This window comes from Fringilla coelebs (assembly GCF_963513975.1).
Source record: "Fringilla coelebs genome assembly, chromosome: 1".
In the NCBI taxonomy this organism is placed as follows: domain Eukaryota; kingdom Metazoa; phylum Chordata; class Aves; order Passeriformes; family Fringillidae; genus Fringilla; species Fringilla coelebs.
This window is the reverse complement of record NC_140028.1, coordinates 19165047-19408839: the sequence shown is the minus strand read 5'-3', so window position 1 is coordinate 19408839 and position 243793 is coordinate 19165047. Positions and strand designations below refer to the sequence as shown.

General features: G+C 37.1%; 1 protein-coding gene across 1 annotated transcript; it reads right to left on the bottom strand.

Annotated features, from left to right (window-relative positions):
- Positions 1-24508: 24508 nt before the first annotated feature.
- Positions 24509-178408, bottom strand: ANGPT1 (angiopoietin 1; the record flags this gene model as incomplete). The annotated part of the gene is made up of 9 exons (XM_084225288.1): positions 24509-24669; positions 33544-33674; positions 58507-58673; positions 72937-73038; positions 78417-78544; positions 94744-94976; positions 103664-103785; positions 104669-104824; positions 178112-178408. The coding sequence occupies 9 exons, from the start codon at positions 178406-178408 to the stop codon at positions 24509-24511; spliced, it is 1497 nt and encodes a 498-aa protein (XP_084081414.1).
- Between the last annotated feature and the right edge of the window lie 65385 nt (positions 178409-243793).

The window sequence follows — 243793 nt, the reverse complement described above, 5'->3', positions numbered from 1 at the left end:
CAAGAAAAAAGCAAAACTGGGGAAAAAAATAAACACAAAGAACACCATGGGTCATATGCCTTTCAGTTAAAGGAAGTTTTTTCCCCTATGGAGGAAAAAAAATTAAGTACAAAAATAATCGTGCAGGGTCTTTTGAGACCTCTTTCATAGCAACAGATGTAACAAAGGGCTGCTGTGACATTGAATTTAAATGTTTTTTTTACCAAAGTAGTTGTTACCTCAACCAGTTCAAGCAATTATCCCAGTTTAGCCAGTGGCTCCAAGACAAGAAAGATCATTTGAAATGCTTTTACATACACCAACCTGTTTACAGCTCTTGCAGTTTCAGTACTGAGCAAGATTTAAAGGGAAGAAAAACCAAGAGGCCTTCTTCAGTATGTTGGTTATTGCCTTGCCAAATCAGCTGTCTGTGTACAGAGCCAGTCTCTCTGTCACTTGTGGCCTCTCCTTGGCTCCTGGTCAGAGAGCTTAGGAACTGTTTGTCGTTTAATAGAGCCCTCAGAGATTATTCTTGGAGGGGGTTATTTCTGTAAATCAGAATACATTGACTGAAAATTCTTTTCCACAGCCTTGCAATAGGAGCAATTGGATGCACTCTTTCCCTACTAAATATTCACTGGGAAACAGAAGACAGAATTTAAGGTCTACACCCCCACTTTTTTGCCTCTTATTCATCAATTTACCACACTCAGAGACATTGTCTGGTGTCTATGCAGAGACTTTTGAAGTCAATCAGTGCTGTCATCACAAAATGAAGGTTGCTCCCTGTCTTGCAGAATTAGGTCAATGCTAGGGAGCAAATTTCTGTGTCAAAAACAGTAGCACTGGCAACTTAACAAGAATTTGTTTGAGACTCTGCAAGAACATACATATAAACATAAGTATTTAAAATGGCTCTATATTTGTCTGGAAGTCAAACATTAGAAATTTTTTCTTTTCTGTCTATGTAAGAAAAATATTTAGAGGAAATAACTTTAATAGTTTTAAAATTTAGAGCAATTTTTAAAAATTTGTTTCTTCTATGAAAAACAAAAAAAACCCCTAAACCCCTGAGATATATTATATAGAACTGGAAAAATAAACAGTTTGCACTGTTTGAGCTAAACTTAAATGCACTTGTTTTATCTTTGGGATACAATTTTTAAAGAATTGCAATTTTCAAAATGCAAATTCTTAAAAAATTTAAGACTGAAATGCCTTCCCAAATATCAATGTGAACTTTTCCAAATTTTCCCCTTCTCTGAATGAATTTATTTTCCCAGAATTAACTTTAAATTAATGAATAATTTCCATCTTTTAAATTTCCTCTTTATAAGAAGCAACTTTGTGCTAAAGAAAATATTAAATATCAGCATTGCTAATGTAAATCCACTGAAGGAATAGCAGAGTTTTTGAGGTTTTTTTACTTTCAAAGACTAAATGCAGACAAACTATAAGTATGGCATAAATATTCATACTTATATCAATAATTTCATTGTTGAAATCTTATTAACTCTTGGCTCTTTAGTGAGCTGACAGCTTGAGAAAGATTCATATCTCTGTGTCTCCAACAGGACATAGCTGCAGAGCTGACCCTGAGCAAATCAGCTGGATATTGAAAATAACTGCATTGATTATTTAGTCCAGCTCACCTCCAAGTGTCTGAAGTACCACAGACACATCCAGTGCCCAAAATAGTTTTGAAAAATGCTAATCAATTATTTCTCCCTGTGAAGACTTCAGAAAAGTGCCTATAAGTCAAATGTTGCAGTCCTCAGCTTTACCCTTCGTGGATTCACCCCCCAAGTTGTCACAATAATTCGTCTTATGGTAAATTGTCCGAGTGAGCCCAGTGATGGTGGGGACAGCCAAGTGAGTAAAATGAGCAGAGCTCTTGTAAGGAATCAGAGTGATGGATGAAGGAGAGATTTTCTGTTCTTTATCCCAAGATGTTGGGATACACATGGAATGAAACATGACTTAGCAGAAGCATTGACAACACAAATAAAACTTCTAAAATTAGTTAAAATTCTGAATCAAAGCATATTTCAGTAGATCAGCTTTGTCTGAACTCACAGTCCAGGAAAATATTTTTTAAATTTTGATATAATTTAGGAGTTTTGATAATTTTAGCAGAAATTGAATAGTCACAGATAAAAATGAAGATCAAATATTCTTTTAAAAAAACATATTTATCAAATCAGTGGTCCATAGGTCTTTAACCTAATAATTTCCATCAACAGAATTTCAACAATCAAATTTCAGAAGTTTGAAAGTACATCCTCTGTATCCTCTGTATCTTCACCTCTTATTTACATTCTCAGACACTTATCTGATCACTCTCAAATATCTCCAAAACACACTTTGGTCACAGCCTTCTCTTGTAAATGTAAATCCAATACATACTGCAATATCTGGCAGGACTTTTTGAGGGTGTTTGATTCTAAACTTAATGAATAAAGCTTTATAATTCTGCATGTCTTGATGATTCATTCTATTTCTTTTTCTAAAGTACATGACATGAAATTTTAATTTTAATTATTTGACCCAGCCTGAATTTGTCTTGAGTCCTCTAAAATATTCAGCTGAAGCTACCAGAAGGCCACAGAACGTACTGGAAAAAGAAAGCTTCCTTTCCCATAAATGTTAACAAAGGTGTTTCAGAATAACAAAACAAATATAATTTAAGCATTCTGAGTCTTATTTGTTGATATCACTCAAATGACGCTAGTTGCTTTATTTATGAAAATATACTGAAACCACTGTGAAAATAGACAGAAATACCTTCACAGGTCATGGAACAGAGGAAGTGATCCTGGATCAAAGGGATATGAACATTTTCCCTCAATTTCTCATCACCTGAGACTCTCATTTCCAAGGGTACTTCCATTTTTTGGGCAGGGTATTATTTTCTTCACCTTACTGTTTGGAAACACAGAGGATACATCCTAGTCCATGTTTACTAGTGTAGACATAGCTGTAAAATCCAGGATTTAATATTATCTTGGTGGGGACTGGATCTGGCAGCAGCTGAAAAGCCAAGCAGTGTGAAGAAGTAAGAAACCTGAGTGCTTAAAATGAGTGGTTAGGACACTACAGCTAAAAGTCCACCAGATCTTCTTTGGAAAGCAAAGGAACACGAATCCTTTGAGGGGTAAAAGAAGCTGGAGTATTTAGGGAGAGCTACACTTTTGTTGCTTCATCTCTTTTTGCCTCTGAATCTTGTGGCCCCTTTGGTCAAGACAGAGGGAATGAAAGTTGGAGAGGAGACTATTTGAAGTATGGGTTATTTGGCCAACAGACCTTTTCCATGTTCAAGCCTGAACCGCTGAAAAGCCTAAAATGGCAATTGAACCTGAAGTCTGCCATCAAAAGCCATCCCATGTCCTCATCTTTGCTGTCTACCATGTGTTCTACAGCAAGAAACACAGTAGCCTTGTTGGTGGCAAATGCTGAATAAACACAGTCCTCTGCCAAGATAAACATTCCCAGTTTTCTTACTTCATGGGACACACCTTCTTTCAGCACCGGCCCTTCCTGTTGCCTCACTGGTGCAAGAGAGCTTCTTATGTCATCTCAAACTCATTTTTCCCACATGTCTCAGGTGGAACTCCCAGAAGAGCTAAAACTAACACCTTATTCACATAGATCACAGCATAAAGCCCAAATTAGGCCATACCTCCATGGCTACAGTGTAGTGTAAATATATTCTAATGATTTATCATGTTGGACTTGATTATCCTTGTGGGTCCCTTCCAACTCGGCTCATTCTGTGATTCTGTATTTGCTTTTCCATTTCATATAAATAAAGCCGAACATTTGGGAACCACACTCTGTCAATGTTAATATAAAATCCAGATGTCTGTTTTGTCAGCCTGCTGCCTTATACTGGATGCTTGGATGTTCTAATTTTCTGCCCATTGGTGAGTTATTTAAGGGAACAATATGTGTGAGCATAAGAGTGTGTACAACACTGCAGCTGCTACAGCTAGTGCCCCAGGTTCAAGATGTGCACAGATGAATGATTTCAAGTCTCAAGAACAAAAGGTAACCAGCCATTGGCATTGGTATTTCACAGGACTGGGAACACATCAACTTACATTATGCAAACAGGTGGTCATACATGAAATGCCATTGTTATTTGTCTTTAACACCCTGTATGGAGATTTACCTTCATGTTTCAGGAAGTACTGCTGCACTGAGATAAAGAAGTGTAGTCTTTGCAAGCTTTGCCTTTTTTTTGCCAGCCATCTCCAGGCCTTGGGGCACATGTTGGCACCAGAATTAAAGGTTAATCAGATTTTCACATAACCTACATTAGACCATTCCAAGCAAGAATGGAATTTTGTCCGAGTGTCCTGTGCCAATGCTAAGCTGTATATTTTGTGAATGAATTGCTAATAATTTTTCATGCTGTAGCCCAGTTCTTTATTTGTGCAGGCTATCGCTGCTGATGCTTCAAATGACAATTTCTCTGCTGAATAATTCTGAATGATTCCATCTCAAGAGTGAGGAATTGCTCTCAAGGGTGATGCTTCATAGTAGCCACCAAGACCAGCGTCAGTAAGCACAACTTCTCTACTGACTTGAAGGTACCAACTATGGCAACTTAAAATTAATTTTAATTTTTAAGTTTATAAGGTGATTGTTCTGACATGCTGTTCTTGACACAAACATATGTCCTTCACACAGAATGTGCTAAGGAAAAGCTGGATACTGCAGTCAAATATTGCTCCACTGCTATTTGGAAGGGATATTGAAGCAACTTGATTTTGGTCTCAGAGAAAATATTTACTCAGCAGTACACCATAACGAAGAAAGCTATGCAATATCTTATATCTAAGGATATATTTTCAACACTCTGCCAAATTCTGATCTTAGATATGTGTGGAAAAACTCATATTTCATCAACTGAATTAGTCAAAACTAATTAAGAGAAAAGACAGTAGGCTTTAGCACATTAATGCCCAATAGATTTGCTCATATATATCTGAAGAGAGGAATGAATTTGCGGGGCCAGACTGAAGATTTCCCACTGATATTTCTGGGCTTTGCTTCACACTATAAAGTAATTTCAGGAGCAAATGACAGGTACTTAGCAATGCCTGTGTGGTGAAGAATACATTCACTGTTCTTATAAGCTTTTTTCAAAAGTAGTGAATATTATTTTTTCTTTTGTCACATAAAAAAAGTTTTTCCGAATGGACTTTGCCAAAGTGCTACATAACTCCAAAACTATATCCACTCCCATTAAGCCAATAGTGGTCTGCTGGATTTCAGTAAGTGCTAGTGAGTGCACATTATGCCTTAAAAAGGCTATTCACGTGGAGGAGTGGAAGTTTTTTCTTTAGAAAAGGAATTGAAACTTTGATTTTCAAAAGAAAGTAGTTTTCAGAAATTTTTTTATTAAAAAATATTCCATAATCCACCTGAAATAACTATAGGAAGATATTATAAATTTTGTTTCTAATAGAATAAAAATATTGTTATAGATTTTTTTTCTGGGTTTGCAAATGTGTACTTAATTTTCTGACAAGCAGCATTTTAAAACATCTGCTCTGTGACTGGATCTGCTATATTTTTAGTGCATATGCAAGAGTGGGAGAGAAGCTTAGCATTTACCTTGTTATCTAATCAGCTCATTATTGAGCAGTAGTCAGAAAAGTAGCTCATATGTTGGAAAGGAGCAGAGAAGAAAACAAAAAAGGAATTATAAAACTTCTGCCACTGTACAGTGCTATGGAGCTCTTAGAGCTTGAATTATTACTGCATTTATGTTGCCTCCATTAAAAAGAGAATACAATAGCAGCGGAAAGAGGAGGAGGACATCAAAAATAGAAGGACAAGAAGAAAGAATAAAGCTTTGGAACAGCTTCTATGAAAGAATTGAAGAAGGAACCTCTACTAAGCAAGACATAAAGGAAAGAATAAATAGTTCATTAAAAGAGTAGGTGTGTAGAGCAGAGAATGATTGTTCCTGTCTTTGTCCTTCCTGCACGAACAGATGTTATCTTTAGCCTGAGGCTCTGGAAATGTTACAAATTCAAATGGTTTAAAATATGTAATCTGAAAAAAAATATTGGGAAAAATCTACAGTTGTTAAATAATAGCATTATCTCTGAACAAAGACATTCCTGATCAATATTTATGTAAAATCATCCCTACATTCTGAAACTGCATCTATCCCTTTTCTCAGACCTAACTGTTGCATATGGATTCTTCTATAGAAAAGCAGAATATAGGAAAAATTTTGCCTGATACAAGATTTCCTATGCTCTAATTTGGAAACTGCATCCACATGAAATTGTGGCCTGCAAATATCAGTTGTCCAGAGGAGGCAGAAAGGCTGCAGAAAAATGACAAAGTGCTAGACCACCACTGCAGTGTCAGTTTAGTTTAAAATGAAAAGTTAAAAGCACAAAAGAAAGACAAGAATAAAATAGCACAGAAGGCTTGATAAGACCAGAAGTCTTGATTTGACATACAAATCTTTATTTAAAAACTAGTATTTTAAAGGATAAAACGTTATCATGTTACTCCTCATTTTTCAGGCTCTGCAACAGGATTAAACAGTACATGTGGGATTATTGCGTGTTTTACTCATAATTCATGAAGCAATAATGCTATGTCCCAAGTTTGCAATGCTTGCTGATTTCAGGAAAGATTACTTGTTTTAAAGACTGTCTGTTCAATGTTTTGGTCAGTGTGGCTGGATGCCTTCTGTGCTGAGAGCACATAAACCACAAGCAAGGTACCACCCACAGCTGCTTATAAATGCTTTTTAGCAAACCCCATGGACTGCAGGCCTTCGATTGAGCCCTAAGTGCCCTGAGCAGGACAGCTGCCAGCACTTGAGTGAAAATTCATGTGGGATTTAAACAGCCGTGGGTTTCCCCAGCTGATCTTTAAGTGTCTATCCCTTGCTGGGATGGTTTCAGATGCCTGGAGATTGCTTCAGTTGCAGCAGGACTGTGTGAAGATGTGCTGAGCATCATCTGGGGCAGTGTGTGGGAACAATGCATCTAATGAAGCAGAGTGGCTGCCAGTCTGTCAGGTCTGACCTTCTGACAGCTGCTTGCTCACACACCTCAGCGAAAAACTTTGTAAAGCAAAGTTTTTCCAACTCTAGGGATTTAAAGTACCATGAGAAAAATTAAAGCGTGATTTTTGAGACAATCAACAACTAAAAAATATTTTTAGATGATTCCTTAAGTTTCCAAGTGAAATCATTCCTTTCATACTCCGGTGCAACAGCTCTTGTGTCACTGTGATATCTACTAGGAAAAATGGTTCTCTCAATCTCTCAATTTTGATTAAAAAATAGTGGTTAGTGAATTTTTCTCATCCCTTCATTGGGTATAACCTCAGTATAAATTTAACCTTTTGACTCCAATTAGAGCTTTGAGATTTCTTGGGAACAGATGACATATTTACAACTCAATCTGTTTGTTTCATCCATCTGTTCTCTTCTGGCAGGTTGTAAATTATTAGGACACATGCTGCTTTGTGTATATCTTTCATGCACAGAAATGAGCTGTGTGGGTAGGGTTTCCTGCTCTAATTGGTATTTAGGTCCTTCCATTGTGTGAAAGCTATACAGAAGTAATCTATGGATAGCTTTTTGATCTTCCCTAAACACAGAAATTTCTGTCCTCACTGAGGGTCACCTCAGCAGTGGAGAGTCACAGTAAAAAGGAAACAAGCACGTCAGACTAGAGTAATGTCAGACAGTGTTGGACTCAGAAAATCAGCAGGTCCCAAACAGCTCTAAAAGTGGGAGAAAGTAAAGAAAGAACCTGCTTAGACATAAAATGCACTTAGTGACAGTGATTTCTTCAGTAAATGATTCAGTGGCAAAATAAATTGTTATGCTTGTACAAGTATTTCCAATCACAAACTCATTCTCTATAGGAATAGCCATCAAACCAAAAAAATATATCTTTTTTCATTCAGCCAAAATTTGTTTCATTCCAACATATGTCACTTTGAACTGCTGTAGTTTATGTGAATGCACTGCTGGAATGAATTTTCTTTGAGAATTCTCCATTTATCGAGTTTCTTTTGCAAACTACAGTGACATGGCTGTCTCTGGTGGTGTGGACAGTCTGAAGTTTAAAAGCAAACCACAGGAGTAGAAAAGGTGTAGAAAGATTGTGTTGTAAATGCTGCTTCAACTGCAAAGTCTGAGAAGACTAAAATATCAATGCAAGTTTTCTGGAAATCAAACAAAACATTAAAGACTGTATTAACCACACAGGAAAGATTATTAAGGAGTCAAGGGATGATATTGTTGACAAGGCATCAAGCCAGAAAATATTTGTCCATAGCTGATAAGGGAAGAGGGTTAGAAATTGGAGAAGCCTAAGCAGATATTTATAAAATTTTGCTTAGTCCAAACAAGATCTCCAAGGACTGGGCCATGGTTATCATAACCCTATTATTAAAAAAGTGTTCTAGGGATTTACTTAGAAAACACATATCAATGCATTTAGCCTCATAAGGGACAGAAGTGTTTCATGAGATCAAATAAAGATACCCTTGGAAAAATTGACAGCCTGAGAACTGCCACATGCTCTCAGGAAGTGCAGATCATGCTTCAGCTGGTTGGAATTCCTGGAGGATATTATTACTGCAGAGGTGCGGGTTGATTTGCTAAAGTAGCAAACAAAAACCACAGAATTTGCACTGTGGTTGTTCAGGTATTTTGATCATGTAAACATCCTAGAACTTAAAACTGGTGAGATTAATGTTCTCGGATTCAAGGACAAGTGAAACTGATGAATGAAATTCAAGTTGTTTCTTAAACTCCTTTGGATTAATGCTTTTAAACCATTGTAAGACTTAAACTTTGCATTTAGAATTTCTCAGATACTGTGGGATTGGACACAGTGGAAAAAATACTCCTGAATACTCCCATTTCTGCAGTATTAAGACTAGGGGAAATGCAAAGAAACAGGAAGCAAAAGGAACTTGGAAACATTTTAGAGTTTCTCTAAACTGTATTCTGCCACTTGGGAGGCTCAGCAGATCACTGTGTCCCAGTCCACTACAGAAATGGAACTTTAATTTGGTTTGGTTGGTTTGTGGTCATGGACAATGCTTGGTACAGGCTTAGCCATTCTTTGCAAAGCTCATGTGTAAGAATGTTTAAAGTTAGAATCACTTTAAGATTAATGGTTTTGTTTTTGGTTTAGTGCACCAAATTACAGCAGATCTACTGGGACTGACTGATGTCTTTTTGACTTGCAGTGGTGAAATATATATTCAGGAAAGATTATTAGATAAGCACACAGAGAGAAGCCATCTTCAGAGAATACTGAAGTTACTCTTCCAAGAAGAATTACTTCAGGAACTGTAAACTTTGCAACTTGGATGACTGTTGTGATTTCATGATCACCATGAAATTCCCAGATTGCATGGATTAGACAGAAGAGTCAGCTAACAAAATGAACAGATGTCAAATGAAAGCTTTCCAACAGATCTTGAGGAAAGAACTTTAACAATCAAATCAGATCAAGGGTAAATTATTTTGAGTGACATGGGATTAAAATAAGTCAAAGTAATAGCTAAATTCTCAAAATAAATATATCCCAAGTTATTCAATAAAGTTCAAGAGCCCTGTATATATTAAAAATACCAGAGATTGTTACTGTAGGAGTGACAAATATATGTGATGGGACGACTTTAATCTGTACACCTAAACAATTTCAGGTTTGAAATGAAAAAAAAATATAAAAGGACATCTACAAATAGTGGTTGCATGTACAGTATTTTTAAAGTTTCTGCAGTGAAACCTCTGCTCATAAGAGAAAATTAAGCCTGCTCTTCTCACTTAAAGAAAATGGGGCAACACATCACAAAATCTCCCTTGCCTTTATATAAAAAATGAAATTTGTGTTATAGGATAAAATAAAAGATTTAAGAAGATGATGATTTTTTTCTCCTTCTCTAACTGCTGTCAAGACATAACCATGAAAATTAATCCTAGTTCTGTCTCACAGACCTTTGGGCTTCTTTGAATAAAATGTCTCCCACACGTCTCTGTCAAATGAGTGCACATCTCACCAGGAGGAGCACGAGAGAAGCAGGGAGTGTTTTTGCTCCCTGAGGGTGCAGACTGGGTTTGGGGTGTGCCAGCAGGGCTGAATGGGAGCTGCTCTGTCCCCAAGGCTTCTCTGGGGGTTTCAGGTGAGCTCTGCAGCTGCTGTGGAAGTTGTTTTACTCAGCACCAGCCTTTGTCTCGGTCGCTGTGAAATCTCACTGAAGTTTGCTCCCACTGATGAAGACACAAAATCAAGCAGTACATTTCTATGTTCAATAGCTGCTGTTTGAGTTTTAGCACCGACATTGTGACTGCTAATCATTCTTATTTCTAATTGAGCCATTGAAATGTTCCCCAGATTTTTGATTTAGCACTAGACTTGTTTTTTTGGCTTTGGATATCTTGAAATATCTAAACTTGTTAGAAGTAGATGTTAGTCCAGATGGAATTAAAACCAGATTTCTGAGGCAAGGAGTCTAAAGTAACAAATTATTGACACATTTTATTACTTCTGCTGCAGTCTAAAATACTGGACAAATCACTAATAAAAATTCACAGTTTAGATATCTTTTGGAATAAAGGCAGACCATGAATTCTTTATGGTCAAACATGATATCTAAACACTCAAGTAACAGCACTTTGCTTAAAACTGCAGATGTCATTTTTGGATTAGATTTTATATTAGGGGGTTTTTGATGACCAAAATTTGGATTATTTCTTTGTTATGTGAATTGCCCTGTGCTACAATCTGACATCTATTGCTGTGGGGTGGGAATCTACAGAAAACTTGGCTTCAGTCACACTGCTCTAATGGCTTAATTGTTATTTAGGGCAGAAAATGTCAATGTTGACAGATCAAAGCCTTCTCAAAACTAAAATGAATTCCTTGGATACTCCAGAGGTTTGGATCCACATTGGATCATATTATCTACAAGTCTTGCAATAATCATTTTATGCCTGTCTATAAACACAGAGCAGATGCAGGTTTCTCTTTCTCTTATTGTCCTTGTGTATCCAGCATGGGGAGAGGCTGGCTTAGCTGTGCAGTCCATTTACATAACTCAATGTCCAGCAGATTTCACTGCTCTCCATTCACCCATCCAAGGGCTGACCTTATGTTTGACCAAAACTGGTAAGAATTTCAGTGAACTATCTAGACCACACAATGCCACAACTCTGTTTTGTGGAATGGATCTTCTTTTCTCACTGAATGAAGGGGCAGATTTTTGTGAGACAATCGTGAAACTTGTGCTTTCCTAATGATGAAAAATTTCATTTTTATGTGGTCTGCTTGATTGAAGGTGAGTTTGGAATCAAGACAGAGGCAAAAAAAAAAAAGAGAAGACATATTGAAAGAAAGATTTCTTGTACCACCTGGAAGTGGAAAAGGATTCCTGCTACTTCTTATGTTTTGCCATGTCATTTTGAAAGTTTCAGGATGATGAGTAGGAAGTTGACAGCCAGTTTATGGCTTACATAAATTTGGATGGCTTTCAAGTCCTGTGTTATCTTTGGAGGTGCTTGAGACAAACAGTGTTTTTCCTTTGGATGTTACTAGAAAACATTCATAATCAAAAAATACTCAATTTTTCCATTAAATTCTGTACAAGACATTTGGTCATACTTGAAGTAAGGGATATTTCCTATTTTCAACTTATCATTTATTTCCTTACACAATTGTGTTTCTAGAAGAGCTGAAATAGTTATGCTTGTATTTACAGAGGAAGCAATTAGAAAAATGTTTTCAGATATCTAATCATGCTTTTATACGACCTAAAATAGAGAGGGAAGGGGCAGAAATTTCAAATTTTCCCATAATTTCCTTTTCACAAGACCAATAATTATTGTTTCTTATTTGCATTTAACTAATTATTTCCTTAGGGAACTTTGGGGGTGGAAGGGGAAGAGTCTATTAAAAAGTAGAATTTTTCCACCACAATACCAAAATATGTGGATCTTTCATTGGAAACCCACACCCTTCATTCTGAGGTTTTCAGTGGAGCCACAAATATTTCTGAGAAGAAATTCCCCTTCCCTGAATATTTCTTTTTAATAGCAAATCTTCTGTGAAAAAAACACATTTTGTAGCAATAGATCAGCATGTTTTTGATATTTGGATGTAGTGGTAAGGTTTTTTGGGTTTAAATTTTCTTAAAACAGCTCAGTTAAGGACATTGTTCACCTTTTTAGACTTGGAAATCTTACAAAAAATTCTAGAATAAGTGTCAGATACATCAAGTCTTTATAGGTTAATATACTTCATTATATCATAGAAATTTTATATATAATTAACCGAGCACTGTAAAGTAAGAAAATATAAATTTCATCAAAAGGAGTAACATTAACATTCCAGGTGTTAAAATCAACCAAACTGAACAACAATGAAGTTACCATATCAAAGAACAAAGGAGATATTTTTCAAAACTTTGTACAAATCTGCATATGAATACAAAGAATAGCCATGCATTCTGCAGCCATACTATTCTTTTCACAGAAATTATTTGCACTGCTACTTACTAGAGATGGAAAAAAATTACTGGAAGTTTTAACTGCAGGATATGAATCAATTTCTATTTTATGTCCTAGTTTATGTATATATGCTGAGTATTGCCAAACCAATAAAATATCAGTTCATAGAAGATTATTCCTGTATTTTTCCATAAGTAATATGCTGTGTAGGAAAAAAATAAGAAAATGCAGCTTTACAAAAGTATTGAAATTCTGCTGATATGAATTCTGACACTAAAGAATTAAAAAAAGCTTATTGCTATTGCTTCATTTTATGCAGTTTGATAGGAAATCATTTTAGAGGAGTCACAACCAAAAAAATAAAGTTATTCAGCTGTGATGAAGCAGTTAAGAAATAATGTAAGTTAGTAATATTTTGCACTGCCCTGTGAGAGAGTCTGTATATTCTGTCACATGTATTTTCTGTACACAGAGACATGCACGGGAAATATTTTTGCATCTAGGAGACTGCAGCCTGAATATGGGATTACTTATTGTAGGCCACCCACAACACCACTGCACTGAAGTAACTCTTCTACCAGCAGTGATTCAGTTAACCTTTGATTAAACACAGGAATTTAAACTATGGAAAGGTCTGAAACCTGACACAGTCCTTTGACACCTCCATGTCTGTCATTAAAGATAATCCTGCGTTAGGTACTGATTTTTGAAAATAGAGTTAAACTACTTTGGTTTTCAATCCTAACCCTTCCATATTGCAAATGTAACCCTGCTGTGTTAAGAGGTTTCCTGAATTACTGCTTCTCCTTTCAAGTCTCTGTGCTTGTGAAGGAACTTTAAAGGGAGCACGGGGGCCAGTGAACACAAACTGGGCAGCTCCATCACCAGCAAATGAAGAGACTGTCCAGGCTGCAGAAATCAGTAGAGCACAAAACTGACCAGAACTTCAGAGTTTGATCATGCCCCATTCCTCCTTCACTTTTTCACACCCTAGTAAGACATCACCCTAAGACTAAGACAAACAACGTGTTATTTATTTTTTAATCTTTTCTTTGACTGAGCATCACCAATTCCATACCACTATTTTTATCTTTGTCTCTGGGGTGATCTTGCTCCATCTTTTCCCACTATTTCTAGTACATTGTGTGATGGAAGTTCTGTGATGTCCTGCACTCTCAGACATACTTTTACACCTTTTTAATTGCTACATTTTCTCCTCTTCCTCAACTCTCTTTATCCAGGTTACTAAGAATATCTCAGTGGGAATCTCCCAATATTTCCTCAGCTCACTGGTTGTTTTCCTTTTTCCAACATTAAACACAGGTGGGTTCTCATTTTTCAGCTTTTGTGTCTCACCTGGATAGAAAAATAAAATAAAGTCTAAAATTAAACTAGGACGGAGCACAACTCAGCAGAAAATAGTTTATGGTGTTCCAAAGTTCATAGGCTGTGAAATATGAGAAAGTCTTTGGATTTATACTGTTTTTGAGAAATTGCCCATCAGTTTTTTGGATAGGTCATGTACTGCAGCCAATGTGGGATAAGCAATGTCCTGGCTGAGAATAGCCCAGGCACTGACTGTTCTGCAAAGACAGATCTTACACCCTTAATTACCAGCAATGCTGTTGATGACTGGACATCACCCCACAAAGGGCCTGATCTTGGAATTATGGCAGTAGTTCAACTTGAGCAAAGCAAAAACTGGCTGAGATCAGAAGACTTCTCTTGAAGGTAAGCAAGAATCCTGACCAGACTGCACAGGCAACAAGAGCCCTCCTCAGGCACCTTCAGGCCACCCAGATGCCCCTGGATGCTGAAGTGTCCACCAGTCGTTCCAAGTCACTGAAAACCAGTTACATGACTTTTAGAGAGAGAATGTTTAATTTTTTTTTTCCCCAGAAGAAGCCTTTCAATTCGCCTTATCAGCCTGTACCCTCGTGCCAGTGCACATAGGGAGTTCCTAGAGCCCAGCCATTCACAGCAAACTGGAAAAAGGAAAGAGGCTTTAATTTGTTTTCTTTTAGCTCCATGATGTATAGGCATGAAGCCTGAAAAGGACAACTCAGTCCTTGACAAGCCTTCAGGTGGCACCTACTTAACTGTCCCAGTAGGGCAACTGCAGTTTACATGGATCTAGCTAAATTTCTGGGTCCTCTTCATAGGTGTCATATGAAGGAACAGTAAAAAGATTTCAAACTTATTAATTGCAACAGGGCTGTTGAAAGGTTCTGTGTCAATGAAGCCAATTTAGAAACATGTCTATGTTAATATTTAAAAGCATTTCATCTGCACCTTATAGAAAGAAGGAAAAAAAAGAAAAAATAAGGACAACCTAGGGAAACTTCAGTTTAAAGCTGAACAATGCAAACAAGGAAAGATAAGAGTAGAAAAGATTCCTTTGGCGATGTGGCCTTTATGGAAGAAGGAAGGTGAAATCTTACCCTTGTCAGTGAAGTTCATTTTACAGCACCAAAAAGGGCATTTCATTTTGGCAGGGTCCTGCTGGCTGCTTATTGGAGCCACTTATTGTGCAATCATTTCCGATAACAATGTGCAGAGCACTGTCTGGAGACAAATACTTTGGGATGCACAGAGTAACCTGGTATTTCCTGGTGGAATACCAAGCTTATCGCTTCCATGACACTAATCTCATAATTCACTCACCGAGCAATAAAGATTTCTCTTACAAATTAGATCTGTTTGATAATCCATTCTGTGTTTTGACATGCTTGGTATGTTGCTACTCATGTTCTTTCCTGGATAGCAGTTTAATATGGTGATTTGTGATGCCAGCAGGAGGCTCAGACAGGTGCATGGATAAACAGAGTTTCTCCATGTTCCCACTGACAATGCAGAAATCTCATGGACTGCAAAAATCTCTGTTTTCCCTGCCTTGCTGTTTTGTGTAAATCCTTCTTGAGTGTTGTTTCAAAAAAAAGTGAATACAGAAAGAAATAATGCCAATAGCATTCTCTGACTTCATTTTTGTGAAGAAAGAAGAGTGTTTGATTCTGTTTCAGTTTGGTTTTATTTATGCTGTGTTCCAGATTAAAGTCACAAATTCAGGATCCATTTTGATAGGTCCTGAATCTGTCCCAAACTTCTAGGAGCTAAAGACATCAAGAGACACAGTACAAAAATCTCAAAAAAAGGCATGGCCAGGAAGCAGTTCTGAACCCATTAAAGTAGTTTGGCTGTGTATGCACTGCACAAGTGTTAGTACTTTGAAAAGTACTTGGCACAGAGACTTTATTTTCTAGCTTGCCTTTTGTTTAGTAAGAGTAGCATTGTTTGTCATGAGAACATTCATTTTCTCTCATTCACCAGGTGTGACATGCTCTGAAAGTGCTGGTTCCTGGATGTGCACCACATAGGGTAGTCAACTGGAAAATATCCCATTTAAGAAATCTGTGGCATTAAGTAAAAATGGGCTCTCCACAACTGAGTAGCAGTGAGGTTTGTTATATGTCAACAAACTGACCTCTTAGAACCACATCTGCAAAACATTTCAGCGTCTAAATCATGATGAAAATGTCTGTCTAGAAGAATGTGAAATAATGATGCTGATCTGGGCCCCTTCAGGGTGTGTTATAGTGATAACCCTGGGAAGGGTTGTTTTTGTTAGCATGGGTTGTTGTATCTGAGCTCCTTCATGGCCAGAGCCTGATGTCACCCAAACAAGATGGCAGGAAGGATATTGGTCTCATTTTCCACGAGCCTCCAAGCTTCCAGGTCATCTGCAGAGCAGATGAGAACTGAACCACAAGCCCAGGGCCCAGTTGCTGTGAAAAATGGCCTTTCAGCCATTAAAACACCATTCAAAATGCTGCTTTTCTAAGGGTATCTATTCCATAATCCTACGTTTCTTAACAGCCAAGGTTCTGAGATTGACATTTCTCTGCTTGTGTAGCACAGTGCCAGCTCCTCAAGCTGTTCCTCAGACACATTCAAGCCTGCCTGTGGGGCTGGAGCACCTCTGGGGCAGCCATGGAATGGTTGGTTGTTTGTCTGTCGTGCTGGAGTCCAGTGGGTAAACAAATTGCTTCTGGTTTTCTTTCACGTGCATTCATTTTTATTTGTTAGGAGATGCTAAGTTGGTTGTCTTTGAAACTCAAAGAGACAAGAGCAAACAAATGCGTTCATCCAGCTTTGTAAATATTGGTTTACTCCTGGTTTCTGTAAGAAATGACATGAAATCCTGCTAATATCTGAGGTTATCTGTGGCCTTGTGACCTGTGAATCCTAACCTCAGTGCGACTGGTTGGAACACTAGAAAGTGAAAGGTCAGGGAAACGAGATCGTTCATGTATGGTCACAGGATTAGCAGTTTGGGCTGCTCTGAAGATATTCATTTGGACCATCCCATGGCAAATATCACTCAGGTGCACTGAAGGGGAAAAAAGGAATTTTTGAACTCTTGAAAAGACAAAGTATCTTTTCCATTGCTGAATATGACTCCAGAGTAAATAAAGGCACTGAAATGACTGGATTAGTTGAAGAATTAAAAATATACAATTTTAAGTATATATTTTCATTTCATAATTAATTTGTCTTCATTAATCAAAAACTCTATTGAAATGGGGTTCTTGAAGCATGATATAAAACCTATGAGAGAGCAATTAAAATATTCAGGATAACTCATTGTGCATCAATTGGTTAAATTTCGATTCAAAGTTTGGATTGATGCCTTTACAACTGCTGAGAATTTGTCTTGAAGACTATTTTAATGTGGGTTTTTTCAAATAGAGTTCATTTCCCATCTTGAACTATGGCTTTCTGGTTTTTGCTTCTTCCTTGCATACCTCTTGATGGGTATGCTCTGTATACATAACTCTGGTCTAGAGAAAATGTAGTAACTGCAACATGCATTTTTAGAATGTTTTTATCTTATTCCCCTTTCTCCATCACCCATGGGTTTTTGAGCAACTTTTTACTCTGTACAAATAAAAATAGTTATTTTCTTTAAGGAGGGTCTACATTACTAAAAAACCAGTGTATTTTTAATCCACTTGGAATAAACTGAAATCAGTGGGAGTTCAGTACTTTGAAAACATGTACCTAAATAAAAACTTCATTTTGACATCTATGCTGGACATCCTGACCATTTTTATTGGTCCCTTCTTTTTCCTTTTCTTATCTCTCTCATTTCATGTTTAGTTGATTCTGTTGATGAATTCATCTTTGGAAAAGCTTCTTTTCCAACCACAGGTGGCAGCAGACAGCAGAAGCTTCAGGGAAAAGGGCTTCTCTGCATCTGGGATGAGCTGAGATGACAGGATAGCTTGCCTTGCTCCACAATGAGTGTTCTTTATAATTTTCTCCACACAACCAGTAGCTACGTAAACAATATGTTTTATATATTTATATTATATCAAAGTGCACTGAAAATATAAGAAATTTTGATTTTTTATTCTCTAAGTACTCACATGAATAAATCTAAACCTGAACAGGTTAGTCAACCTATAAATCTTAGATTTCCAACATTTTATATATATTTGCACTTAATCTATTTTAGATTATATCAAACTGAAGCAGTTTTTCTGATCTTTTCTCTGGGCTGTGGGGTAGCTCACACAGTCTGGAAAGGAGATTCAGGAGATGCAGGTGCCAAGAGAATTTGCACAAGTCATTCAATCAAAAAGAAGCTGTGAGAAGCTGCCTAAATCTCCATTCATAAACCCATATTCACAGTCACAGATGCAAATTTTCTATCTCTGCATTTCGCATTGTTTGGGCAAACTTATTTTTGCCAGGCGAAGTCTGGTATATTTATTACTGTCTTTTCCCAAAGCCTTGAACACTCCAAACTAATGCCAAAGCTTTTGTAACACGCTAAAACCGAGGGATATTGGACACACCTTCATCTATGTGTTTAGAAAACTCTCTGTAGCAAAACTAGTACAGGTTCCTTAATCTAATAAATAGAATAAATTAGTGGAAAAGCCTTTGTCTGATGCCACTGTACTTCTAAAAAAGATATTGAGATGTATTTGCATTGTCTTTGTCTTGTGACCAGGCATTCTAAAGTTGCTCCAGAAGTGCTGCTTTAGTGCACACAGCCTGCAGGTAGGTGTGCAGAGACATCATCCCAGGGAAACAGCTGTGTGGTGGGGCTGGGCCATGCTTCTCTCTGCTCTGGGACAGAAAGGTATTCCAAGAGAAACAGGTAGGAGGGAGCAGGGGTGGAGGGGGGATCTTGAGGACACCCCCATTACATGGATGAAGGTACAGATAGCTCTGGGGTGGCCAGCCAGGGGACAGCTGCTGGTCACAGGGATTTGTGGGAACCAGGACCAAGATTTGTGGGCTCCAGGGTCTGCACTGATCTGCCCCCAGGAGTTCCAGATTTCCTGGAAGGACTGAATGAAATCCCTCAAAAAGGAAGGGGTCGTTTCCTGGCTGTGTGAAACTCCATGTGAAGGCAGAGCAGAAGATGGCAACAAGAACCATTGCATTAATTCAGGAGAACTTTGCCTGGGGGTTTCACAGAAGAAACAGCACTGAGTGAAGCTATCAAAGAGGTTAAATAAGCATCTCTGGTGGATGAAATATGAACTTCAAACTACAAGTGTTTAAATTTAAAAAAAAAATGAAAAAAGCAAAGAAAAAAATTCCTTCAAAGGAAGAGGAGTAAAAACCTGCAGGAGTTCTGCTCCAGTACTCAAAATAAGCCAGCAGTTTGACAATGCAGCTGAATGAGATCAGGTCAGAGATGTGTAGTTTTCTTTAGAGTAGACAATGATTCCAAATATATGTGGGTTGCAAAAGCATGGTGATTCACATCTTTTAGTGGAAGAGTAAATATTATCTAAAGTTGGTTGTTCTGCTGGTGGATTTGTGTCTCATGCTAAAAGCATGAACTGTTTTTCAGGCAGCGTTTTAGCAACAATTCATTTAAGAAGGAACTATGTTTTTAGAATTGCTTTAGATTTTACCAGTGTACCTCCATAACACTGTAAATAATAAATAAAAGCAGAAAGTAAAAGGGTGGTAATATTCCTTTTAGGTTTTGGAAAATCAATTGGATACTAATTGTGCTCTAATAAATGAGTAAACAGATTATTCTGCTGAATTCTTCTTCAGTTTTTCTTATCCAGTGCTTTCATCTTTGCCATTTTGCTGCATTCTTTTTGTCAAACTGACTGCCTTCTTTTGCTGACCTTGCCTTCAGCTTCCTAATATGATTCCTTTGCACTCTTAGTTTTCTTATTCTGTAATACACATTTTTCTTACCCAACTCTTTCTTACCCACTTTAGTATATCAAGATTCTCCTTTTTTTTTACCTTGTTTGAGATTGTTTTTCCCCTCCATTTCCACTGTGCCTGAGAAGCTGCCTCTGAGTTACTCTTCTGGAGTCCCTCTCAGGGCTGACCTGGCAAAGCATCTGCTTCCTGTTTAAGTGGAAAGAAGGAGCTCTGTGTGCCTTATTTTTCACTTCACAACCTTACAGAGCAAATGACAAGCGTCAAGAAATGTTCCTTCCCAGTGGTTTGGTGGGGAGTGACTTGGCTCTCCCCACAGGTGGTGGTGTGAACACATGCATCTGCAGAGCTGTTCAGTGTGGTGCTTGCCTCCTGTGACTACTTCCACACAGCAAAAGGCAAACACTGCCAGCAGCTAAAAAAAGCCATAAGGGAACTACTAAACTGGGAGCAAGGTGAGAAGTGTAAGAAGAGAAGGAAAATTTATGGTAACACTTCAAGGCTCAAGATTCTTTCTATCAAAACACAGGACTGGTTTTTAGGTCTTGGTGAACTTTAATATATCTTTTGGGGTCATATTTACAGTATATATCCATTCTTTAATATTCTTTAATTGAACTCACTGGCTCAGAAAACCACACTGGGCATTAGAAATTTTATCTAGTGGAAGAAAAAAGTCTCTAATTTCACAAGATTTTGGATGAGCATAGGTTCTATTTCATCATCAGTACTTAAAAGTCACACAGCAGAATGCAATATTGTCTAAAGGAACTTTTTCATTTTTACAGGACTTGCTACACAGCTAACTTGACATAAGCATAAGCAGCATGTCTTCTCAAAATTCCATACTAAATTGCTCCCTGTACAAAGATTATAAAAACATACAAACAAACCACTCAGAGCATATAAATAGAAATAATATCCATAGATTTCCACTCATGAGCAAGAGCCAGGCAGAGGGGATTTAGACACCCCTAGAGGACAAGGGAGCTTCCACAATGTGTGATAGCCATGGCACAGTTAATGTGAAGCTGCTGTGTCTCACAGGTAATCCCTTCCTTTCAACTCTTCTCTGTCTGTCTTTTCCCTCTCTTCATTAGAGTCTCATAACCCTGTCTTTCTTTCTCCTTCCTGCTCTTGCTGCTTGACAAAGGCTCCTTTAATTTTTTTTTAACCTGAGATTACAGCTCCTGTAGTTAAAATGTAAGCAAGATCATTTTGATTGCCCATGTCAAGTTTTCTCTGGATGTATGGATTTGTGTCTGTATGTGTGTGTCTGTGTGTCTGTGTGCACACCACAGCTGAGAGTCAGACAGCAGCAGCAGCAAGCTGGATTCAGGGTTAGTGCCTCTCTCCTCGAGCTGTCCAGCCCATGGAAAAGCTGGTAGGTAGGAATGCTTTTTGGCACAACTGCAGCACAGTCTGGTTGTAAATTATGCTTGATCCTACCTAGAGAATTAAGCTCTTGTTGTGATTGCTATTTCAGTTTTGTTCTTCCCAGAGGAGAAGGGGAAGCCGTGCCAATCCCAAACGAGATTATTTGAGGCATGGTCAGAGCTGTGGTTTGAGCTTCAAGTCTGCAGAGAAGAAAGTTGTTTTTATAGCTGGAAGGATTTTTTAAGGAACTTTATCTTGGGACACTGTTGTACAAATGATTATAAATGATTTACCTACTTAATAGGTCAGTACTGGATGCTAGGGCACTTAGGAAAGTGTGCATTTAAATAACATTTCCAGCCTCAAAAGATATTAAAAATTAAGGATCAATATGCTTTGGAAAACATATCTATTAGTTTGTCAAAACTTCGTGTATTCTTGTTTTATAAATCAGGAAATTATCTGGGAAGAGTAAAGTTACTATTACCACTGACCAATGACTAGTTTTTTACTATCTGTCAAGGCAAGCAGTATTTTAATATAAATCAACTCCAAGTCCAGCATTTTTAGGAATTGCAACTCTTCAATTTATGCAGTACATATTCACCCAACTTTAGGAGCAAAATGTGCTTTTATGTCTATAGTTCCTTGCCCCTTTAGAGTTGATTTAAAAAGCTGTGTTTCCTTGAAGGAAGGTAACAAGTCAATTAAGAAAAAATTCCTGAGAAAATGAGGATAAATTATACTATATGACAAAGAGATGCTAAACCTGATCACTGTAGTGTTAAAAGGCATACAAATGGACCAGAGGGAATTTCTGGGTAAGAGATCAGTGGAGATTTGTCACTGCCACACATGATTGAACAGATGATAGAAGAACACATCATAAGGCAAGGAAACCATGACATTTCAATTTGCATCTTTGTCTGTTGAATAAAAGAAATCTTGAATTTTAAAGATTGATAGAGAGTTGTATGATTTGAACCAAAGGTAAGAAATATAGTCCCATGATTTTAATCAAGGAAATTCAATAAAAAATATTGGAGTAGGGATATGAAAAGTTAGAAATAATAATTACTGGATAAACTTGAATTAGAGTTTCTCCCTTCCTACAGTCTGTCTAAGCTTATTACTGTTTCTTACATGGAGAGTTAGTGGCTTTTGAAATGTTATCAGCCTGTCACAGAAAGCTATACTTAGAGCAAAGCAAAATCACATACTCCACAATTTTTTAAAACATTTTATTATAAAGGATAGGAAATCAAATCCACTTTTTTTTTCCAAACCCAGATAAATAAACGGTAAATATCATGCTTTTAATTTTAAATGTGTTTTGCCTTTTGCAATAGGATCTGCAAAAATGGCATTCTTAACTTGGAGACCTGCAAAACTCTATCTTTTGAGAGTGTGGTGGAAGATAGACTGCATATTTTGCACATTAATGAAGACTGTTAGAAAAACCTGCTGAAACTGGGACAAAACATGTCTGTGAAGAAAGTGCTACGTAAAGAGTAGTTTGGTAACTTATTCAGCAGAAAACTTCAAATTAACCCTTAGTCAAGATTATTTCAAATATATATATAAATATATACAACTACACAAAAAAAAATCTTCCCACTTAAAATGAAACAAACATCAAATTGTAACACAATCAGATAAACTTTAGGAGCTGCAATAGCCCTAAGTGGTAATACAACCTTGTGATCTTCAGGAAGAGGTGTTTAAAAATGTCCAAGTACTTTTTTCTCTATTCCACAGAAATAAACTGCTAAATGAGAAAAAACAAAGGTGAAAAAGTTAGGGGAAAAAACTGTTATCATTACTCTTTATAAAAATCAGATAATCAATTTTTGTGCTTCATCTCAGGAACACTTTAATAAAGGGAGCAAAGCAACAAAGAGATGAGCAAACACCTCAGACCTCACCACCAATGCAGATTCTGTGTGCCATCTTGGTCCCAATTTATTTGATGAGTGTGTTAATTTTGATTTCAGTGGCACTAGCGTAAAATTTTTCATTTCATTTCTAGTAAAAGTAGAATGACTGTGAACTACTTCCCCAAATGGATTTTATTCATATGACTTAATCAAAAGGGCTGTAAATGGAAAGAGCTGTCTCTGTACCCTCATAGGCCACCCATTACTTTATTGCTTGTTATTAGAAGACTTCAATTTTTCCAATAGTCCCACACTTGTGCAGCATTTTAATAGAACAAAATTACTTGTTAGCAACCTGTAAGCAGTCATCTAAAGTTCTTTAATATTTATATCCTTTTGAGGCTTTTCACCCTTTGCGTGGGTTCAAGGTTGCCTGTACAAAATAAATGACTGTTGCAGGAAATATATGATATTTACAAGTTCACAATGCTTTATTTTTTATACAGTTCTGATGAGTATTTTTTATAGTTGTAGCCTAAGCACTGTGTAGAACTGGCATGCTTCTGATATTCACAAAAATGTAATAAAAAAGTAAAATAATTCAGGATAAATTGCGCACATGCAAGGATACTGTAAAATTAATCCATTGCCTTAAGCTATGCATTTATGTAATTTTTTTATACTCTAAAAGTTTGCCTTCCTATGTTTTTTTGATGGAAAAATTCCATGCAAAATCCTGTATTTTCTCTTGGATAATATTTCACATTCTTTAAACCTTCCATTAATTATTCTACATGACATTCAGACTGCTTTTAATGAAAGAAAGGAAAAACCTAAAAACACAGCTACTTTTGTTATCACACTATAAATCCTAGCTCAGGAATTATGCCAATTACCTGATTTACCTCTACAGAGCAACCGAGGAATTTATGCTTATTATCCTTATCATTATTCATACGTTTGACTCAGTTTATTAGAAACCTGTCCTTAAAGTATTTAACGAAAAATTTTATTTGCGCAAATAATTTGACTCTGGGATTCACATAAATCCATCCACTATTCAAATTCAGTTCATTAGGAAAACCAATATTTGGAGTGGTCACCTTGAATGCTTGAAGAAAAGTTTTAATAAAAGTGTCTCTGTAATCCTTTTTCATGGGTATAATGTTGGCATTTCACTGCTGAATAACATTCTACTCAATAGACCATGCTTGATATGTTCCAGTTCTTCAAATTCTGATCCTGTTGCTGAATTTAAAGAAAAAAAAATAAAGAAGAAAGACATCCACTGGCAAGCACCAAGTTTGTGCAGAATAGCCAAATCCAGTTCTTTGGAAAATCATTTCAGCCACTTCCTTCTAAACCAAGGTCCCCGCAGTAACCAAAATGTGGGGTGGCTGTTGGGAAGTGTTTGCAGGTGATGGAGAGACGGCGAAGCCCCTTTGCATCACCCCTACTTGCTGCTTTCAGAAGCCCTTTTCCCCTTCCCTTCAGACTGTGCCAGTGCTGCTGCTGGGGGCGCTGCCAGCCTGGCTCCTCCCGGGACCCCTGCGGAATTCCTTCAGAAGTCCAAAGGCCGGACCATCATGGTGGTGGAGCGCAAGGAGTAGCTGGGGCCTTTGAAGTAATGCCACTTGATGCCATTGAGCTTCCCGTGGTTCTGTCCAGCTGTGTAGAACATCCCGTTGAGATTGGAGGGGCCACAGGCATCAAACCACCACCCTGAAACCAGTACGACAAAATCTTAAACTCCAAGTGCACTAAATATTTCACTTTGTTGTATTAGGTTTAGCTGATTAGGAAATTCTGGTGAATAGCTCATTAATAGTGCTGGTGTGCTATTTTCATATTTTCCTTTTTTGCTCTTTTGTGCTATTCTATAGTCAGGAGTGCTGGAGAACGCACACATGTAATTTCAGAATTGCAAAAGTAATTATGTCACAATGCATTCCAATTTTATCTTCAGTATGTGGAGTAAAAGCAAGAACATGAGAGACAAATGAAGCGGTTTTCATATTCAGACACTATTGTATTTTTCATTTAAACCTCAGAAAAATACCGTAATTTGAAAGCATTTTGAATAATTTCACCTGTTGTTTTGAGTTTAAGCATGATTTGATTTTATTTACCAGCCATTTTCTACTGTTTTAAGTGTGACTGTTCACCTCTCAATTACTCTTGTTTCCAGAATATATGTTATAGATTCTCATAACTGAATTATGAGAATTGTGGTGCTGCATTGTCCTATTTTAAACTGTTGCTTTAAGATGAAATTAATCAGTGAACTCTCTTGTTTATCTCTCCAAGATCTTTTCTTGTTGAGGTGAATTTTAGATTGCCATGGGACCTAGAGTTTTAAGAAAAATTCCAAATAACATGAAACTTGGCAACACTAGGACTACAGAACACAAACTGACAGATATAAACTAGGTGACATGCTGACTCTACTGAAAGTAGTGGGAGTTTTGCTGGATACCTTGATGGGAATAGAATTTTCTCTCCAACACCTTGCAGAGTATCTATGTATAGTAAGAAAAAGATGCTTAGTTCAGACTGAGAAAGGCAGAATGAATTCCCAGACTGCAAAAAGCAAATATCCCCAATATCAAAAATGAATTAACTTCTGTGGCTAGGAGTTCTATTTGTCAGAAAGATTTCTGTTGAGACTTTTTTCATAGTGAGACCTATAATTTTGTAAATCTTTAGCACAGCTTTTATGCATCTTTCCATGGAATGCAGTTGTACTGAACATTTGTGTCATGAGGCAAATAAGGTCATAAAGATCAGGTAGTGACTTTTGCTTTTGTTATTTAAATGCCTGCACATCACAGCATTACCATCTTCCCAGGAGCCCTTGTGAAGCATTTTCTAACAGTCCTGGTAGTGGCAACCTGATCATCCAGTGAGTGCACACTGAATTCTGCAGGTGTCACTGTGGATTAGAATGCAGAATTTAAAATTTTCTGTGTGTTTTCCACTTTGACTTCTGGAAAAGGAATTAAACTGTGACAAGCTCTTTTTAGACAATGCCCCAGGGAATCCTCCAATTCCATCACATTTAGTGGTTAGACTTTTGTCTACCTGTAATGAATGCATTATATGAAAGTATTTTAGTCTACAGTACACTACCACTGATATGATACTGATTGTGTTTAGCCCTCAGACCCAGTGCTTACTCTGTTCTTTGTATTCAGAACCAAGTAATTTATGCTTCCAGTCTTGTAATTCTTAAGATTTTGGAAAGTATTTAGTGTTTTGGTTTTTTTTTTAAGAAGTAACACTTCATAATAAAATCTTGAGGGATGAATTTATGCCAGATAAATTCTGACAATTTTGTATTTTTGTACAGCTGTCCTCCCTTTGATTTCAATGTTATGCCTAAGGGAGCAATAACCAAAGAAAGGGAAAGCTGTACAGCTGATGTTTTACTGTAACCAGAGTATAATCTTGTAGAAATTTAAGATGAAGTTAAACAGAGAAATCCTAATCCTCATTTTTCAAAGCTGGAACTCAGATACAGCTGGGTTCTGTTTATGGTGTTGGGATGAAGACCTGGCAAGCTGACCTAGTTACTATTTCATCTTAAAGGAACAGGAATACATGCAAAAATGGTCTTTTTTGGGGTGAAGGTTTTCAGTAATGCCATACAAAATTAGTGTTAAAACTGAAATAAACCAAAGACACATAATTTTATAAAACATTTGTGAGGACTTGCTCCAACCTCTCATCATATATTAATTCTAAATAAGCATTTATTTCAACATGTTTTTTAATGATCTTAACTTTTTTTCCTATTGTACTGTTCTTGTTAGTGAGAATGAATGGATGAATATTTTAAAGATGTTTTCTAATATTGCACTAAAACTTTGGGTTTACCTTCTCACTGTCTTTTTTTTTTTTTTATGTGAAGTAGGGTTTTTTGGGTTTTTTTGTTTGGTTGGTTGGTTGGTTTTTGTTTGTTTTTGTTTTGGTTTTTTTTTTTATTTCTTCTGTTTTGTTCTGTTTTGATTCATGGTGGCTTTTTTTCTCCCTATGGTTATTTCTCTCCAAGCTCCACTGCAGTCCTCTGAATGGCCTTCACTCCCCTTAGGACCTCAGATTATCACAAGACTTCTACTGCATGTCTCAACACCAAAACACATCTTTGAATGGATGAAAAAGGAAAAGTTTTTTACAGATGCTTTTCATGCTGAGGGAAAGAGGAATGCAAGCAGTGACTTGGTAGCTGTGAGGAAGTGAGGGAGCATAAACCAGAGGTTTCTAAAGGATATACCTGCAGCACTGCCATTGCAGGAAACACCAAATTGAACAGCTCCAGAGCTGTGAGACAGTCTGACCCAAGGAAATCCTCAGTAGCCAGATGCTGGCTTATTACCTGGAGTTCACAGGATTTTCTTATGCATAATCTTGTTTATATTTCTCTGCAAGGTAATGGCTTTCCCAAATGAGTATAGTCATTGAACCGCAGTAAGATTTTAAATTTGGAGATATCTTTTGGCAAAAATTTCCATTCGATATTTGAAACAGGCACAAAAATGAAGAGTGGGCATTGCAGGAAATAATAACAGAAGTAAGATTTTTAAAGTGAAATGGTAAAAAGAAGGCTTTCATGAAAAGTTTAAGAGATATTTTATTCAGAAAGAGAGGCAGTTTCTTCAAGATGTTGTGATCACAGAGTCACTAATTATGTATTTGAACTGGGGGCCAATTCAATGTTTTAAGTAAGCCCACCTCTAATATTTTCTATAGTACAAGCACCACTACCATCTCTGTTTGTAAGAAAAATCCCTAGGTCATAAAATATATTTTCCAGACCAAACATAAATTAAATAATGCATAGATAAATTGTTTGAAAGTTAGTCCTCACTGTAGATGGCTGTTCTTCTGGAACAGGTAAAATAGGTTCACATATTTATATAGTTATGCTTTGGTCTTTAACTCATGTTGCTATAACCAATGGGAAATTGTTAAATTTCATGTGAGCTCTTTTCAATAATAAATACATTTTTGTGCTTAAGCTACCTAAGAAAGTTGAGCTTCAGACTACACTCTACTGTATTAGATCTTTGACTAAATATTAATGTATATTGAAATAATTTCCACAAATTCTTGCAAAAAAAACCTAATGAAAGGGCATTGCTCAAATGAGTAACAATATTAAAAGAAAAAAAACCAAATCACAAGCATCTTTTATAATAGTTTTCTGAAGTGACAAGTATAATCTTCTTTGTCAAAAGCAATATTAAAAAAGGGGTTTTGTATGCCAAAGCTAACAGAGTTGCTTTTTTGGCTTGTATAAATTGCAATTAAGCATGTATGCATGTAAAATTCTTTTTTAGTGACCTAATGCTCATCAATTAATGAATGCACTGTGAGACTGGTGCTGCTGGAACTGCAATAATTGCTCAGGTTTGATGGGAGCTTCTTAGCTGACTTTTACATTCTAAAATAATAGTTGTCTAAACACTGCACATTTGATGGCAGATGCTTTCCTCCCTCATCTCAGTTCTCCCTCCTGAGGACACTGAATGTCTCCAAATGCAGCAGGATCAGTGCAGGCCATTTAATAAGATCCAATAATGTTTGTCTGAATGGCACATTTGTATGGATTACAGAATAAGTGGATCCTATGGAAAGCCAATATTTATTTCTAGACCTCTGGGTTTGTCCATAAAATTTAGTGCATTTGGCAACAAAACCAATAAGAAAAATTTCTAATCCAAAAATATTCAAATACACCTTAATTTTCAATAGAAATAGAAATTTATTTTAGGAAAGATTTCAGTGTTTCTGATATTGTGTAGTTTAAAAAAGTTAGATGGCAATACTTAGGAGCTGCTTGATTTTTCATAGGCAATTTCTCTGGATGAAGTTTCAGATGATACCTCAAACTATCAGTGGAGCCATGGGACAGAGTCCAAAAGAGTGAATATAAAAGGAAAGACAGGATTGTTTAGTCAGAATTTGAAAGAAAAATTGCCAACAATTTAAAATTAACTAAAAATCTTTCAAAGAAATGGAAAGGAATGATGTCTATTCTAATGGTAGAGGTTATGACAGGATGGAGCACATTTAAATTATCATAGAATTAGCTGGTCAACATGCAAAGCTTTCTTGTATTGAATGTAGACAAACTCAGTAACTGATTTTAACATGAGAATTGAAATCTTGAAATACACAGAAATCTTGAAAATTAATAGAAAGGCAGAAACAAACAAATAGAGAAAAATCTGTCTTGGGAAGGAACAAAATGATGTCTGGAAGAAATTTTTATGTTATTTTATTCCTCAGAGTATTGGTTTGACCAGACTACCACTTGACAATCTGAAGATTAAATCAGAATTTAGCTGTCAGGACATAAGATGAAAAGGCATCAGCTTTTCATATCAACTGGATAATGCAGTCCCTTTCATAGGGACCTTTTTATGAGGTAAAAATAACATGAAACTTGTAGACTGGTGGCTGTGCTCTAGTATATCAAAAGTTAGTCACTTCCTGAAGATCTCCTAACACTGTATTAAAGCTGCCCATATTTAACCTTGATAAACATACCAATGTAGTAATGTTCTTGTTAAAAGTTATGCATAATCACATGTATAGTTAAATATTTGGAATATTTCAAGCAAAAAATCAAATAATAGTCTAACCATTTGATTATATTTTTTCATAAAAATATTTGGCAATATAAATGGTACTTCTTCATTAATGGTGCTTTCTGAGCAATTTCTTTATGAAAGCAGGAATATGCATAAAAATTAAAAACTGGCGCTTTTCTATGTAATTAGGTGCATATCCAGGGGTTCAGGTTGGATAATCTTAAGTGTCCTGCCATTGTTTCTTTCAAATATTTTGTTTCAAGGAGAATGTAAGAAAAACTGTGGCTTTTCTGATTGGAGTGTATGGACAGATTTCATACCCTTCTGCCCGGAGATTCATAAAATTCATCACTTGGAGAAAAAAGCAGTGAAAAAACAGGCAGTGAATGCAATATGGTTTTGGAGTCATTGAGCAGCCTCTGACTTAATAGATGAGAAATCTATTGAGGCTGAATTAATATGGGTTTAATAAATACATATTTCTCTGCCTCAGGAAGCCCTTGAGATTCAAAAGATACTGAGAAAATACTCAAGGGAGGTATAATTTATTTGCATTGTTCTTATGCCTGTTGTCAGAGACAGGAGACTCCAGCTGGATGGACCTCTACTTCCAGTAAAATAAAACAAACAATTTAGTTCAGTCATCTATGCTTCAAACCTGGAAAGACATCTAGAAAGTCTCCCTGTCTTTGTCAAATAAATTTAGGGATCAGAATTTTAGCAGTATTCTCACTTGAAGCAAGGTAAATGTCTTTGTGAACACCTCAGACAGCAGCCAATTCCAGACAAAGAAAATCACCTTAAAACTCTTTCTCAGTGGGCCAAGATACCATAAGTCACATTCCAGTGACTGAAAACAACTTCACAAACAATTTGGGGCTCAGCTGACAGGTGGTATCTGGCAGAACAGATGGGAATTTGGTCCAAGAATATGACCCAGAGGGGTTAAATGCTAAGGGCTGTATTGGAAATCCAAGCATTTTGGACTTCTACTCATAGGCTTGTTCTGGTGACAGATTGTTGCATTTTTAGTGCTGTTTCTTCCAAAAAAAGCTGTGTACATAACTCATTGGGGCACTCTGCAGACTAAGGCTTAAAATAAAATGGAACTATACATATATATAGAAACTTTTTTTAAAATTTTTAGTTTACTGGCCTGAGATATTGAAAAATGGAAGAATTTATATGAATGAATGATTTGTATTCCTTTAAAGTAAAACAAACATGCTTAGATTAAATTTTCCAAGTCACAAAAAACACCTAAAATATTTAAATATGATGACAGTTTAGAGGGGTTAAGAATCCAGCTCATACACATGATTTTGAAGGCATTCCCTAAAATCCATGTAAAGATAGAGCCAAGCATTATAGCATGGCTCTTTAAAAGACAAGAAAGGCACACACAAAATACACTGTTGGTGCTTCTGTACTATTCTCCCAGTATTTAATTTCTGATTCCAGGGAAGAGGGATGAGATATAGGAGGAGAGAGAAGAATAGTTATGATATAGACCAAATAAAACTGACAACTAGCAAGATCACAGAGAGAAATGTGTGTTTTCCTTACATTTTTATTTTCAGCCTTGATTATAACCATATCACAGTCTTGAGCCTTGGCTTATCTAAGCCTTTATTCCTGACATAAATATATTCATTTCACCTCATAGAGATAACAGAGTCACCCAAACTGTCAAGATAGCTAGAAACTTGCCTGCAGATTTCATACCATTCATCATTGAAGAGCTCTCTGTGATGTTGCCAAAACTAACATTCTGATATCTTTTTTGGGGGAAAAAAAAAAGGGGAGGTTTTCCAAAACCTGTTATCATTGCTACTTTTCTAAATTAGTCTTTGTCTGGTAGAAAGCTGAAACATACTCCCTAAAAAGATATTTTAGTATTTAATTAAATTCTGATATTTCTCAAGAAGAAAAGCATAGCAGAGTGTTTGAGGAGAGCTCTAGTATGATTAAAGTCTTTCTTGAGGAACTACAAATTACAGCACTGCACAACCAGTCTCCAAAGGAACAGTAGTGAGAGTCTAATCCAAAAGAGTAGATTCATCTGTCTCCAAAGGCTAATTGCACCTCCTTCTACTGTGTGGTGACTTGCTAAACTTGTGGTTTCCTCAGCCTTTGGTAATTCACCCCCTTCCTCCCTATTCATTTCATTTGGTACCAGTAAATTCCAATATGTGGCTAAGCTGTTCATTTACAGGAATGCTGCAGCAATATGAATGTGAACCTTGTGGAAAGGTTGTTCAACAGCACACTGACTTAGCAGGGTGTTGACCTGTCATAGAACTCAGAGCAGGAAAATAAAGCCTCAGCTCCCAGAAGGAGCTGCCTGGGAGCAGAGGTGTTTCCAGGCAGCTCAGATACACAAATGAGTCTGCACTTCAGCACAACTCACACTCAGGAGCTTCCCCTGACCCTGCCCTGCCCTGGAAGTAACGCAATTTAATTTAGCATGTTCTCCAAAGGGAAAGAATTAGTAGATTAGTAGATTAATCAGTAGATTATTTTAATTAATCAACAGATTAATGAAAATAATCTACTGACTTCTTATCCACTATCTGTCTCCAGATCTGGTTAGCTTCTATTTTTTATAGAAATTGAAAGGTAGTGTCTTATCACATGTCTACTGTCCCATGATAACTTCTGATATGATATTCCTGGAAGAAGTTAGAGGAGCTTGAAAAGTTGGCCACTAAAGACTTTCCCAACTGGAAAAAGAGAATGCAGAACTGGACAGTGCATGTGACATAAATTCTCAGTGATGGGAAACCATCTTCTGTTAGCAGATGATTGCTTTAGAGGCTCACATGTGTCTGGATGTGGCCTGAGCTGAACTCAGAGTGCCAGCAACCACAATTAATACAATTTTAACAGTCTGATCCAAAATACTTAAAAATTTACATGCTACAGGACTTTTTCCAGGAAAGTTAGAAGTCACTGAAAGAGAGTCTCCAAACAAGATCAGATGTGAAGATCAGAAAGGGGCTTTCCTGTATGCAGTCAGTAAACCAAAGAACACCAATTTAAGCTTTCTGCTGTAATGTGGTATTCTAGAGATAAAAATGAGCTTGACCATACAGGTACTAGGAATAATTATCATTTGCCAGAGAAAGTTCTCACTCTTAGGAACATTAGGAGTCTGAATGGAGAGATAATCTCAGATATTTATTCTCTGTGCTGGAGAGAAAAAGTACCAATCATATACATTATATTTGGAAAAAGTACCAATCATATACATTATATTTGGAAAAAGTACCAATCATATACACAATATTTGCTGGCAGTCAGATTGACTTGGGACTTTAAACTGTCCCAGTGTAACTTGTCTGTGCTCTTCCCCATCTCAGCTCTTCTTTCTTTTCTTCTGTAGTTTGACTTAGCTCGCAAAGGAAATCAGCTTAAACCTTCCAGATTTAAACAGGTGATTGCAGGTCTGGTCTTTCACAGCTGAGGGAATTACTCATTTAGTGTCTTTATGCATTATGCTCTCCTAACAGAGAAAGTTTAACCATTCTAAATATCCTAATAACAGAATCACATCCCTAAGTGAAATAGATGATGTCTTACAAGTCTAGACTCTGATTGTTTCTAAACTTTGCCATCTAATATCTATTACTGGTCATTTCTCTCTTTTTTTGCTGGTTGATTGTCCACCTTTTGACAAACTTCTTTTCACCTTTTTAATCTTTCATTTTTTTCTTTTTTATTTTGCCTTTCTTGCCTAAACAATTATACTAACTTATGCTTTCCTCTTTGACATTGTCACAACAGCTTCAGTGCAGAAGTATACTGACTGCATCTCTGGATAAGCTTTTCTCTGCTGTCAGGAATCTAGAGGTATTGGCATAATGACAATATATGTATAATAATAAAATAAGTTTTCACTCAGGACTTATACATCCATGATACAACTCCGTCCATGGCTGCTTTAGGAAAACACAGTAATTCCTATTAATATTCCATATTTTCAGTCAGTTGTACTCACCTCCAGTCAACATGAGAGCACATTTACACATGCAGTTGTCGTTGTCAGCATCTTTTGTACTGAATTCAGCACCATGCAAGATCAGACTACTCTGTTTTCCAGCAGTTCCACTGTGACCTTTTAAATAAAGCCTGAAACAACAAGGGAAAACAATCAGGGTCACCAAAATAGAAAAGAAATATTAAGAAAGATAAGAGATTCAGATTTTTTCCATATCAGGTTGGCACTGTATAAAGTGCACCCAGAAAATTCGTGAATCTCTTGTGTTTTGTCTCAATCTCTCTGTTGTTTCACGTGTGAAAAGGGGACATTTAGGGTTTTTCAGTGTATCTGTAGTGGCACACAGTTCTTCCTCCAGAGTAGAATCAAGCTCAAGGAATCAGAACTGGAAAGGCAAAAAAGTGGAGGGAGTGAGAGAGGAGGAGTGAGAAGAGGTGCCCAGATGTCTGGAATACATTAACAGAATAGCTGAGTACTCAAGTAGCTGGTTCCTTTACTGTTTCTTTACTGTGGCACAGAAACAGCAGCCCCAGTTAACAGGTGTCATGTCATTAATGCCTGGGCTTGGAAGAGGATTTTAGCAGCCTTAGAGTTTTTAATTCCACAAGCCAACAACTCAGTTCTACCAAAGCTGTCTCTGAGTGACAAATGCAGAATAACTTAGAGTTCAAGCCACAAAAGTCTTCATAATTTGCAATGCAAAACATCTCTTTTTTTTAAAGGAGTCTTTCAACTAGTTGAAACCACAACCATGAGCTAGGAGCTGGAGCTCTGCAACAAGGGCTGCAATGAGGAGAGGAGAGGAGAGGAGAGGAGAGGAGAGGAGAGGAGAGGAGAGGAGAGGAGAGGAGAGGAGAGGAGAGGAGAGGAGAGGAGAGGAGAGGAGAGGAGAGGAGAGGAGAGGAGAGGAGAGGAGAGGAGAGGAGAGGAGAGGAGAGGAGAGGAGAGGAGAGGAGAGGAGAGGAGAGGAGAGGAGAGGAGAGGAGAGGAGAGGAGAGGAGAGGAGAGGAGAGGAGAGGAGAGGAGAGGAGAGGAGAGGAGAGGAGAGGAGAGGAGAGGAGAGGAGAGGAGAGGAGAGGAGAGAGGAGAGGATCTCAGTGTCACTGGAGAAGTTTGGAGCCACAATCCTTACACTCAGGAGCAAGCTCTATAGCCACTGGAGCAAATAAGAGAGGAAGACACATCCCTCCCCTCTCATTGAATCTACAGGCTAGGAATAAATCAGCCACAAGGCTAACCAAGAAGATGATTTGTAAGTAGTGGGATACTCTCACTGAAGTGAGAGACGTCTGTTCTGTTTCCTCTAGGGTTTTTGCAGAAGGGCAAATATATCTTTTCAATATCAAATATAAAATGCATAAGGAGTTACAAGAACAGGGGCAGGACATAAGCAGGAGAGGTGTCTGCTTCTCTCTGTGATTTACCTGGGAGTGCTTTACTAGAAAAAGTTTTCCCAACTTCTGCCACAGAGTGAACAAGGAGAGCAGATGGCAGTCACTGACTGTCGCTGCCTCTCTGCTGTTTTTTATCTCGTTACTTTGTGTGAATAAAAGAGTAAATGCCTTTACCAGAGTGTCATCATCCATTTGTTTACGTGTTAATACAGTGTTCACAGTATTAACAGCAGGAGTAGAGGACATCCCTGACCTTTCTAGCCTACAGTAGGAGCAGTAGTTAAACCATTGGCATTTTTCTGAGATGAGAAGAGTCTGTCCCAAGACAGAGATTTAAATAAAAACCCACTTCTCCCACAGAACTTTGGAGCTGAATTCTGCTTATGAGAGCCAGGGCACCATATGGCAGCTTTCCTTTATCAAGTGCAGGGCTGCTGGTTTTCATTGCTATAGTTTGGGTTTTGTTTTTTTTTTTTTTTGTTTTGCATACATCTGTGGGTGACTATTAGGTCCAAATAAGGTGAATTGGATTAAACTTGTCACAGAAACTCATTACAGAAAAGCCTTGTCAGGATATCTGATGAGATTACTCAAAATGTGAAGGCACAGAACCAGATCTGAGCGATCTACAGAGTTTCACACTTGTAGACTGATGTGAACTTCACCTAATGTTCAGTGAATATCTTCCTATGTGTCCTTTGTTCAACTCTAAAAATGGAGACAGTGGATGCTAAGCATGAATATTTAAAAATAAAAAAATTAATTAAAAAAGGAATTGTCAGGTTTATCCTTTTAAAGTTGTTACACTGCCTACCTTAATTTGATTTTAATTTTGATTGTTACATGACTGAGGCTGATGATTAAATACCTTTAGACTCAATCCTAAGAGCAAATTTTGTATCTATAGATAGATAACTAATTTTGTATATAAAGATAGATAACTACACACACATAAACATACAAAAATTTTTGGATTAAATACAAATATCATGCATAGTCAAATACCTTCTGATAGCATAAAAATAGATAAGGCCAAGTGTAAGACTCAATAGAAGGCTGTGAAAATCCTTTGTAACTTAACAAGAAACAACCCAGGAACAGGAATTCAGGAAGGTCACTGCATTATGCTATTGCCCAGTCATGGTGGAAATTAGCCTGCAATGACCATGTTAATCTATCAAAGGATGTTTGTTTTAGACAAGATTAATCTAAGATCTGTCTTTGCACATGTCCATTCCTTTGTTTAATACAAATGAAAGGCTGGAATTGATCCCATCTTCATTCATTGGACTTTTGCCTCGTTTTTGGGCTGTGCCTAATATTTTGCAGAACAAAATAAACTTCTCTGAGGTTGTGTTGATAGAAACATTATTTTGTCACATGATATCTATGATCTGAGATTAAATGGCTGTACATCCTCATTATATCAGCCACACCAAAACTCACAGAAGCCTCATAAAGTTAGTATAAAAAGAAAATGCTGTTTACTTAAATAAGAAAGACAAGGTTAGCCAGAGCTTTTTATTAGCAATCAACACTATAAAACCCACTTAGTCCAATAAAAAAAAAGAACAATCTAAGAAAACATAAAACATAAAGAAAAGAATATTACTTGGTATTCAATGTTTTCCCCGAAGGGTGAGGGCATTAGGATTATTTACAAGCTCTTTACTTTCCCTGATATTTTACAAACATTCCACTCATCACAGATTTAGATCTTGTCAGTTATGTTTGACTATTCCTCAACACAATTTGTCTAGTAGGTCTCCAGTGACTTTAAAAGAATAAAGATTAACTTGGCTCTGAACTCCAGTGTGCTTATCATACTGCAGCCATGTGCAGATGAACCACAGCTGAAACAGTAATTCTGGGCTTTTCTTTCTTTCTTTGGGCTTTTCTCCCTGGATTGGCATTGCCTAGCAGGAAAAAAATGCCACTGTAAAGTTGGCACTACTTTACACCAAAATCAGATCTCAGTCCAAACCCTGAGCTGGTCCTGAAGCAATCAGGACTTTCAGCTCAAGCCAAGCAGGTCCAAACTAGTCTGGCTTGAGACTGCACAGCAGCAGGGCAACTGACAAGCTCCTTAGCTCCCAGGAGCAATGGACATCTTACTACTTGGATTTACTTAGTTATTCAGTATTCTCAGATTCAGATTGGTAGGATTGAACCTTTAAAGCAAACTTCAAATAACTTCTAGGACACAATTTCCCCCCCTTAGAAAAATGGCGATTCAGGGTATAGTTCCTCTTGGTTGTTCTTGGAGATAAAGGAAAGGAAGTTAGGAATAAAAGCCACTCATTACTGATTAGAAGTCAAAGAACATTTTAAAGGGTACACTTTCAGTCTCCCCATTTGCTCACAGCTGGGAAATTCTGATCAAGGAAAGAAGGGGCTGCTCTGATTTACACAATAGGCAGGAGAAGTAAATTCATGTTTGTATAAGCAGAACCAAATCTATTTTATCTGCAGACAATGAAACTGAAAAAGCAACAAATAAGCAATAGTGATTAAATAATGAATAAATAAGAATGAGAGAAATATTGCATTTGTATTTTAAATCTTTCAGAACTTCTGATTAATTTTTTATGACATTTTAAATTCACTATGAGGAACAAAGAAGCCCTCATTTAGAAACTAGCAACTTTCATAGTTGATGTACTTAAGAAGAAACAACAGATTTTTTAAAATATTGCAACTGTTACATCTTGTCTAGCATGGATGTTAGGAGCATTCTGCATTTTTTTCTGGTGATATTATAGTATTGACAGCTTGGGATCTCACTTCCCAGATGGTGAAGAAGAATGCTTAAGGATGTTTTGCTTTTCATCATTCTTACTGTGACACAACTTGACTATCTGCAGTCCCTTGAAACAGAAGTAAGGTATATTGTGTGCAAAGAGTAGATCTAAAAATATTACATAAACAACTGCAGGACAGCCTGAAAAGACATTTTAAATTTGCATCAGAAATTTTTGCTTTTGCAGTGATTAGATGAACTCACATTCTTTCAAATAAATACAGCTTAACTATCATCATGTCATGTTTAAAGACTTTAATGGATAAACTTGGGATGATTCCAAATAAATAACAAAAAAAATTAAGATGATATAGTTCTGCAACATGCAGCTGTGAAAATTGCAACGTACAGAATGAGATATAAAAATTTCTGAAAAATAAAATGCTATCATAAATCCATGTGAAAAAGTTGTGTGCTAAAAGTATAGGAAATAGTTTCTGATGCAGTCCTTTATATATCAGCATCGAACCTTAAACTTTGTATTCATTTATTTATTTTTACTAGAATGAGTAAGGGTTCCATAAAACTCCCAGAATTTAATATTAGCAAATTTTCTCTATTTTTTTTTCCATTAGAGCTGCTAGAGATCACTCAGTCCTTTACTTCTATCAGTCTCTCAATGAAACAGCTAAGTCACATCCAGCTTTGTTGGTGAGAAATACTTTGTCTGTAAACAAACAAACAAGATAATAATTTATTGCAAACATGAGCAACCATCATCAAGAGATGTAGAGAATCATCTCAACTACCTCAGTGTGCATCTCTTGAATATGCTGAGTTAAGAGCAAATTTCACCATTGCCATAGTGCTAAAAATCTGAGCAGAAACCTCCTTGACTGGAATTCATAAACATGAGTAATGGCCCAATATCCTTAACAGCTAAATAGAGAGAAACAAGAGTCTTGAAGTAAGATTTAAAAGAGTCAGCATGATAAATGGAGAGGAACATATCAAAGCTTGCCTTTGGGAAATACTTTAAAGGGATGCCTCCAAATTCTCACTTCAGTTTTGTCTCTTCAGCCTAAAATGTCCTTTCTTCAGCCTGTTCATTCCACATGGCAAGAGGGAATCCCAGATTCTGATCCCTTCCCAAAGGAGGGATTGTCAATTTTGATGGAAATGATCATGGAAAAAATAATTGCATGGGGATCAGAATCCTGTACCCAGAGTTCCCTTTTCTGAGCTCTCTCCTCACTGGGTTTTTATTTTTTCCTAACTTTGACAAGAGCAGAGGGCACCTACATCTCAGTCCTTCTAACCTAGTGGTCACCACTTCAGTATGTCTTGCAGGTTAGGCATGTGAAAAACATCTTTGTTTTTAGAACCCATGTGACTGACATTACTGTGCCCTCTGGTTTAGAAATGTTTGAGGTTGAGGAAGGATTTAACTTGCATCTTCCATCTGGTTCACAGCTGCCTCTAAATTTTAGATAGCTTAAGTTTTTGAAACTAAACCCCCTTGTAAAGATGCTGAAGTTGGTAGAGTTTCATGAAATGCTGTGTTAGTCAAACAATTCCATTCATAATGGAATTTAGGTGATTAAGTCCCTTTGTGAACCAAAGCCCACTGGACTGCAACCACTTAGGTGGACCCAGTGTGAGATTATACTTAGGATACTCTTAAGTCTAGACATCAATTGTAATAATTCTAAGTAAGAAATAAAAGAAAACAAAACCAGGGAGCAGCTTCATTTTAAGTTCAGATTTGGAGGTTGTTTTCCCTCAAAAATGCTTTGATTAATTATTTGGGAATCAAATCCCCTTTTTTACCAATTAATAAGACTTCATGTCTACATTAAATATTGCTAGGTAGAATTCTTGCCAATGAACCTTTTCCTGAAAATATTGCAAACTCTCACCAAGCCTCCCAATGGTAACAGTTGTCCATGAATAGCAAAATCACCTCTGTAATAAAGAGAATTCAATTCAATGATAATTCAATGATAACATGTTGTGAACAGGAGAAAAAAAATGTACATAATCACTCTAGAGAAATACTGCTGTCACTGAGGTTGAAACTGAAATGTCTGCCAAGAGCTGGCTAAGCATGGGACTAAATATAATGCGGGAACTATCTGGGAATCATGACCCTGGTATTTTACCAATATACCCTAACTTTTCCATCATTTAGTACTCCCACTAAAGGATAAAGGGAAAAATCCCTTGTGCCTGAGAGCTTTTAAAATCAGTGGAAAGATCATCTCCTGGCTGGAGATAGAGCATGAGCCATCTGCAGTGACCAGGGAGATCCCCGGGAGTTTGAACTCTGTCAGACTGTAGAGTCAAAGCATTTTAGTCATTGCCCTTGTCCAGCTTACAGATAGTCAGCCTGGGCACCCATTTGGATCCTTTTCCTTTTTTAGGAAATAAAACGTCTTCTTAAGCACAAACTTTATTTTTTCTTTGAAAGGGAGAGGAGGAAATATTTTGATTTCATTAGGACATTTCATATTTTCCTTATGAAAACAAATTAAATTAAATCAATGCACAATTTTTTTAAAATCATGAATCAAGATTAACTAGCTAGCAAGAATGCAACACAATATGAGGTAAATAATTATTAGAAGTAAACTAAAAGCTACCCCAAAAGAAAGGAAAATACTTTGGAGAAATTGAAGAAACAAGATAGGAAGAAAGATGACAAAAACACCACTGCTCACAAATTTTGAGCTCTTCTTAACTCTTTTAATTGAGTTGCAAGAAATATTCACCACCTTTAATTGCTGCCTGTCTTTGAATGAATAACTGATTCAAAAGTAACAAAAGAGAAGCAGAAAGGGAATATCACATTTGGTGTCTGATTGGAGAAAACCAGAAATATCAACCATAAAACCTAAGAATACTGCATTTTTCCCACTCCTATCTTTAGTACAAAATTGAGAATTAGTGTACGTGGTAAATTCATGGAGTTTTAATCTATTATATTCCTAATAGAGTTTGTAACTGCAAACAGTAGGCATGATGGCTCTGTAAAATGTTGAAAACCTGAATAATGCAGTAAGTAACTCTGAGAAGTTGGGCAGATTTTTAATTTGGCTCTTAATATTCTTGCTGCCTGCACATGAAAATAATTTCCTTCTACATTTCCTGTAGAGAAGTGTAAGACAACCTCTGTATTTCTCCTTGGTTGCTTTGTAGCAATGGTTCACTCGTGTAATTATTGTTTGGCATCACTGCTGCTCCTTGCCCATTCTCCTGTTGAGACAGTTGAAATGTGCCAGCCAAAAAATATTAATTCAATATATCCAAAGTAAGAACATATATCTGCCAATTTTAAAGATAAAATGTGAATATGAAATACAGCTAAAAATTAATATGATCAGTTTGCCTTTGGAATTGTTGCAGTACAACCTGTCTAAGGGACAACAAATGCTTTATAGTAGAGGGATCCTTCCCAGGAATTGCATACTGCTAACTGAAAAACTTGTTTTCTATCTCTAAGAGCCCATGGAAGTTTAGCTTGTGTTTGAACTTCAGACCTGACAGATCAAAGGAGAAAAATAGGTTTACTCTGGACTGTGAACAAGCAAACAACCCAGCCGTGAGTAAGAAACACATCTGCACGCCCCATAAAAATATAAAATAGTCTAGTAATCCTGGATGTGGTACTGATCATGAGTTTTTGCATAAAATGAACAAATTTATTTTTCTATATTGAATTTGATTAATAGATTAAGAATTGAGGAAAGCACTGTACTTGTTGAGTATTGGATAACTAAAAGACATTGGGATCATTTTTCCTAACGCACAGCACACGGCCTGTCACACTGCTGCCTGCAGACAAACGGTGCTTTGTCATGGTTTGCAACAAGTGTTTAAAAATATGTTTATTCTGGACAGTGAACAGGCAAACATATGCTTCTATTACTTGAAATACATGCTACAGAAGCCACAGAAAGTCCCTGGCAGTGTGAGCTGCTAGGTTTGCAGCTGATGTCAGTAGCATAGTGGTGATGGAGAGGAAACATACGGTAACGCTGGGTTTTACTGCTAACAGAAACAGAAACATACTTAGGGCTACTATCACAATGATGTGTTGAATAGAAATAATTCCCTCTACTCTAATCTCTCACCAAATACAGCACAGAAGAGATACATTAATCTGCTACTGCCATTTTCTGTTAAAACTATTTTTCAACACAATACTTATTAAAACTAAATCACCCACCAATGTTTTCTTCTCATGCAAACCTGAAATGAAACTTTTCAGTTATTAGATTTATTACATTTTTTATTAAATGAAAGCTAAATTCTTGCTACAGAAAAAAAATTCACTCTCTCACCAGCTATATAAATGCTAAGATTTCCAGTTGCTGTAGAAACTACCACTTTTGTCCTGATTCATGGCTCTATAAAACACAACATTAATTTATAAAATGTAGAGGCTGAATTAACTTCAGGCTTGAAATAACAAGATGATCAATGTTTTAAATGGACTTATAAACACTGAACTATGCTAAATGATAATGCAAATTATTTTTATATCATGGAAGATTGACGAATGTCTTAAAAAATAAAATACAAAATTAGAAGGTATCTGAACTTTTTCCCAGCCCATGGACAAAGACAAGGTTAGAAAAATTTGCGTAATTGAAAATGTAACCTAAAATAAAAAAAATCTTTTTCTCCCTACTCAAAGAGACTTCCTGGGTTTGGCTGAAGCCAACAGCAGAAATGCCAAAACTGATTCTTAAGGGATTTTTTCAGCACAGAAATACAGGGACTCTACAGAGAAAGTAATATTTTTAAAGTTTTTAAGGTTTATATAAGTAATCAGACCTTCTGATGCTTATCTTTACTGAATTGCTGAAGCTTGTGGTGTTTGTATATCCTTATTTAAAGATCTGTTTTACAGACATTGAAGTTAGTGGAAAAGTTCAGTGAACATTTGTTGGAAATTTGATTTATCTTTAAATTGATTAATCATGTTTGAAAATCCAGTAAAAGAGACCCACAAAACTACAGTAAAATTTAAACTTAGTACTTCTTCCAAAATACGCTTGGAAGTTCCAAAGTTCTCATAAATATAGTTTGTTGAAATCTGTGCAGATATATTGTAATAGTGGATTTCATAAATCTATGCTTTAGTTGTACTGAGGTTGACATTAATTATACACTGTCATTCACATAGGTTATACATTATCCTAATTAACTGTTTTAGATAAAATGGAAATGGAAAGCTTCATGTATCAGCATGCTGTTCATGCTTACTTTTACCTTGATGGCTACCACAGAGATACTGGGTTTTCCTTACCAAGCAGTGTCACTGAGAAATGTCATTTACAGGCCACAGTAAAATATTTATCACACAGTTCACTTAATTGAAAGTCATTAATCATAAGTAACTAAAAAAATTACTAATATCATAGATAGACTTATGTTAAAAAATTATATTAATCTTAATGAGATAAGTTGGTGTTTGGAAATTAATGTGTCTAAAGAGCATATAGTCAATGTGGGTTGGGGAGAGGGGTGTTAGTGTTTTGATTTGGGTTTCTTGTGAGGTTTTTGGTTGCTAACAGAATTCCTGACTGAAATATGACACCTGAACTTTTTCTAATCAAATTGGATGTTGAATGAGGTGCAACATGTAATCACCACTAAAAAATTATTTAAATACTGGATTGGACAAAACATCTAGGTTGAATAACATTTTTTTCTCATGTTTCCACTGGCACAACAGTTAATTGAAACTGCGAAAGGTATTTTGCAAATTCATAGAATGATAGAAAAATTTATGTTGGAAAAGACCTTTAGGGTCATCAAGCTCAATCAGTAACCCAACACTGCCCAGCCCACACTGAACCATGTTGCTAAGCACCACATCTCCACAGGTTATAATACCTCCAGGGGTGCTGGCTCAACCACCTCCCTGGGCAGCCTGTTCTAATATTTTACAATTCTTGCTGAGAAAATTTATCTCCTAATATCCAATCTAAAAGTCCTCTAATGCAGCTTGAGGCTGTTTCTTCTTGTCACTTGTTACCTGGAGAGGAGGCTGACAAACTGCCCGTTACAGCATTTGCAGTTTCTGTTTTATAAATTTTTCCAGTTGTTAATGACCTAATAAACCCATCAAATCTTACTACAGCATTAGTTTAGTGTGGATGGAATGGAATGAGTTTGCAGCTGCCAACAGACTACAATGTAAAGAAATAACTTAATGAATAACACATTAAAATAAATGTTTTGGGTTCTGCATGAGATTTTCAAGATTTATGCTGGGATTCATGTCAAGAAATGTGTGCTTCCCACTGCATGAATCCCAGAGGAAAATGCAAGGGTGTTTTGGGGAATATTATTTTCAAAGCAAAAAGTTAATCAGAATTTTTTTTCTCTTACCTGTGTTTGAACTTGTTCAGTCCTGATGAATAAGCCAGTTCACAGTTTATGAATTTCCTCTAATCAGATTAAAGGGCTTTATCTGGTGGCTATGTACTCAGACTCATGACATCAGTAAACAGCAAGAGATATTGAAGAATCACTTTGTGGAGGTGACAGAAAAAGCAATAATTTCCAAATATGGAAACAATAGAAGATAGTATTAATGACAACATAATTGTCATGATCTCTTTCTGACCCTTATATTTTAAATTTTTTTATGGTTTTATGTCATCTTAAAGAGTGTGCAATCAAAATGAAGCAAGAGTGATTTGGCCTTCACTGAGATGCCTCAACTAAGTACTGACTATGAGCTTAAAAGAAAAAAAATTACTTGGGTACATTGCAGAATGAGTAAAAAAAAAATTAAAATGGAGGACGGGGAGGAGAAGAAGGAAAAAAGGTGGGGACGAGAAAGCCAAGGCTTGTCTTATTCATATAGTATCCTTCACACCAGCATTATTAATTTTTTGATTAAAGATTTATTAAATTGGAAACTAGATGTAGAATAAAAGTACTTATATACACAAGCACATCCCACTTTCAGTCTGAACAGTGTGCAACAGGCCTGGCTAGATCCCTTCACTCATTAGTGTCTGTATTGCACAACATGCAACACTTATCCTCTGGCTTTTATCTCCATTATCACACTAAGGTTAGGCTTTCAGTATAAGGGCAAGTATTTAGGAAAAGGCAACAAATTTTATAAGTGACTGATGCATAGAGAGTTTCTGTGAAATGTTTATAGCTATTTGAAAAATAAATATTGCCTTCACTGTTTCCTTGGTTTTCTTAATGCAAAATTAAGTTTAAAAAATGCCAAAATGAGTTATGTGGCACTAAGACCTTGGTAGAAAAATATAAACAGACTATTAAAACATATTTCAACTCCCTTGGCGTCATTTGTGGCCAACAAACAGTCATCTATGAGTGAAAGGTTAACTGACTGTCACCCATTTATGATCCGAGTCCTTTCCTGGTGCCACACTGACCAGGCTAACAGTGCTCAGCATGTTTTACATGCCTTTTTCACCCTAAAAACCCAGGTCATGACCTAATAAGAGCTGTGATTCACAGTAATGACTCCTTTGGTTCAAATGGCATTGAGGTAGGTGCAAAGAGGTTTTACTTCAGTGCAACTGAATTATAATTCTAAATAAAAGAAAACAAAACATGAAGAGTGCACGCGCACTTGGGTCAAGAGTTTTGAGCTGTTCCAGCACTGATTTTAAATTGAAAACACTTCAGCCCCTAGGGTCTGATGAAACAGAAGGCTGGAGACCAAACTCTGTATGGTACCAGGCACTTTTCTTTCTTTTTCTAATTAGGCTTTCGTTGTTATTGAGTACGCCCTTCTTGCAGATCTTTGCAGACCAACCAACCAATGAAAACTTTGCTGTATTGGATATCACAACAAGTTTGTGGTCTGACCTTCAAAGTACAATCTGTTGGAAGGTTTATGTAAATTAGCAGCTCTTTAGACATGGTGTATACCTCTGCTTTGTGGTCTAGCTCATCAGCTGCATTGCTGCTGTGGATCAAATAATGAATGATATCACTTTTTATTACCATTACCTTAGAGATAGAGACAGCTAAATCAAGTATTCATTTGAAAAAATCAGGGAAAAAAATCCCAAAACTCAGACCCAAGAGAACAAGGAACCTAAAGACTGGTGCAATAAATGACTACTGAAAAATCTGGGATGATCCTTTTGCCAGATTCTCTTCAGGACCCACAGGTACACTTTACTCTGACTCATGAAAGAAGGAAACTCACAAAAAATAACACACCACTTTGCTGGTATTTGCTGAAAATACAGTGAATCAGTGCAGAAAGTGTTCTGAGGATCAAGCTCTCGAAACCTTGCCAGTAGAGCTGTTAGTGATAAAAGGATGGGGAAAAACCACTGGCATTGGTGGGCTGGGAAGCTGGTAACAGATTTCAGAGACTTTAACCATGTACATTCTAGATTAAACAGGGATCACTCTAAGACTTTCTGCTTGTGTTTTTCCAGCAGATGAAAGCTTGCTCTGTCAGTTCTCTGGGCAGACATGAGCTCATTCTGCCCACACTCTATCCTGGCTGGAAGCTGAACTGTCACAATAAGCGCGACACTGAGCCCACTCACAGGGAAGGCATTTCAGCTTGGGCTCAAAGCCACATGGACAGGTCTACCAGGCTTCTGCTTAGCTCAGAGAGTGGGCAGAGGGTCAGCAGCTATGGGGCACAGAGAGCCCACACTCTCTGAGGGGGCCTCCAGAAACCATTCTTGGCTTCTGCATTGTGGAGGTCTCAGTTTGAATACATGGCTCATGGTGAAAATTTAAAAAAACTTTGCCAGCAGCATTTTTTTTTTAAATCTGGAGATATTGTCACCAATACTAAATAACTTAATTATAATCTTGTAAGCAGTTAGTGGTCAACTTCACTTTGATGGAGATCTTAGTCATCCACAGGAAGAGTATAATTTTTCTCATTGAAATGAGAGATGTCCCTTTTTTTCTACTCAGATTTTCTACCTTTTAGGAGTGGCATTTGGAAGTGTCATTTTTATTCAGTTTTGATCACAGTTACGGGAAGAATAATGTCCAGGTTAAATATTTTGAGCTGGACCTGAATTTGATACTGAAAATTTGATACTGAAAATGTACTGCACTTTACACTTACACAGATAATAGTGGAGACAATAATGCAAACAGGGAATCTTCATTAAAGAAACTTTTCCAACACAGAAATGTTTTCTAACTGTGAATTTTACTGTGAGATTTCTCTCTCATTCCAGATTTTACTTTTGCATTTGTTTTTCTGCTTGCACATAAGATAGAGTCATTATGCTGCAATACTAAATTTTCTACATATCAGTGATTAACAAACATTAATGAAACTCTAAATTTTCACACTGTGATGCTGTATCTGTCTGCAACATTTGAAATGTCCTTACATATATCCATTAGACTTTGTACACAAATTTTCACTACACTAATCTACATTCTGAAAATTATTATAAGTTGCAGAGGGTGTTAACACTTGCATTTTACAAGAATTTAGTGAATTCAAACAGTGAAAAAGTTACAAGAGCACACAACTTCTAATTAAGAAAATTATTGCAACAAAAAAATTATTATATTATTCATTCATTATGGAAATTTAGGTAAATAGCACATCAATTAAGTCCATGTGATGGATAGTCTGAATTTAAAAACCACATGACCTTGCAAATGTCTGAATGTTCCACAAAGAGCAGTTTTGACATTAAAAAATTCCTCATGGGTGGCAAATCTCCAGAAGAGCCTCAGCTACACAAGAACCTTTTATTCAGGAGCTGTTTCATGTCAAAACCCAGTGGAGATGAAGAAACAATGTTACTGATTTCTATATCAAAATCTACACCAACAAAAACAGTACATTTTAGCTCTTGGTAGATGCTCTGATGCAAGTAGTTTAAAGAAATGTAGTTATTTTTGGTGTTATTACTGGTAGAAGTGGGAGCACTTACACTGGGGACAGTGAAGTCCATGCAGCATAGGATTTGATAAATTTTGTTAAAATACTTGTTTGGAATTCTTTCATAATGTAAAGGTAGAGGTGGCATAAAGCAATAAAGGCTCAAAAGAGAGTAAGGCTGTGCAAGAAGACTGGCATTGTAGATAGTGGAGATAATGAAAACAAAAGGAAAATAGTAATTTTAAACTGGTGAAGAAAAAGAACAGGTCAATACTATGATAAAGCCTGTGCAGCTTTCTGTTAGGTGCCACAACATTCTCTGTCTTCCCCTGTTAGCTGGGACACACCTTGTGGAATCTGCACTGAACTACAATATGTAAAAAGGAGATCACTACTGAGTTTCCATTGATAATTTTTCTGCGAATACTTACATTCTTTAAAGAGTTCTCTCAGACCTCAGACTCATGTACCTGTGCAGTAGCCCTCAGCAGGGATTTCATAACACTGCTCTGTCTAGAATTGCATTGCTCTCACATAAACCTACTTTTTTTTTTTTTTTTTTCTTTTTTAAGATTCTTCACTGGGTAGTAAGTGGTTGAGCTACTAGTTGCTGTTACTCTCAACTTTTCATGTAAAAATTTACTGACCTGAGTGACTACTACCCACCACATGGGAGTTACATTTTTATGGACTCAGCAAGAGAATGGTTTAAAACCACAAAACCTCCCTCAGCATGCCATAACCAGCAACATGTGTCCTGCTGCAAATAAATTGCTCAAGATTCACTGAGCCTCAAAGAGAGTACAAATGTGTGTAGCAGAATAGCATCCACTGGCTCATAACATAATTACATAATTTAATAAAAACCTATTTAATTAAAAAAAAAGACATAGAACAGGGAGTATAATCTCAGAAATCCCTCTTGCACTTCATTGACAAGTGACCTGGTACCTATTCATTCCCTGAGCAGTGAATTCATCCCTGCACAGTGTCAGGGATTCATGGAGGAGCCTGTTCCCTGGCAGCACAGATTGCTGCTTCCTCTTGGGAAGCAATAGCTGCGATCTGGATACCCTCTGGCAAATGAATGCATTAACCCAAGGCCTTTCATTTCTTTCCTGAGTAAGACAAGACATTGTCTCCTACCTTCAGGCTGTGGGCTGTGAACTGTCAGGGGATATAAATGGATGCCTTGCTATTTTCAGAATTTCCTAATAGTTAACTCCAGGCAGCTCTGTGCTCTGCATGTTGCCTGATTTGGCTTCTGTCTAAGCAGCTTATCTGTCCCCAGGCATGCACAGAGAATTGTCTCAGATAGGGTCCTGCAGTCTGCTCCTAGAGCTCAACAGCATTAATATTAGCACTGAAAAATCTTTATCCTACCTTCCTTTAGGAAAACATGTGAAAAATCACTTAAAATCATTAAATCTAGGGTGATGTCTAAGACTAAAAAATTGTTACAAAATATTCCTGTACAAAATATTTTCTTTGCCTCAAGTTTGAATTTATGTTTGTTCTTTTTAATTGTAGATAAGCTTTATGGGAAAATAAGATACTTTTGTTCTTGCTCATATATTTTCCGTTTCTTAAAAAAGTTTAGGAGTCTGGAGGAGGAGATAATGTCATGCCCACTGTGTTCCATAGTGATAGCTGTGGCAGAACATACTGGAAAACAAGCTCCTCTTTCAGTTAAGTGGCTGAAAAGCTCTTAAGTGCCAAAGGAAAGAAAAGCTTCTAGAATCATAAGAGCAAAATCGAAGTTAATTAATGAAAGTCTCTTACTAATATCCTTTAAAAAACTACTGAGAGGTGGGTTCTGGAGGCACGTGAAACTAAATATAAGGAGAATTATCCAGTATTGATGAAGGAAATATATCAGTTTGGAAAAGATAATTATTTGGAAAAGGTAAAAATTAACCTGTTAAGGGAAATGATAGAGAAAATCAAGACTGAAGACATCATCAATTTAGAGATAGCTTGGAAGATCTGATAATGAAAATAGATAACAGATATCTACCTATTATTGATGAATAAGTGGATACACCAGAATGGTTAGTCCATTGTTACATCAAATTCTGAATATGACTTCCACTGGAGGCTTTGCTTTCCTCCTTGGAAACAAGACTGCTGTACCACCAACAGTGTAATCTAGTAAAGCTTGCACACTGGTGCTTTTTAAGGAAATAATTTTCTTGTGTTTATGGAACACCAATGTTGTTTTTCCCCCATGTCCTAGATACTGGTTCATTAAGGATTTCTAGCATAAATTTTTGACCAAAATAAAATGTTTTTAAACAGTTGTATAATTTCTGAGCTGCCTTTGCATATATTAATCCTTTCAAGAATTTAGTAAATAATGAAATAATAGAATCATGGAACAGTCTGGGCTGGAAAGAACTTTGAAGCTCATCTAGTCAAAGCTTCCACTCCAGTGAGCAGGAACATCTTCAATTAAATCAGGTTGCTCAGAGCTCTGTCCCACCTCACTGGAATTTTTCCAGAGGGCATCTACCACTAATTTGAGAAACCTGTTCTAGTATTTCACCATCTCAGTACAATATTTCTTCCTTATGCCTAGCCTGAATTGATCTTTCAGTTTAAAACCATTGTCCCTTGTCTTATGGCAACAGGCCCTATAAAAACACTGTCTTTTGCTATTAGCCTCTTCAAATTACTGAAAAACTTCTCTAAGGTTTTCCTGGAGCCTTCTCCAAGCTGAACAACCCCAACTCTCTCAGACTGTCTTCACAGGAGGGGGGTTTAAGCCCTGTGATATTTTTCATGGCCCTCCTCTGGACCTGCTCCAACAGGTCCATGTCTTGTGATATGAGGGATCCAGAGATTAATGAAGCACGCCAGATGGGGTCTCACCAGAGCAGAGCAGAGCAGAGCAGAGCAGAGCAGAGCAGAGCAGAGCAGAGCAGAGCAGAGGAGCAGAGGAGCAGAATCCCCTCCCTTGTGCTGCCACACCTCCCTGGCCACACGCATTTGATGCAGCCCAGGACACATTTTGCTTTCTGGGCTGCAAGCACACATTGCTGGGCCATGTCCAGCTTGTCACCCCCCAGAACCCCAGAGCCTTTTCTTGTGGGCTGCTCCTGATCTGTTCATCCACCAGCCTGTGTTGGTATTGGGTCTTGCCCTGATCCAGGTCCAGAACCTTGCTTCCAGATCAGGATCTTCATGTGACTGCCATGAGTTTTCAAATATCAGAGTGGCTTAGCAACTCCATCAGCCCATTCCCTCAGGACTCTGGGATGCATCTTGTCAGGTCCCATACACTTATGTATGTTCAGGTGCTTCAGATGGTCACAAAACTGATCTTCTCTTACAGCAGGAAGGACTTTTCTTCCTCAGTCCCCATTTTGTAGTACATCTGCCCAAGAGCTGTGGGAGCAGACATTGCTAGTGAAGACAGGCCAAAAAAATTTGGGTACCTTAGCCTTCTTTTCATCTCTTGTTGCCAGTTTTGCAGTCTTACTCATGGAGGAGAGTATACTTTATTTGACTTTCTTTCTCTTGCTGACACACCTGTAGAAGCCCTTAGGATTCTTTGCATCCCTTGCCAAGTTCAGCTCCAACTGCATCTTCATTTTCCTGATTTCATCCCTATATAATTCATCCTCTCTAGTAGGGCTGCTTATTACCTGGCTTAAGAAGTTATCTTCCATGTACTTCAGGAGTCTCCTGGATTGTCTACAGCTCAGTATGATAATTTTTCAGGAGATGTTGGAGTGGCTGAAGTCCCCCAGCAGGACAAGAGCCTGTGGGTGCAATCCCTCCCATAGCTAGAGCAAGAAGGCTTTGTCATTAGGCTTTCCTTGATCAAGTGGCCTGGAGCAGCCACCAACAACCATCCTCCTTTTGTTACCTCAGTCTCCTGTTCTTCACTGTAAGCTTTCAACCTGTTTGTGGCTGTTCCTCAGAAAAAACTCTTTGCACAGTATCCATTTATTGGTGTCGAGGGCACTGCCTCCACCCCTCCTTCCTTGCCTGTCCCTTCTGAACAGCCTGTGGTCCCTGGGAGCCCCTCTCTAGCCAGGGGATTCTTCCCACCAAGTTTCAGCAGCAGTAAGTAGGTCTTAGCTTTCTGCTGGCACACTGGCTTCCAGCTCCTGTCTGCTGCCCATGCTGTGGGCACTGGGCTGTCAGCTGTGCCACCTTCTTAGAGGAATAGCCCTCTATTCTTCTGAGATATTTCACTGGGGTTTCTCTCTTGGCTTCTGTTACCTCAGGAGCCCCTGGCTCATCTTCAGAAGATGCACTGCACTGCAGAGTGGCCAGCATGTCTCCATGCATTCTCATTAGATTCCATAACAGAGGAGAAGGCAGCCTCTGTTCCTGCTCCACAGTAGCCACAGCTATTGTATATTAAACTAAGAATGACTTAAATGAAGTTAGAAGTGGGAAATTATTGGCTGTGGATGGATAGTGTGTATTGGGATTTGTGTGGACTCAGATAATTTTTTTAAATCCATAAATTCCATGAGCATATTTACATCAACATTAAGTCAGAGAAATTGTTATATTTAATTTCTGCTTACATTTGGAAATACTGCATGAACTGACAGTGAATCTTAGTCACTGATATGATATGGCACTGGAAACACTGGCATGTTTCCAGAAGGACCTCTGGTTAATGGGCATTGGATTGAATCCTTGCACTTCCAGCATTTAGGCTTCATAGAATATTATAAGACTGACAGTATTGTTTAAAAAAAACAAATTATTTAAGCCAGATATTTATATATATATATACATAAAAATGGTAAATATTTTTATCCATATTATTGATTTTAAACCACTGATTGGTGAAAATATTTTTGAGTCATAGAAATTATGCATACGACAGATACCATTCTGTCTGTTAGTAAGATTTTACATGGATATTCCCTCTGAAGTAGATTTGCAAATTGAATTTCAGCTTCCAAAGAAAAGTGAATACCTACAGGTTTTTTGCATTTTTGCAACATGACTATTTTTTTAAATATTCTGGAATTCTCAAATTTAGCAAGAAAAGGACTGGGGTCTGGGCACAGAAGGTCCCAAGAGGTTCTGTGTTTATTTTTTCACTTTGCTACAGATTTCCTACATATCTTCCACTGTACTTTTCCTTCCCTATTGAGAAAACACTGAATAGATCCTTCAAAGTTTTACTGATACAAATGACGCAGAAGAAGCTAAGTAGATGGCTCAAATATTTACAAGTCAGACTGATCCCCTATTTTACCTAAAATCTCAAGTGACACAAGGAAATATTATTTATACAGTTGTATCACCGAAAAGTCTGAGTAATAACGAGAACCACACCAGTATTTAAAAATGGGATTTTGTACACAAAGGAAGTGAGAATGGCCGATTTGTGTCCTGCTTCTGAAACAGCAACACTATGTGGAATTTGTTTCTTAATTAAAGAATCATAAACCATCTGTCCTCATAAAATTTGTACTCTCAAATAATACTTATTTTACTATGTATTATAGAATTTTCAGCAGTAACATTTAAAAGACTGTACAGATAAATATATTTTCTCTATTTTACAGAATGTTAAGTGAGGATCTTTGCAGGAAATTCCATCATTACTTCAACAATGATATAAATAGCCTCAACCTTAAAAAAAAAAATCAAAGATGAACATTATATCAAGGCTCCTGGCAGCAGACTACCTACCTGATTTGTCTATGAAAACAGAGAGAAATAATACTATCACTGTAACTAAAAATACAAACTTTTAATTAAACAAGAGCTAAAAGTCCAGTATTCTGCTCAGTGAATTGAAAACTCTCTGCTGCCAGGTCCCATAAAGTTTACCAATTTTTAGTTTACTTTCAACAACTGATCTTGTTTCCCAAAGTAAAGCCTGGAGAGGCAGAGGATATTGGAGAGCTTGGAAACTGTCACCTAGATTTACAGGGCTCGGAAGATTATGTCAGCAGTTTGAAGTTATTTTAATAATTTTAATAACTACCTCTCCTGTTTTCAACATATCTCATCAACTTGTTCCTCTGAGGACCCCCACACCTGACTCTTCCCTACATGACTGTCATTGCCCTGTCAACGAGTCTCTCGTGCTCCTGATGGATCTATGCTCTCTTCCACTTTCTCATGAGGTTTGGTAATCACTTTCTCATGCTCATGCAAATATAAAATTTTTTCTTCATTTTAACTACCACTTAAGGTCAGCCACCGCCTTTAGTCCAGACTGACTCAGGGGAGTTAGGATGTTCTCTGTCCATCATCAGTTTTCACCTATGCCTACATCAATCCCAAAGCCTAGCTCACCTGAGCAGAGCTGTCTGATCATTTAGTCATGCTTCTCCATGGATAGGACCAAAGTTACTGAATCATTGCAGCAATAGCAAACTTTTCTAACTAAAAGAATGATTAAATACCAGAGTATATTTTCTGAGGGAGATGAGTGTCTGTTAGACTTCTCTAATGGTTCTGAAGCAAAAATAACAAACAATTAAAAAGTGCAATTCCCCCATTCTTCTCCCCTTGCTTTGCTTGGAAGTGCTTCTCCTGGATCATCCGTAGAAAAAAAAAACAGATTTATCTGCAGGCTGAAATTATTACTGCTCAAAATTCAGCATCTATATATCTATTTTCATAAACTAATATGTAGGATTATGAATTGTGGTGCCTGAAATCTGAGCACATGGTTACTTTTCCTGTTCAGTTTTGGAGGATCTGAGGACATGGGTCAGAGCAGCAGTGTATCATAGCTGTACATCTCCAAAGAACATCAAACAATGTCAAGTGGGCTAGGCAGAGTCTACACAGGAAAAGAGGAGAGGTCGTGTGTCTTTCAGGATTCTCTTTCAACTCATGTTTTTATAGTTCTATAAATAATTCCTAATTATATTAAGAAACACTGCACTAAATGGGAGATCTGCAAGATCTGGCTCTTCTTACTGCATGGAGATTTTACTTGCCACAGTCTAAGCTGCAAAGAGTCTGACAGAGATATTTTCATATTTACAGAGAGTCTCTGTGTAATCATCTTGTGTAGATAAGAAACCTAAGGATGTTCTAAAAGACATAAATCAGATACTTTTATTAAAGATTTCACATGTGGTGCAACATTTGATTTTCTGTTTCAGTTATCATTTATCATTATACATTTACTGATTCAGTAACCACCTTCTCATCTCAACCTTCTTACCACTCATCATATGGGATAAATAGATTTTATTCTGTTTTCTCAGAAAACGTCTTGGAGCTGTCTCATTTTGAAAGAGAAACAAGTATATTTGAACTTACATGTGTTCAGCATTACTCTCTTTAATAATGGATTCTTCAGACTAATAAAAAGTAGTAAAGGGAATACAAAAGCCCAGAGAAAAAACAGAACCCTTCTGAAATCACCAATTGGGAGTTATCCAGACTGAATTGAACTTTGTGTAATGTTCAGGCTGGATTTTGGAGGAACAACATGAAAATGATTTTTGATATTTTCCCAAGCAGATTTTATCACTTCATGGTCTCCTTCTTTTCTTTTCTTTTCTTTTCTTTTCTTTTCTTTTCTTTTCTTTTCTTTTCTTTTCTTTTCTTTTCTTTTCTTTTCTTTTCTTTTCTTTTCTTTTCTTTTCTTTTCTTTTCTTTTCTTTTCTTTTCTCTTCTCTTCTCTTCTCTTCTCTTCTCTTCTCTTCTCTTCTCTTCTCTTCTCTTCTCTTCTCTTCTCTTCTCTTCTCTTCTCTTCTCTTCTCTTCTCTTCTCTTCTCTTCTCTTCTCTTCTCTTCTCTTCTCTTCTCTTCTCTTCTCTTCTCTTTTTTTAACTGCATTTGAGCATAAGACCTGGAACCTTTTTTTTTCACTTCTTCCAAATATACAAGGTACTGCCATAGCAAAATTAAAGGTGTTCCATTTATTGAGATTTTCTTTTCATTTCAGTGCCTTTTTCAATTTCAGATTTTCTTGATCCACTTCCCAGACCAGCTTAGAAACTTGTCTCTTTACTGGTTACTATTACTTAGTGAACTTAGGTTATTTGAAGCTAATGTGAATCTAGCCAGTGTACAATTACTGATTTTTGCTAACAGAAACAACATTTAATGTGGGTCATTCTAAGAAACAAGCTTCCAAAATAAGATGGCATCTGTTTTGTTTGGCAAAATTATTTCAAATAACAGTAACTAAAGTTTTGAAAAGGTGTGCTGTTCTGTGTTTGAGGTATTGAAAGCAAACATGGCAAATGCCTGAAAGCTGGGAAGGAAAGGCGCTGGGAGCAGGGGTTTGGGAGTTGTGGTTTTCAGCTTCAGAGGAATCATTTAAATCCTTAATGGCAGCTTCTCAGATAAAGGGAAAACAGCATTCTCTGAAGGCTGGCCAGCTGTTTAGCACTCAATAATTAGGGTTTTATTCAGCCAGCCTTCTGGAATTGCTGCTATCACAGATAGTGATTCTGGCAAGCAAAATAAAGAGTTTTATGTCATAGAATGCATTCCTGTAAAAATTATAGAATAGCCCAACATAATTTTGGTTTGCGAAATACCTGTTGGGCATATATTTGTCTGGACTAGGCACTAGTGCATTTGTTAAGCAAGAAAAACAGTTTAGACTCGCATGTGGCTTACACATCATTATTTCCAGAACTATCACCATGTTACAGCTATTTTCTTTAAATTTTCCAATATACTAGAGTAAAAATAATAGAGGAATTAATTTAAAACTCAAAAGGCAAACAGAGATGGAGTTTTTTACTTCTTTATGTTTTCATCTTTGCTTATTCCAGAAAAGTATGAATGACACTGATTTCCCATTTCCTCAGCGGAAGAGCTTCTGTTGCACCATAGGGAGACCATAGAGTGTGAGTAGGTCTCATTCTGGCCTTCATTTACACAATGGAATAAGACAGGAGCCAAAAGTGAAGTCAATAGCCTCCAATCAAATTCCCTTTGATTTTTGTGAAAAAGTGGCTTGGACACAGGTAGCAGAATTTATGCCTGTTACTCAACATTCAAGTCTTTGAGGCCTGTATGCCCCCTCTAATTTAATTTCTACAGGTTTGAGTTACATCTCTTTTAGTTTTCTTGATCAGCAAGAAGAATTTACATGGATCCTTTTTTAAATTTTTTTTAAATTTTCAGAAAATATTATTTATATTGCAAAAGATCTCCTTTTTTTATAATGAAAGTGGGTTCCCTTCCCTTCCCTTCCCTTCCCTTCCCTTCCCTTCCCTTCCCTTCCCTTCCCTTCCCTTCCCTTCCCTTCCCTTCCCTTCCCTTCCCTTCCCTTCCCTTCCCTTCCCTTCCCTTCCCTTCCCTTCCCTTCCCTTCCCTTCCCTTCCCTTCCCTTCCCTTCCCTTCCCTTCCCTTCCCTTCCCTTCCCTTCCCTTCCCTTCCCTTCCCTTCCCTTCCCTTCCCTTCCCTTCCCTTCCCTTCCCTTCATTTTGAAACATAACAACACAATTCTCTTGCTATTTTGCCATGAATGAACACCGAGGAGTCCTGAAAAGGAAATCCTCACTAAACATGAGCTTTAACATGTAAAATTTTCAACAGCCTTCCAATTCCTCAACAATAGATGTTGTCCTTAGTTCAGAATAAATACAAGCTAAAAAGGCCCTGGTTTTGTTAGCAAATTCAGTGATTTTTATTCATCCCCTGAGCAATACTTTCCTCTGATTCATCATAAAGTTTTTGAGCTATGTGCAACTGCCTTTTAACATGTTTCTTCATTTGACAAAGAATTCTCTCATCTTTTCCTTTTGAACAACTTCTACTAATGTTTAAGACCCCACTTTTATGCTGCTCTTTTTATGCTTTGTATAAATGTTTCTAGCCTCTCTTTTGAGCAATTTCCTTTACTTATATCTATTCCTTGCCTAAAACTACCTCAGAACAGGTGCTCCACCTTTCCTGCTTTGGGGCAATGCTTTCCACGAGCAGAGCCAGGCACGGCACTGCTGGAAGCAGTCGGGGACAGAGCTGTCCATTTGTGCAGAGGGACAGTCCCTGCTTTTTGCAGGAGCTAAACTCCTACTGATTGCTTCTAAAGGTGTCCTTTGCTCTAGTACCCCACTCACTGCTGTGCCCCAGAGGGCAGGGGCCCTGCTCTGTGTCCCACCTGGGAACAGCCCTGTCAGCAGAAAGAGCAAATTGCTCTCACCCCCATTTCGCTGGGGAGCTGGGGGCAGGGAGGCAGTCAGCATTTTTGAGAATCATATTACTTGAATTTGAAGATCTGAATACCAACCTAGTTTCACATGCCTTGAATGTTTGAGTTTACAATGTATCTGTTTCTCTTCTGAGTCTTATGCTAATTAGTTGCGCAGTAATAAATAATTGGATATTTTTATGGGTTTCATTTTCTTTTTCTAGCATCGTACTGTCTGGTCAGATGAAGCAACAATTAAAAAATAGTATAAATGATGTCTTAGGTTATCCACATTTCTTGTGTCTTCAAGTTGTTACTGTTTTTTTTTTAATAAACCTTTATCTATAAACAACGTATGGGAGAAAAATGTTATTAAGAAAAGGTATTGTGTTTAAATTCTTCAAAATAAAATCCAATATTCTCTTTTTCCACTTCATCTACACTAAATTTTTAGTTTGCAAATATCAGATGGTTAGACAGCATTTTTGGTCATTTATTCCCATGTCCATTGTTTCAGTCTTCTGCTTCTGAGGTAGATATCCTTCAGTTTTTAATGAAGAATACAAACCTTTTTTCTAGTCAATCAATTTTGAGTTCTGAATATAAAAGTTATACAGTTTTTAGCAGTTATACCAGACAATATAATTAATAGACCCCTTTTTCTCAGATAGGTTTACTCTGTCCTTCCATCACTGAGAAATCTCATTTCTGTTTTGTTTTTATGATCTTTATCCACTTTTGATGAAAATCAGCATCATATTATTGCCCTTTCTCATATTTGACAAGTTAGAAATGAACAATATTTACCACTCAGCAGAGTTAAAAGAATTTCAATAGATTCTTACCTGTAATTCTGTTTTTCATTTCCTATGTGAAATCTGTCATATTGTGAATATGCCCGGTTTCCTTCCCAGTCCATTAATTCAATTCTTAGAGAATATTGCCTCTGACTTGTTATTGCAAAGATAAATTCATTTCCCAGCCAATGTTCACCTGATGGGCTACCAAAACCCTAGAAAAAATTGGCAAAATAACTAAATGTAATTACTGTAATTGATAGAGCCTATATACAATAATAAAACCATCATTATATTTGTGCATTCTAATTGCTGGTCAGAGCTTTCTTTGCTCCACTTTGGCAGTCTCTAAAATGATTCCACTGATATATTTGATGTAGGAATGTCATGAAGTTCAACTGGTGTTTGCAAGGGCAGCTGAGGTTATCAGCTGGAAATCATGTTACAGGTCCATGATATTAATAGCTCTATTTGCATGTGCTTCATATTGACATTACAATATTCTATAATGCATTTAGTATGGTGTTAAACCTTGTTATTTAGCTCTTTTCCTGGTCACCTTGCTCTCCTCACATTTCATATGTTCAGATGATCTCATTTCTGGTTAAGCAAATGATATCCTTTTCAAACATGAAAAAATAATAATGAAAGAAAAAGCATAAATAATTTTCAAAACCAACTCCTAGACATATGTTTTCATACATCTTCCAGGTTTTAAATTGTAGTGAATATTTTACTACATTAAATGTGAGGTTTTATTAAATGTCATTAACTTATTTACTACATATTCAAATAATTGTTCTCTTTAAACTATTAGTTCATGCCTGAGAACTCTTCAGTCCATTTTACATTTTTCTTTTTTTATTCTCTTTAAACAGTAAAAATTATTTTCGACTGTAGTATTTACTTGTGAAACACTACTCCAACATGGCTGTCCTTATTAATATTTCTTAGGATGGGAAAAATGGGAAACAGAAATCTCCTGATTTGCCTACAGTGGCATGCTGAGGGTGTTTTAGAAGATCCTGTGAAAATTTCCTAGTCAAATTAAATGACAGATTGGATTATTTCCAGAAAGCACATATTTTTAAAGGGGTTAAAATCAAGAGACTTCTTTGGGACAAAAGGTTAGATAATGAGAAATGTGTCTGTGAGACACTTTAGCAAGACATCGATCTTCTCTATATAATGTTTCGGTCACTCCTAACATGAGATGAAAACATTGAAAGGAGAGCTCTCTCTCTTTTTTCTTTATTGTATTGCTGTGGCTCCAGCCCTGATTAGTTGTGTCTCTGGACAATGAAATCCTGTCTTCCCAGTGGCCATGTGGTAGCACAGGTAAAACTCACTCAGGCAGTGGAGAGGTAATTCAGCTGCCAACTTCTAAAGAAAATTAATTTTAAAAATTCAGAAGCTTAAAAGTTTGACTGTTTCAAAAATTAAAAATGGAGGAAATTTTTTTGTTGTTCCTAGAGAGAATTACCATAGAGAGTACTTTACTCAGGACATAATTTTGTTTACATGACCCCACCTAAGTATATATTTGGTGACTCACTGATAGTAGAGGCTGAGAAGAAATGCCATGTTTGGTTATGCTGAACTGACTAACTTATATTTTGAATAAACATGTCTGCCTTTTGGCTCAGAGACCATCAAGAGATACCCATGGACAAAGTGTTTCATCTGCAAGAGCTGAAATTCAGTAGTCTGTGGCAAGTCTCAAAGAAGTCTCAGACTGAAAGGTGGGAGCATGCTATTAGTTGGCTTTTCCTTTCCTGCATGTTATTCCATTATATCCTCTTTCTTCAGTAGGCTATTTCCTATACAAGTTTTTGGTATAGGTAATACTGGTGATCTCCTGCTTTGAACCCATCTCTCTTCCAGTGTAAGCTGCTGCTCCTCAAGTTTTCCCATTATATTGCTCTCTGTTATTTCTCACTTGCTGCTTTGATGACATTCCCATTAATCTTTGGCTTTATACATTGCTCCTAAAACACAAAATATACTTGTTCCTCACCTGTATGAGCCCTATCTACAGCTGGCACATTTTCTGTAGTTATCACTTTTTTCTGGCTGTGCCTTTGATTCTTTCCATCTTCTTGCCTTGTCTTTCTACCCTTGACTGTCTCACCTGGTGTCTCCTGTTCCAGCAGCCTTGGCAGCGTCACACCAGAGCAGTTAGTGGTTTGTCGCTGACATATTTCACCACTGGTCACTGTCACTAATCTTAGAGTAAGGCAAAATATGCTCTGCATAGGCTACCTGCCAGGAGGTTTGTCTCCCTAAAATCCAGAAAGAAGTGGCGCATAGTTGTTTAGATATCAGTCAAATTAGGTTTTCCTGGAGTTTGCATGGTTTCTTATTCACAAAAGTATTAATATTATTATTATTACTATTATCTGTCTATCTTTAAGTGAAGATTATCAGGAAATTCTTTCTCCCTTATTCCCACTGCAGGAAAGCTGAGGGGACTCCCCTTTGAACTGTTGTCTATTGAATTATATATATCTTATCTCATTTAGATTACAGCCTATTCAGGATGTAATATATGTAGTGTTTTAACATTACATGATCCCTTATGTGTTCTATAGAAACTCCAGACACCACATATAATTTTTCTGAAGTAATGATTTTTATCCTTCAAATTTTCACATCCTTCTCCCTTTTTATATGTATTATTGCACTAAGATGAAAATCTATTGCTAAGTGATTTGCTCTCGACTAGAGAAAAGGAAGCTGCAGCAACAGGGAACAAAAGAAATATAAAAAGAAATACTAAAAATTATGAAGAAATCCACCACACTAGTTATGAAAAAGGGGCTACTATCAGGGGCTACAATACTGAAACTCAGATTAGAAATTCCTAGAACAAGATTATTTTTTTCCTTGACAGAAGTAACTTCTTTTTAAACAAACTACTTGCTTTTATGAAAAGAAAACCAAGGAAGTAAGTGGGACATAAAACATTTCTCTGAAGGAAGGAATGTTCCAAAGGAGAAGCAGTGTGCTTTATTAAACACCTAATATGGCTAGAAAGATATAAACAAACAAACAGGCACTCAAAGCTTTCAGAGATGTAAACCAGAGAGGAGCAGCACATTTCTGTTAAGCACAAAGCTGGCAGCAATTTCTTCAAGTATAATTTTATTATGCCAAACTCAACTGTTTCCAACCTGTATTTAGTCTGCAGTTTACTGCCTCTACTTCAGAGCTGAAGGAAGACTTGCATGCATCCTGTTTTTCCCAGATACTTTGTCTGACTTAATAACTACACAGCTCTCCTTGTTTATATCTTACTCAGACTGTCTCTACCACAAGAACACGACTACTTTGATGGGATATGTAAACTTTTGTGTGCAGAAGAAAATGACATAATATTACCCAAAATACCCCTGAAAAACACAATTCAATTTTGTGCTTCCATTCCCAACCCTGAGGTTGGCAAAGAAAATGGTTGTGCCTGGTTCTTTTGATTCACCTTCAGAATCCTTAGCTTTCAAAGAACATTTCAGAATTTTGTCTTCAAATACAAAATATTTTTTTCTTGTCTCAGTTAGAAAACTTAAGAAAACCAACTTGTGCAATTGGTATGCCCACCTGTCCTATACATTTGTGAAATACTTTTTGAACACTTTTGAGGCTTGGTTAAAAATCACACAAACTTGAAGTTCAACAAGGTTTCAGAGAACTGGTGTCTGTGATGAGTTGCTGCTGGTGGAAATGCTGAAGGAGAAGCTCAGCAGTTTCCTATTCCAGTTGCTACAAGCAGACACAGAGCAGCCAGCCAAGTGCAGATGCTGAGCAAATATTGCCTCAGAGGTTCTTACACATCTGGGAGAAATTGAGGGACATAAAATGGGAACTCGAGGTTTTACCACAGAGAATCCTAGAAAATAATAGGGTTTCAGAAGATTAGTAATAATAAGAATGGGACTTCTAGGTGGGACACAGGACAAAAGTCCACAGAAAAGCAGACTTCATTAATTTTGATGTTCATGGGAGAATTCAGCAATTAATATGTAATTAAAATGCAGTAATGAAAAATAAGCATTTTATTTAGCAGACCATTTGGGTTTATTTGCTCAAATCTGTGGGGCCCCAAGTGATAAGGTGCCTAAAGCCTTGCCTAAGACCGTGCTTGTCATTTATGGACTGATGCCTAAGATTTAGGACAAGAAATTTGGTTTTGAGAATGCCTTAGGGCAGTGTTAAAAGTTAGCATTAGGAGTGACCTATTTCAGGCCCATAGCTGTTATTAAATATATTTGTTTCCCAGTACATATACACATTGTCAACAAACACTTTGGTTTCTGCATTCAAATAGTTATAGCAAATGCTTCCAGAATTATTTGTGTTAAAGTTTAGTGCCTAAACTCAAGGAATTACATGAGGTGATCCAAGTCATCCTCAGCTATCAATCCACTAGGAAAAGGAACATCTGTATTTCATGAATGTGTTTGCAGTTAACAACATTTTAAGACTCTCTGAAGCCCAGTGGGTCTTAAGCACTGTTCCAAAATTGCATTTTAATTTACTAGGAGACTATTTTGTCATTATCTTTCTATATTTTGTTCATGATATGCTTCCAAATAAAGAGAATAATTCTTTAAACTCTACATTTTATTCCAAAAATACTCAAATTTTCTTTTCCCTAGAAATCTGCATAATAATTTGGGATGGCTGGCAAATCAGTGGCTTTAAGTTCCCAAAAGAGTGCTTAATGTAATAGGAAAAGATCAGTAATTTCCAAAAGTTCTCAGCATTCCTCTTCATTTTCCTCACTAGCACTCTATGGAAGCTGGGAGAATTTAGCAGGGAAATATGCTTACATTTTCATAATATGCTTTCTTATCTCTCCACTATTAGTCACAGAAAGGGTACACAAATGTTTGCACTGATCCAGCACAGATTATTGTAATGCTTCATTTTGTTCTCCACAAACAGAAAAAAAAAATATTTTTGCTGCTGAAAATTGCATTAAGATCATATTTTGGCAAAGGCTGATCTGAAATAAGACATAAAAATCACAAACAATAAGTAAATTCTTTTATCCAAGTTTTGTCATTGAGAAATAATAAAGTAATGTTTTATACTACATTAGAGCAGATTGTTCTTGTCAGTGTCATAGAATTTATTTTCAGAGAAAAAAATAAAGCAACACAGGATTTTACTGACATATGTAAATCCATTTTTGTAGTCAGATGAAGCAAAGGGGTTTTCTGTTTCTATAGAACTGTATCATAAATTCTGAAAATTCTGACATAATGTTTAACTGCTACGCAAAAATAAAGCAAGATTTTATTGTTTTTGTATGGATTAAAATATTTAGAACTAGGAATCAAAGACAAAAGCACATGATTGTAAAATATTTATTCTAGGTGACATCTGACTTCTACATCATCTCATTTTCAATTTCAATTTTGTTATTCACAGAGTCCAAACTACTAAAGCAATCATAAGTACAAAGAGACAGAATTCAGTACTGGTTTTAAAAATGCTCTTAAGAATTTAAAAAGCTGATACTTATTCAAAAATAATAAGTTGGGTGCAAAAGAATTTTATTAGCTTTGGCAAAATCTGTGAGGGTATTCTGCCTGAATCATGTTGCTCCAAGTTCATTAAACAATTATCTCTCTTACTTTATTTATTTTTTCTGATAATGCTCACAGGAAGCTTTGACTTTTTATAGACAAAACAAATTGAAACCAGACACAGCCAATATATCCAATGGGTTCATCTTCTGTCAGACAATTCCGTGAATAAAGCAGATAATAATTCAGTGTTTTACAGCAGCAGTGGCTTCCCAGGAGTCATAGAGAATATTCAGCTCCTTTTGCCTTAGCTGAGATTATGGAATGGATATTTTTTTAGGAAGATAAATTCCAAAAAATGTTTGTATACTTTTTTTTTGTATACATGCATATTTTCATTCCCATCACATTATACTCTTCATTCTTTTATTTTAAATAAAGATTTGGTTTACAGAAATTACTTCAATTTCCTCAGACCACATACAAGAATGTTGGAAAACAATTCTAAATATTCAGTTTTTTTCTCCTAGGAAATACCAACACATATTTGCTGGCAAGTTTTAAAATATACTTAGATTGAAGCCAGATACCTTCACGAAAGACTAAAAATAAAACAAAGCTATTGTCAGTTTAAATAAAGAACTAAATATCTGTATAATGTCTGAAAATATTGTTCATAATCTGCAGCAATTCAGTCTGTTGCACTTCATTCTAGACTTAATATATTAGTAGAAATACAGAGATTAGGTTCACTTTTTACTTTTTCCTTCTCAAACACACACAGTACCAGTAGCAGCAAAGTTCCCAATGAATAAAAGTCACAGTGACAGAAGGAGGTGCAAACCTCACACAGAGGTTACCTCTGGCTGGGCAAGGGGCCCAAGATAGCTCAGTTGCCTACACATATTTCCTACAAATAAAACATAACAACCAGGACATCTTCCTCAGGCCTGGATTTCAATCTAACTTCCTTACTATGTAACTGAAAATAGGAGAGTATTTCTTATTGAGACAAATTACAGTGAGAGCCTTTATCCCAAACCACCTTTTTCACTGTAGGACAAGTGGATCCTAGGAATGCACAGACACTTAGTGTGGCTTCTAGTAAGAGCATCCTAGGGATGTGGGTATGTATTAAAGAAAAGAAAACTCAGTTTTTGTGGTCTAAGAAAAATTAATTTTGATCTTTCCGATAGCTTTCTGACTCATTATTTGCAAACAAATAAATGGTAAGTTTTAGGGCTAAATATGCAAAATGTAAGAAAAATATCTAGGAAAGGTATTTTTGGTCATTTCAGACAAAAGGAAAACTTTTGGGGTGTAGGATTTAATTCTCTTCTCCAAATACACTGATTAGTCCCAAGTAGCAAAAATGAGCATGGCTAGGAGCACAGATGCTACAGCAAAGACCAAAAGTTTGTGAGTTTGAGCAAGGGCTTGAGTTTCAGCCACATAATCTGTCTAAATAGAGCAAGCACCAAATTTATGGGTTGTTTCTGAATCTCATGCTTGGGCTCAGCTGGTAGTCTAAACAGCTGAACAAGAATAGAAGCTGACTGACATTGGAGCCAAAAAGTTATACTTCTAATTTGACACGAGCCCCAAAGCGAAGAGCTGCTCCACTAAATTCCAAATGGAGCAGATCATACAGAAGATGCTCCTCCCTGAAGAGAAATGCTGCTCCATGTTGAGGGCACACAACTGCTATTTGGGAAAACCTCTGCTACAATTCTACTGTATTTTCAAGTCACAGATTCTAAAAGGAACCTCACAGAATCTCACCTGGCTCTTCTAATATAGCATTTTCATCTTGTGGTTAGAACAGTTCTTTAATGACTTCAATCTTTCTCATGGTGCTCTACAAGAGGCTGTTAGCATAATTAAGTTAGATCTTGTTATCATTATATAAAATTTATTAATTAAAAGTCTTCAGAATACCACATGAGTCTTATCAGTATAAATTAATGCTGTTAAATTGGAGCACAAGTGGCAAAGCAGCACAAGTATATGTTCATGTGTCAACAGAGCTCTTGAAACTGATGTTATCCAGTAATGTTTGCATAGGAAAGACTGTGCTGAGTATAACACATTTAAAACACAACTGTGCTCCAACAAAAAATTGTGTTTATTTTCACATCCAAAAATTTCCTCCAAAATAAAGAGGATGCTTCCTTTTGTAGTAACATCTCTGGTGCCCAATATGGTGTTCCAACCCTCTCTGAGACAAATATTGTTTCATTCTTGTTCCCTTACATAACTCTGTTGAAGCTTACACAGTAGATAAAGCCTTGGTCAGGACCAGAAGAGTTTAATGAGCATATTTTCATAAAACAAAGAATGGTCTCTCACCACTTCAATATCCTGTCTATTTCTACTGGACATACTGGATTTAGATCTCTGGAGCACCAGAGAAAATGCTGTGTCTTTTCATAGCGCTGATGAAAGCAACAATTATCTGAGTAACTGTTGCAGTCAGAACAGACTCTGTTACCCCAGCATGACATGCCCTTTATCACAGAAGGGTGGGTCTCTGAAAGGCGTTACTCACATAATATCTCAATATGCATTCCACTCACCAAAAATCATTTCCTTATATCCAACTTACTTGGAAAATGTGTGAAAAAAACAAATTACTTCCATGTCATCTATCCCAGCCCCTTGAAGAAAATTTTCTATTTTCAGATGTAAGAAGCTTATGACTTTGAAGCATACTATCATAAGTGATGAATTTGTCACTATATGTTATAAAATTATTCATATCTTGAGTGTGCCTTGTAATCATAACTCACTCTTATAAGCCATTCATTCAACATATTCATTCAAGACCACCACTACTCCCCACCTGTCTGATTTGTTTACACTACAAAAACGTAACTTCTGTCTTTTCCAAGGTCATGCATTCCCTAGTTTTTGCTTTTCTCACAGGTTCATCCCATTCTCAAATCCTTCATTTTGCAGAAGGGACCATGCTGCTATTTTAAGGCAGTTTATTAACTGCATCACACTACTGACAGGGAAAAATACACAAAGCCACCTCTGCTGAAGAAATTAAGGGATTAATCTCCAGCAAGTAGCTAGATGGATAGATGCAGTAAGATAGCTTTATGAAGGCTCTCTTCCTTTCAGAAATTCATTTCTATTCCTTTCCTACTCCAAGGTTATCTACAAAATGCTTACCTAGGTTCGTTGAACCAGGAATTCTTTCCCTCACAAGTGTTTCACTAAGACACAGAGGGGAGAAGAATCTGTGAGAAGTGCTCTGAAAATTTCCTGTGCTCCAACACCAAAGTATCCCTATCCCAGCTGTCATTTGAGAACAGCCCATTACCTGCTACTGCTTGGGTATTTTCTGTGCATGTTATTTGAGTCAGACCAAAACTACTCTAAAATTTAGTGATGCTCTTTTGTCACATATTTGAGACATATTTGAGTCCTCTTTTAAAGAACACAGGGGTACATCTATCAATGCAAGTGTGAAGATTTCATGACTGTAACAATGCATAACATACCTTAAATAGTTATAATCCTGGAAAAGGATTAAAATTCATTCAGAATATCTAGCTTTAAAAAAATGTGAGAATTATGAAAGATATTGTTCCCACAGTATGGGCTTTCAAATTATGAGTTATTTTTTTTTTCTGTCAAGTACATTCTGCTCAGCCAAGCCATATGGTTTATGTAATTTTTGCTTAAAGTCCCACCCACATCTGAAGTTATTTTGCACTAAGATAGTGGAACCAGAATCAATAAGCTTACACAAACACTTCTAAAAGGTGCTTTATGCAGTCATTGTCTCTCACTTGAAAAAGAAAGTGATGAACATAATGTTGTAATTATTGAAAGCGGTTGGAACTCTGTCTGTAATTATTTGATTCATCAAGTGTTTGGGTATAAAATATAACCTGAACTATTCATAAATGGATACATCTACAACAGAAAATTATTGATCATCAGTTAATGCTCCAAGAAGAAACTACATCAGCTTGAGTTTTTTGTCTCTTCGTTCAAGACAAATACAATATAAATGGTGGTGAATACCAATTTTGAATTAGACAAATGTGCAAGTTAACATTGCTGCTGAAGCAATATGGAAAAAAAGGAAATGTCAGAGTTTAAAAGCAAGAAAGGTGGGCAGGGAAAATTCTAACAGAACTTGAAACTTGAACTAAAACATTCACAAGAGAAATTAAAATTTTAAGGCTTAAAGGCTTACAACAGGTGGAGACCACAAAATTAATTAGGAGGCCATATTTTAAAACAGAAGCTGAACAGTTTGCAAATACAAATTGAATGTAAGTAACATCTGGAAGTTTTGAGAATGAACTGAACAAAGACGCTGAAAAATAAAGTCTTTATTGGAATGGTAGCTCCTATGTATAACTCAGACTTGTAAGACTTACAAAGACTAGCGAGATGAAAACATGAGGTGACCAGCAACCTTACTGTCACAAACAAGAAGGTCTTCCAGGAAATAGGTAGGCCCTCTGTACAAACAAAAGCTTACTCACAGAGGTGGACTGTGGGAAGTATATAAAAATGTGTAAAAACCATCGTGTCTAGAAGGAAATCAGAGACACAGAGTCCAAAGATGTGTTCAGCTGTCCTTTAAGTAAGCAGAAGACACAACCACCAGACTTGTTATAAAAGCTTAAATTTACTGAGGCTCATAGGAAAGTCAGGATATTTCAGATAACACAATGTAAATTCCCACTAGAATTGCATCCAAAACCACTTCCTGAGAAAGTTCTGGTGACCACCTCCGTGTTCTGGCTCTCAGTGTGTGAAGATTTTAAGCCACAGAAGAACATAAATTATCCTGCTCTGGTGTCATACCATGTATGCACTATGAGATAGCCATCAATTTAACCCAACAGCCTTAATGGAAAAAAGAAAAAGAAGAAACTGCAACAGGAATGGAAGTGGTTTTGTAGATATGCTCTTCAGGCACACACAAATGCTACTGATGACTTCTGAAACAATTGTCAGCAGATTTGTTTTAAGCACTGAACTGTTTTTGGAATCTTAGATATTAATCAGGAACATGAAATTAAAGGAATGTGGAATTTAGCGCTGAATGTCATTCTTGCCTCAAAGAACCAAAAGAAAATACAGCTGCTGGTCAGGAAGGTAGGAAGTGGTTGCCATATAGCTTAGAAATTCATCTGGTGTGTACTATGTACAAGTGATCCTAATCTAGCTCATGACATGAATGATTAAAATAAGTGATAGGTTATTTTCATCAGAGAATGGAAAGTAGCAATTAAGGCATAGAATACAATTAAATACTGACATGCAAGAAAAAAACTGACTAGGAAAAAGATTACTGTGAGTTGGCTAAGGCACATAATTTCAAACACCTATTGAGAGTTTTTCTCAAATGAGAGAAAGCAGGAAAATTTAAATGTCTGAGGAAACTCCCAACAGACTTGACTCCAAAGAAGGCCCCCTAGGAAACACATAGTGAATGTTGGGCTATCAAGTGTGGAATAAATTTAGAGAATTTCATGGGAATTATTAAACTAGACATACTAGGAGGCTAGAGAATAGGGAATTCAATACTCCATCACCTAATTTGGCAAAAATGGAGACAGTCACTGGGAAAGGTGCATTCATCCAAGAACTGAAAACTGGAAAATGATCAAGAAGTCTCGACAGCCAAGTTAGCACATGAGCTAACCATTTACTAAGATTTGATTATTGCTAATAACTGCCTAATAAATGCCAAAAACTCTGTCTTGGACAGTAAGCTTGTAGAAAACCCCCTTCTAAAGGGTCTTTGGTTTGCAGATGGCAAGCAATAATTTTTAAGTGATATTAGCCTCTAGAGATAAAAACTCTTAGTAGTGTTTTACATTTACATTTACTCAGGCAAGAAAATATGGAAAATGCTTGAAATTTGCTTTAGGGTGATCTCACCTGCTATTAAAGAAATTATTTGTTATTCCTCTCCAATTTTCTCTGATAAGCAACATACAGTATAACAGAAAATCCATTACAAAATGCAAAAGAACAGATGTAGTAGATACTGATAAGGAAAGGATGGAAGAATGAACTTATGGGGTTTTCTCTGAATTAATTTCAATTATTATTGAATGCACAAAACTTGAACGGCCCAAGAGATTTCTTGGTCAGAAATGAGTTCTTAGAAACAAAGGTAAAAATTACGCTGCAAACCCTAACAAGAAAATTGGAGGATAGTGGGAACATATGCCCCTAAGCAAGAAGATACAAAACCAACCTTGCACAACAGCGAATCTGCAGAAAAGGTTATGCACTCATTAGCTGTTGTTTTAGATATGAAAGTGTTACTTTATTTTCCAGATTGGAGGCAGAATGCAAGAGGAAACAGAGAAGAAAAACAAGCAGGAGGAAAGATTAGTACCACTATTACACTATCACCGACTGTGTGTCAATTTATGTATGAATGGAGTTGTATACTTCCTACTCAAAAGATTTATGGCTACCCTACCTCTCACTTAACCTGTTTACTGTATTGGTGTCCAGAACAGAACTGAAGTGCTTCCATGTAAGGTGAAAACACCAGCATGCACCTGCACTAAAGACAAGGAGGGCCTCACTGCTGTCAGTGCCTCCTGTAACCCAGCAGCCCTGTCACCCTTGCAGAGGCTGCTCCATGTGCACCCTTCCCAAGTAAGCTGCTGCAGGGATCTGTTCAGAGCCAGAGCACATGTGCAGCATCCTCCTAACACTGTAACAGCCAATAACTTGTGAGGCCTTCAGCAGCAGTGCAGGCTGGTGGCCTGAATTCCTGTCCAGCTCAGAAACTGGCAAGTACTTGCTTATAGCTTTAAAACTTCAACAGTTTTCCAGATTTCTTTCCAATAAGAACTAAATGCACTGAAAATAAATGAAGCCCAAGAGACCTATGGTTGCTGTTATTATATGATGATATAATTTCTGTTAGCTTAAGGACACCAGTGAGTTATAATCTCAAGAAGAATATCTCAACAAAATCGAAAATCTCTATCGGAATGATGGGTTGAGAAAACATACATTAACTTCATCTGCTCCAAGTAAACCTAAGTGCCATCATGGTCTTTCCCACACCACACTACTCAGCTTCCACTGGAAGAAACACCAGGCAGATGTGTCAGGAAGGAGAGGGGTTGTGGCCCAACAGACACCACACACCCTCTATGAACAACCAAAGAATTAAGCTAGTGGTGTTATTGGCTTGAAGCTCAGATGCTTTCAGGTATCCCAGTAACACACAGAGTCCACCAGCCTCTCCCATCCTGCATTCAACACTTGGCATTTTATGGTAACCAAAGAGGGGAGCCTAAGATTGTTACTTTGGTGAAACTGTTCATGGAAGCAGAGCAAGCATGAATCCCATCTTCTTTCATGACATATAGGATAAACTGTCAATAAAAGTCCAAAAGGGATCCTTTTCATTTGGTATAAGTAAGTGATCCTTTAGAATACTACATCATTCCTAAAGAGAAGCAAAACCAGTTCAGGCTGCTTGAACTAGACAAAACCAAAAGAATCTAATCCTGAACAGATCCACACTATTGTGAAGGAAAAGTGGAGGAAAATGACTAAGTGAAGGGATATATACAAAAACAGGCACATGGGAAAACTTTTCAAAGGGCTGTATTTATTACACTGCCTAAGTAAATCTCAGGAGATAAAAGTTGAGGAAATCATTAATGTAATATGTATAAATTTTAAAAAGTCCATACGTAAGTTGCACATACAAATTCTGATTTCCTCACTAGTAAAACTAGTAGAATCTTCAAATTTTGGTTCCCCAAAATAATTTGATACTTTATATTTTATTTGAACCAAACTTGAGTAAAACAGTTTTCAAGTTTTCTGATATCAATTTGAATAGAAATTTCTAATTATTTAACTCTATTTATCCTCTAACTACAGGATGTAATCTATTTCATAATATATATTAACTAAAGTGATGTTAAAATGAAAAGAATATTTTTTAATAGAGTTAAATAATTAGAATTTAGAAATCCATAAGAGCAGTAGTCTGACCCAGGTAATTATTTATAGTTTCAAGCAATATTGAAAATAAAGCATCAATAGAATCCAAAATTAGATTTTGGTTCAATAATGTGATATTTTGTTTATTTCTGAAATTGTAAGTTCTACTACAAAACTTTTTTTCATAGAAACTTTTACAGACTTTTAAATGCTTTTACTTTTAAACACTGAAAATTCTCTTTTCATTAGTGTTTTTTGAAAACTGTAAAAAAACCTTTCCTCTGCCAGGCTGATAACACAGTGCTGAAAACTTCACTAGGAGTGTCATTGAAATCCAAGCCAGTCCTTAGAGACTCAGAGAATGGAGCTCCATCAGAAAGTTTGATCAGGCAGAGAATGAAAAAAAGTGACAAGTTATTTAGATTGGAGTAAATTTTTTTTGAGTTGGCAAAGGGAAAATAGCCTGCTTGAAGTCATGTCATCTTTAATTTGTTAAGTTATTTATTTTCTTGTAATCCTATTTGAAGTATCAACATTTCCAGTACATTAACTTGATTGGCAGAGGTGCTGTATGACTTGGGATAAACCCCAGTAAAATTTTTTATTCCTATCTGCTCCAAATTCTGAATGAGTTCCTCTCAGCTGAAAACAGCCATGCCTTAGAAACATCATCACATGCCTTTTACCTCTGAACATCACATCGAGTCAAGACTTCAAAGAGACAGACAGCAGCATTCTGGCCTCATCTCATTTTAATCTCTGCAACTGATCTGAGAGAAACTCTAAATCAGGGGAAATAATACTCAATTAACTGAGTAAAAATTATTTTCAAAAGTAACAGACATGACGAAAGGTAGTTCATAAAAGACTGCAGGACCATACCACCTCACTATAAGAGGAATTATCTGTTTAGGTCAATAAGAAGTGGTATTTGAAATCTGGCACTTGTATGAATTGTGCAGCTATTGCATGTTTTTCACCTTACCATTTTGTATTCTTTCCAGCTTTTCTGAAAATCCAGACTTCCATCTTCTCGGTGTTGTATAACTGTCCATCCACCTCCAGCAATTTCCATATTACAAAAGACCTACAGCAGTAAATAAAAAAGAAAAATTTAAAAACCCAAACAAAAACCAAAGAAGTTTGCATTGAAATTCTGTCATCTTAGGGGGAAGGGAAGGTATCTGTGAATACCAGTATTAAGGAAGTGTGTTTTCCTATGCACTCATGTCCTATTCCCCCAATGACCTCCTCAGTCATTTGGTGACAAACAGTTCTCTCGTTATGTTTAGTGTAATTCTCCCAGCAATGTCTCCTTTCAGTACATCACCAAGAATATCTCCCAGTCATCCCCTTCTGCCTCTTCAGCTTTCCCCTTCACGTTCCCTCCATGGTCCTTTTTCTATTTTCTCTGCAGTGCCCCTGAAACCACTCCATTCCTCTTGATATACAAGAGTAATTCTTCCAGTGATAATAATAATGCCTCATGTAGCTTTTAGCAGTGTCATTTGGTCTCAGAGAGAATCTTGAGAATTCTTGCAGAAAACACTCATCCTAGGAGTCTGAACTGTAGGACAGATGAGGTTATTCTGTTTTCCTTTAAGTGTAATATTACCTGCAGTGTTCCAGGCAGTGTCCCAAAATGGGACAGGTGACCTCAGAGCAAGCTGCCTTGTATGACAGAGAATGTGGGTAGAAACAGGCTCAAGAGATGAGGTCTGTGAGACAAGTTCAGAAGTTAAGATCTATATGTAAGACCATACCCTGTCACCATTGCACTAAGAAAATTATAACCTAGATACTAAAGATTCTGTGCATAAAGGATAATTAAACAATTTGTCAATTTTGTTGACCCTTGATATTAAAATATCATGTAAGCTGAAATCTGTTTCCAATCTTAAATAATCCATGTAATAATAAAAAATGGATATTAATTTTTATTCACTCTCTTTCATTACCCTTCCAAAAACACAGAAGATAAACTATGAAAAAATTAAAATACTGCTTGTGCTTTTGCTTTTCTTAGTATGTGACAAGCGGTAAAATTTTTTTTTCCTGTTTTTGTAGGACACTTGATTTTAAGATCTAACTTTCTTAGGACTACTCATTCAAGCAAATTTTCCTGATTTCATTCCCCTGGACTCATCCATGCCATATTCACACTGCACCTATCCTAAATTTCATTTGTCTGTGCTTTTAAAAGCTGTATTCTGCCCTTTAAGTAAAAATTCAGTATGTAAGAGTGTTGAAGAGGTTTAGCTTTTGGCACTCACATCAGCAAGAGTCAATCCATTAAGCACTGGTTGGCAATTTAAAGCTTTATACTGCTTTGACAAATTGGAGGTTACTATCCAACACAGTTAAATAAAAATTTGTTCTGCAGTTGACTAGAGGACCATATTCTACCCTCAGGAAAAGCCATTCAAAATTTCTCCATCTCATAAGAACTGTCATAGTAACAATATGCAAGTGTTTTTGTTTTAATTTGCACCAGGCATGCCAAGTGAAGTCCCTGTGAAAGTGCAGGAAGGAAATAGAATACCAGGACAAACATGAACTTGATTCAGGGTAACCACAAGAAAACCCACAATTTTCTAGACAAATATTTTGGCCCTATTCCTTCTTTAGAGAAGCCACTGTGAGTCAAAACATTTTTCTACAGGATTTAATGTCTTCAGTCTGATTTACGGTGAGAACTTCTAAAAGATGGATTTACTTTCCTTGTAAGTCATTTCAAGCTCCCATGAATCCACTGCCAATTTTTAAAGCAGTAAATCCTCGACTGTATTAAGAGTACGCATTCTAAAGATGCATGCAAATTTTGGGGTTTTCACAGTACAATATAATGAAATACCTATAAAAGGACTGAAGTTTTCTGAATAATATATCAAATTGAAAGAGAAAACTGCCCAGTGAAAAAAAGATTTGCCAGCAGGACATTTTTTACTTGCCATCATTGTATGGTCTGGCACTTTCCACAGTGGTAGACACAAAAACCTGCTCATGTCAACACGAGTTCTATGGTGATTGTAGATGTTACTCTGAATAGTTTTAGCCTTGTCTGTCCCAGAAAAGATCAAGGCACTCAGGCATTTAGCACCACTTAATGTGTTTTGATACTTAACCCACTATTAGAAAAGGATGAAAAAAAGGGACTGAATTTGTATGCATTATAGTTTATGATTTTATAATTCATAAAATAACCTGACTTTGAATAAAAGACCATCCAAAATTTTGTACTCTTGCTCTTCCTTAAATGCATGGGTAAAAATTCTTAAGCTCCTAAAAGGCAAATATGGGATTATTTCTACTTATTTTAGCTTTATGGACTAAATTATCAAAAAAACCCATAAATAGCATTCAGATCTAAGCTCAATTTTAACATAAATGGAAGATGTGAAATTTCTATAAAGTGCATTTTAAGTGCATGCACACCAAGACCCCACAAATCTACCTCACTGGCATGGAGCAACAAGCTCAAGACCAGATCTTTGAGATTCAGGGGATGTGTCTGTGCTATGCAGAAACAGCCTGATGACCATGTTGGAGGACAGTTTGCACAGTACAGAGGGACAGCCTACATTTAATGGGTTAAAATTCTGCCAGGTCTGCTCAGAGAGAGATCAGCACAAATTCAGTGGGAAGTCCACAAGAGGAAAGTCAAGGGGAGGAGTGAAGAGCACAGCCCCAGCAATTGCTTTTGCAGAGCCATGAGGACACAGACACAGGAGCCCAGCAGCAGGGGTGGATAACATTGCATTTTCAGTGTGGTGAGAGCCACGTCTGTGGGGACATCAGGGACACAGTGGGAGAGCCAAGGATTGATCCAAGGGCACGTGCAGAGGTCCTGCTCACAGTCAGACAATCACACCTGGCCTACCCTAAGGTGACCTGGTTCTTTCAGCTCCAAAATGGGGACAACCTTACTTTGACTGCTCCCTTGCTCATCAGAAGCCTTGCTTCCCCTCTAGCTCCTCCTGACTTTACTGGGGACTGAGAGGCTTCTTTTTGCCTTTTCTTTCCCTCAGAGTAATCATTTGTCCACATTATCAGGCACTGCACATATACACGTCAGAGTAAGCCAATTAATTAGCTTAATAGTTTAATTATTTTTCTATTTTTATATAAAAATATGGAATATTATTAAGATCCTTTTAAACAGATATGAAACACTAATTTTGATCAAGGGCTTGAAGGCTAATGAGCTATATTAATGAACTGGTGAAGCTAGCAAGAAGAAACAAAAATTGCAGTCTTAAGCACACGTGAGAATATAAAAATAAGTTATGTAAATGGCATGAAGGATAATTTTTTTGTGAATATATGGATGTGAAACCAACAAAACACCAAAACTGAGAGTAACATTTGTTTCTATGACAAAGGTATTTTCCATTGAATATCAGGATTCTAGTAAGTATCCCTTAGAAAAAATAAAATGAAATGAAGGCAAATTTTGTAGCATGATGTATAAAATTGCTATGAATGAGATAGTTGGCCGTGACTGTGAGTAATACAGAAGATAATAATATATTAGGGTTCCTAAGATGTGCCAGAACTGTGCATTGCATTGGGGCAAACCAGATAACTAAGCTGGCTTTAAACAAGCAAGTCTGTCTCCATGGAGCACCTATCAGGATATTAGAGCAGTCTGACTGTGTATGCATGGTGCTACCTCTGGGCTGTTTAGTGCTGGCACAGTGCTGCATTGAAGTGATTTTGAGGCTCTCTCAGCTGGGGTTAGCTCAGCTATCTGCACAGTATTTACCTTACAGCCCGTTTAAATACCTTAATGTCTAAAAAAACACCTTTTAAAGCAACCCCACTCCTCTCTTGACTGACATGAACATGCCAGGGCTCAGCTCTTGCTGTGTTACTGCTTGGGCAAGGCAGAAATGGGTGTATCAGAAGTGCCCTCAACACACAGAAACACACACTCCAGCATTTTCTTGCTAAAACAGGAACTCTCCAGGAAAACTTAATGCAATGGCATTGGTTGCTGAGTTGTGATACCTGATTGAGAGCAGTGTCTGTACCCAGGGATGTAGTGGAAACACAGGATGGCTTCCCTTATGTCACTGTCCTTATACTGCCAGGGAAGTGGGTTTGAGGTAAATACACCAGCAGCATGAGTGTCACAGCATTTCCAGATAACCACTGTTTTTAAGTGCAGTCCAGCTTCTGGTTATGGTTTATGAGCTTCAGTAAGGCTAAGAAAACTACTGCCAATTGGTGCATGCAATTTGGACACAGATGTTACATCTCTTTTTGAGTGGAGCAGCATCTGCAGAATTTCTTTTATTATTCTTGTCCTGCTCAGTAATGCTTTCAGGGATATCTGCCTTTTATGTCATGTCAATTATTTTCCCATTCACGTTTTTCAGAATTATGTTGATCTTGACCCATAAAGCTCTCCCACCCCAATTCTGCTCATGGCTTAATGAACTCTAATTCCTTGCTAAACTATAATATCTTGATGTTTACAGGCTTCCAAAGGCCTTTTGTAATACCAAACTCCACTTAGGAACCAGGTTAGTACATCTTAATATGATTATAATATTACTATAAACAATAATGTTGGTAATATTTTTTACAACCTTTTTATATATGCAGGGTCACCATTTTAGTGCAGTAAGAATAAATTCATCAGACAGAAGTGGTTCCCTCCCTCCTGGCCCACTTTGTGGCCATCACTGCATTTCCCAGGTGATCAGCCCTTAGCCTTGGTGGCTGCTCCCAGCAGGCCCTGTCAGAGGGACAGCCAACATTCCCCCACAGGCAAGCTGGCTTTAGGTCATCCTCTCATGTTCCCAACCTCAGTTCCTGACTCAGGTACCTTAGCAACAAAAGCCTTGCAAAAAAAAATAATCTCTTTTACAGACTAATGTTTCATTTGCATAAAAGAAACCCCCTCCCAAGTCTCTTTTTTGAGAAGGATGGGATTATACACGCTTCATAATTTCAAGCAGTGCTGGCACTCAGCATGTTGTGTTCTTTACAGCCAAACCCGCTTTTCCCTGTCCCCTACAAGAGAAGCAGAAGTTTTTTAAATCCTTATCTTTTAAAACTACTCATTCTGCTCCTTCTTTTCTTGTGCTACCAGATAATCCCCAAGATCAGCTTCCTCATTATCACACTTTACAAATTCACTTCTAAATTTTATTGCAGATTTATTTGCAGCCATAGTCTGATTCAACTGAGCTTGCCAAGGGGGAGGAAATGAGTCAACTATTGAGTGTACGTTGGAACTTAGGAAGGATTTTCTGTCAGCGGGAAAGAAGAATGTCTGGAATAATACAGTTAATCATTTTCTCAGTCTATTATACTTTTTAAGGACTAAATAGAAGAAAAGCTTTTTATACCAGTACAGTATTTCATGGAATGATAACTTCAATAAAGGCTCAAAACACTCCTTCCAGTTCAGATCAATATTGTATTAACAAACAAGAAAATAAACTCAGTCTTTACCTTTTTAGGATCTGACACATTGTTAATATAAATAGTGTAGACCCCACTTTTGTTAACACCAGACTGGTATACATCTGCACAGTCTCTGAATGGCTTTTCTTCTTCCTTTTTTGCATTCTTTAGTAAAACTGCAAAACAAAAGACATACAAGTTAGAACAGTCTTAAGCATTTCTGTATCTTGGCAGTCCACTTTTGCACACTGCACCCCTTTTAGAGATGCACAGTAATAATTATACTGTGTTTCTTACACAGTTCATGCATTTGGCAAATTCTAGTAAAGAACTAGCAGAAAGATTTTGGACAGATGGCAGAGTAGGCACCAGAAGTCATGGTACATATAGCTAAACAGAGCATGGTGTCTGCTGAGAGGTAACACAGCACACTTCTTCTGAGTGCAAAGATCTGTGCCCCTGCAGGTGTTGCCTCTGACTAAAGCTGTACCTGGGAGGTTTCCAAAGAATGCCCCAGAGATGGCACATGAAGGTGGAAAAAGGTGTTCAGTGTTGTGATCTGACACAGATGCTCACCTACGACAGCAATGCTGGAAGGAGAGAGTTTGTGCTGTTCACCAAGCAATGATTTTGAGCAGCACAGGAGCTTGGGGCAAGGCAGCTGCTTGCTTAAATTTATTTTTTTGTAGAGAATAATTTAATTATTTTCATATCTACATTTATAAAGGTTGCTAAATACAATAAAAGAAAAAAAAAAACAGTGCTACTGAGGTCAGGTGTCTAGAGGCAAGATTTATGGAATTCATTTTGGCTCAGCACAGGGAAACAGTTAATGTTATAACACCAGTGCAGATCTTGATCCTGTGTATTACAGACAGACCATATATATATGAGTCTGGGCTGAGAAATCAGGAGTGCAAAATGTTGAGAATTCCAGTCTTGAACAACCAGGAAATTCCCTGTAGAAGGAGCAACATCTGAGAGTGCTCCTCACTTTCACAAACAAAAGTAGCATGACCCCATACAATAGTGAAGGATGTGATTTTATTCCAACAACACATATTTTAAGCACATTAGTATTCCCATGGAAATCCATCTGCCTACTCAGATTCTTAAAGTTAAACATGTCCTTAAGTGATGTGCAGGGTTTGGGCCAGCACTTCATTAATCCCTACAATAAGGATACAATATTTAAGTCTTCCAGAAACACTCATCCTCTGGTGAAAGATACTTCTTTTTCATTTTTGGCTTGAAAGTGTGAGTTATAGATACAAAAGTGACTACATCTTATTCACTCTGAGTGAAATGGCCTCTGGGCAGAGCTGATGTGCCACAGGGCAATGGCCCTGCACAGTTTGTGGGACTACACGGGCCGTGGGTAGTGAGAATAATGCCAAAGGTGTGCAGTTGAAAGGACTATCTTCCCTTTGAACACCTCAAAGCAGTATTTTAGGATGGCAAATTCCTGCCAGAGCACTTGGTATTAAAACCATTTCACAGATGGGGAAACTGAGGTAAAAAAAATTAAACATTTTACTCAGTCATTCCTTGAAAAGGTGAAAATAGAAAAATAGAGAGAAATCCAATCCTGACTGTGAGATAATACTGCTCTCTAGGTAGGCATTTTGCACAAGAATGATATTATTCTTTCCCTTTGATGTGTTTTATATTATTATTTTAAAATTTTAAGAAAAAAAATCCCTTACTTCTCCCTTTCCATGTATTTGCTTCATGTTTTTTATTTTTATTCAGCACTATCAACAAAAATCAAACCTAATTTATATATTTGCATATGAAATTTGATTAGGAAATCAATGGCTTTGAAACTCAGCCATATTTGGAAAAGGTAGTGTTGGCAATGCTGTAGATTACACACTTCCCTGTGAGATGGCAGGGAGTGAAGTCCTTAGCAAGGTGCACATCAATTGTGCACTCTCTCAAAAGTGACATTTTTTAGACAAGACATAGAACTGAGGCCCTCCTGATTTGTGTTAATTAAAGACCCCATGGTACTTTCTATAAGCAGATGGTGTCAGTATCTGTGGCCAAAGTCCAACCTGAATAATTACTTGGGGCTGGAGCCAAAGCCTAGAGGAGTTAAGGCAAAGCCTCTCATTGATTTCAGAGGGCTTTAGATTAGATCCATTCTTTCTGGCCTGAATTTCTCTAATGCTGTTGTTTCAACTGGAGACATCAGTCTCTCCTGTCTCAAAATTACATTTAGTGGTGCTCATTTCCTTCAGTCTTAAAACACTTATATTTTATTAGCTGTATGTAGCAAGATTATCTTACCTCTTACCTGAGTGTTATACACACATTGAAAACCAGTTGGAAATAACTTTTAAGATTCAATAAAGGAAATTTGAATTTGGGTCCTTTCTAACTGTAACTTAGACAAAAGAAATCATGAGTACGTTTTAAAGTTTATATCATTAAAATTTTAAACAAGGTAAGATTTTAATATCAGGCCAAATAGCTTTGGTAACTTTCTAAAGAGATGGATCTCTAGGAATCATCCTTAGAAATAAATTATCATGCTTGAAAACTAAAAGAAACACAGTAAAAAGTATGTTTGTGTGAGAGATGAAGTTGAAAAAGACAGATAAAAGTCATAGATATGGCCATCTTTCCTCTTAGCTGAAGTAGCTGAGAACACACAGAGAGCAAATGTGTAATTTCCTAAAAATTCAGCAATCCAATCCCCATTTGGGGTTTTATTCCACTGTAGCCAGGAGAAGATGGCTTTCCTTGGGTGCCTCACCCCTCTCTCAGGAGTTGGTGCTCCCACTGCAGGAAAAGCCCAGGTCCTTCACAAGGACTTCTACTGTTACAGATTGCAGCACAGTATATTAAGCATGACTAGCCAAAGTTTAGGTTTTCTTAATACATCACACTGTAATTTGCAAAAACAGACCAAACTTGACAGAAAATTAATTCTCAGGAATGTTACTGTTAATGTACTTTTAGCATAAAATATGTTTTCTCTAAGGTTTGCTGTTGTTTTTCTAACTTAATATTCCATAGAGTTTCCAAACTACTTCTAGGTACTTTAACTCCAGACTATTTTTTTCTACAACATTACATATACCTTGAATCCTTTATATATCAAGTCCCTGAATGATGTATTGGCTCACATATGGTAGATGTGTAAGTGCATTTTTTTAAAAGTAAGAAAGTTCAAGTAAGTTAGTTCTAAAACAAAATACGTAACCATTAAATTCCTTAGTCAGCATCAAGATATTGACTTTACACAAGCTTCTAATATTTGTTTAGCTGTTTTCATATACAATGCTTATGACAGAGTTTTATGTACCTGAAGAAAAAGATAAGTCTATGTCAAGAAAAATAATATTATAGTTTTTTAAACCGGAATGCTTAGCCAAGATTTGGAACCTGGGAGGGGTTTCTGATTGCCTTCTCTGGATGAATAAACTGGTCATGCTCCTTTCATGCAATGGAAAGCCCTGTTCTGAACAGAAGGAGAACCAACAATAATTTTTTCACTGCACTTCCAAGACTTCTGGGTAATTTTTAGCCCAATCACTTTCTCCTTGGGCTGTGCTATCTGTTTTCCCCTACTTGATGGCAATTATTTCTCTCAGGTATCAATCCTTCAGCTGTTCCTTTTCCTGAGTGCCCTGGATTAAGGTGGAGTCCAGACAGCACAGGAAGTGCCATCCAAAACTGCCCAGGCCCTGTGGATGATGAACAGGACCCCAAATCAATGAGGTCTCTGTTAACCCATGGGCTGTGCAGCACCAGGGCTGAGCAGTGTTCAGCTGCACCTGCTCCCAGGATTAACCCTCAGCAGAAAGCTGGGCTCAGCACCTGAGGCTGCAGCCCCTCCAGTTTTGCTAGAATGGCTCACCTCTGCTTGCAAGGGAGAGAGCTCAGATAGAAAAGGCTTTTTCCCAAATCAATAGTCAGGGAATTTAACTGATTGATAGCTATGTGTGCCCAGTGTAGAGTGAGACTCTTTTTCTGCTATCAGTTGTAAAATTAAATCAATAGTTAATTAGTTTATTTCCTAATAGCTATCACAAATGGAGAATGTTTTCTTTTTTTTCCCCCCAGGTTTAATGAAATAACAACTGAGTAATAAGAAAAAGTAGCTTCTGAAATATTTACTAATCCCGTATTCTCCTCTAGGAATATGAAATTGAAAGCATACAATATCTGATTTTTCTAGCTGTATGTAAATTATGAAACTTCATCTCAACTAGGAAAAAAATTAAAATAATCTACTTGATTTTTTTAACTGATATTTCTGGTTATTTTTGAGAAAATTAAGTTGTCTCATTGCTTTTCAGGTCTCCATCAGATACCTGGTAAATAGTACAACCTGTCTATAAGAAATAAAGAATATTAAAGTGCAGTTCATTATGTTGATTAAATTAATAAATCACAATCATACTTCCTAAATTATTTGAGATCTGAGCTGCTATTGTGAAATCAGTTGAGATTGAGTTAATCACTAGACTCTTTATGTCCTTTAGTGATACTGACAACAAATGAAAAACATCTGCTTGTTTTTCTGCATGATGGTGACTTATTTGGACAGATATACAGAGATTTCTTTAGTGTCTGAATGAATTATTATATTTTCATTGTTTCAATGTTCTATTTACATAAATCTAATTTTCTTATAGACTAGAAGTCACAAAAAGGCACTTAAAAAAATTTGAATTCAGATAGGAAAAGTCTTTCTCCATATCTTATTGTCATATATAATTGACCTAAATTTTAGCCACACTGTCAAAAGCATCTGAGGTAAAAATTATGTCCCGTGTTGAGCAGCTCATAAAAAATCAAAAAGGAGAAGGTTGTAAATTGGTGGTTTTACCTAAAGCTGCTACATTCCAGGACAGGGTCATACAAGGACTGCCAAATGATTGTTTCTGTCTAGATCCTGACTGCAAATAAATTTTGCCTTGATCTTGTCATTATTCCAGACATATTGTGGGGAATCCTGCATTTCTGTAGGTCACCCTCTGTCTCTGACCTCTTTCCCAGCCATTTGGGTGCAGCTGCTGAGGACCAACAAAATTCCAGTTACAATGGCAAAGAAGGCCTGGCTTATGAAGAATCAAATCCAGAAGAGTTTGTTAATGTTATCCAAAGGATGTAACTCAAATTGTTACCCAGTGAGGAGGCCTGGAATGTTGCCCACACATGGATATATGTTCCCTGACCCAGCAACAGCAACCACAAACAAATCTGACAGAATAAGGTGAAGATTTTTTTTTGTTTGTTTGGAGGAAAAATATCCAAAGACTTACAGTTTTGGCTGACTTACAGCCAGAGGACAGTGCTGTTTCAGTGTCCTTGTCTCGCATATCCCAACCTCCACTTGAGAAGAAATATTGACCTGCAACCTAACAGCTGACTGTGACACCCAATGTTACCTGCAATAAGACAACCTGACAACACCATTGTGTTGCAAATGTTACACAAACCAGAAGAAAAAGCACAAACCTGAAGGCTGATTTCAGTTCAAGTATGCTCTCCAGATAACTACAGTGATGCCTAGGAACTGAAATGAAAGCTATAAAAGAGCACACTTGGCTCCCTCTTAAAATGGACTTGAAATAATATTTTCATTCAAGAACATATTATACACTCTCTGTTTTTCTTCTACAAAACATGTTTCTGGATTTTTAAAGATACCACTGTCACTCAATATAACCAATGCAAAAAGTAATTAGAATATTAAAATCCATCGAGAAGTATGTAATAAAAAAAAATATTGCAGTTACTAATTCTTGATAAAATATCAGAAGCTTTTTATGCATCTAGCTGGTCAACTGAAAATTTTAAATGTGAATTTAGACATAGTTACTACCATATTCTAATTGTTATAAAGACAAACTATTACCACCTGATTCAAAACTTTCTCCAACGGCAGCATTTTTTCCTACTTTATTAATTATCTCCATAAAGTTTGGAGATAATTAATAAAGAGAAATCTTTATCTTTATCTCCATTAAGTCTGAAAATCTTCAAAAAAAACCAAAAACAAAATGGGGGGATATTAGTATGAAAGCTGCTTCTGTATGTCTTGGAGTCCAGCAGCCTTCTCAGATACATCATTGTTCATGCTTGTGTACTCATGTTTGTTTACTAGGATGGTAAAAGGAAGTTTAGGACTGGAGTTTGGACAGGAACTTTCCTTTCAACAAAATATTCACCAAAAGGCTTTTAAAGCTAATGTTCCATTGTGACATTGCTGTGAATCTGACAAAAAGACCAGGCCATTGGCAACTTGGAAAGTTCATTTTGACATACTGGAATAAAATATTTCTGTTCTGGGAACTATTGCTCCATAATCAAGTTTATAGGTTATAAATTTGCAGATGCTAATGTATAAAACTGTATTGTCAAGGCCCCCATTATTCCCAAATGAAGTTAAGAGACTAGATATCCCAGTAACATTTCTGCTCCAGCCTCTCCAGTGTCCCATTTCCAGCATCAGGGCCCTACAAGTCATGGGCCTTCCTCACTACTTTGAAGCATCATCTTCATTTTTTTTCTTCTTATACTCTCATAATTACTTATTTTATTTTTATTTTCTTTTCCTTTAGGACTTTTCTCCTCAGGAGGCCCTAAGATTTTGCAAGAGCTTGGCTAACACCTGGCATGAAAAAAGAGTTCTCAATACGAACAGATGTTCGAAGCAGAAGACTGGAGAGCAGCATAAGCGCAGGAGAGTATAACCAGAAATTTACAATATAAGTTCTTCCTCCACCAGATGAAATATCTGCATCTTTAAAGGTTGTGAAAGAGTTATCTTCCATTAATTTCTCCAGTTTACATTTTTGAAGCCCTATTAATTTTCATCATTCAGCGTCCCATACCAAGGAACTCCATACGCATACCGTGGGAAGGACAGTTTCCCTTTGTTAGCCTTTAACAAGAGTGTTCCAGCTGGTGACACTGCATTCTTACCTGAAAGTGTCAGTAAGTCTGCACCCATGCTCTACGAGCCACCTACGATTTCTACTGCAATCTCCTTCTATTATGGTTTGCACTGGCTGAAGTATCTGTCATAGGTTTAATTAATGTTATTTCACATACTCAGTCATCTGTCTTTGTAGATATTTTTGTGTGCAATGTGGGCTCCAATATTTTGAGCAGTATTTGAACACACCATGGAATATGTGGTACATTTTTCACCTGATTTCCTGTCTATTCCTTTGTAACAATTCTAAAAATAATATTTTCATTTGGGCCATTACCTGGTGCGTAACACCTCCTGCATCTTTCATTCAAAATCTCCCTGGGAGCTTACCTTCAATTCATATGGGTGTTTTAGAAAGTGAAAGAAAATAAAACTCTAGAATTTCTTTCTTAGGCACATTCATTTGCTGAATGATGACAAAAGAAAATGCTGGCCTTCATTGAAATGTTCAGACTCTATGACAATAGAAGCGTGTGTATAATACACATGCACTAAGGGAGCACTTAGTCCTCACCCCAAACATGGTGCAACCACAGAATGTCACTTACAGGAGCAGTGCTGGTCTGGCTGTATCTGTTGGCTGTGGTCTGGTTCCATAGCCACAGAAGGAATCAGCTAATGGGAGATCTTGCAGAAAGTAGTGGAATTTTTATAGGGGCAAAAGAGGGAGGCAAGGTTAGGGATTTTGTTTGGTTGCCTGGTTGTTCGGTTGTTTTGTTTCTTTGTTGGTCATACTGGTTGTTTATAGTGTTTATAGTGTAGCAGCTCAATGATCTTGATTCACCCCATGACCCTACGGTCCCTAGATTTGATGGAGAAGTGGAAGGATTTTGTTTCCAAGGAAAAATGACAAAAGCAAAAATAGTCCCTTTGCTCTCAAACTCTAGACCTTAATGGCCACATACATCATCCTCACTGCATGTGGGAGGTCCAAAGAGGTGTGTGAACCTTGCTTAAGTACAATCCAGAACAACTACCAAGCCATGCTGAAATGCAATTAGCAGGGCTACAATGATTCTAACAGCCTAGGCATTGGTCCAGTACCAGATTTGTTAGGAGCACTTAGGTTCATTACATAGAAGAATTTGAGATCAATACTTTTAAACATGGAGAGGAAAGAGAAAAGATGTAGCCAATTAGATGTCTCAGGTTAACATTTATAGAAATGTTTTAGCAGCTAATAGAACATTACTTTGCCCTCCCACACAGCCTCTAAGAGTCTGCAGTAAGAAAGGCAAACAATTGCATAGCAAGAGCACTCAAGTTATCCAACTACTTATTAAATAAATCATTTAAAGCAGAATTTCCCTCCTGTAGGGCTGCAGGAATTAACTCAGTCTTGGAAAACGACATTAACATAGAGAGCTTTCACCCTCTCCAGGGCATAATTATTTAATACCTAATAAATTATCTACAGTTATCAAGTTTGTTTCCCAATAAATCCAGCCTTAGTGACTGGCAAGAACAATAATACTTCAAATCACTGTGCATTTGAAAGAAATCACTTAAGAATACCATAAAATGGTCCTCATTAGTGAGCTGCAATAGAATGCCTTATGGCCCATTTACAAAGAGATAAAGACACTTAATTATCCAGCTGCAATATAGTTCCTTAAGAGTTTCTGCTTGAGACAGCAATTTTGTGAGTAACTAGCTATTCACTGAGAGGAGAACTAAAGAAGTCTTTCACTAACTGAACAAGGAGATTAAGATGCTGGCATTGTTTAATACTTCTAGTGTCCATATTTCTTTAATTGATTTATATTTTTCCACACAGACACCCTAATGTTTCCATCTGAGCAATGGTATGCATACAAAGAAATTTTTTACTAACAAGCCATTTGGGTGACACTGTCAGTGCTGTGAGTTGGTTTATATATTCTGATATTCTCTGTAATATCTTTGGTGTGAATGAATAATGTCAGTTTCACAAAACTGAGTGAAGAGGGATTTGGCACTGACCTATACTGTAGGAATGAGGGTGGGTAATTGATTTTAGTATCAACAATCAAGAATTTATATACACTTCCAGTTTAAAGTTTTCAGTACAATTAAATATTGATCTCTTGCTGCGATCATCAGCAAGTTAATAGGGATAAAATATCAGAATCCACAATTCTGTTTTGAATAATTTAAATATTTTTCCACTGACATATTTCAAATGCTGCAGATTCAAATTTACTTATTTCAGAACTGAATCTCTATTAAATTACAGCCAAAGTTGCTGCTACCTAATGTAATTTTTTGTACTTCATTATAAAGCATAACTTTGAAATTAAGGTATTTTTGCCTAAGCGAGGTATGAAAATAATTTTATTTTTAAATCATGAGGATTTGGATTTTTTTTTTTTTAGTTTTAGAAAAAACAACACAAGTAGTGATAATATACATAAATAAAATCACAAACATCAACACTAAATAACCAACTCCTAATATTACTACTACATTTAACAGATAATATGGAGAGAAAGGGTCCTTGTAGTTGTAAGTAACCTCATCATGGAAAAACTCACTTAGACAGAAGTGACTTCGTTGATCTAAAAGAAGTGTACACCCAAGCTCTGACAAAGTTAGGTGAGTCAGATAAGAATGACCCCAAAAAAGTCTCCAATAGAATTTTCTGAGCATCTCTGAAAATTGCATATCAACGAAAGTAGGAACTCTATAGGCCCTGAACAGGAAAAACAAGAAACACAAAAGCTGGTGCTGATATGTGTGTTCAACTGAACATCTCCATGACAGCACAAAGTCAGAGCAGCCTCCCACTGCAGCCCTGCAGCATTTTCCAGATCATTTGCTCAAGAGGATCCAGCCACAGGAAGAGTAAGGGGACCCCTCCTCCCTGACACTGAGTGCAAAAGAAAGATTCAGTTTTTCTCCAGCTTTTGAAACATAAATAGGAGCAGATCACACAATGGAATGTATCTTTGTGATAGTGAGCTTTGTGAAATACCGGCAAACATTTTCTGATAGTGATCTTCTGATCTCTTTTTAAATGAAAAGTATTTTTGTTATACTCTAGAATATCTTAGTTAAAATGAAAACCTCATGCTCATAAAATCTCTAAAGATTGAGGAAGTAGAGAGAAACTGAGAAAATTGATTTTTTCCATAATCTTGAACCGTAGCTGAAGTTATCTGCTTTGACATCTTTGGGGAAGTTAAAAAGTGTGGAACACAATATGATTTCACTGCATTAAACTGCATTTTGTTTAAAGGTTTGGTATAGGCATTCTAACTTTTACAAATCTTGGATTTTTAATTATTTCTTAACAAATAAAAATTTTAAAATTAATTAGTATATCAAAAGCATCATGCTTTGTTCTTACACCACAGTATATTAGAATAGATTGATAATTAAAATTCAATTTCTGATATAAAAAATCTGTCACTTCATGCATGAATTCGTTTCTTAAATGATGTTTCAAGCACAATCCTGATCCACCTCAAACCTGCAGCTTTCAGCCAAAGCTGATCAGAATCTTCTGTGCACCTGGAACAAAAGATTCTTCTATGTTTTGAAAGAAAAATAATGAAGTAATTGATGTGACACACTCTAAGTTTCTGCCTCACCAGTTATGTCTCATCACATTGGAAAAAACGTTAATAATGTTGAGGATGAAGTACCAAGAGGAGGCATGGGATTAAGGAATGAAATGTTTATAGAGAAATGGTACAGAAAAAACAAGCTGTCACCTCAAAATATGTCTCAGATGAGAACTGATATTATTCTTTCCATGAACAGAAGTAAAATGATCAAGACCTGTATCATAAAACCTTGCTCTTCTACACTGCTAAAATCGAATCTAATTTAACTTTTTAAATACTAGCCTGTAGTATAAAAGGTGTCTTTGAAGTCTGTCTAATGAAGAAGGCCAGCATCACTGCTGAGGCAATTCTGCTTCTGTAAATGGAGTTTCCCCTGAGCCTGTAACCTTCAGGTCATTTCTTTGAAGTTCTCAGTCTATTCTCACTTTTTTCACTTCAGAGTGATTTTACATCGCATCAGCTTTGGACTAAGTGTAATAGATTGATTACTAGTTTTGTTTTATTTTTTTTTTTTAGTAAATTAATTGCTATGCCTTTAAAAAGCATGACTTCCCTTTAAAGGAACTTTTGGACATATTTATTTTTCCTATCCATAAACCAGGAGACTTGTACCTTTTCTGAAAAGCGCCAGACCCACTAACCATGTTCTTTACTTTATGAAGTCAATAGGTACTTCTGGGGAAGTAAATTCTTAGTTTATACATGTATGATTTTGAGAATTAAGCTTATCATCTCGTCAGCATTCAAGAGGTAGATAATTCTTAATTTCTCTTTTACTAAGCGGTCACAAAACCAGACATTCATGACAAAACTTCCTCTTCTGTTCCATTAGTTTTCTGAGGTAAGTAAGTTTAGGCCAAACATTTTAATAAGGTATATTATTATGCAGTCTGGAAAACAGCCAAATAAAAAAAACCATAGGACAACAAAAATAAATTTATGGTTAAATATGCTTTCCCAATGAATTTTACATTCCTTTATCCTGCGGGTAGCACTACCTAGGCAGTTACCACAAGATATGCAAACTAATTTTAATACAATAGAAATTCAATAAATTTTCTTATATTGGAATAAAAGACAATGTATTTTTGATCGAGCACCTTTTGCAACATTGGCTTGAACCATAATTTCCCAGTGGACCAATATCCTTTCTAAAGTAATTGGTTTGAACTTGCATACACATCTTTGATTGTATTAGCTATTGCTTAACATAATTTGTAGTATATGACTTGTTTTGGGGTCGAGGAGTTTTTTGAGTAATATTCATGTGACTGTCTACTTTAGTACTACATAGCTTCTCCATAAATAATATTTCTCATGTGGCAGCTTAGAAAGTACTTCACAACACTATTTACTGTGTTACAGATGTGTTTGACAGTGACAGCAATGTGCTTTATAAATAATACTCTAAGAAAAATAATACTCTAAGCAGTATGAGAAAATACCAGTTTAAAAAAAACAATAAGCCCAAAACCTTTTATGACCTTTTCTAAGAAGAATGTGATTTCTATACATCTATAATTTGATCTCTGTTTATTATTTGCTACAGGTGAAGCACTTTTAGAGTCTTGGAGATAATAATGCAATATCTCTGCGATTAATCAGGACTTTACTTTTATGTTTTTATGTCCTCATCTTTTGTTGGGGAAAAGTAAGAGTTTCATGCATTTATCTACATCTTAATTTTGAGATGACTTCATCTTTAAATAGTTATTTTAATATTCATCATAGTGAAAAACCATTTCCTTTGAAGGCTAGTGTCTGAAGGTGCTTCTATTTTAGAAATTCTTCTGTAAAAATTTACTGGCAGATGTTGCCAAGGTTTTTGCCCCTGCTGAAAATATACCAATATACCCAGACAATGTGACAAGTTTGTTTAGCCACAGACACAGGCCAAAATAGAGACATGTGAGTCCCCATGGTACTCTGCATTTATTTGACTCTCTGTAGGCTTTGTGACCTGTTTGAGTGTCTATTTGAAGGATTACATGCAAGTGAAACTCTAGAATCACTCACACTGGGAGAGAGGTGGGTGGTATTTTGGAAACTGAACTCACAACAATTCCAAGTTTTACAGGTGGCCCTCATCCCAAAACTAGTCTGTACCAAGACTGACACTGAAAATGGCATCTGGATTTTCTATTTAGGTCCACCTATATTTTTAAAAAATTTCATTTTTGTTGCTTTTACCTTTTCACTTGGTTTTTGAGGTTTTTTTGTTTAGTTGATTTGGTCTGGATGGTTTTGTTTATTTTTTCTCTTTCTCATTTCCCTTTATATTCTTCAGAAATTCTCTTAATATATGCCTAGGAACAGTGGAAGTACCAAAGCAGATTTCTTAGGGTTGTCAGCCAGTTCTAGGGACTTTGTTAGCTCCTTAGACTGTTTTACTGAACAAAAACAGTTTCTGTTCAGCCCCATGTCTCTATACTACCCAGCTTTATTATTCATAGGCTCCCAGTAGGAAAATTTCAGATAGTGTCCCATTTCTTTAAATTAATCTAAAAATAAGTCTTCTGATATGATTATGTCATTACCAGAGAAAATGCATCTCATGTTCTATAATCAAAAACCAGATTTTTTGATATCACCAGATTTGTTTTGAATTCATTGGTTTAGCTATTATCTATTTTTCACTTTCACAAACGGGAAAATCCTCTATACTATGGCTTACAAGAAAAAGAAAATAATTTTCCTATCTGTGACTGTTACACATACATGGATGGATGGATGGATGGATGGATGGATAGACAGACAGACAATTTTTAAAATACCGTGGCATAAATGTAAGATAAAATATAGTGACTTACATTTTTAATTTAGGAAAATCTGACAGAGATACTTACATCCATTCTCAAAAATACCACAGGATTTAGACATACTTTGCAATTCCTCTCAGCTCTGTTGTTCATAATGTTCCTCACCTTTGACAGTCTGGCTTTCCAAACTTGATGCTTCGCTTAGGTTGTGCTTTCTGTCAAAGATGAGTGTCCCTATTAAAGACCCAAAGTTCTTAATAGGACCCATCCTTTTCTAGCTCTACAGCTTTCTAATAGTAAAAAAATGTTTATCAATCTCTATGATATCTAGTAACCTTTACCTAAATTACTTAAGTTTTCTCCTTTATCAATGGAAAATACTTTCCAGTGTTACTTGCTGTTGTTACTTGCTGTTCCTTTTCTCCCTAACATTAATTATTTTGGGCATTTCCATAACAGTATTCCACATATCTTCTTTCCCACCTAATAGATCTGTATGCTACAGCTCTCTCTCCTCATATGAGAATGATTTCAGGACTCTAATTTTCCATTGTCCTATTCTTTTCTGGACCATTTCCATTTCTGCTATATCCCTTATGAAATTAGATGACTGAGATTTACAGAAGTACAGGACAGAAGAAGTGTCGCTGATTTATGTATCACTTTTTGTTATTCTCCATTTCCCAAGAAACACCAGTTCTCACAGAGCATTTCTTGTTTTGATCATTAGTGCACATATCCAGATTTGTGTAAGAATACCCAAACATCTTATTTTGGTGTAAATTTAGAGTAGCTCCTGTGGTAATTCCCAATATACATACATTTCCACCTTCAACATATATTTTCACAGACTGAAGTTGGCATTAATTTTTGGCACAACCTTCAGTATTTAGTCTTTATTAGAGTGGTCTTGTGATCCAGGAAAATATTATTTTAACTTAACCTATCTGGCTCCTTCTTCAGCTGTGAATGTACCTACTGAAAACATTGGTCAGTTAGACTTAATCAGACAATAGGAAGGAAACATTCCTTCACTCAAACATCTCTTGTTAAGTTATTCTTTTCAAAGAACAAAGTCATCCAAGGAAAATTCTGAACATGATAATACACAAAAGGTAATGGAGTTCAAACCAAGGGCTTAGTTAGGCTATTAAAGTTATATTTAGGCATTTAACTGTGTTAAGCATCATTTACTTCCATAGCTCCTCAGAAGTGAAAAAGACTGTTGAAAACTCAGGTTTTCAGGCACCTGAATTTGTACCCCGGAGCCCAGTTTGAAACACCCACTTCTGTATTCCTCATTCAAAGTTTTTATAAGAAGCAGCTGAGAAAACTAAGTTTAGGAAAAATGTTGGTTTGTTTGTTGTTTTTTTTTCCTTTGAATCATATACAAGACTGTTAGAAAATCTTTTTAAGCTTTAAAGAACTTGCTATATATGTCTGTATGAGAATCATATATATTTCATTTTGATATTGATTTTAAAATACTCCTGAGCTTTATTAGAACACTCTGGACAGAGCCTTGCCAGGTTTCTTTGCCAAAAGGCCATAAAACATAATAAAGGATTTGCATTGCATCACAATGTTTCTCTACTGATATGAGAACAGCCTTCTATGAAACATGTTATTTAATTCCAAATGCTAGGGAACTATATGACAGAATGGGCAGAAGGGAACATTTAGAATGAACATGAGAGGAGGAAAACATTTTTATTTAAAAAAAGTAGTCTATCAACACTGGCCCAAGCATGCAACACTTCCAAAGTAAGAGATGTAATCCTCATGACTGGAGCAGTTTATATTTAAGCCACACAAGTTGCATGGGAATATATAGCAGAGAGAAAACCCACATTGCCTAGAGCTGAATAGTTTGATTGATCTAATATATCTTCTGCCTCTTAGAGAGACCACTGAAAAATGATACAAGTGACAAGCAATAATGCAGGTGACAAGTTTTCAGCTGGGGTGATGGGGCAGTTTTTTGCTGGTTTCATTTTAGTATTTTCCTTTTTGTTTTTTTCGTTTATGGCACTTAGAGCTCTAGAATGACAACAATCTATTATGCTGGGCTCTTCAGACTTCTGATACCTCTCAGAGAACTCCTTGATCCATGCTTCCACAATTGCTGAAAGACTATTAGTCTCACAATCCTACAGTTTCTCCCTGTGTTTATCCTGTATCTTTCTCAGAAGGATTTTTATGTTGTCATTTCTGCATGACTTTGCCTTATTTTTCATACATAATAATATATTCCTCCAAGTGTACCATTTCCATTTTGCACAGTGGTTTCCACCCCTCCCTCAACCAGTTCTGGTGAAAGGAATTTATTTCTTAAGACATTCTGCAGTGTCCTTGGCATTTGAAAATTGAAATTCTATCTGAATTTCTGTCTCTGTTTCTGTAAGAAAACTGTTCACTAAGAAAGACATACTTGAGGAAAATTGTCCCACAGAGCCGAGCCCTTCTTTCAATGTTATTTCTACCTTTTTTGTTTGGAGCACCCAGAAACAAACAAAACACAGCAAGACAGAAGAAGGAAAAATGAGCCCTTATTACAAACAAAATCTAATTCAATAGAAGGGATTAATCTCTTGGATATTCACCTATAGCTCTATAAGAGCCTATAACCCAAATCATTAATATTATAAACGATACACATGTAAAAAACTCTGAATTACTTTCCTTTGGTTAGTAACCTGTGCTCTCCATTGACTGAAAAGGAAGTCAAGAGTAGATGAGGTACTTTAAAATTAAGATCCATGGTTGGTTGGCTTACTTCCAGCAGAAGGAGACATACTCAGAGGAACACAGTACAAAGGCAATGTAATCTTGGCCTATATCTGCTATGGGCAAGATATAAAAACTCAATGATATTCAATTCAAAGAACCAAATATGGCTGTTGGTACAAGGATCTGCCTCAGCATTGTCTGAACTTTATCTGATTTGTGGGTTCTCATCAGCTCTTTTCTCCTCAATTATAATGTCTTTTTCTTTCTTGGAATTAGACCATTAAGTTCTGCTTTTCCAAAAATTGACATCTTAATTCACAAGATATTTCCTAGTACTTGTAATATACTTTATAATGTACTTTATAGTGCCACTTTCTTACCTCCTTCCTTGGAGCAGAGGGTGATCAGGGTGTGAACTGTGTCCATCAGTTCAAGCTGCTGTTTCTGCAGGACACTGTTATTGCTTGTTGCCTTGTTTAACTGCTTCTCTAGTTCCTGGATTATGTAGCTTTGTCGTGTGACTAAGCTTTGTAGGTTCTCTTTTTCCTCCTTCAAAGTGGCCAGCTCCTCTTTGTGCCTTTCTTCCATTTCTAGAATTCTGTGCTCAAGTAAACTAAAATGAAATAAAACAATTAGAAATTATTATTTCATGCCATCACAGTCAATAATACAGAAACCAGAACATTTTTTTTCAGTGTATAAATCACTACCTAAATCAATAATTCTAAAATATGTCACATCTAGTAATTCAGCCCACTGAGTCAATCATAACTGATCTCTAAGACTGCATTTTGTGATTGTATGCATGTTGTAGTGTTTAAAGGGCATGGAACTGCATGTGTAGGTATTACTCTGATCTACAAATATGCACAAGCATTGGGCCATTAAAACATTTGAATGTAAAAGCTGAGGCAGAAGATCCTGAGGTAGGCAGAGGAGAGAGAAGAGTAGGGTGTTGAAGAGGACATGGTTGGTAACATGAATGGGTCGAATGGCGAGACAAAAATCAAGGCAAACTGCAGAAGAATTTGTGAAAGGTCTTGTCACTGAGAGGAAAATAAGTTTTATAAGTTATGGAAGACCATCAAGGTGTGCAGATGTACTTTTTGATGTGGTCTGTGAAGCTGGGATAAGAATTTCCCACCAGATGAGCAGTACCTGCTTTCACATTAGGAATAGCACTGTTTTCCCAAAAGGTAAATCAGCAACTTGCATTTTAATGTAGGATTCCCTTTTTCCTTGAGTCCACATACATATCCCACTAACACTCCCCAGCCATGTTTGGTTGTTCCATGAAAGGCTCCTCAGGCAGAAAACTGTTGGGCATCATGCTATGTGATTTGCTTATATCAATTTTTATAGAGAATTTTGCACATGCATGGAAACAGTCCTTTCTCTGGATTAATACTCTTTTTCCAATACCCTTTCTGTCCTGTGCTGGAAGTGTTTAATTTACCAAGATCAAAGGCTTATCAGATTACATCTAGAAAAATAGTGCTATTGTAGACTTAAAGGACAGCTAATATCTGTCAGCCATGAACAAGAAGCATTTCCAGGGCAGTGCTTTGATGCTGTGGTGGGAATTTAACAGAAAGAATGTATCAGTATTAGATAAAGAAATTAATTCAATCTTGCTGCTTCTTTCTCTTTGGGGTTTCTGTTGTATACACCAAAGGTTGTGTTTCTCATGCCCAAAAGCTAAGTGGTGGTTAAAAACTTGCCAACAAACTGCTTCCTGCTCAAGTCAGTCTTAGGTTTTATTTATTTGCACTCTTCCTCTACCTTTGTTTTTACTTCTGGATAATAGATCAGTGGCAAAATGCCTGCATAATTTTAGGTCATTTAACCTAACAGAGGAATGTAATAAAATCCATATGGAGTTGTTTCTACTCTATATCATGGAACCTTAATATGAGCTGTTACAGATGATAACAATGCAAAGATTAAATTCAGGCACCAAAATTTGCTGTGCAAGCTAGAATGAGATAATTTTTTTTTTAATCAGCATTTTTTTCTGAAATATTATAATTGTTGAATCTGCAAATATCCTGAAGAAAACATACTTTGTAATATCAACATGTCTAGTTCTGTGAAAATCAGAAGCATCTGAGTAAAGGAAGCAAAAAAGTAAAGATGTGAGGGAAAATACATTTTTGTAGAATCCCAAACACAAAGGAGAATATATCTCACTTAAAAAGGCTCATTAATTAGAAACAAAATAACAATATTTAATGGAATGAAATAAGATGGTAGAAGGTTACACCCTGAAAAAAATATGGATTTTGAACCCAAAGGCTATAAAATATTCTAGCACCTTATTGGAGCTGTGGCTGATTTTTCACCACTTGAACTCTAACATTAAACATCATGTTTAGATTCACACCATGGTCTAGATTCACATGGATTTTTTTTGAGAATGCATATGTGGTAGTCTTTGAACTTTCTTATGCAGAAAGTCAGATATAGTTTAGTTTGACAGAAGCACTTGAAAATCTTTAGATAGGTTTGGTGCTAATCATAAAATATTGCCAAAGAAAAACAACTCCTTTTGAAATTTATCAGTTTTATCCACAGAATAATTCTATTCACTGATAATTCTCCACAGAAATTATTGAAGCCCTGGTTGTGACTCTGGATTTTAACTTTTTGATAGACTAATTACCTCAATGCACTTGAGATAGGAGAAGGTGGCCTGGTCACAGTCTGTAATAGAATGGGTGCTAGGTGGGGCCACGTCCCAGTCTGACATCTTATAGTCCCCCAAAATGTTGTGTATTTTCAGTGCAAGACAAGATGTCATTCAGGGAGATAGAATATAGCTTTTTGCTAAAAGTTAAATAGTTAAATAGTGAGAAGACAAAAAAGTTCCCTTTATCCATGTAGTACACTACAATGTATTTCCTTAATTCCACAGTATCCTATCTGCATGTCCACAGCTAAATAATTTCCATATCTGAATCATTTCATGTCAAAGAAAGAGCCTTTGACAGCCACAGTTTATGCACTGCATTATTTGTTTCCCACTGTGGCCTTCCTAAAACCATAGTAAATGAATCTAGGGGGATGACAATATTATTTGTGGCAGCACTGGCCATGTCAAGCAAGAAAAGAGAAGCTGACAATGTTTAGAGCTCCACAGTTTGGCATCTATAGAGCCAGACAGGAAGCAGATGTTTTATGGCTTTAATAATAATACATACAAATATTTCTGAGTGGTGTGTCAACATGTGGTGGAAAGATGGAAGTGTCATAGCACTTGCTTCCTTTTGTTTTCTATGTAGATTAAAAGTCCTGTAATTATAAACTACAAAAAAATGCTATTTTCAGGAATGCATATATATTTATGCAACTGGCTTTCTATATCCATAAATCTATATAAGATAAAAGTAAGTCCTGAGGATAGGACAACTCCCTGTACTTCTGGGAGAAGTCCAAAACATGCATTTTTGTTTTACTATGAAATAATGAGAAAACTTTGGTCAAATCTCCAAATGAACAAAAGCAAAGTCTTCACACAGATTGGGAATTTCTTAAATGGACTGTTCCAAAAGGAAGAAATCCTTCAATAGCATGAGAAAAGCTGCTCTTATGGCTTTTGACAACAATATGGCCAGAATGATTCATTTGTATTGCTACATTAATATTTGTTATAGGTGATTTAAATTAAAAAAGAAAAAGTGCTAGAAAGCTCAAAAAATCTTGAAGCCGATTGAAAGAAATTTAAAAGGTATTTAGGGTTTCTTTAATTGTGGCAAGACCACTCTGTTGCCTTTGTTTTGTAACATCAGACAAAGTCTAACAGACAAATACCATTAAGAAATAACTTTGCTGAGCACTTGGTAAACATATTTTCTCAAATTTTTAAAGAAGCATTGTGAAGACAGAGTTAAAATTAAAATATTTTTAATAATTTTCATTTATGGCTATTGCCTACACAAAATATTATGAGAAAATGGAAAGGCTGTCTCTATATGAATCAGTCCAATATCCTCAAAAGGTTGACTGAAACATTCTTTGATAACACTTTCCAATAACATGTTATGGCTCTTTTTTTGCAGTAAGTTTCCTCTGTTAATTTCCTATACATTTTAAATTCCTATACATTTTAAATTCCTATACAATTCCTATATGTTTGAAATTTCTAAATTTTTGAAAATACTACTAATCTAGGCACATGAAACGTTAATGGGAACAGCAACATAATAAAAATAAATCACCTTTCGCCAGAAACATAATATAAATATACATATATTTATTTCTAAAGAAGCACACATAAACACAAAGATATGTATTTATAATTGGAGCCTTTAATTTGGGGAAATAAATCAGGCATTTGGGGAATAGAATAAAGTTGTGAATAAACAAGTGTTGTTACCATGAATAAATACCAATATTTATTTATCCATTGGATAATGACACTTTGGAGTCATTATCTAGGAGAATATTAATTTAACACACACACACACAAACACACACACAGATCCCAAACCCAGACAAATTTAATGTTTCTAAGGGTTAGCTATGTCTCGATGTCTAATGCAGTGGTTTTGGTGGGGCTAGGAATCTATTTTCAATGTCAGAAATGATATCTTGACTTTGTCAGCCTGTGGAATGGCTTGGTGCAATGCCTCAGCGGACAGTGCTATGTCCAGCTGATTCAGAAAACATCCTCTGCTAATGCTGGAGAAGGTAGAATACCCATACAGAAGTCAAAGAATGGCTTCTACTGAAAGCTGTTGTCATTTTGAAAGGTGATGAAGCAGAACATGTAGGAAACACTCTGATGTCCAAGGGAGAAGGAAAGTATGGTTTAGACAATCTGCCTACTAAGTTAGTTTAATCACTAATCCGTTCCAGACCACAGAAGTTTAAGAGATTTTTTTTTTTAAATCTTTGTTTTCAGAATCCTCAGTTTAGACTTGTGAGAACAGGATATAGACCAGACCTTGGAGATGGACATCTTTTGCATTAAAATAATATTTTTTAAAAATATGATTTATTAAATATACAGATAAAGCATATACTTTTTTGAGGTATTCAATAATTAAAAACAAGTAATGTCATGCTAGAAAAATGGGGTTTGGCCATATATGTGTAGGTTTATTTTATTGTATATGTATGGGAAGACAAATGGGTGGAGGATTTCAAAGCTTACTTTTGAGTGCAAGAACATTGTTTTACCAAAGAAAGCCTGAGACAGCTTCTTTGTACTTCTTTTTAGGTGAGTGAAATTTTCCCTATGTTGTTAGGTACTGACCACTCATACTACCTTGGGAGTCTGATACTGTCTGATCAGCTTAAGGAATTATGAAAATATGTGTCCTCCTATTTCTCAGGGCCAGTAAAGTAACAAGTCACTTAGCACCAGTAAGCCTACTTTTTATATCAATGAAAATTCACATAAGTGAAGTGTAAAATCAGGATTTATCTTTTTAGTATACGCACAATCTTCAAATAAAACTTGACAGACATATTGTGTTTCCTCATCTTTCACACAGTCAGACACATTCAAGAACCATTCTTGAGTCCTTGCTTTTAATAGCATACAGCAATGCTTGTACTGAACATGTTAATCCAGTATTATTTTCTGCAAATTCAAGCAAGACTTTATGTTTAAATTTCACTTCCACAATTTGTTGATGGAAAATCCAGAATTCCATTATATTTTTCCTCATTTGTTTCATTTTAGCAAATAGAAAGTTTTCTTACACTTGCATATTGAAACAAATGGCACACAATAAATTAAATACAGCTGGTACACTCTGGTGGAAAAAAAAAGAAGGTTCATAAGGCACTTAAGAAGGGAAATCTTTCAAGAATAAATCAAAATAGCATTTAGAAACCTCTTGTGGGAAAAAAAATGGCAATGGAAGAAACCACCGTTTACATTATAGTGGGTGGGAACCCACAAAACCAAATTATTTATGGCATGAGAACACTCAATAGACACATGATTCTAAGGCAAATGTGACTCTACTTATGCCATAGAATATCTTTCATTTTAGTGGAATAAAAAAAAAAATTGGCCCCTCTTCTGAGCAGAGACAGGCAGTAAAGAGAAAGGCCAAGAATAAACATATTTCTAGATTAAAGAACATGCACTGCTCCCTTGTTGATACACAGTGTTAATTTTATTTAAGGATAATATGCAAGTTACTGTAGTACATCAATGATCAGTTACTGTTACTATAGATTTTGCATTGCTTTCATCCAAAATTCAGTTGTTTGAATGCGAATAATGTCTTAATTTTTATTTTATATAGAGGAAATTTCAGCACAGAGAGAGAATGTATTAGCTCACAGTACACTATCTCTTTTGTTTGTTTCTGCAAAGACAATAGCTCTGACACTAGTTCTCCCTGTGCTGTAAACCTTCTGCAAAAGAAAGATCCTTACCAAAACAGCTTACAGTCCACCTACATAATGTGGGTGAAAGGAATTTTCTCTATTTGTGTGTGTGTAAGTGATATGGAGAGGGATTATGAGTACCTAACTGCAAATAGCTACTAAACACAGCCTGATGAGTAATCTCCAAATATTGTTTAAATTTAAGCAAGCTAAAATCGTTGGCATGTCCAGAAGCCTATTATCTGCTGAGGTCACCAAGATTTGTCCCACAGTCGAGCTGACACACATATAATTGATCTCAAATTTAGAACCTGCAAGGCTAAGACAGTTCTTTGTGAAGAGAAGCTGATCATACAAGAGTGGATGGTCCATATTTTAGTGTAATTATAAAACTGCCTTCTCCCTAATTTTATCAGCCCCAAGGAGACTTTAAAAGGACCCACACAATGCATGCCAGGTCCTTGCTCTGCTAAAAAATTAAATTCTTCATGCTTTTCCATCTATCCACAAATACCTATACCTCCGAGACAAACAAAAAAAAAAAAGTGCTTTTAAAAATAGTCCTCCTTTTCTTTTGACTTTTCAAAATCCATTTTATCATAATGTCAGCCAAGTCAGAGGTCAATTCAAGTAGGGCTAATTTGTTTACTGCCATGAAGGCTTTTTACTCTGATTCATTCCTAAGGTAAATAAATAAATCCAAAGTATACAAGAGACAGTCTCTTAAGCAGGCAACAAAATTTTGTTGCTAACCATATTGCAGCAGATAAAAGTACAAGTACTTATGCTTGAGCTAAATCCATTTTGAAATAAAATTGTAAAATATGCAGAATGAACTGCCCCCTGCCAATCTGCCTGTGGATTACAGGGAGGGCCCACACAAGCAGTTTAGGTGAATTACCTATTTTTGAGATTGCTGCAGACAAAGTTAATCCCACCCTAATTTATTCACATTTCTATTTGGTTAAGGGACACCTCTGGAGTTCAAGAGTTTTCAAAGTAATTCAATTTCTTCAGAATAACATTTGCTGGAATTACTGGTTGCAAACAGTTTTAGATTAAATGCATTAAATTTGTTTTCACAATCAGTAGCAATAATGATGCATCATTCAACCAGCTTTGCAACTAGACACATTTTACAAGCACATTTCTTTGTATCAATACTTTCTATTTTCCATCACACCCCGTATTTTGCCTTCTTTACCCTGTAGCCCCTTGCCCACTGTGGTGCTAGTCTGCCTTGTGCATAACCCTGGGCAAGGTTTTTCTGCCTCAGCATCAATCCCTGTCCAGCAGCAGGGGGTCCCACCGCTCTCTTTGGAAGACTGACTGATCTCAATTAAAACAGTCCTCAACAGCTTGTGCCACATGCTTCAGTCTCTGCCTCATCTTAAAAGCTGTTTGCCTCATTTCAATATCAAAAGTAGAGAGGGGAAATAGAAACCTTAGTCCTAGTCAGGCTGACCTCGCAGCTCTTTCTAGAGGGAGCGGAGTGAGGCTGAGGAGTCAGAGCGCTCGCTGTCCTCCCTGCTCACACCCCATCCCAGAGGCAGCAGTGTATGGGGTGTTTCAAAGAGCTGTCTGGAAGGGGAGCAGCTTTCCCCACCGTCCTGGGTGCCAGTGCCCAGGGGCAGCTGCTGTGAGGAAGGGCCGGAGCTGCCCCACGCTGGGCACAGCTGGCTCCAGTCAGCTGTACAGTGTGAGGAGCGAGGGAACGAGGGAAGGATGCTGCAGACACCAAGGTCAGAGGAGGGGAAGGAGGGAGGCGCTGGAGCAGACACAGCCCTGCAGCCTGCGGGAGAGGCCATGGTGGAGCAGATATTTCCCATGGAGGACCCTACAGTGGAGCAGATATGTCCAGAAGGAAGCTGACACCTGTGCAGAGCCCATGTGGAGCATTTTTACCCTGAAGTACACAAGCCTGTGGGAAAGAACCGTGCTGGAGAAGGGAAAAAACTTGAGGAAGAAGGGAAGGCAAAGCGTTGTGCTTTGTCCACTGTCTACAAGCCCAATTCCTCAGACCCTTGTACTGCTCAGAGGGCATACACAAGAACCAGGAGGGAAGCCGACCCTGGGAAGAAGGGGAGGTAGAGGTGAAAGGTCTTTTTGGGTTTGTTTCTGTTTCTCACCATCCTACACTTTTATTAATTGGTAGTAAATAAGGCTGTTTTGCCCATGACAGTAACTGATGAGTGATCTCCCTGTCTTTATCTCAACCAGGAGTTTTTCATCATATTTTCTCCCTGTTCTGATGATGAGGGGGAGTGAGAGAATGTCTGGGTGGGCGTCTGGCGTCCCAGACAAGGTCAGCTCACCACACACGCTCTCTGACATACTGAACTGCTAAACCCAGTGACTTTAGGTGCTGAGTCCCCGTGTGACAGAAAGGGAACACTGGAACTACTTCCCAACTCTCAATTTACTGCTTAAAAAGTTGTGTTGGTAAATAGTTTTTTCATCAGCTTAAACATAAACCCCAAATGTTTACCATAGACTTCTTAAAATGGAGCATGGCTACAAGTATGCTATAGAGTAGAAAAGGAGAGAAAGATCCTTCTACATGCCTTTGAATCCATTAAAATTAGAAAGATGAACCAATGAAAATTTTCTGTTTCTGAGGTACTTTAAGGCAGTAGAAAATCTCATTATTTAATATTTTTCTACTTGAAAATGTTCTTAAAATTATCCCTATGCTTTCAGGTAGCAGGAACTGTGATCATATGACTAAGTTGTCATGAAGCAGAGTAAGATGGATTTACAGTTAATATGAAAAGTGGTAAAAATCAATTTACATTTATCATACATAATACATCCCAGTTGTTTTACTGAGTTCATAAACATTACCTATGCTGTCCACTTACCATATTTGCTCCTTTCATCAGTTGCTTAAAACAAAGTATACACAGACCACTTTGTAATGAACAGGGAAAGAAACCAATTACTCACTCTTACCTATTTTTCTCATGAATTTTTAGGATTTCATGTGTCTGTTGTAGCAGCTGTTTTTCTAGCTTGTATGTTGACAGGGAATTTTCCAGTAGCTGAATTTCAAGTCTGGATGTTTGATTTAGCACCTTAAGGATAAATTAAAAACATTAATGTTCAAATTGTCCTGGATATCTTGTTTTAACAGTGTAATATAATAATTTAATTCTGATTTGATGATTTGTCAAAAATTGTTTCCAAATCCTTTTTTAACCTCGGCTGCTCAGCTGGTGCAGATGAACTCAATCAAACTACACTGATATGTACCAGCTGATATTCTGGCACTCTGAAACTGTAGGATAGTAATAGATCAGCAGAAAGAGGCAAGGTGACTGCCAGACAAGCTTCATTTCAATAGAAAAAACAAGAGACGTGCCACAGACATGCATTCCTACAAAGCATGCTTAAACCAGGAAAGTGCAAGAGTTCTTGGAATGAAGTCAGTGTTGAATCTGCTATTTTGTAAATAGAGCTCCTTCTTTAACTTTCCCCTGCATTCTCTCTTTTGTGGTGTTGGTAGTACAGTGCCTTATTTTTGTTTGAAATCACTGACATTCACAGAGCAATCTGAATTGTCCATTTTTGTTGTCCTACAGGGCTTGAGAAACTGGGAAATGATTGATATACAACAATAAAGATCAAAAGCTGTGATTTATCCTGGTACTCATTATTTAGCCTGACACTTGTATCATTGACAATAGTTAGCTGTTTATTGAAAGTCAAATGCTGATTTAGTTTCCTGGGCAGTCCTACCTTTGTTGCACACACAGAGCTAAATGTACTAACCAAATGAAATCAAAAGAAAAACACATAACAAGGGTCAATCATCAATGCTGTTATTACCAAGTAACAAAGTGCATTTCCTGGACCCCTGTGTTGAAATGTTTTGTGCGGTAATGCATTAGAAAGGAAAGAGTTTGGGAAACGTTCTCTGCAATTAGCAGCTTTTTGAAATCCATGCTGGGAACATACCTGGGTTTCAACATCCGTGAGTTTTCGTGTCTGCTCTGCTGTCTGGCTGAGGAGGCTGGTCCCTATCTCGAGCATGGTAGCAGTGTGGTTCTGCACAGCATTCTGCTGCAGCTGAACCATCTCTGATTTCATGTTTTCCACAATGTAGTTCTCAAGCTGTAAAAGAAAAAACGTTGTAGCTGTAGTATTTTTTTACCTGTTTAGGCATTCTGGTGTCACAAAGGGTGCATAGTTGGCATTCTCGTCAAAAGCAGAAATTTTAATATTTTCATGGGGGATCTCAAGTTGACCATATGACTGTTGGGGTAGGGATCTGATTATCTTCCCCTTTCAGTTAGAGTCCCAAGATTTTTCCCAAGTATCATGGTCTGTGTCAAGGTTGCAGTGAACATTTGTCATGGAGATAGCAGCTTCAAAATGAAACCCTAAAAGAGCAAAGCATACCAGAGGAAAACATAAAACCCTGTTTGTACCTCATAACTTACATGTGAGTCTTCCATGGAAGAGATCCTACCATATCCTACATCCCCTGGTTTATGTCTGTCCTTCAGGAATATGATTTTTTAATTCAGTTTAATCCCCCTAATGATTTTTAGAAAGTCAGAATAAACACAGCTTGATTTAATTGAGGTCAAAAATTTGTAAAGGAATGGTGACACTGTCATGCCAATAAAAGAAGGAAGTTGTTGGCCAAAAAGCATAGAAAGCTGGTTTGCTCCTTTGCTTTTTTGGTCTTGATATTTGGTTTTAATTGGCAAATTCTTGAACAGAATCTGAACAAGAACCCTCTAAATAAATTAAGTACCCCAGAGAGAGGTGCTTTTTGTTCCAGTTTGTTTTAGTCTGTGTAGGCAGAATCATTCCCTTCTAGATGACAGTGTCCTTGCCCTGCCACAGCAGGCCATAAACCCAGGGCTAGTCTACAGTGTGAGATTGTTTCTTACTTATATAAGCACTGGTCTGTCTTGATGTCCTCCATAAAGCTTTAACATAAAGATAGGGGGCCTGGAACATAGTTTTCAGTACCTACCACTGAAATAACCAGTTGGAGCCCAGCTGGTTTAAACCCAGTGAAGATTTAGTCCTTAGTTAGTAATTAGTCACTTTGACAGGTAAGTTGCACGACTAAATAGTAAGAACCAGATGGAGTCGATTTAAATACTGCAAAAAGGAGTGGTAGTCAGATATAGAGTGTGATTAGTAAGAATGGCTGTTTTCATTTTATCTATAGATATAACTGTGCCTTGGGGCCATGACTTTTAGATATTCTAATGAGTCACTTCAGTTGAGCTCACAAAATATTTATTGCAAGTTTGATCATTTATGTGCACCTACTAGTTTTATGAATATTATTACAGAAATAGGACACTGCCACAGTATAAAATATTTTCTGCATAAGACAGTTGTTGATGTTTTATTTGTTTATTTGCTTATCCCAGTATGAAGAAACATTAACCATCATGGTCAAAACTGAAGTGGATGTCCTATGGTTTCAGAAAACAAAAAAGTTTCCTTGAATTGCCAGGTAACCACTCTGGGCTGAAAATCTGGAGAGTGTTTCAAAGGGTTGGTAACATTTATTTTTTAATAGTTTGGTAAGTATTTAAATGAGATTTAACAACCAAAGAAAACTGTGTATTGCAAAGTGATGCCTGCAATGCATATCTCCATTTTCGCCTCCCAGTGTAAGTTTAATGCTTTGATTTAGGTTGTACTGTGAGACATTTCACAGATATTAAACTGATTCAAGAAAGAATTTATTGATCCATTGCATTTCTATAGCATTATTTTATTTTCAGAAGTATTTTGCCTGTATACATTTTTCTTATAATTTATTTTTACTCACACTTTACTTCTCATTTTTCTAAACAGTTTTGGTTTTCCCCCCCAAACTATCTCTTGATTGCAAATAGTCCCTGTGAATGAGCCCCATAAGCTGGGTGCTTGTCCTTTTCCATATTCAGGTCCAGAATATGGAGACTGATTCTGGAACAGCTGAACAAGTTCAATTCCTCTGGTGAATTTTGCTTCCCAATGAAACACAGGTTCCTCAATCATGGCCCTGCTCATGACAGGTTACCAACACACACATTTCCTCACATCCAATGTCTTTTGTTTGCAGATAGAAACACAGCATGTCTGTGCTGTAGCCGAGCAGGGCTTGATTTGCTAGCCTGGAGCTTTCTGAAACTGCCTTGCTGTACCTGAGGAATGTGGTGAATATGTGCAATGAATGCCTCTGAAAACCGCTGCAAAAATGGTAACACATTTTAGCATTTGTTACACATCAGAAATTAGATGTTTTCACATAAAAATGCCCACAGATAGGGAAATAAATACAAAAAAGAAATGTATGTTTTTAAAGGAATTTTCTTTGCCTTATACTTTAATCACAGAGTGGATTGTGATTGTGATTGCATCTGTGTGGAGCTACAGCAGATTTGACTAGCAAAAACACAATCACAGATTGAGGCATATTGTATAACTCGTACTTTTAATTATTCCAGTCTAACACTATCCCCATGGTATCCAGTCTTTGGCAATTGCCCTCCGTTACTCACCCCTAAAACAGTCTCAAATTGGATCTGAGAGTGACTCTTTATAACAACAAAGCTGACTTTCCTGTTTCAGAATTACTCATTAAATGCGTTTGTAAATGTTTGCTGTTCAGAATGCAGCCATAATAGTTTCTGTGAGCCCATCTCCAGAGAATCAAGAGCTATTCATTCATGCAAAGGAGGGTTGAACAAAAACTGAAATAATATACAGGTCTTGTTACATTAATTCCCCTTCCTTCCTCCCTTTACCTACTTCATTCAGTTTGCTCTGTAGATTTATTGGTTGCAATACTGGCCCTGCTAAAATCAATGCCAAAATTACCATTGGCTTCAATAGGCCAAGATTTCACCTTATATTTTTATTGCAGGAAGCCAACAATTTACCAGGTTCATTATGACCAAGCATGGAATTTCATCTGAAGCCTTGCCTTCTCTGGAGGCCTTGGATTAAGCACAAGAACTGAGCTTTCTTTGGGGCTAGTTAAGAGCAATAGCATCTATTTACTAGGTGATAAAAGGATCCTCACAGGTGGCCTCACCAGAGATTTGACACGGGAAACCTATTCACGGAGCAAATTAAAGAACATTTAGAGGTTAAGTAATTTTCTAGAACTCCTTCATCCTATAATTATGTTAAATTCAATTCCTCCAGACCCTCTGAATTAAGCAAGTCTTTAAATTACTCTATCTACTTATTTCAGCTACTTTTTTTTTTCAAAAGTGAAACAGAATTATATTCCGCATTCCTTTCCCCTCATCCCACCTCTCCAACTATATTGGTTTCCACAGTAAATTGATGTCCTTGTTATTAATGTGGCTGCATCTGCTTTCAGTAAGACTCATTACATTGCAGAGGAGTTATGGGTAATGCTGAATTACCAGTGGGATGCACAAGAACGTTGTAACATTCTCAGAAATAAAACTGTCAGATGATTCAGTGTTATTGGTTAATAAACATTCCAGAGGATTATATATTAAAAGTATCTAGCCTTTTCTGGACAATGTCTATTGAATAGCCTTCATAGAAATGACCAAAACACTAATAGAACTACTAAGATGGAAAGGGTAACTTAGGGTCTATATAATGATAAGTGTTTGTGGCAGATGGTTTATAAATAGAATAAGAGCTTTTTCTTTTACTTTGATCAAGTAATGCTGGTCCCAGGTAAGAGCTATATGTTAAGAATTTATACGATTCCCCGAAGACGTTTTCATACAGTGCCTTACAACGAGACTAAAAGTTAAAGTAACCATAGGCTGTCCTCCTCCCACCATAGACTGCACATCATTTGGAAATACAGAAAGATAATGTCCAGTGTTATTTTGTAAGAGTGGTTTTGTGTTGTCTTGTTTTGCAAACATGAATAAGTGTTAGTAATGCTCCACCACAACCCCACCAATGAAAGTTCAGTTCTTCTTTCTTTATTTTTCTATTTGAGGGAAGGTCATACCTCCCCACAGTGACAAACTGCCTCAGGGAGTGAGATAGAAAAGTGACATTTTATGTGAATTGTGTTTTATAAATACACAAATAGCCTTAGTGGGAATAAGCTGGAAGAAGCAGAAATGTATAGAATACCTTAGAATTTCTTTTAGATTTGAAGAAGTAGAAAGGGGTTAGGAAAGACTTTATCACTGAGAAAAGTTATTTTATTCATTTATTGAAAAAGCCAATATTGCATTTATTTAAAAATATATTCTATAGGCTATTTTTCAATGAGGGAAATTTGATAAAATGGTTTATTTTTCAATTATTCAACCTTCATGTATTACAAATCCAATGAGTAGAGAACCACAATCCATGCACAATTTCTGTTGGTATATGATTGCTGGGAATCAAGGATGAATGAACAATGAACATGGATGGCACATAAAGGCAATGAATATGCACAGTTGCTAAAACTCTAATCTGTACCACTTTTGAAACAACCTTACCTGATTACCTACATTAAGATGATACAGGATCATATGGATAACTTCAGTAAAATTATGAAAACAACCTCGCAAGCTGAAGTGAAACCTTGAAGTGACTGCTACAAAAATTGGACTCATAGAAAGGCACGTTGGGATATGTGGTATATGGGGCTTTCACAAAATCATTGGTTATGAAATATACTGGTTATGAAATGCATTGGTTATGAAATATGTTTGTGGGTTTCAATTCTAAGAGGAACCAGAAAACTAATCCACCAAATCCATATGTAGTCAAACAAACTCTTATAAGAAAATCTGGCTGTAAAAACAGTATTTCCTTTCTTTTTTTTTTTTAATTCAATGTACCCAGATTTCTAGCCTTCAAGCAGCAAGAATATAAGCCTGTTCGTTTTTCAGTTGCATGGTAATAAAAGTAAATATTAGCATGATACTTGCACAATTATTCTGTACTTGTTTCTGAATTTTCATAAGTTTCTGCAATATTGCAACTTATAGTGTGGTTTCCCAAATTCCGTTCCTGACAGAGAAACAAGCAATGACTTGCAGGGAATGTATGTTAATTTCTGAACTGAAACATTGGATTGTTTTTTCCAAACCAAATGTTCCAAACACATAAATGATACTTTTCCTTTAATCCTTGATTCTTGAATGTCTGAATCTTTGGGATATCATATGTTTACTGTCTGGCTATAAGGCATAATTCAATAGATGCAATTCCACTGTGACCAGTGAAACCACAGCTGCATTCTCCTCACACAACGACTAAACACTGATTCAGCCCCAGCTGAGTGATACTGAGATTTCTTGTCTGGTTGATTTCCAATATACTAATGACACTTGTCCTCATGGAGGTTGAGCTTGGGTTTATATCCTCCTTCAGTAAAATAAAAGTGTGCTATAAATGTAGAAGAATCTTTTTGCAAGCTAAAAACCAAACAAACCAAAACCCCAAATCAAGCAGGTTTTCCTCTTCAGATAAAGACCAGACATCTTTTTGTCAGAAGAAGTCAGGGATAGCACATGTATGAGATTGTTCCAGAACAGGTGAAGTAATCTTTCTGCTGCATGCATCATCAGTATAGTGTCTGCAGCAGTTTTGTTTTCAGTTCTGTATTTGCAGCTCAAGATGTACATTATTTGGAACAGTGTACAGAAGGCCAAGAGTTGTCATAAATTAAAAAATTGAAAGACTGAGAACTGCTCACCTTGATAGGAAGGCTAACAAGAAAATAACTTAATGGACTAACATGAAAATGAAAAGTGCATAACCTGTTTCCCACATCCATGAAGCTTCAGTATTGGAAGTTTAATTTTTACACATTCAGTGAAAAGTCTTCTAACAGTACAGGTAAAAAAATATTGGTAGCGATTCTTCTGTGAGCAAACTGTGAAAAGTCCATTGCTGTGGAGAATATTTCAGGTAAAGATCAGACAAATTATGTCATTGTATAGCTCTTTCTAGTTATCTCGATTTCATTAATCATAGGTCTTTCTATTACTATGCTTCAGACCTAAGGTTGCAGGCTCAATATTTGTAATAAAACTCTATAGTAAAATCTCAGCTGAACTGAGAAAAAGTTTGGAAGACCAATCTCTTAATGAGATTTTTTGAAGGAAGTCAAGAGAACAGAGGAGTCCCATGAATTTAAATGACAAAAATTTAAAAAAACAACAAGCAAACAAAAAACAAAACCAAGAAAAGCAAGCCACACTTAATGATAAAAATAAAAGGAACTGTTCTGGGTACACCAAATCAATCAAATCAGGACATTCATTGAGGAAGTTTCTGAATGTATAATTATTCCTCCATAGGGTGGCACCCTGCAGAACCATCCGAGAAATTATTTCATGAACTACCCCTGCAATTATAAACTGGCGGAAATTTCCTAAACTCAAGTTACTTTTATTAAGCTGCTTTAAAAACTGCAATCTCTAAAAAATCAATTTGCAGATATCCAAGCTTATGTCAGTGGTGTCTTGGCATCTTTGTACCATTCAGTAAAGTACATAAAATGTAAGAGGTAGTAACTGATAATGATGGTGGAAGATCATGTTGTGTGGTATGCCACTAAAATCTTAGGAAACGGGAAAGGCAAGTATTTTTTTTATTAATGACTGTACTTTATTATTAATAGAAATACAAGATATGGGCAACACATAGTTCTTTGTTTCATGATATTTAAGGAAATTCCCAGATAGGTTTACCCAATAGTGTAATATTCAAATAGGAATTTCAGTTCCTCATTATGTGGCAAGAAATAGTTCCTTTTTTTTTTTTTTTGAAGTTTTATGTCATTCTAAAAACTTAGCCATTTCTAGACCTAAAACCCAAAAATCATTATGAAGGAAATGTTACTTGAAATGTCATTGATTACCTCTCCTACAAAAGAATACAAAACATGTAGGAATAAATTTAAATTAATTTAGTATGAATATTAGTCAATACAACTAATTTTTTAACTTTAAGGCTTAATAAAGTCAATTAGCAACATAACTGAGAATCACATCAAACATGATTAAATGGGTCCCACAAGGAAGCTTCTGATAACATTTAATCATAACAATATGTTTTAATTTTCTACTGATTAGTAAAATTTCTGGTTCACAGAATTATCTTGTTGAATAATAATGTTTATAAATTTTGTTACTGTGGAGATCATATTTTTCTTTCTTGATCATTTTTTAAAACATTTAATTTTATAAATTAAATTCATTTGGTTTTACAGTTGACTGAAAATCTGAACCATCCCCAATATACACTGGGAAAGGGAAGACATAGTTCTGAAAAATGCAACATCTGTCATATCACCCTAAGCACATTCACATCTGTGGGGATTTTTAAAAAATAACTTTCTATTAAAATGTGGAACTATTTAATTTTCTTTAGAAAATATACTTTTGGGGATGTCTAATTTTCAGAAACATTAATTTTGGAACAACTTCTGTGTAGAAGAGTATTTAAACACTTTTTGACTCATTCCTAGCTTATGTGTATATGACATAATCAAAATTAGTTCCACTGAAATATCTCCTTACTGCATTGAATATGGTTCTTGAAAAATGCAATCTTAAACTGCATAAATAGTTCTGGTTGCTGTATTCTCTGCCAGCTTAAATCTAAACTTTCAATGGACCTGGAAAGTTGGAATATAGTTTGGAATCTATATGTGTTATAGGAGATATTATAATGATTTAACATTGTACTACTTAATCTATTTTTAATTCTGCTTGGTTTCTGACACTCACCACTATGACATATGGGCACACCTTTCCAAGAAAGGTCGTGAAATTAAGACTCAATGATTTTATGCTCTAGTCTTTCAACAATTTTCTTTTTTTTTTTTTGTATTTATATATATATAGAGAGAGAGAGAGATATATATCTCACAGAAGCTGAATCTCTTTATTCATTGCCATGTGCTCTGCCTTCAGCTCTTAAGTTCTGTCTTAGGATCTTCCTGATGAAAAGATCACAAATTCTTTTTAATTACCATTTTTCTCTCTTTCCTGTGCAGGTTTCAGATTACCATTCTACCTTTCACTAACATGATATGAAGTCTCAAAGTCAACAGAAGATGCAGTACATTTTATGAACTGCCAACAAAGTCTCAATTTTTAATCCTTTTTGAAAGCTTAAACTGGAAGTTTAGATGGCATAAATCATAAGTTTAGATGCACTGAAACCACTGAAAATGCTGCAATTTCAGTACACTTGGGCCTAGAGGAATTTAAGGGCATCCCCTGGTCCAAAAACCAACTTCCTCACTCTTCTAGACAAATACTTATTTTTACCTTTATCCCAGAGAGATTGACACAACATCCACTCTAGGCATCCCATCAATCTTATAAACCAGAACTCATGATCTGTAGGGCACATGTTCACATCCTCCGTGTGTGTGCCTCTATCATAAATCACCCACTGGTGAGGAGAACTGAAACCTACCTCAGAGCTTTTCCTAGGTGATAGGGAGTAATGAAAGCTTCCTCAAGTTTGATTGTAACAGGAAATGCAAATCCTACTGTGCACTCCCTGTCCTATGGTGTCTCACTGGCACCTTGTAAGTTCTGAATTATGGTAGGGTTTTGCTTTGTTCAAAAAAACTGGTAAAGTGCAGGAACACTGTGTGTCCACAATTAGTGTTGATGCAGCTAACTTTACTTCAAAACACATGGAAAAAAAGAAACAGAACAAATCTGCATGGACAAAATGGTTCATGGTCTGCTTGAGAGCAGAGAATCCTGCTACCAACTTCTGACTCGCTAAAACCTTTGACAAGCTAGAGCAGCTGAGTGGACAAGCTATTTGTAAATAAATAGATTCCTCAACTCAACATATCTTATTTAGCAAAAAATGTTTAAAAAAAATCCTATCTAGACTACAAAGAATAATAATATTTTAATCAAGAACCCTGTCCTTTTCTTCTCCTTTCCTTGCCTAAAAATGATAAGTCTTATTTTGTTTTGCTTTGTGTCTTGCATTCAGCATTTGGCTCCAATAGCATGATTCTAGTTAATGTTGAAGATGTTGTTGTCCATTGGTACCTAATATAGCAAAGATCAAAACCTGTGTGCATTGTAAAATCCATTCCTCCATTCCCCTGCAGAAACCTGAAAGCTGCTGAATTTCTTCAGTCAATAAGGAATTAATATCTAGACAAGAGTTTACATATTCTCACACACAGTATTTATGTGCATAGATTTACATGAGAGCATATGTAATATCTCTTAAATTATGGGGTTTAATCTCTGTAGGCAGCAGTGCTCATTTGTGTCTTATAAATTTTGGCTATGTTTATGGTTCTCAACTTTTATTATAATAATCTGGACACAAGCACTTTAATGATATGTGTTCTTGATAAGTGGCAATGTTTACTTTAGTTTTAATACAGATATTTAAAAAATTGATACATGTCACTGGAATCACTTCATAATTTTAAAAAATTCATATAAGAAATACAAATAAATGAAATTTCTATAAATATCTATAGTAGTAAACTAAGAACTTCAATTTCCCACAGCACTATAAAAAAAGTTAACGGCTAGTACAAACTCCAACACCTTTTCTTCCCATTCTGGAAATTCTATATATATACCCATTAATCTCTAAGTGCCTCCAGACATACCTATAATTCTCAGCATTATAATGAATGTGTAACTGCATACCAGGGAGATGGTCCTGCCAAAATATGTGCAGCACACAAAAATTTAGTTTTTTCCCATGCTGATGGATCTGATTGCCTTCATACATGTCAAACAGTGTATTAAAATACATAAATAAAATCTTGCCAAATACTTCTTTCCAATAATTATTAAAATCTTAAAAATGCATAAAAATGTCAAATATTCAGTACACATGTGCATATGTTTACATATGCACATTCAGGTATGTATACATAAAATAAGGATGAGTTAATTCCACCAGATAGATTATGGAAACTGTTCTACAACTAGCATTGGAAATAACTGAAAGTCACTAAACACTATAATGAAATAACATGTATTTGAATTAGCCTGTAAAAAGACCAGGAAACTTAATAAGATAAAAGTGCCTTGGTTTATCTGAAATTATGTAGTTCGAGATATATATCCATTTATGGCTTTAACAATTGTACAGAAAGATAAGACTCATTTTATAGGAAATTTGAGAGCAGCCAAAGCACACGAAGGCAATTCTGGTCCCTCTTTTCATTACATTCCACTTGAGATTTTGAAAGAGAGAATCACATTTCCCTATAGTAAATGTGTGCTAAAACAATCTCCTTCATCCCCAGTTGCTGGAGTGAGATTCAGGGTATGATTAGAGGGATCAAATCCTTGCCCTGAGTTTACTTCTTGAATGCCACAATCTCTAATGAAAAATGTAGAACTGTGGGTTTCTCTAGGGAGCTCACACAGTGGAAATAAGCATTTTTATTTCCATTAACTGCTAAAGGAATAACCATACTGGAATTGCAATAATGAGGAGCAGAATTGGGCTGTTCTATGCTTAGCATTGAGCACAAGCTCAGCAGTAATAATAAGATAACTGGGTTGCAAAATCTCTTTTTTAATGTAGCTCTGAAGACTAAAAGCCATTTCGAATATTAAAATTTAGGGAAAATCTGAAAATAAAAATCTTTTGGAGATATTTCTGCACTTAAGTCCCAGTAAAGAGTACACAAATGAAAAGGAATGCTGGAATGATGGAAAAGTGTCTGTCCTAAAGCCTTATTTTTTGCCCCTTTTTTTGTTTTTTCTAGGACTTGGCAAGAATATTCCCTCCTACTTTGGTTTATCATACTCACAGCTCTTCCTGGAAGACGATGTTATTGTGATGCATTCTTTTGTAAGTCATGAAATCATAAGCTGAAGTGGGGAAGCTTTCAGCCTTTAATTACATGTCTCCTCACTCATTGTCATTCTCTTATTATGGCTGATGTAGAGTTTCTATTGTTGTCTTAACAAAGATAGGACAAATAAATTCATATCTGAACTACTAAGTCTGTCCATAAGCACTCATGCAGTACAGACATAACAAAAGATAGAGAAACAGTGACATATATTAGAAGTGGATTGGCAGACAAAGAGATGGGCAGTTTGGATGCAGAAATTTGAAAATACATCTGGTTTTACAAGGGAAAACAGAAGCCATCAAGCATATATTTGCAAACATTATACTTAATGGCTACAATTAGACATTAATTGTTTAAGACTCATGCTAGTTCAATACAAATTCAAATCATTACAACAAAAATAACAGTGAAGAGGAATGTTTTTAATTATTTTTTAGTAGCAAGAAGCTGTTCACATGTCTTTGATGTGTCCTTCAGATATTCTAAATATGAATATATTTCTGGTGATCCAGGAGTCCTGGCACCCACGCTGCTCCCGCATTCCCAGCGAAGTGGCAGGGTAGCTGTCAGGCTCACTCTGTCACTGATTAAGTTGCTACTTTTGTTTGCAAATTTCTACACAGTGTCCCTGTGCCCAAAGTGATAACGATCACAGTCATTTCCGATTTGCAGTCCTGGAACACGTACAGGACCTTGCCCTGACGGACCTTCACAGTTCACAAATATGAAGTGCCCGCCCTTCTGGCATGATTAATGGAGTGAAAACACAGAGCCATGAGTCAAAGATGAGACACACCAGTTATTACAAGTCTGAACTTCATTCTGATCTTACATGAATTCTTAGCATTTATCACTGGTTTTGCTCTCTTGCTCTTCCTTCACCAATGCTTTTAGTTTTACAATAAATCCCAAGTAGGTCACGCATAACAATAAGACCTAATGCTTCCTTGCCAAGTAAAACCACAGTCAGAAGGGTGGTTTAGTAATAACTCAGAAGCATTTACAATCTAATAAAAAATACATTGAACAAACCAACATATCAGAATAACAGGACTAGTAAGTAAAAGGAAAATATCCTAGGCCTTTAAAACATGCTGTAACTCTTCAGAATCAGAGATGACCAGGGCTCAAAATCAAATATAGATATTCTTAAACTTTCAAGTATTCCAAGTCAGGATTTTACTTCAATCTCATTTTCATAATGATAGCCATGTGGTACTGTTCTTCTCCCTCACGGGTAAGGAAAAATATCTGTTCTACTGACTTTGTAGTTGCTGTATATAAAAGCAGACTTTCAAGTCATTAGTTTAACCACATGTGCAGAACATATAGGAATTAGGATAACATTTCCCATGACTACAGCTATTTGATCTAAAGAAGAATTGACATCAATAATGCTCATATCTATCACACTTTGTAGTATAATAGTAGAGAACAAAGTGTTCATGAATCCCAAGGAAAGTTTGGCAGCTGTTTCAGTGAGCTGTAGCTTGCAATCATGTTAACAGTTATATATTCTGCCCGATAGCTGGCAATGATGTTTGTGCCCTGTAGTCAAAACTTTACAGCACAGTGAATTTTTCAGTGTTGGAAAGAGAGAAAAAATCTTGTCAGGTACTAAAGAAATGCTGTAACTATGACTCTGGCAAAGTCTCATTTGCTGCTCCTGTACAACCCATGGAAACTGGTTACTGAACCCCAATGTCACCTGCAAACTCCTGTGCCCAGAGAACAGAAAATCTAAATATAAGAAGCCATTAAATGTTCTGAAACAGGTATTCCCTTTTTAAGGACAAAGCTTTTCCATGCCTGGTATTGATGCTGATAGAAGCAGGTTGACTCTGTACCATGACTCTGGTCTGAAGGTATGACCAGATGAGGGGGGGCCAAGAGTGCCAAAGCCAGCTGAGCCATACAAGGGACCTGGGGGCAGCAGGTCAGGAAACTCCTGATTCCCCAATACATCCCTGTCTCATCTGCATCTGAATTAATTGCATTCAGGTAATGTCATGTTTTCAATTTCCATTTGGTCAAATAATATGGACTTAGGCAGATTTTTTGGGATGGCACAGTAAGCTTTTTTTGAGGGGGAGGGGATGGCACTGGAAGTCTGGAATTCTGACATATTAAAGTCAAGGAGATTTTGTGGGAGGTACCCACAATCCGGCCAGGGTGTCATTCCTGAGGCTTTCCTTTTTGACTTTCAGCTTCAGAACAGGTAAAAATGTCTTCCCAAAGCGATAGGAATGTTTTTATTTTTTATTTTTCTGGCTACAATTCTAATCTGCTCTAAAACCAAACATGGGGGCTTTTCCTTACTGTAAACCTATTAACATGGTATTCAAGATTATTTTCTTGTGAAAAGTACACTGCTGACATTACTGCCAGTGTAGACATAGGGGTTATTTAACCATTATTACATTTGGACTAAACTTCTAACTTCTAGACATGAAAAGAAAACTAAAACAGAAATGCTTCTGTTCCACTTGAAATAAATTACCATGCTACCACAAATTCCCAGCAGGAAAAGGGAAGGGGAGGTGTAAATTTCTTCACAATGTGTAGAATGTTTAATGGATTTCTGTGTGATAACAGTGGAATAGTGTCACTGTTCTTTTTGTCAGTGTAGAGACAAATAGTAGGAACACAGGACTTCATTTCTTTCTTTGCAAGTGGACTGTAAGGCCACCACAAAGATGTTTTCCTTAAAAGGAAGAATACAGAAAGGGTTATGTAAAATGAGCTGCAGAGTTCCAGTTGAGAACTGAACTTCCTGAAAGGTCAGGTGTTGGGGGTTCATTTGAAGCTTATCTTTTTGACTCTTTGTCATTCAAGAGCAGATCTTTCACAGCTGGCCAGAAGCAAGAGCTCTGCTTTCATGGGATCCCAAAAAAGGGATATTCCAAGCAGACCTGCTATCCACTGTTGCACATGAGAGAAGAATCATGGCATAAAAGCATCTTCCTCATTGTCATCCCCAAATCTGTGGTGATTGTGAGTAGAGGCTCATCTGGAACACTGCAACAGCTTGACCGATCTGAATGACTTTTCCAAGTAGGACTTCTACTTGCCAAAAAAGAAATCAACAAAAAAAATCTCAAATGTACTACAAAACTCTGCTATAGATGAAAATCCCTTATCCAAACATGCAGCTGAGTGTTTCACATGCAGTGAAAATGTGATTCTATTTCCTTTCCTTTACACTCTTGTTAATGTCTGTGTTAGTCTTTGTTACTTCAAGGTCCACCTTTACCCAAGATGGTTGCACAACTTTTCACTGGTGAACAACCTGCCTCTGTGAGTGAAAGAAGATTTTTGCAGAAACTATAAAGAAATCTCTCTAACTGGACCACTAAAATTCCCAAAATATATATTTTTCAACATTAAAAAAAAAGGTAAGAGAAAAGTAGACTAACTTTTTAATCTTGTATGACCTCCCAGACACTCGGTGCAGGTTAGGGACTGACTTAGTTAAATGTGAATATAATGCATTCATAATCCTGCTTCAATGTATGTTATGCAGAAGGGATGTAGACTCAGGATTACTGGTGGTTGGATCTGATTATTCCTGACACAGCTCAAAACAAGAGTTTAATCCATTCCCCACTTTCCTGGTGGTGACAGAGTACTCATGTATGTGGCAGTTAACTCTGAAATATCTAAGCAGCTTCTGTTTCCATCCTGCCAGAAAAGATTGTGTTCAACAGATTGGTCCATGAATTTATCAGGTAAAAAGAGGCTCACACTGATAACTCATCCACTGCTAAAATTAAGAGTGTGAGTCCCTGTTTAGAAACCAACTATAAAGCACATTGAAAATCAAGAAGTGGCTAAAAAAAAAGTGATGTTTGAACTTACAGCTTCCTGGCTTCTATGAGCTTTCCACAAGACTGCTAACTTGTCTGACAAGAAGTCTCTGATACACCTCTGAAATAATAACCTAAAACATGGGCTGTTCCAATAATTTTCATTAATAAGGCAGCTCTAACTTCTTTTGAAAATTATGTATTAACACATTTCTGGAGGTAGCACTGTGTGAACTATCAAAATCAGAGAGCTGCAGTTATATGTCACATAATTGCTGATAAAAAAAAAGGTTTTCTACCAGTTGTTTTTTACTTCAGTGCTGTTTTGCATTGGTTAATAAACAAATATTGTCATAAATGTGATGATTAAAACATGATGCCAGCTTCATTTGCCCTTTCATTGTCAAGGTGCTTCAGACAAATTATTAGTGACATGTAAAAGACATGAAATGATCAGTCACAACCAGGAAGAACACCTCTAGTGGTGGATGTGTTTCACTGACATGTTTAAGAACAGCAGAGAGTCTTGGCACAGACTGCACTGCACATCAGCTGAACCAGCTGAAGAATGTTTGAAGCTTTTGCTGCAATGGATCTTCATAATCCCCATCTTTTAGCACATGGTTCACAAAGCCAGTGTGGTAAGAAGGATTTTTAATATAAACTGGCTTTCTGAGACCTGAAAGTTAATCAGATTGGTATTTAATTTTATTTCTTTTATGCTTAAGGCCTTTTCTACTTGTGCATGAGCTGTAAATCTTTTATTGAGAAGAGTGAGCTGAATGCTAAAAATGGAACATACAGTATATAATTAGCTATGGCAGACTTAGTAGTTGGAGGGATTTACTTTAGGAAATAATCCTGAGCTTTCAAGGAAGGAAATAGATGACCAAAGAGTTTTATTCAATTTATAATTCCTGGGATGCTGTGGATAGTTGCCTTTTGGTAACTCAGCAAAAGGATTGCTTAATAACAAATCATAGAGACATAGAATGTGTTGGGTTTGAAGGAACCTTAAAGACCATCCAGCTCCACTCCCCTGCCATGGGCAGGGACACCTCCCAACAGGCCAGGCTGCTCCGAGCTCCATCCATCCTTGGTCTTGAACACTTACACAGATGGGGCATCCACAGCTTCTCTGGGCACCCTGTCCCAGTGCTTCACCACCCTCACAATAAAGAATTTCCTCCTAATAACCAATCTAATCCATCCCCTTTTCCAATTTAAAGCCATTCCTCGTCCCATCACTACAGTTCCTGATGAAGAGACACTCTCCAGCTCCCTTGTAGACCACCTTCAGGTACTGGAAGGATTTACTATTTAATTATGATATTTTAATAAAAATTGAGTAAATTGTAATTGTTACAAATACATTTCCAGAATAGTTTTATGGAAAATAAGATATAAACACAAAAATATATTTTATTGTCTCTTGAATGATTTTAAATTATTTTGAAGTTACGGCTTATTTAAAAATAAAACAGTATGATTTCTACTCAGAAAATTGTGTGAGATAAATACATTGAATTTCAAACTGCAGGCCAGCCTTTCTGCTAGAAATAGGCCATTTCACTTTAAAGGGAAAAATTTGTAACAGAACCTCAGAACTGATGATAAAACATGACAACTATACTTTTTTTATGCTAACTTCCAAAATCAGATTAAATTAAATATTTCAACTATCCTCCTAATTTTATTTAAAAATGCATTTTCTTCCCCAATTTAATGAAACTTTAGTACCATTAAAGGACAAGTAAGTTAGCTCATTAAATTAAATTTAAATTTATACAGTTTTTCCAACATAAATAAATAATCCAAATATTTTTATCCAGACAAATCTAATGTGATGTTCAGTTAAGAGAACAGAACATTCTGTAATAATCTAAATCCACACTGTGACTAGAAATATTTTTATAAGACAATGCCAACTTAAAGTCAACCTTCTCTTTAAACCCTTTTTACCTTATGTACGCTCTTTCCAAGTAATACCAACAGTGATATGTAAATGAGTGCTGAGAGAAAGAGAATACTTCTGGTAAGTTTGTTTGGTTTTCACAGTTAATGACATTTTGTCTCTGTTCAATTTCTACTCACCCAACTGTACCCAAGAAGGGCTATAAACAAGGTCAAGATGACAGTGTCAGTCTACACATAAACCCAACCATAGCCAGGCAACTTCAGACAGAGACAAATTGATATAATTTATGACTTCTGTTCTTTGAATAAGAGGAAGGACTTCTCAGTTCCAGCCTTTGCAAACATGTATGGACCAATATTATCAAGTGTGTATATGACTGTACTGGTACATTTGTATAATGGTTGAAATTGTGGGCATTTGTTATTACATGGTCTGCTCTCACAGAGATCTCAGTACAGGATCAGGCCATATGAACTGCAGAGAAGCCAGTCAATTATTCCATCAAACTCTCCAAAATCTGATAAATGGAAATGCCTTTGACTGCACTGCACTGTGCAGTATTTTACAAGTGAGCCGATTCTGATGGGATGTCCTGACCAGTAACAATTTTCTGAGTTGTGCAGTTAAACCATTGGAGTCTTTCTTCTTTTTCATTCTTAGCTATCTGCATAAAAGGCTTAATCATTAACAACAGCAGCTCAAGTAGAGGTTTTGTCCTTGTTTTCTGCCTGTTGGTAATCTACTCTTTTACAAGGTAGTTAGTAATTCTTTCTTTGACTTTAGGAATGCACATCAGTTATCTCTTCAGAGACCCTGAACTGTCTTAAAATCAGCTACTCAAAGGTTTGTATTTACTTAAAAAATCTTCCCATAGCCTCGGAAAGAATCCCTATTTTGGCTTAGTTTCCACTGCTGGGTTTTCACTGGACTTGTTTCTGCCACTGCAACTCAGCACTAACTTTGTTAGGTTCAGCCACAGAAATGTTTTATCACCATGGTTACACAGAATTAAGCACACTGGACACAGTGCTGCAAAGGCTGGACATTCAGCAGAGCCTGAGGCCAATCCAGCCTCAGTTTAAACATGGAGTGTTTCCACAATCCCTGGGATGATACACAAGCACACACATGGTGTGTACTTAATCTGAGGAACGAGGAGCAGAGTGTTCAGGAGGCTGGTGGATCCAACCTCTGGGCTTCATCCCATACATCCCCTTCCTTTCAAAACTCTCTGCAGTGTTTTTAATACACCATCGCTTTTCCCCCCTCACATCTTCAGCTTTATTTCCAGTTTCATTATCCACTTGCAAAACAGAAAGTTAAAGTTTAAAGCCTAACTTTGATCTCAGATGTCATAACATAAACAACAGATGCAAATACTTCTTTGGTGACCACTAATCTCTCTGTAAATCTGCTGTTGAATCAGAGCTAAAAATAATGATATTCTGTATGATTTGGCATAATTCAGCTCTTTACTTTTATACTCTGGGAAAACAGAAAAATATTGCTAACTTGGAGGAAATTCTGATTTTAAGATATCTCATAGATGGTTCATTGTATACCTTAGTGCCATGGGAGATATGGAGGAGGAGCTCTTAACTCTGTTTTACTGCATTTATAAAAGGTAGAATATTTTTCTCTTTGTTTGCTTTTCTTAGCAAGGAAACAGTGTGAGTCACTCAAATAAATTTGCCAGAATTAGCCCTCTCAGTTCACTCTTTTACAAGGATATTCCTTTAGGTTTACAAGTTGGAGGTACAGCTTTTCTACTGCGGTTTACTATTTCCTTTACCCTGGGCACTAGAACAATTCTGCATTAATGGCATTAATACTGTCATTTCACTAATACTTCCCAATAGGCCATGGCAAGAGCTGTTATATGATTAATGATTTTACAAATGATTGTTGAAATCCTAACTACTGTTAATGTAGCCACCCTAAAGCCAAAAATAAATAAAAGTACTTTTCAGCCAAATATTGCCAATTGCACAGAGAACTAACAGTGCCAAACGAAACTGTATATATAACATTGACTACAGAACATTCACCTTGCCTTCCTATAGATTGTATTTGCCAAGCTACAAAAAGTTCACTGTCTTATTCCTACCAGACACTCCTCTACAGTATAAAAGCTATTCATTATGTCTCAAGATTGTATCTCTTATATAAATGAAGAAGTATAGGAACATTTTTAAGAGCAGTCTTTTAGGACAAGAATCTCAAAGATGCTGAAGTTTATACGTATAAAGAAGTTTGGAACAAAGATAAATATCTGAATTGCTTGCACAGAAACAGATTAAACCCTAAGGAACATGATTCATGGGCACAAACACAGTAAGCAGTTCAGGTGTGTCTCGCTCAGTTCAACATTTCCTCATTAATTAGCTGACACTCAGCTGTAGCAAACTGATTTACCTGGGTTTGATTTTATTTGGAACACCACCACATGAGAGACTAGAAAACAGGGCTTCTATTCCCTCCTTGGTCTGGGGGATTACAGGCCTACAAATCCTCTTCAAAGAAAGACTTTAGTTCACCGAAATGTTGGTCAAGTGTGTTTTCTATTCTTCGATTCTCCATAATGACTAAAGCAGGACCATTATGCCATGAAGAGCACAAGATTCATAATGATAAAGAGGAAGTGCTCTAGTGCAACTGCGCTCTGACAGCCCATCAATACATGTATCAGGTCTAAGAACTTGTCTCTTTTCTGAATATTGATTATGAATTTTGTAGGGATTATTAAATAAATATACAATTTCACTTCTCCTAATAATTAAGCTGTTAAAGTATAGAAAGGATGGTATTTTGCTTCATGGTGAGTTTAAGATTTCAGATACGTAATAGGTATGCTCAGTTTCTGAAGACAAATATTTGAATATACTTGTGATAACATACTGGCCTGAGGGTTCTCAGGTTGGGTGATCATTGTTGCCAAATCCATTGTAAATTAATAAAATGCTTAAATTTATGTGTCTCCATATCATTAAAATTTCACTGTAGGCATCAGCTTTTTTTAATCTTTGGTTTAGGCCCACATTGTATTTCTGTACTTAATTCCCACTGTTTTCTTATTTGAAAAGTAGAAAAATATTCAGACAATTGCTCTACAAATTTTCTGCACAAACAAACCTTTGCCTTGAAATGTTTTGATTCCAGGAGTTGTCACACCCCCCATGCACAACAGTTGCACTGCATTCAACTCTGACTAGACTCTTCCAAAGAAATCAGAATAGACAGTATGCACACACACTGGACATCCAGTCCGTGATGTTTTTGGAGACAGAACTAGTTATCCTTACAAAAATTGAGGATTTATGGGACTTGGACCCCATAAGATTTCTTTGAAACTGTATTATGTGGATGTCTATACACAACAACCCTAAAATGCTCATCAAAACCATTCAACTCTGTGCTGTGGACATGTTTAATACTTACAAGACAGCCAGTGGCTCTGTTTGAGAAAATATTTTTTCAGATGAAAGTGACATTGAAAGAAATAGCATGACACAGCCAATAAAAACAGGTTTCAAATGAACTGCTTTTTATCAGTCATCACTTAAATGAAATAGAGCTTCTGGCTTTCTTTTTTCCTAAATAATGTGGTCTCTGATATTATGTCCACTTGAAAGTACTATTATCAGTTTGTGACTACCTACATGGGTTATTGTTTGGGTTCGGGCTGTTATTTGTCTCTGCCTAGACAAGGGTGAGATGGGCTCGCTTTTTGGGCTTTAAAAAACAAGGCTGGACTCTTAGGTTCGGTCTTCAAGGTTGTTTATTATTTCTTATCTACAAAAATTTTCTTTCTGCTTAGCTGGGGTCTGACTAGCAAGGCAGTTAAAGGCACTTTGACTGCTCACAGGGCGGTCACTTCTTTTTATAACAAAGTCTACGTAAACTATATTTATCTTTTGTCTTCAATACTTATAATTTTTATTACTAAGTGTGGGAACTCAGCGCACTTCTCCTGAGGGCCAGAGCTACCGAGAGAACCCTTGGGGAGCTCGGGAGCCTTGGGATGTTGCAAAAAGTACCTGGTGGCTCAACTTTGACCCTGCAAGAGATGTTCCACCTATATGTGGGGACATAAGAATCACTAGCGTGTAAAAGATATAGAAATAGAACATTTATAAGCTTAAGCACAGTTTTTAGGATTTGGTACAGGGGGGTTGGAAAAGAACAAGATGGAGGAAGTTAAGGCCTGCCACATGGCTTTTCCTCCTTCTTCTTGTCTTCCATTTTCCGGGTGACGTAGGTATTTTTGATAGGTTTATAGTAAAGGTACACTTAGTAATAAAAATTATAAGTATTGGAGACAAAAGATAAATATAGTCTACGTAAACTTTGTTATAAAAAGAGGTGGCCGCCCTGTGGGCGGTCAGAGTGCCTTTGGCTGCCTTGCTGGTCAGACCCCGGCTGGGCAGAAAGAAAATTTTTGTAGATAAGAAATAATAAACAACCTTGAAGACCGAACCTGAGAGTCCAGCCTTGTTTTTTGGAGCCCGAAAAGCGAGCCCATCTCACCCTTGTCTGGGCAGAGACAAATAACAGCCCGAACCCGGACATCTGGCTGTCCCTTGGGTGGGCTGCAAGGCTCCCACCGAGCCCTAGGGCTCTCGGAAGAGGGCCCGAGGGCTCCCAGAAGAAGGCCCAGAAGAGGACTCTCAGAAGACGGCTCAGGAGTCCTGAGACGGGGACCACAACTGATAGCCTGAAAGAAGCGGAGATTCCCCGGCCTGGGACGTGTGCCAAGGTCACCGCAGATAATACCTTCAGAAGCCAGCCAGGAGTTTGAAGCGACTGCAGCCACTGATAATCCACCTCACTCCACTCTCTGCCGAAAACACCTCGTATCAGGACAGCCTGAAACGGAACCAGAAAGGCGCCTCTGATTCCACCTCCTGAAAACTGCTGGCCAGAATCCAGGACATTTCCGGCTTCCCTGACGACGATTTCGGTGAGAGAATTCTTAATAATATACACGAAATGGGGGTTTCATATTCAAAGGATCAAATACAAATTTTGTCAGATTTAAAAAGGGTAGCAGATACATACACACTAGGAATATCAAAGTCAGATCTTAAACAGCTACTTTTGTGGACAAGGTGTAATTACCCTTCTGCAGAGACCCGGTTGCTATTTGAAGTGGGTTTCTGGCAAGAAGTGAACAGACATCTGTATTTATTAACAATAAAAAAGGATGAGACAGCTTTTAGATTGCTGTCTCCAGCACGCACTATGTTAGAAGCAATCATGGCTAAGTCAAACACAGTAGCCAAAGAGACACGTGATACACCCTCAGAGACCGAGGGAGGGGACAATGGCTCAAGACAGAGGCTGCCTTTAAGCCCTGTCGGCCAAGGGGACACACTTCCTGAAGAGGAAAAGCAGGGAGAAATACAACCTCCAGTCCCACCAGCCCAGCTGTGTGAGGGACTCCCGGAGTGCCCTGAAACCTCAGAGTCAGAAAGCGATTTAAACCTCAGCTCAATCTCTGATTCAGGCAGTGGAGTCGAAAACACGGAGGGTGGGGGCGGAGTTTCGCTCTCCCGCGGCCGCGCGGCGAGCACCAAGCGGGGGGGCAGCCAAGCTCGCAGCCGTGCCACTGATACGGGGGGCAGCGGCGGGGCGAGCGGACCCGCGGGAAGCGGCGGGAGGAGCAAAGCCGCAGTGAGCGGCGGGAAAAGGACCGCAAAGGACAGCGGACCAAGGGGTCATGGGTTGGCAAAGCCCGAGGAGGCGTTTGCAAGATCCATGGGAACAAAGGGGGAGACGGGTTCTGGGGAGATTTCTGCAAGCGAATTACCGTGCGAAACAGGGGTCCCCGGTGCCGCCGCGCCGAAAATAATCAGCTCTGGCAAGGGCTCTGTTGTAAATCCTCATGTCTCTGACCGAAAACCCAGAGATCGGGACAGCCCGGATCGATCTGGAGTGCCGGTGAGGAAACATAGGGGTCGCAGAGTGATGACGTCAGAGCAGGAAATGCAGCCGCGGCGTTCGGCTCGAATAAGAGACCGGATGAAGGCTCAGGCGGGACGGGGAGGGGTCGCGCGGACAGGAGGGACGGACACTACATCAGAGGAAGAGGCAGAATGGGGGACAGACATTAGGGAAGAGAGTTCTGAGACGGAGCAGGAGGGAGACAGTGACGTCAGTTTAGGAGACACAGGGCTCCTGGGGACTGCGCATGCCCAGAAAAAACGTGGTCAGGGGCGGGCCCGATCTCCCGTGGCGTCAGGGGTGAGGCGGAGCCGTGCCCGGGGTTCGGCACGGCAAGGCACCACCCCCTCTCTGAGTTCGGCTCCTCCACTCCCTATCCCAATGGTTCAAAATACCCAAGCCTCAAAAAGATGCTTAGATGTCCAAACCCCATCGCTAGGATATCAGAAATCCACTCAAACCCGACCCCGAAAGGCACAAAAACCACTTTTAGCCGACACAGCAGACGAGCAGACCGAGTTCGTGACCTCATCAGAGTCAGCACGGCACGTGAAACCATTTCGGACTCAAGAAGAGAGCACTGATCCCAAGAGCAGCGAGGCGAGCACTCAGACGGAGGAGAAGGCTCAAGCTGCAAACAACGGTCCAGAAGAAACAAAAGAATAAAGACTTTGGGGATTTTGGTTGGGAATTTACCACAATGTTTCACCTCAAAGGGGAGGTCATGAATTTTGTAATGTTTATATGTCTTACATCATTATGCATTGTCTCAAATGAAAAAACAAATTTACCGGTTAACCAACCAAAAAAGAACGTTTGGGAAGCTTTAGCCCAAGCAGCGAATTTAGATAGCATCTGTCTAATACATTCTAGACCAGGAAAACCATTTTCAGTCTGTATGGTTGGGATGCCAGTGAATGCATGGCCAATTCCAGGACACACTCAGGTTGAAATCTCACAGGTCGTTAAGGATCCTGTGAATGAGTGGTGTGCTTGGACACATCTTCTTCCTGTGGCTTCTACTGAACCTCAGGAATTGGAAATTTTTGGGTCCATGACAATGGAGATATGCATACAGTTTCAGATTCAGGATGTGGCAAAAACAAACAAAACCATCGATGTCACTCCGAATCGTGAGTTCTATAGAAATGCATCAACATGGTGCAGAACCACAATTACAATAGACAAAAGGTCACTCCAAGTACCTGTGCAATTGCCAAGGGGACTTTTCTTGATTTGTGGGGATAGAATTTGGTATGGTATTCCTGCGAATACCCAGGGAGGTCCATGCAGCATCGGAGAGATTTCAATGTTGTCACCAGATTCAAAATTGATGGGAAAACAAAAGTATAAAGAAAAAAGATCTTTACAACAATATGGTCCAAATTGCGATGACAAAGTGTACACTTGGGACAAGGCAAGAAGAATTGCAGTAGCAATTTTTTCACCTCAAACAGCATCAGGGGTAGCCTTGACTCAGCTGGACCATATGGGTTGTTGGTTAAGCAAACATGCCCATTCAGTCTCTCTTGCACTGAGCGACATGTTAGAAGACATGAGCGGTGTAAGACAGGCAACACTTCAAAACAGAGCAGCAATTGATTACTTATTGCTCACTCATGGGCATGGATGCAAAGAGTTTGAAGGAATGTGCTGCATGAATCTCTCTGATCATTCAAAATCTATTCACGAGAACATCAAAAGAATAGAAGATAGTATTAAAAAACTTGGCGAAGACACAGGGTCTTGGATCGATGACATGGCAAGATTTTTTGATCTTTCTCCTTTATGGAAAGAGATTTTGAGGATAGGGTTCATGGTTTTAGTGGTTCTTATAGTCCTCATGCTTGTTACACCTTGTATTCTTTTGTGTATACGACGTGTCATAAGTTCAGTCACGAAACAGGTGCTTTTTGTGCAAACAGAAGGGGGAGATGTGGGAACTCAGCGCACTTCTCCTGAGGGCCAGAGCTACCGAGAGAACCCTTGGGGAGCTCGGGAGCCTTGGGATGTTGCAAAAAGTACCTGGTGGCTCAACTTTGACCCTGCAAGAGATGTTCCACCTATATGTGGGGACATAAGAATCACTAGCGTGTAAAAGATATAGAAATAGAACATTTATAAGCTTAAGCACAGTTTTTAGGATTTGGTACAGGGGGGTTGGAAAAGAACAAGATGGAGGAAGTTAAGGCCTGCCACATGGCTTTTCCTCCTTCTTCTTGTCTTCCATTTTCCGGGTGACGTAGGTATTTTTGATAGGTTTATAGTAAAGGTACACTTAGTAATAAAAATTATAAGTATTGGAGACAAAAGATAAATATAGTCTACGTAAACTTTGTTATAAAAAGAGGTGGCCGCCCTGTGGGCGGTCAGAGTGCCTTTGGCTGCCTTGCTGGTCAGACCCCGGCTGGGCAGAAAGAAAATTTTTGTAGATAAGAAATAATAAACAACCTTGAAGACCGAACCTGAGAGTCCAGTCTTGTTTTTTGGAGCCCGAAAAGCGAGCCCATCTCACCCTTGTCTGGGCAGAGACAAATAACAGCCCGAACCCGGACAACTAAGTGTACTTTTACTATAAACCTATCAAAAATACCTACGTCACCTGGAAAATGGAAGACAAGAAGAAGGAGGAAGAACCATGTGGCAGGCTTAACTCTTTCTATTTTGTTCTTTTCTAACCTTTTTGTACTAAATCTTAAAAACTGTGCTTAAGCTTATAAATGTTCTATTTCTATATCTTTTACACGCTAGTGATTCTTATGTCCCTACATATAGGTGGAACATCTCTTGCAGGGTTAAAGTTGAGCTACTAGGTACTTTTTGCAACATCTCAAGGCTTCTGAGCTCTCTAAGGGTTCTCTCGGTAGCTCTGGCCTTCAGGAGAAGTGCGCTGAGTTTCCACAGGTTATGACTGTGGAAGCAAGACTGAAGAGTCTACGTTTCACATGCAAAACATTTTTTTTCCAAGAGAATCCATTTAGTTCTTTCTAATGGTTCCTGTTCATTGTGGAACAGGATTTTTGTTTCCTGCGATTCAGATAAGGAACAAGGGATGTAGGAATATCAAACTATTGCATTTCAAGAATGCAATTAAGGACCTCACCTTCAGCTTGATTACCACTGAATATGCTCATCTAGGCTTTAATGCATGGCTGTTAGGATTTGGTGAAAGAGGACCACATCCTCAAGTGTTATACAGCACCACAAAGCTCTGTGAATTTGCTGTCAAGGATCAGGGGAGTTATTAATAAGTTGGGAATCTCCAGGTTTAAAAGAACCCATGAATATATAATCACCTCCTTCTAAAACATACATAGTTTTCATAGACGAGGTAATTTATAAATGTCAGCAATCACCTGGCATTAAAGCAACTGTAGAAATTTTAATTCCCCTATCCACTCCTTTAATTTTCTCCTTTTCTCTTCCCCTCCTCTCATTCTTTTCTGGTTTTCTCCTTCCCTTCATGATATTAGATAGGGCTAGACATCTCTTCTGTCTGTCATGCCAAGTGAACAGGAACTCCCAGGCCTATCATCTTCTTCCAGCTATCAGAGTGGTAAGTAAGCATATTAATTGGTCTCTTTCTTTAGTGCAATCATAATTTGAAAAATCAAAAGGCACTGGCAAAATATTTGTTAGTCTACAGAAAAATATTGAAAACTCAGGACTGGCACGCTCATATCAGATCCCTCAAACTGATAACAACTGAATTGCTGCAAGAATAACTCAGAAACTGAAATATGTCATTCATCCCCTGTGTCTTTACTGTCTTCATATTTAACATCAAAGTTTTATCTACTGGCTTCATTATCTGTTTTTTTATTGTGGAATGTATAGTATTCATCTCATGAGCATATTCATTCCTTTTTTTTCTTTTATGTAGACATGATCCCAAATACACTAAATTTCTGACTTCACTTACCAAAATTTCAAGTTTTCCAGAAATTTAAAGGATATAGGATGCTGTAAAGTGATGGCACATAGCCTTTTAGCTGGTACTTAGCTGGTAGTTAGCTTCTTAGGAGATTTAGGAGCATTTACAACCCTGCCTTCAGGCCATGACTGCAAATATACCTTCCTGGTTTTACCTGCAGGAGGATTTAGAGAGCTCAAACACTTTAATGAATGCAACATTGGCTGACTTTGGCTTGAGGTAGTGTGGTTCAACTCAAGACATTCAACATATCTTCAACAACTAATCATTTGAAAGAGGTAGTAGGCATTGATAAGATGTAGGTTGTTTCTCCCCTGCTGTTGGCTACCAAGACATTTTGTTAACAAGAGATGATGAAAGTTTACAGGTTTATGGAGATTTGTCCGAAAAATACACCTACACCCACTGATTCCAGTTCTATTTTGCAATTTCTCTGAATAAACTAGTCCTGCATAGTTTGCACTCCCTTATTTACATCACAGAATTTTCTTTCCTTCTCACACTTTGTTTAAAGCTTTCCTTTTCTCTGTGGCCATCTGACTATGTATCTCATGTCTACATGTTTGGGCAAAAGCATTCAGCACAATCTTTCAGCACATCATTATCTTTTTACACAGAAATCTCTTAGCCCAGTTTTAGCAAAACCCTAACTTATTTCCTTCAAAAGCAGTTTATTTTAATGCTGTGAAATTGAGACAGATTGTATTTAATGGAAGAATGACTTTAAGTTGAGAAGCTTTTAGTGAAATGCAGAGTCACAGAGTAGATAGTATTTACTGTATGTGCCTCCTGGGGGTGATTTGGATTAGGTGTTTTCTAGCTGAATTAAGTACTTAACAAAAGAACTATTTTCCCATCTGTGAATACAGCTCTACTGTGCAAATACCATTACTGCCAGTTGAAATTACATAGTTAATTTCCATAGGTCACATGAACAATTTCTACTGATGTTAGAGGGAACACTGTGTTTGTATGGAAAAAGGTTAGTGCATGGTGCTTAAAGAGAGAGTGGGAAGAAATAAAATATTCAAATACAACATGAGAATGAAGCTACAGGCCTGATTCTGCTTTCATTCCAATCATTTGGATTTGTATGACTTCATTCCAGCTTATTTCACAAGCAGTTAAGTTACAGAGAATTTCCAAGATCAAGAGCAGTAGTTTATTTAAGAGGGAAAAATATGACCTTTGAAAGCAAGCAACTGATGAAGAAGAAACTTTTAAACTATATGTGATAGATGAGCAATGCGATGATTGACTCTCACAATTAACAGACAAATATCATGTGTGTAGGTTAAAAATACTTTTATAGATTTACAGTTATGCTTTACCCCTTGCATTGTTAAGAGACAGCTGGGGTTGGGAGGTTTGGGAGGGCTGGCTTGTCACTGACCTCCCCTTAGGATTTGAGGAAGAGACCTCCACCAATGGACAGAGCTTTGGGAGGGGTTAAAGGGTTAAAAAACAGAACCTCCATCGTGTGGGTGAGCACATGGTGGGGAAAATCCTCTGCTCTCAGTGCTGTAACATTTTCTCTAGTCAGTCCTCTGTTGTATTTTTGATAAGGTTTAATACACCTTTCTAAAATTATGAAGAGTAGCCATTTCTCACATGTATAACTTCAATGTCTCTGTTTTCATTGAAATTTCAGATCTCATCTCCAGCCATCTGACCCAGCAGGAGACAGTGAAGTTGATTAGTGCTGGATAAGGATCTACACCTTTAACAACAGTTCATATTCATAAGTCTTTAGCCAATTGCGCTATGGACACCCTCCTCTGGGCAGTCTGTCCCTGATCAGTTCCTATAGATTCTTGATGGAATGTGGTGGTGTAAGTATAAACTGGTTCAATATTTAGCAATTTTTAAAAAGCAATGATTTTTCCTACAGAGAAATGGAGTAATTTATTTTGGTTAAAATGTGTTGCAAGCTGTGCTCTTGTTATGCACCCTGTGAAACTGCTCTGGTTTAGCAAAATGGCTTCCATCTTCTGTTAGACTAAAAACATCTACTGTGGTAATCTGAGAACAATTTTATGAAACAAGCTGACATTTTGGTAACATTTTCTATTGCTTCATTGCTTTGGGAAATAAGTTTGTGGGTTAAAGGAGAAGGTAAATAAGAAACATACTAAGATACTGTACATAAACACTAGCACTAAATATTTTCTTAAGACATTAGAAATGACAAAAGCACAAAGACATAAATGACTATACAGATTTATGCCAAAGGTTTATCTTTTTCAGAATCCTGTTTCTCGCAACGATCAATAATGAAGCCCAGGGAAGTATATTCTCCAAGATACCCTCAGCTTAGGAACTTTGTGAGGGAAATTCTTATGCAGGCAATTTACTTTATGGTCACCTCTGGACCCCATCCTCATACATTTATCTAATAAAATTAAAAAAAAAAAAAAACATTTCTAATTTTGGTCTCCACAACATCCTGTGGCAAAGTTCCATAATTTTATTATGCATCATGAGAAAAAGTACTCTTCTTTTTGTTTGTTTGTCCCTAAGGGAACCAGGGACAAATGAAAAGGGTCTGTATTTACCCAGCAACCAGTAACACTTGCAGATATTTGCAGAGCTGCACGAGAGGGTGCTGATGATGACCAAGGCTCTGCAGGCAGGAGAGCAAGGGGCAGTCACAGCACAGTCCAAAGACTGAGCTGAAATTCTGCAGTAGGAGAAAGCAGAGAAGTCCTTGCTAGTAGTGTGTCATTAGAGTTTCTCATTTTGTCGATGCTCTTTGAGTCCTGGATATCTGTGTGCCACAAACCAATGCCAGATGTTTATCTGCACATATCTAGTGTGAAATGCAAGTGGCTTTACACTCCACTGAACAGCCCCAGCCTGCTATGGAAACACATGAGCAGGAAATTGTATGGATCCTAAGGGCAGCCCAGAGCACAGCCTGCGGTGTGGCGAGCTGCATGTTTTCATATTCTGTGGTTTGTCCTTTTCAAAGTGGTCTTGTAAAGAGCTGAAAATATCCACCTTTAGATGGTAAACATGCATGTAAGTCTGCTGGTAGTGTTTCCACTTTGCAGAGTGTGATTTGCTTAATGGACAGTTACAGCCTCTGCCACCCTTACCCTTGTCCCTTTCTAAAGACAGAAAGCAAAAACCCAACACTTCTCTCAGCTTATTCCCACATTTCTTCTGTTTATCAAATACAAAGCAAATCTATTGTGCTTACTTTTTCAATGCACAAATATGTCACACTATACAACTGTTAACCACGGGCTTTGAAAATTGTTACTGCTTAACTGGAATGTATTCTGTATTTTTAGACAGAAAATATGGCTTCACAACTAAGGGCTAAAGGCAGTGGCAGCACTTTTCACATATAAGCTATAATCTATAAGTACTATTTTTCTTTAAAAGTAAATGGTGTTTGCTAAACTACCTAGTGGGGCTGGGGCTAAGATTCTTGAGGCTTTTTCCAGGCTTGGGAAGGAGGACTGAAATATGTGGTACAAGGTGAAAAATGCTGGCTTTGCAGGTTTTGGCTGCGTGTCAAGCTTCCAGTAAATAATAGATATGGGTACTGCTATTAATTGATTGAGCAAGGAAGTTTCCAATGAATGGTACTGCTTTGAGTAATTTTAGGAAACTGAGCACCTGGAGATCATGAAATAGTTGTGAATAAGTGCAGCTGAAGATCTTTGGTGTTTAGGAGTATGCATTAACCAGTTGCATTTTCTCATTCTTTTAATTTTTACAGTATTTCAAGTTGTTCAGACCACCTTTGGATTCCAGTGTCTTACCTTAAATTAAAAACAAGTATTACCAGGTATTCCCTGAACAAAATAGTTAGTGGTGGTAAAAGGGAGAATAAAGTAACAAAGGTGTTTACATAGCATTGGTACCATATCTGTCTTTACTTATTAATGTTTTATAAACTAGAATATAATAATGACAGCAACATTTCACATAAATTGCTTGTCAAATCACAATGAGTTCTTCTTGCCAGCAGAAAGAAATCCAGAGAAATATATGGAAGAAACTGAATTACACGAAATTGCAATATATTATTCCCTAAGAAAGTAAGGAATTATAAAGCTACTTTTACTCCTTATTCTGTTATTCTATCTAGTCTTTAAATAGGCTGTTATTATGCCATGTATCTATGTATATTTAGATACCAAAACTTGTTTGGTGACAATGCTTACTGAACTATTATGCATGAAAGTGAAGAGAAAATGTTCATGTCACCTCATTCAAAAAGGAATTTCACTCGTGCAGCTAAGCAAATGCAAAGTCCAATGAAAGACAAAACTTTCAAATTGAAATATGCCCAAAAAATGCCAATATGCTGGTGTGAAGAAAAAAAAAGAAGAAAGTTTATTCCTTGCACATGTAAGGAGATACTTATTACTTAGCCTAGACCAGTTGATAGCAGCTAATCAAACAAAAAAGACACCCTCAGCAAAGTGAAGGTATCCTTGTTTCAGCTGGGAGCATAGTGAGGGTAATTTTTTTGTTAGAAAGGAAAGAGATTAGTCTGAAGATGAGGTTTCAAAATTTGGACTTCAAAGAAGACTTCAAGGGGCCAGTGCTGCAAGGTTAACTTCCATCACCAATGCACGGTCAATATTCAAAGGACATACTCCTGAAAGGCTCCTCTAAGGAGAAGTTCTCAGGGTTTTCCAACAGAGGCATCCAGCTGACATTGCTCCAGGTTCTGTCTCCTGCTTAAAAAGTTGTGTCATGAGTACCACCTTCCTGGAAGCACTTTAGCTAGTCACAGGGAAGCAGCACCAGCCAGTACAGCCTCACAAAACACAATTTACTGTCCTTTCTTCCCAATTCACTTATGTATTCAACAAGCTTCTATAAATGTGTTATCTATTTTGAACACAATGACTTTATTTAAATGTCACCTTAAGCTGACTTAAAGTAAGTACTATTTTAAGGTAACTGGATAACAGAGATCTCTTTAGGTGGTATGGAAAAATGTATAAATGTAGGAAGTGGGATGCCTTTTAACTTCCCTACCTCTGCAGTATTTCTTCTAATGTATTTGAAGAATAGTAAATGGAATCAGCTTCAGTTTCAAGTTTTTATCATGCAGTAGGATATTGGTAAACGTGTGTGAACATTAAGGCCAAAAGGGGCACATGGAGTATGTGACAGGCTGAAAGAGCACAAATCTGGCTATTATTCAGACCACCTGCCTGAGGGAGAGCACACTGGTGTCTGTAAAGGCTGACTCACAGTATTGCTGATCTGCCTGGCTCTTCACAGATCCCTCCTTTCCTCACTGCTTATGTGAATTTTCTACACTCCTCAAATATCCAGTCAGCTCAAGTGCCTGGAGCTGAACAGCATACAGAGTATGGCTCCCTTTCCTATCCTCTATGCCCCATCAAATAATAAGAGTTCAGGTAGTTGCAGCTTTTTTTTTGGCTTGCTTTGCTAGCCCCTTTTTCATTTTAAATAGACGTGATTTTAACAAGCTTCTAATTGAGGCTGTTGGAAAATGTGATCCTGTGGTGTTAACTTGGACATGGGGCTGCCCATGTCAATAGCAGTCACTGCATGACACTCTGATCCTTGAAAGGAAACTGAAAAATAGCATGTGATTTTCTGAGATAAACAGGCATAGTGGAAAAGTTCATTTTATATTGCCAGCTGAATAGACACAGTACAAATTAGAAACTCCTGTGGTCTAGATCTTACTGTGCCACTATCTTCATTTGCCATGCCCGTGCTCTAGTTTTCTTTGCAAAAAAAAGGGATTATCTCACATTTACTTGTGAATAAAATAAATCCCGAGCTCTAAGTGTTCCCAATAGAATTTTTTTAATTTAACTCTCTTAGTAAAACATTTCTAACAACCAAGGAAAATCAAGTAAGCATCTAGTAGAACAAGTCTGTAAAAATAATCATTGTTAAAGAACAAGCTCTCAAAAACTCAATAGATCTAGAAAACAAAAAAGGACTTATGAGTCATCAGTTCTCATAAAAAGCTCAAACTACAGTTGTGGTCATTCATAAAAATGTTCCAAAACCAATGGGGTGTGTTTTAACTTAAAGCAATAGCATTTTTCTAACTAGTGAAGACTAGCAAGATCAACTTTAACCCACTTTTTATTTCAGATCTCTCAGTGCCTTCCTTCCCGTATTTTCTAAAAGATTTAGATTTAGTCTATTAAGAGCACAAATTAGCAAATAAAATTAATCAGAAATTGTGCCAATGGTCCAGAGAAATTAGGTGTTACAGCCATGAAAGAAGCAGAGATGTTCAAGGTAGACTCATCACTGCTTTCTGTACCAGAAAATTATTTTTATTTCATTACTTGGAGGGGAATAATTTCATATCTCAATTACAGACCTTGTGAGCTGACAGTCCATGTTCTTTTCTGGAAAGTTGAAGCAAATTGAATTGCTTTAAAAGCCTTTTATTTAATATTTGTCAAAAAGTTTCAGTCAAACTCTACTGTATTATTTAAATTAAAATGTATTCAAACTCCCTTATGTTTATTTAGAGCCAAATGTATCTCCTAAATCTATTCCTATGATGCCTTATCAGTCCTGACCTAGAACAGAGACTAGACAGAGTTAAAGAATAAAGCAGGTATTTATTAGAAGGCCTCAATGGACACACCTTGGGCAGCACAAGAGCCCAGTCAGGGCTGCACCCAAAATAAACCCAAAATGGTCACAAAATGGACAACTGGTCAGAGGTCTCACACTTTTATAAGTTCTGGTCCATTAGCTATTGGAGCTAACTAGCTTTAGGCTATGAAGCAATTATAGCTTTAGGTTATGAAGTCCCATCCTTCTTGTTTTTCTCTCTTCAGTCCATGTTGTTTATGCTCTTGGGCCTGAAATTTGGATCATTTATCCTTGGTCCCCAGCTAGAGAAGGAGTTATTTTGTCTACCTACTCTGTGAAGAGACCTTACCATCCCCTAATATGAAGCTCAGAATTGCACACCAGAGCAGTACAGAATCTGAAAATATAAAAGCTAAAACTGCATCACTTATGTAATCACCTTATCCCTTTCTAATTATGGCTGCACAATTTTCTTATCTCTCATTGTTATTTACCCATGCAATGCCATTTAGAAGCAAAAAATGTAATTATTCTCATTTAGCAGAGGAGAAAACTGATTCATGATGTCTGAAGTTCATACAGGACCCTATCTGACTCATCACATGGAGCTCAGACAGGTCCATCCTGCAGAGATGACAGCAGGATTGGTCCCATAGTGATGAGAGTGCACTAATGTGCCAATACAAATCTGATTCCTCAACAGAAAGTATTAACCCAACACCTGGCAGGGAAATCTGACTCTTGCACTGAGTTCATGAAATGTATTCTTTCACCACTTTTCAGTTCTATTAAAAAAAAAAATCTTCTGGATGCCTTTCTTGCTCTTTTTACAAAGCAATTTATCAGAAGATCAAACACCTGGATTCCAGACTCTCTGATGGCAAATCTTATCTCACATTCTGCCATAGGATTCAAACTATCTGGACAGCTGCAACTAAATGTTGTCAAAATAGTATTCACTTTAAAATATAAGGAACAAACAGGGACACACAGAAAGTGAGTGCCCAAGGGTCTGTCATAGCTAAATACTATAAATATGTTGCAGAAAGCTGGATAGTCAGAAGTAAAAAAGAGGTGACAAACCAAGACATTTCTAGTCCTCAGAGGAGGCCACTATGCTCGGGAGAGTTTTGCTTCTCACTTCCACAGTGTACTGGAACTCCTGGAGTGTTGAAACATCATGAGGTAGACACAGAGGGCTCCTAAACTTGATAAGTCAATCCATTTAAGAAAATTTTAACAATGTTTCTGTAACATTTTAGATGTTGTAACAATATCGACATTAAGACAATGATGCACAAAATAGCTTTCATTTTAATTTGATACTGGTTTCATAATTTACAAACTGGTTTTGGATAAATTTGGATGAAAAGTTAGATTTAAAAATTCATGTAACTAATGTAATTGCATACTTAATTTTTAGGGTAAAAATTATTTTACAGAACCTATTTTACATAATCTATTGTGATAAAATATGTTCAATAATATTTATCTCTTAAAAATCGTTCATTTTAGCATTTAAAAATGCACATATTAGCTGCTGATGCTGAGAGAAAAACATGATTAACTGAAAAAATCAAGACATATTATAAAGGCATTTAAATGAAAGGTGGAATAACAAGGTTTTGTTATTAAATTATAATATTTCTGAAGCACAGCAAATGTGAAGCATATATGAGGATATATATAAGGTTATTAATACTTATAAGAGCCACCAGCAAAGTCTGTATTTGGACCCTTTGAAGCTTTGAATGTGCTCCAACTTTACTCTTTCAGTGCCTGAGGAAGGCAGAGCACTATCTCCCATTGAGACACGGGGCTCAGTGCTGCAGGCAGTGGTGCAGGGCAGCAGTTCCAGCAGCAGCACTCAGGCATGACGGGCTGAACCTGTTTGCTCAGACAAACTTCCCAGCCTGTGCTCGTGGGGCTCTGTCTGAAGGCAGATTGGTTCACAGAAATCTGCTGAGGAGTTCATCAAGCAGTGAGCTATCCAGGAATCTGAGCAGGGGCTGATGCTCAGCACTGCACACTGATGATGAAAAGCAGCAGTCCTCTCCTAAGGCCTTGGACATGGATGTTCATTTAGCATCCAACCCTGAGCTGACTGGCTTGGCTGATTCCCAAGGGAGATTGGAATCTTGTCTCAAGAGTAGAAAGATCCTTCCCCTTGTTACCAATGTGCTCCCAAGGAACAGATATGATGTCCTAGGGCTGGAAGGAGAAAACTCCATGTAAAGTGATTAAGACCAAGAAAAGGACAATGGTACAAAGTTGATTCAATCAATCACCCATGTTGGAACAATACCAAAAATCACACCTCAGAAAGACGTTGAAGGTGTAAGGAGCACAAGGCTCCATGTTATCCTCCTTCTAGTTGAAGGACAGCATAGAATGACTTTGAGAATTGTAGAAATCTTCACTGAAAAAAAACCTTTCTGAAGATGAAAGTAACTGATAAAAAGTTCTGCTTCCTGTGGAACTGACCTTGAGTGGTAGAAACAAATCTCTGCAGAGGCTGGCAAAAGGAACAGGGCCACCCACCCACAGGAGGTCCAGAGCATGCAGTCTGTCTGTAATGGCATGAGTTGGCATGTGCCACCACCATCCTTTCAAGCAACAATCCATCCAAATGAGAAGAAAATGGTTGGGCTTGAAGGGACCATAAATGCTGAATTTGTGCTATTGTGGTAGGGAAACAATTGGAAGGGAAAGCCTTCTGACCCTTCATTTTCCATGCATTTTCAGCAATTGCTGGGGTCAAATCCTTACAATAATTCTACTCTCGCTGGAATGTGAATAAAGAATATCACACTCTCTCTGCCCTGCTTCAACTCATGAATAATGCATCTGGTCCCCTAAAGACACACATAGCAGAAACATAATTCATTTCAAGAAGAGCAAAAAGTACCACTAGTCCAGCTGAGTGGTAAGTCAGAGTAAAATCATTGTATGTGCTGTTGCCAAAGTGAGGGACACTCTGAAGATGAGTGTGAAATGCATGGAGATAAACAAGAAGTTCTTACTCTCTGCACCTCTCCTAAAGAGAGTTCCAGGCAAAAAACCTAAAGTATAAATAAGGATCCCAGTGTCCTGAAAATCCCTCCTCTCCCTTTCTGTGAAAGGGACAAAGTATCCTCCTGGCAGGGCTATCTTGGGATCAGGGAGCTGGGGTTTCCCACTCTCTCTGGCATTCAAGCCAGTTGCTAAGATCAGGCATTGAGCAGAGGACTGGCTCCAGACAACACCATCTCTCATTCTGTACACACCCAAAAGGCTCTTTTGGTGCCACTGGCAATTCTGTCTACATGCACAGATAAGGTCAGTCCTAGAAGCAATAAATAGCCAGGCACTCAAAGCTCTCTGAATCCCTTTGGCATTCACTTTAGGTGCATCCAGATGACATAGTGACTTTTCAAGCAGTAGCCAAAAGGTGACTGGCTAACAGGCTAATAGCCATCTTAAAGTGATCTTTACTTGTTTCCATGGTGAAATGCCACCAAAGAAAAGGTACTGACAAGAATAAATATGCAAATTGTTTACTTTTCAGTCCATGCATGCCATTTTGCATATTCTTTCATTCTAGCAATTAAAAGTCTGTGTTGCCTCCATGTAGTCATTGGGCTGAGTGGAAAGGTAAACACTGGAAGTCTATTCTTCTGGTAGCTGACAGCTTGTCTCCTTGGAGAATAAAAAATTGTCTATTTTTACTCTTGTCAAAAAACAATAGAGGTTGCATTAGTCACAGAGAATATGGAAATCTGCCAGGAAAAAAATATTAGCTATACCTCTATAGAAACCTAATAAAAATGTCTATTGGGCTTTTGGAAATGACCCTTAACTACCAGCCAAAGCATAATGAAATTGGCAAAACACAAAAAGCTAAGTCTCACTTTGCTTTGCAGCTTTCAAGTGACCCACAAACCTCATTAAAAGGGATCAGCAGTGGCAAATGTAGGCTCTGCCAAAATTCTTTGGCAACGTGTCCCAAAAAAGTGAAAGAGAACAGGTTTACATAGAAGCAACAAGCTCGCCTGTAAGGTTAGCTGCTGTCAACATCTCTCACACTACAGAGAAAAAAACCCCCTTTGACTTGTTTTCTTAATGAGTTAGCCTGTTGAATTTATTTCATCCACGGTCCACAGGAGCAGATAGTGCTGCTCTTTACTCAGAGAAAATCCAGATGAAGCTAAGGAAGGGGGTTGCTGCCTGAATAAGGAGGACAACAGGACAGCAGAAGGGAGGACAGCACTGGACTTTCTGGAGTAACTGTTTTATGTTAATACTAAGGAAATTTTTTTTTTAAAGAACAGGGTCATAGAGTATTTAGTGTTTTATTGTTCACAGTCATGTTCATAAACTATAATTAAAGATGGATGTTGCACTGAATTAAAGAAAATCACACTAAAAAATTATGGTAGTTCTCCCTCCCTGCTAGCTGTTCATGTCTATGAGAAGTCAGAATCAAGATTTCACCTTTGATTACCCTTTAGAAAATACGATCAAGATCAAGTGCAGACTGTGAGTTTGTAGATAAACAATTTATGTTATGAAAGAAGTCTTGCTAGCTCTTCCTCTCAAATCTTAAAATCTGTTAGCTTTTGAAAAATTCAGTGTTCTACTGTCAAGTTATGAGTAAAAAAATCCTCCTGTTTCTTTACAGAAAAATCACAAATAATGCCATGTGCAATTGGCCTCACATGCCCTTTCATGTAAAAAAAGAAGAGAGTAATATGCATGCTTAGCCATACTGAGGCAACTGGGTGGACAAGGAGCGAATATTTGGAATTGTGAGATTTTTGATGAGTCTGCAGAGTTGGTTTGTCTTTAGGCAGTTCTGAGGCTTCCATTGTGCTATTGAAGCTCACAGGAATACTACCAAGACTATGGTTTTCAACACTGAACCATCAGATTACAACAAAGCAACCTGTTTTTCCTTGAAACTCCATGTCTGTAGAGATCTTTATTCAATGTGTGTCTTGCTCTGTTTGTGGACTGTAATTTTAATGAGCCACATGCAGAGCTCTTCTGAGAGCCAGCTTTGCAAAGAGAAATGTCACACTGAGAAATTCCTTGTTTGGCACTGTTTTATTGTTTTGTGGACAAGTCTACTCTTGATTTCACTCCATACATTTTTGTCTCCCTACAACACAGAGCTGGTAAGTTGTGCCCCCCTGCCCACCCCCCTGAAATTCAACTTCACCATTATTCATTCTCACTCACCCTCCCTGTTTTCCTTCATGCTGAGGCAGGAAAACAGCCTGAAAAATCTGTAAACCTACATAATTTAAGGACAACACTGGAGTTTGAATGGTTTTGTCCTTGCTTAAGACTGAAGTTGCAAAACACAAAATATTTAGTTAGAAAATTAAATTTGAGGTCAGGCAAAAGGTAATGGAAAGGTCTTTCTGAGGAAAAAGAATAAAAAACCCAACAAACCTGTGCTCTTACACATTGACTACTGTAGAGACAAAAGAGGCATGCCATGCACCTTAGTAGTTTCACTGCTTGTGTTTTTCTTTAGACATCTTATGGTCATACGTAGCTGAATATGGAGCAGTATGGTGTTTAAAAATAATTGTGACGTACAAAGTGCCTTTCTGCCTCTGTATTTCATAGCTAGCAAAAGCCATACTCTCCACAGGACCAAAAGCAGCAGGACTGGGGACAAGAGACCAGGATGGGCCCAGAAGGAGAAGCAGACATGGGTCAGTGTGTGTGCTGTGGCTTGGGTGGCTAATCCAGCACACTGGGGAGTTCAGACCCTGGCTGTGCCTCCCAAACCCGGCTTCTCGGTGGTCTTCTCGGGGTACAATAAATCCACATGGCATTTCTGAGCTGTGCACAACATAAAGACAGACAAGATTAAGAGTCATGTTCTCATTACAGAGGAGGTCTTTGTGGAAACCTTAAGATGTGACCAAAGCACAGGGATAAAATCATCTGCTCATGAGCATTACACGCCTAATTAAAAAAAGAAAAAGAAGACAGCATACAATTGATTTCAGTCCAGATTCTGTCTTAACTTTGCAAAAATATTCTGGTATTATTCTAGCTTTCTTGTTCCCCTGAACTTCCTGCTCAGGCTGGAAATGGAAGGGCCAGGCAGTTCTTCTCTTCTCAAGGGATTTTCAGAGCAATTCTGAAGAAAAGAACATTCATGTTTTCAGAGTTGGTGCTGACATTCAACTATAAATCACAGATCATCAGTGATTCTTAATAGTGAGGTGTACTGGCCAAAATCCCTAAGAATCAAAGGACCAAAGCAAAAGGATCTCTGTAAGCAACAGAGGAAAAATTTGGATCAGGACGCCTGCTTAAGATTTGTATAAGAAATTTCACAAATTTCCTTTATTCTTTTGACCAAGAACATTTGTTTTTAGGAGTGGCTTGCTTTGTCATTAATAAAATAAGTGAAACTCAAAAATGTATGAATGAGCACAGAGAAAAGTTAGAAAGCAAATTTACCAAAGTATAGCTTGATTCTTTTTCTCTCTGCTCCATTTTTGTCTTTTACAAGATTGAGCTGCCATTTTATCTGTACTGAACATACTTTTGGTTCAGAATACACTTATGTCACTATTTTTAAGGTATGTTCAACTTTTTTTTTTTGTTCATAGCCTTTCTCTAAGGATTGGTGAAAAGTGTCAAAGAAAAGTAAGTTTACTTCATATCAAAAAGGCTCTCATATCACACTGTGGTATGCAAACCCCAAAAGTTTAAGATCCTGTTAGGTAAGCAAAAGAAAAGAAAGGATTTATAAATGCTTACTCAATTGTAAAGTTGCTCGGATCAGCTCATTGCCAGTTAATTATTAAATATACATTACAGTCATTCTTTAGATGAGATATTTTGGAAGCAGATGGCTCCTATCAACAGAGTTAAAAATAAATAAGATGGTCTTCAGGAACATCTGGTGCTGGTGACTGTCAGAAACCATGCCAAGCTTAAAAATCCAAATAAATCCATGGAGTTTGAGATCTTTCATCCCTACATTTATGACCAAAAGGACCAAAGGAAAGATCTAACTATGAAATTTCATTTGGAATCAGATGTAAAACTCTTTCTTCAAGGTATTTGCCCACGTTGAAACCAAAGCATTTTTTTTTCCCTGTGCTTTTACCTACCACAGCTAAACACAGGTAAATCTGTTACTTCATATTGTCTCTTGTGACTGAAACTGAAATGAGTAATTTTGGGATCTTATTCTATTAAATAACAATTGCACTTCACAAACACTGTTTAATTTTCCAGGTGACAGTGTTAGAGAAGTGACATGAATTTCAGTAAACCTTTTGACCATATCTCTCACTGTGACTTCATCAAACTTTTTTGCTGAGAAAGGGATAGTATTATTTTACTTGCTGATATTTGGATTAGTCTCTAATTCATTTTCTTATAAGGGAGTAAAAACACTTTCAAAATAAAATGTAAGTGTTTCAGCATTGTCCTATTCTTTTATCTATATTTCCAATTGAACTGTTGAATTTCACCCTAAAATATATCAGCTTGACCACCCATGGGTATAGTCCCCTCTTTCCAAAGAGTATGTCCACTTTAACCACTCATTGTCTGCTGAATCAGAGTCTCCACTTTGGAAGTTTATTTTCAAAGAAAACAGAATGGGGGCAGAGCTGGAGTTTTGTGTGTGTGTGTGTGTGTGTGTGTGTGTGTGTGTGTGTGTGTGTGGTGCATGGGGTTGTGAAATCCTTCTTAGGGTCCATCTGGAAATGTTCTTGCACTGAAATATCAGTTAGACAAATGAATTCCAGCATGATGCTGCATATATAGGGGAAAAGTCTTCCAGGAAAGAAGAAACTGGAGCACTGATGAAAGCACATTTTCCCAGTTCCTGTTATGACTTTTCCCAAAATCCACATTCAATACATGACTGGTCAAAAATGGACTAATCTTGCCCTACAAAACTTAGGACAGCCTCTTGTTGTTACTCACTTGTCCTGTGTCAATTTAGTGGGTCTCAACAGTCTCTATGTTTTTGTTTCCACCTTATCCTGACTTCAGGGTACTACCCAAGATAACTTGGGCTTTGTCCATCCTACCCAGGCATGCAGTGTGATGGGAGAGTGGGAGGTGTGACCCAGGCTCAGCCCCTGGCTGCTGCCCTACTCAGGTGACTCTGTGACTGCCTCTCTTGTCACTGCTGGAAACTGCACACCAGTCCAGGTGTCTCCTCTGCCACCTGCTCCACAGCCACAGACCACACAGGATATTAAATAAAGCCATCTTAGATTTTCAGGTTCGTTTTTTGTCTTTGTTTCCCCTGGTGTGGTCTGCCAATGTGAAGTGCAAGCCCAATTAGAGGGGTTTGCAGCTGGGATTTTTGGTTTTTATACGGTTCCTCACTGCCACAGGCGCTGTGCTGAGAACACACGTGAAAGCTGGCACACTGTGCAGTGCTGTCCACCAGGTCCTCTCCTTGCTGTCCCCTGTAACACCCCTTACTGTCTGTCTTTTTGTGTTTTGCAGCGGCAATTTGTTTTTGCAGACAATTCACAAGGTCTCATACAGCTCTGCTGGAAAGTAAAGGAAGGGATTGGAAGTCCCACCAGTTTCTGTTTGAAGCATTTACTTTGGCTTTTTTTCCCCTCAGCAGAGTGTGCCTTAGGCCTGAGCTTTGGTGGTCTGGTGATTAACGCTGCTGTCTAGAGTTTCATGATACTGGGATTCGTTTTTCCGCTTTACCACAGATTTCCTGTGTCCTTGAGAAAGTCACTTAATCTACTATTCCCTCAATCCCACAGAGAAAATGATGTGTTCTTCCTGAGCAAGGGTGTTGGGAGGACAATTCTGCTCCCCCTCAGAGGAGACTGTACAGTACTGTGGCATTTTGATAGGCAGAAAGATGGAACCTTTTAAACTCAGTGATAAAATTGGGTCATTCGTTGTAACATAATGTCATCTGTAAAGGACAGAAAGGACCATTTTGTCTGCTCATGGAGGAGATTAATTATAGAAGTCATTTTTATGTGGATTTAATTTCATGTTGGCTTTTTATGTAAAATTTATTAAAAGTCCTTAATATTTCCTTCAACACAGAATAAATCCCTAAGAAAAATACAACACAGTTGCAACTGTATGTGTGCAATTATCTGCAGAAAGTTAAAACAAATCTGTAAGTACCCTTCAGCCATTAACTCAATTACTTTGGTTGTGAAAGTGGTTTTTAAGGCAGCTTTGCCCCACTCTACTTCATCATAATCTGTCATCTTTTGTACCTAAAAAGCATCCTGACACTGAGAAAGAACTCAGAAGGCAGGACATACAAGTTCTGGCCTGATACCCTTTGAAAGTTACATTCCTGTCTCCCCAGATTCCTCTCATTATTGGCAGTTTCACTTAGATAAATTAAAAAAAAAAAAAATCCTCATTTCTATTCATCCCCTGATTTTAATGCATCAGATCTTTAGACAAACAAATAAAGCAGAACTGAGTTTCGATTTGGTTTCAAGAAGGGCTGTTGGATTTTCAGAATTAGACACTGAAGTGACCTAAAAGTTGGAGGATTATGACCAAGAACTTTATTAAACTCCAAGGAAGTGTTTGAATGAAACCAAATAATATCAGTGGCATATTGTAGATGGTTGGTGTGCAGCCCACTAGTTCCTAAATCTGAATATTGGCAAAGTGTGCAGCAATAACATCCAAACATTTCAATTAGCAAATACTCAGATGACCCCAAACTGCAGGGAGCTGTGGGTGTGTGAGAGGGCAGGGCTGCTGTTCAGAGGGACTCCAGCAGCTCAGAAAAATGGGCTGACAGAAACCTGACAAAGGGCAGCACTGGGGGGCACAAGCTCATTCACCCAGAGGGGACAGCCCAGAGCATCAGTGCAGAGTGGGGACAAGTGAGAAGGTGTCCTTGCAGTAGTGAAGGCCAGACACAAACACAAAAAGGATCACAGGCTGAGAGGCTCCCTCCCTGCTTGGCACTTTGCTGAAAACAGCCCTGAACTATTTAAAACTCACAAGACAGTACCTGGAACCCTCATCCCAGTTTAGGTTCCCCAGTACAAGAAAGCCAAAGGCAGACTAGAGCAGTTACCTTCCAGAAGACTCATGGTAGCTGAAAAAAGACTATGTAATCTGGGCATCTGCACAAAGTAATTGAAATTCTTGTAATAATCTACCTTTGAACTCAAGATGTCTTCAATGTTGTAATCTAAATTTTCCTGTTTCTACGCATACTCCATTTTGGATCCATACATTATGGTACAAGCCTATTAAATATTCCACAACATATATTCACACATGTTTTGGAATGAAAGGAAATGAGAAATCAAAGGAATACTAGACAAAGCAACAACAACAACAACAACAACAACAACAAAAAAAAAAAAAATACAGAGAGAAAAAATCCACTTTCTTAACTTGGATAAGTCTGTCTTTTCCAAAGTCCTTTTTAAAACAAAACGCTTTTCAATAAATCCTCGCACAGAAGGATAACATGTTCTTCAAAAATCTCCCCTTCTTGATCAGATATTCATTCTCATGTTTCTGAACTATAAATGGCATGTAATTTAATATACTTTCCAATCTCCTATTAAAGTAAGTTGATTAAGTGAACTGTTAAGTGATGCAAACCTGTTTGGCAGTTTTCTTTCTCTGTAATGCTTCAGTTTCTCCTGTTGGATGAGTAGTGTAGTGTGTTGGGATACTCATTTTTGGGATAGTTTTAGTGCTCTGGCGTCCTCAAGCAAATGCACTGTATCAGTGCACAGCTATGAAATTGCAACATCTAATGTGTTTTCTTAATTGAAGTAGTCGATTAAAAGATCTGTTTTTCCTTAGCAGTACAAACTTCCATTAACTTACGCAATACAAATTGTAAGAATTCCCTGGAAATGTTGTGAAACTATTTCAACTAAATGCATAAGGACTCATGGAATATGAAAACTTGACCTAGTTTATGAAAAATATGACCTAGTTTTAAGTTTAGTGCATGATTATTGCATGTTTGAACAAATCTAAAATTTATTTTTTCAGGTATAGTAAAGGACAACTCCTAATATAGCAAATTATTTGTTTGGATTTCAAATAAGAGCACTGCTTGCCAGTGGTTTGGTCAAACATGGCATGAATATAGAATCAGTAGAATCAGTAGTGATGCATGGCATGAAACAGTAGAAATTCTAAAAATAATTTGTGCTTTAAATAGTTGATTTCTCATTCATATATGTAGACTACCTTGTGTTTTGAATTCCACTGTAAAGCACTTATTAAATAAATTAATATGGTCAAAATTCATGGGCCCAAAGGAGTGCTGAAGGGAAAATGAAAGAAACGTGGAAGGTAGAACAGGCTATAGATGGAAAAACTGGAATTTAATCTCAAGCTAAATTTAGAAGGGAAGCACTTCAACTGCTCAGAACTTCTTACTTTCTTTACCAAATTCATCAGCAATTGTATAAAAAAATACATCCTCACTAGACAATGAGATTGAAAATGAGGTTTTCAGCAGTGATAGAAATGACATTAGGTGAAATAATTTTAAGGAAAAATAAGTTAGTGACAGATGAAAGATAAATATTGCACCATCCTGGCAGAAATTCCAGAAACATGTAAACACAGAATAGGCATTTCTATATGCCTATTTCCAACCTCAAATTTCCTGGAGGTTTAGAGGTAGGAAAACCTGGAGTTTTGTACCTAATGCAATTTAATTAGATACCATTGATGCATAAAATATAATCCAACTTGTCAAGCACATACCCTAGAAAAGTTAAGTTATTGAGGATATGAACTAGAGACCACATTTTAAGACTACATATGTAAGATTCATTTCATGACCAGCACAGAGTTTACCCTGGATTCCTGTAGAGGCTCATGTAAAATCTGTCTGAGTTTATCTTTCCTGTTAAGGCTCGATTATCTGGAAAACTTGAGTATCTCTGCTCTGAAAACCTGCCCTTCTCAATATTAATCATTATCAGCAGTAGATACAAGCAAAACATTAACGGCTTTTCAAAATCTCCACCATCATTTCCTAGTAGAGTCAGCAGTTATTAGAAAACAAGACTTGTAATTTTTAATCTTTTACACACTATTTTTTTTTTCTAACACTGTATAATTACAACAAATCAGATTTATATCCTGTTCCCTTATTGTTTTTCAAAGCTTTTTATTAACTGCTTTTACAGAAATTATATTTCCTATAGGTATGTCTTCTTAGTAGTATGCCATAAAGATTTTCTGTATCACCTGAGCAGTTTAAAACATCTTAAATTTGGAAGAAGTTACATGCAACGTTAACAGTTCATATATTTTTTCTAGTACAAATATTTGGTTTTGGTTTGCCTTTTTTTAAAATTTACTTTGATTTTAAGGCATAAATTGTTCTGCATAATCCAGTTGTTAAGGTCAGTTTTTGAGGTTGTTACAGGTATCTGTAACCCAATTATAGTAGGTTTTATCTGTCTTGCTGTAAAAGTAACAAATGAAAGTTTGCAGTAAAAGTAACAAATGAAACTTTGCCTTCCAATAAAGTGATTAACAGTAGGAGTGACAGAGGCATAGGATCCTTTCATATTCTCTCCTTTATTATTATTTATTAAAATTGATCCTGTTGACAGAAAGAAATTAGTACAAAAACACTTATATGGCTAGTTTGTTGACTAAACCTGACCACCTCTCACCTTCAGGTTCAGCTTTTTGTTCTTTAAAGCAAGTTCTGTATACAAAATAATCTGGAAAACCAAGTATTTCAATAATGTAAGTACCCCACAGTATTTAAATGGCTACAATTTCATGACAACTACAGTAAGTACAAAAAGTTTTTTCCTTTTTTATGGCTATGATTAGGATATGGTAAAGTGCTAAATGTGCAAGCAATTATGAACTTGGCACAGTAGCAGTATTTATTTTAAGCTCTACTTGTGCTGCTTTGGTGGAGGATGTTTACTTAACCAGACTCTATTAAACATGCTGAAGACTTTGTACTCTAAAACAGTTTTAATTGATGAAACACAGAAGCAATCAATCAACACAAATGGTAAAGAAAGGCAGACAGGACCAGGCAAACAGAATAAGATCTGTAGGTGTCTTTTTATCTCTTAAGGGGGAAAAAAAAAGAAAAAGTCTATTTGTGCTGCTGAATTAAGTGTTTGTGAAAAGAGAAGACTTGATAGTGGTGGAGACTGAAGTCTTCTATTTATTTACAAGTCGGGCATAGTGGTGGGAACTCTTGCATGGTCTCTTGCCTTTCCTATTCAACCTCTGACCTAATGGACCTGATGAGCTTATCCTCTCTTGTGACAGGAAAAATCCATGCTGGGTATACAACCTGTGGGTCTGACTTACCCAAACAATGCTGAGCGGTGATGCTTGTCATGCACCATTTGTAAACATATGAAAGCCATTGCACTGCCTCACATTCCTGCTCCAGGAAGCAAATTCCATATAACCCTGAGCACCAGTAGATGGGAAGCGTTTTTGCAGCTACCTTATTCTCAAACTGCATCTGTTCTGAGCTTCCAGATGTTAATTCTAAATCATGTGCTCATAAATGTTTTTTAAATGTAATTTTAAAAAAACATTATCAGAATACAATTCTGTCAGAGCACAGATGTTCTTTGAAATGGGGTTTATTGGCAGCTATGTCTTGATAAAGAGCTTAAACCTAAAACACTTGCTCTGACTAAACTCTTCATCTCAGTGGGAATTTTGCCTGAAAGACGATGGCAAGATTATCTCCATAGAAAAAAAAGTTTAGACACTTAGCAAGTCATTCAGGGAGGTATTTCAAAATGGTGTAGCCACTTGTGCATCTCAAAGCTGTGAAGCTGGAAGGAAATATATTTATATTAACTGTTATATTTCCTTTCAATCTCACATGAATAGATTTGTATTTATCATAACAAGTGCTTCAAATTTTATCTGTACAAACAACAGATTGAAACATAGAAGAAACACACACACACATACACATACACACACACACACACACACACACACACACACACACATATATATATATATATATATATATATATATATATAAACACATGCATGAATGCGTGCATACATTCACACATGTATCCAAACCAGAATCCATACGAACAAATACTTGGACCCTAAAAAATGAAATATGAGTGGGTATCCTTTAATTCCAAAATACATAATACAGTCAAGACAATCTTCTTTAAATGTATGCAGGTCTTAGTATTTCACTGTGAGATTTTCCCTTGTATTTATATTTTTCTTATTGTTTTATATGCTGTATATATACTTTCCCAATACTCATATAAATTAAAATGTCCTACTACTACTGTCCCAGAAAATTAGAATGCCCTCTGCTGTTAAAGACTCTTAAATTGTTGTAAAACTTTTTAAATTTGTATGGGCAAACTTAAATTTTTTTATAGTTTTGCACTCCTTTATTTTGGAAAACACATATAATGAAATAATTTGAGATAATGAATACAGTTTGTAATTTCTACGAAAACAATTTTAAGTATGATTCATACTTCTACTTTTCAAAAAATGAAATGCACAATTCAATATGGCATCCTATGGATGATATCCTGTGGAACTTTGAAAGTGGGCATGTACTTGATATTTTCAAGGGCAATAGATTTTGGGTTACTGGCCAAAATTAAGGATTTAATATAGTATTTAATAAAATGGGAGATAAGTGATTCAGACATTGGTTACATGTTAACATATAAACAGTTTTTTCTCTTTAGCTGATAGAATGTTCAGTCCCTACTCTAAGCAGGTAGCATAAGTGGTACAGAATGAATCATTACTTCCAGGTTTCATTAAATTCGTATGAATTTGAATCTTAGGTAGCAGTGAGAAGAATTTGTATTATTTGTGTTATATTGTATTTGTGTTATTCAAAGCATATGTAAAACCCTTAGGTGAGAAGAAAAATCAGTCCAATGCCTAAGTTTTAAAATTTCATAGATGAAATACAAGTATTAGTCTCACAAGTTTTCATGGTTTTATAACTAGAATTTTCCATTTTTTGGCCTAAACTAACAATTTTTTTCTGGCTGCACAAAGAGGAAGTGTGCTCTGACCCAACTCAAGTGGTGTATACAACAACTTGACATGAAAAGAATTAGTATTTCATACTTCCTTGATATTTTTGAGACATAGAGAGATCTATAATTTTATAGGGATTAGTTAAATTAATTTCACTTTTTTCCTTTATTTTCTGGGAAGGAGTCTCATGACTGCCTATGCCACAGTTACAAAGCAAAGAACATTGAATTTTAAATCTCTGTTGTCAGGGCAAAACTGCCCTCTTCCATTATTTTCTCTGAGTCAGCGTTGAACAAACATCTCTAAAACTCACCATCTCCTATAAATCTTTACATTAGCAATGTAAGGTGAGTTTCTGGTCAATGAATCCGAATTTCATTTCTGAATTTACAAGTGACAGTATAATAGCTTGCAACTGCATTATAATATTCTTTATATTATTTTCCTATTTTCACAGAAACAAGCAAAATAAGTGAATCCCTTCAGGGCCACTATAATGGTTTATTGACTTTAAGTCTTTTTAGAACATGACTTTTTCATAATTTTAACTCAGTTAGCCTGCCAGAGCAAGTCAGTTGTTGGAACCATTTTATTCCTTGAACTAACTCATTTTCTGTGTTTTGTGCCTGTCACTTTTGTTGTGCCACAGCAGCAACAAGTGAGGAGCCAGAAGTCACACAAAAGCTGTACAAGAAGCTGTATCTTGTGAGCACAGGTCACCCTGCCCGGGGATAGCACCCTTCACACTGCCACCCTGTGCCCAACCTGCTCCCCACTGGGGATGGAATGTCATCTAAAGCAAAACATATGTTTTAAAAATGTGCATAAAAATTCACATGTCTTCTATTCAAGACATGTGAATTGTCTTGTGAATTACAAAAAAGGAAAAAGAAACTTCAAGGGAGGGTTATAATGGAAAATATCGTGACTCCTTAAGTGACAGGTCATGACTAGTGCCCTGTAAATTAATATCAGCCAATCTGTGTGACCTATTCTTCCACTATATCATTTAACATTTAATTTCTGTGTACAAATCCATCAAGAGTGATACAAAATAAATTTTAAAAGATGAAGCTTTTTATAAGAATGTGTCATTTTATGTTTAAAAATAGTCTATTTATTAAAAACATGGACATCTATTAGCTTCTGAGAGAGATTCAGCTGGTGTCTATTTCTTTGTAATGCAATATTTCCCACTGGTAGAAAAGAAAATATTTTTATCTAAGTAATTCTGAAAAAATAGATGTTTGTTATTGCTGTTTATTTATATACAAACAGCTTTACCCAATTCCCTGCATTTATTTTCCTTAGCAACCATAGCTGTTCATGGTTAATCATGTCCTTATTTGACTTAGTTGCTTATGTGTCATCTATATCAAATAATATCAATTCCCATTTGTATCAGCATGATATAAAAATTAAACTTCTTAGAGAATTATTTTTTACTAATATAATCAGAATAAAAACTCAGATTTAACTGTCTGATTTCAGTGGTTTACTGACCAAAGTTTATAAAGGAATCACCTCAAATTAATGATCACCCTTTAATCTTCTTTAACATGATACAGAAAATGGCTGCAGAGAAACACATTTTCTAGCTGTTTATTTCAATTGACAGAAAGCAGAATACAAACTTTGTCAATAATGTGAACAATTCCTATCCAGGTCCTCTGAAATTGTAAACTTTTCTAAAATCCATTTAATGATAACCAAATTGTTTGACATCTATTAATGCAGGCATTCAGCACAAAGTAAACTCTTAGGAATATTTGAATTGTTCTTTGGTTTGCATAACTTTTGCTGATTATATGTTCTATAAAGCAGGCAGAAGTGAGATCTGAATTGAATAAAACAACATTTTTATAACAGAGAACAAATGAACAGAGCTTTCAAAAATATTTAAAAAGTGGTAACATTAATAATTTTTTCAAGTCTTTACCTGTGCTGCCTCTCATTTCTTTTTTTTGTTTTCCACTCATATTTGTTTCTTTCTTCTCTAGCTTCCCATTTAATACATAAACATGAAGCTTGCTGTTAATTTAGATTCACATCTAAGACACTTAGGGATCTGCATCCTGTGTAGTGAAGGAATAAAGACAACCTTGTGAATAATGTTTAAACTCAGAGTCTGAGCCTGTGTTCTAGCTCTTGAGACATGTTACTCATTGTTTATCAGGAAAATAGTACAATATAGAGTTTCTCTCTTTTGGGGTGCTTACATAGTCTGAGTCACAAGTTGAAAAGATGCACTTTTATATTCTCCATGTTTGGAAACCAAATATATTTTCACAAAGACATACAGAAACATTCTTAAAAAGCTGAGATTAGGCTTTATATATCCTGTTATATAAGAAAGCCTTGTTGACACCTTTCTGATCTGTAGAAATTAGCTAATGAATACAGCACTCTAACATAAGTACCTTCTCAGCAGGAGAGCATTTGGTCCCCCAACTTCTACCTCTCATCAGCATAGTGTCAGACTGAGCAAAGCTCTTGAATAGGTCTTTTTAAATTATTAGAAAGATTGCAAAGTAGTAGATGTCTTTGACCATTAAATCCTGGAATATGAGAATTTACCTCTGTTAGGGAGTATGTTTTTGTTAATTGGAAGAATGTAGTTCCCAATTAAAGAGAAACACTCAGAACATTAAGAATCAGTTTAAAAGGAGGAGAACCTTCATACCATCACTGGTCCTTCCTTTTACTCTTGTGTGTAATTCTGAATCCACTACAACCACTGTAGGCATGATTGCTGGTTTCATGTAACGAGTCCTATATGTTAATCTGTAGTTTACGATGTCCTATAATCACAAGTGACTTTAAAGCTAATAACTAACTTCCATGGACACTTTTGTTTAAGAGATAACCACAATGAGGCTCAAGCATATTTTTAGCATTAAACTTTAATGTTGCTGAACAGAATCTTGACTGAGTTAAAAAAGTTATAAATGTAATAGTTTCTGCTTTTTCTGAGGCACTTCATTTGACTGTTTATAATACCCTCTCTTTTGCAAAAATATTATTTTTATGCTTCCTTCTCATATTCATCTTAGCAATTACATGCACTAACTTTCAATTCTGGAGATCTATATTAAGTAATAAATATGACTCTATCCTTGTTATATCAAACATGGACTGTATTGTTTGTTTGGCCATAGAAAAAAAATTTTGCAATAGAAACTCAAGGTATTTTTCTACCTTGGTATTAAAGCATTGGGTAGTGTCTTTGAATAGGTTTCTGTGGTTCACACCATTTTTAACTGCTTCTCTGCTCACTGAATTTTAATAATATGTGTTCCTGGTTCCAGCCAGGACAGGCTAAAATTTTGCAGCACCTGGGAGGGACCATGGCTGGGACCTGGTTGCTCTCTACCACCTCAAGTCATTGCCAGGGGAATGGGAAGGGAGTCTCTTCCAGGGAAGAAGGGTTCCAGTCTGGAGGGAGCCATCTGATATTACCTGCTGTTGGGGAGGGAGGGATGGGTGAGAGTGGGGTGGCTCCTTTTCTTGTACCCTCTGTCCTTAGTATTGTTGCACTACTTTTCAGTTTCTTATCTCATTGGTGTTACCAGTAAATTGTTCTTACCTCAACCTGGGATCTTTGCTTTCCTGCCTCCAGTTCCCCCTCCATCCTGCCACAGGGGATGCACGCAGTTTTAGTGGGAGTACTAAACTGGAAAATACCACTCCTAAACCAAAGCATATGCCTGAAAGTAAATATTGTGATTCTAAACCTTTGTTTCAAAGGCTGTTTTCCACTGCACTGTCCTGTCCAAAAGCATTAGTTCAATTAACAAGGGTTAAATGACATAGTCAAACAAAGAGCCCAGTCCAACTGCAGCAGTTGATGCTTTTGAAGAACAATCCCCTCTGGTCACAGACTTTCTCTCCAAGAGTTTTCCTACTTCACAGAAGATGGTTTGAGGGACCAAGGCTATAGCTTTTCTCCCAGTTTAGGGCTGGGAGAGCAAACAGAAGAATGAGATGATGAGTAAGTTCTTCCTACAGAATGGGTGGCAGTGCCAAAATTTTCTGGGAGACCTCTGTGTGCAAGGACAGCCATACAAGTAAAGATCCGTGGTTTTAGGCAAACAACCACTACTGGTCAGAAAACCCAAGAGTCCAAACAGACTGGATTAAGTTGTACAATATCCAGCCTTTTTTGTCCCCTCATATTAGTTCACGCACTGGATATTTCAGAAAATTCAGAGCCTGATAAAATAGAACCAAAATCTAAGACAAAGATTTTCACAAACTTTGTGGCTCCTTTGCAAGAAGTATTGGAAATCTTAAAAACAATTTTTCCTATGGAATTCTTAGCCCAGGTATTCTATAATAAAGAAGTTGATACATTTCCTAACCCATAGGCATTGAAATATTAAGATACAATAACCATCTGAATGTTTGGAGGTTCATCCAAAGTGACCTTGTGAATTCTATCTTGTAACTAAAAGTGACTTTGATCCACACAAAGTTCTGGTAATCCAAAGTACTAGGGAAGTCTAATATTCTGCATTTCTAGCCAGAAACTAAAGATGTATTTCCTTTGGGAAATGTATGTCCTTTAGAAAAAAGATAATTAACTACAACCAGTAAATATCCACATTATTGGAACCCGAACAACCTTCTCACTTTCTGTGGAATTCTTTTTTGCTTCAGTTTCCGTCCATAAATTACACAAACCCCATTCCAATTTTTAAAAGCAACAAGTCTCACAACCATTATGAAAAGACACAAATTCAACATACCAAAAGAGTCTGTTTATTTCTAAATGAACATCTAATTTGTTTTTACTGAAATTCATTGCCAAACTTCAGATGATTTCACGGCAAGTAGAATTATGATCATTGTGGAATTCCAACATAAACACATACTATGCACCCCCTCATGTGGAATGCATCTACCCTTATGTGAAATAACCTGGAGGTCATCAGTAATGTAGGACACATCTTCCTATCTATGAGAAATCTGGAGCAGGACTTGAAATCAGTTCTGGAGCCATTGCAAGATACCTCAGATGCTCTTGTTCCACATATCAGTGTTTCCAAGAGCAAAACATTAAGAAACAGAGGCTCTTCAAGCTAACATGTTTAACACTGTTTCAAAACTGCTTCCCCTGTAAAGAATTCCAAATTATTGTTGCAAAAATATTTCATGAAAAGAATTCAAATACAAAAATTGCAGTGGAAACCTGCTTTTTAGGCAGGATTTATCACTTTTACTACCAGGCTCCTGTGTGGCCCAACACAAAGTGATTTCCAGGCTCCCAGATCTGCAAAGAGCTGCTGAAGAGATTTGCTGGGACCTGTGACACAGAAAGTTCTGGGATTTCCAGCTGCAAAGGCCCAGGCTCCCAGGTCCTCCAAGGTTAGAAAGCTCTTGGCTGAATTTCATCCTGGACAGCCATAAAGCCAGGAGTTTCAAAGCTCGTGGGAGCCATAACATCCAGATGCCAAGGTTTCTGGGTCAGCTTTGATTCCTAGGCACTCTGATTCCTCCAGACCCTGGGGTCTCAGGGAATCCAAGACCTGCAGCACAAAGCCAGCTCATCAGACTGGCTGTTTCTGAGCCAGGATTGCATTTCCTTTCACAGATTACTCTGAATAATAGATCCTGATAAAACTGAAACATGACTTTAAAATCTTGGAACATTCCTGAAATTACCTGAATAATTGAGCAATAACTGGAAAATTGCCTACAATGAATGATGAAAGGAAATACATATTAGATAAAAATAAAATTATGCCACAACTGAGACACTTAAATAGAGAGATCATAGAATATCAATTTATAATAAATAAAAAGAGTACAAGAAAGAAACAAGACAATTAGATGGTGATGTAAATGTTGAAAATCAAAGGTAATCCATGTATGGCCCCAAAAATGAATGAGTTTTTTGCAGTTTTTCATAAATATTTTGTATGAAGATTGTGGAAGCAGATGGCTATTTTGCATCTAGAAATGGAAGTTCCTGTTATAAAACATGATATTTATTAGCTGAGGTTTTAAAAAACCTTCAAAAATTAGAGACAGGACTCTGTACAATTCTTCTCTCATTCTATATGAACAAGTGCAGAAAGTGCTTCTCTGATGACTGAAAGCAGAGTCCTAAACTGAAAACAAACTAAAAACAACCAGCTTATTTTACTTTGAAAATAGAAATAGGAAAAAAAATTACAAGATTTTACAATATTAAATGACTTCCCTTCCTATTTTTAAAATCTAGTTTCCTCTTCATCTACCAATTTGAGGATATTAAGCAGCGGTGTTTAGGGTCAGTGTATGTTCATTTCTTACTGCTATATAACCTTTTGATATGTAAATTAGGAAATTCAAGATTTAAATCATTCTATTAATTCCACCAAATCTGATAGACTGGGAATAGCTTTTAATGACAAAAGAAAATCCTGTTAAATTAAAGTTTTGTTACTAAGAGCTATACTTTGCCCTCAAAGCAAAAGAGGTTAGTATTAGTAAGATGAATTCATGCAAATTGTCACTTTAATCAGAGTTATTGTTATAGCTCAATTTTCTCTATCACTGGGTAAAAAATAAAAATACATGTTTTCTAACAGGATAGTTGAACAGCACACTCTGACATATTATTTATAATTACTTTAACATCATACCCACTTTCAACCAAGCCAGTCTTGTTGAAGACAGATTTCACATTTGTAATGCAGTTAGCTAATGTTCTTTCTGAAGTCACTATAAGGGGATTCAGTGACAATAAATAATAAACAAAATGTGGCAAAAGTATTCTTCCAAAATATATGATGTCTTTCAAAGTTGCAGATGTTTTCAGTTTTATTCAATATCCTTCATTTACAAAACATGTGAATTCCTAGATGGGACATAATCCTTTTTGCATCATAATACTCAAGACAATGTGCTCAAGTAATGTTAATTAGTTATTGATGCCAAATTTTCTTTGGATCATGTGTTGAAATAAGAGTAAATGTAAATTTTTCAGCCTCTCCCAAGTATGGTGAGTATCTGAAAGAAAAAGTGACATCACCAGAAGTCACTGAAGTTTTATCTCCAGATGAAAGCTGATCTTTAGTAACTCTCAAAATCTCCTTTGCTAGTAGCAGTCACCAATTTGAAGTGTATTTACCTCTCCCAGGTTCACTTCTCAGCATAGCTCTTTGTACCAAGGAACCTAATTATATTAGGAAGCCCTCATTTCTAGCTGCCATTTTTTACATCCTTTAGGGTGTTGCCCAAAGAAGGGATCTTGCAGCTGGCTATGAATGTCTTGGGCAACAAATGCAAAACATAAAAGTAGAAAAAAAATTAGAAACAGACATTCATTGAAGTTAGTGACAATTTAATTCAAAAATATGCTTGGAACCATATGTTCAAAATTATGTGTACATATGCAAAAGAAAACAATGCCTCTTCTGCTGCTAGTTACATTTTGTTGAACTCAGCAATGCTGTACAAATCTACAATAAACAGAAAAAGAACAAGACCAGTGAATATTCCAGTAAGCAGAACTAGAAAGAGTTAAATTAATAAAAATCAAACTAATATTAATATTCCATAGCCCTGATAACATAAAGAAGGCTATAAAAATATAGATAATCCCTCAAGTCCAAAAGCTGTTTTTCTGTTGCAAGAAATATTTGAGATATTGGTAGTGGACCTGGTTTTTTTTTTAGTTGAAACATAGTCTACAATTTTTCAGACATTGTTCCTTGAAATTTTCTTATCATTCCTTCTTCCTACCAAAGATTTGATATGATTTCTACTCAACAGTTCAGTAATGTCTTCATTGCTGACATTCCTTACATTTTTACCAAACCTGCTTGTTCTTTTGCAATTTTATCTATTTTAATAAATTGTTGCCTTACATGCTAGGCAAGAGAGATGACAGTGGCTTGATGTAACAGGCTAAAACTTCTAACCTAGAAGACATTTGAAAAACTTTAAATCAAACTAAAGTAAGCTATTCTAAATATTTCTATGAACACAGCCTTTCTAAGACCTTCAGTAGAAGACATGTGAACATATATGAAGAATCAGGTAAAATAGTACACAGAATAATAAATTTGGAAATATGCACATAACAGCAGCATATAAAAACACACTGCTTTGCTTGGTGGGTCTGAAAATTCACACCGTGTGGCAAATAAGTGGCAACATGGAGTCACTTCTTTAAGAAATCAATTAAATATCCATATTTGCATAGTTATTTGTTCTGCAATGAATGATACTTTGCTGGTGATAAAAAATATGTCTCATAAAACAGTAGAAGAGTGTTGAAAAATTTGATCTATAACTTTGTGTAGAGAATAACCCCTTTAAAAAGTTTGTATTGTGTAAACATTTTGCAACAAACTCATCTCCCTTATTCATAGTAATAGAACCACAGAATCATTTAGGCTGGAAAAAAACTTTAAGACCGTCAAGTCCAACCCAGCACTGCCAAGTCCACCAATAAACCATGTCCCTACATCTACAGTTTTAAAGACCATCAGGGATGGTGACTCAACCACTTTCCCAAAACCAATGTTCTAACTACTAAAGTGATAATATAGTAATACTTTTATTGTCTTTTACAGCAGTAGCCAGATTAAGTCCTATTTGTGTTTTGGCCCTTCTAATTTTCTCCATACAGAACCTCATGACAACATTGTAGCATTCCTGAGTGGCTTGGCCCTTTCTCCATAGCTCATAGTCGCTCTTTCCTTAGTTCCAGCCAAACCTCTCTGTTCAGCCACTGCCTCATCTTTCTGCATGTGTCACTTGACAAACAGAAATAGATGTCAAATGGTTTGGTATTTCCATGCGTGGGTGCTGCTGAGGATTCGTTGCTGCCCCAGAGCACTGCTCCTTTGCACATCAGGGCTGGTCTCTTCCGAAATACAAAAAATGGCCATTTTAGAAATTGAGTGAGAAAAGGAAACAGCATGGATGTGTGCAGGAGGTCTGACCAGTTTAATTTTCATTCCAGTAAAGTAGTCCAATTCATCAAGGAGGCATCAAGATGCATTGAAAATGAGGTTTTAGAGCAAGCAGAAGCATCCAGAAGCCTACATGATTTAATCAAAACCATTCCACTAACCTTGGCTGAGCAGTACAGACTTACACCAGCTGTGAAATTAGCCCACAGAACCCAAATTTTTTGGACAGCAGTGGGAGGAGTAACCTGAGAGAAGTTGGAAATTTACCTATCTGTATTAGTGTGGAGTATTTTAATAGCTATCATATGAAAACTGGAGCTACCACAGGTCTTGTGTTCATTGTTGGCTGTACTTAGGTTTCTGAAGTGCCTAAAGGTACATCAGCTTGTAGGTTGTGTACCTTAGGTTTCCCAATGGGTAGTAATAAGAAAATCACTGCCACCCCTAAGCCTCCATAAGGTGTTCTGAAGTTTTATTCACTGACATTTCTAAAACGTGTTGGGATCCTAAGCACAAAAGGTTGTAGAAGTATGATTAATTGTTGGCATTCTTTAAAAAAGGAATGCAAGACTGTAAAGCAATCATGGGACCTCTGTCAATATTGAGAGAGCTATAACAGGTATATGCATGGAACTTACAGCAGTAACACTGCTTCTTTCATAGGGCCAGAAATTTAACCAGCAGAGTTAGATATGCAGTCTTGATGGCCCTGAAATTGTTTGAGTTCTGCCTTTGACATCAGTACAGCCAGTATTTCTATAGCTAAAATCTTTGTTTATATCAGAAAATGTAAGTAAACCATTTCCAGTAATCTGAAATATAATCATTACAGTATTTTCTTCTCAAGTTTGTCATTAATTTTGTAAACTTTGTATAAAGCTAAAAAATCCTGTGAATGTTAACCGCAATGAAATTTCATTTGTGCTAAAAAATGAGGTGTTCTTGCTCCATTATGTTGCATTTATGCATATTGCATTTAATGCATATTATTCACCTGTCATAAATTGTGAAGGACAAGTGATTTTTATGTACATTCTATAATTAGAAGAAATACTGAAAAACTTCATGACTTGCTTCCATGTAGTAATACTATAGAATAATTTCTGGATTTAAGAACTGGGCAAACTATTTTATTCCATGCACAAAAGATATCCCAAACAATGGCAATAACAGTCAAATTTTGTTTGGAAACTACAGCTTTAATAAACAATTTTTCAGAAAGCCCTACATTGAAGAATCACAGACATTAATTTCCTTAGTTGTTATCAAAGATATGAAAAATATGAGCAGGTTAAAAATTCAAGCTGAGAGGTGATTTATGGGGAGGGACCTTCAAGCAGTTCTTACGATTTTTGTAAATTTTATCTGGTGACCTTCACAGTAAGATTTTTTTTTCCTCACTGTGCTGCAGTGTAGAAGCACAAAATTAAAGTGTATGTGGGCTTGGTGACTGGTATATGGAATTAAAAGACATCTTTCTCATAAGAAGCCAGAGGGATGACATAAAACTTTACTAAACAAGACATGGAGACTCCAGCAAGTTCAGGAAGAAAAACACCCCTGGTTTTCAGGGCATCTCTGCCCAGGGAAATTGTGGCTGCCCCATCCCTGGAAGTGTTGAAGGGCAGGTTGGGTGGGGCTTTCTGCAAACTGGTCTAGTGGAAAATGTACTTGACTGTGGCTGTGGGACTGGGAATAGAGGATCTTTAAGGTCCTTTCCAACATCAAAAATTCTATGATTCCAATATCCTGATATGCATTTCTAGTATATCACTAAACAAAACACTGGACAGTTATCACGTGTTCAATTGATAAAATCAGCAGACTTCTACAAAGTGATTGCCTTAGGGCTAACTTGGGTGAGAGTAGAATCAGGTTCTGGTATTATCTTGGTGTATGAAGGAGAAGCCTAAATGTAATATTTGTGTACAGTCACAGTACATGGATGTATTTTCTAGCAAGAAAAGGGACGCACTGTTTTGGTTTCCTCCTGTTTATCTGGAAACAGTTGCTTCTGCTGTTCCTTTTTTTTTCTTGAAGATAGAAAGAATATGCATGTGGAATGTTGTTGATGTAGAAAAGATCATGCAAACTGTCCCCACTGAAGTAGAGGCATCTGAGTTCAAAGAGAACTATTTGTAACTTTTCTTCCAATGCCCTGGGTTTTGGTTTAATTAAGAAAAATAACTTTTAGCTGGCTAATTTAGCTCATGTGGAAGGAAAAAAAAATCAATCTGCTGATTTTATCAGCAGGAAAATGCTTTCCAGTGACACTTCTTTCGGTTCTTGAAAAAAATACAAATTTTCAAAAGAAAATGAAGATTAGTTTATAAACAAATAGATAAAAAATAGAGGGATTACATTATTTAACTAAGAATTCTAGTCTCTTGGCTGGAAACCACAGCATTTTCGTTCACAGTTGCCCTGTACCATGAGGCTGTTGTAACCTGACGTCTCGAGACCTCAGATTGGAGAGTTTTACTTTAGGAGTTTGGAGAGTTTTCTATTTTCAGGTATTTTGAAAAAAAAAAAAAAAACAAACAACAACAACAAAAAAAAAAAAAAAAAAAACACCAACCAAAAAAAAAAAGAAAAACACAAAAAACCCCCACCCCAAACCATTTCCTGATTGGCTTCAGCAAAAGAAACACAAAAAATGACTCAAATGTCCACTAGATGCCAGAGAGAATCCAAGACTAGGTTGAAATTAAGATAATCTGCCTGCTTGAGTGCTTCTGTTTCAACAAGTTTCTCTTTGGTGTTTTAAAATACTGAAAAGAAGAATAGTGAAAAAAAAAAGTATGCAAAATTGCTTTCATGTTCTTTTTGACATGAAATAAAAAGTAAATGCTGAAAATATCTCAATAAAATTATTCTTATGAGATGTACCTCACAGTCCCCCTTTCAGGCCTGGAGAGTGCTTGGAGTAGTCTGGATGCATACTAAAAGCTGTACACTGAATCCCATCCTCAAGGGAACAAAAATATCTGAGCATGTCTGCTTCTCGTAGGCTGAACTTGAGTTCTCTTCTTAAAGCTACAGCAGATTGTTATTAGATTGTTCCACTGATGCCAGTGATTGCATTATTTCTAACTTAAGTTGTTGTTCCAGGGCTTTCTAAAGGTTTTTGTTTGATTGATTCATTATTATAAAACTGCCCCTACTCACAAATTTAGTTGTTATCTTTCTAGGCGTATGGAGGAAAGAACTGGCTGAGGATAGAGACCATGCTATCATTTCATATCTTGGTGTGGTACCCCACAAACTCATGTTGACACAATGCAATGATTGTGGAGCATATTGTGAGGAAGCACGTCATCCATTTTTTTGCCTCTGATTTTCTATAAATAACAGACTTCAGTCTCCGTGGGTGCCAGGCTAGTGTTTTGCAACATACCACTGCAACCCTTTAAAATTCCTCCTGACCATCTGGGAGTTTCCTGTTCTGCCAAATAGATTTGCCTGGATAGTACTGGGGTCTGTCTCTCTCTTACTAGAGAGAAATCCCCTTATGTTAAGGCAGAATCTTTTGATGTAGGTGAGCCCAGACAGCTGGTACCAAAAGGTAGACCTGGAACTTCTGCCACTTCTGAAAGTGACAGGAGGAGAAAGGATGCAATCAGCTTAAGCTGGGTGGGCCTGAGGTTGGGAAAACCCCCTTTGGGAAGAGAAATAGATTTTTCCGGCTGATTCACTGTGAGCAGAATCAGGCCAAGCTCCATACAGATACACTAACATCACATTCCAAGTGAGAGTCAAGACCTTTTTGTCAGTTTCTAATCCTCTTGAGACTCTTTAATGATAGTAGTTTGGGTTTGTGGACTGTGTTGAAAACCTCCTTTGACTTTATGTTCCCATAGAAAATTACTGGTTTTTCTAATTTAATTTTTTTGGTAAGATCTCATGATAACTACCCCTGGAAAATATAATAGCGATGCCAGATTAAGCCTAAGAGAAGCAAAACCAAAATTAATATCTGCTATGATAGAAAAAAACCACTGAACAGCTCTGACTTAGGTTGTCTCAAAATGTAAAGTTTGTATTGCATTATGAGTAGTATTCTAAAAATAGTCTTGCTTCATCTTTCTTATAGTCTTTCTGAATGATTTTATCATGGAAGTGAAAACAGGACAGCATTCAAAACCATACTGATAGAACTAACACTCAGCTGTCATCTTGAAACTTAAGAATAATGAAAACGGGAGATATACCCTAAAACACATTTTCAGTGTCCCATCATGGTGATTTATAGCACAGAGAAAAAATTAAAACAAAGACAAAACCAAACAGGACTAATTCTAGTGATGAACAACCAGAGTTTTGATCATGATTTCAGGAGCTTTGTATGATTTTGGCAGAAAAATAATGAATAAAAATGTTGAAATAGTCTTTAAAAATTCACATGAAAAAAGATGTCACACTTGGTACATATTTTATGGATCAAGAATTCATGTCTTAACTTCATGCCCATAACAGTGCAACAAAAACATTTTCAGTCTTACTCAATTCTGCTTCCAGGAAATACCCCAGGGGGTGAGTGGCCAAATTACTAGATGTTTCCAAGATGTGTTGGAGTACTAAATCCTGGGTCAAGGAAACTTTTTTCTTTTCCATTTTTTCCCTCCTATTTCTAGGGTTTGTAAGGCAGGTTTTTTTGTGGGAGCTATTAAGTAGAACATAACAAATGCTCTTACTGGTTTAGCACTACAGTAAAAACACTAATCCTAGCTTTAAAAACTGAACCCTTGATAAGTTCTTTTATTTCAGTCTGTATTTAATTTTATAACTATTTCTACTGTTGGTACATCCATTTCACTTTAAAAGTCAATATATAAATATGCTGAATAAACAATTACATATTAAATTTATTTTTTTTTCTGTGTAGTGGCTTGTACACTGTGTGCCCTAATGGTTATCATGCACTGTCAAAAAAAATTAAATTATTTAATGATAGATGTTTATTTAGGTAAACTGTGCAAGGAATTATAATTCTTCTTTTTGTGAACTTTTTGTCAATGTTCTCTATAAAAAATCTCCGGGCTTCTCATTCTCAACCACTTTTGCAAAAGAATAAAATATACATGTGCTTGTTTAGTGTAGCAGAGGAATTCCAACTCAGTTCTAGCTCCTGTTGTGAAAAGTAGCTATGTCCTTCTGCCAACACTCCAATTATGAAATTAAAACAATTTATTTTACTGGGTGAAAGCTTGTCTCATGAATATTTGAGGCATATATTCATATGCCTCATTCATATTCCACATTTGATGGCCTTTGGTGCATTTGAAGTCAAATTCTTAGATCTTGCAAAATTTAAAGTTGGTGAATTTGGGCAAATGCCTTTCCAGTATTCCTGACCTCTAGCTCATCATCATAAACTGTCCAAGGTGCTTGCTTGATGCTAGTAAATGGTTTCTTCACTAAATGGTATAAGCAGCAAACACAAACACTACTTATGAGGTTATCATTGATAGCTGCAAGGGCCTTCCTGGTGACCAAGTGACACATTAGCTACAATCCATAATGCCCTTCATGGCATTTAAGTTACATTCAGCATTTCAGCTTAGGATGTATTTTAGATATACCTTGATAACCAGCAAAATTTGGAGAATTTCTGCTTTCCTCATTAAAACATGCTGCTGAGCATCTTCTCTTACTCCCTCCTCTATTCTTAAGTTTGGAAAAATAATTTTCTTGTTATTTTAAAAAAAGGAAGATCTTATTTTGACTGTGATATGATGAATTTTTATTCAGCAGGCTGTACTACTGTTGAAATACACAGTATTATGACATTTGTAGGGCCACACACCTGTAAACAGTTTACATCTGCATTGTTTCAGGACATTTTACTGAACCCAGTGCTCTATACCAAAGTAATTTCTCAGCCTTTTCTGTCCCATCAGGACAAGGTACCTGGTTGTGTGCACTTTAGTGATAGGTTGGTACCTTGGCAGTCACAAATTTGTGGATTGTATCATTTACCTTTCCTACGAATTTTTAATAAAATCTTCTATCAACCTCAAACTGACAGACTTCTTGCTCTGAAGCACCACCCTCACCTCTCACCTTATATTTAGCCTTTTCAATATCTCTCTGGGTCTTACACTTTCCCTCACCTGACCCTCCCTAGACTGATGGTCTGCAGTTAGAAACTGGGTCATCAAGAAGATCAAGACTTTTTTTTTTTTCCAGTTATTATTGAATTAATTCTGCTGTAATCATCCTTTACCCTTAACAATAATCTTGTAGTACATGACAAACTTCCCTTCTGTGCCTCTGCAAATACAGTTGTCTTGTTTATGCTTCTCTGCATAAAACTTTGGTATTGTAACAGGTAAAAACAGTTCTTTTAACAACTGACATGAAGGCAGAGGCTCTAATGGTTAAGCTCTGGGATGTCATGGAGGTCAATGATGTCAGAGGAATATGCAAAAGAATATTTATTGCATCTGCCAGAATTCTTAGAAAAGCTGAGAGATCCAACTGGATCATTCAAGAAAAATGTGAAGAGAAACAACCTTAATCATCGCCTCTGTATTTCACAGGCTAAAGAGATAAAGAATTTTGCAGTCCATATCTCCTCCACACAAAAATAGCAACACAGAAAAACCTTCTAGCAGAGCATTGATGGCCTTTCCCATTGACAGAAGTGACGCAGGAAAGATAGGTGGCCCTTGACCATTTATCTCTACTGTGGTAAGTCACACACAGAGTGAAGTATGAAGTTTTAGCCAAGGAACAAAGGGAAATAGTTCATCCAGGAAGAGATTAGATCATCTCTTTGAGCAATTTTCCTTCTAAGCAGATCCTCAAAATTCCAGGCACAGCACCAAAGGCATCGTGGTTTGGGGGCTTCCCATTACTGTGTTGATTTGCTGATGTGGCCTAGAAGGCTACTGGAATTTCCTGATGAGTTAAGACTGGGAAGGGTAAATATTTAACTATGACACAAATAAATATACTTAATACTTAAGTGATAAAGGCAGAGATCCTAAATCTTCATTTCTGTTATTTTTATCTGCATTTAAATGCCCAGTTTTTGAAAGGCTGCAGCAGTCTTGAGTTCTTTGATGTTGCAGGAGACTTCAAAGAAACAGATTTTATATGAAGAATTTCTCTGAGATTTCAGAAATATCAAGTAATTTCTATGCAGGATTTTCAATTTAAAAAGAAAACCAGCATGTTTTAGGACTAGTACTCTGATAGTGGTAGTGATATAATTATTTGAAGATCCTTCCTTTTTGAGACACAAATGCATAACTCATAAATGAGAAGAGAAAGACATGTAAGTAACCCTATGACTCACCCTCACTGTTACCCACACACTGAACTGACGGCAGAGTTTTAAAGAAAAGATTTATTTAATACAGTTTTCTTTCCTTCAAAATGCTTTTGCATGAGAACTAAAATTCCCAGAAAATAAATATTGCTAAAGCTACTCAAACCTGAATATATGAACATGAAAATCAGTATTGTTAAACAGAACCATGGGTGTTTTAATACAAATTCAAACATTCATTCAATATATTGCCTAGAAAAAGAAAACAAAAAAAAAAAATTACCATTTAACAACAAATAAGTTATTTTTTCCTAAATCTGCGCTGTGCAAGACCATATTTGCAGGCAAGAGAATCCAAAAGAAAAATTCACTATTATAAACATAGGCTGACAACTTTAAAACATTCATAAATAATGTGATCCAGAGGGCAGGCAAGTCCACAACAATCCTGAAGATAAACATAAATGCATCTCTAGAGACTGTACTAGGACTTCTCCTTTGACTTTTGCAGGTATTTAAAATATGTTCTGTGGATTTGGAGTGTATTAAAGGTGAAAAATTAAAATACATGTCAAAATATTAAATTTACATATCAAGAATCAGATTTTTTTCACCCACAATCAGTACATATGAATCCCACTTTACAGAGTGAATGGCCTTTGGTAATGACTCAAAGTTTGCTGCAACATTTAAAATAGTGGGCAGGGGCACTCACCTGCCTCAAACTCAGTGCTTTTCTCTTTGAAACTATGCAAGTTACATCTGCAGTTTTTGGTTGGTGGATCACAGATCAGGAAATTAAAAGTCTGACCTGCTAACAGTGTTATCTCTAAGACCTAAATTTTGGAACTTAAATAGGATCTTTTAAGAAAAATGTCTTGCATACAGAAAGCCTTTAAGGGAAGTTCAGATGTGAAAGAAGGAAGAATCAGTCTATAAACAGCACATCAGCCTGCAGCAGAAATCATTTTTAGATTCAAAACTGATTAGCATCAATCTGATCATCTGTGTTCTAGTGTGAAAGAAGCCATGCTGTCAAAACCAGACAAATTAACTTCTAAGGTTGTCTGCTCACACTCCAGATTTTCTCCCATAGTTCTCTAGTCTTGCCTTAATTTCATCCTGGGAGGAATGCCCAGAGTTTATCCTATCTCTACTGCGATCTCTTGGTGCAAGAGGAGGAGAAAGAATACCAGTACCCAAAGTCTCAGGCAAAACAGAATCAGAAGAAAATTTGGCTAACTGGGTCAAGTGAATTTTTGTTGTTTCCATACTTTCCTATGTCAGAAGGAATGTCTGGTACCTTTATTTGCAACAAGACAACTAGAGACAACATGACAGACAAATGGCAAGAATTTAAAAATAAAAATCCCCAGAAGAAGTGATGAAAAATTATAGCTATACACCTCTGCCATTTTCTATTAAAGAAGCAGATGTCATGCATGCATGGAGCACAATCAGGTTTGTCTTGCAACATAGGCACATGTAAGGACAGAAATGTGCCTGGGATAGGGAGAACAAAAGTTCAATACTTTTTCTAAAATATATCAAAAATCCTACTTCATATACATTCTGGAAGGGACAAAAGCAAATGTACTTTTGTAAATTGTTTTTTCAGCAATACAGCTGGGGAATCGTTCACACAGAATTGATGCATGTACAGCAAACAAGATTTCATCTTGCTACCAATTTTTTTTTTTTTAAGCCAACAGGTCTGTTTGAGGAGAACAACAGATTGATAGCAGGTACATTGGTATAAAACATGAGAATGGATTTAAGACACAACACTTAAAAACAGAGTTCCAAATACCTTAAAACCAAACACTCCACAGTGTTTGGTTTTGAGATAAAGACCAAAATGCATATATGTGTGCAGACACTCATGCTCCAGACTGAATTGTTGAAGGGAAAGAAATTCTACAGACTTCTTAGAGAGTTTTTCATCATCCACTTTTTACTTGTAGATCTTCCACACAGATTTTCCAACTGCAACATTTTACATGGACTTTCAGCCTATTTCCCTCTCCTTTAAGAAAGGATTAGTAACATAGATAATATGATTCATCATGTACTATCATATAACAGACCTTTAAAGTACCTCTCCTAAACACATGCTTCTTTCATCATGAAATTAGCACATTTCTCTTACTTTTACCCTTTTCTTATTGCTTCCTTTTCTATTTTTTTTAATTTCTCCTCCTAGAAGATAGTCAAGGAAGTATAAGAAATTTCCTTCAAAGTAGCTCCATGGCCTTGAATACAGATTTTCGATATGACTTCCTCTGAGTAATTACAGCATTATCTTAAACAATTTTTTTGGTGGGTTTGTTCTGTTTAAATCTGAAAGCAAATAATTTATATAGTATAACTTGAGCATCTTTCTAGCTGACCCTGTACCTGTCTTGCTTTGACCATCTGCATCATATGCATGTTCAATGCTGAGTGTAACTCACTGTTAGGTCTTGTTTAGACAAGAAAGTTATGCTAGCTTGATTTGCAAGAGTTTTAAACAGGGATAATTAAAGTGGTGCAAGTCCCTGATTAGAATTCTTATCCCAGTTGAGTAGTGACTTACAGTCTTAGATTAACCTGATTCCTAACTAAGGCAATGAAAAGTGAATCTTGATCTTTGTGCAGAAATATTAATGAGAATGCAGTGCAAATGTGCAACAATTTATGGCATTTCTAATTTACCCTTCCAAGAGAATACTCACCACCCTGGTGTTTCATAACACTGTCTAAAATATGCACATGTGGTTGCAGAAAAATAACCTTGTGTTAAGTACAGCTTGTTTCATAAGAAAAAGGTTTTTTCTATGAAATTTGAAACTATTTCAATTTCCTTTTCCTGATCAAACTTCGACCCCTTCACAAGAGAGGAAAATCTTATGCTACTGGGTAAGACTTTTACACCTGGACTGTTTATACAAGACACTTGAGCTGCTGGTGTTAAAGATGAGTTCACAGCAAAGTTAAACCATGATACTGGTCCTAGAAGGTCGTCATTTACTAGCTCTTCCTTGTCTGCAATTGTTGTAAATACAGACAATAAGACTGAACTAAGCTAAACTGTAAATTGAGATGAATACAAGTAGATGGTCAAGTATCTTCACCTTTCAGATTTTGCTTGCAATAGGTCATGCAAATGACATATGCAAATGACCAGTTTTGATAACAACTACTTCATCCAAAATTTTTGTTAATTTTGGCAAACTGGATGAGGGGATCGAGTGTATCCTCAGTAAGTTCACAGACTGCACTAAGTTGAGTGGGAGTGTTGATCTGCTAGAGGGTAGGAAGTTTCTGCAGAGGGATCTGGACAGGCCAGATCTATGGACCAAGGCCAACTGTATGAGGTTAAACACGGCCAAGTGCTGGGTCCTGCCCTTGGGTCACAACAACCCCCTGCACTGGAAACAGTGGCTGGAAAGCTGCCCAGTGGCAAAGGACCTGGGGGTGCTGGTTGACAGCTGCTGAATGTGAGCCAGTGCATGTCTAGGTGGCCAAGAAGGCCAATGGCACCTGGCCTGGATCAGCAATAGTGTGGCTGGCCAAATTAGGAAAGTGATTGTCCTGTACTGGGCACTAGTGAAACCACACCTTGAATGCTGTGTCCAGTTTCAGGCCACTCAATTCAAGAAGGACAGTGAGTGGCTGGAGCAGGTCCAGAGAAGGGCAACAAAGCTGGTTCAAAGATAAGTTTAAAAAGGGTTTAAAGGTAAGCTGTATGAGGAGCTGAGGTTCTTTAGCCTAGAGAAAAGGAGGAGCTGAAGCAGCTGAGGTTGTTTAGCCTGGAGAAAAGGAGGCTAAAAAGGGACTTTATTATTCTCTACAACTATGTGAAAGGAGGTTGAAGTGAGGTGGGGTTGGCCTCTTCTCCTGAGCAGAAAGTGACAGGACAAGAGGAAACAGCCTCACGCTGTGCAGGGGAGGTTCAGGTCATATATCAGGAAAAAAATTCTTCATTGAAAGGGCGGTTAAGCATGGGAACATATGGCCCAGGGAATTAGTGGAGTCACTGTCCAGGAAGGTGTTCAAGAATGACTGGATGTAGCACTTAGTGCAATGATTTAGTTGATGTGGTGATGCTTGGTTCAAAGGTTGAACTTGATCTTGGAAGTCTTTTTCAACCTTAATGATCCTGTGATTCTATAATTCTAAGTTTGGGTGGGATGATGCAGACCTGACATACCCAACCTCATTACTTTTCCCCCAGTGGTGGTTTTTTCCCCCAGGACACAAAACACTGTGGAGTAGGTTGCTTGGTTGAATGGGAACAATGAGTTCTCAGCACCCTCAAAATGACATAGCATTTACTGTATATCAGTTTCATTTAGAAAAGCTCTCAGTGCTCCAAATGAGATCTCCCTCTGGGCATCTTGGTTGGACAATTCTGATGACTAATAAATGTAATATTTTATTGTTACCAGAAATTTCCTAATTACAGCTGTCATCACTGTAAATAAACACATTCAGTTCCTACTGAACGTTATGATAAAGCCTTCCCTCCAAGCATGGGAAATATTTTTTTAAATAATTTGCTACCAAATGTGGCAACATGTGAAACTGTCCTTCAGTCTAATTCCCTGATTCTTCTGCTTCTAAAAAAAAAGCTTAATTGCCAAATAAATTATTCTCCAATAATGTAAAGCTTTCAGGCATTTCCACATTTGAAGTATTGCCTCTTTCTTGTGGGTACATCAAAATATTCCAAGGACTTGAGCAATTTGACCAATAAAGATTTGAAAAGCAATCATGGTTTTGGCCAATAGATTTTTGGGGGAATGTAAGCAATTTTGGGTTTACACTCAAACATTAATTTTCTTGGAGCAAGTTTATTTCCGTCAAGTTATTTTTACTCCTTAAATTTGGATTTTATATATATATACTCGCTGATTGCGTAGTACAATAAGAAATCCCACTAATTTGTATTCCACCCTTTGTTTCACAACATTTGTGGGAACTGCACTTCAAATATCACTAGGATGAGTCTCTCCTTTGGATATGAGAATTCATTGACTCCAAAGAAAAAGGGAGGACCCAGATAAATAAGCAGCCTCTGTGTCTAAAAAATAAATACAGGTTTGAGCTGGACACCAAATAATGCCCAGTTCTGCATGCAACTTTCTCGCCATTTCCTTTTAGCTCTGGTCCACCTTGAAAAAGGAAAGATTTACTGGAAAGCCATTCTTTACACAGCTCTTTAAGTAATGCTCAGGAGTTCATCATGCATCTCCTGGTTGCATTTAACACCTAAATATCATGTGAACCTTTAGGTCACATGTTACATTGTAAAATGCCCAATGAAAGATAATTATAAATAAAATGGAACTTTTAACATTTCTTGTGATAAACTCATGAAAATTGGTTTCTTAATATGAAAAAAATTTCCCACACATACAGTGACTGTCTACATCTTTATATTAACATAAATTTGTCTAATAGGACATGATTATAGCTCTTTAGATCTGTACTGCTCAGGGTAGGCTCTGTCACATTTTCACTCAGCTTGCTGTGTCATATTTCCATTCTGCTTCACAGCAAGAGTGACAGGTAAGGGATTTTCTCATCTTCAGCAAACCATACAGAATCCAAGGCAAAAAATCAGCCACTCCACACATATAAGCATATTATATTTCATTGCAGAAAACAGTAGTTAAGCCCTGATATTAAAGACAGCACAAAGGGGCAGATTTTCAGTGGGGTCACAGCACACAGTGACAGACACTGGTCTTTCCAAAAGCCATGTGTTTCTACATAATGGCTGGCCCCCTCAAAACCTAGATCCCTTACCTGCCTAAAACCTAGGCGTGCACTTGTGTTGTTACTGTTGCAAAATAAGGAAGTAAACAAAGACCACAAAAATAATTTAGTATATTTATTCTAAGAATGAACTTTAGACTATCAAATGGTTACAGATATCCCAGAAAAACTGCTCATCATTTGTTTCTTTAATGACTGAATAAAGACAATAATTTCATACTTCCTCAGCTGTAGCTGAAAAACAACAGCATGGGCACTTTGAAGGGAAAGAAACTGAGTTGAAGCTGTTTTTTGGGGTTTTTTTTGGTTTATCTACCTTCTTGTTATACTTGTATGTGTTAGCTTCTAATAGTATACTCCCATTAAGCAATATTTTTAAGCTTTTATAGTACTCTGTTTAAATAATGAGCTAGAAGAAAAGAAGCAGTGAATCATGTAAAACCCCCTCATTACTGTTATAACAATTATTACTACCATTTAGATGTCAGGAACAGTATATGGAACGCTCATGTATAGAGCTATCCTGAATGTACACTGAGTCCATCAATACTGTAAGTTCAGCAAGCCAACAGCAACTTCCTAAGCAAGACATGATGATAACATTTCATGTAACTCCTCTTTGGCAATCCTTAGACACTGCAACTAAATACCAAAGAGTGTCACGTGAGCCAGACAGTTACTGCAAGAAAGAAAATGTGATGAACTGTTTGTTTTGAACTATCAGTATAAACATATTGCAGAAATGAAACCCAAGCTTAAACAATGGGGAAAGTTATCCGGTATTAAAATAAACAGTTCTAGGAAAATCTCTAAAAATGTTTACCAAGTCATCTTCTTCTGCAGAGTTTCTGTGCAGAGCATTTTGCCATGTCCCTGGTTTGTCAACCAACCCCAGTTACACTGATTATAGATATGCAAATTATAATGGACAAGGCTGGGCCTTAATTGCCTGTAATTGGCTCCCCAAGCAAGGGCACTTTTATCCACAATCAAGCTTGTAGATCATCAAAGAAGCAATTTTGCATTAAGAAAATTTTTTTTCTACAGAAAAGTATGCTTGTTTGGTTTCTAAAAATCTTATCGTTTGGATATTAAAGAACAATTTTAAATTAAAATTTAGGCAAACCGTGATTCTTACAAAATTTCACAGTAAGTATTTTTCAAATAACACAGGATTTGTGCTCAGAAAATAATTCACTTTGCCAAACATTGGCTATGTAAATTTTTCTTGGAAATTATATATACTACCTGAAGTAATAAACACAACTCCTATATGTAAATCAGACTATTTCTAAAATTCTTAAACATTCTTTCTGATTATAAGGATTCTCTTCTAGTAAAGGACCTGCAACTGTTAATTATTCTTTAGTTCATTCACAGCAGGTGCATTGTAAAATGCTGCCTAGCATAGAAAGTTTAGGGGGAAAAATGAATGCAGACTATAAAAATGAGATGGGAGATACCTACGTAATATATTCATTGCACTTGAGCATTATGCAGGTTTTGAAAGGAAATGAGTTATGGCTGAGATGCTTTGTAGTGGAAGCAGCAACAAAGCAAACTCAGTATTCAGAGATGCTATAAAGGAGCTGCATCAGCCCCATTTGTTCAGAGTGAGACATGGTCCTTCACACAGAGAAACAGGTCCTTTCATTCCAAGGAAAACTGACACATGGGGATACATGCATAATCCCAGTTTTATGCTAACCCCTGGGAGCAGGACATTGGGGGCTGGGAGGGAAAGGAGGAGGGGAATAGTTCTGCCCTCAGCCAGTTTTACAATCATTGCAGAAGAAAACAGTCCTAATATAAACCCTTTTCTCTGGGCTTCCTACCTGTTTAATCACTTCCCTCCAAAGTGTGAGAGGACTAACCCTCAGACATTCACACTCCAGAGACTCATATTTCCTCATGATCACTGTGAAACAGTGATCCTAGTTCAGTCTCTAGTGGACAAACACAGAATAAGTTAAGTCTTAGAAGCATGATTCAGCAGGCAATTTCCTCAAGTAAAATCATATGTGTATAAAAACAGAAAACAACTTTCCTCTTTTTAGTGCTTGTCTCAGCCTGCCAAGGCACAGAAAAATAATTTATTTTCCTCTACATAAAACATCCGCTTATTTCCAGCCCTATATTCCCCAAGGCAGATCAAGACATTAAAAAATGAGGGAAGTAGTCTGAAAATTAAATGCTTGGTTATATTTTCTTCACAGAATCTTTTCTCTCTTGCTATGGCCAGATATGCAAGAGAACAAGTGATTTACCAAAAACTTAGGAAATCCTCTATAAAAATTCTAGTAGAGTTGGGGATGGGGTGGTGGGGGGAGGAACAGGGGACCTATATATGCTTTTTAACATATTTATGTCTTATGTACTGTCTGGATGAAACAAAACTTGTAAATGAGATAGGTTAGCAGCAACTATGCTAATATGAAGTTTCAGCCCAGCTAGTAGAGTCATTAGAGTTTTACTGATGTTCATTCTTAGTATGAATTGGTGTTGGAGTTAAATCCTGTATCTCTTGAGTGGGTGCATACAGAAGTTTTCTTGTACCAGATTACATGACTAGCTGCACCACTCAGTTGTGCAATTTTCTAAGTTTTGCCAGGTCCAAATGGCCACATGTGAATGGGACTATCACAAATAGCTATACACAGACTGTTTATTTATTTGAACTGGTCAGCTACCCCAAAGCATTTTCTTTAACAAGGTATGGACAATATCTGTAGAAGAGATGTAATTTTACATGCATGAGTAATCATGCAAAAGTGACTGGGACTGCTCATATGAGTGAAATTATTCACATATTTAAGACTTTCAGACCCAAACTTCATAAAAATAATTACTTCTATCAGGTTACTGCAACACCTTGAAACCCATTTTCCCCTTTCTAGGAGAGAATGCACATATATAAACACAAATTGAAGCAGGCTGTCTAGACCAGTGTATTCAACATGGTTAAAAACTTTTACTGTGAAGTTTTAGAAGGGTGAATGACTATATTTTCCTGTTTCTTTCAAGCAATCAGCCGGGTAGAATAGTATTACAGGATCTGTTTATGGAGGAGCAATGATATTCTTAACCCAGTGCCCTTAAATGCTGATTTTTTTAAATGCTCTCTTTTGCTCTCACAGTAGCAGGTATCCTGCATGACATCTGAGCTGAATCTGTGAACTATAAGTAGAGCTTATAAGAACTTAGTAAGTTCTGTCAGTAGGTCCCTGGAGGATTTTTGTGTCCTCTGACTCTCATGCATCCGTAGTTTCTTGAAAAAAAGCCTTAAGTCACATCTTTCAGTAAAGTGAAGAAAATTCAGCTCCCAAAAGCAATGTTGCTAGGAAGGGTGCACTCTGGCTAAAACATTTCTCTCCTGCACAGCCAAGAACTGTATCAATCCTTATTAGTTCTGTTCTCATAGAAACTAATGAAAACTTTGAACAGCATAAACGTCCCCCAAAGAAATCATTTAGTGAGAAACAAAAAAAGAAGCACTTACTTTTTGCAGCCACTGAGTGTAATTTTCCATCACATGTTCCAGATGTTGCAGTTTCTGGGAAGAGAAATCCTGTTCCACGTGAGGAGCATCTCTCTGAAGAGCATTTGTGTTGTACTGGTCTGTGGTGCTTTCACGACAGTTGCCGTCCTGTTCTGGCAGAATGAAAGTGTAGGTGCACTGCCCGTGCTGAACCCGGTTAAATCTTCTCCCACTGCCTTCTGGACCCCGACGCTGGTTAGTACAGCCTACAAGAGCAAGAATCACTGCCAGGAAAGCAAAGGAAAAGAAAACTGACATGTTATTATTACTTTCCTTTCCTGCTTTAAGAAAAACTTTTTCTTCCTCTTTCTTTAAATTTGCTCTTAATTTCCCTCAAAGTCTTTGGAAAAATGAGCAGAGCAGCACACTTTAACAATCAAGCTTGCATAAACTGTTGGTTTTTTTTTTTAATTTCACTGTGAGGATAGCTTCTTTAGTTAAAATTGGGAATATTTATTGCATAGTAGCTAAGATTTATTGTTTCCTCTCTGTTACAGTCCAGCATGTAGCCTGCTTTAGTCAGCTGCATATGCATATCCCAGTCTCTTTCCCCTACACTATCTGCTGCAGAACTGCTATTTTCTCTCAGGCTTCAGTGAGTTTTATTAAGGTTGCACTTTCAAGCCAAGCTGGAAGCAAGCAGCCTTTCACAAGATGACTTGACAGGAATGCGTGTATGAGTGCGCCCCTATGCTAAGGATGGCTGATGGCTCAGTACAGAGGGATCATCTTACAAACTGGCTGGATGCATGACCTCAATCATGCATGTCTGCCCAGCCCCTGCTGCACACAACTGCTGGGGGCTTTGGGCAAATTCACGTCCGTTTAATAAGTAAGTCAGTCCACCTTAATACACTTCATATGTTCGCACTGACCTATTAAAATGTAGATAAAGTGTAGAAGTTTGTTGTAATCCCTCTGTAAATATACAAAGCAGTGAAATTAAAAATACTTTCAGTTCTGCTCTGCACTGTATCTATTAAAGAATTCTAGGTCGGGCTTATGACACTTACAGGAAGAAAAAGTTAAGTTTAACCCTCACTAGGTTTATCTAATTTTCTAAGACAGTTGTGTTTCTTTAACAGCTTTCAGAGAGCTGTTTTACATGTTATATTGAAATCAGAGTTGCCAAATAGTAATTGCAACAGGCAGTTCAGAAGGATAATAATTTTCTGTGTTTGGTATCTAAACGAAGGTAATTAATTAAAAACCAGTGAGAGAGGGTGACTGAACTATTCCAGATTATCTTCTGTACCACTGCATAGTTATCATTTGCATAACACCAATTTGCAAGTCTGTTTGGGCTATACAGGCACCCTATGTTACAAGCGAAAACTTCCTGTGGGGGAACTTCCTCAGAATAAGGCTGTGGTAATTGCTTAAGAAACTATCTTAAATAATGCCTTTGGTATTTGCTAGAGACAAATATAAAATGTACAGATTACAAACAGGACTGGAATATTTATGAAATTGAGAGGAATTTGGAGCTGAGTTCCTGCACTAGTATCTGTTGTTGTTAAATAAATATCAGCCAAAACTAATGTGGAGCACTTTGCACAATATTTCCCATGAAAGTAAGTAGTCTTCAAAATAGCAATAGTGCGTCACTAAAAAAAACATCAAGGAGACCTACTTGCACAAATACTGAGTGCAAACAACTGCAGTGCTCGTGTAATTGTGACCTGTATCGCAACTACCATTCTAAAAGAACTGCCTGGAATATTTAGCCAGGCATCTGTCCTGTTCCCATGAAAGCTATTCCTACTCAAACTGCAGAACATCTTGCATCTGGAAAGAAATCACTGCATTTGAACCAATAAGTAATATTCCCTACAATAAAATAGAAAAGATGAGAAATTCATATGTTGCTCTAAATTTTTTATATATCCAATATATAGAGAGAGAGAAAAAAGGGAAGAATACAAAGCAAAAAGCAAAGTATCAATGCTACTGTTGCTTTGAGCAGAATCAGAATATCTTTCCACCTCTGAACTGTTCAGGCCAACTTAACACTTGTTTTTCTGCTTCTGAAAACCATCTTCTTAGTTTGTTTTCTTCCTCACACACAGGATTTCTCACAACTCACCATCACCACCAGAACTAATGCTGCTGTGGTTTTTTGCACTGTCTTTGCAATTATTGTGAAATGTATTTCTGAGGTGTTTGTTCATCTAAGATCAGAGATGAAAAAGGAAGAAAACTGTAGGATCAGACACTGAACTGAAGGGTTAGCAAAAAAGCAGCTATTCTCTCTGAGGCCAAGCAAAAATACCAGAGCACAAACATGGCAACAATACATGCTTTTCTTGTAAGTAAAAAGAGTACTTTATGAAAGGGCCTCAGAGCAGCTGAAAGAGGGATAGCAAAGGTGGGTGTACAAAGGCTTTCTAGATTTTTAGTGGATATTTTCAAATAGGAACACATATTTACACAAATGCCTCATTCATTTTCTGCAGAGCATTTAAGCATCAGATTTATTCACATGGAAATGTGGAAAAATGAGATTGGAAATTTACAATTGATGTTTTTCAGATCAGGATTTCACAGAAGAGCTGGCTCACTTTGTTGCTGTTACATGGGCCCTTCCTGCTGGCTTGAGGTGGCTTCTCCTTCCCCTTCTGTCCCCTTCTTCCTGAGGGATAACAGCCATCACAACCTTCAAGAACAATGCAGAGTTACCAGGCATCTTTGGCATTTGCTTGTTGGTCTCTGGCTTAGTTCCCTACCACAGCACCTGCCCCTCAGACCCCCTGCCCCAGGCCCCCACTGGATGGATCAGGGGCAGTGTGCAATATCAGGTGTCACAGCAGGGAGATGTGGCAGAGCCACACAGCAGCCAGAGCATCTCCTACCAGCACACTGCACTGAGGCTTCCTTACTGAAGAGAATCCAGTGCCCCCAGCCATGCACTGTGCTGTGGAAGTAGTGCCTCTGAGACATCTTGCATGTCCAAACACGTGCGGTCTCACACAGAGGCAGGGAAGGGATGGCAGGAGTCTGCTGGAAGCCCAGGACCATTCTGTCACTCCTAGCTTGCAGCCTTTCTAACCCACTGGAAGGCACAGAAAGGGACTCATTAATTGTGATGGAATGCATTTAAATATTTTCAAGGGCTCCTTGAAATGGCAGCACCTCTGTTGGCTATGTAGAAACTCAGCAAGCTTTAGGGCTGCTCTGGCTGACCCCAGAGTTGGAGCTATTCACCAGGGTCCCTAACTAGAATCACAGACATTCCCAGTCCTGTAACAGGGCCCAGCAAGGTCAGCTTGCTGTTTCCCCAAACACGCAGTGAAACCGTGTTGATAAACACACTGAACCAAGCAGGCCAGGTTCAGTTTACACTCCTCCCTGACACACTCATGGTTCCCTGCATACACAGGCAGAAGTGTAACAACCAATACTGAAAAAAATTTTTTCTCCAGATCTACAGATTATTCCATTTAATTCCACATTTCAATTTTATAAGGAATTCTATTTTATCTAAGGACAACAGATTTAGAAATAAGATAAGTTTTGTTTTCTAAAGTTCCCTATTCCTATTAAAGTGTTTTATTTTTCTTGTCATAAGTCTTGCTTTTCTTTTTGCTCTTCTTTTCAAAAATCTTGCTCAGGACTTTCAGTGGTTTGATGTCTTATACCTGATTTGATAAATGTACAGTTTATTATTCCAGTACCATGTGGTCTATGTAACATGTCCCAGCTTTGCAAGAGCTGAAAGTTTCACTGAGATGAGGAAAAAAATAGTTCTCACAGTTCAGTCAAAGTCACTGTAGATATTTCTGCTGGATCTTACATTATATCCTACAGATAAAATCTAAATGATTTGCCCAGGATTGCACAGTTGCTCAACCAGAAACCGAGTAGGGATGTGTTTAAAAAGTTCTTTATTTTCCTAAGACCACTTCCTCCATCACAATTATTAGTTTCGTATTCCTTGAACTTTTCCTTCTTTGTAACAGGGAAGGGATGGATCCAGAGTCTTCCTTCCCAGACCATGCAAAGTCTCAAACCCATTGTTTATTTAGTAGCTATGCAAAATACTGTAGCTCACTATGTAATCAATCCTACAAGGCAAAATAAATGAGACTTCAACATCAAGATAAAGGTTACATTCACGTGATATTGGTTCCTACATATCTAGAATTAATGCAATTTAGTGGCTTTTACCAATACATATGCATGCCCATTGTTCAGTTATAAATTCTGGGAAAACAAAATCTATTTCTCTCTCTTCACATTTCTGCTGAAATATGTGTTATTGCACTAAGGTTGCATCATGTCACACACAGTACTTGGAATTACTCCAATTCAGCTTCCTTGGTCTGTATCAGTGCAGAGTAGCTTCTGAGTATAGCTATAATGAGCAAGATTTTCTCTCTCAGTAAACCAATAGTAGAGCACAAAAATATTTATTCTTAGTGTAGCACATTCCAAAGAACCTCATTCTACATATATAAATTCTAGCAAATAAAATGGGATCTTAAGTCTCACAACTCTGACTTGTTATGTGCTAATGCTTCTCCAGTTACTTCAGTGGAGTGGCCCCACTTATTCATAGCACACAATACCTGCATGCTTTCTCTCCTTGCTCTCCAGGGAACAAAAAAGTAATCATCTCAGATAAATTTCTCCTCATGAACTGAAGCTTGTATACTCACATGAGCATACTTAAAGCATGATCCCCCATCATGCTGCTTGCCAGATTCTTCCTTCAAAGGAACACGGTGATGGGTGCTCAGTCATGCCGCAGCCCAGCCCACCTCTCCCAGCATTTGATTTCACACCTGAGTTGTTCTTATATTCATAAGCAATCTTTGAGTTTATGCATGTAGAGACAAAGCACATAGATTACTTCTTGAATTTGCTCTCATTCCCTGGGGAAGAAGGGAAAGCTACAAGCATCCTCTTGTTTTTAGTTTAGGGTAAGTTTTGTCCCCTATTTTCAGAATTTCTGGATACTTGAGTTATTTTCAAAGACCAACCGTCACACTATCAGAGAGGATACAGTATAAATTGCACAGAAATGGAACACAGTGGGTATGATATTTCTGTTTCAAAAGGATAAAAATACATGTCCTAATCAAAATGCCTGATGAAAAGACCAACAGTGATCTTACCCTGTAAAGCCTAGACAAAACCAAAAAACTGCCTAATTTTAAAAGAAAGGTATTTTGTATGGGTACAGTCATTTCAGCCCGATCATCTGAATGTGTCTTCTGTTGCAAATTAATTGAAAGTGCAGTTTGGTGGAAATTATTTATCAGCAGTGTTATTTTGGTTGAATGATTTACTTATTCTATGAATGATGTCTGTGTCTTAATGCTCTCCACGGAAAATAGATGGGACAAACAGCAATCCATTGATGTGTTACCTTCAGCTCCTGACTCAATTTAACGTGTAGCCTCAAGTGCAGTGCTACACGTGTATCTGTTCTTGAGGTCACAAAGGAGGCAACACAATAGTGTGATTTGCCTAAGAATGGAATAATTGCAGTCCCCTAGTGAAGTGCAAATGAGGAAGATTATTCCAAATACTGGTAAAAGTTGCACACTTAATAACAAAAAAGCCACTGAGGTTTCTTCTGACTCTATGGACTAGCAAATTAACATCTTTCCTTTGGAGCCTTAACCCAAGTTCTTAAGATTACAGCCTTCTTCCCGAATGGAAACCAATATTCTGATTCAGGTGCTTAAAAAGCCTTGTTTCTGAGGATAATTACATATATATAATTGTTAAGAGACACAGGACAAAATATTGGTTGCAAAATCTCTTACATTTTCCATAGAAGAAACAGGAGATCTACCCATCCTTCCTGAGCAGGATGCTCCTGTGAGCTCAATCTTTCTGTCCTATCAGAAAGTCTGTTCTTCACAGGCCTCTCTATAGCTCAGATCTTTCACCTCAGCAACTGCAGCAAAGAGGGAGATGATGCCTCTGACAAGGATGGTCAGAGCATTTGGAGGTGAGCCCCAAATATAAATCCTTCTACTGCCTGATATGGAGAGAGGCAGGAATCAGACTCTGGTCCTTTTGGGTTTGTATATTCATAGCAAAACATGAGTTCATATCCTGATTTCTTCTGCTGGTTGAGACACATCAGCCAGACTCCCTATCAACTTTAAGGACACCCTGAGCCACCAACTGCAAAATTCGGTCTTTGCTGTTCTATGACATATTTAAAATTGAAATGTAAATCATTCTCCTTCACACAGAAAAGGACATAAATCCAGGTCAGTTTTCAGTATTTAAGTCCTACAAGAATTTAACTATGGTGAAATTCTATCTAAATTTACTTAAAATACTATAAATGTGTTTTAAGTACATTTAGAAAGAATATAGACCTACTACTTCAAACATAGATAGATTTCCCTGATTAAGACTGATTTTTCTAAAATTTTTACCTAGACCAGATGTAGATAAAATAATCCACAGGAATAGAATTTTGTTTGATATAATGCTGTGGTAGAAGTTATGAACATCAACTTTTTCTCTTGAGATTTTGTGGAGCTCTGATTAACTTCTACACACTTTTTAAAAAAAGCCTGCAAATCAAAGCGACTAGAAAAAAATGGCCTGGAAGAGATGTAATCTATACACCAAGAGGCAAATACAAAAAATGTTGCAGAAAATGCACCAAGTCTTTGTTTTACAAGTTTCTGTTAAAAGTCTGGTATTATCACTTTCCTAGAACAATCACAACACATCTTCTGCAATCAGTCAAAAGGATGAAACTCATCCTTCAAAAAGCTAATAGTTAATTATTTTGGTGAAGTACCTATCTTTTTATTTAGCTGTAAACTGGGGAAACAGGTTTAAGAGTTTGGATTGCTATACTTGTTTGAGTCCAACTTTAAAACAGTTGTTTTACATGTCTATTTAAAAGGAGAATGTGACAAATGCAATGATGTTTCCAAAACATATTTCATTTTAGATGAGAAATTGAGTCCCAAGAGTGAGCAATCTCAATTTTGCAGCTTTTTGGATCCCTGTCTTATTTTTCATGAATGGCAACATTCAAGTCCATGTGTTCTTTCAGCATTCATCCAACTTAGCTTAACTTTCTGGCCGGAGTTTGACTATAACAGGAGAAGGAGAAGCCAACAGTAATGATATTACCCAATGCAAGCAACCCAATTTTCCAGCATCCAGAAACACCTCACTGGTGCTTGTTCTGGAGAGGACAAATAGTATGAAAGGAAGCAGAGAGCAGAACACGAACAGTATAGATGTTTTTGACATGGACAATAGCAAGGTTTATAGCTTAGGCAACCTAGCTTGGAAGCTACAGAATTCTCTGCTGAGAGGAAACACTTTTAATGCAGTAAATGGAACAAACCCAAAAACACTGCCAATGTTCTTCTACATTCTTCTAAAACCTGGGGAAAGACAACATAAAGTTGCATGTGAGTTGAAACTATAGGAAATATAAGCTCACCATGGCTACAATTTTGTAAAAAATAAATCCTTAGAATCTTACTGTTTTCTCTGAAACAGACACAAAATGTCCAGTTCTTTCTCCTACAGGACCTACATAGATTATATATCTGCATTACTACATGCATTTTCAGGAATTAAGTCAAATACTGATGGAATACTTTGATAGCAAGACTGCCATATTGGACTTAAATCTATCTAGGTCCTTGCAGTCCCTAAAACCATGGCAGCTTCCTTACATTCTCTATTTATTCACTCATTCCCAGCAGCTAAGAGTTTAGGCAGTGGGTGACAGATATAGCAGAGAAAAAGGCAGGAATAAGCCACCAGGAATCTGAGGTATAAGAGGCAAATAAATAGCAGTGCAGCCATGGAAAGGGAGAGGCAGAGAGAGACGGTTTTGAATTAGGAATTGCAAACATTTCTTATTTAAGGAGGTGATTTATAAATATAATATATCTTATATTTTATAGTGTACTTTCCTCCCCACACCTATTATTTATTTTTGCAAACAGCTTCTGGTTTCACATTCCATATGTGTATATGAGGCAGAGACTTGGCTTTCTGTGCGACACTCTGGCAGCATCCCCACAGCACCAAAATTCATCATTAACTAACTAGAAACCTCAATCAACTGGTCAAAATTATTTTAACAGACCAGTCAGCTTCTTCCCAACTGTACATGTCATTTTTAATTAGGAAACAAGAAGCCAGACAACACAAATAAATAGCAGTGAGGCAAGAGGCTAGCTATGGTTTGTGAGCAGCTTTCCATGGAACCGCAGCAGCAAGGCGCGCCAGCTGCACCGCGCTAAATAGCCTCTCTGCATCCACGTGTCACATGTCTTGGATGAAATATAGGATGCACTCATCCTATACTTAGACAGCAAGCTGTCATAATTTTATCTGGGAGAAACATTTAGCAAAAATTGGCTCTGATTAATTGGCCTGCGAGACTCAAGGCATTAATAGATTCAGAGACAGTATTTTTGAACAGAGCTGGAAAACAGAGCTAGGAATCCATGGGGATCAGGGTATTCCTAGTACCAAGGCGCAGGCATTGTACTGCATATCTCTAACCAGCCCCATAGTGCAGATGTCCCCACATCACACTGCAGGCACAGTGGTTCCCTGCAGAAACCAGGCAAAGCCACACTGTTTGACATTGGCCACTATAGCACATGGCCAGAATATAGGTCCCATGCTTCTACTCACACTGAAAATCTCAAAATGCCCAATCACTATAGCCATAAAAATGAAGATAATGGAATTACAAATATCTTTGGGTTCCTCTAATGCCACTCATCATATAAATGGTGTAGCAACTGTATTGAATCCAAACATGTTTATAAGTATAATGAGATTTGCAGCCACTTCTTCAGCCACTTCTGTGAACACAGTACAGTGTAGGACCCATGACACCCCAGGAACACTTCTTCTGCTGCTGTATCCCTTGGAAAACCAGTTCTAAAAAATGAGCACCAGAGCCTGGACTGTGTCCCCAGGAACATGTGTGCTTAGGCACCAGGTCACTGGGGCACCAGTAGCCTGAGAGCTTCATTTCAGCTCATATTATATGAATAGAACACAGAACGGTTTGAAGTACAACATTTAAAAATGAACATTTTTTTCTCTGTGTACAATACTCTCTGTACATCTCACATACATTAACCCACAGTACTCAAATGACCCAGAGCCTCCAAGAGCATGTAACTTAAAGATGAACTCTTAATTCACTTTGGTCATCATAAAGCCATCAGCACACTAATAGGCATTAACTACTGTATGCCAATAAAAATGTTGTTTAAACTGTTAACTGCCTGTTTAAAGCAGTAATTAATCCCCAAGATCAACACCTTCGAAATTACTGCCACAGGGCATAGATAAATATTAACCTTGGCTCTTGGGGAGTGTTGGGCTCATGACCTGGAAAGGGATCACTCTTGGTAGTTTAGGGTTTTCTCCCCTGGTTTGCCATTGAGATGTATAATTCTTAGAAGAAAAAAAATGTCAAAACCACTATTCTATTTTTAGCATCCTTGATGCTAAATGTGGAGTTTTCTAACTGCAACTTTCTCCAAATATTTCCTGTGAAATAATTAAGCCCCATCCTTTGGATTAGGTAAAAATTATCTTGGTGAAATGATGAAGAATGGGTGGGACATGACATGAGGAAATACACATTTTTCCTTCTAAAAGGATGACCATCCCTCTCTTGTTTGGAGACTGTGCTCAGCAGATGCCCACTGAACATTTATCAGCCATGCATGACCAGGTAGGTCCCAGAGCAAGACCCACATCTGTGACACTGAGTTAATTTAAGTTGTAACTGCTGGAACAAGAGAGCAGGAGGCAAAGAAATGCAGTAAGCAGGAGAGTAGCTGGATGTGTATCCAAATGTTACTGTTGGTAAAGTTCTTTACATCCCTTGTTTATATAATGTCATATATTCAGTCATTTCAGTAATTTATACAACACTGTTATTGTACTTTATAAAACGTACCGTCTGGCCAATAATATTTTTATATAAAAATCATTATTTTAAAACAAGTGGCTAAATAAGGACAAGTTTAGCCATCAAAATTTTAAGTACAGCTTTGAAGATGTGAGCCAGAGCAAAGCAAGCCAGGCTCTGTGGAATTTTTTTGCATGATACAATCTTGCTCTTTAGATTCTGAAGTGTATAAAAGAAATATCCTGTCCACAGATTTTTCATCTGCCCCAGCTACACACAGATCCAAGTCTGAAGTGCCATGAACTCAGGTTCCCTTCATGCCCTACCCAACATGACACTCTATAAGTGGCTGGGACCACTAATAAGGGATGAAGTGCAGAGTGCAGTGACATCTGATGTGGCTCTGCCTACTCCACCCTCGATTTATCTGCTCCTGCAAGTTCTCTATTGCTCATTTGCTATTTTTAATTTTTTTTTGATAAATATGGAACTATCCCTCTCAATGCTTCCATAGGCAATAAGCAAGTATAAACTCACCATTCCTAAATTAAGGTAGTTGGACAAGCAAAGCAAGGCTGTGCATCTGAAGGCACTGTCTGTGTGCCCCTCTGGAGGCAGGGAGGTTGTCAGGCTTTGTCTAGTACAGTAAAGCAGGCGGAAACTGTGGGAACTGAGGAATGCTGGGGAAGTCGTAATGTCATTATTATGCTGCCATCATACTGTTTTTCTTGCTTTTTTGAAATAAATTGCATGTAGCATTTATGTTCTGCTGGGGCTGTCAGTGTGTGAGGTATAAGCATCAGGAGGTACCACTTTCTCTACCTGTACTGCTCATGAGAGAAAGAAAACCCACATCCCTGTTCCAAAATTAGGCACTACCAACAATTTCTATTTTGAAAGTTATTTTGTGCTTTCCGTTTTCATTCTACCAAGGCAAGATTTTCTATTTCTATTTTCAACAGCATAAGGAAGGTCCTGAAGACTTGAATGGGAACATAAGCAAATATAACTCAGAGCAGAAGTGATATTAAATACTCTAAAGCAAGGCAATCTCTCAATTAATAAAATGTGAAGGAAACAAGACATCATCATAGTTACTGTTTTCAATAAATTGTTACCTAAGATTATCCAGTTCTCTCTGTTTTCTGCAACACTTTAAAAACACTTTTAAACTTCTTTTCTTCAGCCTTTCTCAGTGTATCTTTCTGCCACAGCATTTACCAGATTAAGGTCCTACAAAGTATAGCATTCCTAAAAGTGCAGGACCTCAGAAGAAAGGGGGAATCTAAAACCTGCAACAGAGGAATATCTGCTTATAGAATCTTAACGGAGTCTAAAAATAAACTTTCCCTCTAATACTTTTTATGCTCTTTTTTCAATTAGTACATGATTAAAACATTTAGCTGAGGAATCATGCAAAGATGAGAAGTGGATTCACTGTTGCATCAGAGATTAAACAAAACAAAGGATAATTGAACTCAGTGGACACATCAGTATTGATGAGAAGTTTTCAGCTTCACAGTGCACTCTTCTTTATAGACACAATGTAAAAGACTCAGTTCAGATTGTGATCCACATAATTTACAGAAAACCAACCATATGGTATCCAGACAGCTATCAATCTGCTCTGAGACACTTTTCAGTCAAACCATAGTGACACAAGGTGCTTGAGCAGCAAGTTTGAAGCTGCCTCTACTAAATGGTTTAAAATTCCTTGGCAATACAGGCTGCTGCAAATAATTGAATCTTCCTCTGCATACTGACAAAATTTCATAACAATTTCAAGATCTTGGTCCATTTGACTAATGTGTTGTATGAACATTGCCCAAGATATCTAATTGATCTACTAAAGATCATGGGTGATAAATATCTTCAAGTGTAATGGAGCTCAAAAGAAAAATACCATTTTTTCAGGGGAAGAATCTGATTGTTTGTGTAAATGGAAAGTACCTTACAAGTTTCTAATTCCAGATGGAAAGCACATTTCTCTAAAAAGTATTTAAGCAAATAAATAAATAATAAATGGTTTTATTTTCATTGGGTTGTGGGTTTTGTTTGTTTGTTTGGGGCTTTTTTGTTTGTTTGTCACACTTTAAAACCTACTTATTTGTCAAAAGCTGTGTGCAAAGGCTACTTATATGTCACAAAGGCAGGAGACAAGTATTATGATTCCCCAGTCTAAACAACACTCTGATGATGTGGAACATGCCTTAAGAAAGGAGGAAGAAACAACTAGGATAAAGAAAATATAACTGGGCTGTGATTTTGCAATAGGTTCAGTTACAATCAACTAGTGCATTCTCATATACATAAATATTTCCTCAGAAGAGCGAAAAATAGAAGTGTTAGATGAAATTGGGGGTCAGGAAGCTACTGGAAGTTGGGGTGAGATTCATGTCTAATCTCCCATTGGTGGGAGACTTCTCCTGGTGGGGGTTTATGACAGGAGAAGAAGGTTTTTGGAAGAATGCTGCCTGTGCATATCAGCATCTTTATATGCAGATGAATCTTATAGCAAAGTAGTTCTCATTAATGTTAAATCACTACCACCCTTTTTTTTTTTATTTTCAAAAGGGTAAAAGAAAGCTGAAGTGAGAAAATGCTGCTTGTGGGTAGTTCAGCCTAGAAAAAAAAAGTGCTTTGTCAAGAGTCTACCTTAACTCTTTTCTAAACAATAAACATAGAAGTTTTGAGGTAAATTGATTATGATGGGAAAACCATTATTAGAATTCAAATCAAATGAGAAATTCAATAACAGAAAGCTGCAGTCCATTGTTTATCTCTTCAGCTTTATGCTACTGCTCTATATTTAGGCACTGCTCTGATTTAATAAGAGTGATTTTGCTGTACTGCTAACCAAAGAAAAGGACAAAGATCACCCATGAAGGGACCTCTTACACAGATTCTACTACTAGTAAAAAAAGTTATTATAAAAAGATAAAGGTAGATAAGCTGATACAAAAACAGATACAAAAGCAGATATTTAAGCAGATACAAAATTGAACAAGATACTCATACAATATATTTCATGTTCATGTAAGATTTAAGTGATGCAGTGGAGCCATATTTATGATTTTATTTTTGAAAAAAACCCTCAAAATTAAATCTCATCTAGGATTTCCATCCTTGTAGGAGAGGCTACTTCAAAAACATTAGTTTCAGTTCACATGCACTTATCTATACAGCCTTTTGGAATATGTTTCAAACCAAAGGAAATCCCAGTCACTGGAGCAAAGCAAAGTCTAGATTGTCAGAAGTTTGATCTCTACAGCACTGTCACTAGTATGTATTTGCAATGTATTTGAATCATCAAATCGTTTAGGTTGGAAAAAACTGCTAGGAACACAAAGTTTTCCCTGCACTGTCAATTCCACCGCTAAACCGCATCCCTGAGCGCCCTGCCCATACATCTTTTGTACACATCCAGGGATGGTGACTCGGCCACTGCTCCAAGGCTTGACAGGCTTTCAGTGAAGAAAGTTTACCTAACATCCCATCTAAACCTCCACTGGTGCAACACGAAAAGATTTCGTCTCATCCTATTTCTCGTTACCTGGGAGAAGAAACTGAGCCCCACCTCCCTACACCCTCAGTTCGAGTGGTTGAAGAGAGCACCGAGGCCCTCTGAATCTGCTTTTCTCCAGACTAAACACCCCCAGCTCCCTCAGCCGCTGCCCAGGAGACCTGAAATAGATGTCTGAAATTCCTGTTACACCCCGATCCAAGGAGGTGGGGGTGTTTGTTGGTTTATTTAGACATGTTAGGACAGTGACAAAGCGGTTCTTTCCCACGGCGTGAGCAGCTCCCCAGGCCGATAAGCCGCTGATAAGGCTCGCTAGCTGCCCGCGGCTCCCGGGCCGCCGGCGCCTTCCCGGGCGGAGCGCGGACCCCCCCTGCCGGCCGCGGCCCGCACTGCGGCCGGGCGAGGCGGGGCCCTCACGGCCGCTGCGGGCAGGCCCCGCGTCTGGCACGAAGGGCTGGCTGGCAGCGGGCTGGGGTGCTGCACAGAGCCCGCAGGTTCTGCACTCCAGCCAACAACATCCTGCAAACGCGGCTGCAACGGCAAAAGGGCGAGAGCGCGGGGCTCAGGCCGGTCTGGGCGCGGGGCAAGGAGGCGGAGGTCCCGTCCCGGCTCGACCCTCGCTTTAGTAGATGTAGGGAGTGTACCCGAGGGCCCAGGGGGACAATTTCCGACCAGCTGCAAGTATCACTAGCAGATCACTAGTAAAAATATACCCTTTTAATGACCTACAGAGTGCATAGGAAATTAATCCTTTCTTTGGCTGCATATTTTCTCCAATTTTCTCTTGTTTTCTAAACAAAGTTAAAAAAAGGAATAGAGATTCAGGTTGCCACTGAAACCTACATGTTGGCTTGCAGCTCATTGACGTTTTCTACATGTAATTGCCAACTAAGAATTCTACTGACTGAAGTGGTTGTGCACAGAGACGCTGCAGATGCCCCAGCCCTGAAATTGTACAAGATCAGCTGGATGAGGCTTTCAGCAACCTGGTCTAGGGGAAGGTGTCATTGACAATGCAGGACAGGTTGGAACTAGGAGATCTTTAAGGCCCCTTCTTCTCAACACATTCTGTGATTCTGTGAAATTCTGTAAAAGTTTCCCATTTCAATTATTTCCACACTACTCATACTTCATTATTAAAGTACTTTAACTATTGCTCCCTCCACAGTATTCAAAGCTGAAAAATTTCTAAAAGTTGAAATTAATCATTATACCAGAATGTGATTTAATAATTAGAGGCTGTCTTAACAGACATATTTTTCATAAATGAAGAAAAAAAAAATAAGCTTCTCACTCAGTCCAGGCAATGTCATATTTCTGGCATTAGCAAAGGCTTTTTTGTTAAAAATGCCCTGTACAAATGATAAATCAGCTTCACAGCAGGGGGGAAATCTTGAAGTCATTAAAGTTAATGAAAATTTTTCCATGGAACAAGGATTTTGCCTAAAAATATTTATGCTACTTTTTCAGTAATTCTCTGACTGCACAATCTCAACAACAGACTCTACTGTGGCCTTGGTAAAAGGATCTGGGCTTGGACCCAAGCCTCGATCCCTTATCAGACTAATTCTACTTGTTTCAGTCAGCTGTAAACAATTGATACCATCACTGAAAAGTGCAAGAAATCTGTTATAAATAATATTATCTGTCCTTGGAGAAATGTCATTCTCCCCTTTACACATAACGCTGACCTATATGTAATCTTAAACTCCGTGTAGTGACATTAGCATTTCAGAGTGCTCAGAACTCAGAGCCCACACTGCTGTGTGTGGTGTGTGACGAACACATCAGTCCTTCCTAAGGAAAGAAAGGTCTCAAGCTCCAGTTCTGTGGCACCAGACGCCTACACAGGTCACCAGTGAAGGCACACAAGGTGAGGGGTGTCTACAAACAAGAACTGAACCAAACAGACAGATTGCTTCAGGCTGAGCAGCAGCAGAGAACTCTGAATGTCCTTCCACTTTTAAAGTGGCAGCATTCATGCACAGTTGTACAGGATTCTGCTGTCGCTTCTTTATTCTTGTAACTTGCATAAAGATTAAAAAATCTTTTGACTACAATGGTTTAGATTTTCTGTCAGGTACAAAATGAGACAAAATTGGTCGCTGAGAGCAAAAGCAGAAACAGGGGAAATTCTATTTAGATATTTATGAGCAGGTAGCTTTAATACTAACTGAAATGCTCAAGTAAGCAACGGTGCTGGTGCCAATGTAAATTTGCACCACCAAAAGCTTCACAAATACAAGTGAAAGAGGAAGTGTGTGTCTGAAGGGTATGAGTATGAATCAGTCTATGCCAGTATGATTTGCTATGTAAAGCATAATAAGTACAAAAATAGGTGTTTCTTAATAGTGTAGGGAACCACATGCAAGGTCCACTTGCATGATAAGTGATTTCAAAGCTTTCATGGTAATTTAGAAGAGAAGGTAAACAATGATTTGCTTGTATGAAGGACTCATAAGGAAGACTGGAGCTCTACTCCTACAGTGTAGATTAAAGCTCTTCTGACCCTTAGTTCTGTGCATTTATCAAAGAATCATAGAAAATGCTGAGTCACCTGCCATTTCCTCGAGTCTTGTCCCTGCTCTCAAGAGTAATGAGATTGGTATCTGCCCCTCCTCTTCCTCTCTATAACTGCAATGAGGTTTCCCCTCAGTCATTTCTTCTCCAGGCTGAACAGACCAAGTGACCTCAGCTGCTCCTCACTGAGCTTCCCCTCACTGCCCTCCATCATCTTTGTTACCCTCCTTTGGATGCTCCCTCATAGTTAATGTCTTTCTCATAGTGTGGTGCCCAGAACTGCACGCAGGATGCAAGGTGAAGCCATCCCAGGGCATTTACTCAACTTTAGTGATACGGTCAGCATATAGAGAGTTTAAAAAGCAGAACTAGAAGATAACCATTATTTAAAGGTGTATTTACTTCTTGCAGTCTAAAATAGCACAGTTCCCCAAATGTGACAAACATGAACCAATATACTTTTTTAGAAGTTCAAGAAATAATGGAAGCTATTAAAGAGCCCCCAACCATAAATATGAAATAAAGAAAAACTGCCAAGGAGACAAGGAGTTATCTCTAAAATTTTTATTCAATTCCACCTAATTTTTATAAGGTTTCTTGAATCCTCAATATTATCTATGTCAAATAGATCTAGTGTATATGACAATGCAAGAATGGATTCCCTCATGGTCGTTGTGTGTGTAGGACACAGCTGTCACACCAAAAAAAGTTTTATAGTGGCTTTAAAAACGTATCTTCATCTCATTAAAGGTAAGTCTTGAAAATCACAAATATATATATTAACTACTTTCACTACATGTTACATCTTACTATCTATATTTTAATGAAGGCCAGACTACGTTATATATTGTTCAACATACTAGCATACGTTTGACATACTAGCATACTTAAAAAGTAGATTTTTTATTAGTGCTATCTGAAAAATATTTATAGGAAACCCAAATTTTTACTTGAACTTGTCTATAAAACTAGGCTTTCTAAAAAGAAGGAAATATTATATAAAGTGTTTAAATATTGAAATTGTAAACTTTCAATTTGCATGTTTTTCTAACATTTACAGTGTTGAATGCAACACTGGCAGAAGACCACAGAAAAATAGACTTACGTGAAATAACTCTATTAATATATAGAGTAGCCCTGAGAAATTACTTGAACAAAACAAAACAGGTCAATGATAATTCCACTTTCATTTTCACCCTTATGTTAAATTCAGGGGTATTTTGTAAAATGAGTGATTGAATTACTAAAGAAAAACCTTTGATTAATTGCATGTCACTGTAGTTACTATACTTTTTTTCACTATAGTCACTATAGTTACTTTGTTTTTTGGTTTCTCTGTTAGGAAAGTAGAACTGTGTACCTGGATCCTCACAGAAATTTGATTACTTGAAAAAAGAGAGGCAAGCACCATATGTATTATTTAAAACACCCAAAAACAAACATCAAAATTGTCTTCTCTAATTACATACTTTTAAACACATTTGGTCTGAGAAGTAGCTAGTACACAGTCTGGTTATACGTACATATATATGTGTCTGTGTCTGTCATTTATGCAAACTTAAATATATTCCAAAATATACAGATACATATGCGAACATATGTATGTAAATAAAATAGGGTATGATATATAATGGCTTTATTTATATATATATATATATATATATATATAGTTACAAACCTATGTACAGTGGAGGTAGAGATATAAATGCTTTGGCTTTGCATCTCTTTGGGCATCCCTGTGGCTTTGCATAGCCTGTTGCTTGTGATTTCTGCAGCTCCTTACTGAGCACCTCTCTCTCACATGCATTTCAAAAGCAGCCTTCAGTGAGGACCAAATCTCAAGTGGAGCTGCAGAACCCTCGTGTCCCCCCAGCCCCTCAGTTTGCCCAGTAATACCTGCAGGCTGTCCATCCTCAATGAGCTGGTACCCACTTTAGAGCAGGCAATTGCTTCATTTTGGAACAATGTGCAAACACTGTTTTTTCTGCTTGCAGTTACATTAGAAGCCAACAGTTCAACTTTCTTTTGTTTTCTGTCTTTACTGAGGCTCTTAGTAAAAGAAGGATATTCCTGGTGTTGGAATTCCAGAACTAGAATTTAATACACTGAGAGCAGAAACATTCTTTTCACATAAAGAATAATTTATTTTACTATTTAAATTAGTTTAAATTGCTATTGATCTATTGTATGCATAGTCAATGAAGACGTCTAACTTCCCACTGCTAACAGGAGCAGTCACAATGACATCTCAATATATAATATCAAAGACCTATAGCATTATCTCAAATAATTACATTAAAAATTTAACTTTTTTACACAATTAACAATACATTATTTTAATGAACAGCACAGAGCCTAATAAATAGATTTTCCAATAATGTTATAGTATTGTGTATGTGCATTACATTTTAAAATAACACAGAAAGTGCTAAATGCTTACTAGATTAGTTGTACATATATATGAAAATAAATGCATAAATTGATGTGTGAATTATTTTAAAGGACTGATACAGATTGAAAGTCTTCCTTAAAAAGATACTTGTGTAAAATTTTAAGTGACTGAATTGTTTGAGAGAGTTACAATCTGCCCACAAATGCTTTGGAGCTAAGGGAGGCCATAATTGTTAGCTAAGATATCTGCTGCAAATTGGTTAAGCATCCAGAGATTAAAAGCTCTTTGAGGTCTACATGTAAGTGCTCAGTGTGAGTATTGCTCTTCTGACTTACAGAGCCTTGGTGCATTTGTGATAACCCCTTACCAGGGAGATTTTCGCTTTACTAAACCTGAAGTCAATTAATTGAAAACTTTCAAGGCCTGACATATAGTTTAGAAATATACCAGACCCCAACCTCATGTCTCACTAAAAACATTTACTTGTGACATTATTATGATCTTGTGGCCATTCTATGATTATAGCAGCAATAAGCACTCTGTGCCTTTTCTGCCAGGGCCTCAAGAAGGTAAATAATCAGGAGGCTTTTTCTTCATTGTTTCCACAATGTTACTTTTTAGAAGAAAACAATAAACTCTCTAGTAAACCAAGAAGAATTCTATTTAGAATAGATAACATATATACTTTCAGAAACAAACTTTGCTATTACTGTGCAGCTAATGGGATAAAATAAGCCTTAGCAGGAACTTGAGCAGGACACAGTCGCTACATGCAGTTTCTGTCTCCACACCATTAAGTGCTTAAAGGCCTTTGGTCTTGAAACAAAGACATGAAAATTTTGAAGTTTATTTTTAAACTTGTTCATAGGAACACAGAGTTTCAATGTCTTCCTTCTCAAACCAGGCGCTGCTCCAGGGGTCCAGAAAGGAGGATTTGGGTGGCTGTACTCAGTGCAGAAATTTTTCTGTGCAGCAGTTCCTTCCAGACAAGAATTGTGTTTTAAGGACTAGAAGTATTGTACAAATAAAGAAATATACAAATAAAGTATTGTACAAATAAAGAAAAGACTTCCCACATTCTGGATATTACAAGAAATCTAGAATTAAGTGTGGATTTACCAGGATGAGGAGCCTGCCCTTCAAACACTGGTAAACCAGGAAAGATAATAATAAAAAGTGTCTGCTCTTTACATATTAACTTCTGCTAAGCAAGTAACACAAAGGGACAGAAGCCCTACAGTGTGATAATTATCAAAGTCCACATTACTCCTCTTTATCTTCATGCTTTCAAGTTCTCATTCCCAATCACTCTCAGGAGGTCTCTCACACTGAAAGATAAATCATCCTGGATCAGTTCTCACGTGTACACAGCCAAAGACATATGGGAAATTGCTATTCCCCCTCACACCCACACCCACACACAAATCCTATCTACCTCCTATTTGGCCTCAACCACAGGGAAAGAACAACTACCCTATATGAGAGAAGAGCACAATTGCCCACCCCTGTCCTGTAGCTTTCCCCAGCTTCTGAGGTTATCGTAAGAGGGACGCGGAGCAGAGGAGTGAGGGAACCAGCACAGCGACGCCATAGCTCGACCTCTCTCTAATCCCATAATGGATACATTTTCCTCTGGTCCAATTACAAATTGAATCCTTTCCAGTTGGTTTTTTCCCTATGAATTTAGTTCACAAACTCCCTTAGCGGGGATAAGTTCCCTATCATAAGGCTGAAGTTTACCACCTTACCCTCTGCTGCCTGTGGCTCTCCTTTCAGTGCTAATATTACAGTTTCTGGCATAATACTGTCTCGTACAACTATATCCAACTTTAGATTAGCTTTCCCTGTGCTTTCAGACTGACAGCCCATTCGTTTTAGCCTTTAAAATTTTTGGGTTTTCATCATAAAATTAATGTGGAGTGCAACATCTTCAGTATTTTTGTAATGCAGTTTTACAGCCAGCCTTCTCTGACTACAGCAGCTGAAAACAATCAAGTGCATGAGAACAAAGCATTTTTTAGAGAAAACTCTTTTGTGTCTAACATGCCTACAATATTGATTTTGTCCACAGAATAAAGCAGTGTTTTCTCCAGTTATTGCATTTGTACAATTTTTGGACCCCTCATTTGGATGAATTATTAGTATAAGCTGAAGGCCTCATTTTTCTTAGATGATTTAGTGAGCATCAGTTATTGTTCAGTAAATGCTTAAAAGCATGGAAAAAAAGCATGCTTCAATCAGTGTCAGAATTTTAACTGACCATTACTACACAGACATTTCAAATGTAAAATATAACACCTTGTCTCATATCAACCAGTCTTTGATATTTCCTTCTGCCTTCCTAGGCTCTTCTTCAATTCAGTTCTTTACTGATAGAGTCAGTCCCTTGGATCTTCCTGCTGTCTTTCAAAAGAATTTCAAGAAAACAGAAAAATCACTGCTGTCTGACTTCAGGTTATTCCAGAAATCCTGGGGAGTTTTTCCAGCAGAGTTCCTGTGTTCTATCACAAAACATGCCAGTCTTCCAGGGTTGCTTCTCTGAACAAATGCCAACTATTAAAAAAAAAATCAAAAGAAGAAGAAAATAATTTTTAAAAAAGTATTACACCTGAATTCAGTGTGAGCCAACTGCTTACAGGTGCACATGGATAACTCTCCATCTTCTGTAAGCTATGTGAGGATGACTGTGTGCACTTTTGAATGCTGCACAGCAGTTCCCTATAGGAAACTTTAAATGAGATCTCAGTCACCATAACAAATTTTTCCATTTCTATTTGCCTACAGTAGAGGGAGAATGAGAAATCACTTGTAATACAAGGTGTTTTCTCAGAACTTGACAAGGCTGACCAAGGCCACAGAATGACCCCAGCCTCTTTTCCTCTGACCAAGCACTGTTCAGGAAACACACAGCTAAACCTCAAGGTTTGAGAAGGTCTGCTTCCTAACATTCATGACTGCAGCTATTACATATAATACTAAATGCGCTATTTTCTAAGTTTAGAACTCTAGTATAATCAGAAAAAACATGTGGGGATATTTAAAATTAAAATTATTTTATATATATTGCATTCTGATAATGCAAAAATATTTCAATTCTGTTCAAACTCTGTTCTGACATTCAATGTAGGAACTACATAGAGTAGACCTTTCCTAATGGAAAACCTTTTTCTTCAGCAGATACATGGCTTTTGTTTCCCATGATCCTGGGAAATCTGTTAAGTACATAACAGAAGTATTTTCTAAACTCTGATACTAAGCACCATTTATAGCTGTCTGTCTCTGGAGTAGGGGTCACTAATGGCATTCTCCAGTCTTCTACATTACCAGTGCAGTCAGATGTGATGGGGTCTAGGCAACAGGATCCAAAAGAGGCTAGTTACAACTCTGTAACTCTGTGCCAGATGTAAATATAAATCTCTATAATTATAAGTGTTTGAAATACAGACAGATCAAATGGCTTTATGGTAATTTAAAGCTTAGAAATAGAAACTGTTTAGAAATTTGCGTATTATCTATGGCTTTGTGCCTTTGTTTCTTTTAGAAAAGTCAAAGGAACAAAGAATTAATTCCCTGGTGGGAAAGTAGCTATTATGAAGACTTTAGAATGAACAAATTTTTCCATTATTTTGAAGAATCAGGAAAATACACTATCCAGCAATATTTCTGTAAAAATATATTTTTCCAAATCTTTAAATAACATCTATCTAATAAAAATTACATATATAAAAACTATATCCCTTCTCTCTTGAAGGTATACATGGGGTTTGGATTGTGCTGGAGAAGATATTTATGATTTCAGGTAAATTCAACTACAGAGGGAAATTATATACAATGAAACATGGGTTTGTGTACAAATTCAAATTATGAATATATAAATGTACAACTGTGCATGCTTATATCTGCCATAATATTAGCAGTTATATGCTGCCTGAATTCTAAAGACAGAGGACCTCCACTTCCCTGTATGACCTCAGTTTAGGAATATAACTCAACTGAGGTCATGTATGCCTAAAATTAATGTATCGGCTAGTCAGCATACAGAAGAAATAATAATAATAATAATAATAATAATAATAATAATAATAATAATAATAATAATAATAATAATAATAATAATAATAATAATAATAATAATAATAATTTATAAATAATAATTTATATTGATAGATACTAATATAATATAATAATATAATAATATAAATATATAATAATTTATAATATAATAATGGAATATAATTTTATTATATTTATAATATAATATAATATAATATAATATAATATAATATAATATAATATAATATAATATAATATAATATAATATAATTACTATTATATATCCATAACTATTCTGTGATAATATACTCTCATTTAGGTAATAACTTTTCTATTTCTTTCAGGAGTGTATTCATGGGTGTTGTTTTTGCATTGATAACACCAAGCAAGTTGGGGATCAAATAATAACCACAGGGTCATAAGATGATAGAAGTTTCTCACAAATCAGTAAATTATACTGGTTTTAAATAGTATCATAGGTAGATTTGCAGCTTACCTACATAGTTCTGTAACAGCTCAGTACAGAGATAATGCAAAATCTACCTCCAGCTTTTGTCCTAAGGAACATTTCCCAAGACCTTCCCCATGTAACATTAGCAACAAAAATAGGGCATCCAGAGATGAGGGCACTTAGTAAGTTAAACAAAAGGTGGTGGCTCTCATTCAGCCCTGGGCATTGCTGGAGTTTTTTTCCAGTCGTTCTCACACCTCAATATTGAAATTTCTGGAGTCATCACACAGCTCAAGTCTATTTCACCCAGTTTAACTTTGCTGTACACCTACAGGTAGTTTAAGCCACAAGCATTAATTAGTTACATTATGATAAGGTTTTTTATATGTGTTTATCAGTCTGGAAGCAGTTGGGGTGTTGGCTAAACAGGCATATAGAGGAAATCCAGCTTCTCCAACAGTTGTGCATGGTGATGAGCTCTTCCCTTCCTTCCACTCGCAATTTTAAAATATGTGGCAGCAACAAGCAGGCACTGTTAGTCTCCCAGGTCATCTCTGGTAATCTGCAAGTCAGTGCAGCACAGCAAGCTTGCCCTGCCTGCTGCAGTCCTGCTGGAGGACCTGGGTCAGCTGCTGGCCTCCATGGCCTTTGTAGCCAGGATTTGGGAGCAAACTCAACCACTGCTGTCAGACAGTTGCCATCTGCATATTATCGTAACACAGCTCCTGTCACTTTTATCCAACACTGTAGAGGTTAGACACGAGATAAATTGTCTTTGATTTTCACTCAATGAAACAGACATGTTGGGAATGCTTGGACCAGCCAATAATTCATGTGGATAAAGTCATTTGATGCTTGTGTCAATAAACATGCCAATAACTCAATTAAATTTAGTATTGTTTGTGAGGCAATTTCATCAGGAAAACATCAGCGTACTCTTGAGGATTGACGTCACAACTGAAAATAATTGTGAAAAGGTTCATCTATTAGCTCATTGAGTCCTGCAACAGCAGGTGATTTTCATAGCTGTTTCCATGACAGGAAAAAGTAAATATTGTTTTTTCAGGGCCTAGTTTCACCCCTTTAGTATTTAACTTTCATGTAATGAAATCTGAATTGAATTTCTCTAATGAACTTAATGATTCTTGACTCCCTTTCTGCATCTGAAACACTTTTTTCTTTGAATAATTATTTAAAACATTTTGTATAATTAATTATTTAAAACATTTTGTATAATTATACGGATTCTGTATAATTATTCAGATTATACATCAATGTGGTTCAGTATGGATATGTTCACATGGAATATCATGAAAATAAACCATAAAAGTGCTTGTTTGTATTTCACACTTATAAGACTCCCTTAGATGAAGCACCATAACAAATATATGATTTGTAAAAGGATTCCTTATTTTTTATCTCAGTTGTTTTCTCTTTCTTTCCATATATTCAGCAATTTATCTGGTACCCTATGCTTAGTCTTCTATTCTGGCTTACTTATAAGTTTTTCAACTGTATTCCCTTAAACAAACTTGAATAACATAGAAAATCACAGTTTTTCAGGCAAACAAACATTTCTTATGACTGAAGTAAAGAAGTCTATCCAAAGATTTACTTTTTTCTCTAGTTCTGCTAGTTGATCTGGCAGGTGGTATTACATTTCCCTCCAAACTTTGCATTACTTGTCTTTTTAAATCATGACATCTATAACACTAATATCTGTCTTCATTAGAATATCCAAAATGGTACTATTTCAGATAACGTTATATCCTGGGGAAAAAAAAAAGAAAATTAACAGCAACAAAAATATTTAAACAATCTGAAAACTTCAATTAGTTATCATCTAACAACTAGACAACTGGATTTAGTACGGCACAGTCTTCTGTACAACCATATCTTACTTTTAAAGAAAAGTCTTAACTGATTTTTTCATGATAAAATTAAAATTAGTCACCTCATTGAAACTTTGTCTGCAACCTTTGCTAAAATGTCATTGATTTTTGAACATTGTGTTATAGCTTTTTATACAATTCCAGTACTCTTGTCCTTGAAATCACATTATTCTTCCTGTACTATTCACTGCTCTATGCTCATTGACTTTGTGCTGTCAGCACTTTCAATCCTTGGAAGGTGAAAGCCTACTCCAGACAATTGTGTCATCTCCAGCATGACCAAGTTTGAGACTATAGCTTGGAACAAAACTTCTGAGTCCAGAAAGTTTTTCAGAGAAATTTATTAAGTTTATTTTTCTCAGATGATCTGAAATTTTTATGACAGCTGGACTGCTTGTAGGAGAATTGTCTAAGATCTGAAGAAAGGTTAGTCAGTACAAAAGGATTGTGGAGATTATAAATTTCTAGTTGTTCTTTCTTTGATGAAAAATTGTAGTATGATATGCTTTGTAACTACTTTGTTTTCTTCCATTTTACATAAGTATAATGTCCCATTACCTTCCAACATGTGTTTACATTAATTAAATATTTATTGTATGTATTCTTTCTAAACTCAGAAACTCATATAGAAGATCCAGTATAAGGCCCTTTTCACAATGAAGCCTGTCAGGGAGCCACCAAGCAAGGACAAGTTGTACCAGGATGAAAGTGTAGATTACTTTATTTTCCAGATTACCTAAAAGTCTCATAGTCCAATAGTCCAAGAATATGAAACAATGCTCTATTTTACAGACAGTACAATCAAAACATCTCACAATTAAGAAAGGAACAGAACAAATATTAGCATGAAATGCTTGTCTGAGTACCTCTGGGAATTTAAAGGGAGTTAGTCTGCATTCTCCACTCATCAAAAATCATGGTGTAGTCAGTGATTTATCTGAAGATAAATTCCACAGCGTGAGCCTGAGGTGATGAATGTTTCTGTAGGGCACCTCCTGAAATTGCCTCTCCAAGTGATATGTAACAGGTACCCAAGGTCTGGAACTTTCTCAGAAACAGGAGTCACCTGCATAAGAGACCTTCCTAATATCAATGTAGTAAGAGGAAATGAATTTTTTTTTCCTTTTTCCTTTTTCTCCTTTTTTTTTTTTAACATTAAACTTCATAAACACCAGCAACTCTGTTGTCTGTCTGGTATGCTGTGAATACTGGTGTAATTTCTACTTGGCTTTGCCTGTTTTGATTTCGGCATGGTCTAAGACATCTGAATAAAAAATAAAATTTTTCTTACCTACAGAAAAAAACTTAATCTATAAACTGGGGAATGGAGCAATTTTTCACGCACTTTAGTCTGCAGAATGCCTTTGAGAAGATTCAGATGGCACCAAAGTAGGTCCTCCACTTAGCTGAATGGCCCAGTCTTAATAAAGAAGCAACAGCGAAAGAAAGCAGGGGAGAATTCCAGTAAAATTAGAAACACTGAAATTTCTCTGGCCTGCAGGAAATTGTTGGTGTGATACATGAACATTAAGGATCATAGGGAGCATATCACAGGCTCATTCACTGTGTTTTTCACTTGTCTTTCCTACTGTGAAGGCTGTAAATTTCAACTTCCACTGGGCCATTTGCAAAACATTTGTCACAGCATGCTCTGCACTTGATATCCATAGGAATTGTATATGCTGTGTATAGCATCATGACTCTATAATCACATGGTGTTTTGGATACATTTCATTTCTCTTCTCAGCACTTATATTTGCCAGTTTGCTCCCCCTTGTTGTAATGACTTTTTTCCCTCAATTTTTACCATTGGTACATATATCCATTTACTTCTTCTGTTACAGCTCTCACTGGCTATGTCTATGGTTTGGCTGTAGATTAAATCCAGACTCCACTGGAATAAGAACACTCCCCCTACATGATGCAGAGTGCTGATAAACTTACACTTGAGCCAGCAAAGCAAGTTTATAGTTCTTCAAAAATGTTGATGAGATGACTTTGTGCCAGCGAACTTTATGCTAAGTCAGGACTGTCTGACCATGCCAGATCTCCCGCAGCTAGTAAACCTCCTACAGATAGGCTGTGAGCCTTCTCACAGCCCCCTCTTGCTTTGTTCCTGCCTACTTGCCCACAGTCATTGTCCTTGGAAGCAGCCTTGCATCTTGTATATGCAGGCACGGGGCCCTTCATTTCTCTTGGTCTTTGGTTTCCATCCCTAGTCATGGCCCTCACTGCAGATCTGCCGTGCATTGCGGATCTCTGCTGGCCCACTGCCTCAGACTTTGCCCCTGCCACATGGCTGAATGTTAGCTACAACACTGTGGTTATCATCACAGAGACAGGGGCAGGATTTATGCCAGATCAACGCCATGTGTGCCTCATTTACACTAATCCGAATCCCACCATTATGTTGATCCCAACCCAGAATGAAGGTGGGTAGATCTAAAACAGCTGCTAGAACTCTAGAAGGAGACTCTTCTCAGGTCTGTTCTTGCCAGCACGTGCAAAGGAGCTGTGTGTTGTGCTATGGGTGTGCGTTGTTTACTTGGCCTCCTGCAAGACCATACCGTTCCACTGAGTCCTGCCCTGCTGTTCAACAGTTCACACTCTCCTTGACGTAGATTTGGCCTGAGCCAGCTGAACTTCTTCCACTGGTGAGAATACTGTTGGCCAGAGACTGGTCCAGAACTGCACTTGAGGCCATCCTTTTTCCTGTTGAGAAGGGAAAATTTTAGCCATCCAAATCTCCTGCGTTCTGGGCCATGAGAGACGCCCTGGCTTTGTTTTGTTTATTGGTATAGGACTAAACAATGAGCTGTGCTTGATTAAGCCAAAGGTTCTGAAGAAGGACTAATATGGACTGAGGATAATAATGGCTGCATGGATGATGGAAAGACATTCTGCAACTATGAAAAGCTTGGCAACTGCAATGTACTCAGATGCAGAGGTTTGAGATTTCAAGCCTCCTGTGTGTTGCCCTCTTTGAGGAAACGATGGAGCATCTGAGGACAAACTCTGGATCATTTTTGAAGGCTGTTTTTTGTAGGCCACTTTTTCCTATCATTTCCTAAGCATACAGCCAGCTCCTAGGCATTTTGCCAATAGAAAGGTCTAGTGTTGCTGGCAATTCTGTCCCCGCTCTTCTATCAGTGACAGGGAAATGGCCTTATGCTACCTAAACCCTTCCAATCTCAGAAAATGCTTTCCTACTCCAGGACCTAGTGTCTGTCACATTTGGAGGCATTGATTATTGTCTATATTTTTTTCACCCTGGGAAAATGAGAATCATAGCCCCACACCTGTTTCTTTCCACAAATGCCCTCACTGGTTTATTTTACTGGAGCTGCAGAAGACATATTGCGTTCAAACTGTAGATACGTATATCCATACATCCATTCATGAAAAGCAAGAATGATGATTTTTCCTGCTCATCATGAGAAGGGAAAAGAGATTGGACAGATGTCACTTTTGCCCATCATCATCATCATCATCATCACTTATGATTCTCCTTGCAGCTAATGTGTCAGCAGTTATAGAGCTATACTTCAGCCTGAGATAGGCACTAAGTATAGCCAGATGTTTCCTGGGATAATAGGCTTCTCCATGGACCACATATTTCTCCATAGTGCTTTCTCTACTTTGGAGCATTTTGTACTATATAGGAAAGTTGCGTGCTGTTGAAAAAATATTTGCATACCCCTGCAGTCACATGGTTGATTACCATAATGAAGCAGGGAGGATTGTCTGCCAGAGATAACATCTGCATGTGATGGTCCCCACGATTCACCATGGCTCTGATGAAGCCTTTGTCCTCCACATACTGGACTCAGTCATAGAAGGGTCTGGACAGAGCATGCAGCAGTTACTAGCTCTTCCCACCTCTATTCTCACTGGGACACCAGCCAGGCACAGGATCACACAACCTATCATTACCAGGACTGATGCAGACAGAGAATATGTCAGCTGGGATCCACAACAGCCTAGGGCAAAGGTTGCTCATTTAGCTGGGGTATCTACAATGACCATTTCTATTTTCTGTTTGAACAGTTTGGGCATCTGCTGTCAAACTCAACTGCCTGGGCACATGAGCCTGATCTTTGGCCAAGTGGATGGGTAATCTATGAAATTAAAAGTATGGGAGCTGTGAAGAGAGTACTCAAGCAAACATGGTTTGGCTCAGAGGAGGTGTACTGCTCTGCTATTGTCCTGGGCCAGAGCCAAATAACAGCTGCAGCTGTACTCATCTATATTTTTATACTAGCTTGAGCAGGACAAAAGACAGACAGTAGAGGTAGGCTATGAGACCTAGCACACTGTGTGGGAGTTCTTGATCGGTATCTGGTTCTGAATACTCAGTCAGCTACTTAATGAACGCTGCTCCTCCAGTCCATGCCTAATATACTTTCCTAAGCACACAGTCCACTTCCATTAGCTTCCAGAGACCAAAACCCAGTAGGAAAACAGCAGGTTGCAAGCAATGCCTACTGGGATCAAGTCTGGTTCTGTGATCCTGGGAGCTAAATATACTTCAAATTTTGTACGGTTCCTGTTACATTTCTAGGATCTGTTTTCCAAAATTCTTTGTTTTAATTTTTTTTTTTTGCTGTTTCCCTTGACAAACCCTAAACTATATTGTTATTTCTATAGTCAGCATCCCAGAGTCTTTTCAGGGCTGGGATGGAGAAGCCTATTCATTTGTAATTAAAAAGATGTCAGTGAGAACTATACTAGTAGAATCTGCAGGACAAAGGGGACCATAGGGAAAAACAAAAAGAAAAAAAAAAAAGAGAATATGAAGTTGTATCATTGTGTCTTGTTTTTGACAGACAGCTGTTCCCATGTCATGAAACTGAGCTGCTACACAAGAGCATGTAGATACATGAACAAAAATCTTGCAACAATTAGGCTGAAAGGGTGTATAAAGAAGCAAACCTGATATTCTATCTTACCTACTGCCTGTTGGGATGAGTTTCTGAAGGGATTTTTCCTCAGAGCCAAACCACAGAGGGCCTAGCTAGTTCATCTCAAAAGGTCACCCAGAATGCGTTGGTGTGTACAAAGGACGGGATCATCTCATATCCAATGGAAAGTGCACTGAACGGATCTAAGTCTGCAAGACCAGGACTGAGGCATGTGCTCAACACCCAAAATTTCAAATTTTACCAGTTGCCTTGGAAGATGACTAAGATGTTACCTCAGAGTCATACAAGGAGAGGTGTAAGTGCAGCCTGGTTCAGCAAGATTCTCAAGTAAGATCATCCCAAGAAATGGTGACCATTTTTGAAAAAAAAAAAAAAAAAGCAAGCTGAGTTGCCCCAGAGAACCACCCATGAATTTACTGCATTGTACTGAGATTCACATTCCACAGCTCAGATAATCCAACACATGGATGCACCACGTGTTGTGATTCTCAGACATAAAACTCTTATTGGTACAAAATGATTGTCCTGTGAACTCCCTAAATGATACGTGCATTGCTGTGCCTTCAACTGGATCACATCTGTGTTCCAAAACATACAGTGGTACAAGCAAACTGCATGCTCTCAGAACATGCAATAGCCTCTTGGAGTGAAATTCTATTACGTGACCCCACGCATACCATGGAAATTTTTTAAACAAGGGAAAAAATAGTTACACATTTTTGATTTTCAAAATCTATCTACAAGAATATAAACTCTACTCACACTTTTTGCTTCTGTGTTGCTTTTTCAGCCTTGTCTTCCATGATTTCCCCTCATCTTTAATACAGATAGGACAATGCTCTTCCCGTGCAAATCACCCTTCATTGCTACTAGTTCTGGCTTCTGGAACATCTACTTTAGTCAACCTTACTCTGTCACAGAGCTTTGGCAGCTAACAAAATATTAACACTGTTGGCAGCAATTAAAAGCAGAAGGGCTTTTTCACCCTTCAAGCTTCAAGATGTTTTTCCTACTCTCAACAGACAACCCCAAACACACTCTGCAAACCCAAAACTGCAGCCAAACCACAAATCTGACAAACTGCAATCAAACAAACCATTACTCAACAGATAAGCAAACAAATTAATTTACTCCCAGGGAACAAGGACTTATTCCTTCCACACTAGCAGTCACACAAGAAGCTTAGTCTTTCTTACACTCTGCAGTCTGACTTTGCTGAGAAAGAGGAAATGTGGGTTAAAAAAGCCCTGAAGATATGTACATTTTTTTCTGTCCCATCCTGATGAGGACTTAATTACTCCCAGAAAGAGAAATAATTTCAACAGATATCTTGTCTGCTCACAAATGTCCTGAGCAGTAAAAAGTTGAAAACTGGGAGCTTTTTGGTGAAAAAGCTTTTATAATTGGTATCTAGATATTTGCTTTCAATTTCTATCAGCTACTGGACCACATGGGCCAAGTGTCATCGCTGGTGCTTATAAGTCCTGGCAAGGCACAAACAGTCCCTGACCCATCCCATGTCCCTTCTAGCTCTAGGACAAAGACTCTCTCCCATGAAGCAGGTGATGTGGGTTTAAATCAGTTTAAGGAGAATATGAACCTGTAGCCAAGTCTCCTGATGGTAAGTGAATGTCATAATACAGGCTACATGGAAACAGTCAGCTACAACTGCACTCCTCCTTTGACCTTAATCCTCCACTCATTCCTTAAGCAAAGGGTCTCAATAGCAGGAATGTCCATAAATCATCTATGAAGTGAAATCTCTCACTGTTACAAAGCCAAAATGTCTAAATCTTAGCAGGGGATTTTGTGTAATATTTCCTGTTGGCTGGCCTAGGTTATTTATTTTCTGTGTGGAGTGCTGGCACTCCTCTCATTCCATATGCTCCATTGACAGTCTATATCTATTTCATGTCTTGTGATGTCCCTGAAGATGGCAGGAGCCTAAAACCTGTACACTGCAGTGCCAGGGAACATAAACCTTGCACCTCAGGCTGCAGTGTGTCACAGATTGTCACACACAGGACAGCTGCATTAGTGCCATGTCCCACACAGGCTCAATTGCCCAACTCCTCAGCAGCTGGATTGCTTGTGGCAGCCAAACTGCAATGTGCAGTACAGATGTATCCTGATCACAAGGTAGCAGTGTTCTGTGAATTTGGCCCAGAAGCCTGGAATTTCCATTGAACTGAAATATATGTTGGCAATGCAATAGCCAAGTTGCATTTTATACTTTTAAATATGAAAGTATACATGAATTATCCTAAAATTAATCTGGTGAATTTACTGTTGTTAACTAAAAATTGAATAATCCAGATCATTCTGGAATCCAATCTTTTTGGTATCTCCTTCTGCTTTATAGCTTTTTTGTTTTAGCTGATACCAGCCATCAGTTGGCACACAGTCATGGCCATGGTCAAACCTCCCTAAAAACAATTGAACCAAAAGAGCCATCTCTTTCTGAAGGCAAATTGGAAAAAGCAGACTTTGGCATAGTTTCTGTGCCATGAAGGGTGTTGGATAAAACATTGTCCATGAAAAGAGGAACAAAGATTTTTTAATTCAAATTCATATTACAACAATTCAGCATAATTTGTTTATACAGACATCTGCAGCTGAAAGGTAAAACTTTGCCTCCCAGTATTAAAAAAAGAATAATGGATGCTGACAACAGAACTGAATGCCATAAGATGTGGCATAGAGAAGATCAGTAGTTTGGTGGGGTTAACATGTTTGGAGAACCTATAAATATCTTTCTTACAGATGTTAATTCAAATATTATTAAACTGACTCTTTTGAAGATGAAAAAATATATATAAAACACCAAAAACATCACAAAATGTCTTGCATTTTGATATCTGGAACTAAGACAAGATTTCTTTTTATCAGTGTATTAATTAAAATGCTAAAAATTCTCTGTAAATTATTCTCTGTAAGTTTAGGTATTTGATTGAAACGGAATGGACATTCTGTGACATTTTGAAATTCTTGGGTCCATCAGAGGAATTAACATCTTTACACTCCCTTCTTGCCACAAAAACCTCAAAACTTTCTTTTGATAATTTATACTTTAGTCCAGAAACTGTATCTGTTATTTCTTTCTATGCAATTCCTAGCTTTAAGTTTTAGTTGTAGAAATAACTAATAAAAAAATAGCAATTGAATTATTAATGGCTGAAGTATTACACATCCAATAATGTGTATTCAATATTTAGGATTCCTGAAAAACATTCCCTGTTCAATCTGTCAAAAATTATTTGAAATGTTGAAATGATACTGTTGAAATGATAATGCTTTTCTTTACAACATTCCTGTTGCTTCTTCCTGTATTTCTTTCCGCATTTGTAAAAATAAGCTTTTACTATGATTGCTTCTTTTACACTGAAAGTATTGCACAGGCATAGTCCTCAGAGTCTGGAAAGACAGGCAAGAAATCCAAGCATAGAGAAGGCATCTAAACTGAAGTAATTTTACACTGAATATATACAGCCACATATTAAAATGTTGTGAGGTAATTAAACTGAGACCAAGCAAAAATCTTGACTCTCCTTGGGTCTTAATCATGCTTTGTGAACGAGCACATTGCCATGTACAATTCAATTCTGGCAGGTGCAACCATGCAAACTGAAGGAAAATTACTTGCAGCATATACTACTGAATTAATGTCAATTCAGGAGATGAATGTAGGTATTCAAGAGATACCTCTCAGTGGAAAAGAAGTTATACAGACAGCTGAGATGATAAAATCTTAAAGAGAGAAGGTTGGAAAGTGCTGAAGAAAAGTTATTCTTACTCTCAGAAGTTGGCTGGTTTACTTTGCCAATGAGGTGTGCTGTACTGCTCATATCTTCACCATCAAAATACTGCAGAAGTGCACTCTTCTGAGAAAGACTGGGGCCAGGAAAAACTTCTGTGAAGGGAGACTGGAAAGTTTGGAGTTGTTTAGAAAAGAGGTAGATAAGAGGAGATATGATAAAAACATGAAATGGAATTATTGTAATATAGTCAGTCTCCTAACAAAAAGCAAAATACATCTCTGGAAAATGTCAGCTTTTGGTCAGAACTTAAAACTCAGAGAGCTATCAGCTGAGAAAAAAGAATTGGGGGTTCTCAACTAAGGTTTTGGAGTGGAAGCTTTGGCAAAAGGTCACGTTTTCCACTGAAAACAGACAATTGCAGTATGTAAATGTTTCTTATAAAATTCAAATTTCTGCTAAACCCAGATTTGATAGAATATATTTGATCATCCCTGGTTTGGTTACATAAACTCCAAATAGGATGAAGCATGTATTTGACAAAACTACTCAAGTTAGGTTGGCAATTTCATACAAAGTATGAAGCATTTCACCAGGACTCAGGAAACATTCTGCTGCCAGCATTTTGTCCGCAAAGATGCCTCCTTTTTTAGTCTGACTCATTCAAATTGCAGCTAATTCAGTTATCTTGACATGCAAGGAACATCCTCAAGAACTCAATGTTCTTTTAGCAATTATTGAGTGAAAATTTCCAATCAACTCTGATTTTACAAATTACTAAATGTTTTATTCAGACAAATTTCTGTTTGTTCTGTCTTTTGTCAAAAGTAGAGCTGCAAGAGCTCTCCTGTTTTGTTTTAAAGGAGGAAAAAGTTTGCAATTTCTAAATTTCATCATAGAAAATTAAGATATGCAGCCATATCCATGGTTGTTTCTAGTTTAAAAGTTGTAAAAAAAGCCTGCAGCAAAGTATGGGTGCCCTTGTTTTTATGAACACAAAACAACTGATAATGAATTTGCCTTTAATGTGATTTGTAACGCTAAATTTGCAGTCAGCCAAAACAGCAATCTGTTCCTCTGCAAGATAAAGCACTCCAGTTTTCACATGCTCCTTTTTTCTTTTCTTAAATGTGAAAATGCATATTTAGATAATAAAATATGTACTTTGCGCTGCAGCCACTGCATAATCATTTTCACCAAGAAACAAATACTCCATCATTTTTTGCAGAATCTTGGCAGGCTGGGGGTGTCTGCTACTAGTGTTTCCTTGCTTTCTTGGGCATTGTGAAAAAGATCTTATAGATCAGCTCTGAGTCCAGATGTTTCCTTTCCCTGATGTGTTGACATACTCGGCCTGATTCTCATCTCACATCTGCTGACTGTAAATCTGGAATATTGCTACAGAAGTCAAAGAAGGAACAGAGTATAATTTTTGCACAGGAACGTTCCAAGAATACAGTTAAATTTTTAATATCAATTTAAAGTTAAAAAAATTTTTAAATGTCTTTACTACATATTACTGAGAAAACCAGGTGATTTCAGACTTCACCTTTTAGAGCAGTTTAATATGTGATAGGGCAACATTTCAGTGGAAAGTGGGGACTACTCTGTGTGGAATATGGGAGAGGAAGAAGAAAAAGGAGAAAATATCTGATCAATGTTATGACTGCCTCTCTTATTCTTCATTATTGCTATCTTCAAAAGTATGCAGTTTTACAGCTCATTGTTAGGCACAGTTTTGCCATCTTAGTAATGTTTCTGTCTGAAATGGAATGAAAGAAGGTAAATGCCTGCCTCCTCTTCCTTTCAGCATCCTGAGTAGTTTTGATAACAAAAACATAGAAACACAGGGAATGTCTAGGAAAATTCAGAGCAGCTAGGCCAGAATATCTGTAAATCAAGAATATAAAACTCATACAAGTTAGTTTTCCCAGCATTCAGAGAAAAATCTTGCTGCCATTATTTCTCATCAAAGATCCTTTCTTTTTTTGACCAACTTTTCTCTTAGTCCTATCTAATTATATCCATATAACTCTCCTTTACATTAATGAGCTAGTGCAGATGAAAATATATCTGTAATTTATTTCACTCACAGCTCCTTGTAGTTGACACCCAGATGAGGTCTGCTTCATGACAGATGCAGTCAAATGAGAAACAGTTTTTGAAATTTGCTTTTTAAGCCTGATATATCCCAGGATTCAGCAAATGGCTCTATTGTAGAACTGGAATCTAATTTATCATCTTACAAAGCTCTTGTGAAAATGACAATGCAGTGTCTGAGCAAAATAGTTTGTAAATGTTTAAGCCAGATTTAACAACATAAATTAAAAAAGCATCTGCCTTTTGAACTGCTGTCCAAAAATTTGAAATAACTGGCCATTTTGTCTATGGATTCCATAGTTTTGATACTCCCCATCACTTTTAATTTCATTTAGGAATTAGTGTTGATCCCAGTAGGGTACAGCCCCAGGCAATAGTTATAGCCCACAGGGAAATCCAGCCCCCAGGATTTCACAAGTGGCCACTCCCCACCACGGTGCTGCTCTGCAGTGGCTCTGCCAGCTCCCAGGCTGCCCACTTGGATCTGCACAAGCCAGGTCAGAGAGAGCCAGGAGAGTGAGGACAGTCCCCACCCTGGCCTCAGGTCACCACCCTCCCCAAGTTTCCCCCTTTCAAAAGCTTCTCTCTTCATCTTCTTTCAAGGATTTATGCTCAGGATTGTAGGTTCTGGATCACAAGTGAAACTAGGTTTTAATAGAGTTTGGGAACTGTTTAGTGTTTCCTGTTGCCTGGCTTTAAGATTTGCTGTTCTCTGCCAGCTGAGTGCCTTAAGCAGATGTTATGAATCTTAAATCCCCAAAGGCATGTAGTTAGTTCTACAGACTCACACAATCCATACTCCACCTTCACCCTTGCACACTGCCTTGGTGTGCAGCAATACTTCAGCTCATGGAAATGAAATGTAAAGGAACTAGAAAAGCAGGTTAACAGAGAGTTGAAGATGACAAAAATTAAGTAATTGAACTTTCTTCTAGTTCTGAAGTGTTTTGGTCAATCAAGTCAATTGCTTGAATATCAACATAATTTTCTTCCCCTCCCAGAGATCATCAATATTTTTATTCAGTTTTATTATGGGAAATACCCTGAAAAGAATAATCAAAAAAAGCAGAGTAAGGGATTCTGTAATTTTTTTCTCCTTCAGAGATGATGTTTCTTATCATGACTGTGAAAGACCTACCTTTTTCACCACAACTGTAATGCACAAATACTGAGGGAAGATATGGTATAATTGAGGCAGTGTTTATGGTACTGTGAAATGACATATGCATATAAGTAAAAAAATTTGGAAATAATATCACTTTTATCTGTGCTGCAAGTTATATCATCTACTTCCATGCTCAAAAAACAATCTGAGTTTCAGTTGTGACTTGTTTATGGACCACACTAGTCAGGGATATTGACAGGTTTGCTGTGTCTGATGCAACATGACAGGAATTCAGCTGGCCTGACAGGCAGATATCATCTTGACAAATTTCATAATCAGGAGATCAATAGACAAATGTTTTTTAAAATATGTTTAGCTCTGTGGAGCTCTGACTGCTCCCCAGTGAAGTAAAATTGTCCATGTAGAGATAAACAAAATAGAAAACAAAAAAATTCCCTGAAGTGGAAGTAGGAAGAGTCTGAAAAAAAAATTGAGAGGGAAATACTATACAAAAGGCTTGTTGGCATCTTCTTTTTCCCCGATGTCCACTTATGGGCAGAATGCTGGCCTGAATGGAGCTTTAATGAGAACCACAATGGCCATTCTTGTATTCTTAGGCAGTTTTGAGGTCTAGTGAAATGAAAATGTAATTCTGCTAACAGCAGATAAGAGATTATCTTTGGTGTATTTTTTGAATAAAGAGATCATCCTCTGGTTTAAAGACCACATTGGTGCCATGCCTGGTTTTGAAAGCACAAGATATGGTTTGATGTAGAAAAAAATAAAGATGGGAATGGGACAAAACAGCAGCGCTTGAGAAACTGCAAAGTCTACTTATAAAATCAAGTAAAAATCACACTTTTATATTTTATAATATAGCATTCAAGAATAATAAATCTAAGCATTTAAGATAGTCTTATAAAATTATTTATATTAAAACTGCATTTTAGGATATATAGCACTATTTTCATGTGAGTTAAACCAATGTTTGCATCTGAAGTTTCACAAAAACTCTTACTGAGTTTTCTACCTTTAATTTTTTCAGTCATAGCTCTATTTCTCTATGGTTTTAATTAGGGACATCATATGTTTTACATTACTTGGCTTGTAAGAATAATAGTTGGTTCCATATTCTCATTAAGCTCTAAAAGATTATCTAACTAGTTTACTTACAGGGTTATTTCATTCTATGCCCCTATAAAGAAGAAGAGCTGTTTATCTATTTCTCTTCTAAAAGGTTCCTTTTCCCCATAAAAGGAAAACAAGAAGACATTTCAAGCTGGATATTTAAGATAATTCCAATTATCTCTGCTTGTCACAGTGAAAAACATTACTGTTAAAATGTAATAATGTCAAATGATCCCTATCAAATACGAAGTAATGCTTTCCTTTTTAAAACAAACAAATTATAACTGTGGAGATTGCTTTAAAATTATTCTGTCTCTCCTGCAACCATAATCTTTGCTAGTGTAATTTGGCACAGGTTCACCAAACTAAAGGGAGCTTCACACATTCACTCCAACTGATCATTTGCTGCTATTTACACGCACAAAAAAGGTCACTTCTCATTTGGAAAATATCCCAATATAATCCTGAAAGTTTGAGTTGCTCCTTTAACATCTGGAAGTTAACTGCCCTCATATGGATAGCAATTTGATCCTACAATGGCTGTGATATGTGATAAGACATGTCAGACTATTTGCAGTCTTCCATCAAGTTGGCAGTAATTAAAAATTATTCAGTCAATCTGTTCTTGAATATGAAAAATACCAAACTTTTGCTGCTCTGTTGATGAACTGTCCAGTTTGGACAGCAGAGGAGCATGGCTGGTTGTGTTGGGCTGCAGACAAATAGCCTTCAGGAGGAATGCAAGAAAAACCTTTCTGGTTCTATTTCTCTGGTTTGTGGTATAAGTGGAGTGCCCAAGTGTGCTCTCTGTGTCAGGGACTGGCATGTTGTGAGAGGCCAGTGACCTTCAATATGAACATCAATGACAGCTCTAAAAAGAATCTTCATGGTGGAGATTTCTCTAATAAGCCTAATTTGGATAAAAATGTTATGAAAGATCATATGCTAGTAAAAACACTCAGCTAAGACCCCAAGGCCATCTAGCATGGCATTTTATATACTTAGAGCCAAACTCTCATACCCCTAAAAACACAGTGGTGACATCCAAATTTCCCCCAGAAGAGTTTCTGTCCAGTTTCAGAGGTCAAAGTGTTTTTAAGAGGTTGTTACCCGGCCCAGGGCCAGTCCACACAGTTGCCAATTGCCAACAACTGAACAGCAAGAGCAGCCCCAGGCCCCTGCCCAAGCCCAGACATTGGCCACCTTTGTTTTACTAATGGACAGGTTTCTCACGCAGCTAGCACAGAAAGAATACCTCTACGAAGAGGAACTTTAAAACTTTTAGAATTCTGCATTATTATAATCTTGGCTCCTAGGATAGGAAGTTCCAAGGTTGCAGCTCATGCTCACTAGCACCCAGCAGCCTGTGGCCCCATGGCCAGTGATACCAACTCTATCCACTCTGCCTCCAAAACCTTTGCAGAACCCATCTTGGCATTCAGTATTTTCATTATTCCAGTGTCCTTAGGCAACATATCACATACTATTGTACGGATTCCTGCAGAACTGAGAACCTCAGTGTGTGATTTGCTAACAGTTGCAGATTAATGAGGAAAATTGCATTCTAGGAACATTGCTAGACATAGATTTCAGAGTTTCGAAGAAAAAAGTTGCATAAGACATATAAAATCAATTATTTTTTCTATCAACAGAACATTTCACAAGTATTTGGCTAAAGGATTGCACAAGGGCTGATTTAAATTTATTTGTGGCATTAGAAACAAGGATTACTTTTTATCTTTTTTTTTTCCTTGCTGAATAAACCCTTTTTAAACATTCTTTTGTGCCTCATGCAACTATTAAAGGAAAGAAGCAGCCATTATGTCTTTGCAAAAACCAGGAGAATAATATTAAGGAACATTTTTGAAAGATTAAAACTTTACCAAAACCAGAATTTCAATAAAATCAACCAGCTTCTCTTCAATTAAACCCTTAGTATGTAATTGGTAGAACAACAATTATCTAATGGGAAGTCACAGTTTTTAAAGTGGACTTTGGTCAATCAACTTTCTAATAAAAACAGGAATTAGATCATCATGTTTAGGAATTTTAATATCTTAGAATAAATTAGCATTTGTGGATCCTAGCAATGGGAACTTGATGCTCTTCTGAAAACCAATCTTGTTTTTTCTTCCAATACTACTGGTGTTTTAAAAAAGGTGTCTCTTATATTATGTTACAAAAATCTCAGCTGCTCTAAAGACTTCTTCACTCCAACAAATGAAATTTCAGAGGAAGGAATATATATAGAGAAATAGTAAACAACAAGGAAAATCCTATTGAAAATGCTGAAACAAAACTACTGTCAGAATGGCATTTTTATTCAAGAATAAAAAAAATGCCTAGTGGGCTCATTGACCTTCAAATAAAACTCAATGAAGCCTAGATGTGTCTCCAAACAGGACAGATACCTCTATTCAAAATGAAATCCTTCAGTGCTCTGGCCTGGCTGATACCAGTCTCTGAGACTCAAAGGTTTCAATAATAATGTCATATGGTTTGGATACAGTCAGCCCAAATTGAGTAGGAGTCACCCAGATGCTGAATTGGTTTGCTGATGTGATTTTTAACCTGTTTCTGAATCATTTATGAAATTCATGATGAATGGTAAAATTATTAATAACTGGGAAAAGGGTAGTGTTACTCCTGAATTAGGACAGACCAGAGAGTGAATTTGGGGTGAATGCATCTGTTCCTGGAGAGATTATAGAACAAGCCCGTAGTAATTCAATGTCAGCATGGGTGACTAAGTGTTTAGGACCAGTTAGTGTCAATCCATCAGAGATAAATCATGTTTGATCAGCTTGATAACCTCCTGTGATGATGTGACCATATGTGAAAACAGATGGAAAACATCTATTTGTGGTAGGTACACGGATGTATCATAACTTTTCTTCAATATGGCCTTTGACACCATCTCCCATAGCATTCTCACGTGGAAGTTAAATAGTTAAGGGCTGGATGGAGGTGTTCAGCCCCTGTTGGAGAGGTTGAAAACTGGCTGAAGCTATTGTGCTCAGAATACAGCAATATGGCATCCACATTGTGGCTGATCAGGGGTGCTGTATCCCAAAAGTCGATGATGATCCCAAAAGCTGGTGTTGATCAGCATCTTCATCTTTGGGATTAGGAGTCAAAGTACATCCTCAGCAATGCTGTGGATTTTACTGAAATAAGGAGGGAAAACAATATGCCAATCAATATAGCTTCAATTCAGACTTTATTGAGAACTTGAGGACCAGGCCAAGAGAAAATACATGAAGTTCAAGCCAGACAAATACAAGGTTTTCATACTGCCCTGTCCCAGCTTTCACCTGCCCCTGCTCCCAGAGAGGTGCCTGACTGTCAGGGCTGAGGCTGTCCCTGTGTCCCTGGGTTACCCTGCTTCTGCCTGGGGGTGGCACAGTCCCAGGCTGCCACATCCTGTCCCTCCAGTCCCCAGCTCCTTTCCTGCCTCTGGCCCATGCTGCAGCCTGACTTTTGCACCCCAGATGGGGCAAGCCCACACAGCAGCCCAGGGGCACTGCTGTGGAGGAGCAGCCGGAACCCAGCCCTGCCTGAGCTGCTGTTATGGAACCTGCCTGTACAGGACACTGCAACTGGTTTCTCTACTACTGCTGTGTTTGTTACAGAATTTCTGATCATGCTCCTCCCAAAATTATGTATCAGAATTGAGTCAAATTAATGACAAACTTAATGTATTGGTTAAAAAAAGACTTCAGAAAAAATTTCCAGGAGGCTACCATGGAAAGTCAAGTCATTACAAGTCATTATTACTTCTTTGTCTGTATTTATTCATCTTTTTTTATCATAACTTGATTTTCATGGACATGACTTCCCTTTCACATAATATAACCTCTCATGCACTTTTTTTCTGATGATGCCCCGAAGTCTAAAATTGTTTTTGAGGTGATACACAGTCTCACCTGTCTACCTCTGAATCTATTATTTAATAAATAATTAGGGTCTCTGTAAGTTTATAACAAGCTCTAAAATTCTCAACTCTCATATTCTTCATATATATCTATATCTGTATCTATCTATGTCTATCAACTTTTATAACTATAGTTATAGTTATATTTATAGTTATAGTTAGTTATAGTTATAGATATAGTTACAGTTATATAGTTGTTATAGTTATAGTTATACTTAGTTATAGTTATAGTTATAGTTATAGTTATAGCTATAGTTATAGTTATAGTTATAGTTATAGTTATAGTTATAGTTATAGTTATAGTTGTTATAGTTATAGTTAGTTATAAATAGAAAGGTCTGCTGGAATCACCATGCTGGTAAGTGGAACAAAATCATCTTCTACCTAACAGATCTGTGTGCCAAGGCAAGTCACTCAGCCACAGACAAAAGGAGGTGGGCAGAACTTTCCCATGTGCTGCTCAAAAAAAAAACCACTTTTTTTTTAACCTGTTGTGGAAAGCAACTGAGAATTCCCAGCCAGCAGGCAGTGCAGCTGGCCCAGCCCTGGCAGCAGCTGCTTGTCTGCAGGCTGTGGCAGAGCAAGGCAGCCCAGATGAGGTTTGGTGTGTGGCTGCAGCAGGCTGAGTGTGGACCTGCTGCTGACTTGCAGGTCAGTGGCCACAGTCAGGGTGGGCCCCCTGAGAGCCTGCAGGGACAGGAACACTGAGGGCAGACTGCATCACCAAATGAGCAGGAAGAGACAAATATTCTGCTTTTATTACTTTAAGATGAAAGTTTTGCCTACCTGCAAGAGGTGAAAGACTCTTGTTTTCACACATGTATTGGTATTACAGGCTGTTAGAGGTTTCTTTCATGATTTATGAGTAGCAGATGTTACTAAATGGAAACACTACAAGACAAGCTAGAAAATTCTTAGAATGCCCCTTTTCTCGTTTCACTTTCATTTCAGTGACTGGTTCTTAAAAGCTAACCACAGCACATGCAGTGGCTTTGCTGTTCTGGGGCATGATGAGAAGAAAGTGATGTTGAAAGGAACAATTAAAGCATTTTGAAAGTCATTTACTTCCACAAAATTGTGGGAGAATTTTGATTTTTGGCAACTGATGCAAAGAATTCTCTTACTTTTATGTATATCATCTCAGGACTAACCTTTCTGATTTTTCACATACTTCTAAGGGATCTTTACATAGAAATAAGGAGAGGGCTGTGAAACAAATACTTCTTAGTATTTGGAGAAGGGACTGCCAGAGTCAGGAAATTTTAAGCTTTTATCATTCTGCTTATTAAAGATTGCAGACTAGCTAGATTATTAATTGCCAGGTGCTACTCATCTCTAGTCTTGGTTCTCCTGTTATCAAATCTGAGAGCAGAAGATACTTGCAGCTTACAAACCTAAAATAGCTCAAAAGTGTTGGTAAAGATATACTTGCTCTGAAGGTACATAAAGTGCTCTTTGTCAATTTTACTCTGCAGTGTTAACTGACATACTGCATGTGCTGCTTGACAGTCCTGTTAAAACTTAGTTTAAAAGTAACTAAAAGACTGAGAATTTGGCTGTGTGTTATATGGGCCACTTCAGCTTTCACAACATAAAAAGAGGAGGCTTCCAGAGGTGCCAGATCAGACCTCTTCACAACAGAGGCAAAGCTGATAAATGCATAGTTCCCAGTTTAATTTAATATTCCTTTACTCTCTTTACTGGTGACAGGCCTGGAATGCTGAGGACTGCAAGAACAAATAAGTTTGGACCAGAGCTGCGGAAATAAAGAAGTTCACAGGGTAATATCTGAGCTGCCAATCAGTCCAGTATGAATGGGAATAACTGTAAACAAGTCTGAATTATTGTATATTTTCTGTACTGCTCTTGAGGATATTGTTGTTCCTTTATAGTCATTTTGTGTTCTGCAGTTGTCTTCACTGTGAATAAGCTAAGGCACTTTGAATCTATTTTTATATTTCACAGTAACAGCTAAATACAGATTTTGTACTGAAATATTGAAGTCTTAATCTCATTGACATCAAGGGAGAAATTTCATCGATCATGGTGGGGCCATGGCTTTACCCAGCTCACTCTGATCTCTTGCTGTTCTCTTCTCCCTCACATCCTGTGAGAGGAAGCATTGAAATGATTCAATTCTGCACAAGGAGGGTTTCAGACTGGACATTAGGACACATTTCTTTGCCATGAGGGTGCTCAAACACTGGAGCAGGTTTCACACAGAGGTAGTTGATGCCCAAAGCATCCCAGTATTTTAGAGGTATTTGGACAATGCCCTTACTAACGTGCTTTAACATTGGTCAGCCCTGAATTGTTCAGGCAGTCGGACTAGATGATCACTGTAAGTCACTTCCAAGGGAAGTAGTCTGCTCTATAATACAGGAAATATCCAAAAAGCTCCCCGTGGATTGCATAAATTTGGATTGTTCACTTTACCACATTTTGTTTGCCACAGTCCTCACTGACTCTCAGATACACAGCTGAATGTTTCATGATCTGGGACATACACCATGGGCATATGATTTATTATTAAGAGCAGCAAGCAGTACACTATCATAAGCAGCAAGTTTACTCAAAACAGCATGTTTCTGGTAATTTATTTTATCTTATCATCTTATAATCAGTTGAGCTATCTTATGCTAAAGATGAAAGTCAGCACAAAGGTCTCTTGTTGTTTGAGCTGCATTTCTTCAGGTAACATGTATCAGGTACTGCATGAGTGGCCTGAAATTATATAATGCAGCATTTCCAAGCACAGGAAAAGCTGAATGCTATTTCAGCTGCCAGGCATATTTTCAGACAGTAAGGTTTACAGCCAGTGTTTGTAAGAACAAATAGAAAACAGAAGACAACTGCTTGTGGGCTGTGAAATGCTATCAGTTTCAGAAAGAGACTGTGGATATTTCTGCTGTACTGCAATCTGCAGCACATACACACTCATTTTGAAATTCCTGTGCTATCTATGGTTGCTGAAAAGAAAATGCTTCCATGTTGAAAAAAAATAAAAACAATAGTATAAGGCCAGATGAAAGACCCCTATGTAAATAGCTAGGAAAATAAAGAAGGAAATGAGAAGCAATAGACCTCATTGTCTGCAAGAAGTGAAGAAGGCAGGAGTCAAAGATGACATGATTATTTTGTGTGGTCAAAGAGGTTACCCTTAGACTGAGTTCAGGGAATATCTAGTAGCTATCTGGATATCCTTCCTAAAGCAAGGCCTGTTAAACTGGTAAATACTCCTGAGAAAAGATGGAGATGCCCCTTAATACTCAGGTCATTGAAAACTAGATTGCAAGCGGCAGGGAAAAAATTTAAACTGGCAGGGGAGAGTAACATGAAACCTAATACTCAAACTTTTCATCTCTACTTACTCTCATTCTGTGACTTCACATTTCAGGGGACTCGAAACAAAATACCAGTGTCTCACATTGAAGGCACTGGAGATTTCTGTGTGGCTTGTTTGCCATTGTTCTGACTGTGTTATTTCATTAGAGGCGTACTGACTCTGTGACCAGGCGTGAATTCGGGTTAAAACACCACAAAAATATTGTTAAAAGGTTGGAAAAAGGGGAAAGAAACATCACCTACACACCTCAGAATCCACTTTTAAATATTAGCTAAAGTTTGGAGCATGGGATGGGGCTGGGGACTTCTCAGATTGATTATGCATTATAGCCCTCTTCCTGTTTCCATTGAAGTCAAAGGCAAAACTCTCATTGATCCCATGGGAACACATACTATACTTTCCCACTCCATGGCTCTAATATTTTAATGGATTTAAACATTTTTGCTTTAAAAAAATCACACTAATGCTGACAGTTTAGACACCAAATTTCTTGAAGCTTGATGTAATTTGAAATAAGCCAGATGTGAAAACCTCAACAACCAAGATTTATAATGGAAACAAAATTTTGACCTTAATGTTGACAACTCTTGCAATATCACTAATATCAATAAAGGGAAGAAAAGGGATTTTTTTTGTCACTCTGTGGGGACAAAACCATACAGCTACTCCCATCTGAAAAATAACTCCCACTAGGACTTCAAAAAATACTGGTCACAACCTCACATACATGAGGATTCATTATGTTTCTTGTGGTTCTCTCTAAGCTTTTTCTATAGAAGTTTGTGGGTTCAGAGGTCACACTGTACATCATGCACAGCATATGGGGGAGCTCTCAGAAGCACAGGTACAGTTTGAAGGATTATGTCCTGTTGTGTTATGTGACTCTAAGTGTATGTAAGGAAAGCCATGTGAGCCTCCCTATAAAGCAGCCTTACAAAGACCTAAAACATTTGCGTTTCAAGTAACTCACAAAAAGCGCAAGTTTTCTTCCTAATTTCATTTCATGAAATTCCTGGACCAAGACAAACCTCTCTCTGGACAAGAAGAGGTGAATACAGCTCTTCCTTATTCTTAAGAAAGCCACTAGACAAACCAGAGACCAAAGTCAGTCTGGACTTGTCACCCTTGGGATAAGAGTCTCATCCTATGCTCCTCCTATTTAATGGGCTAAGTCTTTACCACTGGTTTTCAAATGTTACTCTTGACTCTTCCATGGACAGTCCTAAAAAAGTGCAAAACTTTTAGAGACTTTGAACAAATGTTCCCACATCTCAGAAGTGACCTCTCTTTCCTCTTATTTTTACTTGATTCAGAAAGTACCTGAGTGAAGGTAAACAGCACCAAATAAATGCATTGCTCTTGAGAGAAGCATGCTCATTGGATTATTCTTTTATATTTTACTCTCCTTTTCCTCCTGTGATGTCAATAGCCCTCTTGTTTCAAAAAATGCAGCTTTCTGTAATATCTTCCTTTGCAACAAAAACCACTTAGGGAAGCGGACTGGGAGGTGCTGATTTCTTCTCCATGGGATTCAGTGACAGCATGCATGGGAATGGTTCAAACTGCACCAGAGGAGGTTCAAACTGGACATTAGGAAGCATTTCTTTACCAAAAGGGTGACAAAACACTGGAACAGGCTTCCTAGAGTGGTGGGTGATGCCCCAAGCCTGTCAGTGATTAAAAGCTACTTGAACAACACCATTACTAATAGTCTTTAACTTTTGGTCAACCCTGCTTTGGTCAGGCAGTTGGACTAGATGATCATTGTAGTTCCCTTCCAACTGAAATATTCTACTCTTTTCTAGCCCACTTTATGCTGTGCTCTTCTGTTCTGCTTTGTTCAGTTCTGTTCTGGTCTGTTGCACACAGCAGATGGTTATAGCAGAAAGTACACATAAGAACAAAGAGCAGAACTCATCAGGAGTTGGTGAAATTACATGGCAGTCTGAAATCAAGCCTTTCTTTCTCTGGGCACAGCTTTGCCTGCAGAAATTAGGCTCTATTGATTAATTCCTTATGTGCATAATAATTCAGTAATAATAGTATGATTATGACATGCATATACACAAGATAAACAAATAGGCAAATAGCAGGAAACTGTGAGTCAAAGGACATTCTAAAACTCGATTGATTAAGAAAAGATCTGACATTATCAAATCTTTGAAAGAGTTAGATAATCAGCTCCCACAGCGTTGTAATGACATTTGAACAATTAAATCCTTGCATGTCCTAGTAAATGACAGATAGCCATAGTAGTAGAAGAGGAAAAAGAGACAATAATTAAAGCTGAACAAATGTTTTTGAAGTGAAATTTTGTTGAAGCATATGTCTTCCAGAAATGAATCTGTTTCAACAACATTTTTGAACATCCAAGTCCTTCTGAGTATTCCAGGCAGCAAACAGGAGAAATATTAAGATTAATCCTCACATTGCATTAGTTCAGATGCTGGGATGTCAAAGAGAGAGCCTCAAATTCTTAGTCCAACTCAGACAGTAAAATATCTATCCCAGATCATAGGAGAGGAAAACACATAGACTCAAAAACTCACATCTATCCACAATTTTATTTTGAAAGATTTTCCAAAGGTTTGGAGTTTTTTTTTTTTTTCCAAAATAGAATCAAAATTATAAGCCTTGAAATTACTGGAAAACTGTGTTTCCTCCAGATATCTTTGCACACAATATATCTCTACTATTTTTTTACTATGGTGTTATTAATGTCCCACTTTATCCAGTGTAAACTTTGATTGTTTTAATTTTATTATCCAAGTTTGATTCCAGTCTAGAAGAAGACTGGAGATGTGAAATATTCATCATTGCAAGTTTCTACTAACTCCTACAAAGATATGGTAAGCAGGACTCCCCATGTTTAAAGGTACACATAGATTTGCAGGACCTTAAATGGCCATTGTTTCCCATCATTATCTTCTCTCATGAAGGCATGTGTTCTTCACACAGACTGTCTCTGAAATGCTGAACTGATTTGAGATGGCTGCATTGGCAGTGTTTGCTTGCAGGGATTCATTCATTGTCCCTGCAGTCAGCCTAATGCACTTTACTGTGGCAGCTCTAAGTGGCAGCAACTGGGAATCTGTCACAGCCAATTCCTAGCCCAGGTCTGATTTAAAAAAACTTAGAACAGAAGATTTTCCAGTATGTTCCATTCTCTTTTCCCTCCTATCCTTCAGTTTTGGTTTTGGTTGTTTTTTGGTTTTTTTTCTATTGAAGTATTAAACACTTTAATGAGTGAATTTAATGAGATCTTGTGTTTTCAAAATGGGCAGTTCTGCCAAGTGTGTTTCAATCTGTTAAAAACTTAAGGGACCATTTTAAGTTTTTTTTCTAGTAGTAACCAGAAATTGATTAAATTAATTGACCAAATTAAATTAACAACTACACTTTTGAATAATAATACTATATTTTTCATGTGCTTTCTTTCCTCACTTCCTTGTCTTCAGGCCTTTCTAAATCTTTGCAGAGAACTGTAATGAAAGCAGCATATTTTGGACATGCTGGCACCACTTAATCAATCATGTTGCAAAGACCCTGAAGCATAGACCCAACATCTGTTCTAAGAACACAAGATCTATAGATACCTCAATCTGTCACTACAGCAGAGCTGAGAGATCACTGGCTTTGGCTATAGTGCTCTGAAGATAATGTGCATCTCAACATGGTCTGGATGGAGCAAATGGGATAGTTACAAGATCATGATCTTGTCTCCATTGTATTACCAGGCACAGCCACTATATCCTTCCCTTCTTCCTCAAACCTGCAAGGGGCCATCTTTTGATAAAGTATTGCTGCAGACAGCTAGGATGCACACAAATCATCTGGAAATTTATGGCAACTAAAGGCTGCTGAAAAGAAAAATAAACATGACTCGCATCTACGTTAGAATACTAGTTCTAAATTTATTTCTCTTGGAGAGGGAACAAATAGGGATGAGGTCTAGTACCAGTCCACATACAATTGACCAGTAAGGTCATGGACAGTGAGAAAGGAACAGATTAGGGAGTCAGAAGATGAAATGAAGAATGGATGATTATGTAGCCTAAGCAGCTCAAAACCTTCTCACAGAGAAGCATGTTATTCTGAAAAGGAGTCAAAGACATGCCAAATTGAAGGCTTTAAACATGACTGGGAAGAACACTAAGACTGTGACTTCATGCTTTAACTCAGGCCTCCACATGCATATTGAGCTGAAGAAACACATTTACACATTTTTGTGTCTGTTAAAGGCTGCTTGGGCTTCAGTGCAGCCCTGGAAACCTCACTGCGGTCTCCCACCTACAGCTGCTTCTTCCTTCTCCTCTCCCTGCACCTCTATCCTTAAGGAAAGGACATCAGTATTTCTACACCAGAAAATACTGTTATTGTCCTCTGGTCTCAACTCCTGAACTGCTGTGACTTGTGCAGCAGAATGTGTGTCTGGACAAAATCCTTCTAGTGATTGTTCCATGCAGCCAAGTCTGCCTTAACTCAAACACAGCCACAGCCTCCATCATTCTCCATTCTCTAGATTGTTTAATGTTGCACTTATTTGTGCAACATTAAAACATTTGTGCAACCATTTTTATGTCAGAGTTATTTTTATGAGTTATGAGTAAAATTTATCAGTTTACTCATCTACATGGTTTTTCATGTAATGAAGTGAACTGAATTATAAGCAAGTCCATCATTTCAACAAAGGTTCTCTGAAATCCCTTAATGGATTGAGGTTAGAAGAGGAGTTTAAAAGCTGAACAAAGTTTGGTGGGTTTTATCTCTATCAATTGATGTATCCCATTTACCATATAATTTTATACCCATCACTGGTGACATTATTTCTGCCTTAAGCAACAAATATCAGCCACTATCTTTTCATAAAAATTTCATGCTTACAAAAGCTTCCAAAATGATCTTTCAGCATCTTATAAAAAAGCACCAAGTATTTGCTTTTAAATATTCAAGTCATTTATTTGGATTAAAATTATGTATTTTTAAATAAATACATTTCAGGTACTCTTTACTTATAATTTGTTGATTTCTGACTTGTTTCTTATAGGAAAATGTAATCAATCATCCACACTATGCATAGCCAAAAGTGACTGAGGTTTGCAATGAGATATTGGAAATCTTTACATTTTCTAAAATAATATTTATTTTTAATATCCTGAACAACATGTATTTCAGTGTTAGAAATAAAATGCCCAGGATATATGTAGTAGAAAGAGTTGAATTTCAGGCAAAGGTGACTGGAACAGATGAGTGAAAAGAGTGCAGAGAAATTAAGTGCTGAGAGCTGCAGTAATGTGATGCTTCAGGTTTTTCTTCTGTACCCATCTTGTAAAGTCTACAAAGCCTGTGCTGGGCTAGAACAGTCTTGTTTTCAGGCCCATGCTCTCAGGCCTTGTTCTAACCCCAGGTGAAGGGGAAGTCAGGACTGGTTTTCTTGGTTCCCACCTGTACTCAAGCATGCACAAAATAGAGTCCGAGTCAGGATTAGGAGGAGATCAAAAAACAATTAAAATGACTGATGGATTAGCAGAGAAATAACTTAAATAGATTTAGCTTTGTTTGTCTCACCAATCACAAAAATGCATTAAAGAACCTAAAAGGGAAAAAAATACAGTTATTTGCCTACCAAAGACTAATTCAAAGACTAATTCAAAGACTAATTCAAAGACTAATGCATTCTTTGATTTTTTTGTCAAAAAACACATTTTGAGACACATTTCATCTGTTGCTTATTTTAGTCTCCCTCCTGCTGAGCTTGAAGAGGCTTTGGAAGGTGCTCTGTGTCCTGATTGAGCAGCCTCTGCTTTTCTGTTGCGCTTTCTGGAGGTCCTCTTCAGTACTCACTGACAAGATTTAATCCATCCTGAATACAATTTGTGTCCTCTAAGTGGCTACTGTTATTTCAGTTACCTTTTCCTGAAACAGAAAAGCTCATTTGCTGCTTGAAGTTCGCATTAAATGAAGGGCAGTTATTTTACCACCAGTAAATATCTAGGCAGCAGTATTAGGCCCTTGAAGATGGCTTCCCAAAATTTTGATAAAATATATGTGGCTACTGTCAGAAATTTGCTTTTCCTGCTTAATGCTTATAAAGATGCTACAGATTGACAGTGTCCAATTCCAAGCCTTCCCAAATGGATAAATCACTCTGAAATGCAATATGCCTGGGAAATACCACAGGAATAGCGTTTACTTCAAAGTCCAGAAGTATCTGACAAGTGCTAAAAATAATGTGAGCTATGGAATATCATGGACTCACCTTTGCTATTAAATCCTGCACAGCCTACAGCCAGCAAAACGTATCCTCCCTATGTAAGCTTTGCCAGGAGTGAACAACTCTTACTAGAGGAATAATTATAGACAGAAGTGTGGGTATGCCTCAGTTCATGGGCAATGGAAAATAATCAAAGATCTCCTCTCACGAAAAGCCATGTGCATTGCAAACTACACAAAAGCTCTGAAGTGCTGAAGACATTGAGTGTCACCACCAGCAGGGTGTGTATGTTAGCCCGATAAAAAGCGCACGATTGCCCGCAGCCCGGTGAAGTGAGCAGGGCTGTCACTTTGGCAGGTCCCTCTGTGCTGCTGACAAGGATCACAGCCACTGTCTCCCACAGCAGCTCCCACTGAGCAGTGACATCCTGAAGGGGATTTGGGCTGAGCCCACCCAGCTCTGCACAGCTGCAGGCTGAGGGGTTTGCTCACCCATCCCGGTGCCCAGTAGATCCATGGTCTCTGAGCCACCTCTCAGTAATCTAGCACGGGTCTGACTGCTCCCCAACAACTCTGCTATGAACCATTTATTCCTAAAAACATCCACTCTCAGCCCTAGCCAGAAATCAGGAGTTGGCACCTTAGTTCATTTTCTTCAGTCAGTTTTAGAGAGTTATGTGCTAGTTTAAATCATGGGCCTCCAGAAGGCATCTTTCCACCAAATGCCTAAGAGGCAGTGTCTTCCTTTGCACGAGGGTGCTTGGACCAAATACAGTAATAAAAGGAGTAAAACACTAACATGTAACACTATGGAAAGAACCCTTAGTAGAAAACAACACCTTAACCTTCCAGAAATAAATATTAATTTTTATAAGCTTGGTTATTTTTTTATAAGCTTGCTGAAAACAAAATATTTGAACAGTGAAATTCTAGATAAAGCAGCAATGAAACCCCCATCAATTTTCCCTGCCAGTGGAAAATAACTGAATTTCACCTATAAAATCATAGATTTAGTGCCCAATTTAACATAAATGTATAAAAAGAAGCATATTCTCATATACTCTTTCCCAGTGTCTGTGGTTTTCACATAGCTCTACTGTTTCATGTTTCCATGAAAGTGATAAAAGTAATTGTTGTTTTTCTTCCTTATTAGAGGTAAGTCTCAGAGTCTTCAAGCACAGGTCATGTCTATACAGCCCAGCCTTAAAGAATTTAACCTTTTTATTGGAGATGAGAGATGATACAACCTTTTTTGTAAACATTACTCTTTATTTCCAGTAAGCCTGCAAGGATGCCATATGGCAGCCTAAGATTAGTAATATAATTCCTTACCTTTTGTGCCTCTACAGAATACTTGAGTTTTCCTGGTCATCTCTTGAAAGTGACCAAGTATATACAGAAGAGCAATTCCTAAGGAAAAATCTGTAAGGAAAAATTAATGTGGTGTGAAATCACCTTATATGCAGAAATCTTTTTTCCTGGATGGCCCCGAGTGACTTATGTTTACAGGATTTTTATAAGGAGAATTGTTATTCACAAGCACCTCAACACATGGGATTCAAGAAACTGAAAAACAGTAGCTTTTTAACTAATTGCCTTTCTCATGAACAACATCCAGTCTGCTTTTTTATTATAGATACCTATTTAATTCCACAGTTGTGGATTTGGAAGATTTGGATAGGAAATTTTGAGTGTATATTCCTGTAGGGCATTCACTGAAGCATGAGATTCATCTCTGAAGAGAAGCTTAAAGAACTTTTTTTTTTATTTTTTTCCTCAGAGACAAACTTTGTACGTGTAACAGAGCATTTGTCTCATATCATATATTCCCACAGGAAATATATATCACCTGGGTAATAAATCAAAACAGTTTGTCTTCAAGTACCTTCTACTTATTGTTTATACTTAAATGTTTTTTAAACTACCATTTAACATTTTCTTACATTGTCCTACTCTCCACAATGACCAAATAACTGAAAAGACCTGAGGCATCAGTTGCCTGAAACAATACATACCTGTCTTCAAACCCAAGCCTCTAAGTACACAGTTCCTTAAAATGTACTTTAGAAAGTAACATGAAGACCTTCAGCCTGCAATAAGAGAGAAAATAATTTTCTCATCCCAGAAACACTGAGGTTTCATAAATGCTTTTCTCTTTCCACTGGGAAGAACCCAAGAAACTTGCAATAGCATCAGGGAGAAAGGCAAAAAGCCACTGATCCCAGTGCTCGTCATTTCCCTGTGAATGGGTGGTGGCTTCAGACACAGGGTCCAAACTTTGGTAGTTTGGTTCAGGGCCAACCTGCACGGGGAAAACTCCAACCTCATCTCGAGCACTTGCTGTCAGAGCCAGTGTACTTCTGCCCAGAAAGGTCACTGGTATCTCTGCATCAAGATCTTGAAGGAAAAAGAGTTTGCTTCAAAATCCAGCTGTACTCCCACTCCCTCTTCACAAAGCAATCAATACAAAGTAGTCCCAGCATTGCTGAGAGTAAGGGTCAGTAAGACAATTCAGATACTGCAGAGCCCTCAGTGGGACCCAGTGCCTGCATGAGAAGAGGCAGTGCAGCAGTTTGTGCACATCTTTGCACCCTTCAAAGAAAAATAAAGCCCAGCTGACTATTCTGGCTTATATCCATGGCTGCCAGTGTTTCAAAAGTGTTTTGCTCTAGGGTTTTTTGAGTTTTCCCACACTGAGAGAAGAGGAGAATCTGGATAACTTATCTCACTTAAAAAGTACAACTAACAGGCAAATAAAGTACATATTTGTGTACTTGTGCTATGCCTGTGGGAATGTGCACAAGAGAAACAAAATGGATGCTTGGCTCTTTTGAACTGGAATTAGCAGTCAGGCAGCAGGTAGAATCATTTGCATTTCCGGTGTGCTCAAAGGAACTGCCTAGAGAAAGATAAACTGATGGAATTTTTTTTCACTTGTTTTATCTTCTGCCCTGCAAGAACTACTGTAGGGACAACAATTTATATAAATTAAATACCTGGATTTTTCCAGGTGGCTGACACTTCTAGTAGGAGATATTATTCTCAATGGAGAGCATTTTCACGGGTTTTTTTTCAATATATCTTTATGTATATTTTTTGCATTAGGCAGAAGATAAAAGAGGTTACAATGTCCCAGGCACACCAGTCATATGTAAAATGTGACCCCAACATTAAGCTCATCTACTGCATAGCCATGTTCATTTAACACTTTCTCTCATGCCTTTAAGGCAGTTTAAATGATGCCAGCACATTTTCCAGCAAGGAAAATTGACTCAGGAATAATATGAAATAAGATGTGGCAAAGAGACTGTTCTTCCCACCTTCCTCTCATTCCTGAAATTGTATCCTGTTCCTTAATCTTCACAATCTTTCCCAGCTTATATTAACATACTTACACTTTAAAAAAGTATAATATGACAATGACATTCCTATAAAAGTTTTCTGGCTTCCTACAGAATAGATATTGTTATAGACTTTTATTTTTAAACCAGGATAACAAAAGAGTGCAGTACAAAAAAATCTGAAAACCCTCCCTTGAAAAAAAATTTTCAAAAACTAAGGTGATGTTGCTCATGTGGTAAAATTTGCATAAGAGCAATTATCATGTTTTTAGAGCTTGCATTGAAGTAAGAGAAGTAACTAAAGCTTGTAGGTAATTTTCAACCTTCATAAAAACAGCCTGAAATACTTTTAATTTCAAAGCTTGAAGAAACTCTTGAGAGTAGACTTTAAGATGTGGAGGACTCAGCTCTGATGCCAGCCAAAAACCAGAATTTCCAGTTGCTTCTAAAGGCATTTCCAGCTCAGAACCAAGCAGAAAAGAGGCAAATGTGATCTGGAAGTTTAGATCATATTTGATCTGCATGGTTAAGACTCTAGTTTGAGCAAAGTAATTTTGCATAGCTTTGGAAGTTGATGCAGAGTCCTTCTTTGAGCAGGGATGACTCTGATTCCTAGTCTGGCTGCTGGAAGAGTGTTTTTTTTTAATATGAAATCGTGCCATTTCACAATGCAATGAGGAACTTGCATGCCTCCTTGTAGAGGCACTGCCACTTCAGTGGAGGGAATTGTCTCTCCTGATCCAGAGTTTGGAACACCAGTGAAGAAGTTTGCAATCTGAATATCTTATTGTGATCGTGTCCAATGTCATCTGAAAATTGGTGCTGAAAATTCCCAAATATCTGAAAGATCAGAGATTATCAGCCAAATGCACCACAAGCCCCAGACTGGCACTCTACATGCTGCAGAGCAAACAGAGAATGTGATAGGTCTTATCTAAGCAGGAGGCCTGACCTGGCACAGGTAGACTCTACTAAGTCTTAACAGGACCTGATTCACCTCACAGAGATCAATTACTCAAAATCACTCTTAATAAATAGAACTGAGTATTTTCCAACAGTCACATACTCGTCTTTTTTTGTTGGTTTTTTTTTTTTTTTTACATTTTTATTAACCACTTGCCAGCTGCTTTTAATTTACAAAAGCAAATAGGGGTTGATAGACAGATACTGTATCTGGTAGTAGTACCAAAAAGTCAGTTTACAGGTGTGGTGAAAACTGAGAATTCAGAAAAAAGAGTCCCCAACCAGGACAAAGTCCTTTGTAGCATAGTTTGTGTGACTTTAGACCTCCACTGGATCTGTAGGTTTCTTTTCATTTTTAAAGCTGAAAACAGGATTTTACTTCTCCCCTTACTTTAAGTAAACAGACTATTTGAAACAAAAATAAATGCAAAACCCCTAAACTAAGATTAAAACTATTAAAAGAAAATGCTGAATGAAGAGTGGGAGCTATGGAAAAGGGCAATGACCTACAATGCACCACAACAGGGAATTTTACAGGAAAAATAGCAAAATAGCAAAGCAGCATAAGTTTTATGATTTTCTCAGTGATGTGAAAAAGTGTTAATTGGAATTTACTGGTCAGTGCAGAATACATGTAGTCTTAAAAATTTATATACTGCAGTTCACAAAGGAAAAAAAAAATCCTAATTGGTTAATCAGCATAAAAATTCAAAAAGCTATAGAAAACCCTCCTTGTGTGTTATGCATAAGAGAGGGATTTACCATAGCAGTATAATTACAGTGCATATCTTAGCACCACATAATTACAGCATGTATTGTAGAACTGTAGCTATATGTTGGCTGTGCACTTTTTAGGGGAAAAGTAGGGAAAAATGTGTCAGTGCTCTTCAGCAATGGAGCAGCTGTGGGTTTTGAACAACACTCTTTTTCTTCATGTCAATTCCTGCCCGTCTGACAAATTATTCTCTACAGAGACATACAAGTCCTTAATTTGTTTTTACATTGCTAATAAGAAATTTACTAAAAAGGCAAGGAGTTCCAGTATGTTTTAGGAAAAGGTTAGGAATTTTGGAATTTGGAGACTATCCTCTTTGCAGACACCCATAAAGTAGGTTTTCCTTCATAGATGGACAAAATATTAAAGCTTTCATGATAAACTTCGAGGCTGTGAAATATGGTTTTGCTTTGCACTTGCATGAAACAAAGCCTGTAAGACATATTTGCAAACAGTGCCTTCATATATAAATTAGCATTTTAAAACTGTTATCTTTCCAGAAAAAAAAAAGTTGGACTTAAAGAACTACCCATGTTGAAATTCTTTTAACCTGATACATTATTCAATGTGTTTTGGATGCAATAGCAGAGCTTTTTTAAATAAAAAAAAACCAATTCTAACTATGTTCTGATAAACTCATCCTTCCCAGGACTTTTCCATCAATAATTATGCTAAAGAAAAGAGGCACAGCCTCTCCTCTGTACAGAGATTTGGTTTTTGGTTTATTGGAACCAGACATGGTATTTTACTGTAAAACATTTTTGCTTTGATGATCATTTTGTCATGACATGCCAACAGAGGGGAAAGGGCTGTTTTGAGAGGGGCAAGATAAGAAATCTTACTGTGTAAATTCTATGAAAATGTACCTTTGAATAATTGAACTACCTCCATGATATTCATCTGTAAAGAATAAATTCTGGTCTGTTCCACCAAAAAAATGTTAGTCTAAATATAACCTTAGTAAATTCAATGGCAACATGTAAGTGTAACTGAAAAGCTCTATTAAAAAGTGGTTTGTACTGACAATTAAGAGTAATTACATAAAACCTTTTTAACATTCCTGTCAAAAACCTACTTCTTTAATCTACAGCTAATCAATAAGGTGCTTTATACAGCTTTAGGTGTTAAAATATCAAAAACATTTCTAAAACTACCAGAAAATAATTCCCTCAGAATTCAGAAGGATTCTAAAAATCTTCCAAATGATATAATCTTTGATATTTCAAAAATTTCTATGAATCCTACCCCATCTCTGCAGAACTTCAGTGTATATGGCTAACTTAAGATATCAAGATGAAAACGGATCTGCAAATTAAACTGTTGTTAGCTGGCACTCTCCCAACATCATTTTTTTCCTTATACCTCTAGTTCACTAAAATTAAGACAAAATTATTCCTGCTAAGTTTTAGACAAGTGAAAAACAGTCCCAAAGTCAGTGGAATGAAATATGTCAGTAAAATTCACCATGTATACAGTTCATAAAAAATTATTGTCTCAGGGACTAATCTTAAAAGCTGAAGCAAAATCGTTTGAACATATGCAATAGCTGTGGGTGGTGAAATACAGTGGTCCTGAATTATGCAAATTTGTCTTGAAAAGTCTGGGGGGTAATGCAATAATTCAAAGCATCTGCTACTTCTGTTCACCTCCAATTAATGACACTTTTTTGTAGCTCTCATCCAAATTTGGATCTGTTTCCTGCTGGCAGGCCAAACCCATTTCCTTGCCAACAGTGCAAATACCCTCAACCACTGTGCTGGGAATGGAAGTGCCATGTGCTCTTCATTTTGTCCTGGGTTGCAATAACCCAAGGGTCATATTAAATCTAGATAATTCTGACTCCTTGAGGACATACATTATTCATCCTGACTCCTACTAGCATGACTTTAGAGTATCCTTTACTTTTTCATCTCAATACTTCTTGTAGGATAGAGGTCTGTGAGGGTTTAGAACTAAATCAAATGCTGAAACCACAAGGAGGACGTTTTACCCAAATAAAACTGGATTTTTTGCACCTCTTTTCAAAGCTGATCAGGATCAGACAGCAGAATTCCTGCATTTTGGATCATTCTATGATGATGTGGATCACTGTGACAGTTCCCACTATGAATCTCACAGACGTTTCCCCTCCTATACCCAAGACAACAAGAAAGAACAGAGTTGAACATATGCACTGAATAATCCAGTTCCAGTTCTCACACTTCTCCATTGTACACCAGTAGCAGCAGGAGCAGCAGAAGTCCATAATATGCATGTTCTGCTTATGAATACCACGACATCATGGTAAAATAACAAAGCAAGCAGGTTAGGTTAAAATGAACTCTTCTTTAGTAAGCTTGAGTTCATTCAAAAACTTATTATATTCACAGTAGTGTAAAAAAGTCTTCTCTGTGGGCATTTAAATTGTTGTATTTCAAAAACAGCATATTCCCTAAATTGGCCAGCTACATAGAAAGGCAATGCAGTTTCCTTTAAATCCCAACACGCCTAAATACAATTCATATGATGCCTGTGAAGCATCATTGCAACTTGCCAGCTCAGAGCAAATCCCTCTCTTTGAACACCTTGTTGTGATGAGAGCTGCCTGCCAAGAAAGCTCTCAACATATGGATTGGAGCTCTGAAGAATGTCTTTCTTGACTTAGAGATGTCTTTGACACCACTTTCACAGTAAGACTTGTAAATCCTCCTGTAATTTTGAGGAAGGATAAGAGATGTGTCTGCAAATGCACCTGATCAAAATATAAGCCATTCCAGAGGTATTTCCTAATCACCCCTCCACATTTCCCAAAAGATAAAGAAAGTGTATTTCACTGATGCCTACTTTCTGCCTTAAAGGGTCAGCCACTCTGCCCTAAAGTATGCAACATTAAAAAAGAAGTATCTGCATAAATAGCAGGATCTATCAGGCGTTGTTCAGATACTTCTGAAAGCAAATTAACAGCTAGGATTTTGTAATGACTGGTTTTGTTTATCTCCCATATAACAGCAAGTCTTAGCCCCTTTCTGTCCTGTAGGCTCATAGGGTCTTTTGAAAAGGTACTTTAATTCTAGGGTAGAGACTGTGTACAGCCATGGTAAAAATGTTATTGGAATTTTTTATATTTAATCTTTGAGCACTCTAGTTAAGTCTCTGCGTGGAAGATAAGATTGCAGAAGTACAACAATAATTGCTCATGTAACAGGAGTTTTCTCCTGAACTCTTAAGTGACCCAAGACTGGCTTTGGGCAAACCTTAAATGGTGTATCTAAACAATGAGTTTCCCCCTTGGGCTTGCAAATCAAGCAGGAAATCTTGAGAATTGTCTATCTCACAATAATTCCAGCACTTCCTGCTCCAAGACTGATATACCACAACAAGGACCTTCTTTGTAACTCAGCCTATTTATTTCTACATCATTTTAGCTGCAAATGGAAGGGCAGTGCACAGAAAAGTGAAAATAAAACCCCAAGCCCTTTGAAAGGATATAATATTTCCAGAAATCATTTTTGAACAGATGTTTTTCACCAGTGAAGTTGGTGGGCGAACATGACAAAATGTGTTTTCTTAAAATATGATGTTTTTCCAAAACTGAAATATTTTGTTAAATTACATCACTTTAGATAATATTTGATAGAATTTTGTCTGAAGTCCAGAGTACATTGTTTTTCCAAAAATAATTAAAGAGATTTTAAAAATTGTACATTTGATGAAAAAGCATATATTCTGTGTAAATTCATATTTTTTCACTAACCATTGAAAGAATTTTAATTCAGGTGTTGAATGGAGAAAAAACTAAAAATACAAATATCCGTGGGGGCAGAAAATGTTTATCTTCCAATCCATTCTGTTTCAGTTTGTAAGGGAGCAGCCAGAATAAAACATTATACTGTATCATCTTGAGATTAATTTTATACAACTTTCTGATGCATAAGATAGTCATTAGCACAAAAAAAAAAAACTTTTTTCTTGGTATGTCCAAGTGCAATTTTGGGTTTGCTGCTTGTTTTTCTTGCAAAATTGAAATATTTTGTAGAACCACTAAAGCTGTGTAAAATGCTTAAGGCCACAAAGTTGTAAAGACTCCAGGTTAAGAGGCAATATTGTACCCAGCAAGTTATGACATTAATTCATTGTGAGTAAGCAAAAATGCATTAATTTAACCACATGTTTAAAACTTTCCGGGTTGCTGTCTGAGAGAGAGTACTGTGATACCAAGGAGAGAATCTTCCTGTACAAAAATATAAACATCAATTTAATGTAAGTATTGTATGTCTGGCAAAAATGCAACAAAAGATTGCCAAGAGATTCTATGTTCTCATCTTCCATAATGTAAAGCCCATATGGAGAAGACATTTATCTGACAGCCTCAAAAATGAACTCTATTCACTTGGGTTCTGTCAATTACCAAAACTACATTCCATAGTCCCTTGGACAGGGTATTCACAATTGAACTGCAAAAAGACGTGAAGAGTTTGTATTTGTAAGGCTCATCTTGTTTAAAAGTGACCCTTAAAACTCTGATGAAGGCAAGATGGTTTTTCTTTAGAGTTTTCTGGTACCTGCTCAGGATCAGCAAGTATTAGACTTTTCAGATAACCTTATGATATTCAATCTTCCTACAACTGTAAGTCATATAGACAAAACCACATACAGAGAGAAAGAAGTAAAAGGAGACCCATGGGACTTTCTACCATTTGTTGCTGAAAAACAAAACCAGCTCTAATTTTAAACAAATATTCAAATTTGCATGGTGGTTCACCCATTCCTAACTCAGATGGAAAATGATGGTATTTTTTTTCAAATGAGTTAAAAACTAATAAGGGGACTAACAACAGTTACACTAATAGCAATAAGAGCAATAAAGAATGATCATCTAAAAAAATAATTGAATCAAAGTATTTCTCTAAATAGAATATTTTTATTGGTATTTAGCCTGTAAATGAAAATCTTAGTTAAGGTACCAGTTCCTGGTCTTAGTGGCTCTAAACTAAGTTGCATTATTTTAAAAAAATTATATTTATCATTCATTTGTGATAAAGTAACATTTGCTTTCTATCAGAAATTGTGTATTAGAAATCATATATTATTTTGTCTCTAATGAATATTTACTATTTTCAGCATTCATCTGTACATGAATAACTACTTTTATTAATCAATTAAAATGTTAAACAATTATCACCCTACAGTTCTCATCAAAATAAAACTTTTTAAATCTTTGAACTTTAACCACATATATTTCTTGTTGTGGAGAGGGGTGCAGTCTAAATTTAGGTAATGTTATGTGTGTCAGCAATGTATCTGTCACAGAATAAGTTATACTTTAACATAAATGATCAGATTCCTGAGCTATGTAAAAAAACCTATATTCTGCAGATACTCAGTAAAATATTTCAATTTGTCTTTTTAAATACAAAATTCCTACTTCAATAGCACTTTTTCTATCTTATTTTCCATTCTGCATACTATTCCAGCTCACTGAGAGATAATTGCATGAAGCACAAGATGATAAATATAAATAAGCCATAGATTAATTTTCCTTACCTCAGGCTTTCTCTCATCTTCTCTAAAAGACGCTATCATTCTTGCGACCAAAATTGTCTCTAGTAATGCAGACATTTAAGGTCAAAATCTAAAAGACCTCGACATTTGAGACCTTAATGCATTCTAGAGGCAATGCACAAAGTCCAAAATAAATGAAAGAAAGAGATGCTACTTTTAAAGAAATGTTACTTTCAAGAACTCGACATCTGTACAGGTATCATTTACTGCTGCCACAAAGACCTTCTGCTTCCCATCTAAGAACATAAGGGGTGATGAATTTCTTAAAATTACACCATAAACAAATAAAGATGGGTATAATTATCTGGATCTGCCTTAGGAATTACAGTATTATTTGATACCAAGAGGTTATAACATCCACAGACAATATCTATCATTTTTGCCTTTGAAAGAGCCTTAGTGTATCAAATTCAGAGAGTGTTATGAAGCTGTGCATTTTTATCCCAAGGCAGAAGTAACATATGCAGGAAAAAAGAGACTGTTCCACCTTTTATCACATATATGCAGGAAAAAAGAGACTGTTCCACCTTTTATCACATATCAGTCTCTTCTCTGTGGATGTTGCTGATTCAAAGCAGTCAAAATTGAAACAAAATTCTGTTTTCTCGACTGTATCTTCTTTTTAGTGATAGTGCTAATTAACACAGGAAGAATTTTAGTACTTTTTGTAACTGTTGGCTCCTTATGTTTTTCTTCAAGCGGGTAACAATACTATAAATACCATCATGTTTGATTAGCATGCCTTTAAAAAATAGTTTATTCAGATAGCAAAGAGAGAAAATTTAGAATCAAATAATGGACACAAATATTCACCTAAAGAATAATTGCTCCACCTGAAACTGACAATGCTTTGAACTGTCTTTCATGCCAATCCTCAGATCCTGTGTTGAGAAGTAAGTGCTGGAAAATATATTTACCTAGAAGAAAAAAAATTCAAACAAAAAAAGATCACAATGTGAATTTCCCCATGCCAGGGAAATGTATAGGCCCCATTAATGTATAGGCCTAATGCACAGGCTTTGTCCCACAGTCAGTGTAGTTTCTGGGGATAAATTAATATTTTGAAAACTGAATTTAAATGGTCTCCTAGATTATGTCTGGTATGTTCTGCATTTCTTAGGGCTGGAGCTCTGAGGAGGCAAACCAAATCCCACAAGACATCTGAAAAATTTTAGCAATTGTCAAATGAGAAAAGCAGAGGATGTGTAAGCAGAGGCAGATTATATTTCTATATTATTTAATTATTAATGAATTTTCAGTATAGTGATATATTACAGCAAATGTCAGTAACATTTTCTTCCTTGTTAAGCCAAACATCAGGGAGGCAGGGTCAGCGTGTTTAATTATTTGTCTAGTTGTCTACTTTTAATGCTCCACTATATCTGAACAAGCAGCAGTTTTCAAATATTAAAACATGTGTGAATGTTATATGAATTAACAGGAAGTTTTTTTAAAAAATGGAAAATAACTTCATTTTCTTGATTATTTATTCTTGTTTGTAATCACAAGTAATTGCAGTTGATAATTCCCTGTAATATTGACTCTGGCTCTATCTTGAAAGCAGTTGTATTTCTTGCCTCTACTGCTCCTGAAGAAGAGTTGTCACACAATCTTGTTCTGATGCTTAAGGACATTTTTCTCATTTCCTTCCGATAATAATCCATATGCTAATTTTCACTTGTTCCTGCTTTAGTTAAATAGCACATTAGATTTGTGGATATATCTTCTTCCTCCATCTATTATTTTATATCATAGTGACATCTTCTTTTTTTTTTTTCTTCATCATACGAGTAATGCCAGTTCTGTGACATGAATAATTTTCCCTACAAAACTTCTACCCACTGTGTTCAGGTCAACAAATGAAAAATTTAAAATCATTCATCTCAAGTTAGTCCTTACCTGAAGTCTGCTTTTTGGCAAAACAGAAAGCAAGGTATAAAAATTATACTATTTCTCACTTTCCTTGGATTTATTAATGACTTTAGATTATATCTTAAGGTCTATTTTCTGCAATTTTAACTAAGAAATGCTGATTCAATTAGAAAAGATGACCACTACTGTAAAATCCTTTCCCTTCAAATCACTTTTACCAAAGCAAATAAAAAGAATGTACTAAGAAAAAAAGCCTATTTAGGGTCTATACTCAGCTATGACCAGAAGCAGAAGAGCTGGAAATCTTAAAAGTAATCATCCCCCTGAAAGCCTTTGCAGCCCAACTCTGTAGGCTCCAGAGGATCAGATAAACATCTGAACTTTTAGACACTTGTCCACAGTTTACCCAAATTCCAAGTCCTTTGGGGTCACCCATCATTATGAATTTCCTTATTTTTATGTTTGCCAGACCCTTTTAACCCTAAATTTTCAGAGCTTCATAGAATTTAAGTGCTCAACTCCCACAAAATCTAAAGGTTGTGTGATTAAATTCCACTTAACTCCAAAAAGATAGAGTTCACTATTACTTAATGTATAACCCTGTCTAAAAAATGTCATTAACATATACAATTCACACAACTGTGGAAACTCTAGTATCCCCTTAAGGTGAAGCTGCTCTAGTCTTGCTCTGTGTATGAATGTGTCAATTTTTCCTCCATTTATGACTGCATATTAAAAAAAACTACAAAACGAACCAGAAAACCCCCCACAAAATAAACCTTCAGTGTGTCAAAACTCTTGAACTTTATGAAGTACAGGTTTTGTAAAATGCCAAAATTTGCCAAGTTCTTCTATTTTTGTTAACTTAATGTGTTATTTAAAAACATAATTTTTAAAAGAAAACAGGATATACTTACATGTACTTTTATGTGTTTTATTGTTTTAATGTCTTAGACGCTAATAAATGGATCTACTGATTGTGTCATACTTAGCAGCATTTTTCATGTTTGAAGCACAATTTGATCACTTTTGATGTAAAACCAGGTGTGTCTACACATACTCACAGACTGGGTAAATGAGGCACCCATTTAAGATATTTTTGCATCTGAATTCCTGAAATTAGGAACATAAAATCCTCACAAAGGGCCTAACTTACTTTGTTTTCAGTACCCAGTTTCTATCATCTTGTTCAACACTAATCACCAAGTACAACAAATCTTCACAACACAGTCTATTGTTTGATATTTAAACACTGTATCTGTCTTTCCAACTGAGAGCTGAGATGATCACACTTCAGGTCTCTTCTACAGATATTTCAGAAAAGAGCAAGAGGAATTCCGAGCTGCTCCATGAATATTCCTATTTATTGCACTATTCTTTATTGTGTGGACACATCTATTTCTCTCTTCTATTTCTTTATCTTTGACCAGAAATACTTTTGAAGATGGGATGGCATATAACAGTTTACATTTTCTCAATAATCAAGGCTGGTAGGAATTTCTAATATAGAAATTAAAGCTGTTTTTAGTTATGTCTCTTAGAAGGCTCAACCTATTCAGCTCCAGAAGTGCTATCAAGAGTGGTGTATTTGTCAAAATGAAAATACTGAGCTCTGATGAATAGAAAATCATTATGGAAGGCTGCTGTGGCCACAGTCCTGCAGAGACTTGCACTTGTTCTGGGCTTTGTGTGTTGGGATTAGTGCCTTCAAAATCGATGTGATTAATAAATGCAGTGCCTCACAGTGTGTGTGTTTGAACAGGAATGTAAGTTATTGCAGGCTTGCCTCAATGAAACAGAAACTTTCTGAAAGTTTCAGGTTTCTCTAGGGAGAACTTCAGAAAATGCAAACAGACTAAACTGAAAAAATAAAATAAATCTGAAGCGCTTTTCCAGTAACTGCAGGAATGGGGAGGGTGTCAATTTTA